This window comes from Crinia signifera, chromosome 9 (assembly GCF_055691185.1).
Source record: "Crinia signifera chromosome 9, ASM5569118v1, whole genome shotgun sequence".
NCBI lineage: Eukaryota > Metazoa > Chordata > Amphibia > Anura > Myobatrachidae > Crinia > Crinia signifera.
In genome coordinates, this window is record NC_139225.1 from 108986098 (window position 1) to 109274455 (window position 288358).

At 41.8% G+C, this 288358-nt stretch overlaps 3 protein-coding genes across 6 annotated transcripts; 1 reads left to right on the plus strand and 2 right to left on the minus strand.

Moving 5' to 3' along the window:
- Window positions 1-49260: 49260 nt before the first annotated feature.
- Window positions 49261-52811, minus strand: ZIC3 (Zic family zinc finger 3). The gene is made up of 3 exons (XM_083159479.1): window positions 51655-52811; window positions 50590-50753; window positions 49261-50164 (listed from the first exon to the last, which is right to left on the minus strand). Exons 1-3 carry the CDS (start codon window positions 52625-52627, stop codon window positions 49976-49978), a joined length of 1326 nt encoding a protein of 441 aa, XP_083015605.1. The 5' UTR covers window positions 52628-52811; the 3' UTR covers window positions 49261-49975.
- On the plus strand, window positions 52225-211347 carry LOC146035826 (uncharacterized). 4 transcript variants are annotated; one of them, XR_014460723.1, is made up of 2 exons: window positions 52225-54395; window positions 210455-211347. XR_014460723.1 is itself a non-coding variant. In XM_083159482.1 (2 exons), exons 1-2 carry the CDS (start codon window positions 128500-128502, stop codon window positions 210458-210460), a joined length of 312 nt encoding a protein of 103 aa, XP_083015608.1. In that variant the 5' UTR covers window positions 128124-128499; the 3' UTR covers window positions 210461-211347. The 4 variants fall into 4 exon arrangements, 1 of the variants encoding a protein (XP_083015608.1); XR_014460724.1 differs by lacking the exon at window positions 210455-211347 and adding an exon at window positions 57190-58805; XM_083159482.1 differs by lacking the exon at window positions 52225-54395 and adding an exon at window positions 128124-128805.
- Window positions 128929-133594, minus strand: LOC146035825 (uncharacterized). The gene is made up of 2 exons (XM_083159481.1): window positions 131302-133594; window positions 128929-129906 (listed from the first exon to the last, which is right to left on the minus strand). Exons 1-2 carry the CDS (start codon window positions 131557-131559, stop codon window positions 129676-129678), a joined length of 489 nt encoding a protein of 162 aa, XP_083015607.1. The 5' UTR covers window positions 131560-133594; the 3' UTR covers window positions 128929-129675.
- Window positions 211348-288358: the final 77011 nt, after the last annotated feature.

The window sequence follows — 288358 nt, forward strand, 5'->3', positions numbered from 1 at the left end:
AGTTTGATAATAACTGTTCTGTAGACATCTAAATCAGAAAACATTCAGTTATGCAGGAGGTGAGGGAAATGATTGTGTTGAACCATGCAAATCCAAAAATCAGCTACATTTTCACAACTGTTTTATATAAAATGTGCCAGACTGTTCACATGGGTGCAAAATCTTAAATATACAGTAGGTCTTGTATAATTTGGCCTTAAGTACTCAAACCCAAACAACGCCACAGAGAATAAATTCTTGATATATTAGGTTGCAGGCCCTCATGGGCAGAAAGCCCTTATCATCATTGTCCCCTTCAATCCCACAAGTGCACACATGTTCCCCTGTTTTTTTGCAATACCTTACTGCAGCCTGTTACCAATAGTATTTTGGTAATCTAGTACAGTTTGGCTTTCAAGAGAGTCATCGGGCAATCTGCTTCAAATAGACAAGAGGGGTACCGACTAGGGAGCCCAATGGCAGTAGAGAGCCTGGTGGAGCCCTGAGACTTTTCAGGGGGCATAGCCTAATTGCATAAGGTGTAGAATAAAATACAGAAACACTGTACTTCAAGCATCATCCTGGCCACACTAAAACCCAGCAGTCAGCAGCATGCACTGGTTTGAGAAAGCTTGCTACAGCTTCAGTTGCCAGGTAATGCGGTCCCACTGGGCTTTTCCATCAGACCTGGGCCCAGGCAATTAGTACCCCCTCCTCCCCTCTCTCAGTCACTGGAGTGCCACCCATGGGGTTACTGCCTATATTGTAAGCACAGTCAGTGGCACAGAGTTTGAATGCAAAAAGTAGTGTACAGGTGTGTTCTCCTCATGTTTGCATGGAGTTTATCATGTACTTTCGTTTCCTCCCAAAATACAAAAACAAACAGTCATTTATTTGGCTTCTAACAAAGTTTTAACCTAGTGTAATTGAATATAGATTGTAAGCTCCAGCAGGATGCAGGGATTGGTGTGAATATATATGTAATACCCATGTACTATTAATAAATGAAATCCATGTGCACTTTGTTAGAACATAACTCTAGTAATCACTAGTGACAAGACAAGACTTGGGTCAAGTGAACTATTAAGATAAAGCAAACTTCCCCTACATCTGCATTTTAACATTCATCATCTAGGAATGCACCCTATGTTATGACATTTGGGGATTTCCACAGAATTTGTAATGCAGTAACAGCGACTGAGCACTAGGTGTGCAATTTCCAAGAAAATGGCCGATATGCTATTTTCCCTGTATTTTGCAGTAGGGAAAATGACCGGAAAAGTAGCCGCCATGCCATCTTCCCAAAGACCTGTACACCACCATGTGCTCAGAGCAGGGGCGTAAGTTCATCTCATTCGCCTGGAGGCAATTTGGAGTTTGGTGCCCCCCCACGCCATATATGGTGTGTGTAAACATTCACCTGTGCGTATCATCTCAGAGTCCAGCACATCGCTTGCTGCAGAGCAGGCTGAGTGGTACCAAGCAGGAGCCATCCTGTCACCTATTGCTGATGTTAGCAGGGCTCTTGGTATAGAGCCAATTAAGTACAGGTTAGGGCTCCATTGAAAGAGCAGTGGTCACACTTGGGGGTTTATTCTAGTTCATTCTTTCTGAGAAAATCCTTCTTAGATGGACAAAACCATGTGCACTGCAGGGGGGCAGATGTTACTTGTGCAGAGAGAATTAGATTTGGGTGAGTTATTTTGTTTCTGTGCAGGGAAAATACTGACTGCATGATTTTACACTTCAATATAGATCTCACTTTGAAGAAAAACCCCACCCAAATCTCACTCTCTCTGCACAAGTTACATCTGCCCTACCCGCAGTGCACATGGTTTTGTCCATCTAAGAAGGATTTTGTCAGAAAGAATGGACTAGAATAACCCCCTTGGTTCCCTCTGTGAACCTCACATGTGCTGCTTTACATGCAGGTGCCCCTTCAGGGCTTGTAGCCCAGAGGCTGGAGCCTCCATTGCCTCTGGGAGTTATGCCAGAGCAATTCAGTATTGCTAGGGTGTGGGGACAGCTACTTAAAAGCAGCTTCCCATGGTCCCCAATATTGCTACCAAAGTAGCAACGACCTTTCCACTGCCAATCCTAATGACTGTATATTTGTGACCGGAGTTCATGCATGTGCACCAGGCTCACAATGGAGACTTCTTCCGATCCTCCCCTGCATACTCCTCTTCTGCTGGTCAAATACCGGAATTTGTGGCTATACAGGGTGGGGGAGGGGCTAAAATGCCACAGATTGCATAATTTTAGCCCTGCCCCTCAGTGTAGACCATGGTATTTACTGTAATGGGGTGGGGCTTGTTGACATCTAGCTTCTTCCGGATGTCAAGATGTCAAAGATGAAGTAGGCAAAGATGCTTCAACCTCATTACCGGAGTTAGACTCTTGCAGCCAACTCCATCGAAAGAAAACATAGAGTTTTCAGAACTTGTCCAAAAATAGGCAGCCCCACTGGGCCTCTAATAATAAATGGGCCTGTTGCTTAAAACATGGGGAAAATAGAATCATGTGTAACTGGCCTGTATAGGATTATGAACAGGCTGCATAGACAAATGGGTAATATAAATTAACAGTTTTTAAAGTAGCAGAATCCTTTACTTTGATTTATCTCGTAGCTTCCCTGAACCTTAGTAGTCTGTGTAGTTAATGAGCACGGTTATATTGTATTGAGTTTGAACACTTGTGAATGCTGCAGGCAATGTTGAAATTGATGCAAAGCTTGACAGATAGTGTGTGGGAGAGTGTGCGCTGTGTTTGCTTGGTCACAACCTACAGTATTTACATCAACAGCAATTGGTCTTTGTAGCTTCGACTTTGCTGCAATGAAATGATGGATTTGGTTCTGATCAGCTGATGACATTATGCCGCTCAAGCATAGTCTCATACATTTCTGTGTCTTCTGATTGAAAATCTATTTATTGCTGGTCTCCCTACAGCACAGCAGCTTACAAAATGTAATGTTTCACAGTGCATGTTTATTGTAACCCCCTGCTCTATTCTTTGATGAGCATCAGTGAACATCCCTGCTAAGGCATTGGTAGGGCCTTCCGTGTAATGTTACTTCTAATTATTTGTGTGGGTTAACCCCGGGTCCAACAGTAAGAATGGGTAAACAATTGTGTGAATCGGTAGTTATGATAAGTTGGGCTCCATATGGCTGTAGAGAGTTTCTGTGATAAACAAAGGGCATAGAAAATGTATTTCATGTGTACATAAAAAAGAGCAAGTTTTGATACAAAAGTTTTTGAATAAATAAACACTTCATGGAATGAGATGCACATATACCAAAGTATTCCTCAAAAAACAAATACTGTGGGTGAGATTCTATGCTATGCGCTAAATGCGCATGTTTTATTTGCGCACCACATTGCCGCAAATCGCCAATTTTAAAATCGCATTTTTCAGTCAAAATGCGCATATTTAATGTGATGCGCATTGGAGGCTGAAAAGTGCGAAGAGGGGCGATTTGCAGCGAAGTGGTGCGCTGTATTTAGTCCTGAAAATGTGCGATTTTCATTTCTGAAAATCGCACATTTGCAGGACAGCGCAAAGTTGTAAAAAAAAAAAACGAGCGCGGGGTCCCCCGCCCGAGTATAACCAGCCCCGGGCTAACTGAGCCGGTGCTGGTGACATAAAATCAGGGTCCCCGACAAATAGGGGTCCCCTTGATTTTATGAAACCAGCACCAGACTCAAGGTCCGGCGCTGGTTCCCAAAATACGGGGGACAAAGTGACTAGGGGTCCCCCGTATTTTAAGAACCAGCACCGGACACAACCAGCCAGCAGGGTAATGCCACAGCCGGGGGAAACTTATTATATAAGCTCCCGCGGCCAAAGCATTAACCCCCTGGCTGGTCAGCATGGGCAGGGGTCCTGGGGAAGTGGGGACCCCCCCCAATGAAGGGGTCCCCCCCCTCCAGGACTTACCAGCCCATGCTGATAGTCCGGGGCTGTCCCCGATGCCCCTGGCCGGTGGGCATCGGGCTGATGATTTGTGTAAAAAAAAGAATTAAAACTATTGTTTTACACTGGCGAACTATGAGTCCCAGCAAGCCTACCCTGCATGCTGGGACTTGGGGAACCACAAGTCCCAGCATGCGGGGCATTAAAGGGCCCGCTGGCACTTGTAGTTCTGCAGTGAAAAAAATAGTGCACAAAATCACACTGACACCCTGTAAAATAAAACTTTAATACACACAAAACACACACACACTGATACTTACCTACCTTGAGCCCGTAGGTCGGTCCCTGGATCCTGGGTCCGTCCTCCGGGGCTCCAGGGCAGAAGAGTCCGGTTCCGGGGCCTTGGTCCTGGTTCCGGGGCTGGTCCTGGGGTTCCGGGGCTCCTGGCCTGCAGAATCCGGGGTCCGGGATCCGAAGTAGTCCAGAGGGGTACCTAAGGAAGCAAATCCAACTTACCTGGTCCCCGGCGGCGACCTCGGACTCCTCACCGGTGACTGCGCTTCTCCCATCTGCTACCCGGCTTGCAGGACTTTGACCGGCGCTGAGATGTTTCCTCCTCGGCGTCTCTGGACAGAATGATTTCTTGGCCAATCAGGAGCCGAGAAAGTCGGCTCCTGATTGGCCAGAAATCATTCTGTCCAGAGACGCCGAGGAGGAAACATCTCAGCGCCGGTCAAAGTCCTGCAAGCCGGGTAGCAGATGGGAGAAGCGCAGAACATTGCGATCTGTGCAGGGTTCTGGCTAATTCGCCTAACAGACCCAGGTCTGAAATTAATGCGATAATTAGTCACCTAAAAAATGCGATGTGCAAATGCGCATAGCATTAAATATGCGACTTGTATACTTTTGTATTGGAAAACATCTGGATGCGATAAAAATGCGAATTAATCTCGCATTTTTATTCAGCATACCTTAACGCACATAATATGCGATTTCAGTCCCTGAGCGCATTCCATTAAATAAACGATTTAATGGGAAAATGCGATATCGCCATTTTGTGGTCTAATTACCGCAAAAAAACGATAATCGCATCCCATAGAATGTCACCCGTTATGTCTTCTTATCTTGATCTGACAAGTCTAAATATTGATTGAGGGCCCGGTTCACAGTTGATCGTAAATACAAAATCTTTCTAAAATAGGGAAAACCATGTGTACTGCAAATGCTTATCTCCCAACTTCTTCAGGTCCCTGGTCGGGACTCCAACACGGATCATTGTGTGCAGGCCCAAAAAGAGGGCATGGCTTTGAGCAAATGGGGTGTTTCATGGCCAGCTCTGTCTGAGCTGCTGGACATGCCCCTTTCCCCCCTGCCTCCCATGAATAGATGCTGTATGCATGCGCAGAACATCTATTCAATGTAGCAGCATGTGGCAGGGAGGACTGCCCATTGCTGGCTCCAGGTGGGATGTGGGACCGTCCCAAAAAAACGGGATGGTCCTGTGAAAATCAGGTCAGTTGGGAGGTATGCAAATGTCACATTTTACAGAGAGTTAGATTTGTGTGTGTGTTCAAACTGAAATCTAAATTGCAGTGTAAATTTAAAGCAGCCAGTATTTACCCTGCACAGAAACAAAAACAAAAAAAAATCTAAATCTCTCTGCACATGTTACCTCTGCCCCATCTGCAGTGCAGCATGGGTTTGAGAAAGATTTTCCATTTGTTATCAACTCTGAATCAGGCTCTGAATTTCAATCTCGCCCTAGCAAACTACTTACTATTTAAATCCAAATGCAAACTTTAAAGGGACACTAACCAAGATACTGTATATATGCTAAGCATCGTTTAAAGTTATCTCTGTGTGCAAGCAAATTTATGGGCTTTGTCTACTACCTTTTGGCAGTTTTCCGTCATATTTATTGGCCTTATCAGACCTAGACATGCCCATGGTGTTGTAATGACTTAACACATAGCCCTTTCCATTAGACCCACCCCAAAACTATTGTATGCTGAAAGGATTATCACACCTCAGATAGATTACCATCAGTCAGAGAGGAGATAACATGATTCTGCAGAAGAGAAGGCATATAATGGAACTGGAAAAATAAAACGGTTGGTGGAGCGCTAACTAATAAATGGATAATTGACCAATTGGGTATTACATTTAGCAAATAATCAATTTAATATATTTAGACATGAATAAATGAATACAAATAAAACACAAATATAAAACACAGTATTAAAATTTGCGAAAGTGACAATATTCACCCCTATATGGACCTTGGAATAAAGTGCAGTATCATGTGGATATATCTCACTTATATATCCACATGATGCTGCACTTTATTCCAAGGTCCATATAGGGGTGAATATTGTCACTTTCGCAAATTTTAATACTGTGTTTTATATTTGTGTTTTATTTGTATTCATTTATTCATGTCTAAATATATTAAATTGATTATTTGCTAAATGTAATACCCAATTGGTCAATTATCCATTTATTAGTTAGCGCTCCACCAACCGTTTTCTTTTTCCATACTCCAATTATATAGGGGCCTTACCACCCCCAGGTGTGAGCAGCTCGGAAAGCTACACTCATCTCTCTAAGCGCCCTACATAAGCATAGCCATCTAGGTGGCTAGGCTTATAAACTTTTTTCTTCCCATATAATGGAACTGTACTGAATAGTGAGCTCATCAAATAACCTTACTAAACGATTCACAACAAGTCATACAAAGGTAGCCATACATCAGAAAGACCTGCTTACAATCATGGTTGTGTCCAACTTTCCCTTCAGAGGCGTACCTATATATTTGTGGGCCCTATAGCAAAAGTTTGTAAGGGCCCCTATTTAGCAACTGATGGTGATAAATGTATGTAAAACATATTACTAGACAGCAAAGATGGGCCCCCTTCAGCTCTGGGCCCCATAGCAGCTGCACCTCTTGCACCTATGGTAGTTACGCCCTTGCTTCAACTCCCCGGCAGTCCTTGGTGGTTTTTGTACTCACAATGTACTCACAATCTGTCATACAATCAGTCATACAATCCAACTGCTGTATGATTGAAGTTTGATTTTAATAGGGGGTTGCCTACTAGGACCAAAAGGATATGAGTACCAAAAATCCTGTTTTTTTATTTCTTTCTTTTTAATTTACAGGCTGCTGCACTACTCCATTATTCAATTGCCCGAATGCAGCAATCCTCTGAAAACTGTTTTCAGAGTAGTGCCAGAATTGTGCAAAAGGACGTCCTCGGCTCTCTTCAGCCGCCCGCCCATCTGCTGCTTAGATACTTCTGTGGCTCCCAGCATCTTCACTGCCACAGGCTGCCCGGAAGCTGCACCTCTCTTCTCTGCTAGTCAGACATGACTCTGGTTGTATGAGCCATCTAAAGACAAATTGCATGCACTTAAAAGCACATGCAATCTGCTCCCAATCCCAACCAATCTGACGTGCAGCACGTCAGATCAGAGGACCAATCCTCCAATCCCCGGCCCCGGCATTGTATGATTGTGTGCACAATATGTGCACACAATCCGCATACAACCCATCATACAAACCCTCAAGATTGTAGGATTGGGTGTAATGTCTTTCAGGTGTATTGGGGCCTTAAGTAGAATGACTATAATGTATTTATTCTGTAATAGCTACTGCACATAGATACATAGAAAGGATACTATAGATATAGGGTGATAGTTCCTTTCAGATGAAAATAAACAAAAAAGGATAACCCACTACAATACTCATCTCTCAGAATTATTATTTATAATTGCTGTAGAAACCAACTAATGGGGTACATGGGAAATAGCATTTCACTATTATTTATTTATGTGATTCATTTCTTAGCTGTATAGGTGGTGTCACTAGTGTACATTATTAAATTGACTTATGCATATTTTTGTATGGAATAAGGGGGTAAATGTATGAAGCAGTGATCAATTGCTCTGTGCCCATGTCAACCAATCAGCTGCTCTGTGCAATCAATTTTATAGTATGCAAATGAATATATTTATAATATAAATGTTACTTCAGTGCTGATTGGTTGCCATGGGCAACTTCTCCACTGGCTGGCTTCTCCACCCTTATCACTGCTTCATACATGTACCCCAAGGTGCTTACACTTTATTTAAGACACACTCTTGTTTGTGCAATGATAGTCCTTAGTGCCCTATAAGCATGCTGAACACTATTCTTTATACTGTGGCTGTGAGGAAGACTCATGCAAAGTGCAATTTAGATTTAACGTCTTTTAAAAATGTGTATTGAATTTATTGTTACAAAGGTGCAGTTTTAAGAAATATTTGTAAAAATGGTTCCTTTTCATTCTTGTGAGACCATTTAATCCAGAGGATTGCTCGGCTAAACCCTAGAATTACCTCAACTCAAAACATAAGTTTGACCGCTCTTCTATTTTTGTCACAGTTCATAAAAAAGAATAACATTTTCTTGTACTGTACAGATTTTTAGTTTTAATGAAATAAATAAACACCACCCTATGATATGACAACAATTGTCTTTTTGTGGGTCTCTCAAATGCTGGACAGCAACTTCCTGATGGCTTTACCGTGCAAACAAAATATTTTTCTTTATCCCGGCTGCCAGCTTGTGGTTGGGTGGACTGGCAACCTGGGTATCTCTATGCTGTATATGGATAGCAAAGGCAATAGCTCCGAGCACTATAATGTATACAGCAGGGGTTCCCAATCTTTTTTGATTCAGGGCACCCTAGAGAATCAGAATTTTTTTCACGGCACCCCTAGGTCCAAAAAATATATATTTAGATTGGGTTTATATGCGATTCTTAGCGGCAGTTATATGGTAAAGGGCAGGATTTGTTTCTGTTTGTACACATTCTATCATTGGCAGCCACCAGCACTGGTTTTGCTCATAAATAATTAACCATTAATAATTTGAGTTGGTCCTGTACCACCAAGCCGCGGCACCCCTGCATGTGTCCTGAGGCACCCCAGGGAGCCACGGCACACAGTTTGGGAACCACTGGTATACAGCAATAGCGGTTATTTCAGTGTAATATGTAGTGGAATCATTGTTCAATGTATGACTGTCAACAGCTAGGTATGTTTTGTGGCATATGCCTAGGCTTACGAGAATTCCAGTGTGTATGTCTGGGAAAATATAGGTGACCATTTGCTGATTTTTAAAATAGGGAAACATATAATTCCCTGGTATCAGTGGCGTATCTGTAATGGGTGCAGTGTCTGCAGTGCACACTGGCCTCTGGGGTCTGGGGGGCCAGCACTACACATGCTGCATCCATTTATTCAGCACTGCAAAATCACTGGGAAAATGTCTCTGCAGCCATTTTATGAACATTTTACAAATCCTTGTGAAAATGGCACCGTACACGGACGGATCTCCTCTCTGACACCGACAACTGGCGTACAACAGAGCGTACGCCACCGTATACGGACGGGTCTCGTCCATTTTCACACCAACATCTTCCGGCTATCTGAGCGTTCGCCACCTTGCACTGACGGGTCTCGCCTGTTTTCAATGGAAAACTCAGCGTATGTCACCGATCGTGAGAGTGAGCGTACATCCGTGCACAGTGGCATACCCTTCACATATATTTACCTGCTAATCTAGCCTTTCAACTATGATTAAGCCAATTAAATGAATTATTCTAATTGTTCATCAATTATTGTTTTCTATTACAATTGTCTACCTTAATGAACAGCCTAATAAAAATACATTTTACCTCTCCTTACATGTATATTTAATATGTTCTAATGTTGCATTTTAATCACTATTTATGTGTCCCCACATTGCTGTTACTGTTTAAATCAACTTATGTTGGTGTTACAGTGAAAACGTTGACACATGTCGACTTGTGTAGATTGAGTGTGCTGCTGTTTGAAGTATATGAAAATACTTACTGAATGTTTGTAAATGGTTACAAAATAACTACCTTGGCATAGATAAGCAGGTCTTAAAATGATTCTTACCTTAAATTAAACAAACCTTTACATGTAGAGAAGTGTAGAAAGATATGCTTCCAATGTGTTTGAGTGCTGTGTGTGGCTTGCAGGTAGTGAAATCATGGTTTGGACTTAATAGACTGCAGCATTGCTTATTGCATTCAGGTGTATGTGTTTGACTAGTAATCAGCGTTAATTAGCAGACCCAGGCATCCGCTATCATGCGGTATCTGTAGGGGTGGTCTGGAGGTGTCGGTGGCGGCCGCCTGTTTTGTGTCCAAAATGCACGGTGCTTTCGCCGATCGAGCGGTAGTAGCACTGTACATTTTTTGTTCACACCCCCGTGTACGCCCATGTTTACGCCCAGTTTTCCTCATTATTTCGGCCCCTATGCCGCCCACAATGACCTACTCTTGTGGACAGGTTTTTTCGCACACAGAAAGACCCGTCCGTGAGCGTTGTGAAGTCGCCGCGCCTATGCATTGCGAAAGGTACGCATGCGCAGATAAAAAAAAACAGATCCGCCGGCGTACGTTAATAACGTACGAACCAGAATAACCCCCACAGTCCATACACAAAAATGCTACTGGCTGGGGAGAGGAGAGGGCCTGGAGGGAGACTACACACTTTGTTAATGGATGTGTCTAGACCCACTTCTCTTTTATTACCAGTAAGATTAATAAAAATTCATGGTAATGATATCCCTTTTCTCCCTAGTACAGGGAGTTACCCATAACACATAAAACAATCATAGCGCAGCACCTTTAGTAAAATAAAAGGTTTTAATACATAATGCACTTACCAATTAAAGGCATATTTAAAAGCATAACACGATTCCCAGCGGCATAGCAGCTATCGTGATGATTAGTCTTGATCTCCTTGGGACTCAGCAGTGCACCCAGCGAAAGAAGAAGTCATCAGAGTCAGCCCAAAACATGGTTATGCCAAAACAGGAAACAGGTAAGTAGCCACACTTTTATTTTACTAAAGGTGCTGCACTATGATCTTTTTATGTGTTCTGGTCGTGGGTAACTCCCTGTACTAGGGAAAAAAGACCATTATTTTTTCAGAACCTGTATGAGGTTCATATATTTTAATTAATCTTACACCTATGGTGACATATGGTTTTAAAGAGTTGTAAAGGGAAAGCGCCATAAGATTTGCACTAGCCACCTGTGTATTTGTATGTTTCTTCTGTAGTGGGGACAACAACACTACTTGGGTAAATTATGCTGCATGTCCTGGTAGTGCTATATTCAAGAAATTATTTTGCTCTATAATTCTACCATACAGACTGACCAATGCATTAGACCAGTGATTTTCAACCTTTTTTAAATTGTGGTACACCAATCAAGATTTTAAAATTGCCCCAAGCACACCATCAAACCTGCACAGGGAAAAAACACATTGGCCCCCACAGGAAAAAATAAAACTATTAGTCAATTTGTAAAAACAATCACTTTGGTCCCCACATGTAACGAAAATTAAATACATTTGCCTCAAATGGACAAAACAAAACACCAGGATTAACACTTGAACTGGTGCTGGCTGTAAAATGGTGTGTACATCCATTGGTGGATTCAGGGGGGGGGGGGGGGCACCCGGTTACGTGCCCCCCCTGTCATTTTATCCTGGATCCGCCCCTGTGTACATCTATAGATCTGGTGATTCACTTGAGGTTGAGCACAGTGGTTGAAAAATGCTGCACTAGGCCTTTCTAGCTAAAGTGTAATGATCACAAAGGGATTCAGTACTGAATCCCGGCGGTCGGGATCCCGGCATTCAGAATCCCGACGCCGGAATCCCGACAGCCGAAATCCCGACAAGGGGGGACGTGGATCGCCCCCCCTTGCGGGCTCGCTGCGCTCGCCACGCAGCAGGCCCGGTGCCTCGCTACGCTCGGCACACTAATTTATTCTCCCTCCAGGGGTGTTGTGGACACCCACGGAGGGAGAATGTGTCAGGATTTTGGCGGTCGGGATTCCGGCGTCGGGATTCTGAACGCCGGGATCCCGACCGCCGGGATTTTAACTGCATCCCTCACAAAGGTGTAAGAACAACCAGTGTAACTGTACTGTATAGCAATATTGCATTTGTCAAGTAGTTAATTTGATATTAAAAGTAATAGGAGCAATCCTGCAAAATGTATTGTCTGCCTGTCTAGTTTAAAATTCTTCATTACTGCACTGTACATAGAAATACCATATTTTAATATTTAATAGGGTAAAAATTCTACACTGCAGACAACAAGTTAATAAGAGACGCCAGTTCGCAGCATCCATCTGAATCAGTTGGTCTTACACTATAGATACATTTTATGGTACTTATTAGAGGGGCTAGACGTTTATCTGAAAATCATAACGGAAACCAAGTGGAGATTGAACTTCTGAAGTTAACACGTGGAAGTGGGAAATGCTGTACATGATAACAATCTCTCAGAATGCTAAGCAGGCTTTTGTATCCAATAATACTGAGAGGGGAGAAAGAGCGGTGGCTCTGTAGGGAATTATGTAAGGGAAACACTAAACATGTCGGTATATATGGTATTTAAAGTAATTATGTTTTAGAAATAGATTTATTCAACTTATGCACAATGTGAATTTTTTAGCGAATAACTAGCATGGAGCAGTGCAGTTTTAATGTACCATTTAGCCAGTGGCGGAACTACCGAGGGTGCAGCTGCTATGGGGTCCGGCAGCTGGGGGGGCCCGATGGACAGCTAGCACTCCCCTGCACTGTGCTAGGATATTTTATTGTTTTTTAAGGGCGCCGCGGCCGCCGCAACTGCCTGTGTGTGTGAAGCTGCTAGCTGCTGGAGGGAAAGAAGCTGAGCGGAAGGCGGGACACGAGTCCGGAAGAAACACTGTGGGAGAGATTGTCTGTAGTAGCGCTGCTGCCTACTGCCTAGCTCTGACACGCTGATGCAGGCAGTGGGGACTGACAGCGCGGGGCGGCAGAGGGAGGAATCCTGCCTGGCAGTGCAGTATGGTGGTCAGTGGCTGTGTTTAGAGACGCACAGCATCTCACCACGGCCACCACCTCCTCAGCCTCACGCTGCCTCTGATCTCCCCACCGCTTACACCCTCTGCGGTCCCCGGCAAAACTCCCCGTGCCCCCCCCCCCACTAGTGAAACAAACTTATAGTGATAGCGCTGCGGCATTTTAAATCTGCCGCTGTCCATTAACTAATCACTGCTCACGGATCAGAAGGCTGATTGGCTGCTGATCCGTGAGCTGTGATTTACTTCAGGAGAGCGGCAAATTAAAAATGCTGCAGCGCTGCTTGAGGCTAGAGCAGAGAGTACTAGGGGGGGAGTAGCAGCAGTCTTCTTTTGTATCTGGGTCCACAATACCGCCCGAGACACCAGTCCCATGTGGCCACCTTTTGGTGGCCCTGCAGCAGCATGCACACTTGCCCCCCCCACCCCCCCCACCCCCCATGCCCAGCAGTAAATTGACTCTCATACTCCCGCACCTGTGATGCAGAGAGGAGCAGCGTGGAACAGAATAAGAAAGCATATTGGTAAGTTTGTAATTGTCGCGTAATGTGTATTGGGCTTTGCGGTGCATCGTGTAATGTGTAATGGGCCTTGCGGTGAGCCGCGTAATGTGTATTGGGCTTTGTGGTATGTCGCGTAATGGGCTTTGCGGTGTGTGGCGTAATGTGTATTGGGCTTTACGTTGTATCGCTTAATGTGTAATGGGCTTTGCGGTGTGTCGCGTAATGTGTATTGGGCTTTGCGGTGCGTCGCGTAATGTGTAATGGGCCTTGCGGTGTGTCGCGTAATGTGTATTGGGCTTTGTGGTATGTCGCGTAATGGGCTTTGCGGTGTGTGGTGTAATGTGTATTGGGCTTTGCATTGTATCGCTTAATGTGTAATGGGCTTTGCGGTGTGTCGCGTAATGTGTATTGGGCTTTGCGGTGCGTCGCGTAATGTGTAATGGGCCTTGCGGTGTGTCGCGTAATGTGTATTGGGCTTTGTGGTATGTCGCGTAATGGGCTTTGCGGTGTGTGGCGTAATGTGTATTGAGCTTTGCGGTGTGTTGCGTAATGTGTATTGGGCTTTGCGGTGTGTTGCGTAATGTGTATTGGGCTTTGCGGTGCGTCGCGTAATGTGTAATGGGCCTTGCGGTGTGTCGCGTAAGGTGTATTGGGCTTTGTGGTATGTCGCGTAATGGGCTTTGCGGTGTGTGGCATAATGTTTAATGGGCTTTGCGTTGTATCGCTTAATGTGTATTGGGCTTTGCGGTGTGTTGCGTAATGTGTATTGGGCTTTGCGGTGGGTCGCGTAATGTTTAATGGCATTGCGGTGTGTCACATAATGTGTGAGGGGCATTACCCTTTGAGGCGAGGCCACACACCTTCTTATATAATGTGTGCATTCTTTATTTTTAAAGTATCTATTGGAGGGGCACATTGTTACTGTTCCCACTAATTATGGTAGAGACCTGAGTTAGGGGGGCCCCATTATAAATTTTGCTATGGGGCCCACAAAGTTCTAGTTACGCCTCTGCATTTAGCCTAATGTGTAATTACTCTATTTTAAACTCAGTGCTAGATATTGGCCTTCATTCTGGTTGGCTCGCAAAGCAGCATTAGTTCGCCAAACACCAGCCTCCAGCTGCACGGCGAATTTCCCCACCATACTGCGAATGGATGTTTTGCATACACATCTATTTGCAGGCATGCGTGCGGGGCCAAAATAATTTGATGGTCGCTGACCATTGAATGATTTCTGTAGCGCTCGCTAATCTAAGTCACTCGCTGGTGACTTAGATTAGCGGTGCCCTTTACCTGGAACAGGGAAGCCAACTGACACCCAGTGATGTCAGATGTCTGACCCCAGAAGGCAGGGGACCGCCCCCATTCACATGGGATGCCCAGCATTTTCCTGTGCAAACCTAGCATTTTACGCCAAAAAAGTTCCTTGACAACAGGATTCCGTGTTTGCCAAGGATACAAGCTGACCTTGGATGTTTTTTTTTTTTAAGTGGCCGTCATTTACAAGTCAAAATCAACCTGGTTTTGCCTTAAAAATGATGGCTGCTTAAAAAAAAAAAGCATCCAAGACCGCCCTCCATCCCCTACCGCTGAACCTGTTACGTATGCACCCAGAGGTCAAAAAGTTTGTAAAAAAGTCTCTGCCGGATTTTGGATCCCCTTGATTTGAATTTTGCAGGATTTATTTTATACTGCTTGTTTGAGCCAATTTGTGTAGTAAATAAATATTGATATTAATTTGAACTTTTTAAAATGAGAATAAATTCTGCATTGCTGTTTTTCAACAGTAAATATATCTTTTCGTAAAGTGGGAGGTACCTAGGGAAGAAGTAGACTTTAATTATAAATTACAGTCTGATTACTAAGGAAATAAAGATATATCTTGTTTGCGATAATTATATTTTCTATATAAATAACAGACATGTAAGTGTTTAAGTGCTACAGACCTGTCACTTATTGATATTGGAGGCAGCCATTTTGTCAGCTAAACATGAGAATGGTCACTAGGAAGCAGTGAGATCACATTAGTTGTTACTAGGATTACAGGAGATACTAGTGTCAGAAACAGACAATACAGTTACCTACATTTCCAAAGCAATAATGAACGGGGGAGTTTAAAAATTGTATTTCTTAGTAGTATTTATTGGTGTTGCTTCAAGGTCCTTCTATTTCTTTTTATGTGCTTTATATGCATTTAAGTGATACCAAGTAATTAATTAAGTGCATGTTGAAAAGTGTAATTTTCTCAAAATAAATTCTTTATTCTTGCCCATACAATGACAATCATTGGTGAATATAAGAAAATTATCCCCATCACGCCTTCAATGGTCCTGTCTTTAATGGGCCAATTAAGCGTAGTGGTGATAAAGTGGCCGGTGATAACACACCAGCTAATCAGCTCCTAAATGTCATGTTACAGACTGGGGTAGAAAATGACAGTTATGAGCTGTTTGGCTGGTGCATTGTCACTGGCCACTTTATTACTTCATCAGGCCTAATAAATCTGCCCCTCAGTTTCTGGGAAAAGTGGACATTTCTGAGCAGATTGAATTGGGGATGGATGCGACGGCGGGGGAATGCCCAGAAAACGTCAGTGTCACACCCACAAATGCCCGCCGGATATCAATCACCCTGCCATCAGCGAGCAAATGTATGCTGCCTTCGGGCACACAGCTTATCGTGGGCATGCACGGTCGTTCGATAATCGGATGGGCTGCAAATTTCCAGCCCATCGGAACAGGTCTGAATTGGCCCCTTTATGTCTGTCTACTTTATCTCTTTCCAAGGCTTAGTACATAGACCCCAAACACAGTCTATAAAGTGACAGTGAGGAACTGATTAGTTGGTGCTTTATCTCTCTCCCCTTTATCTCTCTGAATGTTGTCTCTCTGAAAGCTTTGATACATATGCACCATAGTAACTACATGAACACTTCCTTCCTGAACTTTGCTTATGTGAGTACTTTCCATCACACCCCAGTAATATCTCTATGGTCCTAATTTTATATCCCGTCAATGAGACATATGTAATAGTGACCGAGCTCACCAGAGGTGTGGGATGCCGGCCAAACACAGATTTCTTTTAAAAGCAGCTATCGGAAGCATTTAAGGTACTTATTTATTTGCCGGGTGCCCACTAAGCAAATAGCTTAGTGGGCTATTCTGCGTAAGAAAATTGCACCGCATCTCATCGCATGCGATTTTTGCATGCGATGCAATTTTCCTATGTAATTTATTCACTGCTCTCTGGCCTTGTTCTGTGCGATGAGATCGCATCGGATCGGCCCGCACATGAAATCGCATGCGATTGCATGCGATTTTATAGGGTGTGATGCCATTTAATTTACTGTACACTTATACGACATAAAATGGGATTTAGGCACCCCCCTCCCCACTATCCACCCCGAAGCATGGTGAGCGGCGACATACCACCACTGTCCATGTCGGCGTGGAGTTGATTTTATATAGTTAGCGCAGCGAGCCACCAAGCCGAAGCTGTGGCGAGTGCACCCGGATTATATTACACTTATTCTGCATCCCCTTGCTGGGCTCACTGCACGCTTCGGGCTCGATATATAAAATCAACTCCACGCCGACGTGGATAGTGGGGGTATGAAAAGGTCGGGAGGATGCATTCCGCCACCCCTCGCAGGGCTCGCTGCACTTGCCACGCTTCGGGGTGGCATGGATTGTGGCAGTGGCGTAGCTACATTTTGGGCGCCCCCCCGCCATTAGGGGGGGGCACCCATACCCACCCCCCGCCGCCGCCCCGTCAAGCACCCCCCCCCGCGCCGCCCCGCCGCCTATGCTAACCCCTCCCCCGCAGTCTTACCTATCGCGCTGGTCCCGGCGGCTCCGTCCGTTCATCTGCTGAGGACCACCACAAAATGGCCGCCCCCGTACAGCAGACAGTTTCAGAGAATTGTTTGCTATATGGGGGCGGCCATTTTGTTGTGGTCCTCATCAGAAGAACGGAGCCGCCGGGACCAGCAAGATACGTAAGTAAGTAAGGGGATTGGGGGGTAGGTAACTATAGCACCGCAGCCCCCGGCGCCCCCACATGCACAGCGCCCCCCCCCCCCACGGTGGCGTGGGCTGCGGTGCTATAGTTACGCCCCTGGATTGTGGGTGGGAGCTTAAATCCCATTGTATGTCATATAACTGTACACTAAATTAAATGGCATCGCACCCTATAAAATCGCATGCAATCACATGCGATTTTATGTGAGGTGCGTTCCGATGCGATGAGATCCAATCGCACCGCCCACTGCCCGAAAGCAGTGAATATATTAAATAGGAAAATTGCATTGCATTGCATGCAAAAAATCACATGCCGTATTCATGTTAATTGGGCGCCCTGCTAATACATAAGTACTGCATTTAATTACATTGAGTCTTATGTGGCCCCATTCTGCCAGATCCAAGATCTCCCCACATCATTTTTCCAATATTTACAATTTATGAGATCTGACCATATGATAAAGAGGTAATACTCGAACAAAACCCTTGTTAGACACCTTACTGTTACATGGTGTTTCTAGTTGGGAAGTCTTATTGTTATACCACGTACTGTATGTGCAGGGTGATATATAGATGTCTAAGTTAAAATAAAAAATGGAAAAATAAAATTAGGGAGTGAGAGATGATCCCTTAAAAATTGGATATTGTATTGAATCCGAGGTTTCAATTGTTTGATGTGAAGACCAGATTCAAGCACTGATTATTCCAGAAATATTTGTGCTAGTCAAGTGATTACTATGGAAACAATGGCCTTCACTGTTATTGGGTCAGAGAAGTGAATGATGTAGGAGGGCGAGGCTTGTACAAAGCCCATGACATGCGACTCTGGCCTGGCAGATCCTATACAGGCTGACCAGAGAGTTGGTGCCTCACATCCCACATTACGAGCACAGTGCACATCCTCTTGCATCATTCATTTTTCTTGCACCACCCTCCAAGCTCCACCACCCTTAGGCAGCTGCTTAAAGATGGTGGCACCAGCTATGATCGCCACCCATAGGTGTTACATTCCATAGCATACCTCCCAACCGTCCCGATTATCAGGGACTGTCCCGCTGTCTCACCCGCGGCCGGCAGTGTCCCGCGGTGAGGGGGGCTGTTGGGAGTCCCCCCTGTCGGCTGCTAAGCAGCGGGGAAAAAACGCTGTGCAATGCACACAGCGTCTATTCCCGCAGCCAGGGGGCTGGGGACATAGCTAGCGGCTCACAGAGCCTCTGGGTCATGCCCCCATAGCATCAAAATTGGGCGTGACCTCGCGGAAGAGCTGCGAGTATAGACCACGCCCCCGGAATTAGGCCACACCTCCGAAAATTATGGCGCGCATCAACTGTGTCCCGACTCCGGCTCCTTCAAAGTTGGGAGGTATGCCATAGCGGTATTATAGCTGCATTATGATTGGCAATCTGTGTAAAATCAAACTGTGAAACAAGGAGCTTACAGTACATTAAGGAGGACTCATAGCCTGCACCATTCCATATTATGCTAACCAACTCTCACACTGATACACCAATATGCCATCGGGAAGTCATTTACCAGCATAACCTTCTACAGGCACAATATGTACAAGTAAATTCACACCAGCCCCAAGGTGTTTCTAAATCTGAGCTACTGAGTCATATGGAAGCTCTAAACTCACACGCTTTTCAGGTCATTACCATTTTACCCTATAGACTAATTGGATATTTTTTTGGCAGGGTCACCATATTTTCCTGTAGTGTTAGTGTGATCTTTGCTTTGCCTGGAAAGAACATCTCTACTCAGCACCCCATGAAATATGCAGTTTTACATTTAAGTACTGCTTACATTTTTATTGGCCATGTAGTTGTTCACGAGAAACATGCTGTAACCCAACACTCCTTTATACCTATTTTAACAAAAAACACGTGCTGCTGTTGTCATGTGTGTTTTCAATTACTTTGTTTTTTCCTATTTTTTTATTGTTCGCTGATATGATCACTAACTGTAGAGACACATTAATCATGGCCGAGTGGTGATAGTAAATGTATCATTGGACCAAAGAAACACTCAAAGTTGTTATTTCATCTTTTTACCTTACCAAGCAAAAAGTTTGTTGGACGTTTATCTGGTCTAGCAGCAGAGATGTCATACAGTCATTATGAGCATTCTGAGGCACGGATGGGACAGTGGGACAGTGCTCGAAAACCAGGGAGCTCCGTTGAATGGTTGCAGGTATGATTAACATATTAATAACATATTAAATAAGTTTGGTGGAGATCCAGCTCTGAATGCAAGTCAATCAGAAATCATGGGGGGTGGGGGGGGGGGGGGATTTAATAGGATGAGAGATTCAGAAAGAGAGAGATTTGGCAAGAAATCTCCAGTTTTTTTTAAAGCGGCAATCATTTACACTGCAAAAGTAGTTTGATTTTGCAGTGTAAATGATTGCCGCTTTAAAAAACTGGAGATTTCTTAACAAATCTCTCACTTTCTGAATCTCTCATCCTATTAAATTTCACCCCATATTTCTGATGGACTTTCATAAAACGATATAGCTATTTTCTACTGCCCTAGATGATGTATGACTTGCAGTTACAAAACTTGTCTCTAAGCAATGATTTAAAAAGCACGTAATAATGGGTGTGGTATAATACTCTGACAGTTGGGATTCCGACAGTCATTAGTCAGACGTCGGAATCCCGACTGCACAGCGTGGAGAGCGCAATGAAGCCCCTTACGGGCTCGCTGCGCTCACCACCTATTTTATTCTCCCTCTATGGGGGTCGTGGACCCCCACAAGGGAGCAGTCGGGATTCCGACATCGGAGTACTGACTGACGAAATCCCGACTGTCGGGGAGCCGTCTGGCACCCGTAATAATCTAGTTGTGTGTTTTAGCAGCAGAAATACACAATCAAAGTATTCAGATTTATAGGAGTAAGACAGAAAAGGATAGAAGAGAAACAGGAGGAAGACGTTTAGATGATCTCCTCCCTGCCTTTTTCGGGAATAGCCCACATATAGGGGCTGACTCGGACACAGTGTGACTGTGTTTGTATGATGCTGCAGAATCCAGATTTATTACCATATGCTAATGTGAGGTTCTGTGTGGCTCCTGCGACAACTTGTGTAGCTTTAAAAAGGAAACCGCTCTGTCCTATTTTTCAATCCAGATAGATCTGAGGTCATCACTTTGGCCCAGATGTACTAAGCTTTAAAAGTGATAAAATGGAGAGTGATAAACCACCAGCCAATCAGCTCCTCGCTGCCATGTTACAGACTGTGTTTGTGTACAGGTAGGAGCTGATTGGTCAGTGGTTTATCACTCTCCATTTTATCACTTTTCAATGCTTAGTACATCTCGCCCTATGGGTGTACAACTAAGAATAGCCCAGAACTCAGCTACATGGGGAAGACACTCTCATGAAACTACCATGGCATAGAACTAGTCAGTGCAGTGACATTGCTACCACCTATTTTCCTCCTCTAAATTACCAATTCAAAGAAAGATAGATCTGATTCACAATAGTATGGAGATAAAATGTTCCAATTCAAATCTTTTTGCTATTTGTGTCTATGCAAAAACAGCAGTCCAACTCATGAGTTTATTTACATGGGCAACCAACTTGATTCTATCTCTTATCTTCTAGAAGGTGCTAAATAAATTAGAAGTAGATTGTGATTGGTTGCCCACAGCAACATCCCATCTTTAATAGAACTCCCATGTTAGTAAATAAACCCCTCAGAGGCAGTCCTAGAGCGCTCTTCAACTATAACCTGGGCCAATGGATGCACACCACACTTTTTTGGAGGAACTCATCTAGTCCGACAAATGGTAAAGGCAACATTCAAAATTCAGAGAAAATGAATGGGATAAATACTTAGTCTATGTTTAGTCTATTATTAGTCAATTACAAATGTAATAAAGTTTTTATGTCATATCTTTGTGCTACAAGCCTATAGCCAACCACAATGGGTAGACATTATAATGAACAGCTTTGATAACAGATGCAGAAGTTGACCTTGTTGAAATGTGAATCGTTTGAGATCCAGGAGTCATTGTGTCTTCCATAGAATATATATTCTTTGCTTTTGACAAACCACAAATCCTGTAGATGCATTGGCCCCTAGAAGCTGAGTAGGACTGCCTTGGTAGCAGGGAAGTGGCTTCACAGGGGAAGTATATTTGCTATTACAGTGAGAACTGTCAGTCCCAATGGGAGAAAACCCCTGGGACGAGTCTGTTCAAGATGTAATTAGCAGATAATCACTTCCGATTTTACTGAGGGTAGGGGCTGTAGCCCCTATCTTAGATCTGCCACTGATTAAATAGAGAATGCAAGGAGTTATGGGAGTCCTCGCCTTTCTTCTATCAGCTTTCTAACCCTAATAGTATCTTCAACTATGAGTTTTCAGGGCTTGGCACTCTGCTGTTCCATGTAATGCTCTAGTATTAATGAAAATACCTGATTGGCATGGAAAGGCCAACCAGCTTTGCGAGTTCCAGAAGATGCTTACATAGACGTAGCATCATTTGCAGATCAAGTATCTAATGAACTTCTGAGTAGCCCGCAGGAAGTAAGATGCCAGAGCCACTGTTACTGCATACGTAATCGCAGATAAAGGATGAAAACAGTTGTAAACTCCCTGTAACCACCCTCAAATGGGCCCCCAACAGTCCCTTGCTGTTAATCAATTTGACCTCCATTGCAATACCTTCACACCACATGCACAGTGCATGCACAGTCAGCCAATCAATCAACTACAAAAAATGGGCTTGTGTACATCTCTAAATAAAGCCTATCGTGCATTTAGCATCAATGTATTTAAATTCCCTTGTTGCATTAATGGCTTGACTTCTGCAGTGACTCCTACTGTGTTCAGCATGGGGTTTTAGAGGAGAGACCTACACTGTGAATGCAATATGGAGCAAAGATGTACAACGGTGTAAGATTGTCCACCTAATGTGTGAAATTATCCCAAAAATCATATTTGATTCATCATACTGGCTAATGTGTGTGTTCAAACTGTATTGTTTTGTTCTACAAAGATATGTATCCTGTAGGTCTCATTTAATATAAATAGAGCAGTTATGGCAGGCAACTGGTCTAGACTCTTAAATCATAGAACAAATATCTTTAAAATTGACCCAGACTATCATATGACTTATGAACTAGTTAGAGTGTAGACTCAGCAAGGTAATACCTCTGTCTCTCCCTTAGAGAGTATACATTGTCTAGATTAAACCAGCATGCTTTACATTTACTAATAGCTGTGTGTAATGGGCATCACTATGATTAAAACAATAAGAGCATTGTTTGTACAGGACACAATAACTTAATAATGGCAACACAACAGAATCTGCCCCTCGAAGAGAAAAAATACATTTCAACTGCTACTGTTTTTGAATGATGTTGCTAAATAAAGGATCACTGAATGAATAAAAGCATATTTTCAGTCCTGTATTGGGCCGATTTCAGAACTGATTACAGGAGTTTATGTGCAGAGAAATTTAGGTTTGGGTGGGTAATATTTTTATGTGCAGGGTAAATACTGGCTTTATTTTTGTACTGCAAATTATATTTCAGTTTGAACAAATCTAACTCTCTCTGCACATGTTGTATTAGCCCAACCTGCAGTGCACATGGTTTTGAGAAAAAAAATTGTCCTGTACTCTGAATCAGGCCCATTATGTCAACTCTTGCTTAGGGAGAGGTTGCCAAACCTTAGAAAGAGAATCATAAATTGACCATAACAACTAATCATCTTATATGTACATCACTTATTTAGTACATTATATAAAATGATAACAAGAAGCTCAGAGGCGGAACTAACATTGGTGCAGCAGGTGCAGTGCACCACGGCCCCTGAGGACTAGAGGCCCATTGCAGCCCCTGTCACCCTCTTCCTATAACCCACTGTTTTTTCCTGTAATGCTCTGCCTCCCCCTGCCTCTCCTGTCACCAACTGCAATGTTGCATATTGTGAACTTGGGTTGGGATAAAGTGTGTGTGTGTGTGTTTGTGTGTGTGGGGGGGGGGGGGGGGGGGGACTATGTTTTTGCTCCTGGGCTCAACACCCACAAGCTGTCTCTGCACGTGTTACATCTGCCCCACCTGCAGTGCACATGGTTTTATCCATTAGCAAACCAAATGTGCTTAGCGAGTGAACCCAAATTAGGCCCTTAGTGATGTTGTACTATTTAGTAGAAAAAAAATATGCTGATGTCCGGCTGCGGCACATTGCCTACAATTGTATTGCCCCATAAGCATTCGGTAACAGATTTTTGATCAATATAGACTTCTCCGATATCGGAATACTTTACCACTTCCACACTGGTAGGTAAATTGAACATCATCGTGATCATCTTAACAGTGACAGCAGCAGATTTACTTCATAAATGCATTCTTTAAAATAGGGATAAATGTTTAAATGTTGCTATCAGAATTTCCTGGGATAAATATTAGGTATTTTAATGTAATCTAGTAATCAGTGACAGCTAGCGTATGACTTACGGCATCAGTAAGTCTGCTCTAGTGCTGAACATGTAAGAAGAAACACATGTCTTATCAAACACATTTTGAAGTACAGAATTTTAACTGTCTGCATATGTCGATATATATTGGAAAATGTGTTAACAGTACTACTCAGAGAACTCTGTTATGTGAAGTCTAATATGTGTTCTTTAGGACAGAGATCAACTCACTATTGTAGAAAAAAAAACATCTTCTAAGACCTAACTACAGTCTTTTCATGTATCTTCAAACCACAAATCTCCCATGGGAGTGTATTGGTAGAGAATTGAAAGATAGAAAAATAAAGGAGAGATTAAAACTGATTTAAAAAAAAAAAATAATAGGTTAAATGTGAAGTGTTAAATATTAATATACACAGAGACCTATGCTTAGTACAATTATATTCCCTTTTTTAGAGTGTTTTTTTTGTTACCGTAGCTGATGAAAACTTGTTCTCAGAATCCACCATTTTTTTACTCAAATAATATTTTCCAACATTTAACTTAGCTTTCCCCAGACACGTTCAGGATAAAGCCCAGTTTTTAGATTTTGAAAATACTTAACTCAATCTTTCAATATTAGAAATATTCCTGTGGTTTGTTTGCATGATGTTTGAATACATGTCACTGCAAAACAATATGACATGAAAATTGTATATATATATATATATATATATATATATATATATATATATATATATATATATATATATATATATATATATATATATGTGTGTGTGTGTGTGTGTGGAAAGAAAGACTGGCACTCCAAGGTCTTTTCAAAGTGTATATTTAGAAAAACATGGAATAAACCACCAACGTTTCGGGGCAGCTCCCCTTTGTCAAGGTGTAGGTAAGAACCTACACCTTGGCAAAGGGGCACTTAGGTTGGGTTGCCCTTATCCATGTATAACAAAAATTGAAATATTCCGAAAACCATGGTTTTTCTGAATATTTCGGGGTTTTTTTCCCCCGCTCCTTTTTTTCATACTTACCTCGTCTCCCGATGTCCACGGCGGCCTCCAGGATCCTCTTAGGCAGAATATAATTATGTATATGATGTGTGTATGTATATATGTATGTACACACACACTTGCTGTTTGGGAAGCTTTGGTGACAGATCCTCTCCAGGTATTTGAACCTATTCCCTTGTTACCAGTACACCATGAAAATTGAATACATCGGAAATCCCTATAGTTAAAATCTCACATTATTTTGATGTTGAAAAAATACATTTATTACAAAGAAGGACCTATTCTAACCAGGTTCTAATATATTACCTAATTGTGTTAACCCCTGATGAAGTCTGCTAGACAAAACGTGTAGGGTTGGAAACTTGATTGTGTTGTCTACTGCTTTATGATGAACAAACAGCCATGGATAATCAAGTTTTAAGAATCTTTTAATAAAAATAAATGTTTTTTTTTATGCTGGTTGTTCTGTACATTTACACTTGTGGCAAACACCATCACTAAATTTCCAAAAGGTGGTGGATACATTAGCACTCTCTATTCTATTCCATTTGTACCCTCTACTCGTCTCCTGCTAACAGGGGGGATTTCTTTAGAGTAGCTGCTTTACCTTTGAGGGCGCACTCGGGGTCACCTTTGTATGATATATATATATATATATATATATATATATATATATATATATATATATATACATCCATCCACTATGTCTCCAGCACTCCAGTAGCCCCAAAGGGTATATTTTCTCCTGTGCCTTCCTGGGGGATATACACCACAAAATATGCAAACGCTGTATGATAAGGGGCAATCAGGAGACTTGCAAGCAGAAAAAAAAAAAAGTAAAAAAGTGCTTTTAAAAACTTTTATGTCCTGAGGAAGGGGACATTTTCCCCCAAAAAGCTCAAGAGTGGATGATTTTGAGAAGGACTAAAGTGTGAGAAGAATGTAGTCTACTGTAATAAGCAGAAGTGAGGTCAAGAAGGATGCTAATGGTGAAGAAGCCCTTAGAATTAGCCATAAGAAGGTCTTTGGTCACTTTAGAAAAAGTAAGAATAGAGTCAAGAGGGTGGAGGACTGATTTCCAAGAGTCAAGTAAATAGTGAGCAGAGAGAAAGTGGGTTAGGGGATTGTACATCCAAATCCTAAAGCAGTTTAGAGACAAAGTGCAGCAGAGAGAGAGTTGAAGAGTAGGTTTATAGAAAATTGAGTTGATGACTAAATGTTTGAAGTGAGAAGAACAAATTACAGAGGAGATGAAGAGCTGAGTAAGATACAAATAGTTTGGGGAAGAGAATAGAAGCGATGAGGAGGGGGAGGGGCTTGCAGGAATGGGCAAATATCTCTTTTGATGTAGTGATAGGATGGGTTGATTAGTCAAATATGAGGATTGCTAGGCAAGATACAGTCTATAAAAGTAGCAGGCTTAGAAAAATTTGGCATGCGGAAAGCCAGCTGTATGGAAGATTTATTGCAAATGACATACTGGATGTTTAGTGCCAGGGTTAAGAAGAGGGTAAATCAAAGGCGATCATAGAACCTGACTTGTCTAGTGATGCTTATCATTGATAATGACCTACAAATGCAATAGTACTGACAGGTATGATCACAACTTGGGCCAAAAAAAATCAAATTGGTGAAGAACCAAGTATTCAGTGCTCACTCCGAACAGATAGGTAATTTTCCTGTTTTTGGAGGAAGATTATTATTTTTATTATTAACAGTTTTTTATATGGCACATACATATTCTGCAGCACTTTACAGAGAATATTTGAACATTCATATCAGTCCCTGCCCCAGTGGAGCTTACAATCTATATTCCCTACCACATGTACACGCACACACAGACATTCTAGTGTTAATTTTGTTTGGAACCAATTAGCCTACAAGTATATTTTTGAATTGTGGGAGGAAAAGGAGTACCCGGAGGAAACCCACGCAAGAACTGGGAGAATATTAAAACTCCGCACAGTTCGAGCCATGGTGGGAATTGATCCCATGACCTCAGTGCTGTGAGGCAGTAATGCTAACCATTACACCATCCGTACACCAGGCATTCCCAACTACGGTCCTCAAGGCACACCAACAGTGCAGGTTTTGTAGATATCCAGGCTTGAGCACATGTGACTTAATTAGTATCTGAGTGATTCTGATTGAACCATCTGTGCTGAAGCCTGGATATCACTAAAACCTGCACTGTTGGTGTGCTTGAGGACCGTGGTTGGGAATGCCTGCTCTAGACAGATAAAAAGGGATCATCCAATTTTATGTACCAACATGCCCAATAATTAATCTATCAATTTCAATGTTGTACTCGCACACATGGTGATGTCTGGCCAAATTCCAGATATCCCAGTATAGCCAGTAAAACTAATTGTTCCATCTCTTCTCTATTTGAAAACTATGGATAGCAAGTTTTGGAACATCTCACATGTGTTAATATTTTTCTGCAGATAAAGATCCCAGAACTGCATGCATTACTAAAAGCAGGCAATTCAATAAGTTAAACATATAATACATTTTTAATTTGATGCCATTCACTTTTTATGTTATTGTCATATCTTGCTTATTATCTGGGTGAGAGAAATGATCAAGTATCAAACATGGCAACAGTAGCATCTAAGGTTGGTTAACAAAAGAGAACACCTAAAAAAATGAATTGATTAAATTAATATTTATTTTCGGTGCACGTCTCTTGTGCCCTCAACCCACTTGTGTTACCGTAAATAATTGAACATTAAAAGCTTTTAAACATGTACCATTTGTTTATATGTTTGGTATGCATTTCACATGTTGCTGATATGCAATAGATGCATTTAATATAGAGCTTTTCACATTTATTTTAACAGACAAATCATTTCAATGGTATTTCCTATAATTGGGTTATTTAAAAAACAATTGGAGGTCTGCTAAATAAATAGTACTTTTAATAAAAACAAAAGTGTACTCCACCCTGATCTGAACAGACTCAGACCCTTATTCTGGTTCACTCGCAAAGGCAAATTCCTTCTCAACTGCACAAAACCATGTGCACTGCAGGTGGGGCAGATGTAACATGTACAGAGAGTTAGATTTGGGTGAGTTATTTTGTTTCTGTGCAGGGAAAATACTGACTGCATTATTTCTACACTGCAATATAGATCTCACTTTGAAGTAAAACCCCACCCAAATCTAATTCTCTCTGCACATGTTACATCTGCCCCCCCTGCAGTGCACATGGTTTTGTCCATTTGAGAAGGAGTTTGCCTTTGTGAGTGGACCAGAATAAGGGCCTCAGAGCAAGGTAATAAATACAGTTTTCAAAAAAAGTTTATTTCACTTTCCAATTCCCTGATTCTTTACTCCATAATGGATCTTTGTTTGTTGTTAATCATAATAAAATATGAAATGATCTTGTTCTGTAATCAAATAGGAGAAAAAAATGTCTGCTTGTGATTGAACCTCAAAGATATATGATATGTACGTGGTTGACACAAGCAAAAGGTCGATGGAAAAGGTGATGGATTTTTCCTATGAGCTGCAGGCCTTCCTAGCAGTGGCAGAATCTTGGAAGCCACTCCTCTACTATTATGAAAACCCTATCTAGATTCTAAGGGCTGCAGCCCTTACAGTCCTCAGAAGCCAGCTTGCTTGCTAAGTTGTGCGACTGACTTAACTCTGCCTCTTGTCTCACTTAAGCCCGACCTCTGGTGATGTCAACTAATATTTACCAGGAGGGCAGAGAGGAGAACAGTGTCATTAGGCAGACACAATTCTGTACCCTATGCAAGACATATAAGGAGCCTCCACTGATTGCACATATCTAAAAGCAGGTTGCTGGCTTCTACATATACCCCTATGTCTATTTGGCAAACCATACCGGCCTTGTCATATACTGGTAATAATAAATTAATAAATTAAGCTCTAATAGGTTTTCCAAATCTATTCCTAGAATCAAAATGAAAACCTTTCGGATTTTCTGTCTGTTTTTATTATTCCTCATTGTCTCTCAATCATTGGCTGGAAGCGTATTTCTAGAATTTCTTTCCACATTATGGAAACTGTAATACATTTCATCTGATTGGAAACAGGATGACATTCTTCAGAATGCCCTTTCCTAATTACTTGCAGCATCCATCTGTCTATTCTAGTGTTCTACCATTTTTCATGGTTCTGCCATTCTCCTCTTCCTGTGATGTTGGAAGGCATCGTGGTCTGTTTTCTAGTTTCTTTGAAAAGAATGAATACATTTATCTGGATGTTTTTCTTTTAGTCTTATTCTTTCAGTCATGTTAAACTGTTTTTATTAGTAGGTTTATTACAGAAAAAAGGAAGCGAGATCAATTACATGAGAAGCCTTAGATTACCGAGTCCGCTGAAGTGCCTCTATTCTATTATTATGTACAAAATCAATTAAGTTCTGTGGCAAGTTTGAATTTAGTCGGCTCAAAGCAAAAAACAAGTCTTTACGGCCTAGACTTGAATTTCATTTCCACGTCCAGCTCTGGCAGAGATTGCAAATGGTTAACTTTAGTTTACTTGCATACACAGACCTATATACAAACATATCCTATTTAGAAAAGCCTGGGAAGAATTGGGGTCATAGGTCTCACAGCGGGTAGCCAAACAGACAAGTGAGCTTTCTATTTGCTACTTGTAGACATATAGATAAGTAGACAGATCAACCAACTGCCAGGTTATGGTAGCTTTCCTGTAATACTCTTTAAAGTGTTCTACTGGGCAGTAGCATTTTGAAATATGTACTCATGAATGTGCATGGGGGAAAAGAATCTCCCTTCTGTACATCAGTGGGCTACTAAAGTCCTGCTATCTTTTATTAGGGTATTAAACACATGAGATGTTGAGTTCTCAGTTTTAGGACAGCTGGTGATTATTTGATGCATTTAGTTAGTAAAAATAATGTACAACTGTACATTTCCAATACATTCCTGTCTAGTTCAATATGGGATATTAGTTTACCTGTTTAATACATATTACTCTTCAAATGTGTGCAGTAGTGCTATTAAAGAGGTAACTTTAGGGTGCTCTCATAAAAATATGTCATGTGAGCAAAAGTGATTGGATACCCCTGCGGAAGTGGTGTGCTCCAGCAGCAGACACGTGTTCATGACATCAGCGAATGCCAGGACAACGTCTGATGTCATCAGTAGCTACAGTAAAGCATGAAGGTGGTGGTGTTATGCTGTGGGGCTGTTTCAGCAGGCTTTACAGAAAATTCGGTAACTCGGATGGAGTCCAGATACTCAGAGTCCAGATACTAATCCCATTGTGAACCTCTGGGATGGATTAGAGAGATGGGTGCATTCTATGCTGACTCGACCTTCTTAAGTATCATAGTTGGTCACTGTACTTAAGGCGGATTGGCAAAGATGCCTCACCCCACTGCACGCCATCTATCTATCTATCTATCTATCTATCTATCTATCTATCTATCTATCCTATAGATGCAAATTGCGCTGTTACATCCCCTTGGTACCATGCGAGGGGATGTACCTACAGACCTCCCCCCATCAAATAATTTCTTTCCTGTTCAGAGATAAAACTCAGTTTGGAGAACACCCACCGTTTTCATGGAGATGCCCAGACCCTGCCCACCCCTCCCTCCCCTTCCCATGGAAATGCCTCGGTGACTGTGATAGGCCGCTGAAGGCGTATCTACATCAGCCCTGCACAAGCGCAAATACACGCATGTGCAGGGCCACACTATCGGTCCCCGCTGTGAATACTTTGGGGACCAATTGATCCTGAATCAGGCCCATAGTGCATTACAGCTCAGACAGTGTTTTGTGTTGGAATCTCACAAATTTTAGGCTTGTGGACCCGGCTCAGGTCTGTTTTCATATATCAAATGTTTGCAAATGCATACAACTACTAGATGCCCATGTTTTTCTTGTTGTGTTTAATGCTTTCTTTCAGCACTCCTTTCAGACAGCCCATTTATACAACAAGTCCAGTGACCACATAAGGTTCTTCTTATACTTTTCATTTTGTCTCAGAGTCTGAGGATAATTGAGGATGGGCAAAGAACCTTTTTCATGTGACTGAAGAGAAGAGAACCAGAGAGGCGTTTAATGTGTGTTCAAGGCTCCAGACCCTGCCATTTGCTTGTTTGATGAGCTGGTAGAATTCTCACCTTGAACATGACCTATGCCTTTAAATAGTCTCAATGTTGCCACTGCTCAGTAGAGTAAACATCTTGCTGCTTAGAACAGCAAGCAGGGACGTATTGACTGAAAATATTTAGCCAAATTGCACATGGTCCTCTTTGCACAGTCTTTGAGTGGCATATTTATAATGGGTGCAATGTGCGCAGGGCACACGGGCCCATGAGTCCCAGGGGAGCCCACTCTGTGCACACTGCACCCATTGTTTAATACTTACTCCTCCATAGCCCTGCAATGAAAGCAGCAGCGGTGCCGGAATCGCCTAAAAAATAGCTGCGGCACCAGCAGAACCCTCTAGAACTCAGACTCTTCTGCTCTGTGCAAAGTGTGGCGCTGTGACTGGGAGAGAGGAGGGCGCCCGAATGGAGGAGGCTGCACATGGGTCTCCTCCTCCTTTCTTAAAGCCTCCTTGAACTCTTTAATGATGGGAATTAAAGAAAATCAGTTTGCCAAGTTTGAATTTTTTAAAGAAAATAATAGTATAGCTCACATCAATTCACTTGTCAATTTCATATGTTTATTTAATAGATGGAAATCAGTTTAAAAGGCCAAAAAAACACATTAGTAATATAGTGCATTTTGAGATGTTATCCAGTTGCCTAAGAGGTGGATACAAAGATATTGAAGATGCATATTGGTTCTAACTGGATCCCGAACTGCACATAAATAATTATTCAGAGATAAAAGTCAGTTTGGGGAACACCCACCGTTTTCATGGAGATGCCCAGACCCTGCCCACCCCCTCCTCCCTTTCCCATGGGAATGCATTCTAGTGTTGGCATGTTAAATACTGAGATTACCAACATGTCGAACTGTCAATGTTCAGAACGTCTTCAGCGCCTGTCACAGTCACTGAGGCATTCCCATGGGAAGGGGAGGGAGGGGGTGGGCAGGGTCTGGGCATCTCCACGAAAACGGTGGGTGTTCCCCAAACTGACATTTATCTCCGAATAATTATTTATGTGCAGTTCGGGATCCAGTTAGAATTCAATATGCAGAATGTCAACACCAGAGTCCCAGCATGTTCGTAACATTGACAGTTCGACATGTTGGTAATCTCAAAATTTAACATGCCAACACTTGTCGACAGTACATTTCTGTGTTTTTTTAAATATAATTGTTAGGTTTATGGTTAATCTAGGGCTAAAATGAAGGGTTAGGGTTAGACTAAAATATGCGCAAAGTGGCACATTCTGGTGTTGGCATGATAAATGTTGATATTTGGACCATGTCGACATTTGGACCATTTTGACATTTTAACTGTCAACCTGACATCTGTGTGTCATCATTCTGACTGTTGACATTCAGAACATGTCGATATTCAGGTGTTAACATTCTGAAAATTTACATTCTGACCAGATTACAACCTGCAATTTATGAATGTTGACATTCAGACCTTGTTGATATATATTAATGTTGATATTCTGTCTGTCAACTTTTCATACCTGTATTTGTGTACAGGTCCTTACACTAATGTTCCACAGACACTGCTGCGTGACCATGGGGGTGATTCAGGTTGGCTCAAAAAAGCTAACTGTGCAGAGTAAATACTGGCTGTTTTATTTTTACACTGCAGTTTAGATTTCAGTTTGAACACACCCCGCCTAAATGTAACTCCATTTGCCCCACCTGCAGTGCACATGGTTGTGTCCATTAAAGAAAGAATATGAATCACCCCCCCATATGCAGAATTGGTGTTCTGCAGAAGCCAATGAATGCAGCAATGTCCTATCTACCATACATCCCAAGGGCCTGGTTCTGGTTGACTCAGTAAGCTGGTTGAGTCATCAGCAGGCTGCACCCCGCACACTTTGTCCCGCCCGCATTCCCCATGAAATGCTGGGTGTTCCCATGGCCAACTCCTGACCCAGCCACTGTCCACCGCGCTCCCTGCTAACGGCTTGGCGACTATGCAAGTTGCTGAAGCCATTCGCATGAGCATAAAAGACCATGCGCATGCGCAGTCCACCAACCATTGGAACGGGGTTGAATGCTGTCCCGCCAGAACAAATCAGCAAAGCACCCCTGCATGATTGTTTGACAAAGTTGTGGGAAGGATTTCCCAGCTCAGCAAACACTGAGAGTTGGCATGGTGGGGAAATCGCATAGAGATTGCACTGTCCTACCTAAATATGAAGTTGTGATCTACTATCAATTTTGGACTATTTACAGCTTCTCTGTTCTTTTCAAATAGTACATTTGGGAGCCTTAGGTTTTTATTAAGGTGGGACTACTGTAGCTACAGTATAATGCAGTTCATGCATTTAAGATATGAGGTCAGTAGGTCGTCAGCATCTAGGTGGACGCTCAATAGATCGATCACTATTACTCGATACACTATAGGTCGACATGTGAAAAAGGTTGACATGCTTTAGGACTACATGGGCAAAAGGTCAACATGAGCAAAGATTGACATGTAGAGAGTTGACATGGAGTTTTTTATGATATTTAAAAAAAAAACTTGTTCATCATCTAAGTGGGCATAGAGCTAACATATGAAAGTGTGCCAATGGCAGCGAGGCACTATGCCCGAAGCACAGCGAGAGCAGCGAGCCATGCAAGGGATGCTGTACACTCATACAATGCCCATGTCGACATATGTCAACATAGACACCAAAAACATTAAAACTAATGTCAACCTTTTCCTGTGTCAACCATTTGACAATGTCGACCCTTTTTTTCTGTGTTAACTGATATTGATTGTCAAACTAGACATTGTCAACATAAGTTTCATCTATGTGCCATGGGAGTATATTATTTAATTTTAACGATATTTTCCACCGCAGCGATTGAAGGAAAGTACTATATTCCCTTCCTACACTACTACATGCATGAACTCCACACACATCTTTAGCATACTACAATGTTTTGATGAAACATTCTTCAGGTCATAAAACTGAGACTGTCTTTAATATCACTGCCTATACCCCTTGGCTTTAATATCACTGCCTATACCCCTTGATATGACTTATTTAATCATATTCAGGGAAGTCACTTTGGTGGGTGAGCCCCATGCACACCAGGTGTTTGACAAAAAAAGGGGGCATGGCATTGCAGAGCAAAGAGCCCATGTTTTCCCCATGCCATACATTCCCGAAGATGCTGTGCTTTCCCCCAGAGACACTTTCTGCAGTGCCAGTCCTCTGCAGTGAAGTAGAGTAGTCAAGGAATACATGGTATTGTCACAGTGTAGCACCCAGCTCCTGGTTACTTAGGAGGAGAGCTCAGAGGGTGACATCTGGTACATTTCTCACACAACCCTAGTGATGCCTGTGATCATCAGTGCATTTCTGCATAGGAAGTTCACAAAGCTCTTAGTCACTGTCTTCTTTTTGAAATAGTGAAGTCCCGCCCTCATAACATGACAACCTACCTCATAGAGAGCATACAGTACTGTATATGTGTATATATATATATATATATATATATATATATATATATATATATATATATAGCAACACAACAGTTACTAGATTCCCACAGTCAGAATACCAATGCTTTAGTTAATTCATACATTACATTATCTTTAGCACAGATAAAAATGCACAGTTTTCTACATATAGATGATTAAGCAATAGAGCTATAATTGAGCAATTAAAATGATCTCTATAGCAGAGCCTACTCAAATATACCTTATTTCAATTGGATAGCATTTCCAACTAGAACTTTGTACACATGATTATTATTTAACATCCTTTCTGTATAACTAATATAAAGTATTTCAATATCTTTGAAGATATTTGTAGCATCTAGCACACTCATGCAATGCCACCCTTAGTACAATCCCAGCGATGTACCTTTAATTAGCTAACACTTCCAAGTGTAAAAAAAACTGATACATGTAGTTCAAATGATGAATAAGTGATAGGACTGTAAATGTACAATGCTGTACTATGGAAAAATGCTGCATAGTATGAATGCTTTCAAAAATAAAAGTGTTAATAGTTTATTTTTATCAATTAACCAAATGCAAAGTGAATTAACAGAAGTCTGGTGTGAACAGACTTTGCATTCTAAATATCAATTGTTAAGAATACACAAGGTAGCTATACTGCATCAGCAAGGTCTCTCCAAGCAAAGATTTCAATGCAGACTGGGGTTTCAAGATGTGCTGCTAAAGCGCTTTTGAAGAAGCACAAAGGAATATTCAACATTGAATACTGTAGATGCAGTAGCTGGCAAAGGAAACTTTTGAATCTGATGTGCTTACTTCCCTATAAATATGAAGATGTCCAGCAGTGCCATCAGCTCAGAACTGGCAGATACCAGTGGGACCCAGGTACACCTGGTTACCTAATGGTTGACAATGACTAGGTCAACACCTGAAAATGGTCAACATACCATAGGTCAACATTGCCAGAAGGTTGGCACAAGCTTAAGGTTGACATTGTTGACACTCAAAAGGTTGACATGAGTTGTTCACGGTTTTTGGTGTCTATGTCAACATATATCAACAATGAACACTGCATAAACGTACCACATACCCTTGCACGGCTCGCTGCACTCGCCATGCTTTGGCTACTATTATATTCTCACTATATGCCCACTTAGAGAGTAAAGACCGGGAGAAATAGTCCTCCTATAATGAATTGTCATCATCTTAATTAGTGTAGTGATGTTGTAATCCCAGCAATTTGGAGAATACTAGAACACTTGAGTATATGGCATGATAGGCAACAGTGTTAGAGGTGAGCATGAAAATACTAACGCATTTCATGGGCCTTGCCAGGTGTCTCCTGCATACAAGAGTGACATCCTGAAGGGTCTCTAATCCCACCTGTCTCCTTCAGTGCTTGGAAGGCATCATTGCCTCTGGGTTGCAGTAGTGCAGCTTCTACTGAAAGGGCCCCAGAGTCTCATGGCATCCACTTTATATGTTTTCAATTTCACCTGCATAGGTATTATTTGTACAAGGACCCTTCTGGCTCTTCTGTTGGCTGTGGATAACTTGACTTTTTACTCATTTGGCTTTGGACAACTACCCTATTAGCTCTTATCCTCTGGCAATTCCCTGGACACTTCTGCCACTTTACTATACAGAGAAAATATATTGCTCAGCATGCATTTCCTCTTGCTACTGGAATTTACTAGCTGCCCTCTGCAGAACTAAACATCAAGTCTATTAACTATAAGTGTGACCTTAGAATTCCAATGTTTACAATATTTACATGGCTATCTGGGGACCATGGCCCAGATGCAATCAGTTTCAAAAGTGATAAAATGGAGAGTGATAAACAGCCAACCAATCATCTCCTGCCTGACATTTTTCAAACACAGACTGTGACAGGGAAGTTAAGAGCTGATCGGTTGTTTATCACTCTCCATTTTATCACTTTTCAATCTAAGTGCATCTGGTGGCCCTGTGATGTAGTTGGGAATCAAACTCAATGCTGAACATTGACAAACTTTTGTCTAATATTTCATGACAAGTAATGGAACCCACAAAAAAATAATCAAATTAAAAACTAATTTGAAAAAAAAAAAAAAACATCAAAAGCCTGAATACATTTTACTTTTAGTTAACTGTGTCTTTTTATATACCAGAGTGCTGTTTTGAAGCTATGAGTGCATGCAAATAATAAACCTATATAATGAAAAGCAGACATTTAATAATAGTTTCATTTTATTTACTTACAAAAGTAAAACCGCACATTCATGACACCACAAAACAGTTCTCAAAATCAAAATCAAATTGTTTTTCGAAAAACATAAAAGGCACAATTTGTTACTTGTAGCATATGATGTCATTGTTAGTAGATTTTTCTGATAAATCTGTGGTCAGAATGAAAGTCTAAATATGGTTTAATTCTATGGTTCAATCATGGTTCAAGGGTTTAGAAAAACCAAACTGTTTCTGACTAATATGTGCTTTATAATATACATGTGCTGACACTAGAACTTGTACTTATTCAGTATATTATTTGCATTTACAGGGTTTTTATTACAGTATTTAAACTATTCATACATATTATAGTGTATATTATTTTCTAGATTGTATTGTTAACAGAGAGAACTCTTTGGTTGGCCTCTAAGCTTAATGGGGCCTACACATTTTGCTGAGCGATCTGAGCAATGCTGGATCGCTCAGCAAGATCGCTCAGCACACAGCTCTGCACAGCAAGGTGTCAGTGATGTGTGCTGAGTGATCTTTCAGGGCCAATGTTCTCCGGTGAGAACAGTGGCCCTGACCAGCAATTTATCTAGATTTATCCAACATGCTAGATCTTAATCTCTGAGCGATAGCAACACGCGGGGCCACACATCCCTATCGCTATGACTTCTACACACGGAGAATGTAGGGGCATTTTCTAAGTGATCTAGTGAAATTAAGTCAGATTGGTTAGAAAATGCCCTGAAATTGCCCCGTGTATAGGCCCCATAAGAAAGGCAACTTGCTCAATTTTCAAATAGGACAGAAAAATGTAGCTACATTGAACAAATCCATCCATTTGGCCCTATGGCTGAGTGCCCTTGTCTAATGTAGACCTCAGGTGATAATGAATCCCACAGAAGATATACACTCTCAATTGTACACTCTAATGCTGGCCACACATCAGACCAACTTTCCTCCAACCATCCAACTAGTTGGTTGGTTGGACTGAAAATCTGGTACTGTATTGGGGCAAATGCCAATAAGCAATTTGATCAAAAACTCAGGAGAATGAACAAAAACATTCAGTGAAATTGTATGGAAATCTTAAAAACATGACCTGTTGGGGGTATTTGAGGTCTAGAGTTGAAACCATTGATATATTTCAAATAAACATACTGTATGTTGTACAAATATAACAATCAGAACAATACTTAGTTTTCCTGCATTGTAGCAGACTTGTTTCTTTCTGTTGCTTAATTGGAGGAGCAGCAGCTATCAGCTATCTTTGTAGTGAGTATCAGCTATCTTTGTAGGCTGCAGGGCGGTGGGTACATATTACTATGGCCCTTTCCTCTGTAGGAGAGGCATAATCACATCCAGGCCCGGCGATAAGGGGGTCAAAGGGGATAGCTGTGTCAGGCCCCGCCAATCTGATGGGCCCCACAGCATGGCTGCTCAGTATTGTGTTGTACTCAGTATTGTGTTTCCCCGGCTGCTGTTCTGTGCCTCCAGCCACTCTGAAGTTTATTGTGTGCCTCTGGCCACTTGGCGATCTATTCTGTGCCCTCGGCCTCCCCTGCCAACTGCCCCTGCTGTACTGCCATCACAGAAGCATACTGCCCCCATGGCGCTTCTACATGGAGGAGCATCAACTTCTCCCACCCCTCTGGTACCCAGCGGCCAATTCAAATGTGGAGCTGGTTGCCAGCTCTGATTGGCTCACCACCTGGATCTCTATATCTGAAATGGCAGCCGGAGGGGTGGGAGAACCCTTAGCAAAATGAGTGCAAAGAGTGAGCACTATTTTATATATTATTTATTAAGTGTCTTATATAGCACACACATATTCCGCAGAGCTTTACAGAGAATATTTGAACATTCACATCAGTCCCCCAGTGGTGCTTACAATCTATATTCCTTACACACACGCACACACATTCACTCTTGGGTTCATTTTTGTTGGAAGCCAATCAACCTACAAGTATATTTTTGGAATGTAGGAGAAAACTGGAATACTCGGAGTAAACTTAAGACGCTGAGCGACCATATTGCCAATGATTTGTTTGTGCTGCAGCAATAAATTGCTGGGTGCGCGCTCCCGTGTTTAGCTCCCTAATGGTCGCTGGTCCAAAAGCTTGCTCCTGCAATCAGGTGTTTCCCTCTGCAGCTCCCAGAGTCTCCTGTTCATCAGCGACCATCTCTGAGCAATATATCGTACCGTGTGTAGACAGTTTTAGACAAGCATGAGGCGAATATACAATCTCCACACCGTTAGGGCCATGGTTAAAATCGAACCCATGACCTCAGTGCTGTGAGTCAGTAATGCTAACCATTACACCATCCGTACTGCCCTCTTTTCATCACTTATATATAATGGGTGTTGTCCATAACATATATTTAGTAAATTAAAAAATAAATAAAGATATTGATTGCATAAAACCTAAATATATTTAGCTCCTCAAAACTACATTCAACAGATATCAGCACTAATTTTGCTACACGTTTTACACTTTTACACATGGTGCTGTTATCTGACAAGCTGGTATCTACTGACTTGGGTTGGGAGCAGTCAGTAGCGCTCATAACCTAGATGATATAGTTATCTGGATGTCAGTGTGATTGTTTTATTTTCATTAAAAAAAGTATAAACTTGATCTGTAAGTACAAGCAATTCTGTGTCTGTGTGGGTTTCTGACAGCATGTGATTAGTTAAAAACCCACCTGCATGGCATGTGGGAGCATAGGGGAAATGATCTGTTTGCAAGAAACTGACATTCATAGGCGCTACTAAAGACTAGGTGAATTTGTCACAAATAATTTTGTTATTATTCGCACAGACGATTAATTGGCCTTGATATGAAATGTAAATTAGAATAGCACTGATGATTGTTTATAGGTAGAGAGATAGATAGATAAATAGATAGATAGATATAGAGGGTTTGGTACTCCTTGTAATAAACAATAGCTGTGGCCGGTGCCCTCACAGATAATCTGGATAGGAATGCGATGGTGCGGGACTCAGAGCCAAGAAACAGGAGCTGGAGACAGAGCTATTTAACAATGTTTCAATTTATTACATAAATTTAAAATGTATTACATAAATTGAAAAGTTGTTAAGTGGCTCTGTCTCCAGCTCCTGTTTTTTGGTCCTGAGTGCCGCACTATTGTGTTCATATCTCTCTCTCTCTCTCTCTCTCTCTCTCTCTCTCTCTCTCTCTCTCTCTCTCTCTCTCTCTCTATATATATATATATATATATATATATATATATATATATATCCTTTGTAAATCCAATGCACTCACAGTTTTTTGTAATTTCCAAGGGCGGTGCTCCCATCAGGCACCCAGCAGTCGCCAAGTCCAAATTATATAATCCAGGGGTCCAGGGCACTCACCAAACTCATAGTCTGCAACAAAGTCCTTTATTATCTCATTGCTGAGAATAAGCCGACGTTTCGGACCATACAAGGTCCTTAATCATGGCAGTAATCCAACACAAAAGTACAACTGTTGTACTTTTGTGTTGGATATATATAGAAATTCCAGGCAGTTCCGCACCTATCACAAAAACGAGTCACCAAGGCGGTGCTCACTCCAAGGATAAAAATCCAGACAACTACTTTCTACAATTGGTGAGTGCCCTCTTCTTTTTGCTCTATATATATATATATAGAGAGAGAGAGAGAGAGAGAGAGAGAGAGAGAGAGAGAGAGATATTTTACATTTGTTAGATAAAGTCCAAAGGTGCCCATACACTAGTACGATTTGAGCCAAATTCACCCTATCCCGATGGTTTCCACCCGATGCATGTTCCTGTGAGCATCAGTTTAGACCCTAAAGATTGAATATCGTGGTTGTATTGGGTCCGATCCATAGGTGTGTGCCAGCAGTCAAGCACCGCTGGCACGCACCTATGTGCAGGGGCGGACAGCAGCGGGTACCACAGGGTGGTAGTGACAGGTGCCGATCATCTAGCAGCAGCAGGTGTCTGATCTTATGTACAGCACATTAGATCAATCAGAATCAGACCATCAGCGGCACATCATGGGTGCTTTTTATCACCCGTGATGCATCACATCCAGTTTCCAGTAAAAAATGGTACAGCATGTGCCATTTCGGAAGGAGCACTCCCGGGAGCTGCTATGAATACAAACACCTATATTTAAAAGTATTCTTATGCCCAGCAGATGCTTCATCATGCTCCCACTGATTTTGCAGTGTAAATGATTGCCACTTTAAAAAAACAAGATTTCTTACCAAATCTCTCACTTTCTGATTCTCTCACCCTATTTCTTTTCCCCTCTAATGTTTGATGCTGAATACAAAGAAAAATCCATGGATAGATTCACAGGTAGCTTAGTCATGCAATAGTCACATCATTAACAAGAACTCAATGAAAGTGAATGTGCCTTCGAGGTATACTAAGCTGATGTTTTTGTTTTGTGTAAAACAATCACAACCAAAAGCCCAATTTATTGCAGTTGTCATTGTCATTGTTGTTTTAAGATATTTCAGGTTAGTTGTTTATCTACTGTAACCAAAACAACACACTATCAGAGAGATATGAAAATCGTCCTTCTAAATCTATGGAACGGTATTGGAAAAACTTTCTCATTCTAAATCAGAATGCTTTTTTTTTTTTGTCAAGCAAGTGCATTAAACTTTGTAGCCAATCGTCTAATAGAAATTTGTAGTCAGTTGGAGTATGCAACAGCTTCAACTTGGCAGAGCTGTATTTTTAACCTAATTTAAAAAAGAACAATCCAGAAATGAACTATAAATAGCCAGCTGATTTACATACCATATCTTGGAATATTCTCAACCTTATTTGTAAAAAAAATAATACATGTAAAATGCACATGGTGTTTTAAAAGCTGAGTTAATGTTTAGTTAAAAGATTTGTATTAATGTGCTCCTCTCCATTGCCACAGCCATACATGTTTCTGGCAAATCATTTTACCTATCTTAATTGAAATGTCACAGGAAGGGTGGAGGGTGGGGGTTGGGGGATTGCATTGGAAGACCAATCACAAACCAGGATCTCTTAACTTGGGGTTGTAATGGCCCTCTTGCACCCCACCAAGTTCCAGCCAGAGAAATGAAGGAACCCAGAAGACAAAGGTTGTAAGGACAATCCCCCATTAGTATAACTACTCAGAGGTGTTCCTTTGTGAAACCTATGAGTACCTGATTTTGCAACTTTAAAGAAAGATTATTTTAATACATTTTAAACATAGCTTTAAGCCAGGTATTGCTATCTATTTTGTAAAACCCTCTAACATCATAATATTGAACTTTCTACTGCATTTTCTATTACATTATCTAATTGATAGGATATTTCTATAAATATAAATATTTCATTTTGGAGATCCACAATAATAAATGCCATGGTAAGTCTAGCTATAGAGCATTGTGGGACAAGTGGAATGTGAGATAATGGTGAGTCTGATTCTGGGTACAAATCATTTTGCATAATATGTGGTTTTAATGGAACCTATTATACCTCCATGTTTGGATATGTATTAATTTAGTATTATATTACAAAAAAATATTTGACTATATTATGATCAAATTCTTGAAAGTTTTGCTTATATTCAGACTGAGCTGGGCTACAACAATTAACTGACTGTAGCAAGAGCTATCCTGAAATGAGACCTAGCTGTTGCACTAGGCTATTGTAGAGGCGCACTGAATCTGAGCAAAGTTCCAAAGTAATAACACAAGAAGAGAAACTTATCTCAGAATAGCCTTTACAGTGTGTCTTACTTAAGTTTACTTGAAGAGTAACGAAGAGCAAATCATACTTAGTTTTTTTTCTGCTGAATGAAACTCTTCTATCCGTGCTGAGCTAAATGAGTGGGCCTCTGTCCCTCCTACTCAGCTAGTCTTGAAGACACACAGCCAAATGGAGCTGGGAGAATGGAGTCAAGAGCTTATTTTAGCCCTGAGTATGACACTGCGGTCATTCAGCTTGAGTGCAAATTCAGTAAAACAAAAGGTTAAATGGGACACCTATATTCCCAGGATTGGCTATACTTTTTTGGATCTGCAACTTCAGTGACATCGATTAAGCGATCTGCAAATGTTGGTGAGGAAGAAAGTGTTGAGACCACGTTGCACAAATCTAAACGTAATTGATTTTTTTATGCTGTAATACACTTGAAAAATATGAAATGATAAAACCACCTTAGCTGACCTTTTAAAGACAAAGTTAAACTAAGTAAACGTGTTGATGGGATGCTTGCCAAAAATGTACATGTAATAAATGAATCTAAAGTCTCATTATTGAATTTTATTAATTTAAAAAGTATTTTTATTTTAGAGTATGTCCTAAAATTTTGTAATAAAACAAATCTATCTATACTCACACGCACAAATATATAATTATTATTATTATTACGATTATTATTAATAATAATAATAATAACATACAAACTCTGCACAGTTAGGGCCAAGTATCTAAAGCTCCATTTAAACGGAGCAATATGATTGCTGGCAATATATTGCGGAGCAATATATTGCCAGCAATCATATTGCTAAGTGTCTCCTTTTCATCAGCGACTAGAGATGGTCGCTGTTGAAAAGGAGATACTGCCGAGGGAAGCCACAGGAGGACACAGCTGTTCGCCGGGAAGCCGCTGGTCGAAGGATCATGCTCCTGCAACCAACGACCATTGCAGGGCTGGTCGCTTAGTAGGAGTCGAATATTTCAAAGAAAAAAGGAAATCATAAGCAACTTTGGAAACAGTACCAAAATCTTTAAAGCAAAAAGTAGCCCATCGTTTTTCCCTTCCGGTCGCCCCATACGCACGGGGATATGGTCGCTGAGCGACCAGGTCCCCTTCAATTCTTGCTAGAATCTCAACCTATATATATATGGGGCTTAACAGTGTTATACTTCAAATATAAAAATCTAGATTGGCCTCATCAAGCACAATATTTTTTATATAGTAATTAGATATGATATTAGCTTTACCCAGATTATTATTGTTCTTGTTAGTTGAATTAAGCCATTGATAATTTCATATTTTCAAATGTATCCTCAAAGTCACTGAATGCAGAAATTAGATGCATTTATGTAAACTTAAGGAGCAATGTGTCTACATTTATGGACAGAAGAGTCTATAAAACCAAGCCAAATAGATAACCCTTAGTGTTCTTACCAATCTTTTCTGAATACTCATACAATCACATAAATAGCCGAAATCCAAACATACATAAACAGTATCAGGTTTAGAACATATACAGGTGTATGCAGAATGTACTTGCTTTCAATATTCAGTGTACAACTGAAAGGGTATGGGGTTAAAGTCTAGATTTACTATGCTTATTTATACAAAACAAATTTTAAATTGGATCTTGATATGTTTTCAATTGTTTTTTCTTCTGACCATTACTTGCAGTTGCTTCAAACTTACATCTATAGTGCTATCTGCTAGCTTCAATGCCATTGGTGATGCTACATAGTAAATTCTATCAGTACATTACAACACTACCAACATAGGCGTATGCAGCACATTTTATTAGGGGGTGCACCACCTATTGTGCATGTCTAACAACACCCATTGGGTACGTCTGACACCACCAATCAGGCGTGTCTACCATCATCTATTGGCCCTCACTACAATATAATAGTCTCTCAGCCACAACATAATCTCCTGCCGATTTCAGTCAGTTTTTAATCTTCTTATTACTCTCTGTAACAGTTCATGCAAATAAAGTCAATAACATATATGGATGACACAGGTATGTAGTGATATGACAATGGTCTAGTACAATTAACAATGCAAAACACACATAATTGAATGATGGTCTCTTCTTTTAATAGAATACAGTTCTAAAACGCAAAAGTCTTTGGTAAAAGGTATCGCTGGTTGCTAGCGGCAGGGAGGTGTTTGTAAGGGCGGGCACAGCATTAGGGGGTGCCTGTGCACCCTTAACACTCTATGTGCGTACACCTATGACTACCAATACCACCATCTTCTTACAGTGTATATGGCAATGCTATTGATAACAGTGTCATTATTCTGTGGGTGAGTTACATGCATCTTGTCTATAACCTAAAAATTTTACATTATTAATTAAACTTATTCTATCTATCTATCTATCTATCTATCTATCTATCTATCTATCTATGTAATGCAAATTGTAAATGTAATGTAAACAAATATCATTTAAGGGTAGGTTAGTATTTTGGGTATATATTTGTAAACTCTTATACTAATGGTGTGTACACACCTGAGATGTGCCGTGCGATGCGATCCCCGATGTGATTAGATCGCATCGGATCGCACGGCATGCATGCGATGGCATACAATTTTGACTATATAGTGCAGATCTGCACTATATAGTCAAGGCATCCAAGACTTTCTGCCGTGCGATACAGGAGCGCGCATCTGGATCGCATCGAGATAAAACCCTTGCGATCTGCATGCGATCTGCGTGTGATACGGATGTGATTCTGACTATATAGTCAGAATCACAGGGTGATTGTACAAGTGTGTACATACCATAACAGTATTACTTATTTTGACAAATGTTTTAAAAAAAGACACAATATTTGTTGTTCTGTGATGAGTTTTTGCAGAAGGTGTCCAGATCCTGCTAGTCCCCTTCTTTGAACTAGCGATTAATCCTCACAGTAGGTAGAATACCAACATGAACCGAGCGTTAAAGATATATTGCAAATATATTGCAACATAAGTGAATTTGTGTTTATGACCTTATGGCATTCATAACAAAAATTATCAATCTGAAAGTACCATATTTAGGTATTGCGTAGTATTTTTTATTTCTGCCACTGCTTTGGTATTTATAAAAAAATCTGTTTTTTTCAAATATCATTACCATAGACTAATATTTTGAAAGGGCAATGAAACCTGGGATTTTTATGTTAACCCTTTATGACGTAATGCGTGTTTCCAGTATATCACCATATATATGACATCAATATCACCATATATCACCATATATATGACACCAATAATGTAAACTAATGAGGTCCTAAGTAGCCCAAAAAATATGGTTTGTTTATTTTGGTCATTTTTGTTTTTAGTACATAAAGCATTGTAGCTCGTGAATCAAAGAAGGTTATTTATTCTAATTTTATATTTTGATGCTCTAGCATCTGATAGAAAATGTTCATTGTATTTTCGTACATTTAAATAGAGATTTGAATTGCAATCGTCACTAAATTTAAAATAACAATGGGTCATAAAGGGTTAAGGCATTAGATATTATCTTTGTGAATTTTACGATTGGGAAACACAATGTAGGTTTAACTAATGACAAAATATTATATGGAAACTAATGTAGCCCATTACTGTTATATACACAAAAATATTTAAGTTGATATAATTAATTATTTCATAGTTAATTGTAAATAGCCAATATAGATGATAAATCAAACTACAGTATTGGCTATAAACATCTGCTGGAGCAGAGGCTTTTTCTATTTAGAGTATAGAACTGCTTAGCAGTTGTACATTTTCATTTTGGAGAAGGGGGGGGGGGGGGAACAGCTTAGTAGGATTCAAATATTTCAAAGAAAAAAAGAAATCATAAGCAACTTTGGAAACAGTACCAAAATCTTTAAAGCAAAAAGTAGCCAATCATGTTTCCCTTCCGGTGCTCTGGAGATGAAAGGATTCTGCAGAACTTAAGCGTATTCAGAAGCTAGGAGGAGAGAGAGACCCAGCTCTCCTATGAATCTTCACTATGGGCCTTATTTTGGTTCATTCTTTCTGACAAAATCCTTCTTAGATGGACAAAACCATGTGCACTGCAGGGGGGGGGGGGGGCAGATGTAACATGTGCAGAGAGAATTAGATTTGGGTGAGTAATTTTGTTTCTGTGCAGGGAAAATACTGACTGCTTTATTTTTACACTGCAATATAGATCTCACTTTGAAGTAAAACCCCACCCAAATCTAATTCTCTCTGCACAAGTAACACCTGCCCCACCTGCAGTGCACATGGTTTTGCCCATCTAAGAAGGATTTTGTCAGAAAGAATGAACCAAAATAAGGCCCTATATGCAGCAACAGGGCGTGAGTGAAGCATTTGAATGACAGCAGGTTCAAGCAGATATTTTGGACTGGGTTGTATATCCAAGCATCCTACTATGACGTACACTGTATTTGTGCGATTTTTATATACTGTATATATATGTGTGTGTGTGTATGTATGTACACACATGCACATATATAACATGTATAAACACACACACACATGAATCTGTGTATGTGGTTATACATATTACATATATATATATATATATATATGTGCGTGTGTGTACATATTTTATATATATATATATATATATATATATATATATATATATATGATTTATATATATATATATATATATATACATGATTATGTGTATATATATATATATATATATATGTGTGTGTGTGTGTGTGTGTGTGTATATATACCCCTATGTATTGAATTGTAGTACATATGTGTTCTGAGCAAGCTCTTTTTGACCCAATAGCTGCACAATTACATGTATATTATTGCATTTGGAATGTTTATTGCTAGCCCTTTACCACCTAAACATATCTTGTGTATTACAACAGATTCATTTGGATTTAGATATAAAAGAAGATTGCAAATTATAATCATACAAAAGCTAATTCACTTTTCCTAAACAGTATATTGTTTTGAATAAATCCTGTTTGATTGTATATTTTGAATTGTAAACATAAGCAATTCCTTCATTGCTCAGACCATCCTTCTATCGACATAGTAAATTCATTTTTTAAAGTCACCATATACATCATCTTGATACCTAGTTTTCAGGGCATAAGCTCATGAAACCTGACAACGAATCCTTCTGAAGGTAACAACAAGTACCTCTATACTTCCCAAAAACATCAAATGTATGCAGCCATTTCAATCTTTTCACAGTTAGAACCCTGCTGTTCTTTGGAACAACTACAGTCTTAATATGTTAATGAGCTAATCATTAAGATTTTGCAACAATCTGTGAAAAATTGGCGATTGAAAAGAAAAATGTGAAAGAGACACATTTTGTACTATTTTATCGCAATTTTTATTTGTTGTAAGAATATAAATCAAGAATTTTTTTCTCCAATTCTTGTACCTTTACACTTAGTGCCTAAATGTTTTTGTAGATGTGGTTTTATGCAGTAAGTTCCTAAACCTGTTCAAATGTGCATATATTGATGCTAAACTAAGGAATATTTTATTTTAAAGAAAATGAAAGCATGGCTAATAGAAATACATTCTCTATATCTATATATATAGTAATATTTGTCCTTGGGAAAAAATGCACTTGGTACTGCAAAAACCCGAATGCATTGTGTTCTGTTGTGTTATTCTGTATCATGACTCATTATTAAGGTTATTATTTTGCAAGTCAACAATTATCAGTTAAAAGTTGTTAAATAATTCTATTAAATTTTCACTTGTTAATCTGTAATTTGTAACTTGTAATTTTACCAATAGGGTAGTTTAACTATATTCAGTGATAGTATTCTGTTACTTATGTGTCAGGAAGGCCAGTTAATTAAAGTTGCTATTTTTGATTGTCTTCAACTCTAATGACTAATGTCTATTTACTTGTGAACATTACATAATTTTACTACTTCATGTCTATTACAGCATTATCATATTAATTATACGATTTCTTTAAAAACCTCCTCCATTTACTGCATTTCTGTTAGTTATGTTTTGTTATAAGGAAAAATATTATACATCCATACTGATTGTTTATGTATTATACTCAGCTTCTGATAGAGAAGATTGAAGGGGGTGGAGCCAAGGAATGGCTGCCTCGGTATACCAGTAACAATATGTTACCACAACTATCATTACATTTATTCACTAAATGAAAGGTTTATGTGGTTTTTTTTTTTAATATACCGTGAGGTTTACAGATAACCCTAGAATATTGCAACAAAAATACAGAATCTGGCATGCTCACTAATAAAATAGATTGGAAAAAAGTAAATATGTTATATCTTATAAGCGCCTTTGGAAAATAATGTTTATAAATCTTTTTTGCAATGATAACATAATGGATATGGTTCAGCTATAAGACATAAGTAGGCTGTTTTTGACAATTTTTGTTCATTTGTTTAAACGTTGTTTACTGTTTATAGACAGCCAATATGTCGTTGGTGAAGTTATGTCTAGTATAATGGTATTTTGTCTGGAGCTGCTCGATAAAGTATATTTAGCTATCATTTTTATAATAATGATATTTTTAATACAAAATATCAGTGCTGAAATATTTAAGATTTGCCATAGACATGATATGCAATTACTTATTTAGATTTATAAACACAAGAATCTAAACCTCTCATTATTAGATTTTTGTAGAGATGAGTTATATTCTATATTTTGTAAACATGATAAAGTTTATCAAACTGTCTATTTTTCTAAAATGGAGAACAGGAGTATGCACTTATTTCTTCTTTGAAGCCTTAGCGATGTCATGATACCCAATTTAATTGTAACCTATTTGTGTGAAAGATGTTGAAAGGTAAATGTATGATAGTTACTGCAAAAAATAAATATCAACTAGTTTGAAATGTCTTTGATATTTATCTGTGTTGCCTTAACAGCAGCAATAGACTATTACAACATTCAAAAAAACTACTGAATAATGTATCATTTTTGAAAACAAGCTTCTGCACCATTTAAAGTAAAATAACTCATTTTTTAGACAATTTAAAATTTGAATTCTTTCAAAACAATAAATTTTAATGCTAAAGCAGTTATAACCAAAAGCTATACAGAGTTTTGTTAGAAAACTTTTTTTTCATAAATATTGTTCAGTTCCCGGCACTTGTATCAATAATTAAATTACAAACGATAAATATGGCATCATGGGTATATTTACAAAAGTTATTACAAAAGGCAACTGTATACTAAACGGTCACAATCTGTGAATTAACACACACTCCCATCCTGAAAATATACCGAACAACAGCTTTTGACCCTATAGGACAAGGAATACATTCACAAGTGTAATGCTTTGAGAAAGTTCAAGACATAACAAGACTTTGGCACGGTTTAAGAACATGAGAGTTTAACGTTCACCATAGAGGTGAATGGAATTTGTATATGTTAAATACATCATTTCAGAACCTTCTATATTTGTTTTGCAAAAAAAAAAAATAAGGTAGTATTGTTAAAATTATCAAAATTGTAAAAGGAAGGATAACGAATGAAAATGCCAAAATATGTTTTCTGATCCTGAGAAAGGGACACAAAAAAGTCCACAGCTTTCTTTAAAAATGAAGAAAAAAAATCCAGAGTAACAAAACAAAGCCCTATACTGTTGTTTGTATAATAAACTCCATTTCCACCTTGGTAGAACAACCATCTTGGTCACTGTGTTTCATTTGGTCCTTAATTGAGCATGATTGTGCCTTTCTACATTTTTTTCTCAGACGTACCACTCATTAAAATTGGGTGGAAGTAATCCTGGATTGTGAGTGTTGCTGTTAGTCTGAATTACTGCTGAAGTAGTTTTAGAAGATTCTTCACTACTGGCAGAAACCATTGTAGGGGGGGTGGCCGATTCATAACCTGAGCTGGCAGCTGGGGATGAATCAGACCCCTGAGATTCATGTACCTAAAAAAAAACAAAAATGTATTACACTCTTTACTTCTTTATTCCTGTCAAAATATTTTTACTGAGCGCAATACTATCAAGGAAACGTACGCACAGTGGCAACTGAAGTAGGATCTTTGTTAAGCACCGCTTCAAGGAGATTTTTATATGCCAAATTATGACATTGAATGATATTATCCTTAAGAACATCACAATGCTTATTGCATTTGCACAATTTACAAACTTTTAAGATGTACTCGTATCATAAAAAGCATGCAATGTTTATATTGGAACCATATAAAAAATGCCTGAAACAAGCCACAATAGTATACACAAAGATGCAAAAACATTCACATTGTAATATAATACATCTTCAAATGTAAAAAAACAATGCACATTTTACAAAATAAGTACTGCGGAATAATAAAACAAATAAGGAATATTACCTTCATGTGTTTCCGTAGAGAACTGGGATGCGTGTAGGATTTATCACAGACTTTGCAGATGTATGGTTTGTCTGATGTGTGCACGTGCATATGCTTCTTTCTGTCACTACTGTTTGCAAACCGTCGGTCACATCCTTCAAACTCACACTTAAACGGCTTCTCACCTGATGCAAGGGTACACAGAATGTTATATAGCTGGAGTTGCAGAACACTTTATATATATTCATGTATATATCCAGTCATTGCTGGGATAGATTTTACAGTTTTTGCCACACTGATTTTACTTAATGAAATTCACATTGTTGGCTCAGACTGAACGATTTCCTTCCTAAATATTCCCATACGTTACCTGCATATCATGTTCAACTATTTAACCAGCCAATTTGACACTTAATAAAATACAAAGCAACACCTAAACAAATCCTGTAAACTAGGTCAAACAGTCTGATAATTGTTGTCCTACAGCTAAATGAAATTTGATTGTACGTGGCTTTTAAATAACAATGGGTTTGTCCAGAAGTGATAAAATTACTGTACTGAAAGTACTTTTGCAAAGCACAATATTAGCAAAGCATACCAGTATAAAACATTTACAAAAATACTTAAAGAAAAGTTATAAAGGGACAAGATGGGTTGTTATCCTGTATTTTCTTAAATCACTTTGCTAGCAAAGAGTTTAATTAAACACAGGATTCCAAATAAAAATACTTTGACAAAAGTATCACTGCTTTAATTAGGAGATGTGCCAATCAAGAGTAAGAAAAAGAACGGAAGTGAGTGAAAATGAGATTTAATTAGCATTTCTATAGTTTACTTAACAGTATGCAAAGAACTAAACTGCTTGGAAGTGAATCATCACTCAACAGATTCTTATTTGTTCACTGCAAACCAGAGACAAGAAAACAAAAAACAGCAAATAATAATGTCTTAAACAAATCAGCTATTGGCCTGATTTGACTGTAAACTGCAATATAATGAAATTAGATAACTTCAGTAAAAAAAGATAGATATTTAGATATATTTGCAATGGAATACTCAAATGTATTAGCCCCTTTAATTTCTTACCTGTATGAGTCCTTTTGTGGATTTTTAGATTTTCTGAGCGTGCAAAGATTTTTCCGCATCCAGGAAATGGACAGGGGAATGGTTTTTCTCCCGTATGCACCCTTATATGATTAACCAGTTTGTATTTTGCTTTAAAAGATTTACCTCCCCTGGGACATTCCTCCCAGTAACAAATGTGATTAGTTTGTTCTGGTCCTCCAACATGTTCCATTGTCATATGTGTAACCAGCTCATGCATGCTGCTAAATGTCCTGTCGCATGTTTTCTGCGGGCGGTTCATCGGTGATTCCTCTAGCCACTTGCATGATAATTCTTGTTTGATAGGTTGCCTCATATATCTAAAAAATGCCCCTGGGCCATGGTGAGCAGCCACGTTCATACTCATATTCATGTGATTGTAGTTGTGGAACTGGGCAGCAGCATAGTGATCAGTCCTGGGGCTGGGTACAGCTCTGTAAGGATCGGGACGTCCAAAAATATCGCCTCTGAGACCTAAATGCATTTGCCCATTAACCACATGTCCGTTGGGCGAAGTGTGACTGGAGCTTTGTTCGTGAAGCCCTGGGAAGATCAGGTGTCCTGGGGGTTCAGCGATTCCAGGGGGGCCGTGGCTGGCAAAGAGTCCATGCTGACCTCCTGGAGAGGAAGCATCTCCAAGTCCAGAGTTCCGATTTCGGAAAAGAAAATCTCTTGTGGAGTTAAAAGCAGCGCCGCCATAAGATGGCACCTGCCCAGCATGGTGCCCAAGCGCATTGGCATATCCGGATGCCTGTGGGGTAAAAGCTGAGCTCTGGCTTGATGAGAGATCATGACTGGCTGGACTCAGCTTAAATGCTGCAGCATGTGAAGGTTCAGCAAACGGATTAAGCCCCATGCCAGCATCTCGGTTGGACATTTCATGATGGCGAGTTGTCCCAAACCCACCAACTCCCAGGGTGGGAAACTGAGGTCCTCCATCCAGCAGCATCGTCATGAATGAACCTGAGCAGTCAGACCTATTGAATGGTCAGCACAGGATACAGTTCATGCAGAAGCACTGATAAAAAAATAAGTTTTTCTTTTATTCCTTTTGCTTGTAGAAATCCAGGAAACTGTTCACCCTCTCCAACAGAGTAATGTCCTTGGACTGATAAAGTCAATCACTCACTCCTCACACATAAACCAACTCAGGAGGCAGTCTGAATTGCACCAATAGAAACTCAGCTGTGGGAGTGTCATACGAGCCCAGCCCCAGGCACCCATTTGCCTGTGAACTCTTGATTGACAGAGTTTAGCATTGAATATGGCAGCTTCACTAATATCTGTTCCCTGATTGGTCTACACAGGTTTAGTATTTGCAGGTAAGAATAACCCTTTAGCTGCTGCAAATGACTAAGATACATAGCATAAGACATATGTGGCTGTCTTTTCCAGCACTGCATGTGTTAATTGATTAAATAAAGCCCAAATATTTGTCTGAAAGATTCCTAATTCAGGCATGCTTCTAACCACCTTTCTAAACAGCATAGATCTGTGATCATTCTTTAAACTGTTATCGTCCAGTGATCCTGTTTAAGATACTGAATCCATCCACTAAGAAACTACAGTGATTTTTTTACCAGCACAAGTGAAAGGGAAGCATGATTCAGCCTTTGTCTCTGTGTTTTTTTGTGTGGATTAAATTTTTCATGTACAGTAGCTTTCTGCTTAGATGCACACTGCATTTGGCTTGCGTTGACATTAAGTATGTTGTCCCTTTAAAAAAAAACTGTCTTATGTATAAGGAAATAATATGGGCATTACATTTTCCTATGAGTCGCCGTGTGTAGACCTACCACCTGCTCTTTTATTATATTGCACTTACTTGAGTTGTATATTACTTAATTGAAATTTTTAATTATATGGATAGCAAACCTTGCTACACATTTCAATAGACCCAATTAAAAATACACACACACACAAACACATACACAAATACAATATTGCATTTTTCTGTATTTTTGTAGATTTACATTTTTTATTGGATATTTATTGACCTCTCAGACAATTTGAATTTCACAGTTTCTCTTAATTCTTACTCAAGGACAAAGAGACATAAACAGTTAAATTGCCTGGATGAAAACAAAAGAAGAGAGAGGGGGAGAGACTGTAAGGGAGAATCCCTGTTGTGTTTGTTTTCTGAGTTAGGATTTTAAAACTTCACAGGGCAGTTTTATGAAGAAAATGCATATGATCACACAATACCTTCATCATATAGGCTGCACTAAGACACAGAGAAAGGGGTTTAAAAAAAATACTGCATTTGTCTAGCGATGATTATAAGCTTTAGACAGCTCTATAAATTCCGTTCTTTTCTGTATGGGAAAGCATTTGCAAAGAACTATAGGGAGTAAGATTGGGAATAAAAGAGAGAGAGAAAGATGGCCGTAATTGTAATATCCTGAGATTTGCTGAGCCCAAAAGTCTGTCTATTGAGGCACTTTCACAGGATTGTCGCTGTCTCTCTGCAGGAAACATAAAATCTGATCAAGTTCAGAGACGCATTGAGAGACTGCTTCAAGCAGTGCTTTATAACTGCAGTCTTTTCACATCCTTCCCCCCAATCAGCCCCAGGAAAGAGTTCACATTCTTTATTTTAGAGTTTTGCAAAAAAAAAAAACTCCACCCCTATAAAAATCAGCTTCACTAGTAATGCCATGTCCCATCAAAACCAATCAAAATTCATGCTACACGTCCAACAAGAACACACTAAAAGTTGAAAGGTGAGTCCCTCTTGTCTTAAATCATTGCATCTTAAACTGTGGAGCTTAAACCTAGTTTACTGTATGTTTGTTGGACCTGACCGTGATACAGCAGGTCCACGAGAATAATGCAAAGTTGTGAGGAGATCAGTGATTTGGCTTGTGTTTTGGGCTGCACGAGTGCCTGCATTTGTAGCTGGTATGCCTGGGAACTTAGGCTGGTTATTTGATGGATGCAAAGCTTATCCCAATGCAGTACTAAGCTTTGATGTTCCTTTGGTGAATGCAGTACATTTCAAATGCCCTCCTAGTCACAGAGGCTCCTACAGAAGACTGCAAAGGTTTATGGTGATTCTCTTATTCTTTCATAGGTGTCAGCAAAGTTTTTCAAACATATCCCCTTTCAGTGGTTTATTGGCCTGTTCTAAAGCAAATTGCTGATTTTTGTTACCTGTTTATGTGACTGTGTACACGCTGGACATTGTTCCAATAAGATAATTCATTAGCTCAGGCATATGTTGTCTTGTTGTCAGTGACAAGAAAGGACATAATTTAATTAGACCATCAAGTGAGAATACATTGGGCAGTGTCTGTGAAGTTGCCGACTTGTAGCCACCATGGATAAATTACGTTTACAGTTTTAGAGGCCTTAGCAGTAGTCCTGCTCTGGGTGTGTTTTTCTTTACCCCTCTCCTTTAACACTCTATAATACTACATTTTACTTTAAACTTTAAAGGGGGAGAGACAACCTATAGCTGAAGATAATGGAGTTTTGACACTTCAGTCTAGCTGCCGTGTGTCTTTCCTTTTTTTTTTGGAAGTAAATCTGTCCAGATGTGTGAAAGTCTTTACTGTGAAAATAAACAATTGTTTAAATATAAAATATATGCTGCAGCGTTTAACCTTTTGTCAGAACTCTAGGAATGTACAGTATGTCTTTCAAGGTACACCCATGTTGTTGAGGTAAATGTCTAATATGTTACATTTTTTTATTTTTTATTTTGTATGTTGGTGTTTAGAACTAACAGACATCATATACAAGGACAATATCAAAGTTTTGGAAGAATATTTGTACATTAAAGCATAGGACTCTTGATCAAGCATGATACTTAAATAACATATGCATTTAATCACCTATCGCTTGTATATGCAGTTCATTTTATTGTATATCATTCATTTTATTATATATCAATTATTGCTTTTTATTATATTGCTTTGAAAATGCACTCCGTAATAAATCACTAAGCAAATACCTTGACAGATTTAATTCCATCTTCTGTATTCGTCCTTGTGTTCTATGTGCAGACTAAATTAATCATTGTGACGGTATTACATTTAATATTTACACAGCAAAGATATTTTATTAATATCATTTGGATAATGATTTTATGCTGATTTATAAAAAAACATGGAAGGATAACATCAACCCCTTAAATTGCCACATTTTTATAAGTTTGTACCGTTCATTTCATGTATAATTTTTTTCTGAACCAGGATGATGTATTTACGAATTCTAACCATCAGAATATTTACACAGAAAAAAACTGTATTATAAATACATATATACTGTATATATAGATATATATAGCTGTATATATATATATAGCTATACATATATATAGATAGATAAATATATATATATATAGCTATATATATATATTTGTGTACCATAGCTGCAGTAAATATATACAAACCCATTGTCAGGCCTGCTGTAATTCTAGGATTTATGTGTCCGTACAAACCAGAGTACATTTTAAACTATACATTTTGTTGGAGGGTTGGAAATCCTTGTATGGATTGTATATGGCTTGTTCATTTGTATACATATTGTGGTTTTGGAATAATTAAAGCCAAACTAGGGGTAAATGAGACATTTTCATTGTTAGTGTCAATCAATTCAGTATAATCACATGTACACTTGAACTTCGAAGGGATGTATTGAAGTAAACAGGGCATTGGGTTGGAAGAGAAAGGGAGCGGAATGACTCTGTTGAAGAAACTTCGTCTTACAAAGAAATCAGGACTTCCTTACAGAATGTAGACACTTACTCGATAGTTAGCACTCATTCACTGTCTTTGGGCCAGTCTATCTATGGGGAGAGAGAGGGACAAATGAGAGGTATTAGTCAACCACAAGATAAGCTTCCAGCAACAAGGAAAGGTTGTGCAATCACCTCGTTAAGATTAAGTTCTTCCAAATAAAATGAATAACAATGACAAATACAGTATGTCAGCCTCATAATTGTTACTGGTGTTTTTATAGTCTGGCTGCTCTTGATATTACAGCGAAACATTTTTAGGCCCTCTGCAATATACATTTCTCAAAATAAAAATGAAATCTATGGGGTTATTTTCATCTGTCATCTTAAGTTCAATAGGTATTTATAAACTAAAACACTGATTTGGTGAGAAACCAAATGTGCAGTTAATTCAACAATATGGACTCTTCCCTTGAGGTAGGAAATGAATCTGTCCGATTAAGAAAAATCTTCAATCATAATGTCTCCCATTGATACTAAATTGCATTACGTCGACTCCATGACTAACATCTGTTGTGTTTGAGTGGATATTTTAAAACATTATATCTGTTTTTAAAATGTGTAGAACATGCATTTTTGGGCAAGCAGTAATGGAACCATATCTAAAATAAGACCTGGAATCTAAATTTGCATTTTTTTCTGGCATGTCAAGCTAACAAATATCGTATCTATTGCTAGATTAAATAGCAGTGTCACTGGCATATTAGCTTGAATATTAAAGGCTTACACTTCTGTGCTAAACATCTTAAATCCATCTAATGTGCTTTGTCTTTTAGGTAGACAATCCAGACTCCCAGCTTGGGAGAATATCAGTGTTCTCTGCCACCTTAAAGCTATACTGGGTGTGCCATGAGCACACATTTTATTTTCTCTTGTAAAACAGAAAATGGGATTTGTAGATGTAAGAAAACTACATTTTTGCCAATGGAACCTGCTGGTTACTATAATCTTTTTCTGGAACTGACGTGACTTCCACAGACACCTCTCCTCGTAAACACCAAGCTCCATAGGCTGGTTTGTTCTTGTTTGGTTGTTGCTTGTGTGTGTGGTAACTTTAGCTGACGAGTAAAAGAAAGTTGAGAATATCTCAATCAGTGATGAGGTGACCTGTGACCTGGAGGTTGCTTTTTATTGTGCTTCTTCTTTTGAGGGGGACACACAGTTTATTGACTCTTTCAGTGTAACTTTCCCCTGAGGGGAAACCACAAACACCAGGCTACATGTAGACATAAGACCTGAGTCTTCATATACCAACATTATCATCTGTCTTACTGTAGCAGTTGTACCAAAGGTCAAGTTTCTATAGGATATTATTAATATGAATATAATTATTATTATAATATTTTTTTTTAGTGTGTAGATAGATAGACAAATAGACAGACAGATAGAATATTATAGGATATTATTAATATTAATATAATTATTATTATAATATGTTTTTTAGTGTATAAATAGAAAGATAGATAGATAGATAGATAGATAGATAGATAGATAGATAGATAGACAGGCAGACAGAAAGACAGACATAGATAGATAGATAGATAGATAGATAGATAGATAGATAGATAGATAGACAGAAAGACAGACATAGATAGACAGACAGACAGAAAGAAAGAAAGAAAGAAAGAAAGAAAGAAAGACAGACAGACAGACATAGATAGATAGATAGATAGATAGATAGATAGATAGATAGACAGACAGACAGAGGTAGACAGACAGACAGACAGACAGACAGACAGAGATAGATAGACAGACAGACAGACAGACAGACAGACAGATAGATAGATAGATAGATAGATAGATAGATAGATAGATAGATAGATAGATAGATAGACAGAAAGAAAGACAGACAGAGATAGATAGATAGATAGATAGATAGATAGATAGATAGATAGATAGACAGAAAGAAAGACAGACAGATATAGATAGATAGATAGATAGATAGATAGATAGATAGATAGATAGATAGATAGATAGATAGAGATAGATAGATAGATAGATAGATAGATAGATAGATAGATAGATAGATAGATAGATAGATAGATAGATAGATAGACAGACAGTTAGACCTATCTTTGGTCAATTATTTCTATCTACAAGTGTTATTTATGCTTAGTCAAGAAAATAACATTTTGCAGGATTGTATACTGTGGGATTACACATTTTTACCCAAAAAAAAAGCCCACCCTGTTGTGTCCTGTTATCCTTGTCAATCAGGAAATTGCAGAAAATGTTATTGGCTTTCTGATAAATGTCATATTATATACGTATTTAACAAAGTAGATGCTTGTTGGTTATATTTTCTGTGCTGAGATGGAAATATGCATTGCAGTGTTCATTGTTAAATGTACGTCTTTCTGATTCTCGCTCCCTATTTCAATAAAGTTTTCATTCCGGACACATTTTCGGTCTGTATTATTTATTTTTACTTAAACAAAATGATAATATAATGAATGAATTCATTTGGTAAAGAAGCATGTTCCTAAATGTCCAGTTCGCACGCAATTGTTTTCTTATTATATGCCTTTGTAGACAGCCCTCTTATACTGTATGTGGTTTAAACAAACAACATTTGTGCACCCTAAGAGATCTGAAGCATACAGTATTGGTGAGGTTTACTATTTGAACAAAACAGTTAAAGGAGCAGATCTCTGGACTTGACATTGTAACTTAAATTCTTGCACCTCTTAAGAGGGTGCTGCATCTTGAAAAAGGAAGCAAGTCATAAATAACATAAGTCACTGAAATGTCACATCATGTTTACAGTCTGAATATTTAATGAGTCAAATAATAACACAAGTATGCACAGTAGAAAATGTATATTATTGGTCACATCAAAAACTTCCCTGAACTAGCATTTATAGTTTCCCCAAGGTTTCCGTTCAAACTGTTCTATCTGTGTTCCAATGAGAGGGTTTAGTTATGTAAGCTTATGGGGATATAAATGGACAAACAAGTTAAACAAAAGGTATTTATTTAATGCTCACTCATTGAAGAATGTAATAATATTTATAAATTGTAAAACATAAACATTGATAGAAATTAAAGCAACTTGATTAAATTATACTAAGTGGACAATCATCACCCTACCCATTTTGAGTTATATTATTCCTCCAGCGCATGCAGTAAAGGCAAATTGGACATAAAATATCTTAGATATTATATATAGTGCTGTCATACTATAGTTCCATGCTGTCTAGAAAAACAAATTACAACATTTCTTGTTCAAAGAGCTTACAATCTAAAAACAAAAAAAAAAATGTTAATGAACTTTATGATTAAACATTAAGGTCTGTTTCTTGAAACTTATACCCCTTTCAGACATACGCAAAAATCCCGGGATTTTTCATGTGCACATGTACAATACTGAGACTAGCGTATGTCTGAATGGCTTTACCCGGGAATTTAGTTGACTAAAATCTCGGGTCCTGTGCACCTGCAATGGAAACAGGATTTTTAATAACCCGGGATTGTACCGGGTTTAAAATCCCAGGTCTGAAAAGGGTATAAATTATAGAGCTGCCCTATAATCTGAAATACACTGAGGATGAGGCAATAGTCATCATTCATAAAATGTGTGTGGAACGTCATTTCCAGGTATTGATATGAAAAAAAAGCAACAAATAAGTCTGTTTGCTATCAAATCGGGTACATTTTTTTGTTTTCTGTTTTTAGTTAGTGTAACTATAACAAAAAAAACTCCAGCACAAAATAACACATTATAACACATTTCATTGTTATGATTAGTATAAATATTATTAAGAATAATATCAATAGTAAAGTTTCATACAGTTTTCATAACAACGCCAAAAGTTTTTATATTATAAAAGGATATATATATATAAAATTTTAATTGGTTTTGTTGCACTTAATCTATATGAGTGCATAAATCAATAAACTCAATCAAAATTTACTTAACTTAGCAACCAACAGCTGGAAATAGTAAATGGGGCATATGCAGTTTGTTGACATAACAATTATTTATTTATTAACAGTTTCTAATATAGCGCCACATATTCCATTAAGCTTTAAAATTGGAGACAGTGGTAAAAAAACCTGGGTATTTACAGATAGTCAAAAAGGTAGGAGGGCCCTGCTAGCAAGCTTACAATCTATAGATAATAATAAAATCACCTACTTTATTTAATTTATGTAATGATTTCATTATATAACTATAAGGACTGTCATTCACAGTCGCTGACAACTTATGATTGTTAATATTTGTTGGCGTAGAGTTTCATCTCTATAATTGTGTTAATGTTTACATGTCATTCACATCTATTCTACCAGTTTTAACTTTAAAAGCAATTTATGAATTGGACTAGTGTTTTTCTAAGTATTTATAGTAGAGTGAGGGCCTAATAATATATTTTTTGACAAACTATTGACTTCAGATTTAATTTTTTTTTTCATTTTTTTATGGTTGAAAATGGAGGCAAATCGGAATTTTCAAAAGGAGCAATTGCTATTTTCTAACCACTTGTGTTGTATATTTTTTAACAACTAATTTTTTAGACTGTTTTGACCTTTTTTTATTGGACATTGAGTTTTGCTGTTTTTGTGTTCTGTCACAAAATTTTTTGACTCAGGATAAACAATAAAAAATATGCTATGTTTGTTAAACAGAGTGATGCTTTCTAACCAAAATATGTCAAGTCAGATCATAATTTTCCACTGTTGTAACTCATTTGCCCTCCATATGAGCAAGCAGGTTTATGGTAGAAAATTACACAGTCTCGTACATAGGCAGTCTCGCGGGTCCCATGAGCAATTGAGGTCTCCTTTGGACCATGTGGTAAGCCGCCTGATTGTGCGCATGAAAGGTTGAAATCCCTCAGGAAAACAGGCTAAGTCTCTCCATCAAGAGAAGTACAAGACTTGTGCCAGAGTCTTGGCTTTTGTGCTACTAAAACCGTCACTGCTCTTTCATGGCTGTGGAGATCCCCTAGGTCCATTGTCAGTTAAAAAACTTATTTGTGTTCAAAAACTTTTAAGGCAGTCCGAAGCCAACTTAATCTGCATTTATTTTGCAGTTTAATACTTGCTAGCACATTTTTTTACGGCAGGGGTAGCACAACTTTTACATGATTACGACACAACTATATTAATATAAATTACTATCAAATGATTAATATAAAACAATCCAATGTTTCAGTTGTTGGAACCAAAAAAGGGGGAAAAAAGCTAATGTGCTGGATAAAAACAACTTTTAAAAAATATATTTGTACACTTACATCTATAAATGTTATATATATATTCACTCAAAGAAAGGTTTGCAAAAAAAGGAGCATCATGGAAATGTGTACAGTTTTTGTGACCCTAAAAAATATCATCTAAAAAAGTATGTGATGGCATGTATCCAAGTGGTTCTTATCTGCGCGTCAAATTCTATGTTTCTGTTTTTTATTTTATTTAGTTGCTACTTTGTAGTGTGACCAAGACTGTACACATTCCCATGATGCTCCCTTTTTTTGTAAACTTTTCTTTGAGTGAGAATCAAAGTAAGATATAGATTCCATGTTCCATTAAAAATAATTTTAGGTATAAATTATCATAGGTATTTAAACTATCTTCCATGCTACACCTAGAAAAAGAACACTCATGTGTACCTATTAGACAAATACTAACCTTTGGCCAAAAAGGTATACAAATATATTTTCAGACATATTGTATTAGTGAGAAAATAATATCTATTCTTGAACTGAATATTTTCTATAACTCTATATAACTCAAGTAAAAAAAGTTTTTTAACATGCAACATACCATAACATGCCAATTACACAGAATACATCAATCATATGATCAAGTGAAAAACAAAAACTTCATTGTGTCTCCACTTTGAGAAAAAAAATTCTGCAAACCTTTTTTTTTTTACACTATTTGACTGACACCTTTGCCCCGTTGTAAATCACAACAAAAGGAAAACCAGCAAAGTGGATAACAGCAGGTAGCCTTGAATCCACTGCATATAAATGAACTTACCTTACTAGTAGATTGTGTACCTATTTAACCATTCGAAAGCGAACAATTCACCTTTTGACTGTGGGTGACTTGATGAGAACAAGTTTAGTTAAGTCATTAACATATGTTTATCTACCATGAAAGACACCTTTTAACTTGTAAAATTGTCTCACATTTTAATTAAATCTCTGTTTATCATTAGTACACATCCAATATACATATTACTTTTTATTGTGGGTCAGATATTCTGCATATTTTGCAGCAGAACAAGAAAAAAAAAGTTTAAAAAACATCTGCATTGTTTCCTGATTCTTATTTAAAATGAGCACTTATTTCTAATTTAATTTCTACATGACATCAACAAACATAAATTCTTACTAAATGCTGAAGTAGAAGGGCTCTAATTAGTCACAACTCACAATGACAACACTGGTCAATTAGTATTTGTCTGACTTTAATCCTGTTAGTCCCGTTATTATGTTGTTTAAATGTAGCCCAGATCATAAAACCTATTTCCTTTCAACACCTAAGACACTCTGACCTTCGCCTTGACCCATTGAACCCTTTAAAGAGATAGGGCGACATATTGGAAACTATCATGGTACATCTAACATTTCTTTGTGCTATGCTTTTTTCTGGCTTGCCATTTAATTGGCTATTTTTCATCTGGAAGAAAACTGGAACTGCCTGCACAATAACAGATATTTTTCTTTCTAGTTTTTATATAATTTGTATGCAAATCATATGTACATAGGAATTTATGCCTACGGAATAGAGAAAACTGAACATATATTTTTATTTACATAGAAAATGTATTCATGAATCACATGACAGCCAACTCAGTTTGATCCGATACAGAAGGAATATGGAGCATCATCTTGGGCCTCTGTACCTACAGTATGAGTTCCTTAGAAAGCACTGCTATACATTGCACACATGTTTTTGACATAAAGAATGAAATATAGCACTGATACAAAATGCAATAATTGAAGCCACACTTTTCTCTTTCATTTTTAAAGTAAGCATAACACATTTCTCCACAACATTAGACTATGGATTACCTAACAAGAAGAATCATTGCTTGAAACAAGGCTTCGAAAGTTACACAATAAAATGTTTGCAATATGTGCGTTTTAGCATCATTTTATCCCCATGTTGGTTACTTTATTCCAAAAAATATTAATTAGTCAGAAAAACCTAATTAGTGCTATTTTCTGTAAATAAGCCAGATTCTTTCCTCTTTTTGCCTAATTTTGGCTGCATTTTATGAAATGGCTCCAAATGATAAAGCAAGCAGTTGAACATTATTTTCTTGTATCATGCGGCACTTTTCAAAGGATAGTGTGATATATTTTAGAAAAGAAATCAAGCTGTGAAGGTTTGCGTGTCTTCTCTCCACTAAACTAAGCTCTTGTCAATCAACCCAGTCCCTGTCCAATCACCAGGTCTCTTTCCTGAAAGCATATCATCCTGCTGTGCTTTTATACATCACACTGCAGCATGTTTTGATGCATTTTCACTATCACTTTTAGGGCTGTGAATTAAGAGAACATAATACAGCAAACTGCTCTCCCAAACAGCTTCTTGCTCAAATGTTGATAGCGATTTTGCATGCATTGCCTCTAATATCCCGACAGCAAGTACAAACACTGACAATGAAATACACAGAAAAGAATAATTGAATTTACTTTGTATTCATTTACCTGGGTGCTGATTTCCCTTGTTTTAGTGTGCACCCTGGTGGTAATAGGTGTCAGTGTTCCTCTGTCCAAAAAGTTGTTAGTTAACCCATTCTGTTCATGAACAAACAGAGCAAGAGGTTATCAATCAGTTTGTAGAGAGAGTGTAATCTGCTATTACATATATAAAACACATTGGGGGAAATTTACTAAGATGTGTATTCTACTTCACAAGTGATGTTGCTATGGGCAACCAATCAGAATCTACTTCTAATTTATTTAGCACTCTCAAGAAGATAGTAGACAGAATCTGATTGGTTTCTCATAGCAACATCACATGTGAAGTAGAATATACATCTTAGTAAAATGTTCCCAGTATGTAGATAAGACATAAGATCCCCTATGTTATGATCCATAGGTGCTTCAAAGGTTGTATCATACAGCTGGACCAATGTAATGATGGTATTTACCATTCAGGAATAGTTGGGAGTATTACCAGACACATAACTTCCAAAAATTGGGGTTCTTCTTGGCACACAACACAAACAAACCTTGTATGAACAATGATAGTTTACAACATGTCACTATTTTTCTTTGAAATAATGATACTTTGACTCTGATTTGAGGATTTACAAGGTTAATTCTACCCGGTCACTCACTTTTGTTTCACAGTAACTGTCCATCTTAACTTCCGAAGAGGAATGGTACAATTCAGTGATTTAAGCACTATGTCATGATGGTGGGTATATATACCAGCAGGATAGTGTCTATCACTTAAATGAGGCCAACAAATCCTAAGTTTCTGGGAACAAAACAATATTTATGAATCCAAACAGGGCAATCTCAATAGAGCTATACAAATATTGAATCTATATTTTACACTGAATTTAGCCCAAATTATTTTGGTGCTCTTCTCTGCCCCAGTGCTTCTAAAGACACATTTCTGAAAAGAAGGAAAGTTTAATAGCACTTGCATGAAATATAATCCCTAAAATAATAGGTTCTATTGATCTTGGAAATTGGCTGCTGCCTCCTGCTAACACGTTGTTATCATTCTTCTTACATATTCGATCGCATCACTTGCTGTTTTGTGGGCAATTTGGTTTCTATACCAGAAGGGGAGGGAAAAAGGAATAACAACTGGAGTTTGACTTCAGTGGCTATAATAGAAGATTTGCCAACAGCGATGACAGGAGAGAAGTCTCAAGCTTGCATGCTCTGAATCCTCAAGCCATGCATTTGCAAAAGGAAAGGGGTTGAGTGGACGCATATGACGAATCCAACTCCTGTCAGGCAGTGACTTAGCAGGCATGCCTCTGAAAATTCATCAGTCAGTCTCCCATAGCTACTTTGGCCTTTATTATTCCAGCCTACCTCCAAAAACACAGAACAAAGAGGCTAAAGACTAGTGTCCTGTGTCTCTCACTTTTGTATTGGTCATATTCTGCTTCTTCAGGATCTAACCAGATCCTATCTAAGGGGGCCTAAACATGTTCAAATCTCTGAACAAAAATTAGCTAGATGGCAGTTTCTTGTTTAACCCCCTAGCTGCCAGTAGAGGCAGCAGAGCATTAACATGCTATATTGTGAGGCAAAGTCTTGCATTCCTCATCTTAAGAATGAATTACCATTAATGCAAATATGTAAAAACAAACATGATGTATTTAGATCTAAAGTCATTTATTACTAATAACATCTCTAAAGCACATGAACATAAAGAAATACTAGAATGTATCTAGCAAATGATTGTATCAATATTTGTGTCCCCTGAAAAAGGTAGACAACCTATGGCTCTTAAGATGTTCTGAAACTACAAGTCCTATTGTACCTAGCAGCTATCAGGATGAGCTTTGTGGCACCTGTGGTTCCATTGCGGCTGCAGGGCCACCGGTTCTGCTTTAAGAAAATCCGCCACTAAAAGTATATGGTTCTAATGTTTTGCAAAAGCATAATAACCAGCAAACATTTAGTTTTTCTGATTCTCTCTCTGCACCTACTTAGGAATTTGTTACCTAGAACACTTACAGACATCTCAATATTGTAATCCACTTGGGTTCCTGAGTTCTGTGACCCTTACGTAAAAAAAACAGCAATCTTCACAAATATGTTATCTTTAGTATTTTAGGAGATCTTGAGTAAGTCACCTTACCTTTCCTTTAACTTCCCTTTGCTTTACCAGTATTAGATTGCTCTATCTTCAAACAGAGAAAAATGCTATGTGAAGCACTGCAGTGCATTTTAGAACGATATAAAATCTTGGTATTGTTACAAAGACACACATGGATTAATTCCTTTCCTTTTTTACTGCATACACTGTGTAGTAATCCCCTGAAGCCGCATTAAGTCCATGTTAAACTCAGGAGAGTATTTATTTTGCAGATACAGTGGTTTTACAACACATGTCTTTTGATACCATTTCTTCTGGTGACAAAGACAAGTTTATTGAATCCTTATTTTCGAACTCATGTTCCATGTAAAACCCAACTAGGCTGCTTTTAAGCAAGTACAATGCTCAAGTACCCTTAGTCATGCTTTAAGGATTTTCATCTAGAGTAAAAAGTGGGATAATACTGATGCAGGAAATAAGTCACTTGATCGAGAAAATGTTTACTTCTTGACTGGTTGTGGAGTATTTACAAACTACGATTCTGCGATTGTTTTAAAGAATTGGCGTTCTTTAATGTGGGGTAAAAGTTGAAATGTGTAATAAACCAATAGAATCCAGACATTGTTATTAACATAACTACTAGTCCTACCAAGTGTTACTGATAATTGGTTGCTATGGATTATTGCACATTATTGTTATAATGGGTAAAGTGGTCCTGAAGTGATAGTATGAGATTTTCTGTATAGCATTTGTCAGTTCTCTATTGTGAAATATATATTGAAATCAATGTTCACTTTCAACAGTAAGTTGTGGATAGATAGTTGTCAAGACTGGTACTCTCGTATTCTTGGACCATGGAATTCCTATTGAAAACATGAACATTTGTTAAACTTAATGAATATACAGTTACAGAAATATATAGTTACAGGAATATTAATATGTGTCAAATGTTCTCAGGCATCTGAATCCTCAACTTTAGGATCTATATACAACACATATTTCTCCATTTTTAATGAGGGAGATGCATTGTATACAAATTTTTCTAGATCACTGTGTGTCAATCTCTATCTATCTATCTATCTATCTATCTGTCTGTCTGTCTGTCTGTCTGTCTGTCTGTCTGTCTGTCTGTCTGTCTGTCTGTCTCTATCTATCTATCTATCTATCTATCTATCTATCTATCTATGTATCTATCTCTTCCTTTGGGAAAGATGACAGTCCTGGATATTAGGAAAAACTCACAATTTATGCCCATTGGTGACATCATACTGAGTCTTTTGTCTCTTCTTTTGAGTTGCTTATGGTGGTTTTTCCAAGCTTTTAAAAAAAATCAGAATCATCTGAAAACATTGGTTCTAACTGGATACAATTGAGAGGTTCAGTATCACATCCATTGTATTATCTATTTTTATATTTTTATCTGTGTATGTATGTGTGTGAAAATGTATGTATGTATGCATGTATGTATGTATGTATGTATGTATGTGATCATGTGTATATTAAGCTACTGTACTGTTCCTGCATGCTTTAATAACATGAGCAGCATGGACATTTAACTTCAGTCTCCATGCTGTATGTGGTGGAATAATTTAGGACCCAACATTATGTTTATTGTACCAAACAAGATAGATAGATAGATAGATAGATAGATCGATAGAGATCATTACGCTAGTAGGACACTAAAAGAAGTCAGTTGACCAACCAAACACTATGATAGACCCAAATATGAAATTTGTTCAAAATATATGGATAAACTTGATATTATTTTATGCATTGGAATTCTGTTTTGCATCAATTGTAAACACTGTTTAAGGGATTGTTGCTAATGGATTTGTTTCCTGTTTTCATTCAATTTGCCTTCAAGATCAACCTCTAACAAGTTAAAATCTGCCAAATCAAGCATAAAAATAGGGAAGGATTACAGAGCCCAAACAACCAATGACAATCAACATTACAAGGTTCATGTCATAATTGTTGACCTATTGTATAGAAGAGAAAGTTATTATACGCAAAATAGGTTACCCTTTATATTCCCTACAGAATTTTTTTTCAACTATTCAAAATTTACATACTACTCTTTCTAGTAATGATTTACTGTATCTATCTATCTATCTATCTATCTATCTATCTATCTATCTGTCTGTCTGTCTGTCTGTCAGTCTATTTATGTATCAGATATACAAATATATGTTAACTTTCACCTCATTTCTTATATTACCTACCTTTTAATCAGCATTTTCAATGGCATGGCTAAATGTGGGTCTATAAACTTCATGCTGAGTTTTCTGGGACATAAAGTATGTGGTTGCTTTTTTACAAGTTGGAAGTAACCACTGGTGCCCTTTGATTTGGTGTGTATTATTCATTTACATGAATTCTTAAAAAATAAAGTTTTGTTTGAAGCTGGCAATTCACAGCAAGAACTGTAGGTGCATAAAACATTATACGTGAAACTGGTATAGCATAGCTCCATATCTGATTCCTTGTGAGGCATTTTTTAATTATCTATTAAATGCATTCATCTTTATTATATATTATTATATACAGTATTACCATATTTACATGTCTGCATATGTGTTCATAAATAATGTATTATTATTATTGTTATTATTATTATTATTTGGATATTTTCTTTATTCTTTCTCTTTATTAGTGAACTAAAGCTTTTGAAAATGTCTGCAACTAATACAATGTTTATATGAAAACCTTGTATATAAATTATGAATTATGCATTAACATTTTGGTATTTTTATTGCTATAATTCACAACATTCACTTATGTTTCTTTGATTCAACCAGAACTATTTTATGGGCATATTTTTTCTTGATACAAGAGATTACTATTTCATATGCACAGTGTTCCAAGTATTTTCCGTAAAACTATTTACACGCATTGCAAAATATACAAAAAAGTTTATTAAAAAATGTACTATATTGGAATGAATCATATTTCAGATAAGTCAGCACAACATGAATCACTGCAATTGAGGTGTTATATTGATGTGTTATATTTCCAAAAGTTAATTACATTTTCACTGGTGTATAAATCGGCAAAATATCTAAAATAAGCAAAAATATTTCTAATTTGTTAACTAAAAAAATTAAATACAAAGGTGACAAAATAAATAAAAATATTAATAATGATAACATTCATGGTCATTAATCATATATATTTGTCAAGATATGTTTAATCTTAGTAAGATAGTAGAAATTGGCTATATGACATGTTAGTATAACTTTAAATATCTACAATAGCAATTAAATAGTTGTGCAAAATCAATCAAACATATGCGTTGAAAATGTAGGGACACATTTTGAGTATGTTGACATGAAAACCATAAGAAAATGCATTATATCATGCATTAATAATAACAATAAAACAACACCAAACATGTATTATATTTGAAAACATGTTAAATCATAGATTTGTTTTTATTCCAACAATGCGTCTGTACAACATAAACTTTATCTTCATTGTCTTTAAAAAATAAACCCTCTAAGGAAAGATTTTCAATGCCAGGTATCCATTTTTTTAGGTTTCGATCAGAGTGTTTATATAATTTGGCACACATTACAAAAAAAAAATGATATGAACTTCATGTTTTTATTTCATTTTGGTTGGATTTATTTTATCAACAGTTATATTTTCGTGCTGCATATTACAATTCAGTATATATTATTTAAAATCAAAACATTGATGATGGACATTTTCTTTATTCATGTGTACACAAGCTAGTTTTATGTAATAATCGATTTTGCTTTGCTGATTGCTTTTTAACACATCATTGATTAAAAGTTATTATACAAATATTTTGATTTTTCAATATAGAATACAACTTATGTTGCTTATTTAAATTACATTTTTGCAGAGAATTAGAAAAAATGGCAAAATATGTATTGAGATAATGTTACACCTAATACATTTATATTTAACCTTAAAAATGATATGCATTACCAAATAAAATAGTCAATGTATTCATTATATCTAAAAACTAGATTAATATAAAATATCAATGGTGACATTATTTTTAGCTAGTTTTAAGTGTGCAGGTTTAACGGTTTAATAAAATGAATGCAAAATATCAATGACATTTTTCTTGATTTTCCTGTGAGTTTTATTCAGTGCATGCACTTTCTACTGTATATACAGTAACAAATGTTTATTTACATTTTGCTAAATTTACATGATATCAATGTTATTTGAGTAATCCATAATGCTTATTTTTTCTTAAAACAAAATTATTACTGTTTTATTATTCAAATCTAATTAAGTTCCAGTCCTTAATTTCTACAGAAAAAGATGCTAATGAAAAAGGTTCTAATTAATTAAAAGAAGTCAAATGCAAAGTGCAATTCATAACTAACACCTTTTTTTGTTGAAATAATGTATTTAATTAGATATAAAAAAAGTTCTATTAGATAAGTGTTTTTTTTCACTCAAGGTGAGCAAAAATATCAAAGGGCACCTTTAACCAATTACTCACCAAAGTAAAATGCATACAAAAGTTGTGCAAAAGGATTTGTCAATCCAAAGACAGGATGCCGCTGTGAGTGATCACGTGACTTGTGCTTGTATCTTAAAACACACGTGAAGACAAGAATAGGGGAAAATCTTTTGCTGTTAGGCTTTTGTAGTAAAATAATAGTTTCCTCTCTCTACATGCATTTTCTTATTGTTTCTCAAAACATTTTGAATTCTTACCTGTGCTGCTGTCCGCATATACCAGAACCTTTTCCATAAATGAAAGAATAAAAAAAGATTAAAAAGACATACACAGTTAAAAGATCAAACATGGTTTACATAAAAAAAAAATCTCAAATACAGAAGTGCTTCTATTTCAGTGGCCGTTGTTAGACAAACATTCATTTAACTTACATTTATTACAAAACTCCCTAAGCTTTGATGTATAAAACATGGTTTGGAGTGACGCATGTTAGAATCTGCTTTGTAGCTTTGCTATAACTTTCTCTTTATATTGCTATTTAAATTTAAATTTTATTTCAGTCAAGCATGGAGTTAAAGTTTCATTTTTGTAGCAATGTTCCACAGTATGTGATATGTTTAATCTTAAGCACATTCTAATACTAATATTTCATATACAGCAAAGTTTCCTTTTACTTAATTGTTAGTTATTATAATCTTATATATATATTTACTGATATATGTGTTGAGACATTTAAAACTATTAGATACATCGATATGATCATCTATAAATAGAATATATCACTAATGTCTGATTTTTTTGCTTTTGAACAGGAGTCAGTGTATAAAAATCAATTGCATATAAATAATAATTATATAATTTTCTTCTTGCCTGAATGAGCCTTGGCATACATAAAAATGCAAAAATGTAATTATTATTTAACAGCCCCTTACTTTCATTTGCAGATTAGATTAAATATTGGGTTATATGGTTTATTTTCAGTATTTTCTATGATGATGCATGTACCTGGTTAAGCATTATCAACAAAATTATTAGTTGAATATATAAACTAGGTTCTTCTTGCACTTTAGACAATAGCGCTAGGTATTTAATCAAGTATTACTTAATGCTGATTTGTATGTGAATGGTTAGTGAATACGCTATTATTTTGTTGTGTTCTCCATGTTATAATGTGGCAGGTTGTGCCACTTTTGCCAATTATGTTAATGAACTATCTGCAAATATGTGGTTGTCTCTCATGTATTCCAACTGTAATGTAAGCAAATGAGGTGGATGGGTACACATGCTTGAGGTTACTTAATTGTAAACATTCCAAAAACACAGATATACATTGAATTGATAAATTAAATAAATAAATATAGAAATCTAATTTGGTTGAATTATTATTGTAAATGATAAGTCCACCTTTGTGGTTACATCTCTCATCTGAGCGCCTCCTAGTGCACTGATCGCCATCCTCTGCCGGTGAATGGGGTGTGCACACATCGGAGATGCTCGCGTGCCCCATTTTCAGCATTCTCAGCCAAGCAGCTTCCAGATACCAGTGGATGGTGTGCTGATGGAAATGTTAAGAACAGCCCCATCTGCAGATACACTTTAGTTGAGTGCACCTAACAGTCACCTGACTTTGAGAAATCTTTTTGTGCACTCTCTCCATATCATGGAGATTCAAATTTTCAGAGCAATAATACATTTGCATTGTATTTTATTCTGTCTGGTATTGCTTGATATCAACACATAAAAATATATGGTGGGGGGATTACATTATTTTTTTAAATAATTGCATACAGGGTAGGAGATAGAGGAGGGTCTTTTTTACAGGAGCGAGGTAGGTTTATAAATATATACATTTCTTCTACCACTAAGGGAGTTTGAGAGGGTGCTATTATTAGAATTTAAGACCCCTGGGCTTTGTATTGCCAATGAGAGGTGGGAAGTTATTTTTATAGGGGGGGGGGCATATAGACACAGAGGGATGGAGTGCAAAACCCTGTCTATCTATCTATATATCTATCTATCTATCTATCTATCAATATATATATATATATCCAAAAGAATGGACCGGCACTCAGGTCTTCAGTGGAGCCCAAATACTGTAGCTTGCCCCGGTGCCTGCCATAGGTACCTTGCAGCCCCTTGTAGATAGGTACAGGAAAGAATGGGCACTCAGGGACTGTCAGTAACAGGTGAAAGCAGGACAGGCTTTATTCCTTAGGGCAGGCTTTCCCAACCACGGTCCTCAAGGCACACCAACAGTGCATGTTTTGTAGATATCCAGGCTTGAGCACAGGTGACATAATTAGTACCTGAGTGATTCTGATTAAACCATCTGTGCTGAAGCCTGGATATCACTAAAACCTGCACTGTTGGTGTGCCTTGAGGACCGTGGTTGGGAAAGCCTGCCTTAGGGTCTACGTTTCATGGTCTCCCCCTTCGTCAGGACAAACACACTTTTGTTTGTCCTGACAACGGGGGAGACCCCGAAACGTAGACCTAAGGAATAAAGCCTGTCCTGCTTTCACCTGTTACTGACAGTCCATGAGTGCCCATTCTTTCCTATATATATATATATATTTTTTTTTTTAAATACAGTATTTATTTATTTTATTTATTTTACAGTTTCTTATATAGTGCATACATATATCGCAGCGCTTTACAGAGTATCATTGAACATTCACATCAGTCCCTGCCCCAGTGGAGCTTACAATCTATATTCCCTACCACATGTACATGCACACATAGACATTCTAGGGTTAATTTTGTTGGGCGCCAATTAGCTTACCAGTATATTTCTCCTTCATCCACTAGGTGTCACTGGAGTAACAGTGGGGGATAGAAGGGCGACCACAGGGAGCATGGGCACTTTAAATATAATTAAGTGTGGCCAACTCCTCCCCTTCTACTCCCCCACCTAGGCAGTCGTAGAATGTGCCCTCATGGGAGCTGGTCACACTTCTGGCTTGCTCCAGGGCACAAGTTTTTAAAAGCTTGAAAATTTTTATTTTTTATTACTACAACAGACTGAGGGTGTTCCTCCCGGAGGACAAGATACAATCCCTCCAGGCCTTGATCCGCTCGGTCCTTCTGACCAGACAGTTGTCGGTCCTCACATGTACCAGGCTTCTGAGGAAGATGGTCGCCGCCTACGAGGCTCTCCAATATGGTCGGTTTCGATCGAGACCCTTCCAGCGTTGCCTTCTGCGTCAGTGGTCTGGCTCTCACCTGCACCTTCACCACAGGATACGGTTGTCAGTGCGGGCACGGCACTCTCTCCTGTGGTGGCTGAACCCAGCAAACCTCAGGTAGGGAAAGAGGTTCGCCGTCTGGAACTGGATACTGCTCACCACAGACGCAAGTGGGGAGCAGTCATCCTGGACCTTCAGTTCCAGGGCCGTTGGACCCAGCAGGAGGCCCTGCTCTCCATCAATATCTTGGAGCTCAGAGCAGTCTACAATGCTCTCCTGCAGGGCCATCATCTCCTACAGGGTCAGGCCATCAGAGTGCAGCTGGACAACGCCACTGCGGTGGCCTACATCAACAAGCAGGGAGGCACGCGCAGCCGTGCTGCCATGAAGAAGGTGAGTTGAATCCTGCTGTGGGCTCAAGATCACGCCCTGGCCATCTCCGCCATATTCATTCCTGGCGTAGAAAATTGGGAGGCCGACTGCTTAAGTCGGCAGGACGTACACCAGGGGGAATGGTGTCTCAATCCCCAGGTTTTCCAGCAACTGGTCCACCAGTGGGGGTGTCCCCAGGCAGACCTCATGGCGTCTCGCCACAACTACCAGCTACCCCGGTTCTTTGCCCGCATGAGGGATCCTCAAGCGGTGGGAGTGGATGCTTTGGTGGCGCCTTGGCCATTCCACTTTGTGTACATCTTCCCTCCGTTTCCGCTACTACCGAGGGTGCTGCAGAGAATCCGGAGGGAGGGGATCTCTGTCCTCCTGATAGCTCCGGACTGGCCGCGCAGGTCATGTTACACCAGCCTCACGTCTCTTCTGATAGACAAGCCTTGGCCCCTGCCTCTTCAAGAAAATCTGCTCAGCCTAGGGCCTTTCGTCTTTCCAGACTTAAGTCAGCTTCATTTGACGGCGTGGCTGCTGAAAGGTCAATCCTGAGACAGGCAGGTATCCCGCGGGCGGTGATACCCACCATGATGAAGGCTAGGAAGGAAGTCACCTCCAAACATTACCACCGCATCTGGAGGGCCTATGTGGTCTGGTGTGAGAGTCGGGGTGTCTCTGCCACTCTTTTCAAAAAGGCCAGGCTTCTTCTTTTCCTGCAGGTGGGCTTAGCTGCAGGGTTGCGTCTTTCCACCTTGAAGGTACAGGTATCGGCGTTGTCGATCTTTTTCCAAAAGAAATTGGCCCTTTTACCTGAGGTACACACCTTCTTTCAGGGAGTTTTGCAGCTGCAACCTCCTTTTCGTCCACCCACGGCTCCTTGGGACTTAGACCTTGTTCTAGGTTTCTTACAGTCGGCGGTGTTCGAACCACTGGAGGACGTGGACCTTCGTTACCTCACATGGAAGACAGTGCTTCTCTTGGCCTTAGCATCGGCACGGCGAGTTTCAGATTTGGGGGCTCTGTCATGCAGGCCTCCATTTTTGATATTTCATTCTGACAGGGCATAACTGCGCACCAGCGGTTCCTTTTTGCCTAAGGTGGTATCGGCCTTCCACATAAATCAGCCGATTGTGGTACCAGCCTTCCAAGATGTCTCTCCTGAGAACAGTACCCTTGACGTGGTCAGGGCCCTGAAGATCTATGTATCCAGAACAGCATCGCTGAGGAAGTCAGATGCTCTTTTTGTTACGTATGATCCGGTCAGGCGGGGCTGGCCGGCCTCAAAGCAGACGTTGTCGCGTTGGATTCGCCTGACCATTCGTCAGGCCTACGTGGCAAGTGCTCAACGCCTTCCTGCCTCCATTACAGCGCATTCTGCGCACTCGGTGGGCCCCTCTTGGGCGGCTGCCAGAGGGGTCTCCATTCAGCAGCTCTGCAGAGCTGCCACCTTGTCTGGTCGTCAGACTTTTGTTCGGTTCTACCGATTTGACACTTTTGCGGCGTCAGCTTCACAGTTTGGATGCTCAGTTTTACGGGGGTCTCAGCGCCATCCCACCCGTGTTGGGAGCTCTGGGACGTCCCCACTGTTACTCCAGTGACACCTAGTGGATGAAGGAGAAAACAGGGATTTTGTACTTACCGTAAATCCTTTTCTCTGAGTCCACAGGTGTCACTGGACACCCGCCTCGGCGCTGTTCCTTTGTTATTAGGAATTCCTGCCTTAAAACTTTACAGTTATATTTGCTAGGTTAAGTTCTTCTTATGTTGAGGGAACTGCCTGCTATGTTATATGTGTGGCATGTTTGATTCAGTGGTTCTCACTGTTCTATTATGTTTCAATTTTTTCTGGTTTATTGTTTACCCTTGTGTGTTATAGTAGCCTCCTCTGGAAAGCGTGTTCATTCTTCCAGCTCCATTTGGGCACATCCTTGTGACTGCCTAGGTGGGGGAGTAGAAGGGGAGGAGTTGGCCACACTTAATTATATTTAAAGTGCCCATGCTCCCTGTGGTCGCCCTTCTATCCCCCACTGTTACTCCAGTGACACCTGTGGACTCGGAGAAAAGGATTTACGCTAAGTACAAAATCCCTGTTTTTTGGATTGTGGGAGAAAACCGGAGTATCCAGAGGAAACCCACGCAAGTATGGGGAGAATATACAAACTCTGCATAGTTAGAGCCATGGTGGGAATCGAACCCATGACCTCAGAATTGTGAGGCAGTAATGCTAACCATTACACCATCCGTACTGCCCCAGTATTTATATATATATTATTAAAAATACATTCTGAACTTTACTGAATGTCTAAGCAGTTTTTTTGGAAAACAATTGTCAGTTAAGTGGTTAAAAGAAGTAAATATATGAGCACTTGGCACTTTGTCTTCTTTGTCTGCCATGTGAAAGCACTGATGTCACCATTGCTAGTCTCTGCCAGGGGTATGCTACTGTTCCCTTTAAGTGACTTCTCTGGCAAGTTCTGACTATACATTGTTAAATAGTATTGGTGTCCTTTAGTTAGGACTATGCATAACTGTATCCAACTCCTCCATGCGGTAGTTGCATTTAAACCAAAATTGCAGTGGGTCCCAAACTTTTTCGCTTCAAGGCACCCTTTGCGTCTCCAAGATTTGTCAAGGCACCCTCATAGCAAAATAATTATAGATAATTAATAATAATAATAATAATAATAATAATAATAATAATCCTAGTTCCAAAAAAACTGGAGGTCCCCTCTATTTTGGAACCAGTAAACCAGCCAGTGTGGGTTTATATCAAGGGATATAAAAAGAGGGCGCTCCGCAATGAGCTGATTTGCCAAGTAGCTGCTATTACAGGGTACCGGGTATAGTAACTCCCCCAATCAGAAACTAAAATAGAAAATAGAAAAATGTGTAACAGCGCTGATCACCGGTATTCAAAGAATTAATACAATTTAATATTAATAATGCAATTGCATAAATAAGATAGGATAAAAAATAAGCAGTTAATAAAAATTACACTAGCAAATCACGTTTTGTAAAGGTATTTTCACCCACTGGATCCATTTAGTAGCTGCCAGTTGGCTCTGGTGTAAATGTCCATTCCAATTGGGCCCAATGGATATTTGTGCAGTCCGTATATTGGTTTCCTCTGTTCCTATTAGTGCCTCTGGGGGATAGCACACCCCTCTGTTCCTGTTTCGGCCTCAGAGGGACAGTCGCGACCCCTGCCTCTGTGTTATTCTGTATAGAGGAGTTCAGGCTGTGGAAGCGGCTGGTTGAAAGGATGGTTTGCCCTGGAGGGTGTAGACAATCCCTCGGTGTATTATGGACTGGCAGGCTGGAATTGGTTTGGAAATGGTGTAATCAAGCAGCAGTAGTGGATCCCAGGGGTAGAGCCTTGATGCATTTTGCTGCTTGGGTGCTGCTTTATCAAAAGGGCTTTTGATAAAGCTGCACCCAAGCAGTGAGATGTGTCAAGGCTCTACCCCTGGGATCCACTTCTGCTGCTTGATTACACCATTCCCAAACTAATTCCAGCCTGCCAGTCCATAATACACCAGTTTATAAACTGCTTATTTTTTTTATCCTATCTTATTTATGCAATTGCATTATTAATATTAAATTGTATTAATTCTTTGAATACCGGTGATCAGCCCAGTGCTGCCTTTGTGTATAGGTGCCCATGTGCCCAGCACTGTCTCTGTACATCTGTGTGCCTGATACTGTGTATAGGGGTGTGTATAGGTTCCCATGTACCCAGTGCTGTCTATGTAAAGGTGCCAGTGTGCCTGGTGCTGTGCTCATATGTCTGCACACTGCTGGCACAGAGCAGTCTGGCAAGGGTGTATTGTGTAACTACAGACTTGAGTGTCCTCACTTGCTCCCCAGTGGCAGCTGCATCTCTGCCCAGCTCATCCCCACAGGATGTGGCACAGGGGGCACTGGCAGTGCTGCTACATCCCTGCCACACCACCACACTAATCTGTGGGAGTACTGTGCCCACACCCCAGCCAGCAGAAGGAAGGACGCAGCCTCCAGGGAAGTGACCAGACCCGGAGCCATCCAGCTGCCAAGCTGCCACCTAGTCTGTCTCCCAGACAGTGCCCCGGGTCCTCAGCATTGAGAGCAAAACCTAAGCCATCAGCTTGCAGAAACTCTCAGTCTCTCTGAAGATCTGCTCCCTCCCTTCTTCGGCACAGCCGCGCAGCTCACCCGCGCCGAAGGAGGGAGGGAGCAGGTCTTCAGAGAGACTGTTTCTGCTGGCTGTCGGCTTAGGTTGGAGGGCATCCCCCTTCTGAATCCATCCCTGCACCAAGCCTGCCCCCTTCCCACCACTTGATTCTGGTCACAGATAGGTTACCCTCTGCCCCGCGCCGCCACTAGCTGCATATCCACCCCATCCCAGGCACCTGCTTTGTCCGCTCACTGCCCAGCCTGCTCAGTAAAGATCTGTGACTGCCTGGTATCCTTGCTAGGGCCATCAGCCATGGCACCCCCGTGACAGTGCTGTGGCACCCCAGGGAGCTGCAGCACAGAGTTTGGGAACCACTGCAATATTGTATGCTTTCTGTTTAGGACAGCTTTAATATTTAATATTGTGTCTATTTCTCAATATTCTGCCTAGTAATGTGCCCATTGGATCTGTAGCAGGTCTGCCCACTAATGTGCAAAGTGTGTCATTGTGTAACTGGGGCTGTTAACTAATGTGCCAAGTATGTCTGTAGCAGATCTGCTCACTAGTCTGCAAAGGGTGTCATTCTACTTTCAGGGCCGAATTTGGGCACATTCTGATGTTTGAGGGTCTGCGCATGAGCAAGCGTGCATTTGTGCATGTACAGACCCCATCAACGAATGGCCTTGGCAAGTTACACACTTGCCAGGCCATTTGTTGCCATTTGTTGCAAGGAGGAGGGCCAGGGTGGACAACAGCAGGGACAGAGGTTGTCTATGGGACTGCCCAGTGTTTTATAGGCATCCCCATGAAAACACTGGGCGATCCCATGATGTCAGCCGGGGGTGGTTGGCTGGCATCACAGGACATCAGCCACCCACCCCATCTTTGTCCTGGTGCTCACTCCCACTAACTTTTATTTGCAAAGGCCGGAGAAATCATTAAGTGGTGGTCGGCCATCAAATTATTCCTCCTACAGTAAAGGCTTGTGAGGGGTGTGTTTTCGCTACACATCCCTTCGAATGGTACCAAGGGGAATTGGAGGTGGTGGGGGGGGTATTTGGCAGGGTGGCATATCTGGTGCTCGGTATGCTGCGGTGTTCACAGCTTACCAGGCAAACCAGAATCAGGCCCTAGGTCTCTTCACTAATGTGTCCAGTGTGTCTGTAGCAGATCTGCTCACTAATGTGCAAAGTGTGTGTGCACTAGGTCTCTTCACTAATGTTATGAAGGAATAAAATGTCTCTTCACTAATGTGTCCACTGTGTCTGTAGCAGGTCTGCTTACCAATCAGACCTGTTTGTATGTGTTGGAATTTGGCCCCGTTTTTGGTGGTGGGGGTCTGCACATGCGCATAGACCCCCTATGTTTTATGAGTGTCCCCTTAAAAATGCTGGGAGTTCCCCTGGGAATGCAGACGTGGGGTTCATGTCAACACCCGCCCTGTATTCGCTGATCAGTGGCATAAAAGTCAGTTTAGATTGACTTTCATTTCCAATAGGGAGAGAAAGCATTAGATGCTCCCCTTAGGTCGCATGTTAGGGGATGTGTCAGGAAAAATGTTTCCAGGGCAGAGGTTTCCAGGGCAGAGGGTAATTGTTCCTGATGGTGGAATAGCTGCCCAGGTGATAGACCTGGGGTGTGGGCTACAGTAGGGACCACTGGAATATTGTGAGGGTTTGAACTGTGCTGTGACACCTGTATGCTGCTGTACTGTAACCCTGTGAACATACTGGATTGCTGTTGCCTGCTACAAATAAAGTCCAGTGTAAGTAATTGAATAAAGTATTTGCATGCATAAAAAGGAGCATAGATGAGAGGGAAGACAGTGTCATTTTGCCAATATATTAAATACTATGTAAAGTTCTGGGCACCACTCCAGGGGAAGGGCAACAACACTGATAAAGGGTATGGAGGTCTACCTATTCAATAATGACACAAAACTCAGTCTAGTTGAAATATCAAAAATATTTATAAACATAATAAAAAATATAAAGAAATATAAACACATACATAAATCAAATATAATTTAGGGTAGGGCAATATAACTGAAAAAGCTGGTGTCTCAGCTAATTAAAATAAATTGGTCTTCTTATATAAACAGCAGCCGCAGCAGGGTTAATGCAGACATATAGTTAGTATAATTAGTAGTATAGCCCACTTTATTTAGATGTTCTTCCAATGCACCCAAGGCAAAGCTTCAGCATTTGTAATTTAACTGTAGTGAGCCAATTGTCCGGCTATGGAATTGTACTGTACACAGTGGTCTCACCTGTACGGAGGGTCAGAGCCGTCTTGGATTTAGTGTTATGACCAAGTGTCCCATATAGATGAGTGAAGCAGTATAAATTAATTCCATAGCATTTCATGCTAGCCATGCAGCGGGGCCGTGCACACTCCCATGTCGGTCACTTACAGGGTGGCACAGATTGACGGCAGCCTTCTGTTAGCGGGAATGCAGAGTGGAATGCCGCTTTGCTGCGCTGGTTGATAACAGCTTCTGTGTTTGGCTCTGGTGCTTTAGTGGAAGTTCAACTTTAGGAGCAGTTTGTAAGATCTTCTGCTTACTTCCAAGTAGGACTTTTAGTAGTCTGTACATGAATGAATTACCATTTTTCTCTTTGATAATGTTAAATGTAGCATTAAATAAATCCAGATATACAACATTGAGTGAAGCCGCAGGGGGTCACATGAAAGACACGAGACCCCGGAAGTGATACACTCACTACACAGTGTGATCCTAGAAGTACCAGAAGTTCCGTGCGGATCATGGACTCCCGGAAGTAGGACCATGCACATCTCTATACCTCTGTAGCAATACCGGAAGTTTCGTGCGTGTCATGGACTTCCGGAAGCATGATTTTATGCGTTCCAAAGGCTGAATAGCGGAAGTGGTGACCGCGGAAAGCAGGAAACCACGCTGCTTAGTGACTAATTGCTAGTAGTATATAAAGGGGGTAAGGAGCCCTAAGAGTCATACTCCTGAAGAAGTCCAGGTCGTGAAACAAGGATGAAACGCGTTGAGGGACTCTCTTATTCTTTGTATGGATGCCTGACTAACTGAGCTGATGTGGAGCCTGAATCAGATAAGCGCCAATTATTTTTAACATTGTACGCATTCTTATTGTCATTTATGCGGTGACATTAAACCTTTTTTTGCAATATTACACAATTCTGCTTTCCTTTATCCCTCTCATTGTATATATTGTTGGTGATAATACACCTGAGGAGAGGATTGGTGAAATACCTGAAAAACCTGAGATCTGAAATACTAATTGTGACAAGCTCAAATAACAGTGGTGGGATACCACTAGAGATGGTACTGCTCTATTTGTGGGGTGCCGTTATGTCCTATATTGGTGGTGGGAGCCACTATTAATTACTAAACTACTATACTAGTAGGCGCCCTTCTCACTTTTTTTCCAGATTTGTTTAAAGAGGTTTCCAGGAACAGAAACCACCATGAGAGGAGCTGCCACCCTGAAGAAAAGGGCCAGTGTCAAAAATTGGAAACACAAGACTGTGTTTTTCGGACAACTGTTTTTGAGACTATTATTAGGGCTATCAGCACTAGTACCACCCCCATATTTTTATATATATATATATATATATATATACTGTATATATATATATATAATCTGGCAGTAATAGGCGTCACTCCGGGGCTTGCGTGAAAAACTCAGTGGAAGTTTATTATTCCTTACGGTCTACGCCGTTTCGGGATAAACCCTTCATCAGGACCAAAGAATGGAACAAAGTGCAAACAACAGTGTAATACAAACAAATCAACTTACATATAGGGGACCCGCCGTGTAGCGTCCTCCTCCGTCCTGGACTCCCGCTGACGACTTCCGGGTCCCCTATATGTAAGTTGAATTGTTTGTATTACACTGTTGTTTGCACTTTGTTCCATACTTTGGTCCTGATGAAGGGTTTATCCCGAAACGGCGTAGACCGTAAGGAATAATAAACTTCCACTGAGTTTTTCACGCAAGCCCCGGAGTGACGCCTATTACTGCCAGATTGTATTGGTGGTGAGTAAAATCATCACAGGGGAAGGCACCCGGGCACAAAAGCTCCAGCAAGCGGGGAGTGCCGGACATTATTACGTTATATATATATATATATATATATTGTAGCTGAGGACCAGAGCTTTCCAACGAGCCCAGCCCCGTGTCTCTAGCCCCCCGGGAACCGGAGATATCACCTGGCAAACCTGTAACGTTTTTTCCCCATAGGATAATATGGGACCCGTCAATTCCGACCCCCACCCGGTTCCGACGGCTGCCAGTTCCCGCTCTGGCATCACAGAAGCTTGTGGTTGATTTCATTCAATTCCAAATCGCTGGGCCTTCAATATGATATCAGGCTGCTCCAAATTGGTCAATCGGTTCCAGTGATATTGTGTGTAAACTGATTTTTCTATTTTTGAAATGTAATTTCATGGCTGTTCATGTTCTTTGAGGGCAGATTACTCTGGAACCAAACGTTCAAGTTTCACTGGACCAAAATCATTCAAAGCCCACTCAAAAGTTCTTCAATATAATACTTGTCTCATGTAAATGGGTCAGTTGGTTCCGAAGATATAGCCGGTTAAATGAGATAACTGGTTAAAGGAGGAGGGGTGGTTTTCTCTCCCCCTCACAACAGAAAATGCAGGGACTAGGCTGGTGTAAAAGGGGCCAACCTGGGAATGCATTTTCTGGTGTGAAAGGGGTATTATTTCAAATAGCCGGGACCTGCAGTGCTCTGAATACAGCCAGGCTCTGCCACTGTCAGTGGCTATCACTTATGCCTAGTGGCGGCTGTCCCCCGTTTACCACGAGCATGTATTCCCTCTTGGCAATGAGCATTTAATCCCACATGGCAACGAGCATGGAACCTCTGGCAATGAGCATGGAACCCTTGGCAATGAGCATGTAGAGAAGCACCACTTATGAAGCATAATTTTTAATAGGCATTATGGTGTTTGGCATAACACATAATGGACATAATGGCGTGTAACTTAACGTGTAATGGACATTATGGTGTAAATGTTTAATGCGAGCCTTTGGTGGACAATGTCCCTGTTTATGAAGTGTATTGTGAATTTTGGCTTAATCTGTGTGGCATTATGTGAATTTTGGCTCAATTCATGTGGCATTATGGGAATTTTGGCTCAATCAGTGTGGCATTATGTGAATTTTGGCTCAATCCATGTGGCATTATGTGAATTTTGGCTCAATCCGTGTGACATTATGTGAATTTTGGCTCAATCCATGTGGCATTATGTGAATTTTGGCTCAATCCGTATGGCATTTTATGCATTTGGCTCAATCCGTGTGGCATTATGTGAATTTTGACACAATCCATTTGGAATTATGTGAAATTTGGCTCAATCCGTGTGTGTTATTATGTAAATTTTGGCTCAATCCATGTGGCATTATGTAAATTTTGACACAAACCATGTGGCATTATGTGAATTTTGGCTCAATCCGTGTGTGTTATTATGTAAATTTTGACTCAATCCATGTGGCATTATGTGAAATTTGGCTCAATCCGTGTGTGTTACTATGTACATTTTGACTCAATCCATGTGGCATTATTTGATATTTGGCTCAATCCATGTGGCATTATGTGAATTTTGAAACAATCCATGTGGCATTATTTGAATTTTGCCTCAATCCATGTGGCATTATGTCAATTTTGGCTCATTCCATTTGGCATCATGTGTAAGGGGCAAGTATAATGGGGTCTAGTATCTTGTTGCATAATGTGTAGAAGTTGTATATGGTGTTGACACGCCCCCTGTTGAGTGGCCACACACCCTTTTCCGGAGCGCGCCTTTGGCGCGCGCACAACTACATCCTTCACTTGTCGCCATGGTGGGCCTGCGTACTTTAAATGCCAGGGCCTATTTTTAATTCCATTCCCACCTTTTCCTGTCGCTCTCTTTGCATGTACACTGGCACCACTAACACCGCACCTCCCCCACCCAAACCCTTTTTTATCATGGTGCCCCCCTGTCATTTTATCCTGGATCCGCCCCTGCCAACATATATGTCCGTGCGGCCTGAAATATATAGGGAAGACTAAATGCCACCTTAAACTAAAAATTCAAGAACACATAAGAGGAATTAAGAATAAAATAGAAAGCCACACAATTCCCAGACATTATAAACGATGTCATGATAGTAATGTAGAAGGTCTGAAGTTTAAAGTATTGGAACACGTGGTCCTGGGTCCAAGAGGAGGTGACAGGGATAACCTGTTATCGAGGCGTCAGATGTTCTGGATCCATGAGTTGGGTACTCTGACACCCAATGGATTAAATGACAATTATAAATTAGCCCCATTTTTATAAGATTTTTTTATTCTTTTTAATGCACTTATGTGGTTATGTGTTTCTATAAGAATTAGCACTAGCACTTTAAATGTTGCATTCTACCTCATGTTAATACTGTTTTCTACCTCATGTAAAGTTTAGCACTGCTCTGTACCTTATTGAAATAGCCTATTGGTTAACCGAATTGAATCAGCACATAGCACTTTAAATATGCAAATTTAATTTCCATTCGAGGATACTGTATAAGTCAGGATAAGCAGATAAGTGGTGGGGAAGCACCTCTGTAGATTGGCACTGTGACCGATGAATCTATAGATGTGGCAGCCCTGCGCGTTTTGATGCAAATCCTTACTGCTGTGTAGCCATGGAAACCAGTGAGAGCGGTAACCATGTTAATGCAAACAAACTGTGAACCAGATATACAACATTGAGTGAAGCCGCAGGGGGTCACATGAGAGACACGAGACCCCGGAAGTGATACACTCACTACACAGTGTGATCCTAGAAGTACCGGAAGTTCCGTGCGGATCATGGACTCCCGGAAGTAGGACCATGCAGATCTCTTTACCTCTGTAGCAATACCGGAAGTTTTGTGCGTGTCATGGACTTCCGGAAGTATGATTTTATGCATTCCAAAGGCCGAATAGCGGAAGTGGTGACCGCGGAAAGCAGGAAACCACGCTGCTTAGTGACTAATTGCTAGTAGTATATAAAGGGGGTAAGGAGCCCTAAGAGTCATACTCCTGAAGAAGTCCAGGTCGTGAAACAAGGACGAAACGCGTTGAGGGACTCTCTTATTCTTTGTATGGATGCCTGACTAACTGAGCTGATGTGGAGCCTGAATCAGATAAGCGCCAATTATTTTTAACATTGTACGCATTCTTATTGTCATTTATGCGGTGACATTAAACCTTTTTTTGCAATATTACACTATTCTGCTTTCCTTTATCCTTCTCATTGTATATATTGTTGGTAATAATACACCTGAGGAGAGGATTGGTGAAATACCTGAAAAACCTGAGATCTGAAATACTAATTGTGACAAGCTCAAATAACAGTGGTGGGATACCACTGGAGATGGTACTGCTCTATTTGTGGGGTGCCGTTATGTCCTATAGTGGTGGTGGGAGCCACTATTAATTACTAAACTACTATACTAGTAGGCGCCCTTCTCACCTTTTTTCCAGATTTGTTTAAAGAGTTTTCCAGGGACAGAAACCACCAGGAGAGGAGCTGCCACCCTGAAGGAAAGGGCCAGTGTCAAAAATTGGAAACACAGGACTGTGTTTTTCGGACAACTGTTTTTGAGACTATTATTAGGGCTATCAGCACTAGTACCACCCCCATATTTATATATATATATATATATATATATATATATATATATAGATGACTCTCTCTGAGAATATTCCTCTCTCTCCTTTAAACCACACATTCAGCATTTCTCACAGTCTTGTCGTTTCCCCCTCAAAAATATTTCCAAGATCAGACCTTGTCTCACCCAGGATTTTACTAAGGCCCTCACCCACTTATTAGTCTCCAGATTGGACTTCTGTAATCTCCAACTTTCTGGCCTACCTGTAACACACCTCTCTCCGCTCCAATCTATCCTTAATGTTGCAGCGCCACTCATCTTCCTCCTAACGTACTATGTCCAACTCCCCTCTCTTACAAGCCCTAAACTGGCTCCCCTTCCCTTCTGAATACAATTCAAGCTCCTCACACTTACTTACAAAGCCATCAACCATTCCTCTCCCACCTACATATCTGACCTTATCTCTTCTTACACTCAAACCTGCCCTCTCTGCTCCACAAATGCACGCCACCTCTCCTGCCAACTGGTTACTTCCTCCCACTCACAGCTTTTGCCCATTGTGCTCCATATCTGTGGAATTCTCTACCTCTCCCTATCAGACTTGCCACCTCCCTACAAAACTTTAAACGGGCTCTCAAGACCCACTTCTTCATTAAATCTAACCAATTCTCATCCTAATCTTATTACCACACTCACTTCTACTTAGGACAGTATGGATGATGTAATGGTTAGCATTACTGCCTCAAAGCGCTGAGGTCATGGGTTCGATTCACACCATTACAGAGTTTGTATATTCTCCCTGTACATGCATGGGTTTCCTCCGGGTACTCCGGTTTCCTCCCACAATTCAAAAATATACTCGTAGGTTAATTGGCTCCTAACAAAATTAACCCTAGAATGTCTGTGTGTGTATGTACATGTGGTAGGGAATATAGATTGTAAGCTCTACTGGGGCAGGGACTGATATAAATGTTCAATATTCTCTGTACAGTGTTGCACTATATGTGTGCGCTATATAAGAAACTTAATAAATATACAATAAATAACCTGGAAAATAGGTTCAGGAACTCCAGATCTGGGGATTACAGTTAAAAAAAAAAATAGAGAGAGCGAGACAGAGAGATTGTAGTTAGAAACAAAGGCACTCACAGGTCACTTTAAAATAAAACTTGATGTCCTATTTAATTAGAGGTCCTTTTTTAATTACAGTAAATAGGTCAACCCCAAATGATCAGCATGCAAAATTTTGACTGGGTCAAAAGGTCTACATCAAAATGGCCTACACAACATCGGACAACATAATTATTTGTGTTATTTTGTATGTTTTACCATATGTGGGCCAGATTAGTGGAAACATAGACCCCCATGGACTAATTTCGCTCACCAAACCCCTAAGGTTACTATTTACAATCGTAGTCTATGTATTTGATAATTGAAGATAACATTTTCCTTCTTCCTCTCTAAAATTGAGATAATCCGACATGATATCGCCTCCCATACCCCCTCTGCTGCCCACCCACCCCAATCATCCTCCCCTCCCAACTACCCCACTCTGTCATCCTTCTGCCCTACTAAAGCTGAGGAAGTCCGCTCCCTCATCTCATCCTCTCCCCCCTCTACCTGTCCCTTGGACCCTCTCCCCTCCAGTCTCCTCAGTTCCCTCTCCCCCACTGGCTGCTCCCACCTTGCTCACCAGCTTTAACCTATCTCTTTCTACTGGCATCTTTCCCTCACCCTTCAAGCATGCTCTGGTCTCGCCTATTCTTAAAAAACCAAACCTGGACCCTTTGTCTCCCACAAGCTATCGCCCTATCTCTCTACTCCCATTTGCCTCTAAAATACTAGAACGGCTGGTTTACAGGCGTCTCACTAGCTACCTGTCTGACCACGCCATCCTTGATCCCCTTCAATCTGGCTTTCACCCACTTCATTCCACTGAGACTGCCCTAGTGAAAGTCACCAATGACCTGCTGTCAACCAAATCCAAGGGTCACTTCTCCCTGCTTATCCTTTTGGACCTATCTGCTGCCTTTGACATTGTGGATCACCCTCTCCTCCTCCACACACTCCAAAACATTGGCCTCTCTGGCACGGTCGTCAACTGGTTTTCCTCTTACCTCTTCAACCGTTCCTTCTTAGTCTCTGCCTCTGGCTCCACCTAACCACCTTCCATCCTTCCTGTCGGGGTCCCTCAGGGTTCCGTCCTTGGCCCCCTTCTGTTCTCCCTGTACACCTCCTCTCTGGGTGCACTCATTAACTCCTTTGGCTTCCAATATCACCTCTATGCGGATGACACCCAAATCTACCTCTCCTCTCTTAATCTGTCCCCCACTGTTTTCTCTCAAGTTTCCAACTGCCTCTCTGCCATCTCCACCTGGATGTCTGAGCGATTTCTGAAGCTGAATATGGACAAAACCGAACTTATTATCTTTCCCCTACCCAGAGCTATGCCCCCTACTAATATCTCTATCACTGTTAACAACACCATCATCTCCCCCGTTCCCCAACTCCGCTGCCTGGGTGTCACTCTTGACTCCTCCCTCTCCTTTGCACCCCACATCCAAGCCCTGGCCCATTCTGGTTCCAGTTACGCAACATTGCTCGCATCAGGCCCTTTCTCTCACAGAGTGCAACTAAGCTGATCATCCACTCATTAGTCATCTCACGGCTTGACTACTGTAATGCTCTCCTTACCGGCCTCGCTCTAACCCAACTGGCTCCTCTCCAATCTGTCCTCATCGCTACAGCCATGCTTATCTTCCTCTCCCGCCGCTCTAATTCTGCCACTCCTCTTCAACAAAATCTGCACTGGCTCCCATTCCCCTACAGAATCCTCTTCAAACACCTCACACTCACACACAGGGCCATCTCTAATTCCATTGCTCCATATATCTCTAACCTCATCTCCATTCATACACCCTCCCGCCCTCTATGGTCGGCTAAATACTGTCGTCTCTCCTCCACCCTGATCACTGCTTCCCATGCTAGAGTACAGGACTTTGCCTGTGCTGCACCCCTTCAGTGGAACGCACTCCCTCGCTCCATTAGACTCTCCCCGAACTTGCAAAGCTTCAAATGGGCACTGAAAACTCACCTATTCATCAAAGCGTACCCTTCCACTGCATAAACTAGCTGGTTCTCCGACCCCTTGCCTGTTTACATCCTGCTATCTAACCACCATCCACTTGCTTGCACCTCTTGTTATCTCTCTGTCTCCCCTTCCTACTAGATGGTAAGCTCCCCCGAGCAGGGCCCTCTTCCCTCCTGTTGTCAAAGCCCATTTCTCTTCACATTTCACTCACAGCTCTCCTATACTCCAACATTCAGTGACCATCTTCGTCTGCATACTCATCTCCATCATTGGCCTTAAGCCTCTAGTTGTATGTTGATTGAGTCCTCACTACTTACATTTAAGCTGTAATGTGTATTGATCTGTGGCGCTCTTTATTTATACTGTATTTTTGTTATTTATTCAATGTTATGCCAAGCTTTGTCTCCCTGTATTGTTCCTTTGTACGGCGCTGCGAAACACTTGTGGCACCTTATAAATAAAATTATAATATTAATAATAATAACATTTTATTTTGTTTTGTTGATCAAATGTGTGTCGACCAATGACATGTCGACCTTTTGAACCTGTCAACCTAAAGCACTGTATACCTTGTATCTGTCGACTTTTGACCCAGTTGACCTGCTGCATGGTGACCATTTTAGGGTCAACCTATTTATTGTCTATCTTTTTATTTATTCATCTGATACCCTGTGGCAGTCATTAAACTATAATCGGATCTGAAGCAAGGCTGACTGTAACTCAATGAGTCCACCTTCATTTTAATATTTATTATTTATTATTACCAGTTATTTATATAGTTCACACATATTCCACAGCACTTTACAGAGAATATTTGAACATTCACATCAGTCCCTGCCCCAGTGGTGGTTACAATCTATATTCCCTACCACATGTACACGCACACAAAGACATTCTAGGGTTAATTTGCTGGGAACCAATTAACCTACCGGTATGTTTTTGGATTGTGTGAGGAAACCTGAGTGCACTCACGCAAGCACATCGAGAATATACAAACTCCACACAGTTAGGCTCCCTTATAGGTCTGTGAACTAGAATGCACAAAGCAGAGATGATTTAAAAGGATTTAGGGTACTATTAGCAAGGCACAACACCAACACTGCATTAATATATTAAATTGACTGCCCCCTCATGTAAATATAGTAACCTGATGATAGGTCAAGAGTCAATCGGTTTACACCATATGGTCGACATGGTCAAAATATTGACAATATGAAATGGATAACATGACAATGGTTGACACATCAAATGTTCAACATAGGCTTTTTGAATTGTTTTTTTTTTTTTAACTTTGTCCAACTTTTGGACTATTGGGAGTGTGCTGAGCGCAGCGGCGCACGTTGCCCGATACATGGAGAGTCAAATGATCTATGAGAGTGGACAAGGTACACTAATTTGGGGTCCATGTGCTGAAATCTACAAATTGACACCAAAAAAACTTTACACCTCATGTTGAACCCCTGCGAACTGCCTGTCAATCAGAAAAGGGACTGCAAATAGTAATTTAGGGCCCAATTTGTGAATGGCGTAACAGCGCTAAGGACATGGGTTCAATCCCCACTATGGCTCTAACTGTGTTGAGTTTGTATATTCTCCCTGTGCTTGTGTGGGTTTACTCCGGGTACTCCGGTTTCCTCCCACAATCCAAAAATATACTGGTATGTCAATTGGCTCCCAACAAATTAACCCTAGAATGTCTGTATGTGTGTGTCTGTGTACATGTGGTAGGGAATATAGATTGTAAGCTCCACTGGGGCAGGGACTGATGTAAATATTCAAATATTCTCTGTAAAGCGCTGCGGAAAATGTGTGCGCTATGTAAGAAACTGGTGATAAAAAATAATGAATAAACTTAGATTAAACACTAGCATAGACTAGTCCTGTTTAATGAAGAGACCTATATTTCCTGTATCAGGTCTCACACCAGTTTCACTACTTTATCTCATCCATGTACAGTAAGCTGGATCTAATATACTAATATAAATAACTTTATTAATGCTGAAACTATTAGTTCTGGAAAAAGAGGATCCAAATTGTTTCTTTTTCTTTTCCTTCTCCCTTTTCCTCTACTATTTTGATTTATTTTTCATAAAAACAAGTAGATAATCAATTGTAATGTCATAAAATATGTTAAATGATAAAATTTTGGGGTCAATAAATGGATTTGCACTAATTATGTATTATGAATTATTATTATAATAATTATGTATACATTTACCCCTCTGACTCAGTAGCTGAGTTATGTAGGCTTTACTCAAGTTTTACATATCCTTCAATGTGCAAACAGCCATGTATCTAGCTATACTTTGTGTCCGTCAATACAGCTGCAGTTTTATTTGAGGAAATAAGTTTTTAGGCATATGTCTAACAATGAAACAAAAATGTTGAAATGTACAAAGTTGATATATGAAAGTTATACCATTGATATCCCCTTACTCTAATAACTGACAACATACAAATTCTAGTATGCAGGGGGTCCTTGTGAAGGGAGAGGGACAAGTTCTATATTGTGCAACAAGGGTGTCCACATCATTATGAAGAGGGCATAATTAGGCATTATCATTTCAGTGATGGAAAAACATGCATTGCAAAGATGCGTACACACTATACAATGTGCCAGATCGCAAGCAATGGGACCCAGCAGAGGAGTTGGCATTGGTTAGTGCATACACACTTTGGCGGCCATGCTGCATTCTGCTTTATTCGCTAGCAATGTCCTACGTCATCCTGCATGTAGGAACAACTGATGATGTTGCTGATGATGCCTGGGAGCGAGCATTCATTCTCAGTAACATATTACAATTTGGATGAGTGGACATTTTGTCTAGTGTGTACCCAGCTTTAGGGCAGCCCAACAGCCGTGACCTGGTCATGTTCTCGGCCTGCTTGACTGCATCTTGGCAGGCAGGATTCAATGTCCCGCCAGCCGAGTGCCGAAAAGGGGTCATGGCCAGGAGAAACAGCTCTAATGGTTCTAAAGCAAATTATTATGATACAGCCATTTGAGAAGCTATTTGTAAATGAAATGAATCAGGGGTGGATGACAGGGCATCCAAATTTTCAATATATCTCTTTGGTTTCAAAATGTTAAATATTTTTTTTCAAGAGAGAGAGAATATGCTTTAACCTTCCAATTCAGCTCTGGTCATCTGCTGATGATGGGAGAAGTGAGGGGAACATTTTTATAGTAGCTGGGACTGTGAAGTAGACCTCTACTTTACCCCTTTCATTGTACAAGCTCTCATGCTTATATTTTAATAAGTAAGGCCACGATTAAGGGAGAACTGCTCGGACTGATGTCCCGGTCCATGAGGGTGTGCTTTGTCATACACCACAGGAAGCCTAAGAGGGACAGAACGGGCCATTTTTTCATTTGGATCTGGCCATGCCAATCAGCAGAAATCCAAATCTAAAATGCCACTAGTGCTGTCTCTACAGTCCATGGCTGTTTGCTCAAGACTATTTCCATGTGGTGGTGCCACTGATGATGTTGTCTTGGCACAGTTACTGGATTCCAAGCACAAGAGATTAGACACTGATTTCACTGGCTATGTCTCCCATCTCAATATGCACATGGGCCAATATGCCTCCGGCATCCTGCCTGCAGGCCTCTTCTTAGAATTATGAATTTCATGTGGAATAGACATTCCATTAAATGTAATAATGTATCTGGTAGATAACCCAGTCATGAAGTGGTTAAAAAATATGATCAATAATAAAGTTGATAGATATAATTGTGCTACTTACAAATCTAATGTAGCCTTGTAGACTCATGTACTTTTTAACTGCCATAGAATATTGTTCCATTTGTTTGTGGATTCACTTTGAAATATCTACATTTTTATTGAAAATCTTGCTCGCTGTCATGCTTGTAGACTCTGGAAGTCTTAATGTTCCTTACAGCGCATTCAAGCATTGGCTTTAATGGAAAAGATAATTTCCTTCCTTAATTCATTTTCTGTCTCACTCTCTTCAACATAATTGCAAGTAATAGGCTCAAATGCTGTCTAAACAAAAGTGCGCATTTGTAAGCATGAAACTTCTGCAATAAATAAGGATAAAAGGAGGTAGCTCTAAGGATATACTAGGAGAGATACATGTTTTGTTGTTCACATGGAGAGTTTTTGGTTCAATTTATTATTTATTTATTACCAGTTATTTATATAGCGCACACATATTCCGTAGCGCTTTTACAGAGACTAGTTGAACACTCACATCAGTAACTGCCCCAGTGGAGTTTACAATCTATATTCCTTACTACACGTACATATGGTGCAGTGGCCATTTTTCAAGGGATTTTTGCCACCGCTCTGCCAGCACCAGAACGATGGGGAGGTGAGTATAATTAAATGGGTGAATGGTGTGCAGTGTGTGGCCCCCCTGGACCCAGAGGCCTGTGTGCATTGAACATCTTGCACCTATTATAGATACGCTAGTAGGAGTTCAATTCAATTGTGTGGAGTATCTATATTCTTCCCATGATCATATGGATTTCATTTATGTATTTTCCTTGACCATGGTTTTGAAACTGAGTGCCATGGGGTGTCGCAGAGACAGATACATCACTTGGGGTGCCCCCATTCCTCCGCAGCAGAGTACAAGTGGGTGATACGAGGGGACCCGATGGCGCAACATGAGCTAAGTCACACCATTGTAGCACCTTCTCCCACAATACAGTGCCTACATTTTTTGCACTCTATTAAGGGGTGGCAGAGCTAGTATGATGTGATCATGATGCCATGTCCACCTTCCCACCGGTCATGCCCCCTATGTGGAGGAGGGGGAAGTAAAGTAGGCAATTGTGGCCTAATCCTGAGTTCAACGTTCGGACAATGTCGACATTTTGCCTGTTAAGACCGTCAACACATTGCCTTTGATAGTTTGCCAATGTCCATATCATAAAAAAATTGTGATGTAAACAGTGTGAACATCAACATTGTCGACTTTTTGACAACATCCCTAAAACAAGAATATCTCCCCAATTGAATAAATTCAAGCCACTTGTCAATGTCACACTGGGAACACTAACAATGACCAGAGAAGTTCTGGACCTTTAACAAAAAGCGTCCCAGACTGCTTGCTGAAATGTCTTTTTATTGTTTATTGTTCCTTTGGTACTTGTGTAGTTTCGCGGTGGCAGTTACACCATCAGCGTAGCGTTCATGTCAGAATCACACTGACGTGGATAGTGGGGGTATGAAAAGGTCAGGTGGACGTGTAACCTGTCCCCTCGCAGGGCTCGCTGCTGCTTGCCATGCTTCAGGCTGCCATGGATTGTGGGGGTTTGAAAAGGCACTACAGAACCCCTAACCCTATAGGCAGGGTTGCTGTACCCTGCCGTAATAGCTACTCAGACGCAGGAGCGTCTCATTGCTGGAGCGTCTGAGACGCTTCTGCATGTCAAACAGATGGATTGCCTCTGTGCCGGCGCCAGCATGATCCCCTCTATGCGAAAGAGAGGGGATGATGCTGGCACCGGCGGTGTGAGAGAGGTGCTGAGTAGGCTTGCCAGGGATGCCGGGGACAGAGATGCAGTTCCCGGCAACAGTATGGTAGTTACTTGTGTAGTTTCACGGCAGCAGCCTACGCTGATAACGTAGCTTAGGCTGCCACCGTGAAACTACACAAGTAAGGCAGCCGTCGGGCTATGCTAATAACGTAGCTTCAAATGTAGCGTAAGCTGCCGCAGTGATACCACACAAGTACCGTTCCTTTGTTATGGCATGGAAACATGAAATCCTTTGGGACCATAATATTGTATTAATATAATGTGCATACACTTTTGTTTGTTTGCTATGTGTGTTTGTTTAACTTTTAACAAAATATTGCAGATTTCATTTTACAGCACACAATTGTTGGGCTGCCTTAAAATGTATTCATGTTCATGCCCCAAATTATAATCTGTATGTTTATTAGTAAATTGAAGTGCTGCATATCATGGATAGGAATATTTACAACTCGTTTTCCCAACACATCTCAATCACCAATGCATACATTATTATGATGTGATATACCATGTTATGTGAGCTCTGCAATATAAGAATAAAATAAATATGTATATGGTAACCAACAAAACTTAGTGTTAATTAAAAAAATATATATATTATAAAGTGGCAGATGTATTAAGCCTGGTGAAGTGTGGTGATAAAGTAGAAGGTGATAGATAATGCATCTGCCAATCAGCTTCTAACTATAATTGTTTAAACGTAGCTGATTGGCTTTTGCGTTATTACTTTTCACTTAGTAACAACTTTATCACTTCACCAGGCTTAACACATCTACCTCTTAGAACCAATAACCTAATTTACCTGTTTTTAATACTAGGAGTAAAGCTCTATATATACAAGACAGGGTTTTAAAAGATATTGTTTAGAAGGACCCTAGTGTGTATTATCACCAACCAATACACTACTCCTGATCAACCTATACAACATTACTATAGCATTCGTATTTAGAATTATCTATCACTGGCTAGCTGGTCACTGAGTATTTCCCCACATATTATTGACTGCCAGAGACTCCCAAACACTGGTGACCTCGTTTGATCTAAAATATGTAAACTTTTTTATGCATTCATACAATCAATGAGTACATTTAAAGCAGATGAAATAAAGATAAATAAATAAATGAGACTGTCTAGTAATGCTTACAGCTAATTTTGAAATAATGGGATTACATTTTATATAAAAGACCTGTAACTTTATGTGTTGCTTTATTACATAGTTTCTTAAACTTGGTAGTCAGGCCGTCAGTGAAGAGCACATAAACTGTACCATCCATGAACCAACTGTAGCTTCTGCCGGAGGCCCAGTGAGGACTGAAGATTACCCTAACTCCTTTTTAAGTTGTTGTTTTATCAACACACACATTTGAAGGGGCCCCAAACCAATATGTTGCCATAGACCCTGAGGAGTTTTACCCCAGCTCTATAGTGCTCACTCTTAAGCTGGGTACACATATATACAATTGTCGGGCCGTTCTTCCGTTCTGGGTCGGACAGCCGTTCAATTGTATATGTGTGTACGCTGTCCCATACGAGTGATAAACTGCAAAAAACTGTCTTGACCGTCCATACTCAGTCGGTCGACAGTTCTTTGCTGTTTAATTTTCATCCGACAGGACGGCCCCATATCGGAACAAAAGTGCAGTGTGTACGCACGTTCCGATATGCTGCCGTCCTTGCGACTATACTGCCAAAGCTGGAACGCCCATGTGGGCGTTCCATAGCTGCATCATCTCTGGCAGGGTGACTAAAAAAAAAAAAATGGCGTGGGGTCCCCCCCACTGCCGTAACCAGCACCAGGCTGAAGAGCCGGGGCTGGTATTAAAAAATCAGGAAACCAACCAGATAGGGCTCGCTGATTTTTTTAAACCAGCCCCAGGCTCCAGGTCCAGGGCTGGTTCCCAAAATACGGGGGGACAGAATAACTAGGGGTCCCCAGTATTTTAAGAACCAGCCCCAGGCCAAACCAGCCAGCAGGGTAATGCCATAGCCGGGGGGAGAATTTTTATAAAAGTCCCCCCGGCCAAAGCATTCAGCCCTCTGATAGGTCAGCCTGGCCTGGGGTCCTGGGGGAGTGGGGACCCCTTCAATTAAGGGGTCCCCCCCTCCAGGACTTACCTGACCAGGCTGAAGCGTGGTGCTGTCCCCGGTGACCCTGTGCGGTGGTCACCGGGCTGATTGAAGTGTAAAAAAATAGAACAAAAACTATTGTCTTTTACTGTGGAACTATGAGTCCCAGCAAGCCTCCCCCGCATGCTGGGACTTGGAGAACCACAAGTCCCAGCATGCGGGGCATTAAAGGGCCCGCTGGCACTTGTAGTTCCACAGAAAAAAATAGTCAAATAAACACACAGACACAATAAAAATAAAGCTTTATTACATCCAAAGCCCACACATACTGATTCTTACCTATCTTGATCCCATCGGTAGGTCCCTGGGTCCTCTGGCGACGGTCTCCTCCTCTTCTCCATCTTCTCCATCTCCGCCGCATCAGCCTCCGGTACCCGATGGACTTTGAGAGGCGCAGAGATGTTTCTTCTTCAGCGCCTCTCATGCAAATGATTCTATTGGCCGCCTAGTGGCTAGGCGGCCAATAGAATCATTTAGATGAGAGATGCGGAAGATGAAACATCTCTGCGCCTTTCATTCCAAGCGTGTACCGGCGGCAGAGACGGCGGAGACGGAGAAGACTGAGAAGATGAGGAGATTGTCGTCAGAGGACCTGGGTGAGTAGGATTTCCTTCCACAAGTCCCCCATGGATTACTTCGGATCCAGGACCCCGGACTCTTCAACCCTGGAGCCCCAGACCCGGACCAGCCCCGGAACCAAGGCCCCGGAACCAAGCCCCGGACCAGACCCAGAGACCTTCCGACGGGCTCAAGATAGGTAAGTATCAGTATGTATGGGCTTTGTATGTAATAAAGTTTTATTTTTATTGTGTGTCAGTGTGTTTATTTGACAATTTTTTTCTGTGGAACTACAAGTGCCAGCAGGCACTTTAATGCCCCGCATGCTGGGACTTGTGGTTCTCCAAGTCCCAGCATGCGAGGGAGGCTTGCTGGGACTCATAGTTCTGCAGTAAAAGACAATAGTTTTTTATTCTATTTTTTTTACACTTCAATCAGCCCGGTGACCACCGCACAGGGTCACCGGGGACAGCACCAGGCTTCAGCCTGGTCAGGTAAGTCCTTGAGGGGGGGACCCCTTTATTGGGGGGGTCCCCACTCACCCTGGGCCCCTGGCCAGGCTGACTGGTCGGTAGGTTAATGCTTTGGCCGCGGGATATAATAAGTGTCCCCCGGCTGTGGCATTACCCTGCTGGCTGGTTTGGCCTGGGGCTGGTTCTTAAATACGGGGACCCCTAGTCATTTTGTCCCCCGTATTTTGGGAACCAGCCCCGGACCTGGAGCCTGGGGCTGGTTTTAAAAAATTAGCGAAGCCCTATTTGTCGGTTTCCTGATTTTATTAATACCAGCCCCAGCTCTTCAGCCTGGTGCTGGTTTCGGCAGTGGGGGAGGACCCCACGTCGTTTTTTTGGGTGACTAAAATTAATAACCCAGCCCATTATGATAATTTTGTTCACATATGAGTGTCATTAGCCCAGATCGAGACAGTGTGTACGGTGGTACAATCTTTTACTTGCTGTTTTACTTACCTGTTTGGACGGGAGTACATCGGACGTCGCAAGTAAAATTGTACAGGGCTGTACGCGCATGATTGGCTGTTGTTTGTGGATGGTCTGACGGGTGTACGGTCGGTCCAACGGTCGCAAGAAACAGGTATTGTATATATGTGTACCCAGCTTTAGACTAGCTTCTTGTTAACGTCATATCTGTATTGTAGTCTGTGCTGGCAAACAGCATGGCAAAGAGCACACAGCATGGAATGAAATGCTACCCCTTGGGGTATGTGGTTATAAAGATATAGGTCCTGAGTTGTACAATGTTTTATTACTGCTTATGCATATGAGTCACATGGCGAACACATTCTTTATGCCTCTGTGATGTCACTCGCAGAGAAAATTTGGATGCAGATTGATTGACAAAGACCAATTGAGCAAACTCGTACAGAAATACCTCACGATGTGCACACAATCGATCGTACGACCCTTCACAATAGTGTGTTCAAGCCTGATATCATTATGATGTATGGCCAGCTTCAATCTTGAATAGAGATACATTGGATGAAGATAAAGTACCAACCAACAATCCCCTAAATGTCAACACCACCAGCTGTGTTTGAAAAGTGACATTTTGGAGCTGGTTGGTTGGTAATTATACTTATTACATATTTTAGTTATTTTGTTTTGAGATTTGAGCGGTTATATGCATTAATAGGGTAAAAGGGACTCTGGGATAGATCATGACCTCTCATAACAAGTAGAAACACTTTTTTTCCATATACTGCACGTAAAATAATACAAATATTTTCTCTGTTATTGTTTTATAACAAAAAAGTACATAGGATTTGCTCAGATAGACTAGGAGATAAGATAACTGTATTGCCAATGAAGCTGTCGACTATGTAAAAATTGGTCTTGTCATTGAGAAGCACACTTGCCCAAGAAGTGAATAGGTTACAGTTACATTCTATGTAAAAGCATTTTGTGTGTCATTTACAAAAGCTTCCCTTACTTTTATAGAGTGTTTGTCAGCAGCTATGGAAAGCAATTTGTCTTTGCTTTATTCAGTTCCCAAGCACTTTCATTTGTAAAGTAGCTATGGCAACAGCTTACCTTTGCAATATACAATAAACAGTGATGTGCTCAGAACATGTACACATGCAAGTCCGGAAATATGGAGAAGACTTACAGATAGAGCCCCTCTCATTGAGGCTGGGGTTGGCGTTCGAATCGCCAGCTGACACCGGCCGTCGGAATGGGGCGTGTGCGCATGAGATGCTCGCACGCCCCATTCCGATGGAGCTCCCTCGGTCCCCACCGTCTTGTCACCGGTCCCATCATTTATCGCCGCCCCCGCACCCCCACTTCCCCTGCCCATCTCCCAGACAGGCAGTGTTTCCACCGCTGAGCTGCCAAGTAACTGAGACACGCATGCGTGTGAGACGCTCCCATGTCCCAGTGTGATGGAGACCCTCTCAGACAGCACTCGCCAGTGGGGACATTCTGGCGAGCACTAGGGGTTAAAGGAGAGGGGCTCCATCTGTATGTGCCACTAAGCTATCTCATTGGGGGCACAGTAATTCTATTAAGTGCCAAACTCTATCTAAAGGTCCAAACACCCTGGATGATTTTGCCTGGGGTTTATGGATGGCGATGATGTAAAAAACGGTGGCCTGAAAATTGCATACACACTGAGTGATTTTCCTCCTGGCCAGCGACTTTCACAGGGGGTGGACGACATGCCATAACAGGAAGCTATGGAAAGCTTTCCACCCTAGCAGATGAGGAGTGGTGAACGGCAATGATGCGGGATCGCGCATCAGCGCTCACCGCTCATCAATGGCCAGCACACACTGGCAACAAACAAAAAAACTGAGCTTAAAATCACCCAGTGTGTATGGGATTATAGCAAGTAGACAACTACAATGTAAGGAAGTATATTATTTACATAATATAGAAATTAAAATTTAAAGTCACACACGGAAGGAAGGAATTACTAAAAATACATTGATACAATATATAGAAGGGTTTCTGTAACATTCAGAAACATTTCATGTAAGAGGCAATACTATTGTAGAGAAATATCATTGATATTGCTTTACAGTTGGTATGTAGTGAATAAGGGCATGATTCAGACCTGATCCCTCATCTGCAAAGTTGCGGATGACTTGTAACAGAGAGCAGCCACCCAGAAAACCTGCCCTGTGCAAATCTGCGAGTGAATAGCGAAAATATCGCTATCCGCTATCCTGTATGCATTTCACGAACCATCAAAGTGATTTTTTCCAGTCTGTGCAAATGTGAGTAAATCTGACCCTACCAAATCTCTGCGACAGATACAGTCTGATCAAGGCTGGCTAGAGTATTCACCCTACAGTTGGATGAGAACACCCACCATACTGTTTTGTTGGGGAATTGCATAGACATTACCCATCACCGGTGACTTTAAGAACTAGTTCCTAATTACAGCGCACCCATATATCTTCAATGATCGAGACCGGTGTTGACATCACACAGCCTCCCTTAAAACACCTGTGCATGCCTGTGTGACAGATAGTGTCACATGACATCAGAGCCCTCCCACAATTCGTACAAGAACGGCCATCGTGAAACTAAGTCCAGGCTTACTTTATGTGTGGAGATAGGAAAAATCACTTGATGGTGAGTAACCATCAAATGATTTTTCCTCTGTGGTGATAAAGAGTGATAAATGTCCAGCCAATTGGCCCCTAACTGTCATGGTATATGCTGTGTTTGAAAAATGGCAATTAGGAGCTGATTGGCTGGGTGTTTTTCACACTTAATCACCCTCACATTTATCTCTTTTTAAGGCTTAATACATCTGCCCCATTGACCACAGACATTAAAACAACCTTTATAGTGATGACTACTCCAACATACCAACTGTAAAGCTGGTGAGTGCACAGTGGGTGTCTTCATATGGGAATGCAATAAACAGACTAGCAGCACTGTGCAGAAAACCTTTTGGGGTCTTTATGGCCCCATAGGTGAGGTCAGGGGAGGAGAGGTAGATTTGCATGCTATCAGCATATATGTGCTACTGGAGGAAGAAAAATGAAGTACAATATACAGAGCAGAGAGCTGAGTGCAGAGCCTTGTGGTACCCCTCAGCATTTTATGTAACATACCTTCAACTCTCTACCAGGTTCATGCAATTTGAGTAGGGGTGGCTGACATGCATGGTTTTAGACAACTATTAATCTGCCCTAACAAGCATTTTTACCCAATGACAAAAGCAAATTAGACACAGGGGCACATTTTACAGTTGACCTTTCTTTGACCTGGTATATTAAAGCTTTTACTTAATATTTTACTCCAGCACAGTGTAGCCTACTTGATAATAGGGATGGCCATTGTTGCCATGGCTATCGATGGTTGCCATCGATCTCAATAGCGCAACTGCCCATTGATAGTGGCATACTATGCAATGAATGACCATCAATGTTTTTATTTATCGATTGTCATCCATTGTCTTTGACTTATTGGCCTGTGGGCCAATCAAAACATGGGGGGTGTGGCTTCATAGGTGTCTGGGGCGGAGCTATGCTCCATGTCTCAGCCCCTTGGGGGAAAAAGGAAAAATAACTACTTGTTTATGCTTGACATCGATGGAGAGAAACAATCTGGTTCTCCCACATTAATGGCAAAACTATTCTACATGGGCCATAAACCATTGATGATTTTGAATCATCGATGGTCGGTGGCTATCCCTACTTCTGAATTGCATAGGATGTAGTGCAGAGCAGTAGGGTGGACAACTTTAAGGCAGATCCTTTATTTCCATAGTTTTCTATTTTGTAGATCACACCAACATATCCGAAATATAAAATGCAGCATTTAGCACTGTGCTAGCTTCATTATCATCTCCGTCCTACATCCAGCATTTTGTATTAGAAATGATGCACAGCCTCTTGGGAAAAAGAAACAAACACACACCCCAGGTTTGTATCACAGTTCCATGTGTGTGTGCATGGCTAAAGAAGAAACATTTGTGTTAGTATTGAACTAAATATCCATAAAGAGAGGCGCATATGAACCTTGGGCTCCCTGATTTCAGCTGGGAGTAGATGTACTCGGTCTGACCCGCACAGATCTGAGTCCCTCTCTTCTTCTTGGGACACATGTAAACAGACGCATTTCAGCCTCTGGATTGATTGCCGTCTTTGAACATGTCTGTGAACCATTTTAATGGATCATAAGATCAATTCCCATATCTTTAGCAATGTCATACTAAGACTGTTAATAAGACTTTGTAGAATAGGATCTGTTTAACCCTTTCTTACCGGTGCTTTGTGTGTAATAGTATTACCGTATCTCTTGTATTTATTGTATTCCATTCTGCAGACTGCCAGTCCAGTGTTCTGCCGATAATTATAACTTTTTTTCAGGTGTTTGGCACTTTGCAAATAACAGTTGGGGAACAATAGTGCATCAGTGTAATTATGGTTGGCGTGTGTTCTTTGTGGTTTTACTGTTTTATTTAAAAAAACAACCTGAAAAGAAAATTTCCTCTGCAATCTCATTGTCATTGTTCCCGGGTCTCTTTGTGTTCCAATGTAGCGCTTTCACAGGACAGTCTAGTCACAATTATATGTTACAGCTTGCCACTCCCTAATCGGCTGTATGGGCCAATGTTAATATGCCTATTTGTGCTACATTTCCCAGTATCATCCATGCCAAATTCATCTGTAACCTATCTTGTATGCGACGTATTTTATTCATTACAAAATCAATTCAACTGGCTAAAGAGGGTCACAGATCCGAAGTGCATGAAAAGATTTTCCTTCCAATTATATCCATTATGTATGCATCTGTATCTATTTCCACAATGCTACTGTGGCCGTACACACGCACACACAGATATTATCTGCAGATTGATGCTGACACCGTTCCTGTAACTTAAAATGAGCTTTTATTCTATACTGAAAAAGGACTTTATGTACAATAGGAACATGGAGATCTAGAAGGGCGGGGAGAGCTATCGGTTCCCACGTACACGCTCTTGCGGCAAAGTCTGTACATAGAGTAGATTATAGGAGCAGCATAGTGCATCTAAGTATTCTACACCGCAATCATCATGCTTTTTAATTGCTTTAGTTGCAGAGTTCATTGATCCCTACAGCTAGGTCAATTTCTATTGCAGATTACGTGTTTATTACTAAGGGAATGTATGTGGCTGTTCCTCATCAAAAATAGATTTAAGTAATAAGGGGGAAATGAGCCTTAAAATTGAGACAATTAGTAGGTTACATTGCGACTGTATTCCAGCTAAAGTCAATCTCTTGACTGTTGCTGTACGTTAAGCCTTTGGGCAAAACTTGCATGTGTTACTTATGATAGTATTGCCCTAGGTTGTTCTTCAGACTTATGACGCCCCATTGCCCAGATTTCTCTTGGCAGACCTTAGCTTACGCTTAATGTGTAACTTTTGCCTTGGGCTTAAATGAAAGTAACGGTTATGTTCTCCTTTACACTACAAAATTCTCATTGTTCATTGTTTAGTTTTTTAAATATAGAGTGGCACACTGGTACACATACACGGGCAGTTACACTGAAATAAACATAAGCAGTGGTGCTCTGCTGCCCAGCGGCCAAAGATCAGGGGTTAAAGTGGGGGGGGACAGGGGATGGGTGGAACTCAGTCTTACTACCTGTAATGGTAAGGTGGAACTAGGTCAACCTCCACCTTAGCCTGCACAGTAATTCTAACAAAAAAGCATAATAGTTTGCAGGGGAGTATGCCAAAAATCAAACCACTGGCCCCAGCTCTGCCTAATTGGGGTGGGAGAAGGGAATTAGGTGGTAGATGGAAATGAGTTCCACCACCTCTCCTGGACCACTTTAAGCCCTGATTAGGAGGACCCCTCTGAGACCTGAGTCAACTGCACCCAGGTCATAAAGTAGTACATCAGCTTCCCAGAAATGCCTGCTAATCACTGTGTGACTTAATGTGAACTGGATGCACTGTGTGTGGGTACTGATGGCAGGTTAATGTGCAGATTGTTAACTTGGGGCAGAAAAATGTGACATATGGCAGGATGTTCTATGCTGCATCTGTGATGAGGTACATCCTGACACTTATCACTTACATACTAGCGTAAATAATGCTGGTATGTACCAAGAAACAAGCAAAGGGTAGCTCTCCCAATATGAGCTGTCATTTGTTATAAAAGGTATTCAGAGTTTTGGACCCCAAACCTTTCCACCCAAGTGCAGACTAATGCGGGGGTTGCTGGGAGTGATCTTGTAGGGTTCCTCTTAGGTCAAAGCGTTATAATAAGCCCATAGGCAAGATGGCATTACCCACCCGGAACCAAGCTCTAAAATTCATTGTACAGTATATCAAACATATATGTGGAAAATACGATAAAAACACATAAAATGGCATCTTCTTGATTTATATCAGAACTTAGTACATCCAGCCCATAATATGAACTGGGGTCACTGGGGTTTATTTACTAAGATGGGAGTTCTATTGAAAAATCTTCAATAGAACTCCTATCTTAGTAAATAAACCCCTCTGTGTGGTATAATGTGAACTATGGCACTACTCTGAGGCACAACGTTATCTAGGGCACCACTATAGTTCATAAAAGAAAGTATGGCACTATTATGGGGCATACATTGAATAGGGCACTGCTTCTTTGCATAAAATGAACAACTGCTGTGGCGAGAGGTGTCTATCAAGAAGGGGAAAGGGACCCCTTCAAAATGTTGCTATGGGACCCACAAAGCTCTTGATATGCCCCCTGTCAATATTACTGTAGACCCCATTCATAAGTATCAGCCTAACCAGTTGGACACATTGCAGCACAGACGGTGTAATAGTTATCATCATGACCTCAGCACTGAGGTCATGGGTTCCATTCAGGGACAAATTAAGCCTTGAAGGTGTCTGGGGCACTTAAGATGAAGGGGGGGGGGGGTTGTTTGTGCATTATCTTCTTAATTTATGATTGGAGTCAACTGTGTTAAACTATTTGATAAGAAAGGTGTTTCAAAAGAGATGAATGCAATTATAACTTAAGAAGGAAGTCCATGTAGAGAGCACTTTGTCCCCCCTGGAATAGGTCATTTTGGGATTCATGTACAGGTTGCGTATCCCTTATCCAAATATCCGTTATCCAAATAATTCCGAAAACCATACATTCCAGAAAGTGGAAAAAAAATTCTTGCCAAAAGCACTTCTGGGGACATCTGTAACTGGCACTACTGAGAAGATGATATGCAACTGGCACTACTGAGAAGATGATATGTAACTGGCACTACTGAGGAGATGATATGTAACTGGCACTAAATATGTGCAAGAAAATGATAGTTTAGCATTCAAATTTAGTACCCAGATAGTACACAAACTTTGTTTCATGTTTTGAAACCTTGTTTTATGCACAAATAAAATATATTTGTGTGTATTTCATGTGTTTGATGTGTTTGTACAACATACATGCACTATACCTCAAGATACAGATGGAGCTCCAGCCGTCTAGAGGGGGTCTGGCGGTCGGATCGAAGGGGCAGAAGTGGACACGCACACGAGACACTCGCACGTCCCCTTCCAAAAGAACTCCCCACCGGTCCCCACATACTCGCCGCCGGTCCCGCCTATCGCTCCGACCTCCCTGCACTCCCCCTAACCATACCCGACTCCCTTAAGTGGAGACGGGCAGGGTTTGTGTCCCCCACGCCCAGAAACTGCGTGTGGAAAGCTCGCACCTTCCAGTCAGATGGAGTGCCATCTCGCCAGTGGGGATATTGTGGCGAGCCCTGGAGCCTGAATGAAATATAAAAATATTCTGAAAAACTGGATAATCCGTTATCCAATGTTTCTCTGATATTTTTTTTGAGGTCTTCCAGTTTGGTCTCAGAATAAAAAACCAAAAACAAAGAAAATAAAACACAAAGATTTTGTGAAATGGCATCCGCTGAAAACTGGAATGTTCTCAGGGATTTGGTTTCACCTGCCCAAGTGCCGGTTAAATAATTTCCATGATAGCCACTGATGAGACAATTACCCATAGTCAATGATCACAGCTAATTGGATACCATCAAAAGTACCAATCAACCAGCTCCTAACTGTCATTGTTCAAGCACATATGGTAACATGCCAGGTATGAGCTCATTGGCTGGTACTTTATCTCTGTCTACTTTTTCTCTCTCCAAGGCTTAGCCCATGTGTCTATGCAGTAAATGTATGGTGCAGTTATAAGAGTGGAGAAGTTTGCCAGTGGAGAAGTTGCTTTATGGCAATCAGTTTGGAAGTAAACTTTATTAAGTTCATTGTATAACTTTATATGTCACAGCTGATTTGTTTGCCATTGCCAACTTCTCCACTGGCTCACTTCTCAATTCTTCTAATTGCTTGAAACCTCTCCCCTCTAATCTGACAGTAGGGTTCTATTCAGCGGCGGCTCATACCTTATTGGGGGAGGGGGCTGCCTCTGGCCGCAGAGGGGGTGCCGTGATTCAGGCACCCCCTCCCCCTGTAGCCGCCACTGCTGTTGCCTCCCATCCCGGTCCCGGCGCCTGTGTGCTGTGATGATTGACAGGCGCCGAGACTGGCGCATGCGCAGTACACACATGTACCACGCATGCAGCCAACTTCTATGGGCTGCTTGGGCAACAGCCCATAGAAGCAATCTTGGTCCCGGCACCTGTACAATGTAAGTTACAGGACCCAGGACCAGCGCGCACGCAGTACCTATATAGGTACTGCGCATGCGCATCTGCCATTTTTGCATGGCAGCCCGCGCAAAGGCATCCCGGAGGGAGGTAACACCTCCCAATGGGACTGCCTTTGTGACTGGCAGGTCAGACTTCCAATTGGAAGTCACTGCCAGTCACAGTGAAGCCAGAGCAGTCTCACAGACTGCATCTGGCTTCACTACAGTGGCGGATTTTACCTGGGGGGGGCTGCAGCCCTGTAGCCCATAGGTAAAAACCACCACTGGTTCCATTGTTTCCTCTGTAGTCCTCACAGGCTTTTAGAAATGTTGACGTTCTTCCTGGGTCACATGATTTTGAGCAACAGTAATAAGGCATTTAGTTATATAAATTGTATTTATAGGAGTGTTGTTGGACAAAAGGTCCCTTGATGAATAAATGGTATGGATGCGTACCATGCCCTGTCAGGAGTAACTTTCGGGGTGTGGCTGTGCATCATGCCCCCATTTCTTGTCATACTGGTTACATGCCCCAAAAACTGCAGGGCGTGCCCTAGCCTCTCTAGGTATTGAATGGGTACTGTGTGTTTATCAGAGCAGCTGTGAGAGAGAGAGTCACGCCCCCTCCTCCGGGTGAGGCAGCAGGACTGTGCCCGATGATCAAGAATGTCCTGCCAGAGTCAGAATGTTTGAGAGCAATGCACATAACTATATTATATTCTGTTTTTCACATGATTATATGTTACACATAAATATAATATATACTTTTCTTATAATATTATATTTATCCTAATTATTTTCAGAATTTTCATGCAGGTGTTCTCTTAATTCATCTCATTAAAGTTAATATGATGGTCAAACTCAAAGCACGGCATCTTGACTCATAGATTTAATGGTCATCCTATATGAAAAAGCACCAGTTGGGCTCTGTCTGTACTGCGGCTTCTACTGATCAGCAGGAATAAAGCTTTGATGATGTCTCTCCTAATTTCCCAAAAGGGACTAGGGACAGTTAAGTGCAAAGATACATAACTGTGGAGCATCCCGTTCTTATTAGGTGAGTGATACACCAGCCAATAATTAGGCATAATGACCTTCAAATCAATATTTCTTAAACCAGGACTTGTGTGTCCAACATACATTCGGCGGTTATTTTATAATAAATTCAGGAGACAAAATATTTGTATACACTGTAACATTTCTGATATTCTGAATATCCAAGTAGAAAAAAAAATCCCCCATGCTAATAAAAAAGAAAAAAAAATCACAAAATTAAACAAAAATTTGTTTTGTAGTGCATAGATTATTAAGGTTTATAGTCATGGGCACAGAGCTAATCACTGTCAAATCATTGCATTTATATCAATGGTTCTCAGAATGTGGGTCTAGGCCTCAGAACACTTACAGGGGTACCCTTGGGGTTGAGGGTACAGGACCAATTCCAATTTTATATATATATATATATATATATATATGTATATATATATATCTATATATCTATATAATAAGTTGAAGAGTGTGTGTGTGTGTGTGTGTGTGTGTGTGTGTGCGTGCGTGCGTGCGTGTGTGTGTGTGTGTGCGTGTCCATTGCATTGCGGGCACACCGTGGCACTCAGAGCTGCCAAAGTTGGCAACAAGGTACCTCTGGACCTTGTGGTGTGCACCTCGAAGCCGTTTTTGGGAAATTTCGCTTAGAAATTTAAAAAACACCAAGTTTTAATTTGCCTTCTTTGATGAGCTGGGAAAAAGATTGACGATCGGGGAAACCGTTGTCGAAGGAACAACTCCAAACCTGATATCATTGCTGTCATTGAGTATGCATGACATATTCTAACATTATGGTGAAGGCTTTAAACAATTAGGAATAACTGAGGATATACATAGACCACACATCACACACACACGTACACATTGTACACGCACACACACACACACACACACACAGTACACCACATACGCACACATAGCACACAAGACACACATATATACGTAGTGCACCTCACACACTTACACATTGGACAGATACACACAACAAAACACACACATAACACACCACATGCAGTAAAACACAAACCCATATACACTACAACACACACCCAAAAACAGTACAACAAACACACAGAACACACACACTTAAACATTGTGCAGATACAGAAACACACAGAACACACACACTTAAGCATTGTCAGGATACACACAGCACACTACACGCACATATATATGTAGCGCACCTCACATTCAGCAGATACACATAACACAGCACACACACATAACACACCACTCACGGTACAACACACACCCACATTCACTACAACACGCACCCAAAAATAGTACAATACAAAGAACACACACAATCATTGCACAGATACACACAGCACACTACACACACACACACACACATACATTTAGACGTAGCACACCTTACGCACTTACATATTGGGCAGATACACACAACACACACACACATAACATACCTCTAACAGCACAACACACACCCACATTCACCACACACACACACACACACACACACAAAACAGTACAACACACAAAACACATACTTAAGCACTGCACAGATACACAAAGGCACAACACACACATACACATACTGTATATACATAGCACACCTCACACACTTAGGCATTGGACAGATACAACACACAAAACCAAATACACTACAACACACACACAAAAACAGTAACACACACAAACACATAAAAAATAATTTGCCATTTATTTAACAGTCTGTACCGCTTTAATAAAAACTGTACCTAATGTACCGGCTTTTCTTTTTTTTCCATCTCCATCGCACCCCGGCCAGTTGCACTGAGAAATCTTTGTCCCGGCCAATGCACCCATTGATCAATACAAAGTGGGTACACTGCACTCACCCTGTTAGTCAGTTGAATGTTAGGCGCTGCTCTGCCTTAAGGGTTTCCCAGACTCTTTTCGTTCATAGATAATGTTTGGTCGATGGGCATAAGTGCTGCATGTATTTGTTTGAAGGTATAAGTGTAAGAAGTTGAAGAATAAGACTGAGATGAAGATTTGTCACGTTATAGTGTACAATTTACTCAATAAATCGTGAAATAAATATGTGTACATAGAAGTACAATCAAGAAATGAAAGTAGGATTAAAAAATAAATTCTGATTCAAACTGATAATTGTTTGGATGGGGGTGGGTTGCGAAACAAATCTATAGGTGGAGGGGGTATGGATATTGTGGGCATAATTAGTTTTATAAACCCACAGGGGGTCCCCAGTTGATGAGAAATTTTCACTTCAGTATCACCATAGGGGTATTTCCAATTGGTCTCTTCTCCTGGAGCCTACGGTCTCCCTCAGTGATTGACTATCATTAAGGGAGACCGTAGGCTCAAGGAGAAGAGACGTACGGGATTGTAAAGGGTCCCTAAAAGACCACCTGGACCCCAATTGGGAATCCCGCTATGGTGACACTGTGACCGGGACACTGTACTGAAAATCCCATCAATTGAGGACCCCCTGTAGGTGTACCAAACACCAATTATGCCCACAATATCCATACCCCCACCTATAGATTTGTTTCACAACCCACCCCATCCAAACAATTATCAGTTTGAATCAGAACTTATTTTTTAATCCTACTTTCATTTTTGAATTGTACTTCTATGTACACGTATATATTTTTTTCACAATTTATTGAGTAAATTGTACACTTTAACATGGCAAATCTTTATCTCAGTCTTATTCTTCAACTTATTACACTCCAAACCTTATCAATGCACCCATTTATGATTGCGATGGCTGGATCGGTGTATTGGCCCGGTGGGTGTAGGGAAGAATTTGGCCCATTGCACCCGTTCCCAGTGGTGCATTGCAGTGGTGCGGTTAGTGTGCATCACGTCATGATGTCATGTGGCCAGGCCCGCGGACCTGCTCCCACACTCAGTGGCTGCCCCACTGTTTGGTAGAGATGCCCGGTGCATGTGCTTTACAGATCTCCAGACCTCAGAGACTGTTGCAGTCAGGATCGGTGAGAAGAGCGGCAGTGACAGGGAGCAGTGAATTTTTTATTAATTATGGCACGGTTTGTAATGCCCAACCCGGTCTCCAAGCACTCAGCGCCTGTAATTACACACCCTAGAAACTGTACCATTGAAAGTATAGAAATAGAGGTGTGGCCACGTCTCTTTCTGATTTTGTACTAATTTCTGACCCTCAGATGTTGGAAGGTATGTCATAGGTGCTAAATCTCAGGAGTGGATGTGGAATTCATCAACACATACAAGTTATCAACTCAGGAGCGTTGTGTTTCAAACAACAACACCACACCTGATTGCCATCATTGAGTATCAATGCAAACACATTCTAACATTATGGTGGAATCTATAAAAAATTACAATCTTATGCAGCCCACACACGCACCGATTCCAGCGTGCGTTGTGGGCTTAACTAGCACACACAGCATCGCATCGTATGCCTTGTGCATACGATGTGCATGCGATGCGATGCTGTGCTAGAAAAAGCTAGTACAAAAAGTATGTGCAGCACATACTTTTTGTACTGTACGATGAGGTGCCGCTGGAGCGCGCACCCCATCGTACAGCATCGGCACGTGTGTGGGCTGCATTAGGTCTTTGGCACAGCATACTGTAAGATGACATTTTTCAGCAATTTAGGAAATAAGAAAAACCCAAGGTTTTCCCGTGCAACGCCGGGCAGGTAAGCTAGTATATATATATATATATATATATATATATATATATATATATATATACAGTTTTTGTGGCGGATCGGCACTCCTATGCTCCAATGCAATACCTGGGTGCCCCCCGGATCAGATAGGTAGTAGAAAAGTAGCAAGCAGACGGCGGCACTCCTTAGGATTCTTTTATTGGTGCAAAAAATCTCCAACGTTTCGGGGACTAGCCCCTTTGTCAAGGTGAAAATATATATATATAGAATTGTAATAACTCCGGCACTCACTGCATATTGAAGTAACTGTCCCGTTGCCCTCCGGAGCATGAAGACACGCTATATATAACAGGGGATCGGCGGCGGCACTCGGTAATAAATCAATACAAGACCAACGCCATATAGACGCCAACGTTTCAACGCTTTTATCGCGGTTTCGTCAGCGCTGCCCTGACAAAAACGCAATAAAAGCGTTGAAACGTTGGCATCTATATGGCGTTTGTCTTGTATTGATTTATCACCGAGTGCCGCCGTCAATCCCCTGTTATACATATATATATATATAGAAACAAAAAATCTGTGAATCAAATCAGCGCTGAAATGGATACTTATAAAACACCAGTGAAAGGTCCAGTGAGGCAGCGCTCATAGGGACAAGTACACCAAAGTCCAATTCTCGGGACTGCAGCTCCTTCTTTAATGAAACCCCGGACTCATGGGGGATAGGGGAGATCTGTTCAAAAAAGAATAAAGGAGGAGCGCTCCATAGTGTAAAACAGTACGATTTATTGAGCAATAATAGCAAGATACCGAGGCATATGACAAGACTCGTACCAAGGATAAAACGGCAGTGGACTGGTTACCACGTGATATATATCAAATAGCCTGGCAAACTCCTACCGCCGTCCGGGGCTCTGAGGTGGACACACGATCTCCCGCTGCAGACGCAGCGTGTCGGACCCACAAGCAGGAACAGACGCAGGATGGAGAGGCACAGGTGAGCAGCGGCAACAGCGTCACCAAAGCACGCCCTAACGCGTTTCGTCAGGAGACTTCATCAGAGGGCGTGCCTGGTGACGCAAGGCCGCTCGTATATATGGGGGAAAGCACATTAAGATCCAGCCCCTTGGCGACCAAGTGTCCAATGGATCAAGTACAAGCATCAACGGTTGCCAAGGCAGCATACCGCCCATATAGCATAGCATACAAAATGAACAGGACGGAGTAGATTACAATATAATATAGCAAAAGCACTCTGCCAGAGAATAACTGGACTAATTATGCTACATGAGCAAAACTGGAAGCATAATACTTGGATTTGCATTATGCTTCCAGTTTTGCTCATGTAGCATAATTAGTCCCGTTATTCTCTGGCAGAGTGCTTTTGCTATATTATATTGTAATCTACTCCGTCCTGTTCATTTTGTATGCTATGCTATATGGGCGGTATGCTGCCTTGGCAACCGTTGATGCTTGTACTTGATCCATTGGACACTTGGTCGCCAAGGGGCTGGATCTTAATGTGCTTTCCCCCATATATACGAGCGGCCTTGCGTCACCAGGCACGCCCTCTGACGAAGTCTCCTGACGAAACGCGTTAGGGCGTGCTTTGGTGACGCTGTTGCCGCTGCTCACCTGTGCCTCTCCATCCTGCGTCTGTTCCTGCTTGTGGGTCCGACACGCTGCGTCTGCAGCGGGAGATCGTGTGTCCACCTCAGAGCCCCGGACGGCGGTAGGAGTTTGCCAGGCTATTTGATATATATCACGTGGTAACCAGTCCACTGCCGTTTTATCCTTGGTACGAGTCTTGTCATATGCCTCGGTATCTTGCTATTATTGCTCAATAAATCGTACTGTTTTACACTATGGAGCGCTCCTCCTTTATTCTTTTTTGAATATATATATATATATATATATATATATATTTCTGTTCAGCCTGGCACTCGTCCTCAGTGGGTCAAACTCCTGGGTGCCTTCTGGATCAATGGTGTAGCAGGTGGCTAGCGTTCAAGCAGTGGCACTCAACATGATTTAAGAGGTGTCAAAACATGTTTATTCTCCAACGTTTCGGGGCTCCAAAACTGCCCCTTTGTCAAGGTGTACAAACAGTGAATAACAATGAAGTCCTACCTTAAATACCTGTAGGAGTCTAGGTGCATTACGATCTCTGGTCCGGAGCGCCTACCCGGCGTCTGACGTCACGTCCGGGGGTGTGTGCGGGGGACGCGTCCCCGTCGGCATGGTAACCAATTCAGTGAGAAGTGTTAGACGCGCTGACAAGCTGATCAAGTCAGCGTCTGGAGTTGCTAGGGAACCCGGCACCCTTCGTCATGGCCGTGGCGCTCCGTGCCTGGAGAAAACAAAAGTGAATAAAAATGTTATACAAATATGTTGTGTCAAAATACAAAGTAAGGTGCACATTAAAACAGTAGCCAATGTATGTGCACTGACCATCATGGGGAGATAATGCACTATGATGATAGTGCAAACCATTATGAGGGGAGTGCATGTACACCATCTGACGAAGTTGGGGCATATATATGTCAGCAGTGTCTATTTAATCTGCTATGTGCTTTAGTGTTTATGGCCAATTTATACAAGCTGGCTCAATACGTGGGGGCTGCATTGTTGGCCCTATACTATTACTAGGTCTAGGGTGTATGGCTTTGTGGTATATTCCAGTCACATAATGCAGTCCTTTGTAATGGCTTTGTACAATATGTCATGCACGTATTAGAGAAACACGCTATAGTTCAATCTTTCGTTCAGTCCAAGTGGTTTGCTGGATTAAAGGACATAGATCCATTTTGATTTGAGGCGTAAAAGTTCACTTGCTCTATCACCGCCTCGCTTCCTTGCCGGTATGTGGTCAATCACGAGGTGCTTCAAATCGGCCATAGTATGGTGCTGTTGTGCCCTCACAGGAAAAGCCTCCGACCAGCCGGTCACCCGGCATTTCGCTGAACAGATTTTATTATCTCGTCATCAGGCAGTGTACCAACAGCCTGATGACGAGATAATAAAATCTCGAAATGTTGCAAAAGACAAGTGTGTTTGTGTGAGGCCTTCTTGCTTTAAAGCTAAGTCTGTGGAGTGCCGGTTACTACACCAGATCTACATATATATATATATATATATATATATATATATATATATATATATATATATATATATATATAAATAAATGTTGAGTGTCTGTGTGTCTCTGAAACACTGCCATCTGTTGACAGCGAGTGAAATGCATGCACAAACACAGGTAGCAGACTAGTTTTTGAAGCATTTGCTTCGAGCTGGCTTACTTATTTATTGTCAATGCGATGGCTGTCAATCATAACATATGTTGACAATTGGAAGCAAATTCTGTCCCTCACCACATTATTGAACCTAAAAGTGCATTCACACTAGACAAATATTTTTTACAATATGCATAATATCATTTATGATGTTTTTGTGCATCTAGTCTAGTGTGTAAGCACCATAGGCCTAATTTTAACAACTGATGTGGTTAAAAAAATGCAAGATTACCCAGGCATATTTGAGGAGAGATTGTGACATCAGCGATGACCACTTCAACCCTATCTCAGTCACAGATTAGTGGAAGCCTCAGATCTGCTCACAACTGCACAGATTGCAAAAGGGTTAACCACCCACAATAACAGCAGATGGAAACATTACTTAAATGTTTATTGAATAAATACAGTATATTAATGGCAGTGTTGTTACAGTGCTGCGCTCTGCCCAGTGCCAGCCTCACCCCCCTGTGTGCATGACATCATAGAAAGGGGGGCAGATCATCAGCACTGCAAAGAATCAGGGCTGCCACTAGGGATTTTGGGGCCCGGGACTGATTTCCAGTCCAGGCCCCTCTGCCCCCCCCTGGAAAGAATTGCACTGCCTATAACACCTCAGTATGCTTTATAGGCTACAGGGTACGCCCCGGCCGCATGGTGTCCAAAGGAAGCTCAATTTACACCTAGTCACAGCCCTGATTGATGGTAACTTACGCATAAATAAAGTGCAACAGATCATAAGCTTTCATGGTGCAATTGCACAGATGTAAATATAAAGTTGGCCATAAACAATCTGGCAGGACCTAATAGTGTAAATAAAATACCATCTACAGTATTAGGGATTTGTGGTTTATTTGAATGGTGTTTGAATCGAATTTGCAATTAATCAAATTCGGCGCTGTTCTGATGTTTGTGGGACTGAACATGCGCGGTTTTGCTCATGTGCAGCCCCCTTGTGCAAACAACTTTTGCACTCGCTGAGGTGTTCGCACAGGTCGGGGAGGGAGAGGCATGCAGGCGGCAGCATCAGGGGGAATGCCCAGTGTTTTATGTGTGTCGCCATAAAAACACCACCGTTCCCATGGAAACGCGGGCGGGCTGATGCCTGCACAGCATCACAGCCGCTGGCCCCGTATTTGGCCAGGTATACGTAAAGCAAAGTCAGCCTACACTGACTTTTATTTGCGAACGGGGGAAAAATCATTCGATAGTCGCCGACCTTCAAATGTTTTTTTCCGCCGTACACTCGCATGCTACCGAGGGGATTCAGCTGCGGGGGATCATGCATTCGACCGTTCAGCATGCGGCCTTCAGCTGCTTGCTTAGCAGCGAACAAACGCTGCTTGGATAGGTACTGAATCAGGTCTAAAATGTGCATGTGTTCTTGTGCATTGCATCCAGCCTTCATTTGCAATTTCACTATAACAAAAGTGCTGCATAAAACCCTGATTGTCACGTCAGGCTCGTTATGTCATTAATAAGTACGTGATGGCAGAGCCATAATACTCAGAGGGTCCAGTGATTCTACAGTCTTCTGTGCACAGCAGAGATTCGCCTAGAATATTTCATGGCTGTTACAGTTAATAGACAATGGCCTAGAACCAATGACTTCTAAAGAGTTATCTGAAGTCTCACTGTTTGTTTCCAACTACAATATAAGATTCCAATCTGTCTGACTCTATAAGACCTCACTTGTGATTTCAGCATTACCTGCCCCAACGGGCGTCTCTCTTTAACAGGTATATTGTTTATAATTGCTGTTTTGTGTGGACTCTGCTTTTTATTATTTAATACAAGTGTACTGTGAATAGGGAAAAATAAATAAAAGCCCAAAACATATGACTCTCTTTAGTGAGAAATCCTTTGGGATAAATAGAGGGAGGCGGCTTTTTCACTGTTGAATGTAAATTCCTCTGAAGTGGAACTAATCATTTAAAGGATAGTTTGGGTTGTCCTAACAACGCAGGAGAATTGAAAGGGCTCCCTTTTTGTTAAAGATATGTTTTCTTTCTTTCAGTCAAAACTGATGATGATACCCCTTTCACACTCTGTCCTCCCGTATCATAAATCTTAACTCACTGCTACCAAAATCTCACTTGAAGATGCCAAGTCTCAGCGGGTGAGAAACGTCCAGAGGGAGAGTGCAGGAGACAGAAAATAGCAGGGAGAGTTACAGTGGGAGAGTGAGAGCTGGGAAGGGGACAGGCGGAGGGGAATAAATAAAGTGATAAGTCAAAATCAGACAGGTACAGAGGTGTCATAAATGTGCAGTACAAAGTAGCAAGGATACGTGTCATAAAGAAACGCAAACATTTAATGCCGCTGTTTTATGCATACAAGTCTGCTAAACCTATAGCAAGCACAGCAATATTTTTTTTTTTGCCATGCTCACAAAAACATGACAAGTGAAACTGACTGATGATTATTATGTGATACAAACAATTGCGCATAACAGACATTTATAGTAAATGAGCCCCTTAGGGCCTGTTGCAGACTTGAAAGGTACACCTGTTTGCAGAGCAGATCTTGCATGTTTCCACACTGTGTAGGCTCCAGAACCAAATGTAACGAGACTCTAACTGCCTGTTCTCACACAGAGAAGGCTTGGTGAGGGTGTTATGATGGAATTGTGGGTTATGATGTGATGGACGGAAGTGTAAATATCCTTGTTCTCAGTTGTATACGGCGGTGGTTCCCAAACTGCGTGCTGTGACACCCTCGGGTGCCTCAGGGAACTTGCAGGGGTGCTTCGGGTTGGTGGTAGAAGACCAACTCAAATATATTAATGGTCAATATAATATAAAAAGCTGGTGCTGGTGGCTGACAATCATACACACACACACATACACACACACACACACACACACATATATATATATATATATATATATATATATATATATATATATATATAGTCCAGTATAAAGAGCACTCACCAGTCTTCAGATTTCAATGCCAATAAAAGTTTAATACATCACCAGAATTTCAAAGCAGGTTGTCGACGTTTCGAGCCTCAGCGGGCCCTTTGTCAAGACAGTGGTGGAAGGGTCACAGCCCCAGAAGTATGATAATATTTCTTTCTAAATATCTCAATAAAAAACTGTTGCCCTAGGAGTGTCGATATAACAAATCTGACACTCTAGGGTGCCGTAATTCAAAAACGTTTGGTTCCCAAATGTTTTTGAATTGCTGCGCTCTATCCTTTTTGGCTAGCTTCCATGTGACCACAGTGCACACATGTACTGTATATGGGTTTACAAATGTGAAAGGCATGTTATGAATCATTTAAAAATATATATTTTTTAGAGGAACATTTTAGACATTATGGATATCTATCTATCTATCTATCTATCTATCTATCTATCATTATATGTGAGTATGTGTAAACGCAGGGATGTTTTAATAGAAGACATGCCCTGAGCTCATCAGGACTGGGGTCTTCATTACACTAATATAACCTTGATGGAGTCTTTAAAGCTGTCTATCCCTGTCTCCCGCTGTCATAAAAAGACAAGGGACCACTTGAGCCATAAAGACATGTCTCCTATTTTAAGTGAGCTGCCATAAACCACCTAAATCTGATCCTAGCCATGCCTTAACTCACTAACACCAGTGCAAGTGTTCATCCAAGTATATATTGTATGCATAGCCCAAGCACTTAAAGTTTCCTTACCATCTTAACACCGCTGCTAAACAACATAAATTATACTGGTTTCCAACTGAACGATATCTTTCAGATATTATTATTACTGCTTTCTGTAGTAAGAATATTACACTGTACTTGGGATACAGTTAGGTGTTCCTTTTCCTATATTGTAGCATGGCTATAGGAGTATGATCATAGAAACACTCTGGACAATAGCCGGAGTCACAGGACAATAACACACTCTAGGCTCCTCCCCCTGAATAACTATTGGTGTGAAAGTATGACCTTGGCAAATGATAAGAACATGTACTGAGCATCTTGGAGTCTATAGAAATGAACTTAGGGAATTGGAGTTATTTATGTCACTAGGCATTCAGAATGGATTTGTGAGAATTCCAATCATGATATAATGGGCAATTAGGGACAGATACATCGACTATTTAAGGAAAGAGATGGTCTATCGCCTTGTTTCGCCCAGTGTCTGTGCAATTTTTGTATTCATTTCTGCAGCAGAATGTGGGAGCAAGTCATATATATATATATATATATAAACAACAGGGGGCCCAGCACTCACTACAACAAACTAACTCACCTTAACATTCAAATAATCAATAAATAAATAATGGGGTTTTAGTTCATGAATTGATCAATGCATTTAAGCTTGCAGCCCATCGCCAAGGGACCCCATTTCACTGCAAGTCCTACACTAACTGGTTTTCTTGGGAACCTAGCACCTGCTTACACATCATAGCTAAAATGAACATGTGTTTTTTCTCTGGGTTAATGCTCAACTGCCAAGTAACATGGCTTTTATAAGGTGAGACAATCCCAAACACAGCACCTGAATTAGTATTAAAGGGGCAGCTGTCACAGGTTTCAGGTAAATGAGCTTATCAAGGGTGCATGAGAAAGCTATGATCACAGTAACAGAGGTTAATTAAAAATCAACCCAAATATATAGATACAGAAGTACCAACACACTCGCCATTCCTAGGAATAGGGTGCAAACAGCACCCACATCCCAGGGTGGGGTGCGGTGGCCTGTGACCACACACTAGTAAATACAAACAACAGGGGGCCCAGCACTCACTACAACAAACTAACTCACCTTAACATTCAAATAATCAATAAATAAATAATGGGGTTTTAGTTCATGAATTGATCAATGCATTTAAGCTTGCAGCCCATCGCCAAGGGACCCCATTTCACTGCAAGTCCTACACTAACTGGTTTTCTTGGGAACCTAGCACCTGCTTACACATCATAGCTAAAATGAACATGTGTTTTTTCTCTGGGTTAATGCTCAACTGCCAAGTAACATGGCTTTTATAAGGTGAGACAATCCCAAACACAGCACCTGAATTAGTATTAAAGGGGCAGCTGTAATAAGCTGCACCCTTGATAAGCTCATTTACCTGAAACCTGTGACAGCTGCCCCTTTAATACTAATTCAGGTGCTGTGTTTGGGATTGTCTCACCTTATAAAAGCCATGTTACTTGGCAGTTGAGCATTAACCCAGAGAAAAAACACATGTTCATTTTAGCTATGATGTGTAAGCAGGTGCTAGGTTCCCAAGAAAACCAGTTAGTGTAGGACTTGCAGTGAAATGGGGTCCCTTGGCGATGGGCTGCAAGCTTAAATGCATTGATCAATTCATGAACTAAAACCCCATTATTTATTTATTGATTATTTGAATGTTAAGGTGAGTTAGTTTGTTGTAGTGAGTGCTGGGCCCCCTGTTGTTTGTATTTACTAGTGTGTGGTCACAGGCCACCGCACCCCACCCTGGGATGTGGGTGCTGTTTGCACCCTATTCCTAGGAATGGCGAGTGTGTTGGTACTTCTGTATCTATATATTTGGGTTGATTTTTAATTAACCTCTGTTACTGTGATCATAGCTTTCTCATGCACCCTTGATAAGCTCATTTACCTGAAACCTGTGACAGCTGCCCCTTTAATACTAATTCAGGTGCTGTGTTTGGGATTGTCTCACCTTATAAAAGCCATGTTACTTGGCAGTTGAGCATTAACCCAGAGAAAAAACACATGTTCATTTTAGCTATGATGTGTAAGCAGGTGCTAGGTTCCCAAGAAAACCAGTTAGTGTAGGACTTGCAGTGAAATGGGGTCCCTTGGCGATGGGCTGCAAGCTTAAATGCATTGATCAATTCATGAACTAAAACCCCATTATTTATTTATTGATTATTTGAATGTTAAGGTGAGTTAGTTTGTTGTAGTGAGTGCTGGGCCCCCTGTTGTTTGTATTTACTAGTGTGTGGTCACAGGCCACCGCACCTCACCCTGGGATGTGGGTGCTGTTTGCACCCTATTCCTAGGAATGGCGAGTGTGTTGGTACTTCTGTATCTATATATTTGGGTTGATTTTTAATTAACCTCTGTTACTGTGATCATAGCTTTCTCATGCACCCTTGATAAGCTCATTTACCTGAAACCTGTGACAGCTGCCCCTTTAATACTAATTCAGGTGCTGTGTTTGGGATTGTCTCACCTTATAAAAGCCATGTTACTTGGCAGTTGAGCATTAACCCAGAGAAAAAACACATGTTCATTTTAGCTATGATGTGTAAGCAGGTGCTAGGTTCCCAAGAAAACCAGTTAGTGTAGGACTTGCAGTGAAATGGGGTCCCTTGGCGATGGGCTGCAAGCTTAAATGCATTGATCAATTCATGAACTAAAACCCCATTATTTATTTATTGATTATTTGAATGTTAAGGTGAGTTAGTTTGTTGTAGTGAGTGCTGGGCCCCCTGTTGTTTGTATTTACTAGTGTGTGGTCACAGACCACCGCACCCCACCCTGGGATGTGGGTGCTGTTTGCACCCTATTCCTAGGAATGGCGAGTGTGTTGGTACTTCTGTATCTATATATTTGGGTTGATTTTTAATTAACCTCTGTTACTGTGATCATAGCTTTCTCATGCACCCTTGATAAGCTCATTTACCTGAAACCTGTGACAGCTGCCCCTTTAATACTAATTCAGGTGCTGTGTTTGGGATTGTCTCACCTTATAAAAGCCATGTTACTTGGCAGTTGAGCATTAACCCAGAGAAAAAACACATGTTCATTTTAGCTATGATGTGTAAGCAGGTGCTAGGTTCCCAAGAAAACCAGTTAGTGTAGGACTTGCAGTGAAATGGGGTCCCTTGGCGATGGGCTGCAAGCTTAAATGCATTGATCAATTCATGAACTAAAACCCCATTATTTATTTATTGATTATTTGAATGTTAAGGTGAGTTAGTTTGTTGTAGTGAGTGCTGGGCCCCCTGTTGTTTGTATTTACTAGTGTGTGGTCACAGGCCACCGCACCTCACCCTGGGATGTGGGTGCTGTTTGCACCCTATTCCTAGGAATGGCGAGTGTGTTGGTACTTCTGTATCTATATATTTGGGTTGATTTTTAATTAACCTCTGTTACTGTGATCATAGCTTTCTCATGCACCCTTGATAAGCTCATTTACCTGAAACCTGTGACAGCTGCCCCTTTAATACTAATTCAGGTGCTGTGTTTGGGATTGTCTCACCTTATAAAAGCCATGTTACTTGGCAGTTGAGCATTAACCCAGAGAAAAAACACATGTTCATTTTAGCTATGATGTGTAAGCAGGTGCTAGGTTCCCAAGAAAACCAGTTAGTGTAGGACTTGCAGTGAAATGGGGTCCCTTGGCGATGGGCTGCAAGCTTAAATGCATTGATCAATTCATGAACTAAAACCCCATTATTTATTTATTGATTATTTGAATGTTAAGGTGAGTTAGTTTGTTGTAGTGAGTGCTGGGCCCCCTGTTGTTTGTATTTACTAGTGTGTGGTCACAGGCCACCGCACCCCACCCTGGGATGTGGGTGCTGTTTGCACCCTATTCCTAGGAATGGCGAGTGTGTTGGTACTTCTGTATCTATATATATATATATATATATATATATATATATATATATATATATATATATATATATATATATAGTCCGCATGTGGGGACAGCACTCCAATGGAAGGATAGTTACCGTGCTCCGGTGCCCTCTAGGTCACCCATGCATTGGATGCCAAATATAGTCCGAATAATTCAACGGCACTCGGAGTCATAAATAAGACAATAGACGCAAGATACTGTGATCAAATGTATTATAACATCTTCATCAGGATGTTATAATACTGATGTTATAATCCTGATGTAAGATGTTATAATACATTGAAACGTTTGATCACAGTATCATGCGTCTATTGTCTTATTTATGACTCTGAGTGCTGCTGAATTATTCGGACTATATATATATATATATTTGTCCAATATGTCGTCACTTCAAACAACTGGAGGAATTCACCCTGGTGCCTTCCCTGAAAAAACACACGTCTCCTTTCTAATAGTGCACATCTCTGCACATGTTACATTTGCCCCACATGCAGTTCAGCATGGTTTTGTTCATAAAAGAAGGAGACTGCTTTTGGAAACCAACAGAATCACCCCATAAATTTGTGTGTGTGTGTGTGTGTGTGCGTCGGTGTCGTTAATTATCCAGTTATCCACTGGATTTCCCTAGTAATCTTCTATATGTAAAAGTGTCTGAGATTGCTGGAGGATCGGGATATCAGCCGGTAAAATCTGAATTTTTAAAACCGCATTCATTTACAAGGCAAAACCAGCCTTGCTTTCCATTTTAAATGAATGCCGCTTTGCCATTTAAAATATGGCTATTACCAGCCAACATCCCCCATCTTTGGCAAACTCTGACCCTTATATAAATCTCATGGTCTGAGATGCCACATCCACTTACTCTTTTCCAAGCGGTTATTAAAAGAAGAATAGGACAATTGAAAAAAATCATTTGAGGTTTGAAGTAGAGGATGAACAGGACATCTAGGCAGGACATTTCCCTGCACAGAAATAAGAGTACGAGGAAGCTCTGACATACAATGTGGCATGAGTTGTTTATGGACTGTCATATAAAGGGACACTAGGAGGCTCTTTATTATAGTGGTAACAAAATGGCCGGAAATCTGACAAACAAAAATGGCTGTGAGCCTGTTGCGGATTTGCGCAGTCCCCTGGCCAAGTGTTACCGTCAAAAAACCTGTGTCTGGGATTTCAACCCCCCAGACTTGTCTCATTCCCTAACGTGGCCCAATGGAGTATGCAAGCTTCATATGGCTGCTTTAGGGTGATCTATGAGTAAAATATAAATTTCTTATTTCAAAATTGGATGCGTCTACTGTCCTACCAAACAATAGAAAAATCAACAAAACATGCACCCTAGTGGTACACTATTCAGTAGCTGAGATCAGCAGAACACCTCACTAGATTCACAGTATGCTTAATTAAATGCAAAAAGAGACCTCTAATGCTGTAAGCTTTGTATGTAGTTATATGCAGCCATATGCTATAAATTAGGAAAGTGTAGTGGATTGCATACTTCACATTCCTAAAATTCTACAAATATATTGAAACCTAGAGACACATCTTATTTGATGGCAACTACACATGTAAACATACTTTAATTACAGCTAGTGATTTCGTTTTCAAACATATGTAACTCCATGTCATTGTGTATGTAGCATGGGGTGCACAGCATGGGTAGGCTATGCCCTTCATTGCTGACACCTCCTTCTGCCCTGCTATTTTATGGGGATGGGCAGTAAATAAGCCAGTGCATACCTCCTTGTATATGTAGGTTTTACAGCAATGTCTTTACAGGAATGGACAGAGCCCTTGTTTTCTGACACAGTGCTTTACAATACATTGAGCACCAGATAAGTTTTTTCCAACATATTATTTATTTATTTATTAACAGTTTCTTATATAGCGCAGCATATTCCGTTGCGCTTTACATATGTTCTCTTTATTTAGACAACTCCAGCTCATTAATTGGGTACAAAACAAAAGGAAATCAGTGCATAGTGCCTTCTCCACTCCCGCACTGTACTTGTGTAACAACGACTATAACGGAATATGGGAGTTATTTTGGTTGATTTGCAAGGCTGCGTATTCGCAGCCTTGCGAGACCCCCAGACACCGCCCTGCAAACGCCGGTACTCCTGCCTCACACCCCTCGCATGCCGGGTTCGTTCGCCTGTCATGGGCGGGCAGGTGACCCCTGGTGATGTTAGCTGCCCACCCCGATACCCACATCACGGGGTGATTTCCATGGGAACGCCCAGCGGTTTCATGCGACTATACACCGCTGCCCCCCGCCCGCAATCTTGCACCCCCCCCCCCCCACAGCAGGAAGGCACAATATAGGGTTGCATCAATTTGAAGATGGCATTGCCACCTGCATCCAAGTTCCGGAAACTATGGGCTTGGTGCATATTTGGTAAACGGCCAAACCTCTGAAAAGTGCATTTTGTGAGGTGTGGCTGCATTTGCCTCTTTGCTGCATCAGTTGTAAACCCCTAAAATTAGGGTTGCAGGAAAAATACAGTTTATTTTATGTTGACAGTAGGTACTTAGCACCTGATACATGTTTGTATGCAAATGCAATATTAATTTTCTTGCCTATACAGTTGCGACTGTTAGCAAGTGAAGCTGGTGCACTGGAATGATCCAAAATTGCCACTGAAATCATTGCAAGCTCATTAGGAATTGTATACTTATTTTCAGCCTATAAGCAAGAACAAAGAACATGAAGGCTAATGGCAGGCCTATGGCTACGCAGACAGCACACAGCAATAGCTACGAAAGAGCCATGTATTTGTACATGGCTCTTGCGTAGCTACTTCAGTGTTCTGTCTCCCATAAGCTCCCAGTTAACACAGGTTGGTCAGGACATCGACTCTTTTGATATTTGCCAGAAGTGCCAGATAGGCAATCCGCCCACGTCCCGTGATAAACAGCTGCAGCTGTCTCTCTCCCCAGCTCAGCACATGGCACTGAACAGCGGTGGCGGCAGCCTGTCCTCTCTCTCTCCCAACTGCCTGGCTCCCCACTCTCTCTCTCCCCATCTGGCAATGGGAGAAGCGGAGCGTGACACTGGCAAATAGTACCACCCCCCCCCCTTTCTCAATGCCACTGTGTAGATGGTAATATATTGAATATCTGCAAAGCTTTAAGAAAAGTTAAAGTTTTGTTGTCTTTTGTCTTGTATTGCTTTTCTTTGGGCATTGTATTTTAAAATCATACAACAGGAATCTGTTTGCTTTTACACGATTATGGGGCAGATGTATTAAGCCTTAATAAGAGATAAATGCAAGTGTGATAAGGATAGATAAATGCCCAGCCAATCACCTGCTAACTGCCATGTTACAGGCTGTGTTTGAAAAAAGTCAGTAAGGAGCTGATTGGCTGGATGTTTATCTCTCCTTATCACACTTGAATTTATCTCTTGTTAAGGCCAGGGGCGTAACTAGAACATTCAGGGCCCCATAGCAAAATCTTTAAAGGGGCCACCCCATTACAATGCCACTAAACAGGGCAGGAGAGGGAGTGAGGGGAGTGAGAGACAAAAAGGGTATCAGGTGGAGAGAGCGATAGAGGATTAAGGGGAAGGGGTGGTTCAGGAAGTGAGAGGGGATTTCATGTAAAAAGGGAGAATAAAGAGAGAGCTATAGAGGAAAGAGAGAGAGAGAGAGGACATCAAGGAAACAGAGAGGATGTCAAAGAGAGTGGGGGAGGAGCAATGGAGAGAGGGATGGAAGTGAGAGGGAGCAAGTGCATAAGGGATAGAGAGAGAAAGAGAGGGGCGCAAGAGAATAAGGCCGAGAGAAAGAGAGCAGAAGAATGAGAGAGTGAGGGACAGAGACAGTGAGATACAAAGTCAGAGAGAGACAGTGTTGAGGAGGGAGAGATAGTGTTGGGAAGGGGGAGAGATAATGTTGGGAAGGGAGAGAGACAGTGTTGGGGAGGGAGAGTAGGAGAGACAGAGAGTCATGAAGAAAGAGAGAGTCAGACAGTGGGCAGGCATAGATGGTTCAACAGAGCACCATATGGAGACATACAGAGACAGACATGGGGTCTCACATTACATACATATACATATGCATATGCATTGACATGACCAAAATAACGTGACATGACATGCCACACATGTCACACAGATTTCCATGGCAAGCAGTACCACACCACCCCCCACCCCATGCCAAATAGGTTTTATGCCAGAAAGTAGCCCCAATCCCCAACACAACCCCCACCCCCGCAAGCACCTCCCAGCGCACTTACTATACCGCTGCTGATATTAAGTCCTTGGAACTGCTGATGGCGGGGCCATGTAGCTGGGGGGGTGCTCTCCTCTGTAGTTAGTTACCGGGGTTCTATGAATCTGTGGTGCCGCTCAGCGCAGCGCTGTTTTGCTAAGCGCCGCGCCCTCCTGTCTCTGCCTGTGGGAGGAGCGGTTTCACAGAGAGGCTGTGTATATATCCTGCAGCCGCTGCAGTCCCCGCTGGCGGCAGCTGAGGGGTCCAGAACAGCAGGAGACAGGGCAGTGCCAACTTCCTATCCTCCTAGCGGCTAAGGCCCGGCGCACGCGCCTTCCCAGATGAAGCGGTGGTGGAAAGGGTGCAGGGGGTTCCTTGCTGTGCCCGCGGGCCCCCCCCCCCAAATTGCAGGACGGCCGGGCCCCATAGCAAGTGCACCCCCTGCACCCTCTATAGTTACGCCACTGGTTAAGGCTTAATACATCTTCCCCTATGAGTCTAATCCTGAGTTTCACGTAAAAGCACACGCAGCAGTATCTATTGGTGGTTGCCCAGATGCCGCTACAAACTCCTTTCCTTGCATACGTCCGTGCAATGGACATACAAGGTCTGAGATGTCCAATTTAACTTCCGCGCTTGCTGTAATCCTGATAGATCCCCATATGACCAAATCCACCTATGGTGCTATGCCTGTGGTTGACTTACCATGCTTGTGCATTTGGGTCAATTTAAGCCCAAGAGCCCAATTTGCAGTGGTTTATTCACCATTTAGTTTCTGCCTTATTATATGTAAATATTAACATTTTTGATTCTGAAATATATTTTATAATTGAATCTTGTTTGTGACCTTCTTTTTGATTGCACTGAAGTAAGAATGATGAGATATGTTCATGCATAATGTCAAGTGTTGCTTTATTATGTATGCATGCAATTGTGTATATATAGGCCCTTATTCTGGTTGACTCACAAGGTTGTGATTTTCGCAGCCTTGTGAGTCCATCAAAGGCCGATGAAACGCTGGGTGTTCCCATATGAAAATTGCCTCCACACCTCCTGCCTGGACTTCTGTGTGCGAGCGCTGTGGGCGCTCGCATACAGTGGCTGCGTATACGCATAAAACCCTATGAGCATGCGCAGTCGCAAACAAACGGTCCCCGTGCAAACTGAGTGAATCTGAATAACCCCCATACTGTGTAAACATTTGTATATGATTTAATTTGCCTTTGTCAATACCTCACTTTCTATAAAAAGTTAGCACAATGCAAGAGAATGGTTGCACTGCTTTGTATTCTTTGCTTTACTATATATTGGGAACAACAGAAACATTTCAGTTCTCCTAGGAGGCTAATAATTATTTTATTGCTTTCACCCTTGTCTGTGTACTAAAATAAAACACTTTCTGTTTCCTTTTGAGCGTTCGATCGACCATACACGCGATTGACCGTCCACAAACACCAGCCGATATGGACATACACACCTGTACAATTTTACTTGCGACGTTCGATCTACTCCCGTCCAAACAATCGCACGAAAAAGATTGTACCACCATACACACTCTCTCGATTCGGGCTATTGACACATTCATATATAAACAATATTGTCATAATGGGCTGGGTTAAGGGTATACCAAAACAAAGAGGCATGAGTACAGAACCTAAACAAAAGCGATTTCTTTTACATCAGTGCTGCCTGGGCAGAGAACACGCAAGTTTGTTCATTCGTTCTGTTTGTTTTCTATCACTCCCATCATGGGCTTGAGGAAACAAAGGTTTGTGCTTGCATTCTTGCTGCTATGGCCACAATATTGCAGTCTATAAAAAAAACAAGAGGAGCAATAATCTCAGCTGCTGGACCAAAGACTGGCTTCTGAGACGAGACACCTTCTCCCATATGCCATTGGTACAGGAGATACGGGAGAAAAACCCTGATGACTTCAGGAATTATCTTCGTATGGATGACCCTACCTTCATGGAGCTTCTGACACAAGTTACCCCTTTAATCCAAAAAGAGGACACCTATTTCAGGAGGCCTATTTCAGCTGAGCAGAGACTGGTGGCAACGCTATGTTTCCTGGCTACTGGGAGGACCCTTGCGGATCTGAGGTACAGCACCGCTATATCCTCTCAATCTCTGGGACTAATATTACCTGAGACCTGTGATGTAATCCTCCAAGTTCTACAGGAACAATACATGAAGGTAAATAAAGATATGCCAAATAATATTTGAAAAGTAAAATATTTTATTATTAACTTAACAAACTTGTAAATATTTAGAATATAAATATAAAAACTTTATAATAAATATAGAGAAAAAAGCTAGAAATTTTTTAAAGGTTCTGATAATGGATGGTATCAAGAGGATAATGCTCTATATTTATCACTGTTTGGGAGGGAAATGGTGTTTCCCCCAAACCCTGCAAGGGACCACTGGCTGAACCTGGTGCTGTTGCCAGTGGTGATGGTACTCCAGTTGGTTGCTGCCGCGGTTGTGCAGAAATGGGATGTGTGCGCATATCATACTAGGAAAAGTGGGGATAATGACCTGGTTGATACATTTGGTGTTGTGGGACTGGGGCAGAGCTGATCGATTGAAATTCAACCCTTGACATAGGGGGGGTCATCTGTAAGCCGAGTTTGTCGGGTAAGGGTCCCGACACTGGCTCGGTACAGGGTGTCACTGATGATCCGCTCAGCCTCTGCCCTTGTTGCAAGATCAAGTTTTCTTAGTTTTTTGGCAATTGCGTTCCCCACATGGGGGGTTATTCTAATCCACTCTTTCTGACAAAATCCTTCTTAGATGGACAAAACCATGTGCACTGCAGGGGGGCCAGATGTAACATGTGCAGAGAGAATTAGATTTGGGTGAGTTATTTTGTTTCTGTGCACGGTAAATACTGACTGCTTTATTTTTACACTGCAATATAGATCTCACTTTGAAGTAAAACCCCACCCAAATCTAATTATCTCTGCACAAGTAACATCTGCCCCCCTGCAGTGCACATGGTTTTGCCCATCTAAGAAGGATTTTGTCAGAAAGAGTGGATTAGAATAAGGCCCATGGTCTTGCTCATCCTCGTCCAATGCCATCAGTCGACTTTGACTCCAGAATCTGCCGAGTCATGACCTCAGACATATCCGCAGTCTGACATGACCTTTTACGGCCTCCCCTTGATGGAGGTTCAGGCTGCTGCGCGGCTTGCTGAGTGCTGGGTGTGGGTGTAGAGCAGAGGACCGATGAAGGTAGCTGTGACGGCACATCCAGTGTCTGTGAACACTCCTCTTCCACGAATAGAGAAGGCTGTAAAACATTATGTAACAACCAAATCAGTGATTTGTTTTTTTAAACTTCTTTAATTCTATATTTAAGTTCCCTATGACTACTGAGGAGTGGCAAGCTATTGCCCAAGTTTTTAAGAATCTTTGGAATTTCCCCAATTGTGGTGGAGCCATCGACGGAAAACATATCTGTATCATGCCCCAGCTAATAGTGGTTCTTTTTTTCTATAATTATAAGGGCTTCTTTAGCATTGTTTTAATGGCTATTGTCAATGCCAAATATGAATTCATCTTTGTGGACATTGGCAAAAATGGCAGGGTATCTGATGGTGAGGCTTTGGAAAAGACCATGTTCCATGACAAACTTAAAAACAATGGACTTCATTTACCAGAGCGGACACAGAATGTGCATGGTTTAAGCTTTGTATTTGTGGCTGATGAGGCGTTTGCCTTGCACGCCAATGTTGTAAAACCCTACCCACAAAGGGCGCTTAATAGAGAACACAGACTTTTCAATCACCGGCTGTCACGAGCTAGGCGAGTGGTTGAAAATACATTTGACCTACAATACTAATGCTGTTTACACACTTGTACAATCTGCATGAGATCCAGATGAGATTAAACATTATACAATTTAGACTATACAGTGCAGATCTGAACTATATATAGTCTATGCAGCCAAGACTTTCTGGCTGAGATATGGGAGCGCGCATCTTGAACGCATCTGGATCGCTTGGGATAAAACCCATACAATCTGCATGAGATCCAGATGAGATTACAATTTAGACTATCTGCATACAATTTACACTATCTGCATTCAATTTAGACTATATAGTGCAGATCTGCACTATATAGACAGGGCAGCCAAGACTTTCTGGCTGAGATATGGGAGCGCGCATCTTGAACGCATCTGGATCACTTGGGATAAAACGCATACAATCTGCATGAGATCCAGATGAGATTTTGACTATATAGTCAAAATCTCATCTGGATCTCATGCAGATTGTACAAGTGTGTACACAGCATAAGCAATACGTTTAGGATTTTCCCTAGTGCCATAAATCTGTGGCTAGATAAAATAGACACGGTAGTTATGGCCTGTTGTGTGCTGCACAACTATCTACACAGAAAAACACAGTCCACGCACCCCAATGTTTCCGGCATGGATGACAATGAAATAGTTGAGGAGGCAGTAGGATTAACATGCTTGGATACCAATCTAAATACAAGAAATGCTACTATGCGTGCAAAATTGCCCTGAAAAGAGTACTTGTAGTACTTTAATTGTGTAGGCGCTGTTGATTGGCAGGATGACATGATTTGCTGAATTGCTATGACACCCTTTTACTCTACTTTATTTGTACTTTTATCTTCATTTTAAATAAATATTTCAAATGTGTGCAATCTGTGTACTTACTGTGCCAGAGAGGGTATCCTCCGCAATTTCAGGGGTGTGAGGCGTGGAGTATGGGGCAGCCTGGGCCACAGGCAGATTGCCGATAGACTCCCTTGGCAGCTCTTGGTCCACTGTAAATGCCAGCAGATCAAAGTACCAGAGCCTGGGCACATACTGGGCACTTGGTTTGTACCGGACCCTGATTTCTTGGATGCATCCCTCTTGTTCAGCTACTTTTTGAAAACTGTCCTCATTCTGGCAATCTTTCCCAGCACCCATTCAAGGTTTGCCATGGGGTAGTAAGGGAGGCTGACCTTAACCAGTTCCTCCAGTGCTACAGCTCTCTTCTGCCAATTGGAATAATATCTGGATTTACTATTCCAGAGACAATCCTGGTCTCTGTAGGTCTCAATGAACCCCTTCATAAATTCAACATTCTTCTCTGCCATTTTATAAATGTCTGTTGAAAAAAATAATAATGGACATTACTTTCCGGATACACACAACATACTTCAATAAAGCCATTACAACAATAAACTGTGGTTGAGTACTCACTAATGAAAATAATGTGTATTTTGCTGTATACCGATTGTTTGTGTATTTTTCCCGAATGAAAATTCCTCCATGACGCACGCGTGCAGAAAAACTGTGTGATTGGTTTATAGCGTTCGAATCTCCGCCCCATGCACGTGATCAGTTGCACAAACAACGTGATGACGAGGAGCCATGTCGGAGGGTGAAGTGCCAGCAGCAATGCAAGTGGGGGAGGACACTCCCCAGACTTTATTGGAGGTGAAAGATAGCGGGATGGGTGAACCCGAAAAGGAAAGAAAAATGAAAAGAGCTTCAGCCATGTAATCAGCTGAGGTCGAACTCATGGTTAGAGTTTTGGATCAAAGGGACTATGATTGTTCACGGAAAATGTACCCCAAAACGAATTACAGAAAAGAACTAATAATGCAGCGTCTTGTCAAAGAGATCCGTGACAAGTTTGGAAAACGAAGGAGCAAATATCAGCTGCAGAAATGGTGGTCGGACCTGAAACACAAAGAACGTGCCAATTTAAAGAAAATTTGAATCATCAAAAAAAGATAGTACAACACACTATGTATGTGCTATTGGTAATACACTGTCTGTTCTTTGATCTTTGAATGTATGTGTGCTTATTCTAATGACATGTTGTTTTGTACATAGAAAACATCCATCGTAGAATACTCCTGGATGAAGGCAGCGACAGGACCTGTGTAAAGATCGAAAAAGAGATCACAGGAGTTAAACAAACAAGCACCACACCACTGCACTGTCATATATCTTCAACCTCTGGTCCTCCAGATGTTGTGGAACTGCATGCCCCAGCATGCCTTTACCCTGCTTTGTCATGTGACCATGCATGCTGGGACAAGTAGTTTGACAACATGTGGAGTGCAACAGGTGGAAGATCCACTATTATAATGTCAAAGAATATATGTATTCATATATCCCTTGCCTTTCCACCTTAAGATGATATCCAGCCAACGCAGTTCAAGGAATGTACCTCTGAGGGCCATCAAATGATAGTGATAACCAGCAGTGTAGATGGTGAGCATATAGCGGTATTCAGCTGTCAGTTAAAGGGTCATTGCATTTTTAGTTTCTCTCACATAGATTTAATAGAAATTTAAGATGGATGTGCAGAGGGGGAAAAGAATACACAAACACCTGATATCTCAAGCGATGAAAGTACAGGAGAACATGACATACCTCCATCAATGCCTCCAAGAGTTGGGTGAAAAAGTCCACTCCACAGCCCAAAAAATGTCCATAATCCAAAAAAGCGTTATACATGGCAACTATTTATATGAAAAAATATATAAACGGTTCCATTGCAAAGACAAACTGATTTTATATTATATAATTTTTTGTATGTTTTGATGCTTGTTGTTTTGTTTGGATATTATGTTCCACTTCTTACCAGTGTTCCTTCGTTGTTGGCTGGGGGGGAGTTGTTATGTCATGGACCTATATGTGACACTACTGGGGACACTCCTGTGTGCAAACATATAATGGTGTATGTGTCGGATATGACCCTGTTGCAGCAACGCATCACATGAGAGAAGGCCGGGATGTTCCCATGTGATGCGTTGCTGCTATGGGACCGTGTACCGCTACATACACCACTATATGTCCATGTGTTCCTTCATTGTTGGCTGGGGGGCGGTTGTTATGCCATGGACCTATATGTGACACTCCAGTGTTCTCAATATACACATTTTTCAAAGTTGTATTTTTGTTAAACACATTTTTTATTACTATAAAGTCTTGTAGAAGGGTTGGACAAAATTATAAAAACGGATCCGATATGATTTCCCGGCGGTCGGGATCCCGGCGGTCGGAATCCCGACACTGGAATCCCGACCGCCGAAATCCCGACAAGGGGGGGACATGGATCGCCCCCCCTTGCGGGCTCGCTGCGCTCGCCACGCAGCGGGCCCGGTGCCTCGCTACGCTCGGCACGCTATTTTATTCTCCCTCTATGGGTGTCGTGGACACCCACGGAGGGAGAAAGTTTCGGGATTTTGGCGGTTGGGATTCCAGTGTCGGGATTCCGACCGCCGGGATCCCGACCGCCGGGAAATTAACCGCATCCCGATAAAAACAGATCATAGCAGATATATATATATATATATATATGATATATGTCCCAGCAAGTTCAGCACAGCCACTTAAATCAAATGTAATGGGAGGGTGCCCGTGATGGCAGCTTACATACAGTCGAAAACAATGAACAATAAATAGTCGACATCACCGCCGGGCTGGGACGCTCCCGGCACGGGAGAATGGTTTGTTCATTGTCACTTGGTGTTAGTATATAAGGTGTGTTTAATATATGTGTTTTAAGCCTGAAGATAATACAGATTGTATTGAAACGTTGCTTCTGCTATTAAATTCTGCACAAAAGAGGATGGAGTGCTGTACATGTTATGGCAGGAAAATATTAAGAAAGAGGGGTGAATGCTTCTTGTTTACATGCTGTGCTATAGGAGAGATCATGCAGCTACTCAGCACCCACATGGGCGTTCCAGCTTTAGAAGTATAATCGCAAGAATGGCCAGCATATCAATCAAACGTGCGAACACACTGCACTTTTGTTCAGGTATGGGCCTGTCCGGTCGGCACTGAACCTTCGACCTGAACCTTCGACCGACCAAGTATGGATGGACAAGACCGTTTTTGGCCGTTTATCGATTGTACAGCAGGAATCTGGACAGCGTACACACCTATACAATTGAACTGCCTTTTGTCCCAGAACGGAAGAACGGCCTGATGATTGTATAGATGTGTACCCAGCTTTAGTAAATCTCACCCTGTATCTGCTTGGCCAGTCAAGTGTACCTAAAACAGTACATAGCAAAAAGAAAAAAACAAAGCTGGTGTTGGTTCTTTACATAGGTGACTCTGTAGTAAGTACAGATAAACCCCTGATGCTGTATCACCAATATTCTGTCTCTTAACCTTTTTGAGGTAAGAATTATGGAATTCAATGGGTGAACCTCTTTGCTGGCTCCATTAAAGATCAGACTGCTCCCAGACTGTAATTTTGTTCACCCCTGGTGTAAATCCTACTTTATGTATCTAAATGATAAACCATCTCTCGTCTGGCCTCCTGTCGCCTGCTAATGGATTCCATCCTGCAAGAGGAAAGACAAATTATATGAGTATACAAGAAATGACAAAGGATACAGAGGTGATTTTAAATGGCTAATGCAAAGAAATAAGAACAAATAAATATATATATATATATATATATATATATATATATATATATATATATATATATGTATATATGTATGTATAGATAGATAGATAGATAGATAGATAGATAGATAGATAGATATAATTAGTTATAGCAAAAAATTACTTATTTGGACTATTATGCAGAATAGACCTGAAGATGTTACAAGCCATTGCAATTGTGATCTTTGCTTTGATCTAATCACAAAATGTTTTTTTTTTTTTTAACAGAGAGCAGTTGTATTTTTGTGATGCTTCAGGGATGTCTGTCTTTATTTGTCAGTGATCAAACTGGTGGACTGTTAAAGACCCTTTGGCTGTGCTGCTGGCCATTAACCCTTGCAGGCAACTGTTTGTCAAAGCATTTTGACCACCTCAATGTAAATTAGAACAACCCTGGTAAAAATGGGAAAAGTCATCAAGATCATTCCAGATATGATATTTTGAAGATCTTCTCATATGAATTGAGCTTTGATGTTTATGTAAATGCATATTTGTCTTTTTTTTTTTTTACAGTGCTGCTACTGCATCTCTTTTTATTGTGTTTGTATTGAGAGAGTTTTTGTTCCTATCTTCAGCAATAGCTGGTCACAATAAATTAGATAACACCCCCTAGAGGCTCTCAAAAGTCCTTGCACCCTAATAAAATTGAAAACAAAATATTTTTTTATTAACTTAATAACTTCTGACAGATGAATCTCTTGCTAGTAAGATATCGTAACTTGAATCAGTGAATTGACACAAACCAGAAATATTTATCGCTTAGAGTGGATGATCATGGAAACATTTCAAGGATGATTAAACAATTGCATTTATCTAGGCAAAGCATGCAGTATTTATTTCTGAGTGAAAGCATTTAAGCTTTCAAGCATTTAACCCAATTCAATGATTCATATGTTTGTTAAATACCTATACTTAAATTTCCTGTATGCTTTGGCCAATACATACACCTGTACATAAAACAGATTAAGAGATAAAGCAGCACTCTGTCATACCTGCAATTGTCAGGGTACTATGTGCATGGTAAATATGATACCACTATACAGATATAGTGGAATATTTATGACAAAGAAACACAGAAGGCTGATTAAGCCTGAGGTGACATAAATCACAGAGGGTTCTCACAGGGTACACTCTGCTGTTGGTCACATGTTATTCTAATGAGGATGGGCACAAGGCCTATCAGAGCAGGGGGAGGGTTTAGACAGGGTAGGAATGATCACGAGTTTAGAGTGATCACCCTCTGTCCAAGAAGCCGCACCCACCCTTTCCTATTTCTCTTCCTCTTCAGCGGTGGTAAAGAACGGTCATTCTTTAAGAACTCTTTGTGTGTGTAGGTAGGGGTGCACTCTCCCTCGACATCGATTGTCATGGGCCATGCTTCTGTCCGGGGGATGGCCGTCACCACCAGGCCTGGTGGCTGACCAGGGAGAGTGGTCACCCAGCGTTGTATGTATGCTTAGTGATCTTTAACCCCACCTTTCCTATAGTGACCGTTCTTTAGTGCCACCACCATTCATAGTCTTAGTTAACTGTCAAAATAAATTTGACATTCTTTTTGAAACGCCAGCACTTTATGTCGTGTCTTTATTTTTAAGTTAAGTTATATAAGGTTTAAAGTTAAGTTTGTATTTAAGTGTACCAACCGACGGGGTGGACCAGGGAGATACCCGATGGTGAGTTTATGCTTATTCTTAAGGCCCCCTACACTGGTCCGACTTGTCCTGAGGACATGTCAGACCTAATTTCCTCCCTCGGCAGAGCTCACTAAAGATTTGGCACTTGATGTGCCATATTTTACATGGGATTTATCCCATGTAAACTCCCAGCAAGCTGTGGGGGCAGGAGAGTTAAAAAAAGAAAAAACCTGGGCAGCGGTGGTGCTGGGCTGCGCTGAGCACCCGGGGTGTGGGTGACCGTGCAGTGTCGCGGCGGGCAGCGTCCAGGAAGCGCTGAGCAAATCTGCGACCAGCAGTGGCAGAATAAAAAAAATTCAAAAGACAGGCCGGCAGTTGATTGGCTGGGAGTGCACGGAATAGGCCCAACCAGACCAGCATGGGAGCCTTTAGGTGTTTGTCTCTTTATATAAATTATTTGCGGCCATATCTGAATTAGACCCTCTGAATCCTATTAGAGGAAGAAATGAAAGTATTATGACTATCCCATCTACCTATAAAAATTATCCAGTATTAGGAGTAAATTACTAAATGGGAGATCTATTGAAGAATATATGTTGCCCCTAGCATCCAGTTTCTATCTATTATCTTCTAGAACAGGCATTCCCAACCACGGTCCTCAAGGCACACCAACAGTGCAGGTTTTAGTGATATCCAGGCTTGAGCACAGGTGACTTAATTAGTACCTGAGTGATTCTGATTAAACCATCTGTGCTGAAGCCTGGATATCACTAAAACCTGCACTGTTGGTGTGCCTTGAGGACCGTGGTTGGGAAAGCCTGTTCTAGAAGGTGCTAATATTTAAGAAGTAGAATCTGATTGGTTGCCATTATTATAATGTATTTATTTATTTATTAACAGTTTCTTATATAGCGCACATATTCCGCAGCGCTTTACATAGAATATTTATTTATTTATTTACAGTTTCTTATATAGCGCAGCAGATTCCGTTGTGCTTTACAATAGTAGTCAGTGATAAAACAAACTGGGTAACAGACAGACTTGGGGGTTAGAGGGCCCTGCTGCAAGCTTACAATCTATAGGTATATAGGAGGGAAACACAAGAACAGGCATCAGTAATAGCATAGCAGTCCCACCAAGTTACAAGTCCAGAAGGGAAGCTATATAATACATAAGTGCCTCAGAAGGTTATGCGTGTAGAGCTCAAATATGATAGGCTTGCCTGAAGAGGTGAGTTTTCAGGGAACGCTTGAAAGTTTGGAGGCTAGCGAAGAGTTTTATTGTTCGTGGAAGGGCATTCCATAGGATGGGAGCAGCCGTTGAAAGTCCTGTAATAGTGAATGGGAGCTAGTGATCCGTTCACATGAGAGACGCAAATCTTGTGCAGAGCGGAGTGGTCGAGATGGGAGATATTTTGTGATAAGTAGAGAGATATATGCTGGTGCAGTATGGTTAATAGCTTTATATGCTAGAAGTGTTTTATATTGCATACGGTAAGATACAGGTAACCAATGGAGGGACTGGCAGAGCGGATCAGCAGACAATGAGCGTCTTGCAAGGAAGATCAGCCTTGCAGCAGCATTTAAAATGGACTGTAGTGGTGAGAGTCTGTTCTTGGGAAGACCAGTTAGGAGACTATTGCAATAATCAATTTGGGATATAATGAGTGCATGGATAAGAGATTTAGTAGTGTCTTGTGTGAGATACGGTCGTATTTTGGATATGTATTTAGATGCATGTAAAGTGATTTGGAGACAGATTGAATGTGGGGAACAAAGGACAGGTCAGAATCGAGGGTGACCCCAAGCAGCGAGCTTGTGGGGTAGGGTAGATTGTCGAGTTGTCAACAGTGATGGAGATATCAGGATGGTAACTGTTCTTAGTTGGCGGGAATAAAAGTAATTCAGTTTTGGAAATATTGAGTTTGAGTTGGTGAGAAGACATCCAAAATGAGATGGCAGAGAGACATTCAGAGACTCGGCCCAAAACCACTGGTGACAACTCTGGGGTTGATAGATAGATTTGAGTATCATCCGCATATAAATGATACTGAAATCCGAAAGAGCTGATTAGTTTGCCAAGCGAGGAGGTATAGATTGAGAAAAGCAAGGACCTAAGACTGAGCCTTGCGGAACTCCGACTGACAGAGGTAGTGAAGAGAAAGTAGAGTCAGAGAAGCGAACAGTGAAAGAGCGATCAGATAGGTAAGATGTGAACCAGGAAAGGGCTGTATCATTAAGACCTAGGGAGTGTAGTGTTTGTAAAAGGAGAGTGTGATCCACAGTGTCAAATGCAGCAGAAAGATCTAGAAGAATAAGCAGTGAGTAATGGCCTTTAGACTTAGCTGTTACCAGATCATTCACCACTTTAGTCAGTGCTGTCTCAGTGGAGTGTTGAGAGCGAAAGCCTGACTGAAGCGGGTCTAATAGGGTGTTAGAGTTAAGAAAGTTTGTTAGGCGAGAGTAGACAAGTCTCTCGAGTAGCTTGGAGAGGCATGGGAGCTGAGAGATAGGACGATAGTTAGAGAGAGAGTTAGAATATTTGAACATTCATAGCAGTCCCTGCCAAAGTGGGGCTTACACTCTACCACACACAGACATTCTAGGGTCAATTTTTGTTAGGAGCCTAATAACCTACCAGGATATTTTTGGCATATGGGAGGAAACCGGAGTATCTGGAGGAAACCCACACAAGTACGGGGAGAATATACAAACTCTGCACAGTTAGGGCTATGGTGGGAATTGAATCCATAAACTCAACGCTGTGAGGCAGTAATGCTAACCATTACACCATCCGTATCGCCCCATGGGTAACATCCCATATTCAATAGAACTCCCAACTTAGTAAATGTACCCCTTAATGTCTGAAATCTAGAGAACAGAGGTGTCACATTTTAGTAAACCAAGGATGAATGGAATAAAGACATTTAATGTTTGTATATAAAAAAGAAGGTGTGCCAGCGCTGGCTGTGATCAAATATACCAATACACGGTTCTCAAAAAGATACACAATTTATTAATAACAATAAAACGATATTTAAAAAACAACAACAATTGTTAAAATAATGTAATGAGTCGCTCTAGAACCTAAAAGTCCATAGTTCACAATTATAAAGATTATCCCAGGGGATATTTAGATAGATTTTGGTAGCTGTTAAGCTGATGAAATGATATGAGGAAAGCTGTATATTACCATCCCATTCTGCCTGGTCGATTGGAAGCCAGGATCTGTGACACAGTGTCCTTGGATTGTCCTATATTTTCAAGGACTCAGGATATCCCAAACGAATGTCCTCTTGTTATTTGCTGGATAATAAGGGATCAAGCAGTATCCCAGATATTCTTAGGTCCAGAACGATTTTTGGAGGATCATCGATGGGAGAGTGGACACGTCACTTAGTAGATGGAGGAAAGGTGGTTCAAAACAGCATTTTTCACAAAAGCTCAACGCGTTTCCCCGGCACATATCTGCTCCTGATGAAGCCGGAGATTCCGGGGAAACGCGTTGAGCTTTTGTGAAAAATGCTGTTTTGAACCACCTTTCCTCCATCTACTAAGTGACGTGTCCACTCTCCCATCGATGATCCTCCAAAAATCGTTCTGGACCTAAGAATATCTGGGATACTGCTTGATCCCTAATTATCCAGCAAATAACAAGAGGACATTCGTTTGGGATATCCTGAGTCCTTGAAAATATAGGACAATCCAAGGACACTGTGTCACAGATCCTGGCTTCCAATCGACCAGGCAGAATGGGATGGTAATATACAGCTTTCCTCATATCATTTCATCAGCTTAACAGCTACCAAAATCTATCTAAATATCCCCTGGGATAATCTTTATAATTGTGCACTATGGACTTTTAGGTTCTAGAGCGACCCATTACATTATTTTAACAATTGTTGTTGTTTTTTAAATATCGTTTTATTGTTATTAATAAATTGTGTATCTTTTTGAGAACCGTGTATTGGTATATTTGATCACAGCCAGCGCTGGCACACCTTCTTTTTTATTTCCCTTTATTATTGGGTCTGACAAACCCAGTGCCAGCTGCTGTTGATAGCGCACCACACAATACTCCTTTTTTATTTAATGTTTGTATGCTCATTTTGATGTAGGCAATATATTATTTATTTACAGTTTCTTATATTCCATTGCGCTTTACAATAGGTAATAGATTTAGCTGACTATAGATTTTTTTTGTAGGTCTCTGTAGAAGTAAAGCACTGCGAATGGCAATTATTTGTTTTTTCAAATCAGTAATTTGGGGAGCAGGTAGTTAAGTTTTGACAGAGGATTACCAAAAAATCTGATAACTGAGATCAGCTCAGCAAAGACTTAAGCCGCATTTGGATAAGTAAGTCTCTCAGTACCAGTATCAGTCTCTGGCGAGTGAGAAAAAAAGTCAACAAATAGAAAAAAAAAAAATCACATTAAAAAATGTATTTTTTATTTTATTTTATTCATCTTTGAAATGTAAACATGTACACTAACTTACTGATATTATACTGGCCCACCCTGCAATACACAAGATTATGATATATGATTATAACATTTATTACAACATTAATAAATAATACTTGCGCATAAATTAGCACCACTATTACACCGATTATTATTAGCATTCTTTATTTATATATCACAACCTATTTCAGTGTTGTACAATCATACACTGTAATCCAGTCATGTGGTTTCCTGCCCCAATAAAGTCTACAATCTACAAATAGCAGTTCTAACCTTTGGAAACACTGGGGCAGATGTATGAAGCAGTGATAAGGAAGGCGAAGTGATAAATTGCCTGGTACTTTATCACCAGCCAATCCGCTCCTGACTATCGCTTTTTAAACCCAACCTGTAACTTAACAGTCAGGAGCTGATTGGCCGGTCATAAAGTACCAGGCACTTTATCACTTCTCCTCCCTTATCACTGCTTCATACATCTACCTCACTATGCCACACCCTATGCAAAACCCAATGTGGGTCCTTTGAATCCATGCTCACATCATCGGCGAGCAAAAGTAGCATGGCTTCATGTGGAGAAGGTGTAGCTTTGCATGTTGGCTCCTAATTTTTATTACTCTAGGGGTCCCAGAGATACAGGTTGCCCCCAGGGACTGCGTTGGCTACAACCTGGCTCCTGTCACTGAGCAGAAATCAGCATTTTGGTGTGACCACCTGGGTGGGTGACAACTGGGTGTAATCTGCACCCCCATAATAACACTATTGGTGCAACATAAATTCTAAATACCTCTGTGTGCACATTAGGGATAATTATATCCTGTCATTATTTCTGAACAAACAACCACCAACCCCAATGAAGTGGACTATAAAGTTCCATGTCAGGGATCTGAGAATTTATTGGAAGAACTCAGTGATTGTCACAGCTTAGAATTGATTTTTCACTGTAGGAGATAAGGAATAGCAACATTTGTTCTGATTAGAAGCTGTGTTGGCTGGGTATAGATAGGAGCCCAGGTGATCAGGGATACTTAAAAAATGTTGTCTGTGTGCAAGATAATTGCTTGGCCTTCCCCTTCCACAATATGTATACCTCCCATGACAGAGAAATATATTGTGACGCTCTACGAGAGCGTTTTGACCACGTTACATTGGTGGAGTGCAACATGGTCTGGGGGTGTTCCCAGCATTACAGAACCCAGCGTCAATACTAGACCCCTTCTTCTCCTATAAAGCACTCCTTCAATGCCATTGACACCTGATATTGGTAAGTACAGTAGAGATGGGCCACTTACAGCAACCTACCTCTCAACTGTCCTGGGACAAAACACCTGGTAGATGTTACAGTTGGGCAGTCCCCTCAAAGCTGCGATAAACAGCCAGCCAAATCAGCTCCTGTCTGACATTTTTCAAACACAGTCTGAGACATGGCAGGTAGGAGCTCATTGGCTGGCTGTTTATCACTCTCCATTTTATCACTTTTGAAGCTTAGTGCATCTCGCCCACAATGTGGACAATTAAGAAGAATGTTGTTGTTGTTATTATCTCTATGGAATGTGGGGTATCATAACATTGATTACAGTAAATGCGTTAATTTTCATTTTAATTAATACCTCACACAATATTACCTTAGAAATGTTAGACATACACTACTATATTGCTAAAGTTTGAACATGTAAGTAACATGGAGCTACCCTGCTGTTGTTGAACCACAAGTCTCATCATACTGGCCAAAGAGAGTTTAGTTTCATAGAGCCACAAAATACCCAGTCTACAGCTCTCCTTAACATTATATCAGATTATTTACCTCCATTCCTTCATTAGCGTTGAGCTACCAACTTCTATCTCAGCGTATGTTTGAGTCTAAGTAAACGATCATTACAGAGTATCCTGCTGGCAATGAAATTGTATCTTCTAGTAAGTGCTTCTCATTATAAATTAATGGCTTACCTGCCAGTTGTAGCTTCTATTCTAATACTCTTTCGTCTATTAAACACGCAGTGTGGTTTGAGGAGCATTTCTTGCAAATCCAAGGATTATCCTCTCTGCCTCTCCCTATAAAATAATCATATGGTTTCTTCCATCGCCCAGTCTCTGTTACCATAGAAGCAGACACATCGCTTTTTGGCCTCTGTGACAGGAACCCCGATGCATGGGCTTAAGACCTCCCATACCATGTATGTAAAAATAGAGACCTGTTTTTCCAAGCATAGCACCTTAAAGTGTTGTATTATAGGAATATAATCCAGAAGACAGACTTAGAACAAACTGCTGCTTTATTCCTCTATATTTACCATGAGCCTCCATCATTGACTGGGGATTCTGGGAAATGCAGTTTTAAAGCTGGGTAGATGCATCTTGTTTAACTATCCTGATAATGCAATTATGCCACACTATAGTCCTTATTCAAATCTCAGTACAAATTTGTTCTCCAAATGGGCAAAACCATGTGCACTGCAGGTGGGGCAGATGTAACATGTGCAGAGAGAGTTACACTTGTGTTGAGGTATTTTGTTTCTGTGCAGTGTAAATACTGGCAGCTTTATTTTTACACTGCAATTTAGATTTCAGTTTCAACACACCCCACCCAAATCTACCTCTCTCTGCACATGATACATCTGCCCACCTACAGTGCACATGGTTTTGCCCATTTTGAGAACAAATTTTTACTGCGATCAGATCTGAATAAGGGCCTGTATCACCTGTACTCCATCTGTGAACAAGTGGAATTGGTCCCCATTTAACCACCCCATTGATGCAGGGAACATGCAGAGGTCAAGTGGCAGCTGTGGCTCACCCCTGCACACACACACACACACACACACAATCACACACAATCACACACACACTATAGATCCGCCACTGCATGTGGGTTTCATTGTAATGGATCTGGCCCCCAAATAGATATTATTATTTGCCATGTGGACTGACACTGTTCTACAATTATTTTTATTTATTTTTTGGGGGGGGGGGGGGGGGGGGATTTATTGGTTCATCACATTTGGTGATCATTTTTTGCCTGATCTTTGTGTATGTCTGCTCTTTTTTTTTTTTTACATATGTGGGGTTTATTTACTAAAATCGGAGTTCTATTGAAGATCGAATGTTGCTATAAGCAACCAATAAATAAATCCCATGGGTTTTGGTATTTTTTATTAAATAAGTACACAAACGAATCGCATGTAACAAAGACAGGCCGGATGTCCTGTCACTCTCATGATTCATTCAGTGCCTTAAAGTAAGCTACACTGAGCAGCATTATAGGAGGAAAAACAGAACGGTTGAATTGAAATCGATCAACAGTTTTGATTGATACACTGTAGTTTAAAAACTGCAACATATATGCTCACTCATGTATACATTCTGCTTCTGTAAGAAATGCATTGTGCGTATGCCCGCCGTAGCTAAGCGCAGCCTTCCGTGATTGTTTGCTGCCGCTATGCGTTCTCAAGCAGCAGCAAGTTGACACATCTATAAATACAAAAAAAACCTGCTGGTTTTGACACACTAATCCATATAGTACATCTACCCCTTAAATTTGAGGCAGATTGTGTCCTAGTTCATTTATCAATTTCAATGTGCAAAGCAGCTGGCCTGTGTTTGTGTGTTACATGCAGGATCAGCCTGTATTTTCTCTACAGGATCAAAAATATATTTACACACTAGTACTTACTGTACAAAAGGGACCCTGCACATCGAAGGTGCACACATCCAAAATGAGGCTCGCCTCGCATGAAGACCCTCATGTTCTTGAAAAAGGTTGCATAAACCGAAACACTGAACAAAGGGACACAATTGCCTTGTCATCTATGTTGCTGTGAGACCCAAGAATGCCACCATCATCTGCTGTATATTTGGGACACGGATTGGATTTCGATGATGTCATAATCTTAAGAGACTTGTAGCAGTGCAGTGAGTCCCGGTGAACCAGCTCCAACCACAACCATAAGACCCAACCCACCCCTGCCCTTCTTCTGCCTGTTTACAGTTTTAATAAAGGTAAAGAAAAAAGAAGTTTCTGTGGTGCAGAGAGTTGCACGATGGGCCATTGAGCACCCTCAGCCACTGGGCCCCATAGCAGCTGCATCCCCTGCACACTCCATAATTACACCAGTGTACTTACAATATTGGTTCAATCTTTTTGCTTAATTTGTAAATATTCTTGCTAACTGGGTGTTCTCTGTCCTGCTTACTCTTCAGTCCTAGGGTTAATAAGTGTTGACTGTTGGAGTCGTGGTGATGAGGATTAAGTAATGAAAAGATTCATATAAGAAAAGAAAAGTTTTGGCAGAAGTACTGTAAGCCCGTTCCTCACAAGCCTCATTCCTGTGGAGATCTTTCAAGCAAACTACATTAAACCTTGCATGACATGTTTCAGATGCACATTGACGATGCTCACCCAGTACATCTCTTGTATAAGTTCCTCACCACTCACACTGTATTTCACTTATTAAGTATTGTAAATGCAAAAACAACCGTGCAGCATATGCAATATCAATAATAAACATCCAGGCACTATAGGGGGCTGACTCCAGGATCTGCATAAAGCAAAATAGGCAATGAGCCTGATTCAGACCAGATCGCTGCTGTGCGAATTCACACAGCAGGCGATTATCGATACAGTGCGTATGCGCCTGGGCCGCAATGCTTGACGCCTTCCTGCTTTTTTTTTTTTCTAGCCACTCGCAAAGTGATTGACAGGAAGTAGGCACCTGGGGGTGGTAATCAGCTGTTTAATGGACATGCTAGAAAAACACTGGCATGACTGAATAAATGCAGGTGTGCCTAGGGAAAAGGCAGGTGTGCCAAGCGTTTAGGGTAGGGTGTGCGACGTGAGCTCCGACCTTGATTAGGCTGATTTCATCACAGCTGTCCAGGGATACGTGGGGCTTGCAATGAGTGGTGACACAGCAGAAAAGTCATTCGATAGTAAGCATCATATGAATGGATTTGGACATATTTGCTCAGCTGTGAATTCTTCGCTAGTATTACACATCTATCTGCAAAGCGTGTACATTCATTTCACTACAGCGGGGCAGTGTCTACCTGATCGCTGGCCGATGCAAATTTGCTGCCATTTCATCATGGCTGAATGACAAAAAAAGTTACTGCTTACATGTACTGATGTACATTGAGCCTACTGATGTTCAGCTTGGGTTGTAGTTTTGTGAGGACCTGCAAAACTAGAACCCACAGCGGTAACATTCCCTGCACTGGGTACGGTCACCCTGCCTGACAGTCCAATATTTGCATCGCTACACAGCAAAGCACTCGCACATTACCGGCAGCCCCCTGGATGTGCTCCCTAGCTTACGTGCGCTGTACATTGGCTGGTCTCTCCCCTGCGACCAGCCACCATGCTTGTCCCTACCTCACCAGTTTCCCATGCCAATCCCTTTTCTATCCCAGAGTCCACTTGTCCATGTGTCTGCTTTCTTATTTTCTACAGCCCGCCTTCCTGTGCTCTGGCTACCTGTAGTATCTCCTGACACTGGGTAAGTGGCCTGTGGGTGAGTAAAGGTAAAGATTACGTTAATGGAGAAAATAAAAACAGTTCTGTATGTACTGGAAATCAGTTATTGTGTACCTACAGTATGTGTGCTTACAGTATGCTTGTATGTGTGTGTGTGTGTGTGTGTGTGTATATATTTATTTATTTATTTACAGTTTCTTACATAGCGCAGCAGATTCCGTTGCGCTTTACAATATACTGTATACACACACACACTAGTACAGGGGGCAAAATAAGTATTGAACACATCAACATTTTTCTCAGTAAATATATTTCTAGTGGGGTTATTGCAAATGAAAATTTTCACCATATTTCAGCAACAATCCTTGCGATCTACACGTGCAATGGAATCAAACTATAGATGTCCATACTGTAAATTAGGGTTTTGTGTAATAATGTGAAATGACACAAGGAAAAAGAACACATGAAGAACGGGAGGTGCAAAAAAGTCATAGGGAAGCCAAGACACCAGCGGAAATCAGTTAATAATAGAAAGCAATCGCTCTCTTTGTCAGTGCAAACGAATATGAGCTGGAGTCTTGCTTATAACGTTTGTGTGTTATTTGGTTGTTTTGTTTTTGGTTGTTTGGTGGTTTGGTGCGCAATGTTTTTGAATTGCGCATGTGCATTTCTGCGCATTTGCATGCACCACAGAGAACAGATTGTTAGCTGGGCGCTCACACACAAGGGGGCGTGTGGAGACTGGCCGGGGGATGCGGCCATGGGAATGCCCAGCGTTTCATGGGTGTTTTGCGTACAACTGTGCACAGTTCATCAATCAGTACTAGTTCTATTGAGAGATATGCTTGAACCCCCAAGTTTTGGGTTTCTTTTTTGTCATAATTCATCGTTGTGTTTTGGTTTTAGCAAACCACCCTCAAGTGTTTTGGTTTGGTTAATAATGGATGGACATTTATACCAATCAAGAAAAACAGCTAAAATCATGAAATCCAAAACCTGAACTTCAGATTTAACATCTTAATTCTGAACCATGGGAAGATCCAATATGTGATTTGGTTTGTAAAGGATCCACTGGGGACCTCTGGACCAGGTTTTGGTTGGGTTCAGATCCACTAAATTCAGGTGCATTCACATTTGTGGAAAACGAAACTCTAGGACTGATTAAGAAAAAGATAGGGAAGAAAGGAAAAACATATCTGTCCGGAAATTGGTCTGTAGACACACCTGTGGTGGGAATTTACTAAAGGAAATTTGTAAAAATTAGGTGTATTTGTATTTAGAAATACACTTATTTTTTTTTTTCCATCAATAGATTTTTATTGGTGCAGAAAATTTATATGGGGTACAAAAAAGAAAAGGGGGCATTCCAGGGAAGGAGGGGGGGGAGGGGGAAGGGGCGTGGATAGCAAACATAAGGGGGGTTACAAATCAGACATAGATCATAACATATCACTGCGCAGAGTGATCCACGGTAACGGCATAAATTCAAACAATACAACACAAGCACTGATTATTATTGTACATTGTATATTGCTGCTCTGTGGCCTAGGGTTAATGGACTCTCAGTTATAGGAGGTAGAGGGAGCAGGGCTGCGGGGCTGACATTGAACTGGGGAGGCATCAGGAAGCTCAGTCAGATTGAATTGTGGCGAAATAGGAGTGGTATCGGGGGGGAGGTGACCAGCACCATCACCCTCCGAGGTGTATATAAACCAAGGCAGCCAGCGGGAGTGAGGGGGGGGAGGTCTGGAGGAGAGGGGTAGGGCATTGGTTTCCATAAGATAATGATGGTTAGTCTTCAGGATAACCTTAAGGAGAGAAGGGGGGGAGGGTTGTTTCCATTGCTGTGCCAAATTGGCCCGAGCAGCGATGAGGATATGCCCTAGGACATAAGTTTTCTGTGTCGAAACATCCTGGGGGTAGATGTGGAACAGGGCGATATGGGGGGAGGGAGTAATAGGCGTCTGAAGGACTGTGGAGGCTAGGTTGAAGACCTCCTTCCAGTACTCCCGGAGTTTTGGGCAGGACCAAAAGATGTGGTATATGTTCCCCACACCGCCACACTGCCTCCAGCACTTATTTGAACAGGAAGGCCAAAAGGTATGGAGGCGGTCGGGGGTTAGGTAGAGCCTATTGATGAGTTTGATATGCATCTCAGTGTGATTTAGGCAGCGGGACATTGTGTAGGAAGATAGAAATATTTGGCGCCACTGGGCGGGCGACAGTGGTCCGCCAAGGTCCACCTCCCACTTCTTATGGGCTGAGGTTTTGGAAAATTCAGAAGGGGTCACCAAGACTTTATACCAGAACGATATATCCCCTTTAGAGTGTACCATGTTGGGCCTCGCGAGGGCCACTTGGGAGAGTGCATCTGGGGGGGAATAGTTATGGAAGTTAGATTTCCACCAGTGCGCGAGTTGCAGATAGTGGTAATATTCCGATTTGGGGAGAGAGAATTGGTGTTCAAGGGAGGTGAAGGGGGCCACAGAGTGTGCTTCCAGGATGTCGCTTAGGGTTTTAATCCCATGGGCTTTCCAGACCGTCAGTCGAAGGTTGGGTATCAATTTCGCTACTGTGGTGATAGGTAAGGTGGCTATAAGAGAGTTCGAAGGGGGGAGCGAGGCCGTAAGTTGGTCCCACGTATGAAGGGAAGCTATAGTGGATGGAAGCAGTTTCGGGAGGTTGGGTCTAACATGTTGCGGGATCTTGAGGAGATCTGATAATGGGATAAGGGGGGAGCGGGTTTGTTCGATGGTCACCCATGCCCTGGGGGAAGAAGGGTCAGTGTAATGCTTAATTGGGGCTAGTAGGCATGCTGCTTGGTATTGGAACAGATCGGGGAGATCAAGTCCCCCGAAAGCTCTTGGGATTGACATCTTGGAGCGGGCCATAGTCGGGGGTTTCGCTGCCCAGATATATTTTGTCAGGATGGAAGTGGCAAGTTGTAAGGACTTTTTAGGGAAGATATATGGGATGGTACGAAACAGGTACATTAGTTTAGGAAGTAATGACATTTTAAAAGCTGCCATGCGTCCCAACCAGGAAATTTCAAAAGAGAGCCAGGATTTGGAAAGGGCGGCAAGGGAGGTGAGGAGGGGGGATAGGTTGGCATCAAAGACATTTGCCATAATGGGGGTAATGTGTATGCCAAGGTATTTTATTGATTTGGTTTGCCAATTGTATTTGTATATGGATTTCAGTTGCTGCAGTGAGTTGGTGATGTTTATCGGGAGGGCATCAGTTTTAGTAGTATTAAGTTTATAGTATGAGGCTGCGCTATATGAAGCTAGTGTTGAGTGGAGAGACGGAAGGGAGGTAATAGGGTTGGTCACAAAAAGGAGTACATCGTCTGCGAATAGGCTAAGTTTATGGTTACTGGATCCTTTTTGCAGACCTGGGAAATTTGGATTATTGCGAATGGAGACGGCCAGAGGTTCTATGGAGAGAACAAAAATTAACGGGGAGAGGGGGCAGCCCTGCCTAGTGCCGTTTGAGATCTTAAATGGGTCCGAAACAAAGCCGTTGGTGAACACCCGGGCTGACGGGGAGCCATATAAAGATAGGATTGATGTGAGAATCCGATCCCTGACGCCAAAGCGCAACAGCACCTCCTCCATATATTTCCAGTTTAGTCTATCGAATGCCTTTTCGGCATCCAATGATAGGAGGAGGAGGTGCTGTTCCGCCGAGAGAGAGTCGACCAGATCAAACACTCTTCTGGTATTGTCCGAGGCCTGACGCCCCGGGACGAATCCCGCCTGATCCGGGTGCACCAGCAAGGGCAGAATTTGGTTAATACGGAGCGCCATAAGTTTAGCAAATAGCTTAATATCGGTATTTAATAGTGCTATAGGTCGATAATTTTGGCAGAAGGCCGGGTTTTTGCCTGGTTTCGGGATGGTTACTATACGGGCCTCTAGGAGCTCTGGGGCAGCATGACCTGTGGAGGACAGTTCATTGAAAAGATTCGTCAAGTATGGGGATAAAAGGTCGCTGAAGGTGATATAGAAGTCTGTAATAAACCCGTCGGGTCCAGGGGCCTTGTTGCGGGGAAGGGATTTAATGGCCGATTGAACCTCTGGCTGTGTCCAGGGGGCATTTAGGGAGTCTAATTGTTCCGGGGTAATGGAAGGGAGTTGTAGGTCGTGTAGGAAGCTTGAGATAGTGTCACTGGTGGGCTGTGGTGTGGAAGGGTCTGAAGATAGATTGTACAGTTTGGAGTAATAGTCTGCAAATTGGTTGGCTATATCTTTGGGATTGCTAAATTTCTCTTTGGACGGGGAGATTATACATTTGATTCTATTCCTGGCTTGTAGGGTACGTAATTTGCGGGCTAACATTCTGCCGGATCTGTTGCTGGAGAGATAGAATTTATGTCTTAATCTATTCAGAGCGGACTGGGTACGCGCCAGGAGAAGTTTTTGGAGTTGGCCACGTACGTTGGCCAGCTCCTTCTTCAGGAGATTCGATGGGGCTGACTTATTTTGTGATTCCAGGGCACCCAGCTTAGTCTCCAGGGCTTTCTGTGTTGCAATGGCCCTTCTCTTTAGGGTTGCTCCCGCTTGTATGGCCGCCCCTCTGGTGACCGCCTTAAAAGCGCACCAGTGGGTGGTCACAGAGGTGTCCTGTGGTGCATTATGAGACATATAGGAGTTGATGGATGCTAGAATAGATGTTTTGGCGGTGGGGTCAGACAGTAAGTGTGGGAAGAGGCGCCATGGTCTGGGGGGGATTTTAGATGGTTGGAAATCCCACTGCCACAGAACTGGCGCGTGGTCAGACCAAGTAATTGGGAGGATGTCCACCTTGGTGGTGTGCTGCAAAGCCCATTTATCGCATAGGATGAAATCGATCCTAGAGTACGTGTTGTGTACTGGGGAATAAAACGTATATTCACGTCCGGTGGGGTAAGAAGTTCTCCAGGTGTCATAGAGATCGAATTCTAGCAAAAGGTTGCGGAATGCTAAGGATATGTTATTGGAGGAAGATTGGCCGGTGGCGGGGCGTTGGGATTTGTCCAGCAAGGGGTCTAGGGTCAGATTAAAGTCTCCTAACAGTATGAGGGAGCCTTTGGCGGAATTCCTAACTAGAGAGAGTAGTTTGCGCAGGAAGGGGAGTTGGTTGGAGTTAGGAGCATATATGCAGACAATGGTCGTCAGCTTGTCCTCGAGGAGACCCGTCAGGATTAGATACCTGCCATTCTTATCAGCTATTTGGGATTGATGGACAAAGGAGGTGTGGCTGCTAATCAGGATTGCTACTCCATTTCGTTTGGATGGGCCGTTAGCATAGTAGGCTACGGGATAGTTCGAGTTCTTAAAGGTGGGGGGGTTGGGAGAGGCAAAATGTGTCTCCTGGAGCGCAACCACATCCGCCCTTTGCTTGTGAAAATATGTAAGGGCAAGCCTGCGCTTATTGGGAGAGTTCAGACCTTTAACATTGAGTGATAGGAACTTAGGCATTCAGGGGCTTAAGGGGGTACGATAAGGGTGGGGGGCGTCTGGTCTGGTGGGGGCTAGGGCAGCAGTCTTTGCTATCCATTACAGGGAGGGGGGGGGAAGATGTGGAGTTGGGTAGGGACAGAGAGCGAGGAGAAGAGTAAGAAAAAGGGAAAGGCAAAACAAAAGGGTCCAGTAATTGGGCCCGCATGACTACTGCAGGGGAGAGAAAGGGAGGGAGAAACTCGTGCAGTAGTAACTAGAGGTTAGGGGGGTGGCCTGTGTTTTGAGCGGTGAGAGAAAACAAGGCCGCCACTCATAGTTATACAAACAAACATAAACATATAATGGGGGGAAAACCAGCATATTATATTGTAATAAAACCTGAGAATATTACAAAGAAACCGTTTGACACATCTAAGTAATCAGAGGTAGATAGTATAAGATTATGATAAACTGTCTAATGTACTATCAAATACCATAACATATAACTAACTAAAAATAGAAAAGTTACAACTATAACCATGGGACTAGGCGTCTGGCGCCCTGCTTTGCTAAACAAATAGAGAGAGTATACTCATCGCTAAGTCCTCATCCCGGTGGAGGAGGGAGCAGGGGGGACGGCCGTAGGGTCCATGGATCAGCAATTATGAACAAACGTGGAGAGGGACAGTCTTTCAGGTGTTGGACCATTCCTGGCGCATGGACTGCGGGCGTCTCGGTTCTGGAGGTCTTGTGATCGAGATGTCCCATTCCAGTAGGAGCTTGATCCCCGCATCCAGGGAGGATATGGTGTACGAGGTGTCATCATGGTATATTATCAGTTTGACTGGGAACCCCCAGCGGTACCGGATATCCTGGGATCTTAGTGCCGAAGTAATGGGGGCAAATGCTCTCCTGTTAGCCAGGGTGGCGGGGGGAGAAGTCTTGAAACAGCTGGAGGCCGCCCAAGACGTCAGTGTTCCTTTGCTCACGTGCCGCTCTCAGTAGCTGTTCTTTTATCGTGAAGAAGTGAACTCTGAGGAGGGTATCCCGGGGTAGGTCGGCGGAGACCGTCTTAGGTCTGGGGAGGCGGTGTATGCGGTCTATCAACAGTTCCTTGGGATCTGTGGAGGGGAGAAGTTTGCGGAAGAGAGAGACGGCATATTCTTCAAGCTCAGAGTTGGCCACAGAGTCGGGTATGCCTCGGATTTTCACGTTATTACGTCTGGACCTGTCCTCTAAGTCCGCCAGCTTGGATTTAAACTGGGTAATCTCCTGTTGTTGTCGATCGTATGAGGATATCAGGTCGTTGTGGAACGCAACCAGTTCTTCCATTTTCCGCTCTAGGTGGTCTGTTCTGTCGCCTATTGCCACTAGCTCAGTTTTGACCTCTCGAATGGCTAGTTTGAGATCTTTGGCTATCTCAGCCTGGAATGCCGAGAAAACCTGGCATAGGGATTTTACCGTCACCGGTTCATCTGAGTTTGCGTCTATCCCTGCCACTCCAATTGCAGGGGTAAGCTCCTCGATTACTCCCAGGGGGGAGGGCATGTGCTTCGGGGGGCTAGAGTGGGGGGCAGGGATTTGAGAGGATCTCCGCGAGGACATAGAAATTTTTGCCGGGACAGCGTCCTTGGGTCTCTTAGCGGGCATGTTGATATTGACGGCACAAAAAAAAAAAAAAAAAAAAAAAAAAGGAAATTAGGGTACAGTCAAAGGATGGTACCGTGGGGGTGTTTGACTCAGGCTAAGAAGGCATGGTAGTTGCTGGAGTTCCGGTATTAAGTAGTGGCAGCCATGAAGTCAGAGTGCTCACATTTGTACAAATAGGGATGCAGAAAACTGCGTTAGATCCACTAGGGTGTGCTGGAGCTGTTATAGGACCTGTAACAGGTCAGTTAGAAATCAGGCTGCGTGGACCTTTTAGTATGGTCCCCAAAGTGGGGGTGATATGAAGCTGTCCAGCAAAGTTAGGTTAAGCTGTGTTAAAGGGCAGTGGGTTGAGCTCAATTTTAGTGGTCTCTGTGGGAGCTCCAGGGGGGGGTTCAAAGGAAGATGGTGGGCTCCAGTGACTGTGGGGTTGTGGGTGTAGATGCCGGCTGGGAGGTGGGGGCGCAGGGTATTGAGAGGCTGTAGGCACACTCTTAGAGGGGTACTCACAGTCAGCTTCAGGTCCACAGGGTAGAGCCTTATGCGTTGGGAGGCACAGTCTGTCACCTCTGATGGCTGCTGCACTCTCTTCTGTCTGTGCAGCGCAGTGTCCCTAAAGCAGGCCTGTGTGGGGATGATGACCCCTTGCTAGGGTGGTGCTGTGCGGGGACTGTCCCTGCTGGGGATCGCCGCTCCGTCCTGCAGTGCTGGGGGTTGAGGGCCGCGCGATCGCCGCGGCTCCAAAATCGAGCCCCCGGCTCCGGCCACCGGACCAGGCCGCAACCCGCAAAAGCGCTTAGAAGCGCTTCCCGGCTCCGCGGCGGGGACCTGTCGCAGCCGGAGGCGATGGGGCAGTCGGTGTGAGTGTTGTGGAGGGGTTAGGTCCTCTCAAAAGCAGCTTTTGGGCTGTTGAAGGAGCCCGGCGGTGGGAGCACCCGTGGAGTGCGTCTGGTCCGCTTGCGTGCCAGGCCACGCCCCGAAATACACTTATTTTTGACATTTACTATCCCGAAAATACGGCAATTCGTATTTGTATTGATAGCACATCAATACGAATATGAATTGCCGTATTTTCGGGATAGTAAATGTCAAAAATAAGTGTATTTCTAAATACAAATACACCTATTTTTTTACAAATTTCCTTTAGTAAATTTCCCCCACAGTATGCAAGCAGTGTTCATTATTTTGCCTGGTAACCAAAAACAAAACATGTGACAAAGTATCAGATTTGAGAAGCTGAAGAATGAAAACCCCTTGGAGAAAGACAGAGGGGGAAATTTACTAAGATGAGAGTTCTATTTCACATGGGATGTTGCTATGGGCAACCAATCAGAATCTACTTATTATTTTTTTAGCACCTCCTAGAGGATTTCCCAATTTCCTTAAAATACTACCATACCATCTTTTGGGTGCACAATGCAGCACGTACGGAACCATGACATATTTGACTATTTCACTAAGAAAGTTACTATCTAATAATTCCTATAACTGTAGCGGTAGCAGGAAACTAAACATTTCTGGAAATGGGGTAGTGGGAAGAAAATATTGCGCTAAACCTTCGCTGAGGGATATACTGGAAAGTGTGGGTCACCTACTCACACCAAAAAGTGAACAAATTGGAAAGAAGTTACCAGTTATCCCCTTAGCGCTGGTTGAGAATAATTTTCTTGTTTTCTTATTGGTTTACCCAAAAAGCAAAAACAGAAAAGAAAACACAATAGTGTAATAAAGTTTTTTTTCCCCTTCTCCACAATATTAATGACACCCGTGATTAAACTGACTCGTACCCTTTTCCTATGTCTACTGATATGTAGACATTAGCATTTTGATAGGGGAGCGGTCACGTCACCGATGGATCAAATGGTATCTCTTGCTCATAAAAAGAGAAGGTACTGGATAGTGTAATACAGTTTTATTTTCTATGACATGGATACATATGATAAAAAGGTAGCAAGGTGAACTCTCACCGAATCGTGTGGTCCACACACGTAGATGCAGACAACTGCGCAGATGTTAAAAGTTTTTGTATGGGGTTCCAGGCGTCCCTGACAGTCTCCCAGCAGTTCATAGAAAATAAAACTGTATTACACTATCCAGTACCTTCTCTTTTTATGAGCAAGAGATACCATTTGATCCATCGGTGACGTGACCGCTCCCCTATCAAAATGCTAATGTCTACATATCAGTAGACATAGGAAAAGGGTACGAGTCAGTTTAATCACCGGTGTCATTAATATTGTGGAGAAGGGGAAAAAAAACTTTATTACACTATTGTGTTTTCTTTTCTGTTTTTGCTTTTTGGGTAAACCAATAAGAAAACAAGAAAATTATTCTCAACCAGCGCTAAGGGGATAACTGGTAACTTCTTTCCAATTAGGAAACTAAACATGCCTAAATGTTTTATATGCTGAATATAAGCCCTCATTGCGGTTGGTTCGGTATGTTGCGAGTTCGCAACAGTGACCGATATTTCTTACCTGCACATGCGCATAATCGCTTTAACTATGGGCGCCCTCTGAGACTTACATAGTCATAGGGCGGTATTCAATGAGGCTGATTCGCCATGTTTTTATGGCGAATTTGTGCTGTTTGGCGAATTTCTGACTAAAACGGTGAATCACCCTATTCAATGACCACATAGCGAATACATTTGAAGGTTTTTTTCGCCATGATTCCCCGAGTAGCAATCGCTATCTTTTTATGGTGAAGTGGAATGTGAACTTTTATAATAAAGTGTTTAGTTTTTTAAATTTGGTGTCAAAAAATCAGGAATTTTATTCTGAGGAGGGGCATGCTATTTTTATTCATGTGCTGTGCAGCAGCCAGCAGGGGGCGCCGGAGCCGAGCCGCTCATTACATATTCATATATTCACTGCACCCGATCGTTACGATCGGGTGTAGTGAATATAGGTCCCCTGCTGGCACCCCCGGGGGGCAGCATGTGCTGCCTGGCACCGGGGAGCCCACCTCCCCCCCACAAACGTTCTTGGGCAGGCAGAGAGACTTCCATCTCTCTGCCTGCCACCGTCCTCAAGCTCCCTGCGGCGTTCGCCGCAGGAGCTCATATTCGCCGGTCAGGGGCTCGCTGCCCCTGACTTGTTGAATACCAGAGCCGGCGAGGCTCCGGAATGTGGCGAATGTGCAGCGAATCCAAAAAAGGATTCGCTGCACCTCGCAGGTATTCTCATTGAATACAGCCCATAGTCTGCATGGCGCTCGCAGCGGGGAAGGGGGGTTTGCAGGAGGAGGGTAGGCGGGGAATGCATGCAAACGCCTTGCATTTTCCAGAGCGTATCCACTAAAACGCTTAGTGCGCCCAGGAAACCGCTGGGTGCCCCCATGCGAACAGGGGTGGCTACCGGCCTTCCCTGGATGAGCAGCTGACATACATGAATAAACTTACATGAACTTACATGAATATCATATATACTTTATTTTGCTCAGGACTCCATAGTAATCTGGGAGATAGAGTCATACCCCTTTCAAACTGCAGCTCTTAAATGGTAAATTGCTGGGTTTTTTTAGCCTTTTAAAACGGGTAGATCTGCAGTGGGAAAGCTCCAGGGTGCTTTACCCATTTAACCAATAGCAGTATTTGTTAAACGGTTAAAAAGCAGTGTCCTGCCCGTTTCAGATACTTTTTTTGGCAGTGTGAACGGCTCTATTTCAATGGCTTGAAACGTGTTCCTGGGGGGTTAAACGGGTTGAATGTGTGAATGTTATAACATGCTATTTAAAACAGTTTGAACCTGCAATGTGAAAGGGGTGTAGTGGCTCAGACTCGTTTTAAATATCGTTTTGAAATACCAGGTCTTAAACGTTTAGGCAATGTGAAAGCAGCATTATATGTGGAGGGGACATAGCTCCAAGTCTTCTGGATAAATGTTCTGGTTTGTAAATGCGACAATGAAACCGACTGGCCTCACAGCCACAATCTGCATAAACTGCTTAGCCAAGGATAATTATAACATCGAAGGTGCACGAGTTTAGGATTGATCACTTCAGATTGGAGCTATTGCTACTGCACTAAAGCCCCATACACACAAGGCCCTGGCCACAGCCGGTATCGGTAAACTATATCATTTAGTCACTGGGACCCAATGAACGTGCGGGTGGTTTAGCTGTATAGCCACATTGACCTACATGTTCAGTGGACAGGAGGGGTCATTAATGATGCGTGGGAACAAGCATGGTTAACGATATTGAGTGTACACACTTTAACAATATTATATAAAGATATCACTCAGAAGTCCCTTTCTGAGCAATATATTTTACAATATCCTCTAGTATGTACGTGGCTTTAGTTTTGCTATTAAAGCTTAATATGGTAGGGTGCCGGATGACTGACTGGCAGTCGGGATTCCGACAGTCATTACACCGATGTCAGAATCCCGACTGCTAAAAGCCCGACAGATGGACAGCGGCTATTCATCCTCATGGGGGTCCACTACTCCCATAGAGGGAGAATAGAATGTGCCCACAGTGTTGCAAGCGCAGCGAGCCCGCAAGGGGCTTCGTTGTGCTCCCCCCCCCCACTGTCTGAGTCCCCGCAGTTGGGATTCCAACATCGAGTTAATGACTGTCGGAATCCCGACTGTCGGTGTGTTAAACCACACCCATTTGGTTTTTGTTACTTATTTACTAACTCCATATACTTTACCACTCTTATCCTTCATCCAATCACCCTCCACAAATTCCATCAATGAATGTGTTGCATTGACTTTTCCCACATTCATATTTGTGTATTATATATCTATGTATATTACTTGTGGAGAGCCAGACGTGGATTCTCCAAGGGGCACCCCTAGTGGATGAATTTTTTAAATTGTATTATTTATACTTATTAATCTATTGCTATTTTCCTAAACTGAATGAATGAGATAAAAGGACATGAAGCAGGGACAATTACTTACAGAGCATTCACTCACTGTAAATACAGCGACAATTATAAGGTAAAAAAAAACTGCAAATAATAACAGCAAACTGAATATTAAAATGACTTTCAACATTATATAACACATTTTTCTGTCTTGATAGCAAATAACATTGCAGGTTGCTTGATCTGTTTTTCTTAGTAAGATGCAATCAGCCAATAAACTATCATTAGTACAAGTTTATTCTATTGTCGCATGTGTAAGGCTTCAGTTCTTTCCTCGTACACTGCAATTATGTGACATTTGTATAAAAGAAAGCACTTGGATTGCAGAGAGAAACAGCTTTATATACATTGTGACTTTGTAGATAGCCAATTATCATATACTAAATGCAATTCCAGTCAAGTTGAAGTGACATTGAATTAGTATTTTATATACCGCTTAGGAAACATCGTGTTCTAAAATACTGTACAAATAAACAAAGACATTTTAGTGGCAACATTTTCCGACGGGAAATATCAGCAATCATCTATTCAATGCTGCCGTTAACGACAGCATTGAAGGGTGTCAGAGCCGACTTTTTAAAAAGTCAGATCTATTTTGTCGGAAATGGTCGCGGATAGTTGAAATTTCGGGTTTTCCGACACTCAACAGCTGGAACATTAAATTCTGGCTATCGAGTTACTGTTGGAGGCAGTCTAAAGGCACTACCGTACTGCCTCCGAAACTGAAACCTACAGTAGGCCGTTGGCCATCAAGGTATAAGGTTTTGACCAGAGTTCCAAGCCAGTTATCGTCTTACCAATGGCCAAGCACCAAGCAGTCCAGAATGGCATCAAGTGAATACTGTAGCCAAGAGACACAATAATGTGAGTTTTAATTAGATTCATTTAATCTAAAAAAATCCTAAAAAATTGATGGTTATGACACTCAAATGTATGGGTTCAGGCCAAGAATTTTCAAAACTGTTGCTTTGTTGATCACAAACTGAATATGGGTGTGGATTATTACGTAGACAGTGTCTAGGTCAACAGTCAGTAGGTCGATCACTATTGGTCGACAGGCAACATGTTGACACATGCAAAAGATCGACATGGTATAAATAAATTGACATGGACAAAAGGTCGACAAAAGCCAAAGGTCTATGTGTAAATGGTCAGCAAAGGAAAAGGTTGTCACAAGTGTTCCCCATTTTTTGTGTCTATAACAACATGGACACCGTATTAGTGTACCTCGTCCCCTCACTGCTTTCAGCACAATATTATATTCTCCCTGTATGCCCACTGAGACCCTGAACTAAGAACAACTCAGTTTTAAAAAGAAAATCATGAAAAATGTGTGTCAACATTTTTCTGTCGACCATTTATTTATTTTCTGTCGACAACATTTTATTTGTGTCAACCTTTTGCAAATGTCAACCTAGACCATGTCTACCTTTTCCATGTGTCAATCTATTGGCTTTCGGTCAATAGTGGTCGACCTATTGACTGTTGACCTAGGCACTGTTGACCAATCGGCCGGATACCACTGAATACCTCAATAGAATCAGAGAGAATAAAAATATTCATTATGTAAACTATTACCAACATAGATGTAAATTTACTATAATGGGAGTTCTAGTGCAAGATGGGATGTTGCCCATAACAACCAATCATATTGTATCTAATATTATCTAGAAGGTTCTAAATAAATAAGAAGTAGAATCTGATTGTTTGCTGTGGGCAACATCCCATCTTCAATAGAACTCCCATTTTAGTAAAGTTACCCCATAGAGTTTGGCCATTTTTGAGAATGTAGACATTAGTCCTAATCCAGAGTGTTTTATTGGGAAAGAAGAGAATATCACTGGGTGGTGCACATTTAGAAGAAAAGAAATTAAAATATAACCTTTATTAGAGTTAATTGATAAAAAGTGGGAAATATTGACCAAAAGACAAATGAATAAGACACAGACAGTGTATTTAAAAAGGATACTAAATCCTCGCGCAGTGGATCCCCACTGCTGAGCCCTCCCTAATATGTGGGGTACAGTATTGTTTGTGGCTAGCATTGCCAAGGTATCAAATTAGGTACACTATACACCCTTGATATGCCACTTTCTTATTTGACATATGATGTGATCATGGGAAAGGATCCCTATGTGGTCAGAAGACTTGTCTATTAAATGGCAATGAGGGTGTATGGATACAATGCACTATGCAAGAGGAGTGAGCAAGACTTCCAATTAGTAAATCTAAATGTTGGCGGCAAGTGACAGCCCGGAGCCTTTGTGTGGAGGCTGCGGGCGTGTATTCACTGGCGAAGGCTGGATCCCATTGAGGCGGCTGGCTCCACGTGCGGTCAGACGTACCAACACTGGAGTGCTTAGCCGATACAGGGACCAGCCGTCACCCGCGATAGCCGCTATATGGTGGAAGGAGGACCGGAGTCTGACTCTGGTCAGTCTCGCACTCTGGAAGGAGCTGCGGTGAGTGGCACCACTTCACCGCTTCTCGAGCTCCATGGACTCAGTGAGAACTGACGTCCGTCGGCAACGCTGCACACTAAACTAACATCAATCAAATGACATTCAATGGGGAGGGGAGGCAGGGGGGCATACACTGCGGGCACAGTCGGTCTGCGTACGCTTCGCAGGTAAACTTCGCAGGTAAGCTTCGTCCTAACGCCTGAAAGCCTAATGCCTGAAAGCCACTCGCCGATTGACCTCTCCCGGCCACACACAAAGTGAGTCACAGTGAGGCCGGAACCAGCTCACCGCCGACAGTGAGTGACAGTGAGTGACAGTGAGTGACAGTTCGCTGCCCGACCTCTCCCGGCTGTACACAGTGAGTCACGCTGTGCAGGCCGCATGCGGGTCGGGAACAGCTGGGAAGTGTCTGAGCGTGTGCTTAGATGCTGCCCGGCACTAGACTCGCAATGCCAATCTCGGACATTTTGGGGCCAAATCTTGGGATCCTGCCGATCCCGATCACGACAATCGACTGATTTCTTCAGGCTACGCAAATAAAAGTCAGTGGAGACTGACTTATATTAGCAGCCATTCCGCTGAAGACAGGGCAGGCCCTCCCCTCCACTCCCCTGGCACACCTTCTCCTGCCTGAATATCTATGGGAATGCCCAGCGTGCCCGCTGCCCCAAGCCCCCTTGCCGGTAACTATGCAAGTCGCCACGCCGTTCGCCAACAGAGCCTGCACATGTGCATAATTGGTTATGCACATGTGCAGTAGCATAAAGTTGCTCCCCGTGTGAACACGTGGGGGGGGGCAAATAAACTAGATTTATCTCCTTTTCCATCATAGAAATAGATCATATACAGTAGGGATGTATTCAATTACATGCCATGAAACATCGGGAGTGAAAATTTAGATTTTTCCACGATTATCAACGATGTCTCACCAATATTTTTATTTACTGGGTATCCAATTACAAAATACTTTTTCACACGAGAACACAGGTTCAGTGAAACCTGTGTGTTTCCACAACCACAGCCCCAAAAAAGTCAGTACTTATTGACGATTTTGCTTTGCCTGCCTAAAGCAGGTGAAGAAAAATCATTGATAAGCCGCGAGCATCTGTAAAAAAACACCTTAGTGACACACCCGCTACACTCCCATAAGATGGACCATCCGTGTGTGTCTGATTAGTCTCCTCCCCTTCACTTTCCAGGAACACCCAGCACATTTCCAAGAGATCTCTGATACCACGTGTCTCAATCACAACAGCACCTCTGTGTGTACACTCTGTGTAATACATGCGCCATTGCAGGTTCTAGGGATTTTCATGTAAGCGCACTAGCAACAAATTGCTCAACTACTCAATGCCGGTGATCATCGGCATTGTATGCAACTGTAAATCAGACACATTTGTCTTGGTTGTTTAATTAATTTTCTAGTCAAATTACACAGCAGATAAGCGACACCCTATAGTTGTGCCCATACGCACTGGAGGATCTTGTGGCTACTAACTACATATAGGGCCTTATTCTGGATCATTTGCTCAGACACAAATTTGCACAGGGACCGATGTTTTGGGCATGCCCCTGCGCAGCAGCATTTCTGCGCATGTTTATACACTGGGTGTGTGTGAACTCGGGGAGAAGTCTGGTCGCCGAGTGTACACTCCCAGCCTTTTGAGCAGGGGTGGAGAGGGACGTGGGGTGCTGGGCTGGTACATTAGCCTATATGTATGCCCTACGTTTCATGGGCGTTCCCATGAAAACGCTGGGAGTACATATGCTAATGCCGTCGCGACGCACGTGCAGGAGGCGGACAGCTAACATAGCCAGATGTCAGCTGCCCACCCAATTCCATGCATTTCTTCACTCATACAGTATGTACGAGTGGTCTGGGCCACCCATACATATGCGGGTGCCTTCACCATCATTCGATGGTCTGCGAAAGATGGGGGAGGCTCCCACTGGCATGCAAATGGATGTTCATGTAAAACATTAGTTTGCGAGGGTGCGTGCACGCGTCCGAGCGAATGAACCAGAATAAGGCCCATACTGTAGTTGGCAAGTGATCTTCTTAGGTAGAGCTGACATGATGGTAACCTCCTTATGTTATCTAACGGCTTTTATTAACCGATCCAAGTAAAGATCTTTCCTTTTTTTTCCTGGAAAATGCTAAATTAAACTAAGTAGTGAAGAATATGGTAACTACAAAGCAATTCAGTTTAGTCTTGAATCTCATGAGTCAAGTAAAAAAAAATCCTTTCTTATTGTTCAGCTCTTCTTATTCACATACAGCTGGTGTTGTCAAAACCAGTCTCATCCTTGCAGACTGCTGACATGGGAAAGAGGAGGGGGTTGGGGACCCAACTGCCTCCAGGGCAGAATAAGGGTTCATGTCAGCTACCAGGACACGGTCTAACTCCCTCTGCCACCCCCACCCCAATTAATAAAACACATACAACCCTTCAGGGTTAGATGTCAACCATAGTTTTACTTATCATGTCTTTTAGCTAAACTTTGCCAAAAAAGTAAACTTTGCCTTTACAGTTTAAATAAAAACCTAATCTTTAATTTATAAATGCTGGGTATTCGTCCTAGCACCCATGAATATAAGTTAGTTGAGACTGACTGTTATTTACAAAGGCAAGAAAACGCGTTCGATGGTCGTGACTATCTAATGCGTCTTCTTGCCTTCGCAAATTTCTCCCGATAGTGTAGGCATGCAAGGGGATTTGTTGTCCTACACATCCCCTCACATGGTTCCAAGGGGATTCGGCGGCGGAGGGGGGCAGGTATTTGGCGGGGCGGCGTCTCAAGTGCTCAGTAAACTGCGATGTTCGCAGCTTACCAAGCCAACCTGAATTTGAGCCTGAGTCCCATGTTGGGTTTTCGTCCAGATTAGGAACGTGGATTTAAGAAAAGAAAATGTGGGGTTTGAATTGCACGAAAGTTCCTACCTTGTGATCTCAGGTTCCATTTCTCTTAGGGAAGTGTATATATAGTGAGATGGTGATTTTAGATAATTTTAGTTGTTAACAATTTTTATAGAAACCCAGGTCCAAATCCAACCCCAAAGCATAACAATGATTTAAAGCTTAAACCAAAGCAGGGCAGTCTGCACATCTCTAGTAGAAAGTATTCATGCATTAGTCAGAGCAGAGGGGCCAAATTAAGCCTTCCTATACTGTCATTTCCTGTTAAGGATTGATTTAATGGTGTGTCAGGGTAGGTTAGATGCAGTGGCGGCTCGTACCTTATTGGGAGAGGGGGCTGCCTCTGGCTGTAGTGGGGGTACCGTGATTCAGGCACCCCCTCCCCCTGTCGCCGCCGCTGCTGTCGCTACTTCCTCTCGGCGCCTGTGCTGTGATGGCAGGCGCCGGGACTGGCACATGTGCAGTATAAACATGTGTACTGCGAATGCTGACAACATCTATGGGCTGCTTGGACAACAGCCCATAGAAGCAATCTTGGTCCCGGCACCTGTACAATATAAGTTACAGGCACCGGGACCAGCGCGTGCGCATACCGATATAGATACTGCGCATGCGCAATCACCATTTTTGCACGACAGCCCGCACAAAGGCAGTCCCATTGGGAGGTGTTCCCTACACCTCCCAATGGGACTGCCTTTGTGACTGGCAGGTCGGACTTCCAATTGGAAGTCACTGCCAGTCAAAGTGAAGCCAGTGCAGTCTCACAGACTGCATCTGGCTTCACTACAGTGGCGGATTTTACCTGGGGGGGGGGAGCTGCAGCCCATAGGTAAAAACCGCCACTGGTTACATGTATGGGAGAGAGGCTCATGAGTCGTGTGCTGGTTTCCAAAGCATGCAGGTAGCATGCAGGTAACAGTGTGCCACTAAACCTCATAACAAAATATCAGTAGAGGTTCTGTACCAACCAGTCAGCCCCTAACTGTTATGATAAAGGCTGTGATGAAAAAAATTCAGTTAGGAGATGATTAGTTGGTGGTTTATCACATTTCAAGGCTCATTACACCTCACCCAAAGGGCAAAATCTAACAGCCCATGGCTGTTGCCTTGTGAGTTATTGCCACTTTGAAAAAACATCCAACTTAGTCCAGCAGAACACACGGCCGTCAAACTAGGAGTATTTTACATTAGGCCAACAGTCAGTAACAGTTCTGAGACCAGCTCTTTTATCCACTTGTCAGCTGCACTTGTGGGTGTTCTATCTACATCCTGTATGCTCATAATACATCATGTCAACACAAGTAATAAATGTCTACACTTATCGCAGGGTTTCTGCTATCAGTACCCATCCCTTTTTTTTTTTACCATCGCAACCTGTAATCTTTAATGACATCTACACTGCTAAATAAATGCAGCATAGTACAATTTAAATGTCTATTTGTAGTTAAAATATGTGCAATGTGGAACCTGTTAGAATAGCTACATAGGGGGCCTAATTCAATTACGATGGAAAGGGGCAGAATTTGCATATTGCACCTATTTGCGCTTGTGCGGAAACAGGCTGGACCATGGGAGAGCCCAGCTTTTTATGGGTGCTGGGCATTCCCATGGCTGTGTAGGTGGGCCGATGCCTCTTCAGCAGACACCCAATGCTGCAGAAATCTTTAGATGGTAGGCAACCATTGAATGATCTCTCCTGCTAGCGACGCAAAGTGCTAGAGAACCATACAGCCACGCTGGCACCTGCTGTTGATTGACAGCTCAGTGAGCATGTGCCCGCCCATTTGTGATGTCAGTCACGACGGATCGGGCAGCACGTATTAACACTGTGTCTGATCAATTGACCTGCAGATATATCTACTAGTGTGTACCCATAACTCCCAAAATGACCCTCTCCATAGGGACACATTGCTCTGCTCTTGCACATCCCTCTTAATCTATGATTGCCATCAAATGTGTTGAAGCACCTTTAAAATGCCTTTTATATCTTAGCTCTATATTTGTTTTACCATGGCTTTGGTAAATTTGCTTTTGTTATAATGGGAGGAGCCAATGTGTGTATGTCACATAATGGAGGGGGGGAGGGGGAGGCATAAAAGTGTTGTAATGGATAATATTATTTTAGCTCATTAAAATGTTATAGCAGTAGATAATTAGAAATGTAATTAGCTGAACTGTGCTGTATGTGTTAAGGTCAAGCTTTGTATGAGTTCCTTTGATATTCCACACACTGCATCGGACACCCCATATAAATGAACAATTATTTTACAGGGAAGGTTGGATAGTGTTTTACCACTTCCCTAGGCTAGATTTCAGACAGACAATACTAAATAATCAAAGTATCAAACCCGCACCAGTACAGCCTCTTGAATCCTGAGCAGGCATTCACCTAATTACCAGATCAGTGCACTGTCTCACACTAATCAGGATATTACTTGTAGTCAAACTCTATCCATCTCAATCCAGAGCAGCTCACTCAGATCAACTCAATACCCACTGATTAGCATAACACACACATCTATTGATCAGAATAGACTCATTCATTGAAAAACACACAGATTATCCAGCACACAAACTAACACTTCTGAAGGGACATTTTAAGCAAAGAATCCCAGTCACAACCCTATTCTTTCTACCCTCTCTTTTCATCACACTGATAACCTGGGAGAATCAAGTGCAGATGTTATTAACCCTATTTTCAGCCTCCATTACTCTCCCCTATTTCACAGTAATAAATCAGCGGCCAGGACTCTTGTCTTCAGTGTGAATAATTGTTCAGCTCTGATTTCTTCTAACATTAAATCGCTGGGTATTGCCTGTCCTATTCGACTAATTCCTATATACTGTCTGTTGTGACTCCCTTCTCTCCACTGCAATATGTAAGGGCTAGATAACATATGTGTATTTGCATGTGGTACATTTACCAAAAACAAACAACTAGTAAACTGGATAAACTGTCTTAAGGAGCCTACACATAGGGAAATGTTGCTGTGTGCTGAGCGGTCTGGCAGGGTATGGGGTTCTCCGGTGAGAACACTGGCCCTGAATGGCAATAAACTAGACTTATCATGCAAGCTGTATAATATACATCACTGGGAAATAGTGAAACACAGGGCAGCGCATCGCTATCACTATGGCCCCTACACCAGGGTTGCCTACCCTCCCGGATTGGCCGTGAGGGTCCCGGAAACCGGGTCCCCCTTCCGGCCCTCAGAAAAGTGGGCAATCCTCCCGGATTCCGCAGGACCCACCGCATATTCATGGTCGCAGCAATAAATTACAGCGATTCACTGCTTTTCGGGGAGGGGATAAATATGCATATAGAACCATTTAAGCCCCACCCCCTCCTCTGAGGACCCGCAAATAGGATTTGCTGTACTGGGGACGGGCTTACTGATATCTACATGAGGCCTTGTCACCCAAAGTGCTGGAGACAGTCTCTTCTTTTGGCTTCTCCCGGACAGGAGACTTTGAAAGTAGGCAAGTATGCCCTACACATGGAGCGATGTAAGGGTATTCTCACTAGATTTCAATGAAACTGCCCTGAAATTGCCTAGTGTGTAGGCCCCATTAGTTTTTGTGATCAGTGATGCCCGTGGCATTCTCATCTGCTTTAACAATTCGGTACTTGTTTCCTAGCACGGCCACAAATCTTATGGATCGTGTACCTTTAAGTTAAGGTACACGATCCATACGATGGACCCGATTTCCTTTGAAATCAGGTCCATTTGGCCGGCTAGGACAAAATAGTAGGGGAATGAAAAGGTCGGAGGACGCGCACCGCCGCCCCTCGCGGGCTCGCTGCACTCGCCACGCTTCGGGTTGGCGTCTATCGTGGGGTGGGGTGTACGCCGTGACATTTGGGGGGGTTGGGAATATTTTACATTGAATCCAATGTAAAATCGGGTCCCAGGGACCCGATTTACATTTCATTAAAAAAAAAAATCGGGTCCAAAATCGGTCGGTCGCGTCGATCGCATCGCATGCGACCAAATCGCATGCGATGCGATCGACCCGATTTTTCCGACACGACCACCCCGATGTAAATCGGTGTGGCCGTGCTAGGAAACAAGTACCAACAATTCTAAACACAGTATATATGGCCAAACTTTGCAGCATTGCGTGTGGATTAAACACTGCCCGCCACTGGCACAGCCGCCCCCCCTCCCCCATCACTCGGCAAATTCCCCAGATAAGCTATGGCTCGTGCCAGCTTACTGGAGCTAATTGGATAGCCCCCGGTGAAACATTTACAGACGGTTATTGGATACCACCATTAGTGAAATGTGGCTGCCTGACGTTGCTTAAGGTCATTGCTAAGTCTAAAGGGGTTGAGCTCAATAGTCTGTCCTGTTTTGCTGAGAAGTCCAACTGTGTCCATTACTTCTTATCCTCCTACAGTCGATAAATCTGCAAATTAATTGAATAAGTCAAGTAGAAATTCGACCAAAAATAGTCAAAAAGTGTAGATTTTTTGACTGTCTGGAAAATCAGCACAAATTGAATTCCCCCTATATCTCACTATGCCTAACCTTCCTTTGTCCTCTTGCATCCACCTGCAGATGATTTGCTACAATCCAGTGGATGGGAGGTACTTACCTATTGTGCCCACAATAATGCATTCTACTGCATAAAGGGCCTGATTCAGACATCTAATGCAATTGCAAGTGCGGGTATTCTCTGCTTCCCAACTGCTAATAGCTGTGAATGAAGTAGCCAGCGAAAATGTAAAAGAGCTGTCGCAGCTCAGTCGCAATTGTGCACACATTTGCAGCCTAGAACAAGGAACATCGGGCTTAAGGGTAGCCCTATGGCTACCAAGACTGGACACAGCAAAAGAGACACAGGTAACATGTTTCTGTGTGTAAGAGGTTGCAGCGGACAGCAAATACATGCCCAAAATATGACTATGCCACACCTGCGTTTTAGTAACTGTTCCCGGGTAGTGCCTCCAAACAGTCACTTTCTGTCAATCCCTTTGCATTGAATTACTCATTAAGAGCGGGAACGCACCTCCACCTTGACACATGCACAACGCGATTGTGGCACATAAGCAATCTAATAAAAAAAAAAATCACACCGTTGCATGAGAAATCAGCATTGTGTCTATCTTTGAATATGGCCCAAAAATCGCTAGAGAAGAGGGTCTTCAAAAATAAACTGTACTCAAATAAACGGTTAGTCTAAAAACACCAAACCAAAAAAAAAAAGAAAACAATGGTTAGTGCACAGATTTCTTCTCTTACTCAGGTTACCAATAAATCAGTTCATTGACCCCTTTCCAGAATAGAATAGTGTGGCGAGCGCAGCGAGCCCCGCGAGGGGACGCGGATACCTTCACAGTTATACGCGTCCCCTCGCGGGCTTCACAGGTGTCCGTGGCGACGCGGACACCTGTGAAGTCCGCGAAGGGACGCGTTTACCTGTGAAGGTATCCGCGTCCCCTCGCGGGGCTCGCTGCGCTCGCCACGCTTCGGGCTCGGTGGCTCGCTGCGCTCGCCACACTATTCTATTCTCAACTCCACGCCGGCGTGGATAGTAGGGGAATGAAAAGGTCGGAGGACGCGCACCGCCGCCCCTCGCGGGCTCGCTGCGCTCGCCACGCTTCGGGTTGGCGTCTATCGTGGGGTGGGGTGTACGCCGTGACATTTGGGGGGGTTGGGAATATTTTACATTGAATCCAATGTAAAATCGGGTCCCAGGGACCCGATTTACATTTCATTCAAAAAAAAATCGGGTCCAAAATCGGTCGGTCGCGTCGATCGCATCGCATGCGACCAAATCGCATGCGATGCGATCGACCCGATTTTTCCGACACGACCACCCCGATGTAAATCGGTGTGGCCATGCTAGGAAACAAGTACCAACAATTCTAAACACAGTATATATGGCCAAACTTTGCAGCATTGCGTGTGGATTAAACACTGCCCGCCACTGGCACAGCCGCCCCCCCTCCCCCATCACTCGGCAAATTCCCCAGATAAGCTATGGCTCGTGCCAGCTTACTGGAGCTAATTGGATAGCCCCCGGTGAAACATTTACAGACGGTTATTGGATACCACCATTAGTGAAATGTGGCTGCCTGACGTTGCTTAAGGTCATTGCTAAGTCTAAAGGGGTTGAGCTCAATAGTCTGTCCTGTTTTGCTGAGAAGTCCAACTGTGTCCATTACTTCTTATCCTCCTACAGTCGATAAATCTGCAAATTAATTGAATAAGTCAAGTAGAAATTCGACCAAAAATAGTCAAAAAGTGTAGATTTTTTGACTGTCTGGAAAATCAGCACAAATTGAATTCCCCCTATACTGTATCTCACTATGCCTAACCTTCCTTTGTCCTCTTGCATCCACCTGCAGATGATTTGCTACAATCCAGTGGATGGGAGGTACTTACCTATTGTGCCCACAATAATGCATTCTACTGCATAAAGGGCCTGATTCAGACATCTAATGCAATTGCAAGTGCGGGTATTCTCTGCTTCCCAACTGCTAATAGCTGTGAATGAAGTAGCCAGCGAAAATGTAAAAGAGCTGTCGCAGCTCAGTCGCAATTGTGCACACATTTGCAGCCTAGAACAAGGAACATCGGGCTTAAGGGTAGCCCTATGGCTACCAAGACTGGACACAGCAAAAGAGACACAGGTAACATGTTTCTGTGTGTAAGAGGTTGCAGCGGACAGCAAATACATGCCCAAAATATGACTATGCCACACCTGCGTTTTAGTAACTGTTCCCGGGTAGTGCCTCCAAACAGTCACTTTCTGTCAATCCCTTTGCATTGAATTACTCATTAAGAGCGGGAACGCACCTCCACCTTGACACATGCACAACGCGATTGTGGCACATAAGCAATCTAATAAAAAAAAAATCACACCGTTGCATGAGAAATCAGCATTGTGTCTATCTCTGAATATGGCCCAAAAATCGCTAGAGAAGATGGTCTTCAAAAATAAACTGTACACAAATAAACGGTTAGTCTAAAAACACCAAACCAAAAAAAAAAAGAAAAAAAAAGGTTAGTGCACAGATTTCTTTTCTTACTCAGGTTACCAATAAATCAGTTCATTGACCCCTTTCCATTAAGACCATATATGATAATTACACTGACATGTCATAGTCATGATCATACACACAAAAGATGATCTTTCAAGATCTGCAAATTAACGGAGAAGCCCTGTGATGTCTTATATCCTTTTATATTTTAAAGTCTAGACAGCATTAGATGTTTTCTCTCCCTTTACAACTTCTTTTTTTAATGTATGACATAGTAAAGAAAGACCCTACTGTATTTTTTTTTTTTTTCAAGAGCCTGGATCTACATAATCTTATACCCAATGCAAATGATCTGTACAAGCAGGGGGCTTTCAATCTCCTTGAACTTTGTGCGAAGATGCAAAGCATATATGCTTAATTAAGATGGGATGAAATGCCTGTGTATTGATATTTGGAGGCTCTACAACTGATTCTGTTATACCTTAGCAGGAGCACCGGGGCTGTAGGTAGCATCTGTGACTGACCCTTCCCTGCTTTACATCTTATAAGACCTACCCTTCTTACTTGTCACAAAAGAGTCAACAGGGAGCCTTTTACTTGAGCAATTTAAGGAGTTTAATAAGAACTTCATTACATCAATTACTTGGTGAACACATCACAATTTATTTGCAATTAGTATCAAAAGGTCTTATTTTTTTGCTAATATAATAGAGCAGATGTAGACACAGAAGGGAACACTCTGTATTCGTGAAACTTCACTCTTCAGACATATTAAATGTGGGGAATAAATACTGTAAATGGTAGCGATCCAGTGTAGACAACACTGTGGTGAGTTGCAGGTGCTAGAATAGGCTCTGCTATCATTAGGAGAGATTATTTTCTTAATTATTGGTAATGAACTAGTGTACTTATTATAGTAGACATTTTGATATAACGGAAACATTTTTCTAACAATGAGATGCATTTTCAATATTCTACTATTTTCTTTTCTTTCATGATCCAGATGTATTTTTCTTTTTTTCTTTTTTTTTTTTACTTACAGTATATCTGAAATAATTGCAGATTTCATCCATTATATTTAAAATCTGTACTATATTATTTCTGACACATAAAATCAGTAAAAAGATTAAAAAAAAAACTGTCTACAAAATAACCAGTTAGGTGGATATTCAATCTCCCGCAGCCATCTCCCGACGGGGGAGATGGCTGCAGGGCCCTATTCAATGATGTCTTCCCCGACAGCATTGAACCAGGGGGTCTCGGCAGAACGAGCCCGACTTCACAAACGGCCAGGAAGTGACGAGATCCCGCCTGCAGCTCGCCTCTGCCCAGCCACAGCTCGAGGCCATGACCCCTTCTTGTCCCGCTGCAGGAGAGACGTTGAATCCCTAGAAAAGGGGGGGTTATGTGCTCCGCGCTAAATATATTAAATACCAATAATTACAAACACTAATGTGAAATTTAAGATACACTGTATAAAATAGGTTTTTAATAAACAAGTAATATCATTAAAATAATAATAGGTGCACTAGAATAAAACTAATAAAAAAACATTAAGATTTGGCTGATTGGGAGTAACTAAAATAAAAGTCCATATGGTACCGTATTTGAATTCTGTTTGATTTGCCCAGATCCGTTCCTATAATGCCTCTTCACGAAAGTCCATATCTCAAATTGTAATCCAATATGTGAACAATGATGTATGGGTAAAAAGTCTCCCTAAATGTAGCCTCCCAGCACTGGGGTCTACAATTTGTTTGGTAGCAGGAACTCCATGTTGCTTGAGATTCCTTTGGGTATTATAGCAGCTGGCTCCCATTAGACTCAATGGGAGGTGGGTGCATTCACACACGGCTGAGGCTCCCATTGCAGTTAATGGCATTTGGGGAGCGCACAGAAGCCGATATGTGCACAGAAGCTGCTATGCCATGACTGGTAAGTAGCGACACCATAAGAGAATACATATGTATAAGAAACGTAGGTGGATGGCGAGAGAAAGCCCTGGAGTCCAGGAATGGATTGCCCTGGCCAACTCAAACATGATGCATGAGCGTTACGTGTACTCTTCCAGGAACGCTGTAGATAAATTTTATGTTATATGGGAAAAGTGGTACTATTCAAAATACTATACTAGTTAGGTCTATTCCTAGATGTGTTTTTTTTTTTTTTGGAGGTTGGAGTTCTCACCCCAATACACCCCACATAATTTAAAATAGGGGGAAAAGACGCCCCAGCACATGTAAAAAAACACTTTAAATAGGAACAACTTCAATATGTATGTTAGAATGGTTAAAGTAAGTTTAGAAAATTCTTAGATAAATTATGTCTTACACTGTAGGTTGTTAACGGGGACGGGAGGGAGGGCAGCGGGAGGGGGTAACTCACTAGTACACAAAAGGAAATTCTTCTAATCAGAAGAATTATATAATCGTCCACATAAAAGAGTCCGGTGGTTTATAAATAAGCGGAACTTTAGGCCTGCACGTCTGCGGACACACCCACACACATGGTAGTTAGGAAATTTTTTTGGGGGGGTTAGGGGCGGGGGGAGGAGGAAGGGAAAGGATGAACTTAGCTGAATTAACTAATGATTAATTAAGTGGTAACTAGTTCCTGGAAGTATGTTTGCACGTAACGGCCAGTGTACGATATAAAGGTGATTGATTTGATACTGTGTCTACTGCAGGACATACTGGTCTGTTTATTACATTAGTCCTGGCTTTTTAACGGATCCGATTGAAGAACAGTCTTATGCTTGCACTATATTATGTTTGTCGTATGTTAGATGAATTTGTCATATTGTAATGTATTGTTTTGTCGAGGTGAATGTATCTATATGTCAGAAACTTTCAATAAAGAATAAATAAAAAAAAAAGAAAGAAACGATGCTCATATTACAGCAATACCACCTAAATGTTGTCTATAAGGGTGGCACAGAATTGTTTATGGCTGATGCTCCTTCCATGGCCTACACTGAATGCACACAAGTGGAAGATAAATATGATGTACTGTACATACTATCCACTAATCGAATGGACGAACCACAGTACCACGTGAATCCTTGGTGTGTGGTCTGTGGATAAACTACTCAAATTATACAGAGGTGGCCCCAGAGGTGCATCAATAAAATCCATAAAATAGGATAACATTTATAAAAAGCATTTTAATTCAAAATCCATGTTGAGACCAGAGGGTGACAAGGTTTTTGTCACCCTCTGGTCTCAACATGGATTTATGGATTTTATTGATGCACTGTCACTTTTTTTATATTTTTATATTTACGCACTGTCACTTTAAAGATAACAACGCAATATGAAATATATATATGTGTCTTCTTGGAAATTAATGCCTGTCACTACTTCTATTATGCATTGTCACTTTAAGGATGATTACTAAATATGGAAACATACACATGCGTTTCTAGAATAATATTGTGAGCATTGATGCCCGTTATTATCTTCTTAACATTTAATATTTTTTTTGTATGTGTGAATACGGAGATTAATACCGCTGCATATCGACTATGATACGAAGAAAATGATGGTCCTGGTATCACTTTCTATTGATGCGTTCCACTCATGCGATCCAACACCTACATCCAGGAAGCGGTCTTGCGGAACATAACGTTATGCGTTCCACGACTAAATACAGGAAGCGCACGTCACTTCCACTTCCGGCTGGGGGACCAGGAAGTACACAGAGCGGGACGCGTCCGTCTATCTCGGTGGCGCGAACACTGCCTGAACCACTGAGAAGATACGGACCTGGACCATATATAAAAATGGAAGCAGCGAATGTAATCTGTTGTCCCTTTCTTCTTTTTTTATTTCTGTATAGGTATTTTATGTGCGTAATAGCGCATTAGCCATAATGAATATTGTGCATTTGTAAAAACTGTAATGTTTTTAGTGCATATTCCGGAGCAATCTGGTCCTTGTTTTAGGAATCACCATCATTAGTATGTTGGGAGGACAGGTATAAATACCTGGTCCTATGTTATGGACTTCACACCTTGAAAAAGGACCAGTTTGGTCCGAAACGCGTCGGTGCTGTGGAGGAGTTTTATCCAGTGCCTTGCAGCTTCTTTTCTTACACCCTTTTACCATCGATTGGGGACCTTCATCCGCATTTGTACCAAGTGGATGCTGGCATAAGAATCAGAGGGAATTGGCACTTGGAAAACCTGTACTTTTTTTATTGTATTTTTTGTCTTGGATGAATCTGGAATAAAACTGTATTACTTGTGGAAACAGTTTGGAGTGGATTTCTCAAACATCCAGACGATCCAGGAGCTAAAGAAACCTTTGTACGCACATAGGGCATTGCCAGAAGGTGAGCATACACTTCATGGGAAAGGGAGTATCTGGTATATAACAAAGATACCTTTATAGGCTCATAGGGCCTGTTATACAGGTCAGTAAAGCAGGAATAATACTGAGAGTTCACTGAAGATTGGATGATTTAATTCACTCATCTTTTCTGTCTCTGTATATTTTATGCTGTGAGCCTACATCCTGGGAACAACGTTCGCCCCAGGAAGGAGGAGAAAAAATATCCACCTTGTTTACTGACAGCGCATCATTGTACACCCTCTTTGTGTTTTGGTTGTATTTAGAGGTGGGGTTGGAATCCAAGGGGTGTACAAGCTGCAGCAGCCAGGTTTGGTGCGGTTATACCTGTATATCTTTTTCTGTATATTCATGTATTATGACTGCTAATGTAGCTATGTTTATAAACCCTTTAGTCATGTTACGCAAAGTTTTATATTCTATCCATTTTGGTTTTGTTTCTTCTTATGTACTTTGGGCTTAATTCAAGTTGGTTCGGTAAGCTGCAAACATTGCGGATTACCGAGCGCCTGAGATCTCCTTGCATGCCTCCGCTAACAGGAGAAATCATTGGATGGTCGCCAACTAAACTGACTTTTATTTACAAGCGCTGGAGGGCTCACAGGCAGGCATCGGCCTGCCCAGCTGGGCGTTCCCATGTTCCCCTGGTCCTCCTTCCCTGCAATGGACAGCCCAACGACTGTGTAACTCGCCAAAGCTGTTCATTGCTAAGGTCTGCATATGTGCATATATTTGTTTGCACATGCATATACCCCCAAACATATAAACAGGGCCGCCTCGTTCCACGTGAAGCTGAATTAGGCCCTTTGTAAGGTGCTGTATACACCATTTAAAGGATAATAAATAATATAGTGAAATATGATGCTATAGTAAATATACTATTTTACTAATAAGCAAGAAAACATACAATGTAATCATTGATCAATGCACCCAATGACAAAAGACTGATTCAACTGTGTCACCATTGAGAGAAAAACACACGATAGCCTTTATTAACAATAAAATGCAAACTGGCTTTTTTTTTTGTTTTTTTTGCTTTTGTTTACTTGGTTCTTTTTATTTGTTGACAGGCATGTTACTTCTGAGCTGTGTTTATGCCAATTCAACAACACACACTTTCTATGTGTTTTATGTTTTGTGCTGGCACCCTGCAGCTTATTTCCTGATTTAGGATGTACCACATCTCCACAGTTATCAGTACTGTTCTGTTTTCGTGCCCATATGTTAGCTAAAAAACAATATAAATAAAACAAGTGATGCATCATTTTGCGAACAGTGTTTTGTGGTGTAGAAAAGGAGGTGACAAGTGGTCAGTGACAACATTGATTTGCACTGCTGCAACTAGTTGTATGTCCACAGAGATTTCCATCCGCTAGGTGACTGGTGTTGGCAACATACAGTAAATCCTGATGTGGCTCTCAGACAGGGACTATAAATAGCAAAAAATGTTGTTACTATACTGAAATAACCTGAAATTATGGAACAGATGATGCATATATAGCAGTCATAGAACATATGCACAAGTATATACATACGTGTATATATGATTACGTGTCTCAGGTGAGAAGTATTATGCTTAAGTCAAAAGATGGTACTTGTGTATTTTGGCGGCGCCCATCGCATCGCATACCATAAGGCATACGATGGTATGCGATGTGACATCGCGCGATGCTGTACAATGTCATACAATTTTAAAATTGTATGACATTGTACATGGCATACAATGCCATACAATGCGATGCGACGCGATTAAACATTGTATAAGCACCCTAATGGGTGCTTACAATGTGAAATGCACCCCCACGCCACCCCCCCCACACACTATAAACATGAACCCGAAGCGTGGCGAGCGCAGCAAGCCCGCGAGGGGCGGCGGTACGCGTCCTCTGACCTTTTCATACCCCCACTATCCACGTCGGCGTGGAGTTGAGAATAGAAAGTGTGGCGAGCGCAGCGAGCCACCGAGCCCGAAGCGTGCCCCGCGAGGGTACGCGGATACCTGTGAAGCCCGCGAGGGGACTCCGATACCTGTGAAGGTATCCGCGTGCGCTCGCCACGCTTCGGGTATGAAAAGGTCGGAGGATGCGTACCGCCGCCGCTCGCCACGCTTCGGGTTTACGTTTATAGTGGGGGGGTGGCGTGGGGGTGCATTTCACATTGTAAGCACCCATTGGGGTGCTTAAAAGCACCCTTTATGGTGCTTATACGATCTTTCATCGCATAGGGGCAAAAATCGCGTTGCATCGCATGCCATGCGATGCATGTCATGCGATGCGACGCGATGAAAACATTGCGCGATGCACATCGGGGGCGCCGCTATAAAACACAAGTACCCAAAAGATTCTTAAGTGCACGGCCCTGCATAGTTCAATAGTTATCAATGTGAACCGTGGCCAATTACCAACAGGATGTGGGACAGAGGCAGAACTCTGGGAGGCAATGGAGTCATCTGCCGCCAGGCTCCTGCTCCCATGGGGGGCACCTATCCTCCCCATGCAAGTATAAATCAGTTATTTAAAAGCCAACAATATTGAGTTCTGAGAAACATATGTGTTATCTATCTATATTTCTTAACAGAAATATATATTTTATATAAGGGTTTATTGGGTTGTGTTGTGTATATGTGTGTGGGAGGGGGGGGGGGACCAATATATATCTTGCCTCCGGGCATCTGGAACGAACTTACGCCACTGATGTGGGAATAAACCTATTGCCAAAGAGGGATAGGGTTAACTCTCCCTCTTTTGGCGTCTATAACCAGTGCTTGTGGTGAAACATGCGCCAGAATAATCTTCACAGAAACAGCTACGTCAAACAAGCTAATATTGAGAACAAAACTTGATTATATTTTGGAAGCACAATCCCAGGCTGCATATTCCGACAGCCAGAGTGTGTGTCCTGCAGCAGCTGTCCTCCAAATCAGTAGCTACAGTACATTCGCCGGAACAGTCCATGCCACAGACCATTCAATAACTTGCAAAACCAGATTGGTGTCCTATCTATTTAATATTGATGCTGATAAAAAATGACTTCCCTGCATGTAATAATGCAGAAAACAACTAACTGCAGCATGAAATGTTTGCAATTACTACAAATACAACTGACACCTATTCATACATCTCCCCTTATGTCGCAGTCTGCATGCGTTTGCAGACTGTAAATATGCCATCAATGTACTTGGTCATTCCCGCCCATGTCACGTATGTCCAGGTACAGGTGGGCCATAATAGCCTACCTGACCCATTCCATAAGGGAGACAATGTTCTGTTCCTGTCCTTCCCTGGTAATGTATGTAGGTAATTACCTAGCTCCCCACAGGTGATGACATCATACAATACCAGGGAAGTGCAGGAAAAGAGCATTTTCTCCCTCATGGAGAGGGTCAGGCAGGCATGTATGAGGTGGGCAGCAGCATAAGTGCTACAAAAACGGCAATCTGCCCCAGTATTTGTATCATTTCAGACCATATACCATTATATAGAGACTGATTGTTGAATCCTCAGAGAAGAATTAATCTTGTTCTCAAGCTGGCCTTATTATTAGGACAATGGTTCCCAAACTCATTTGAATCAAAGCGGCCTAGACCTAGAGTATCAGTATTTTATAATAGGTACCCCATGGCCAAAAGTTTCTTACTGAGAAATTCAGGAAAATATATTACATTTATTAAATTGTGTTTATATGCCATCCTTATGTATAGCTATATGGTGATGGTAAGGTTCACTTTTGTTTGTCCACATATGATTGGCAGCTACAAGCGCTGGTTTTGCCTTTTAAGAGGTAGTATTCAATAAGTTCAGTTTTTTTCGCCTAAGTGAAAAACTTTGACTATTTTTATGCCTAAATATTCAATTGCAGACATTTTCGAAAAGGCATGGGTGAAAAATTACTAAAAACCAGGCAAAAACGCCTGCCATACAGTATGTCAAATGTTTCGCCTTTTTGAAATTTCAGCACTTTAACTGAATAGGTCAAATCGAAATTTTTGACTAGGCACCAACTGAATGCCCCTAATTGTTTTATAATTATTTTGAATACTGCCAAACTATGAAACCTCTGCAAGTGCCAATGCAGAACACAGATTGGGAACCGCTGAATCAGACCCATCTGAATGCCTATATGTTGGTGTGCAGGGAATCAGTATGTAGTATTTATTTTTCATTGTTAGCTATTGTTTGGAAAACTACAAAACGTCTTATATTTCCTTAAAAATTGATTAATGAAAAAAAAAATTAATTTTTTTTAGTTAAATTTTTTATTAATATTTATGTCTATATTGTTTATTTCACAGTGCTTTACAGGTGTGAAGAAACTAAGCAATAAAGTGGGTAGTAGGTAACATTCCCCATCCAAAATCTGATAAATGTAAAGTCGGTTCCCAGAACTGTTCTATTATTTTCAGGCAATGCTGTCGCTGCCGTGTGCATGCTATGGCATGGATAAAAAAAAAAAAAAAAAAAAAAAAAAAGGTAAAAGGTATCATATTTGCTAGATTGCTATTTTGTTTTTCTCACTGAGGAACAATAAAACTTTTCATGGCATGGATACAAACAGAGCTTTCTTCCAAGATGTCACAATGACACATCACAATTGCTACAGAGTGTTGCTTGGCAAATATTTGTTGAATAGACAGTGACACCTACTGGTAAGATAAATGGGTAAAAATGTTGCCAGAGGCATATACTCACTGATGAGCCCTATAGGACTTTAAAATATCTCTGCAACTGTTATTTGCTATTTATGCATTCACCACCAACATATCATGCAGCACTATGCAGAGGATATTAATCATACACATCAGCTCCTGTACCAGTAGAACTTACAATCTAAAGCAGAGATGTATCATACCTTTAAAATAAATAAAGTGGATAGGTTGTTTATAGCAGCCAATCATCTTCTATCTAGCCTGTGCTACACATATGACAGAAGCTGATTGGCTGTTATGGGAAACATACCTACTTAATCTCTTTTGAAGGCTTGACTTCTCTCTTCCTAAACTCTCTACCACACAAGTAGTAGCAATCGAGTAGCAATCGCTATCTTTTTATGGAGAAGTGGAATGTGAACTTTTAAAATAAAGTGTTTTGTTTTTTACATTTGGTGTCAAAAAATCAGGAATTTTATTCTGAGGAGGGGCATGCTATTTTTATTCATGTGCTGTAAGCACATGAATATATATTTAATTTAAAAAAATATATATTTTATTTTTATTTTTTTTACACAGCAGCCAGCAGGGGGCGCCGGAGCCGAGCCGCTCATTAGATATTCCTATATTCACTGCACCCGATCGTTACATATGCACGATCGGGTGTAGTGAATATACCCGGTCCCCTGCTGGCACCCCCGGCGGGCAGCCTGTGCTGCCTGGCACCCGGGGAGCCCACCTCCCCTCCACATACGCTCTGGGTCAGGCAGAGAGACTTCCATCTCCCTGTCTGCCACCGTCCTCCGGCTCCCTGCGGCGTTTGCCACAGGAGCTCATATTCGCCGGTCAGGGGCAGCGAGCCCCTGACTCGTTGAATACCGGAGCCGGTGAGGCTCTGGAACGTGGCAAAAGTGCAGCGAATCCTAAACAGAATTTGCTGCACCTCGCCGGTATTCACATTGAATACCGCCCTATATTTTATAAACTGTTGGATAAAATCTGAGAACATAGAGAAACCATAGTGAAGGAGAACATACCAACTAAACACATTGATCTCTTAGGGGAATTGAACTCAAGGCCCCAGCATTGTAAGGCAACGATACTAGCCACTGTGTTAACCTTATTTGTTGTACACAAGAATTTCTCCTGCAAAATACTAATGGATGTTATAAGACAGAGAGCCAGGTGCACCAAGCTTCAAAAAAGAGTGATGAACAACCAGCCAATGGGCTTCTAACGGTCATGTTACAGTCTGGGGTGAAGATGTGTTATAGTAGCGATTATTGCACCGCTATAACACTTCCTGCTTCACCTCATTAACAAGGTGAAGCAGCAAGGGACATTGACAAGATGTATTAACATCTTGTCCGCCGTAGATGGGGAATGTAAATCCCCCCCCCCCCCTCTGGCAGTGTCCCCTGGTCAGCTGTACTGGGCATGCGCGAGATCTCGCTACTCACGTGTGATCTCTTGCACAGCCCAGAGCCGGCAGCAAGGACAGTGCTGTCACGGCTGTAGGCATAGGGCATCGCCTCCCTGCAGCTGGCAGGCGGTGGAATGGTCAGCGCTGCTGACAGATCATACATTTTCCCTGTATGTCGGCCTGCTACCTTTCTTGCCTAATGCCCCTGTCATTTTGTGAGCAGCACCTCCTTCTTATTAGAGGGAGAAGCCGTATTAGTGCACATAACGTGCCCTGATACCACTTCTCCCCCATAACAGTATTTCTTGCATCTGCCCATGGGTTAAAGAAAATGACTTTTAGGAGCTGAATGGCTGGTTATTTTTTACTCTGCTCTGTATCACTTTTTGAAGCTTAGTACATCTGGCCCAGTGACAGATAATTGTTGTTTCCAGTATGTATCACTAAAATAATTTCAAGTAGACAAAGCACCAAGGGCCTAATTCATGTTTGTAAGTAATGCCAATGTTCATGCAACAGGGCAATTATCAACAGACTGCGAATGTTCTGCAAGAGTCTTTGCAAACATGGTCAGACTGACAAGTGCATGAGTGAGTTACAGTTAGGGAGCATTTGGAGGAGCTAACGGTGGGGTCTGTCATGTCTGTTTTGAAGGTGTGTATCTGTCTTTGGCGGCATGTACAGTAAACATTGCGCCAGTGTTGCTACTGCTACAGCCAGTCTACGCTGCCATAGGTCAACCCCAGTAGTTGATTTTCCTCATTATTGCGATGGTGCTGCTCTGTGCTCCTGTTGGCGTCTATCTTATTTCCTGGGTGACATCTTCACTTGTACTGATTAACAGTTCTGTAACCTGCATTTGGATACATAAATTAGCCACTAACTATAATATGACTATAGTTCATTGCTAAAGGCTTATTACTTAAAAAAAAAATAAACATTTGTCTGTACATAGCTAAAGCAGCAAAATATACATAACGGTATATGCTTTCAGGATCTACATTTCCTAATATAAATTATTTAGGGAAGTCCAAAAAACATTATTGATGAATTTTCTCTTATTTTGTCAGACAGCAGGGCCAACAGCTGTGCCGGGCCCCGGCAAAATGAGTGGGCATGGCCAAAGGGAGGGGGCATGGCTATACCCCTAGAATAAAAAAACAGGGAATTTAGACCCGCCTCTCACCCTTTATATGGGTCCACAATAAATGTAGACAAAGCAACAGAATATTATAAAAGCCACAGGTGTCCCCACAGTCTCCTGTGCCTTCTTCTGGTTCTTAATCCCTCTCACCAACATGTTTCGATACACAAGTTTGTATCTTTTCCAAGGTGTAATGAGGGACATCTACACTGATTTTATATATAATATATATATATATATATATATATATATATATATATATATATATATATATATATATATATATATATATATATATATTAGAGATGTGCGGTGGCCACTTTTTCGGGTTTTGGTTTTGGATCTGGATCTCCCTTCGTGTTTTGGATCTGGATTGGTTTTGGCAAAACCACCCTTGTGGGTTTTGGTTTTGGTTTTTGATCTGGATTTTTATGAAAAAATGCTAAAAAAGGCTTAAATACAGGTTGAGTATCCCGTATCCGAATATCCGTTATCCAAATTATTCCAAAAACCATACATTCCAGAAAGTGAAAAAAAAAATTTTTTTTTGCCTAAAAACTTATTTGTACCATATGTAACAGCAGTACTGAGGACATGATATGTAACTGGCACTAAATATGTTCAAGAAAATTATTGCTTGGCATTAAAATTCAGTATCTGATATAGTACACAAATTTGGTTTCATGTTTTGAAACCTTGTTTTTTGAACAAATAAAATATATTTGTGTGTATTTCGTGTGGTTGATACAACATAATTGCAAGATACTTCAAAATACATCACTGAAATATTAAAATATTCCGAAATACGGAATAATCCATTATCCAAAATTCTCCTGGTCCCGAGCATTTTGGATAAGGGATACTCAACCTGTAACAGAGTTTGGGCCTGTTTTATTAACCTCAATAACATTAGTTTCCACTCATTTCTAGTCAATTTTGATCACTTCACAGCTTACAAAATTGTTTTCATTTACTGTAGTTGGGCCAAAAGGGTATACCGAGGTAGCTGGATGACTAAGCTAAGCGACAGCAGTGGGCATCACATACATGTGGACCTTACACTTCCAACCTGTCACATCTTCGAAGCAGAGCGGCACTGCAGGGGCAGACAGGGTGGCAGTTTAATAAACTTTCCCAAAAAAAGAGAAATGCTCCAAAGAGCAAAAAATACAAAGAGGTATCGGCCTTGTCATGACTGGTGGTAGCAGCTTCAGCACTTCTATCAGGTTGCTGATCTCCCACTATTTCCTCCATCATCCTCCAAAAATGTGTTTTTATTTTATTTATTACTTTTATTTATTTTCCTTACTTTACACTGGACACAGCCTGTCACACTGGACACAGCCCCTTGGACACTGGACACTGCCCCTGGACACTGCCCCTGGACACTGGACACAGCCCGTCACCCTGTACACAGCCCCTGGACAATGGACACAGCCTCTGGACACAGCTCCTGTACACTGGGCACAGCCCCTGTCACACTGGACACAGGCCCTGTCACACTGGACACAACCTCTGTACACAGCCCCTGTACACTGGACACTGCCCCTGGACACTGGACACAGCACCTGTACACAGCTCCTATACACTGGACACAACCCCTGTACACTAGACACAGCCCCTGTACACAGCCCCTGTACACAGCCCCTACACAGGACACAGCCCCTGTCACACTGGACACAGGCCCTGTCACACTGGACACAACCCCTGTACACAGCCCCTGTTCACTGGACACTGCCCCTGGACACAGCCCCTGTACACTGGACACAGCCCCTGTACACTGGACACAACCCCTGTACACAGCCCCTGTACACTGGACACAACCCCTGTACACTGGACACAGCCCCTGTACACAGCCCCTGTACACTGGACACAGCCCCTGTCCACTGGACACAGCCCCTGTACACTGGACACAACCCCTGTACACTGGACACAAACCCTGTACACTGGACACAGACCCTGTCACACTGTACACAGGCCCTGTCACACTGGACACAAGCCCTGTCACACTGACCACAGCCCTTGTACAGCCCCTTGTACACTGGCCACTGCAGCCCCTGTACACTGGACTTGTGTACAGCAGCCCCTGCAGACCCTAATCGAGTGAGCAGCAGCAAAATAATATATTATTATTATAGCACAGCACACAGCACAGAGCACAACCACCCTCTTCCCTCTCCTATGCTGAAGTAAAGATGGCGGGGCACGCGTGCGTCTTATATAGAATCCAGATCCCGCGAGAATCCGACAGCGCGATGATGACATTTTGCCTCGTTTTCAGTCCGGAATTTAGGCGGGAACTCCAGAGTCGGCTCGGATCCAGACTCGGATCGCGATATTCGGATCTTTTGGATCCCGGAGATCCAGACCCGATCATCTCTAATATATATATATATATATATATAAACAACCAATTGCAAAGTCCTGGCTGTGTGTCGCGTATTTATTCATCCTGAGTGCCGCCTGCAAACCTGTGTTATATATATATATATATATATATACAAAGAAAATATAAGTGCGCAAAAACAAAACCTTAGAGACCAAGTAGAAATAGTGTGACTTGTGCACACACAACGGGAGATATTCCGTCTCAGCCAATTTCAATAAGCACTCTGGGTCTTTTCAATTTAGCCCGGCAGCTCCAAATCACCTGAATTCACAGGTGTGGGATTTCTAGAAGAATAAATTAGAGCGCTCCATAGTGCAGTATATCAAAGACATTTATTTTGTAAAAAGCAATTTTAGCCTTGCATAAAAACAGGCGGTTATAACGTACCGCAACAGCATATACAGTGATCTTACACACTGAGCAGTAGGAGCGGTTACACTCGTTAGACGCTTGCTTGCATCAGGTAGATAGGGACAAGGACTCCAACGCCAGGCCATGTCCCAACGCGTTTCGTAGTCACGTACTTCGTCAGAGGGCCCTCTGTTGCGGTACGTTATAACCGCCTGTTTTTATGCAAGGCTAAAATTGCTTTTTACAAAATAAATGTCTTTGATATACTGCACTATGGAGCGCTCTAATTTATTCTTCTAGATATATATATATATATATATACATACATATATATATATATATATATATATATATATATATATATATATATATATATATATATATACAGTATACCGGTTCCAATTATACAAAAGCAAAACCTATTTCCAGACATTGAATGAATCCTAACGGCTAAAGGTATTACCACAAATGTCCAAACAAAACAGTCCATTGCGCATTTCCTACAAGCTCCGAGACTGCATCTCCAATAACTTCCAGAAAGAAAACCGAAAGTACGGTTCACAGTATGCCATTCATAATGCGGTTCTCCCTTCCATCGGACATTTGCTTCCTGTACCATAGCCTGGAAGTATATCAATATTTCGGTAAGCTGATATACATAAGAATGTTCAAACCGCCTGATGCCATTTCATTAGAGTCTAATGTTCTGGAGATTTGTGAATAAAAATAAATAAAATAAATTATATACATAATACTTTTACAATTTTAAAGCAGAAATTAGGAAATGGATGAAGTGCTAAAAGTGGATGAAGTGCAAAAAGTTAAGGTGCATAATAGAGGAAAATACACAATAGATATCCAATAGTAAAAATATTACATAAACCACTTGACCTCAAAGTCTTTGTTAAGACTGCACAGTTGTAATGTTTTTAGATTGAAAATCATTTTAATTTCTTCTTGCGCTAGTCTTTTTGATATGCTTCTATCTCTAACATCACCATCGAATTTATTTCAACCCCCAAAAAATAGCTTGATATGGTTTATGGATCGTGGATGCTATGAAATACTCTTGTAACAGGTGTTTGTACTGCAGACATTAAAATAAATTTGATTAGGGATCCCTCAAAGCATAAGCTTTAGGCTTGTGATTAAGAATAATTAGGTGTATTAATGAGGCAAGGGATTCTTTATAATGGGCCTGATTCAGCATGGATCTAAAAAGCAAAATCTTTCTCTAATGGCCAAAACCCAAATTGGGCTGCATGTTTAGACAATCGCGGTTCTAGTAATCTATCCGCGGGAGCGATGTAGTGGGTACACACTGAACGATATGCATAACAATATTGTTATTTTGCATATATTCCATGAAAATTGTGCAGTGTGTACCCAAATTCACGTTCTCTGCCCCATTTGCAGTGCACATGGTTTTGCACAAAATAGATAAAGATTTTGCTTTTGCGATCCATGCTGTATGAGGCCCAATGTACAGTATAAAGGCAAACAAGGATCAAATCTTGCTCATCAAGGGCGAGATTCTCTAATATTCGCCGCTCAGCTCCGCCCCCCTTCGCCTCTCTTCGCATACATAATTATCGCATATGCACTAACATATGCGATAATTATAGCAAAGGACAGCTCTTGCGTTAAGAGCTGGCCTTTGCGGTGAGAGTCGCCGGGTCCCAGCAGGTCCCGGTGGCTCCCCCTCCCTCCCTTACCCGGCGCTGCTGCTGCACCGGGCTCTCCTCCTCCCTGCACCCGGAAGAGGATCAGTGCAGGGAGGAGGTCACAGGTCCAGGCAGCAATGCTCTGTGCTGCCCGGACACAGGTGAGGGGGCGATGCGGGGCGGCGGGGTGGTTGCGGGGCGGCGGTGGGATGCGGTAGAAGCCCATTGGCTTCTATGGGGTATCGCCAGATTTTTCCCCCCCCGCCGCGGTAACCCGATGGGAGATGCTTAGTACATCCCAAAATGTGGTAAAAAACCTGATAACGGGGTTTTTACCGCATTTTTAGCTTAGAGAATCTCCCCCCAAAGCAATTAAATGTTGTTAAGTCTGGAATTAATATGTAATTAATGTCTAATATAAATAATCTACAAACACTGATAGATAATGCTTCAGAAATGTGTGCTTTCACCAATTTTCCATATGGGGTATAGGTTGTTGGGGAATCTACTGTATGTCCCAGGGGTCTGATAGGGTGAGCAGCCTGAGCCTGTGCATGCCTACATCTGTAGCTGATAATATAAAAAAGATGACTTCGGAATAGTATATTTTCTAAGTGCAATAATTCTTTCAGGTGCATTGATTTTTCCATTTATGTGCTTGTTGTGAAAACAGGGTCTTATGTGATAAGATACGGAATTGAGACAAGCAAGAAACCAGAGACTGAAAATTATATAATGGAAGGAGCAGAGTCCACCAACAGCACAGAGTTGGAAATGAGACTAGTCAAATAATAAAGTAAATAAATATTTAAAAAAATTACAGTAAATAAATAAATTGCAGAATAATAATGACCTTTGATTGTGATTGTTTTACCATGGTTGCAACTTCAAGGCGGGACTTCGGAAAGGTAAGTAAAAAAAATAAGGGTGTATCATATTCTGGTGGCTTTTGTCACATGTATAACATTTTTGAACCCATTGTGCCATGAAAATTGACTTGCATTCGGTATTACTGGGTAGATCTTTCTAGGTTCCAGATGATCCCATAAGTGAGGTATGATGTGAGAGTTGATGTGTCTGCAGTTGTTTATAGGTCGTTGTTTAGTGCTAAATGGACATTTGGTGCAGGAGTTTCTTTCTGTTGGTTTGGTCGGTGAGGGTGTTCCATGCTGCAACTTCAACAGTCTGTCTGTGAAGAAATGGTGAGAGTAACTTCCCATTATTTATGGGTATTGCCAGTGAAGGAGGTAGTTGTACAATGCTAGCAGTTTTCCTCATACTGAAGATTACTCCTTGGAAATCCTGGATGGGTGGCGGCCATGCAAAAAAGCTTAAAAACTGTTGTCCCACAGGTGAAATGGGAAACACTATTCCGCATTCCGCCCACTGCCACACTTTGCAAGGGAAGAGGAGGAGCCCCATCTCTTCTCCTCCTGCTGGACTGATTTTTGCTTATTTGTTCAGTCAGCAGCTGGACTTAGTACACATGGCCACCAGGGCACATGCCCCATGGCCACCAGGGCACCAGGACACATGCCCTTGTTACGCCACTGCTCCTCTGACAAAAAAACAGATAATTAGTGTGAAGTTTTTATTTCACATACAAAAGGGCTTAAATGCGCCGCCCCCCATGTGAAGGATGTAGAAAACGCAGTGGAAGTCATTGTGAATGTCGACAGCTGATTTTAGGGTAAGGTTCAGGGTAGAGTTAGGCTACTGTTGTCAACATGCTGAGTGTCAATAGTCCCATTCTGGCAATGTAGGCATTGTGAATATTAACATCCAGTCCATGCCCACATTCTGAATGTCAACTTTGTGTACCACACCCTGTTTTTGGTTACAGCAGTATTGTGAGACTATTACCCAACTCTTACTATGGTGCCTGATGACTGTTCTTTCATGGCCTCAGTTCTGTTTCTATCACAACAGAGTACTGTAACAAAACTATTTTCACTGCAGAAGTGTTGTCAGGTATAATGTTTGTAAATGGTGAAACACCAGAACTATGGTTTCTAAACTTGAATAAATCATATACAGTCAGACTGTGGGGCAAATTTACTAAGATGGGAATTCTAATTCACATGGGATGTTGCTATGGGAAATTCCAAATTCCAATAGGGACAGATATTGATGACTAAATATTCTCGGTAAAGTGCTGAACAGTATTTGCTGTATAAATAAAAACAATAAGTGTGCTATATAAATAAATGTTAATAAATAACTAATGAATGCAGGAGGAAGCACAGATGATTGGGTTGTCACACAATATTTACTCATATATTGCAGAACTTGGTGACCAGAGTACTGATGAGTGAAACAAGAGATGTTAGAGCATTACCAGTGAGTGGATGGGTAGGGGTGACAGTGGTACCTTGGCTAGCATATAAGGAAGGAACTTCCCTGCTGGCAATGTATAGCGTAACTTATGTTGACACTCATAAAACATTTACAGAGGATAAGTCATATTTGTCCTTAGCAGCAAGAAGATTAATAACAGTGCAGTTCATTAATTGTCATCGTGCTGTGATTAAACTTAAGTGTAGTGATTCATTTGAAATCATGATACAAATTTGTAGATAGTACACTGTTATTGTGCTAAGAAATTATAGTGATAACCTACTAACCCACCATACATGGAGCAACCCAAATGCTAGTTGTAACCCAAAAGTTAAGAGGCAGTCACTTAGACCATGTAATGAGAGCTACATATAACAAGGATGGAATAACAAGTATGTTTGGGTTGGATGTAAAAGCAAAGTATTAGGATAGGTGACGTACGAGCCCCTCCCCCTCTTCCTCGCTGATGAAGCACAGCAGTAGTAGTCACACTGAGAACAGTGATTGAAAATGTTAAGATTTAGATTGGATGGTATCAAATGTATGGGAACAGCCTGTACCACAGGAGGTTAAGCTGCATGACTGACTCCTGCATTACATCCTCACTCCAGATATAATGAGAAGTGCTGCTTCAGTTTGTGATTCCTGGATCAGAACTGACAGTTTAGATTGTTGTAACCTTTTAGATTATTTAGTTCCCATAAAACACCAATAAATGTTTCTGAAACATACTTGTGCAGCATGACCATAATAAAATATTCAGCAAATTTGTTTTATTAAACATATTGGGACAATTATTTAGTATCACCATCTTTTTTACGTTCACTTGATTTTATCGGGAAATGGTTTAATTATGGAAGGTAACATTTCGATATGTGGATGGTTTGAATGATGGAGTCATTGGGGTAAATTTGTTAAAGCTGGCCATACACTTATGCAATTCTGTCCGATTTCACTCTATTCCGATGGATCGGGACAAGAAATCAGGTGAAACGTGGCCAAATTGCATGTATCTTACATCCGACCCGATGCGCGTTCCCGTGCGCATCAGATCGGATGCGGAGATTGAACCTGCTGCACATACTGTAGAATAAATTGGAATTGCAGCCATCAGTGCATATTGTGGCTGCTTTATAGCAGCTGCAATATCTTCCGACAGTCGGTCATTCATCCGGCACCCACAATATCTATGGCATTCGATTTCCCTTGAATTCCCGCAGCAGCTATTTTTACATACAATAAATCATATACAGTAAATTGCTTGTCAATATGGTACAACGAGTGTCAAATCAGATGGAAGGATTCCCGAGGAGCTGCCGGGGGGGGTTCATTAAAATCAAATGCAACTTGTGCCTTGCGCTGATTTATGGGGGCCTTAAGATTGGAGTTCTATTGATGAAGATGATACTTATTTAGCTGCTTCTAGGAGATAATATATAGAATATAATTGGTTGCTATGAGTAACATCCCATATTTAATAGAACGCCCATCTTAATAAATTTACCTCTGTGAATCTAATTGCTTATGGTGGCCAGGTAATCAAGACCATAGGTGTGGACTTTCTGCAATCCACAAATTTCCTGCTGCAGTTTCAGATAATGGACAGTAATGTCCATCAGTGCTGGTCCCATTGGACAAGGACTCATCCATGTTTATGACCTGTGGCAGGCACGCCTTCCTCTGAATGTACCATGGCATATGCATTGGCAGTGAACACTGCATGTATCTCTGGGATGGATACCCTTGTGAGATTATTGTCAACAGCATCCTAATTTGGGGTTATACCATGGTAGAACACAACATGCAAGGTCCTCCAAAGGATCTGGAAAAATCAACATGCAGTTACACCCCGACCAGCGTCGGTTCAGTGTCACATGCATATGTTGGCCATTACTTAACTATAGAGGGTGTTAAGCCATATCCTGTCAAGACACAGACTATCCAACACATGCGTACTCCCACAGATAAATTGACACTACAGCGTTTTTTTTGGTATGATCGATTATGGACTAATTGCTGCAACAATACAGTGAGGTCATAGCCTTGTTCTGCCACTTTTTACCCAATGGCATTGAATGGTATTGCTTGGACTGCCATGCTGCTGTCATTTATCATCTTATCATCTCCCAGCATGGTCTTGGAGATGAATATGCAGGATAACATCCCATCAGTTTGTTTCAAGGGCCCATACTGAGTCACATTATGATCAGATGGAAAAGGAACTGTTGGATCCAGTCCGTGCATATCACGGGTTTATCTATGGTTGTCCAGTTTTAGTTGAGACGACCACCAGCCCCTGATTACCAAGAAAGCTCTACATACTACTTCCAGGTGCATTGTCTCTCAATTTAGAAATACAACAATGTAACCCAAAGATGGTGCTGTTATCATGTAGATATGACCACCAGAACAGAGTTACCTATGTGGCTTACCATATGTTTGCAGTGATCTCTGCTTTACTGATGTCATGTAGGATGTATGTCTCTTTTGCTGGTCCATTATTATGTGCAGGGGGATTTGTTTGTAAACCATGCTGCTAATTGCATGTACGTCTGTTTCTGAAGACTTAATGAAGATGATTTAATTCATTTTCCACTTGAGAGTTCCAATTTTACGGATGAGTGATGATTCACTATCCGCTCACGGAATGTCATGACGAAACATCACTATATAGCGCACATCTATAATAATCTGGGCTACATCGATTGCATTTCTGGAATGTGAAAACTTCAGAATCATTTCATCATTCCAACATATAGTTCTAAGAGAGGGTTGATCCAAGATGTCTCAATCATATGACGCAATACATGTAATGCAACCCAAATTAGCTTGTGTTTCATTGTGCATTGTGCATATAACCATAAGCCCTGTTACCAAAACCTTGGATGAGTCAATCATAATGATGACTTGTTATGTAATCATAAAGCTTACATCACAACATGGTGGAAATTTAATAAAGTGGGAGTTCTATTTTACATGGGATGTTGCTATTGCCAATCAATCAGATTCTATTATCTTCTAGAAGGTGCTAAATAAATAAAACGTAGATTCTGATTTGTTGCCCATAGCCACATATAATGTGAAAGGGTGCCGGACGGATCCCAACTGTCAAAATGCCGACAGCCGGGTGCCCGACGGACACCCGCTATTTTCCCTCGTGGGGGTCCACGACCCCCATAGAGGGAGAATAGAATAGGTGCCCGCAGCGTGGCGAGCGCAGCGAGCCCGCAAGGGGCTTTTTTGCTTTTTTGCGCTCGCCATGCTGTCTGACTCCGGGCAGTCGGGATCCCGACGTCGGGATAATGACTGTCGGGATCCCGACTGTCGGAGTACCATACCACACCCAATGTGAAGTAGAACTCCCATCTTAGTAAGTTATTTGTAAGAATAATGATTATGGTGCGGTTGTGGTGAAATAAATGTATAGACTTGCCGTCACTCAGTGCTACTTATTCCATGACAAACAAAGCTATTTGCCTGCATGGAGTGCCGATGTTTTGTTTGTGCGCATGCACATTTCATCACAGGATGTCAGCTGCCCCCCCTGTTGTTGTTGATTGTGCATGCATATGTAAGCGACCTGAGAGTCACTAAGATATGTGTGCACCTTCTACATCATTCGAAGGTTGGCGACCATCAAATGATGTTGTGGCAACCCATAGGCTGCGATTGGATGTTTTTTGCCAAAACATCCTTCGCAACCGTGCGGCCAACTCAGCATGTGAAGGGGGGGCAGGTGGACCTGGGGGACTCATCTGGGGGACTCACAAGGCTGCAAATTTGTATTTTGTTTCATACATTTGATATAGTCAAAGTTCTGGCATATACTGGGCTATAACAGGAAAGGTTCTGTTTTTTTTGGAAGCTGGAGACGGGAGGCTTGTGCGTGCCAGAGGTGTGCCGGGAAAATTTGGGAGCGTGGCCTATCAGAAGAAGGCGTGGTCTGTACGGACGATGCTGCCCGTACAGCAGGTGACATGGAAACAGACCCACACCTCCTCTGCTTTTGCTACTGCAGAGCCAGACTGCTTAGTCTGCAACTCAAAGTCCCCCCAGTGTCTGGCAGCCAGAGCTTCCCAGCCAATCCCGGGCCTAGCCGCCACCTGCAGCCGAGCCCTTCCAAGGGTGCAGCTCCTCCTTTGCATCCTGGGCAACCTACTGTACCTGGCTCCCTGGTGACTGTTGCCTGGGCCCCGCCGGCCACTGTCCTGCCTCTGCGCCTGCCTCTGCTCCAGGTACATGTCAAGTGCAGGGACGTCAGGTGACATACGTGGCATGCGCCTGGCCATGCTGCGTGTCTCCTGTGCCCCTGCGCACTAAGTAACAGGGCAGGCCCAGGGTCCGCAACGCGTACTGAGGTGAGGTGCTGTGGCGGGTGGTGCGGTTTGTGAGTGCGGCTGATTTTGGTGTCACCCCACTGAGCGATGACAACCGCACCCGCCTAGTGACGCCACTACTCCTCTCAAACCTCAAGTTAAGGTGGTGCATTCTGGAACACAGGGCCCTTTGCCGCTACAGGCCAAAGTCATTCTGCTACAGTACCTCACTCACACTGCTTCAGCCCATGTCAAAGCAGAAGCTTAATACAAAACAATTCCAATGTACCATGTGATATGGGCATCCTGCACCTTCCCAGCTGTGGAGAGATGCCATCTACCCAGGCACTTCTCTTATTATTATTAGAGATGTGCAGGCTCTGACTTACTCTGATTTAAAAGCAGGATCTTATTGGCTATCAAATGTCAACAACTGTCATGTGATTTGGGAAAGCCAATAAGATCCTGCTTTGAAATCAGAGTAAATCAGAGTAAATCAGTGCCTGCACATCTCTAATTATTATTCCTGTAACTGAAAGCTGAATACCAGCTAGCCCCTGATATTCCTCAAGTCTCACTCAGGGAACTTGGAAGATTAGGTCAGTGTTGCAGGAGCAGAGCATCGCTCAACTGCCTTGTAGACATTTTATTAATAAATTAAGGTATCTGCAATGTATTTTCACTTTGAGCTTTGCCAGTTTTTACTTTCACTTTGAGCTGTGAAAGTTTTCTGCCCACAAACTCTACACCCCACCCCCAGTCCCTATCTGCTCATACCTTTATTCTCTGTCTTCACAGCTCCCTCTCCACATCCCCTCGCATGTCCCCCCATGCGGAGAAATCATAAATCATTCAATGGTTGCCAACCTCTGAATGATTTCTTCAGGCCAGCATGGATAATTGCTTTTACTTTCCGTTATGACATCTATTAGCACACATAGGAGTATTCTGGTCCAGTGAGTGACCTATAGCGGTCAGTGGCATTACTTCACCATACAGATGTGATGATCATAGGTTTTCTCTCACCTTATATCCCAAACGAACAAGCTCTATATACCCCTTTAACTTTCATGTCACATTCCTTTTCTTTAGTGGATCCATAGAAAGTGTATATTGAAGCAGTTTCCCCCCAGAGCTTCTATATGGCCATCAGTGGGGTCCCAGTTTAACCAGCTAACAATATCTGGCAATAAAAGTTTGACCTCATGGGCTCAAAGGAAGCAACAACTTCTCTGCTTTAAGGCCCTGATTCTGGTTGACTCTGTAAACTGCGAAGCTTGCAGCTTACCAAATCCCATAGGGCCTGTCTCACCGCCCGCCGAATCGCCACAGCCACCATATCCCATTGCAACTATGCAAGTTGATGTGTCATGAAGACACATCCCCTCGCATGTCCCCTCCATGCGGAGAAATCATAAATCATTCAATGGTCTATTGTAGAAAGAAAAAAGATAACTCTCTTTTTAGGGGCACTAACTTGTTTACTTAAATTAATTAATGTATTTAATATGTGTTAATAAGTGATCCAATGCGCTATCCTGCACGTATGTCCCTGGGCACCCAAGGCACAAAAAAGAGGAAGGAGAAACACAGTATAGACAAAAAAGAGAGGAAAATAGCGTGTCACAATTAAATATGAATATAAAGAGTGCCTATGCATCCCCTTACGGGGGACTAATCCGAGCTCGCACTAGTGAGCCCAAAAATCAGCGCCCTCCTTCACTTGTTCATGTGTGGCAGGGCTGCAGTTTTATAGTGATTTAACGTGAAAACAACATTAGTGCACACTTAAAAATTGAGAAAATTTATTTTTGTTTCAGCTTTTTATGTTCAGTGATTCCCATATATGGTCCTTCGCAGAACCCTTTGGGTCAATGATTGATAAAGCTGAGTTTTTTTGGGTTGCTTAAATGTGAAAAAATTGAATCAAATACAGTATTAAAACGTGTAACAAAATTTATAAGTGACTAATTAAGAATAAATAGTGAATGGCGAAAATATCGTTTTACAGGGGTGTCAGCCACCTGAGAGAGACCCCAATCTCATATCTTATATATCTATTACATTTAAATTGTTACGATTAGAGCAGATGTTTACTTGTAAAATCATTCAATGGTCGCCAACCATGAATGAATTCTTCAGGCCAGCAAATATAAGTCAGTGGAGACTGACTTATATTTGCGCCCATTCTTCTGAAGACAGGGCATGTGATGTCAGCCGCCCACCCCAGGAACACCTCCTCCCGCCCGAATTCCCATGGGAACACCCAGCATATTTAAGGGAATGCTCATGAAATGCTGGGTGTTCCCATGGGCATAACCCAGGCCAGCCGCCCTACGCCCCCCGCCATCTCTGCCCTGTGCGAGTGACTCGCCGAGTCACCGAGTCCGTTCGCCCATGGACCCTGCACATGCGCATAAAACATTATGCGCATGCGCAAAAAGAAAACATCGATCCCCGTGCGAACGCGCGGGTATCATGTGAACTTCATATTAATTCTCTTTAGCGCTCTTTCAATCAATTCATCACTATTTTTAATATAAGAGCTGCTTAGTCTAGCGCAAGTTTCCATCACCAAAACCAAATCATGTGAACTACAATGACCCCCTTAGTGTTTTAGTGGTTCATACTCACTCTCCAACGAGCCGCGTACACAAACCAAGCCTTCCACAGAGTGACACACATGAACACCTCAACTTCTAATCATTTCTATATGTCAGGAGATCTTTTGTTGGGCCTGATTGCTGGAAATGAAAACAATTCCAAAATCTGTCCCAGCTCTTACTTTTAAGGCATTTGATATAACTAAAAATGGGTTGAGGGCAGAGTTATCTTTTTTGCATTTCTCTATCCTGTATCCTGAACGATGTTCCCCTTTGACTGGTTTATTACAGCTTCCAATAATATCCTCTTCTGTATCCACTATGCGGATAATTCAGGAATCTGCTTTAACTTATTTTAGCAGTGTTTGTCAAAGCCAATCTGAGTAGACAAATTATTCATCTGCAAAGTTGAATTAATCAAGTGAATAAAACATGCTGACCTCTTCAACTAAGATTAATAAACTAGAATAGATCTCTTCCAGCATGAGCCTGCTATAGCATTTATTTTCAAATGGTTTCAACCTAAACTAATTTAAATCATTATTTTAAGTGTGTTCCTTCTACATAAATTATATTATTTAGTCCAAGTTAATGCAATTAGAACAAAGTGTGAAGAACAAAGCAGAAAATGTTGAAAGGTATGCTTTATTTTATATTCTGGATACTAGTTTCCTATTGCTATCTGATTCAAGCAGTAGGACTGTGGGGGACAGGGAAATCGGCTAGGGAAGGTGTCCATGGAAGAGTTAAGGGGCAAATTATGGCTGAATAGGGAATCCAAATAAGGGTGAGGTTCCACTGTCACACCGCAGGTTAACAGCACTTAGCTGTGCAAAGTGGGGTTTATTCAGATCTGATCGCTGCTTGTCCCCTCATAAACAAGCCCTGCAATCAGGTAATCACCGACTAGACAGAGTGAAGCCTGCAAACTTTTTAGCATGTTCAAGGGCGTAACTGCCATAGGAGCAGGGAGTGCAGCTGTTATGGGGCCCAGAGCCTTCCCTCTCAAAGTTACATATGTTATATATCTATATATATATATATCCTGGAACAGGTTGGCACTCATTTATACATATGCAGATGCCAGGGCTTGGTAATTCATAACAGATTTACTGCTTTAATTCATCAGCAAAGTGCACATAGATACTTACATGTCAGGTCGACGTTTCGGCCACAGAATGTGGCCTTACTCATGACCACATCAAAGGACAGACAAACAGATCCCTACCAATAGGACCACCCCTTATACCCGTTACCAGCAACACCCACTTCAAATCATCAAATCAGCATGTATTACAGCGGACCTAGGCCCAATTGCAAACGTCAGCTCCATGGCCCTTATTCTGGTTGGTGCGGCCAGAGCCGCACACGGGGCTCCGGCCGCACAAACCAATCCCCGCCCACCCTACGGATCGCCACGGCCGTCCGTACACGGACGGCTGGCGATCCGCATAAAAATGGTGGAGGCTACGCCTCCACCATGGTGGGAGCTGCCCCCTGCATTCGATGGTCGTCGACCATCGAAGGCAGGTCCGCACGCCGCGGCAGCTCCCGCAAGCTGAGACCACACGGACAATCGTCCGTGTGGTAGCTTGTATGGGGGCTGAAAGCTGACATCCGGCGACGTCAGCTTTCCGCCCCCATGAGTTGCGTCATGGCCTCATTACCATGCATACGCCCCGCATTTGCATGGGAACGCCCATGAAACGCGGGGCGTACACATAGGGAAATGAGGGCATGATGCCTCTCACGCCCCTATACGCCCCCTTTGCGGCGGACGAAATACGTCTGCGGCGAAGGGGGCTGCACATGCGCAGATTCACCTCTGCGCATGTGCAGAGTAAAAACATCGGCAAAAAAAACGTATAACATGGTGCATGTGCCACAACCGGTAACTACCGACAAACACCATGCAATAACAAAGAAGTTATAACAATAACAATAACAGGTAATGTGTATTATCAGGGCGCCCACGATTTACATCGTAGGGCAATGTACAATTAAAAATCGCATCGCATCCCTGATGGGTGATTACTATGTAAAATGCACCCCCATTGTAAACGCCACCCCACTATTAATGCCAATCCGAAGCGTGGCGAGTGCAGCGGTTCGCGTCCTCCAACCTTTTCATACCCCCACTATCCATGTTGGCGTGGAGTTGATTTTATATAGTGTGGCGAGCGTAGCGAGCCACCGATCCCGAAGCGTAGCGAGCGCAGTGAGCCCCGCAAGGGGACTCGGATTACTTCCCATGTATTCCGCGTCCCCTGCACTCGCCACGCTTCGGGCTCAGTGGCTCGCTGCGCTCACCACACTATACTATACACTATGGATGCGATGGCATGTGATGCGACTCAATATAAAAATTGTACAGTCAGCCCTGAAAACCATCAAATCGGGGTCCCATCGCATCCCATTGCATACCTTAGTTAGTGGTATGGGATGCGATGGGTGCCCTGATAATACACAAGTACCCAATAACAAAATTAATCATAATGGAAAATAATCATAATGGGCCTCCGGTAACCTAAGTGTACCTAAAAAAATTCCTGTAGGTCTCTATCACCTCCTCTTCGCAATGGAGGGACCCAGTCAATGATCATGTATTTCAGCATGGTGACCTGATGACCGTTGGAAACAAAATGTGCCGCCACCAATTTGTCAGTGGAGCCTCTTTCATAGGCTAACCGTATGTTAGAACGGTGTTGGGCCATTCTCTCATGAAACGACCTCTTTGTCTTCCCCACATATATTAGACTGCAGGTGCACTGTAAAATGTAAACAACGAAGTCCAACTGAGAATGCAGTCTAAATTGTAGTTGTATCCTCTTGCCAGTTTGCGGATGCGGAAAAGAACTCCCCACCATCATCGACCTGCAAGTGGTGCAGCCAAGACACAGATAGCACCCGTTTCTGCGGGTTAGCCAATCCTTATTGTTATGCTCTTTAATGTCATCCGACTTAGCAATGATACGATAGAGCAGGTCGTTAAGGTTGGTCCCTCTCCTTATTCCAAGGAGTGGCAGACCGTTCTTGGCCCTGGTAAGATCAGGCTCGATCTTTAATATCTCCCATTTCCTTCTAATCAACCTTTGTACCATACGTAACATTGTATCACATTTGATGCTAGCATCCTCTCAGGATCTGCTTCTGTCTATCTCTTATTTTCTTTGCGAAAAAGAGTTTGTGCCCTGATGAGGCATTTATCAATAGAATGCCCTTCATATCCTCCTTCAAGGATATTGTTCATATCTATATATTTATCACCATTGGATGGTACATGGGGGCCCTTACAAATGTTTGCTATGGGGCCTGCAGATATTTAGTTACACCTTTCAAAAATGAGCTAGATCAGCAATTGACTGCAAGTCATTCGCAAGCCGCTCATCATTGAAGGATTTTTTCCAGTGTGTGCAGTCTGTGCATACCCCAGGACTCACTCCACTGCAATAGAAACAGATTGATCAGGGCTGGAGCTGACGTCACACACTTCCCCTAAAATTCCTGGACATGCCTGCATTTTCCCTGACACTATACATACAGATAGTGGTAGATGCTCAAATTAGTTCAGTAATACCATTCAGGTGCATGCAAGGGAGGGGTTAATACTGAGTAAGTAAAACAAGACATTGGTTCCACCAGCTCACTGAATGGTATTAGTAACCAATCTTGAACACTACATGATAATAGAATTCAAAGATATTGGTTACATATACCTGCGCAGGTGTATGATATGCCCCCAAGCCACGTCAAGGCTTCTCTGTATATTGAGGGTCCCTAGAGCTATATGTAGGTGCAGGGTGTGGCACCCCAAAAACTATCATAAGCTAGAAAGCCCAGTGTGGCACGCCAGTGAGATACTATAGTGTTAATAAAAATTAGTGCTAGGAAGCCGAAGCTATATATATATATATAGAGAGAGAGATAAAATAAAAAAATGAAATGTAATTAAAATGAGAGAGATAGGCCAAATGTAATAGGGTGAGGGTTTCAGAAAGTGAGAGATTTTGGGAGAGTTTCCACATGTTTTTTAAAGCAGCAATCAATTACATGGCAAAATCAACCTGGTTTTGCAGTGTAATTGATTGCTGCTTTAAAAAACATGGGGAAACTCTTCCAAAATCTCTCACTTTCTGAAACTCTCACTCTATTACATTTGGCCCATAGTGTTAGTGAGGGAAAAGTGTTAATAGAATGTAAGGGCGTGCCGCACTAAAGCCACCCAGCCCAACCAGTCCAGGGACACCGCACCACACACCACCGTTACCCTAAATTGGGTCTACGTTTAACCAGCAAGAAGCCACATTATAATGGCTCCTTACTTGATATATCTGAACTAAGAGCTACCTACCTTGGAGGAACCACACACTACTCCATGTGGCTTATCAGGACCTGCATCTCCTCCTAATACAAGCACCTTTCTGCCTCAACAATATACATACAGATAGTGGTAGATGCTCAAATTAGTTCAGTAATACCATTCAGGTGCATGCAAGGGAGGGGTTAATACTGAATAAGTAAACCAAGACATTGGTTCCCCCAGCACACCGAATGGTATTAGTAACCAATCTTGAACACGACATGATAATAGAATTCAAAGATATTGGTTACATATACCTGCGCAGGTGTAGGATATGCCCCCAAGCCACGTCAAGGCTTCTCTGTATATTGGGGGTCCATAGCGCTATATCTAGGTGCCGGGTGTGGCACCCCAAAAACTATCATAAGCTAGAAAGCCCAGTGCAGCACTCCAGTGCGATACTTTTTCCTGACACTCCAAGAATAAGTCCGGTTACCAAACCAAAATGCCGGCTTCCTGTTAAACAACTTGCTTACGGCCAGCGATTTAAAAATGTGCAGGATTTTATGCCAAGACGGCCTCACGCATGGGCGATATGATCCATAGGCAGATGCAGACTATCAGTAATCTCCCAGCATGCAACATCGCAACCGCCTAACCTCCTATGTGCAGGCTCACTGCACTGCCTGTGCTGACACACTGGGTACACACAGCGCACATTTGTGGATGAATGAGGTCATGCCAGTCATAGTGTAGTGTAACGGCATTGTTTCTGAGGGGACAAAATCTGCACTGCATTCAAGCCAAATTACTAAAAGTGGGTTATAATTTATCAATCCCAGCGGTTTCGGATTAAAGGGCCATTAGTCAATAGGTCGACAACAAAAGGATGACAATGATAAAAGGGCTACACAAGCAAAAGGTCAACATATAAGTGGCTCACATAAGTTTTTAACATTTATTTTATGCCAATGTCGACACTTGAGCATGTGGACCCCCAATTAGTATAGCACGTACCCTTGCATGGCACGCTTAGGTCCTTGGTCCTTATTCTGGTTCACTCTCAGAGGCAAATTCCTTCTCAAATGGACAAAACCATGTGCACTGCAGGGGGGCAGATGTAACATGTGCAGAGAGAATTAGATTTGGGTGAGTTATTTTGGTTCTGTGCAGGGAAAATACTGACTGCTTTATTTTTACACTGCAATATAAATCTCACTTTGACCATCGAATGCTGGACTGAGTGGTCAGACAGCACTGAGTGCTCCAGACCACTCAGTCTTTTCTCCGTGCAAACGCAGGGATCTGGGCGGGCAGCTGGCATCCGGCTAAGTCATATGTCCGCCCCCCACACTTGCGTCACGGGCGGATTACCATACGTACGCCCATGAAACGCGGGGCATAAGCATATGGTAATGAGCCCAAACAGCCCTTCACGCCCCTCTCCACCCCCTGTTCGGATTGTTCCAACCGATCGTTTTCTGTACAGATTTCACGCCATATTTGGACGTGCGCAGCGTTCGCACATGCGCAGATACGCCTCTGCACATGCGCAAACACCAACCATTGGCCGTCCATCCGCAATCTGAGCCATCCGACTCAATCAGAATAAGGGCCTATGTTCTGTCTAAAGCATTTTTGTCTGTTTATATATTATTGGTAAGTTTTTTTATCTAACATTTAATCATTCCTGTACTCTGCCTTATTTTGTGTGTGTAGTTCTGTTCTTTTTTCTTTGTGTTTTCTGTCTTGTTTATGTCATTTTATGGTTTTGTATGTGTCAGGGTTACCAGTGGCAGAAGAGGGGATAAGATATGAGTATTTTTTAAGGTATCCTTTGTCCTAACAGGCCAATGGTTTCTGGTGGGATTCCAGCAGTTTGTGAAATTGCATCTTCATTTATCTGATGGTTTGTATTCTGAACACGTAATAAATCGCAATAGCAATTTGCCATGTGTTGAGTTTCAATATAAGGATTTTAAGGATATTCTGCCTTCAATGTTGGTTTGCAATAAATTACAGTAAACCAATAAATTATACTTATATACTCTTAATTGTCCAGATCACAGGAACATTACATTCAGTTACTTCTCATCTATAGTGTAACTCAAACATATGATCTACAGTAAATGTTCTTACACCTACAATACTATGCAATGGATCATGGTACACTGACTTGTATACCACACGAGCTGTGGCTGCAAATCATTAATCTCTTTGATCACCACATCTGTACCCACACATAGCAATTTGGGCCTTATTCTAGTTCACTCTTTCTGACAAAATCCTTCTTAGATGGACAAAACCATGTGCACTGCAGGTGGGGCAGATGAACTTGTGCACAGAGAATTAGATTTGAGTGGGGTTTTTACTTTAAAGTGAGGTCTATATTGCAGTGTAAAACTAAAGCAGCCAGTATTTACCCTGCACAGAAACAAAATAACTCACCCAAATCTAATTCTCTCTGCACATTTTACATCTGCCCCCCCTGCAGTGCACATGGTTTTGTCCATCTAAGAAGGATTTTGTCAGAAAGAGTGAACTAGAATAAGGCCATTTGTGTTATAGCACAAGGCACAAAGAAGTCTGTGTGCAGCCCTCTGATCTGCCATTGTTCTGAAATGGGAAGAAAACATTTATTTCAGGCAATTCTAGAGTATTAACAGGAACTGCACACATATTCTTTACTTCAGCAATTAATCAATTAAAGCATGTATAAGTTTTTGGAAACAAATGAAGTAGCAAAGTGGATACAGGTGGTAGTGACTGTGAAATAGAACAGAGCTTGTGCCATTTAATAACAGTGACATAGCAACATAAAATCAAGGGGGGGGGGTAGTTTTGTTTAATTTATCATCTGATATTTTTAGCTAAATTGGGTTAGCCGAAAATATTAAGTATCCCCTGAATGGATGTAGGAGGTACCACAGCAGGAATCTGTGATACCTCTGCTCCCCTCGCAACCGCATTCTCCATATTCATCCATTCTGAGATGGTGGTACCCCATTGAAGTCTATGGGCTACGGACCGCACTGTCGCGCCTGAGAAGACACCCCCCCCGGCACAGAGCGAAGCTGAACACAGGGATCCTGGGAAATAAGTGGGCCCCTTTCGTGACAATAACGTTGATTTTGACATTGCCTCTTATCACAATAATAATCAGTTACTTCTGCATTTCCCCAAGAAAAGAATTGAGGCCACAGCTGAGTGGGGCAAAGCTATCCAACTGTACTCTGTCGGAGCAATATAGGCCACTGTGGGAACTGTCCAGGGTCTTAGCATATGTGAGCTGACCAGGGTCTCTGCTGGCTTTGCAGTGCAGATGACACATGCTGGCGATGGCCTCTACAATGTACTGACCAAAAGAGGAAGATGAGCAAGTTGTTTTACCCAATATCTGGTTCCAATGACTAATTATGTTGGAAATTCTTTACTGCAGTGCAGAAAACATCCATTAAACAGTGCCACTTCTGGCTCCAATACTGGGAAGTATAATATTATCATTATTATGGTGATGATTACAATTATTATAATAAATAATTATGAACAAATTAAATTACTGGAGTCACCACCAGCAATAATACTGCTTCAAAGCTTTAGTATAGAGGGTTTTGCGGTCATATGACTTTAAAGCCTTTTGACAACTATATGCCATAGTTTCACTATTATGACAGTGGTTCCCTCCTGTTTCAGTTGCTTCTAAAAAATATTCTTGTTTTGTTTCCATCACAAAAATATTTCATTTAAAAACCTTCAGTTCTTCAGGCTTCAGTTCTTCACTGAATTTTACAAAGGTGGCGCAGACAAGAGCATCATATGTACTTACACACGGTAACCATAGACCGAAATGGTTTCTTTCTAATGTCGCCGCCAATGAACGATTCCCATCAAAGCCTGTTTCAACTATAAGACCTTTTATATCTTACATAGAGGAACTGATCTGCTTGTGGCCGCACAAAACGTTATCTGAAAGATCGTTTCCCAGAACACAGAAAAAATATAGTACAGTCACAACCTCTCTAGATATACACCTGTCATATATTGCTGATGCATCTTCTTACAGTTTTAAAAATTGAACACTTTGCCAAAATCATAAGAAAAGTCTGCTTTAAAACACTGTGCCGACAAGAAGAGGAGATCAGAGATTAAAACCTAAGTTCCCTTATAGTCTGAGTGTGAATGAAGCTAGACCTCCACATTTGGCCATTCTTCTTTTAGTCAATTGATTTGAACCAGTGATTGTTATATGGCGCGCAACTTGTGCTGCATAACCACAAGCTACATATGTGTCAGCGTCGCTCTCAAGTAATTTCTTCATGCCGACAAGCGTTAGATTGCAATCACATGGAAGGGAGGAATTAAAATATAAAAAACAAAAACAAAAAAAAGTTGCTGCACTCATGAATGGTTGAGAAGTAGGATTGTTTGTACAATAAAGGATCAGTGTATAGTGTAGGTGTAATTAAATATTTAAAAACATGATCAATAATTAATTACATTTATATATATATATATATACGAAGTCATCAGTGACGAAACGCGTTGGGGCGTGGTCACCTGACGTATCGGATCGTTGTACTGTGGTTCCCGTCTGATGTGCAGTCCTCGTGTCTTGAACTCCGTCCTCGCCGCAGCTACTTCCATCTGCCGGTTTTCCTGGATGTCCTCCTGGTGCCCGTGTTATGAAGCTGACGTATTGACGGTGATTCTCGTACAAGCTGAATACTGCTATTTTAATTGTATGTGAGCCTACACTTTTTTCAAGTAAACGCTGTATGATTATACTCACCTGTGCGCTCCTCCTTTCTTCTGTTTTATACATTTACCGTGGCCGTGACAAGCCTATTTGGAGTGAGCAGCACCACATTCTTGAGAGACGGAACCTACATATTATGTGCTAACCGTGCGCAGATCCTCTACTTGTATGTATATATATATATATATATATATATATTATACCACATGAAATTGGAATATACATAGACTTGTTCCCATTGAATCACTGTATAAATGTAAACAAGGGTCACACTCCGTATAGTGGGAGACCAAGATTTATTGTGAATGCGCTGCATACAAGTCAAACCTGGGATCCCAGTCCCAGATCCGACTCAAGTTTGCGATATTAAAGGAGTAATACAGTCAAATGTAGCACAGGGTATTTACCAGCATTGTACACCACTTTCAGAGAGAGCTGTCCCTAAATCCCAACTAGTTTTACAGGTCCCAGACTGACCAAGCCCGCCACCCCCCCCCCCCCCCCCCCCCCTTCACACAAAAAAAAACAAATTACTGGGTTAAATATTTCTACCTGGTAATTTGCTGAATAACATGGGTATTTCTTCTGTGCGAAAGGGTCAAACCAGGTCGAAATTCCCGTGTCTCCAAGTCGAAGACCTGGAAATTGAAACCCAGATTGACCCTTTCACACAGGACCAGCAAATTACCAGGTAGAAATAGTTAACCTATATCAACCTATATCAGAACCTATAGCAACCTATATCAGAATTAAGCAATTGTGGCAATGGTTGCATTAATTAGATAGAAATACAGTGTGGTAAAGTTTATTCATGGAGTTTATTTGGCGTGTCGCTGGATTTAAATTACTTTCTCACAGTATATATGTCATATGTAATTCTGCCTATGAGTAACATGATTTTTTTTTTTTTTTTTTATGTATCTGCTTGGCTAAAAAAGTCAATAAAACCATCCTCTATTCTCTATGAATATGAAGGCAATGTGCGTAAATCTTAGTAACAGATACTGATTCAGGCATAAACTCTCCCATATAAACTATTGGGGTTTAAAAGTTATACAGGGTTGTCTGAGATTTCATGTCTTTTTTTTTAAATGTGTGTTCATAAAAGATTGCATTTTGAGAGATTGTGTCATCTTCTATAACTCCTGGGAATATAAGGTAGCAGATGGACACGTAAGTGCAGAGTGGCGTTTCTACATTTCATGGTGTGCGTGCAAAGGGCTTGTGTTATTGACTTTTTATTTGCATGGTATACTCTAGCAGTGGATGCTAGACAAGTCAGCATAACATTCACGTGGGGCCATGAGAGAGTCCTTATTTTGGGATTATGAGTTTGTATACATTGTCTAGAGCAGCAAGATGTCCTTTTGTGACTGCGGTACAAAATATGCCCCTTATGTTTGTTTGTACAGATATAAAAAATGTTTTGGTTTTATATTGATTGTCTTGAGCGTGTATACTTATATTTAATTGCTAAACACTGTTTCTGTTAAGGTTGTTCATACCTTTGTTTGTGTAACAGGCTTGTTATGTACTTAGGATATCATGGCTCCCTTATTACATAATTTTGTTGTGGTTTTTTTTATTATTGATTCCTTTATCTCATTGCTCTTCATGGCTCTTCCTAAAGGGGCAAACACACAATCAGATATTATACTTATATAAGCCATGGTCACATAGTTGGTGAGTATATGATTGTTGGATGAGATAGACAGCCCAGCCACTGCTTTCCATCAATCCCTTTGATCCAGTGCCAGAATAATAAGGGCAGAGCCAGATAAATATAGGCAAACACTTTCTGCTATTTATTGTATGTATTAAAATGTGTGTTTTCCATACAAATATAAGTAATTTTGCTCTTTTTATATATTTATAGAAACATTGGGGTACATAGTACAGGGGGTGTGCATAACCATCAGGCAATGGCCACACACACACATCACTGGTCACACCTCCACTAATTCTTATGAAGGGCCCATTTTCATTTTCAGCATCAGGCCCATATAGGCCTCACTCCGGCCCTGCGGTCAGCATAGAGTGATCCAATGAACTGAATGTAATATATAGGCTTTACTTGATTGTAAATGATAGAACTCCCAAAAGGACGGTGGTTACCTTTCCTGCACTTTCCCGTAGTCACTACTACCATATATTCATTGAATAAAGCAGATAGTATCTCTTTTTTTGCAATCCAACAGGAGCATGTTTTAGAATTACTACATACAGTATATAACATGTCAAAGGCAGCCAGAGCAATAACAGATAGATGCAGTTTGTATGAGACAAAAAAATCAATCTAGGGGAGACAACTGTGTCTAATGGAGCCCACACACGCACCGATGCCGGCGTGCGTTGTGGGCTTAACTAGCACACATAGCATCGCATCGTATGCCTTGTGCATACGATGTGCATGCGATGCGATGCTGTGCAAGAAAAAGCTTGTACAAAAAGTATGTGCAGCACATACTTTTTGTACTGTACGATGAGGTGCCGCAAGAGCGCACCCCATCGTACAGCATCGCACCGCCCGCATCGGTGCGTGTGTGGCCTCCTTTAGGCTGTGTCCCACCTCTTCCTTTAGCCCTACCTGTGGCTAGATAAAGCCACAAAGGCATTGGATAATAATATAGGATTATTTTACTTGGTGCCTACAGTTTCTCATCTGCTAAGAATATATCTGTGCTCATATATAGCTATAGGATAGCTTTCCATATTTGGTTTTCTTTGCATGATTTACATATTCAGAGCTCTCACTGCATAATGACTCCCAGTCTAATCATAATTGTTCTACTATTGTTTTTATTGGGTATGCCGTAAGGTTTATACAGTATACCTTTTTCTAATGAACCACCTTTATTGATTACCTTGAATAATATTATTTGATGGTCACGATCATTTAAAATATATAGATTTAATGTTGCAATGTATGCATTGACAAAATATATTTGGAGGGGGAAGGGTTGATTTCTTTTAATGCGTAATGATCAGTGAACCAGAATAATTATCTGCAAATAAATAAATACAACAGATTGTGTTTGATAAATCTATTTTTATTTGTTCAAGGGATTATAAAGTGGTGGTGTTGTCCATAACAACCAACCAGATATTGTCTATCATTTTCTAGACTGAAACAGAGAAATGAAAGCTAGATTCTAATTGGTTGCTATGGAAAACACCTCCATTTTTCACTTTTAGGATCGTTAGTAAATCTATCTGAAACAGAGCATATATATTTATGAAATAAGCTATGTTTACTATAAGTATTGAATTAAGTATCTGTTCTACTAATGCCTGTTAGGCTATTCTTGTGCACTTCTCAGTCCTTTTGTATGCATAGTATATGTCAGGCCTACTTATGTATTGTCACAAATGTAGACCAAGGTAAACTGATTGTGCACTTGTGAACTGAGGGCGATATTTACCAAGTTAAGCTTAACATACTGTAATATTGGTGGACAATATCTTATGCATAGAAGAGTATTTTGGTGTGTGTAAGTTTCTTATAAAAAATATATCTAAAAAATTAATAAAGAAGTTAACATAAAAAAACTGATCTAAGAGATTAAATAGTCCTTGACAGATGAACATATTTTACAACTTTTATCATTTTCACAGAATATGTGTTATTTATATAATATTTTAACAAAAAATTGTTTAGTTGTCCATAGATATCTTAACATAACACAATCTACAATGATAATATCATAGAGCCTTAGCATTGTGTTGCATTATTGCCTGTTGCCATTAACTGAATTTCTGTTTTATGAAATATGTTGGTGGTTTGAAATTAAAGTTTGTCAAAACTATTTGGAGATTACATTCTTAGCATGTATGCTTATGCACATATTAACATGCAGTTGATACATTTTAGAACACAAACTATATATGGAGAAACTTTTCTTTTAAGGATTTTGAAGCAACTAATATAAGTCAAAGATACTTTTTTGTCTATTATTTAAGTGAATAAACATCATGTGTTTTTCCATAATATATTTATTCTCATGTTCCGTATGCAAAAAAAAGTTTTCAATACAATACATTTTTCTCATGCTGTCCAAAAGTTTTATTTCCAACCATTAAATGTATTTACAAAACATTATTTTTAATGAACAGCTTTTTTTATATCGTAGAAAGTGGTTTAATGTCAATCTTTGACATTTATAAAATAATGTATAAAATAATTATGAGGTTGGAAGTCGTTCCTCGCATCTTTTTCTTAAGTATTAAACAACTCTTGAAAAAAAATGGTTATATAAAAAATGCAATAATTGATTACCGTCGTACTTTGTGAAAAAAAATGTTAATCAATTAAACACATTGAAAAGTGTTTTTTTACATTATTATTATTTTTGTCTTACACTTAATTATTTTTAGGTACCGTAAGATAAAAATATAAATTATTTAAAAGTTTTAGCAATCAAATTCTAATTGTTAGTGTAGATATGTATCCCATTCCCCAAGTGGTCCATGTTTATTTGTTTTTTGTATATATCTATATATATCTATATATATCTATATATATCTATATCTATATATATATATATATATATATATATATATATATATATATATATAGATATAGATATATATAGATATATATAGATATATATAGATATATATAAATATATATCTATATATATATATATATATATTATACATACATATAAGATTTTGTATAGTTGCCAACGCAGAATAATTTTTGTTGTTCATATTGCATCATTATGTACAGTAGTTGCATTATACAACTGAATCTCTGACACCTTACCATTTGGCAGTTTGTTCCATTTTAGCAAGAATAAAGGATTTCTATTCAGTATAACTATCATTTAAAGGATTAACGTCATTGTTTTCTAAGACATATCTGTGCATAAAACAAACCAGATATGAGCTGTTACTGAAGGCATTTAATATCATGCTAACTAATCCATTAATACTACTAATTTCAAAATGGTTTTTAACCCATTGTGTACCAGTATTTCCCTGATGCCTGCCAAGGGGTTAAAGCATCACAGCAATTATGAAAAATGCCATTTCCTTTTATGGATTACTGCTATTATAAAACCATCTGCCACTTCTTAGTTCCCACATGTAAAAAAAGAAAAAGAGAGAGGTTTGTAACTATGTCGTTTTACTCCCGGTGTTCATATTGAAAGCACAAACAGGCTTCTTGTTGCAGTAAACCAAAGATGGTAGTCTTAATGGGCACTTTATTATGCTTTTTTTTTCTTTTTTTTTCCAGGTGTAAATGAACACATCATTAAAAACTAGAATCAACAGCAGAGAGAGAGAGAGAGAGAGAGAGAACATCTCACACAGAGCAGAATAAGCCCAGCCTCCCGAGTCACATTTTGCATATGCAATCACATCACAAGAACTACACATGCTGTGCACAATGGGACAAAAAGCAAGCAAGAGACAGAGCTTCAGAGAGAGGGAGAGAGAGAGAGAGAGAGAGAGAGAGAAAGAAAGAAGGCGCAACCTACAGTATGTTGATGGAGCTATCCAGACTCAGTAACATCTTTCATTTGCAGCCTGCCAGAAATCTACTGTAAACGTCCTCTCCATATGCATTATTGTTCCTTCTCCATAGTGTGAATTCCAATTCTGCATCCAGTTCTAGAGCACCAATGTAAATAAGGCACCGCATTCAGCTTACACTGCACTTGGGATATGTGGATCACGCCTTTTTTTCCTTGCCGCTGCTTCATGCAAACTTTAATCCACAGGGGTCTAATCCTCCAAAAGCAGACATTTCAGACTGAAAGAGCGAAGCTCCATTAATTAGAAAGTGCGCCAGTTGTAGCCAAATGCCATTATATTAGTATGCAAAGCCCATAGTCAGTTAATCTCTACAAATCGTTTGTTTCCTTAATTGCCCTCTAAGGGCAAAAGTGAAAAACAGAAGAATAATATATATATATATTTTTTTTGAAGTGAAACAACTTTATGAGACACTTTAAAATGATGAAGGCTTATGGTAATTTTTAGTGCCATAAAATGAGGCATTGTAAGTTTTGGATAATTGTTTCCAATTTTATTATTTCTTAAGCTCGTTATGTAATACCTCACCGGTATGGCTAAGGTTTTTTTTAAAATGTCACAAAGTAGCAAATTAAAAGATTAACATCTTCATTTATCCATGTGTTATTATTTTACGCTATATGTTGATGAGTGTACGCCGTAAAAATACTGTATATATCATATTTTTTATTTGTAGGGTGCCGTGGATCCTTGAGCAACTGACGGATGGATACCGATATGAAAAAAAAAACATAATAACAAATACGAATGCAAATAAATGCAAGAAGGCAATCAACACAACAAACTGCATGCTATACAGAAACAATTAGCATAAAACATGACAAGAACAAAGAACGTTGTAGACAGTCATGAGTTCTCGGGTAGGGGGTTCGGCTTGGGAGATCGTACAAAGTAGAGCGCAGGTGAGCCGAGAGAGGAGGGGCATCGGTTAGGATTACCTAGGGGTTTCTCTAGGGGGGTTTAAAGTGCAAGGGGAGTTGTAGCCACAATGCCCTGACCATGCTTTTCTACCACATATTGTAGCAGTGGGTACAGCAAAAAATATAAAAATGAACAGTGGGCATAGCCATGTCTCTACTAGTGGTCACACACCTTCCTAGAACCTGTGCCTGAAACCTCTGCAGATTTGCCTGAGGGACAGTGTAAGGAGAGGCTATAGGATAGACTAAAGGGATAGACAGCTTAGTGGTCCAGGCAGGTGGAATCTAAATGATCTAACTGACAGGAGGATGGGTTTGAAGTGATGATACGTTTGTGAAGGGTGAGTTATATACAGTGGCAGTTTTTACCTATGGACTGCAGGACTGCAGCACCCCCAGGTAAAATCTGTTACTGTGCTCGGTGTTAGTGAAGCCAGATGCAGTCCGTGAGACTGCACTGGCTTCACTGTGATGACATGACTTCTTATTGTAAGTCAGACCTGCCAGTCACCCAAGGAAATCCCATTGGAAAGTGTTTTCACCCTTGCGGCTGCTTCTTTGGTTTCTATGGGCTGCAGCTGAAGCAGCCCATATAACCTGGGGTATGCACATGCGTAGTACCAAGACCGATACTGTGCATGTGCCAATCCCAGCGCCTATCATGTACATTGTACAGGCCCTGGGACTGAGGCAGGAAGCGCGTGAGTAGCGGCAATGGTGGGGGTTGCCAGCATCACTGCAGCTGCAGCCCCCCTCCTACCATCAGTTAGGAGCCACCGCTAGTTATATATATATATATAAGGAAAAATAAGAGCGCTCCATAGTGCAGTATCAAAGGTATCAAAGGTATAAAGTTTTTTATTTAAAAGACATCCAAAGGTAAAACAAATATCGGGTAACATACCAGAGTGGGCAGTTAAACCACCGCACTTTTACAGCATGAGAATCTGTGTATCCACACAGAAAGGTTGGAGTGGTTACACTCGTGGTCAGCGGACAAGACAGCAAACGCCAGGCCACGCCCCAATGCGTTTTGTACACCGTACTTCGTCAGAGGGCTCTCTCTATATATACAGTATATATTTGAGGAATATCCATACATTTTTTAAAGACTTGAAACTTTAATGTGACGACATTCATGTTACATGTACATCATACTTGCCGACTCTCCCGCAATTTGCGGGAGCCTCCCGCTTTAGACACCATTCTCCCGGTCCCCCGCTAAGCCCCCCCAATCCCCCGGAATTTCAAAGCTGAGGTAAAAAAAACGGACTGCGCATGCGCTAGTCCGGCGCAATGTGGTCGGGGCTTGGAAGTACTACGCGTCGCAACATCAGTGTGAGAGCCTGCTAGCTGTCAGCAAGCTGGGAGACTCCGAGCAGCAGTGAGTGAAGCCCGCCCCTCTGACCTCTTCCCCTCTGCCTCTTCTGAGAGCTGCTGCTGCTGCTGCTGCTGCATGCTGGAGACACAGAAGGGGGAGAGACGGGGACCAGCATAGAAGGCAGCTGGTGTGGAAACTGACAGACCTGCCAGCTGGGAGCTCGGAGGAGAGGCTGGGGGAGGAGCAGGAGTGCTCCGTTCCCAGGTTAGTAGTAGTACATGATGTTGTTCTGCCACAGAAGCTCCATGCTGGCTGGTCCTGTGGTAAGGCAGCTATGTCATGGGATCTGTTTGTTTTTTTGTGTTTTTTTAGCTTGGCACTGACTTTAATGTGTGTATGTAGGTGACCTATGGGTGTATCTATTAAACCTGGCACTGTGTGTGTATGTGTGTGTCATTGTGTGTGAATGCACTGTGTGTGTATAGCCTAACACTGTTCTGTGTGTGTGTGTGTGTGTGTGCACGCGCGTTTACTGGCAGCGATCCCTGTGAATTTTAGGCTGGCACTGAGCATTTGTTCATATGTGTAGGTAGGATCCCTGTATGTGTGTGTGTGGGGGGGGGGGGGTGGGGGGGTGGGGGGGGGTGATGGTAAGGTAGTGACTCCTGTGTGTATTGGCAGCTAATGACCCCTCTGTGTGTGTGGGGGGGGGGGACGGGGACGGTAGTGACCCTTGTGTGTGTGTGTGTGTGTGTGTGTGTGTAGGCTGGCAGTGACCCCTGTGTGTGTAGGCTGGCAGTGACCCCTGTGTGTGTGTGTGTGTGTGTGTGTGTGTGTGTGTGTGTGTGTGTGTGTGTGTGTGGGCTGGTAGTGACCCCTGTGTTTATTTAGGCTGATAGTAGGTTGCCAACACTCCTGGATTTTGCAGGAGGCTCCCATTTTAGGCGACAGTCCCCCGATTCCCTGCAAAGCCCTCCCAATACCCCTGAATACTCAATTCCCAGCTAAAAATCCAGACCGCACAGTGCGAGTCTGTCCCCAATGGGGACATGATCATGCCTAATAGGCCACGCCCACTTTGCTGTGGAACCCCCCCCCATTCAGGGTCGGCCGCGCCTCCGGCGCGGCAGGTCACAAGTTGGGAGGTATGGAATCTCCCTGAAATCCATTTCAAAAAGTAGGCAAGTATGATGTACATGTGTAAATTTATTGTTACAAATGTAACATTTATAAAAAATATATATAATAGCTAGTGATACTGAAATTGTTGCTAGAATTAAAATGCAAACATTAACAAAATAACATTTAAAACTATCTTCACAGTTGTGACATCAGTGCATGAAATTCACATATGTATCAGTGTGAACTGAGCTACCCATATAGTACATGAACATTTGCGTTTATCAGATGTGTACCACAGCCTTTGTTTTCCAATATCTTTCATACACATTTTTAGCTTGACTTGATAACTTATCTTTTTTCTCCAACTGTGAGGTTAAACTGGCCTCTGCCTAGCTGAGCTTTTCATTTGCCATTCCCTGGTTCAATACAGCCACAATGCTGTTGAACTTGATTGACCTTTGTTTCTTATCAACCTCAAGCACTATCTATTCTACTTCGCGTTTATCCTGAATGCCGTGGTTACTTCCCATATAGGCTTCATACTCCATGTCGCACTCAGGAGAAGCTCATTAAATGGCAAATTGGTGCTATGGGACATCATTTAATTACAATCAGTAGTGACGCACATGTTCATAAAACTAATCCAATGTGTACCTTCTTCTTGATTGCTCTTTAGCATGTGTAATAAAGATTATTTGTTGCTGTATCCCTAGTGTGTCATATACATTTTTATTTGATATGTCAACTTTACAAAGCACAGAATGAAATACTGTATTAATTCCCTTCACCTAAAATGGCTATGGCGAATGCAAACAGAAATTACCTAGTCTGCTTTAAATATAAACTGTATACAAAGCCACAGGCATATGCAAAAATTGACTTCAGAATTACAGAGTTTTTAGAGTGGACAAATGCACATGCTATTTTCTATATTACTGCAAATATAAAATCATAGGGGGGAATGCAATAACCCTGCTAGATGCAGAAATCTGCAGAATAATGGCCTGCCTGATGATTTTTCTTAGAGCAGCAATGGTTTAATATTCAAAACCGACCTGGTTATTCTTTTGAAACTATGGCGCCACCTTGACCTAAGAGCAGCACCATTGCTTCCCTGCTTTCCATGCTTTTGGCTAGAAGGGGTGCCTGTTAAATTACCCAATGGCCAGTAGCTCTGCTGCAGTGCTGCTTCAAACAACTACACTTTGTCATGCCGGTGGCCCCACCCACTCATGTGATATCATGGCTTCAGAGGGAAGTGGACAAAGGACATGCATGAGTTCTTCTCTGGCTCTGCACCTGTATACTAGACTTGTATTTTAAATGGTTATTGGAAAAAAAGATATCTGGGCCCATATAACAAATGATGCTCTTCAATGCCATACATTTAGTTTTGCAGGAAGTAAATGGATATGTGTAACAAGATGGCAGCCTCTGTAGAGATGAACATTTGGTATTTTCAGAAGGCTTTAGTTGGGCATATAAAAGAGTTTACTACCAATGGAGTATCTAGAATGGTGGCACTGTTTTCAGTGCACAAAGGCTGCTGGGACACCCATTTTTCAACAACGATTTCTCCAATGTCAACGGCAGCACAAATAAACATTAGAATGGCTCCACAGCCATTTTCCCAACATTTTTTTAATTTTCCCACAGACCTGTGCATCAACTAGAGTCAATATACTGCAGTTGCACTGCTGTTGCCTGCTAGAGCGTAGGGGACCTGGACAGGGACTACACACATGCCCATTCCTTTCTTAATACGCCCCTGTTCACTGGCTATTGTGGTCTAGGCACACTTATGCACCTGATATTACACCCATATGCAAAAATGTCATTTATTCTCACCACAACATACCTCATATTTGAATGTCTGATGAGGTGGGAAATGCCTGTTTAGATCTACAGTTTCAGGGGGATTAACATTTAACCAATTCCTTGCCAACTTTATATGGGATACTGCATTTATAGGAGCATTTTAACAATATATTAAGAGCATTCAAATACTGGTTTAAGCTAATGTTTATACCAGTTCTAAGAGTATTATGGCTATCAATTCAAATCTGAAATATGCTCACAGGAAAATAGTATGTAGTTGAATATATTAAGTGTTCTTTATCGGTTTGAAGCAGAAATATTTTAAAATCACTAATTTCTTTGTACCTCTACTTAATGAAAACAATCAATTCAAAAAAGTGGAACTAAATGATTGGCTTATGGCAGCATACATTTACATTTCTGCTGTCCGCTTTAAATTTGAAAATGTATTTTTTTGTAATTGTGATCGTGCCTAATACCCGGTTAGGCTTATTTAATAAAGATTGAGGATTTTTTTTTTTTTTTTTGTTATTCAATGTTTCAGTTGCGGATTTCCATAAATTATTCTTTTGTGTCTGCTTAATAAATATTCACAAATTTCCAATTTGTGTATTTTGTGTGGAATGGATTGCCAAGTTTGAGGGGGAAATGCATACAAAAGGCTAGCTATCTATTAGTTTGCCTATCTGCCTGCATATCAGTCTGTAAAGCTTCTTATTCGCCTATCTATTTGGACTTCTTTCTGTCATCTATCTATCTATATCTTTATCTATATGGCCGCGTGCTACTTACGGGTACGGCGCTCGCCAAACTTTCTAAAATAAACTAAATAAACTCCATGCCAACGTGGATAGTTCATACCCCCACTATCCACATTGGCATGGAGTAGATTTTAGATAGTGTGGCGAGCGTTGCGAGCCACCGAGCCCATAATGTGGCCAAGCGCAGCGAGACCCGCAAGGGGACTCAGACGCGTGGCCATGCTGCTGCCGTGAAACTAAACAAGTACCATCATTTTCAAGTTGAATGTAAAACCAGATTTAATAGTTCAAGTCAAAAATGATGTATTCACACTCTGCCAAAGCCAGACCCAAAGATTCTTACTCCTACAGCCATATTCACAAATTCACCCTGTGCCACAGCCAGACCAAAAGATTCACACTGTGCCACAACCATACGCATAGATTCACTCCCAAAGACAGACCCACAGATTCAAGCCCTACCACAGCCATCACAGATGCACACTCCCACAGCCAGACCCACAGATTTGCACTCTACCACAACCACCATAGATTCACACTCTACCATAGCCACACCCATAGATTCACACCCTACAACAGCCAGCCACACAAATTAACCCACTCCAACAGCCAAATCTACAGATTCACCTACAGTCGGACCCACAGATTCATTATCTACCACAGCCTGACCCATAGATTCAGGCCCTTACATAGCCAGGCTCACAGATTTGCACCATCTCACAGTCAGACAACCAACAGATTCACATTGTACCATAGCTAGACCCACTTGTGCACACCCTACGACAACCAGCCTTACAAATTCATGCTCTATTGCAGCTATACTCACAAATGTACACCTACAACAGACAGACTAACAGGTTCACACTCTGCTACAGACAGAACCACAGATTCACTTCACCAGTGATGGGGCTCCAGAGATGGGGCGGCAGCACAGTTCAAAGTTCATAGCTGGGGTATAGCTCACAGACAATGTCTAGTCAGATAGTCAATAGGTCTACACCAAAAGTTAGAAATGCATAAGTTAGACATTAACAAAAGGTAGAAATGCATTAGTTAGACATTGATAAAAGTTAGACATGCATTAGTTAGACATTAACAAAAGTTAGACATGCAGTGATCCACAGTAAAATGTCTACATGGTAAAATAATATGTGTCAATATGTGTCACATGACTCGCTGCACACGCTATGCTTTGGGAATGGTGCCTTGCTGCGCTCAACACTATTCTGTTCACCCGCTATACCCACTGGGATGGCCAAATATAAACAAGTCTATTTTTAAAAAAGTTAGTTGTCGGAATAGTGAGTGCGTTGGCATGTCTAACTAAAGCATGTCTAACTGTTGTCAATGTCTAACTAATGCATGTCAAACTTTTGTTAATGTCTAATAATGTATGCAATATACAGTATATTACCTGCAGGAGTATACAGTACCCCTGTGTATACAATAAGTCAATATTACAAATATCATCAATATTATTTGTTTGTGCGTGTGTGTGTGTATATATATATATATATATATATATGTATATACACACATATATATATATATATAGGCAGGGGGAGAGAGAACAGGGCTTACTTGTGCTGCTGTAGAGGACAACTTTCTCTGTTGCCATAAGTGGAATGGCTGTATCAAACACACAGCCATCAATACAAAGGCAGTTGTAGACAAAGGCACTCGGAGGCTCAGATAGGTGAAATTTAGCTAGACCAAGTTTAATCCATAATGCAAAAAGCCTGTCAACGTTTCGGGGTCGAGCCCCCGTCGTCAGGACATAAAGGCAGGTGTATAACAACACATAAAGTGCAAGTGCAGACATTTATAGTGTAAAAGACCCTCTCCAGCAACACCCCGCAAGTGAGCCTCCGGGCTGGTCTCCGGTATCCGGCGCACTGTGATGACATCACAACTGTCTACAACTGCCTATATATATATATATATATATATATATATATATATATATATAGCGGATTCAGTACTGAATCCCGGCGGTCGGGATCACGGCGTTCAGAATCCCGACGCCGGAATCCCGACAGCCGAAATGCAGACAAGGGGGGGAAGTGGATCGCCCCCCTTGCGGCCTCGCTGCGCTCGCCACGCAGCGGGCCCGGTGCCTCGCTACGCTCGGCAGGCTAATTTATTCCCCCTTCAGGGGTGTCGTGGACACCCACGGAGGGGGAATGTGTCGGGATTTCGGCGGTCGGGATTCCGGCATCGGGATTCTGAACGCCGGGATCCCGACCGCCGGGATTTTAACTGCATCCCTATATAGCAGTCCAGGTGGCGGCACTCTCCAATAAATACACAGAACAGCAGGGATCACTCTACGTTTCGAACTTTAATTGTTCTTCATCAGGAGATAATCAAACAATAAAACCATAACAGTATTTATACATACCCCAACCACAGTGCATCAAATCATGGACTCCGATTTCTCCCGCCGCTGCCACCGGCATAGTGACGTCAGTGCGCCCGGCGCACACCGTGCTCGTCAGCACACCTCATCACGTAGCCGCAATGCACGCCAGAGGAGGCCTGCGTTCCCATTGAGACAGGGAACCCGGAAACTCAGAGCGAGCGATCACCGGCATCTGACAGCTCAGTGATCGTGCGTCTGGATTCATCAGCAGCGCTGTCAACACAGTCAGCGTTCAGCTACCGGAGACCTTACCCACATAAGACATACATGTACAGAGAAAATATATAGTGAGAATTAAAAACATGAAACAAGCAATACATATCAATATAGTGAATGTAAGTGTACCAATAAGAAATCATGCAATACACTAGTACAGAAAAACATATATAAGGCTGCAGAATCATACAAGAGCAGGGGACAATCTTAAACTCACGAGCATTACATACGGGAACAGGTTAAAGCATGGAGCATGAGAGTAGACAAAGATAGGTCAGGATACAGGGGCTGTTATCATTACAGAAAGCAATGTAGGCCCCTAAATTCATTAAGGCCCTTGGGGGCTATAGTATTCAAACGCTGTATCCACCTGGCTTCACACTTCAGCAAGTCAAGAGACCGATTTCCACCCCGTAAAGACGCAGGTATATGATCAATGATCACATAGCGGAGCATAGGGATGGTGTGATGTGCTTCCAAGAAATGTCTGGCCACCAGCTGGTCACTACTACTGTATCTTTTTCCAGTGCCAAATTAATAGAGTAACGGTGGCCAGCCATCCTTTCCCTCAGTGTCCGATCGGTCTTACCAATGTAATGGAGGGAACAGGGACATGATATCATGTAAACAATATACTTGGTGGTGCACGTAACCCTATGTGGTGCGCGTAACCCCCGCCCCCGCAACCCCCCCCCCCCCGCGCGATTTGTGGCAACCCACCCCCCTCCCGCGATTCTCTGCAACCCCTCCCGCGATTCGCAGCAATCACCCCCCCACCCCCTGCAACCCCCCCTCCCACAATTCGCGGCACCCCCCACGACCCCACCTTTTGCAATTCGCGGCATCCCCCGCGACCCCCCCTCCCGCGATTCGCGGACACCCAAGTTGCAATACAGGGCATCTTTCATACAATTCTAACCCTATTTCTCATATACAAACGTTCACAAATTAAGCCCCTTACGACGGTGTGAAGAGCGCCCGTAGGGCGCGATGAATCACCTAGTATATATATATATATATATATGGGATGCGGTCATTTGGTCTACTGCATTATGGTAGAAAGTCATTAGGTCGAATCCATTAGGTCGACATGCTAAAAGGTCGACATGACTCTAGGTCGACATGGGAAAAGGTCGACATGATTCTAGTTCGAAAGGTCATTAGTTCGACAGGTCATTAGTTCGACAAGGTCATTAGTTCGACATTGTCTATGTCGACATTCACAAGGTCGACATGGAGTTTTTCACTGTTTTTTGAGCCAACATGTGCCGACAGGCGGTATTTCATGCCCTAACATCCACTAGGGCGTGGTGGGAGAATAAAATAGTGTGCCGAGCGTAGCGAGGCACCGTGCCCGTTGCATTGCGAGCGCAGCGAGCGATGCGAGGGGATGCAGTGCACTTTAAACTGTGTCCATGTCGACTGTGTTGACATTCAGGTAAAAAAACAGTGAAAAACCCCATGTCGACCTTGTGAATGTCGACATAGACAATGTCGAACTAATGACCTTGTCGAACTAATGACCTGTCGAACTAATGACCTTTCGACCTAGAATCATGTCGACCTTTTCCCATGTCGACCTAGAATCATGTCGACCTTTTAGCATGTCGACCTAATGGATTCGACCTAATGACTTTCTACCATAATGCAATAGACCAAATGATCCCAACCCATATATATATAATAACAGTATATATCAGCGGTAGGCAACTGGCAGACCGCAAAGGACAGGGAACCGGACCGTCTCTAGAATATTGATTGGTTCTGTGGCGCTATAGTAGCCATAGGCGAATCTAGGCATTAGACCGCCGCACACAATTGAAACTTTAAATTTTAGTTTTCAGTCCCTGTTAGTATGCATTTTCTTTTGAAGCCTCTCAGGGCTTCAGCGTTCCCAGTAGCGCACTGCGCGGGTAACGTCATCGTGCACCGGCGCAGTGCAGGACTGAGAACGCTGAGTCAGACGGGAAGCGAATACGGTAGCTGTAAGTGGCTGCAGAGCAAGCAGTCTGGGCAGTGCGGCTTCTGCATGGAGCAGCTGCAGTGTGGAGCAGCAGAGTGGGCACAGCGTGCAGGGTGGCTGGACTGGATTGTGGAGTGGCAGAGCAGCTGAAGTGAGCCAGAATCTCAAAAAAAGTGAGGAAGAGGTCTTTTTCTAAGGTGCCTTTTTGCATTTATGGTGGCATGGGATAGGGTGGGGTGTTGGGGGAGAAGGTGAGAACAGGGACTCTTGGTCATTGTTTTATGGCCCCCCATATTTTTAAAAATGGTTCCTCTGTAATTTGTCCCTTATCAGTCCAGGGGTGCCCGCATATGTGCAATATCAGTCCAGGGGTGCCCGCATGTGTGCTGTATAATTCCATGGGTGCCACCATGTGTCCCATATCAGTTGTGTAATACCACACCGCTTTTTGTGATGCCATGCCCCCTTTCATGAGACCACGCCCCCTTTTGTGGACCTCGATCAAAATAATTCAAAATATCCGGACTCCATTAAAATTTACTTGCCTACCCCAGACAGCTAAATCGCTTATACCATACACCCCAGAGTTCACTTATTCAGGATTAAAGGTGATTGAGGAGAGTTTGTAGAGGAGATGAGGACTTTATCTATTTCTAGGACATCAAAAAAACAAAGGAGCGTTCCATAGTACTTGACATATTTAACAGTAATATTAAACAAGTCAGAATGTGACAGGAAATGGTTATGGGTCACATACCAAAATAAGTGCTAAGAGTAACCGTTAATATATATAGCATAAAGGTAAAATCATCACCAGTGAGCAGGAACCGTCCCGAGCCTGCTCTCATGGCCTAGCGTTTATACAAGCAGACTGTGTACTGACAGAGCTCTGGCCAGTTCCTGCTCTCTGGCGATGCTTTTACCTTTATGCTGAATATATTAGCAGTGATTCTGACCACTGGTTTACATACATAAGCTGGAGCCACTGGGGAGGAGGGAAGTCCTTACCTTCTATCTTGCTTCCAGGTGGCTGGCATGGAACTTAGGTCCCTTCATCTGTCTGGGTGTTTTTAATAGAACCAGGTAACTCTAAGTATTCCAGCTATATTTAAACAATTTCAATAAGTATACAAGGTAAATAGTTCTTTGTGTAATATTTGTGTCCATTGAGGCTAACGGGAATATTTATTAATATTGTTTTTGTGACACCTAAATGTACTAAGGGGCAATTTGAAATTGAGCTGTAAAATTCACCATCGAACCCTTAAATTCACAGATTTCAGTAAGCAGATGATGTGCCCGTATTTGCTAGTAGTAATTAGTAAAATATACTGAGGAAGCCATGTGATAATAATATTATCTTTAGATGACATTATCCGGTCTTCCCTCTTCACAGCATTCTCAGCTCAGATCCAGTCCTGTGTGTCCAGATTATCCTTCCTTTGTAAAATGAAAAATTGTTGTACTGTCGTGTCCTTGACAGACACAAGGACACGACACAACAATTTTTCAGTGCACATCACCCAGAGAGACCGTAGATCCCGGACTAACAAAGGGACCTACAGGAGTTTAAAGGAATCCCTGAAGGGATCACCTGAACCCCTGTTAGGGACCCTCTCTGAAGTGACACGGTGCCGAAAATTCCCCATTTGGAGGACCCCAAATAGGTGTAGGAAAAACACAGGGTAATCCTACACCTATATTACCCCAATTCAGAAATTGCAATTAAAACACTAATCTTTAAACGCAGTATCCTCTCATCTGTTCCTTTCCTCACGCACCACTACACGGTTTCATTTTACAAAGTAAGGATAATCTCCACACACAGGCAGCGCTAAAGCCCACTTTACCTACTGCAAAGTGCGCTGAGAGACTAGTAAATATCTGCATCACTGCTCACTTTACTGATCACAAGGATCGCAGCTGCACATGATAACAGATAACTGGAGCTCACCAATTTCTGGATGCAAGCAGGAGTCCTTTTAGCATGGAGAGGATGTCGAGAGGAGGCAGGGTAGCCAGCCATGGTGCATAGATGGTTACACTCCACAGGGTATTTTTGCCCAAAATACAATGAGCCATTTAGCAAGAGGATTTGCAAGGACAGAAGTTTCTCACAAAATTTGTCCCTGAATGTGATAATTAACACAAACACACAATTTGTTGTGATGGATCGCATGCGTCCCTGCTGCCCGCCCATCTTGCTGCCAGGAGGGAGGTCCCAGGATGGGTGGTCGAACGGCCAGCAGGTCCGCTCACCTGCTCAGGTCCAATGCGCACGGGACCGCGCAATGGACCCAACGGCATGTCAGGGACAGCCGATTTGGTCCAATTTAACTGCCCATTTGGGCACATTTGGGCGAAATCGGACCAAATTGGCTCAGTGTATGGGGGCCTTAACAGAGTACCAAGTAACAGAATACATTTAATAATTGGTAAATACACACTTAGGGGTTCTAAATACAAAAAGCACACACTAGTGTCACCCCTTTTACATTTTGGGCATAAACATGATAGTAGCGTCAAGTTTTAGAAACTAACATTTAGTAAATAACCCTCTAAAATTCCCAGGAGTGGGGGAAAAGCAAATAAAATAAAGCACAATAATGAGCAATGCCAAATTCTATTGAGATTTGGCTCTTGGAGATTATCCCCCTTTTTCTCTGTTCATCATTAGACTCTTTCTGCTGGATGTATAATTACCTCTCAACACAGTTAAGTTGCAAGTATAGTCAGAAAACTGAGGGAGAGACAAGTACATTTACAGAGGAGAAAGTCCTCACAGAACTCTCAAAACTGAAAGTGGATAAATCAATGGGGCCAGATGGGATACATCCAAGGATACTAAAAGAGCTTAAAGGGGAGCTGGTAAAACCAATAACCGAATTATTCAACCAGTCACTAGCTACTGGAGTAATCCCAGAGGACTGGAAAACAGCGAATGTAGTCCCACTGCACAAAAGTGGAAGCAAGGAAGAGGTAAGCAACTATCGACCAGTGAGCCTTACATCAGTAGTAGGGAAATTGATGGAAACACTCTTAAAACAAAGAGTTGTAGAATATCTTAAAACCAGCAATTTACAGGATCCAAAACAGCATGGGTTTACTGGGGGAAGATCATGTCAAACAAATCTTATTGACTTTTTTGACTGGGTGACTAAAGTAATAGATCAAGGTGGGGCTGTAGATGTAGCTTATCTAGACTTTAGTAAAGCTTTTGACACTGTCCCACATCGCAGACTGTTAAATAAATTTGAAAGCTTGGGATTGGATTCTAAGATAGTTGAATGGGTAAGAGCATGGTTGCAGGACAGAAAACAGAGAGTTGTAGTAAACGGAGTACAGTCAAAGGAGGGAAAGGTTACAAGTGGAGTACCCCAGAGATCTGTACTTGGACCGGTGCTTTTTAATATCTTTATTGGTGATATTGCAAATGTAATTGAGGGTAAAATGTGCCTTTTTTTGGTATGTGACCCATACCAAACCGGACAGGGAACCGGACCGTCTCTAGAATATTGATTGGTTCTGCGGCGCTATAGTAGCCATAGGCGAATCTAGGCATTAGACCGCCGCACACAATTGAAACTTTAAATTTTAGTTTTCAGTCCCTGTTAGTATGCATTTTCTTTTGAAGCCTCTCAGGGCTTCAGCGTTCCCAGTAGTGCACTGCGCGGGTAACGTCATCGTGCACCGGCGCAGTGCAGGACTGAGAACGCTGAGTCAGACGGGAAGCGAATACGGTAGCTGTAAGTGGCTGCAGAGCAAGCAGTCTGGGCAGTGCGGCTTCTGCATGGAGCAGCTGCAGTGTGGAGCAGCAGAGTGGGCACAGCGTGCAGGGTGGCTGGACTGGATTGTGGAGTGGCAGAGCAGCTGAAGTGAGCCAGAATCTCAAAAAAAGTGAGGAAGAGGTCTTTTTCTAAGGTGCCTTTTTGCATTTATGGTGGCATGGGATAGGGTGGGGTGTTGGGGGAGAAGGTGAGAACAGGGACTCTTGGTCATTGTTTTATGGCCCCCCATATTTTTAAAAATGGTTCCTCTGTAATTTGTCCCTTATCAGTCCAGGGGTGCCCGCATATGTGCAATATCAGTCCAGGGGTGCCCGCATGTGTGCTATATAATTCCATGGGTGCCACCATGTGTCCCATATCAGTTGTGTAATACCACACCGCTTTTTGTGATGCCATGCCCCCTTTCATGAGACCACGCCCCCTTTTGTGGACCTCGATCAAAATAATTCAAAATATCCGGACTCCATTAAAATTTACTTGCCTACCCCAGACAGCTAAATCGCTTATACCATACACCCCAGAGTTCACTTATTCAGGATTAAAGGTGATTGAGGAGAGTTTGTAGAGGAGATGAGGACTTTATCTATTTCTAGGACATCAAAAAAACAAAGGAGCGTTCCATAGTACTTGACATATTTAACAGTAATATTAAACAAGTCAGAATGTGACAGGAAATGGTTATGGGTCACATACCAAAATAAGTGCTAAGAGTAACCGTTAATATATATAGCATAAAGGTAAAATCATCACCAGTGAGCAGGAACCGTCCCGAGCCTGCTCTCATGGCCTAGCGTTTATACAAGCAGACTGTGTACTGACAGAGCTCTGGCCAGTTCCTGCTCTCTGGCGATGCTTTTACCTTTATGCTGAATATATTAGCAGTGATTCTGACCACTGGTTTACATACATAAGCTGGAGCCACTGGGGAGGAGGGAAGTCCTTACCTTCTATCTTGCTTCCAGGTGGCTGGCATGGAACTTAGGTCCCTTCATCTGTCTGGGTGTTTTTAATAGAACCAGGTAACTCTAAGTATTCCAGCTATATTTAAACAATTTCAATAAGTATACAAGGTAAATAGTTCTTTGTGTAATATTTGTGTCCATTGAGGCTAACGGGAATATTTATTAATATTGTTTTTGTGACACCTAAATGTACTAAGGGGCAATTTGAAATTGAGCTGTAAAATTCACCATCGAACCCTTAAATTCACAGATTTCAGTAAGCAGATGATGTGCCCGTATTTGCTAGTAGTAATTAGTAAAATATACTGAGGAAGCCATGTGATAATAATATTATCTTTAGATGACATTATCCGGGCTTCCCTCTTCACAGCATTCTCAGCTCAGATCCAGTCCTGTGTGTCCAGATTATCCTTCCTTTGTAAAATGAAAAATTGTTGTACTGTCGTGTCCTTGACAGACACAAGGACACGACACAACAATTTTTCAGTGCACATCACCCAGAGAGACCGTAGATCCCGGACTAACAAAGGGACCTACAGGAGTTTAAAGGAATCCCTGAAGGGATCACCTGAACCCCTGTTAGGGACCCTCTCTGAAGTGACACGGTGCCGAAAATTCCCCATTTGGAGGACCCCAAATAGGTGTAGGAAAAACACAGGGTAATCCTACACCTATATTACCCCAATTCAGAAATTGCAATTAAAACACTAATCTTTAAACGCAGTATCCTCTCATCTGTTCCTTTCCTCACGCACCACTACACGGTTTCATTTTACAAAGTAAGGATAATCTCCACACACAGGCAGCGCTAAAGCCCACTTTACCTACTGCAAAGTGCGCTGAGAGACTAGTAAATATCTGCATCACTGCTCACTTTACTGATCACAAGGATCGCAGCTGCACATGATAACAGATAACTGGAGCTCACCAATTTCTGGATGCAAGCAGGAGTCCTTTTAGCATGGAGAGGATGTCGAGAGGAGGCAGGGTAGCCAGCCATGGTGCATAGATGGTTACACTCCACAGGGTATTTTTGCCCAAAATACAATGAGCCATTTAGCAAGAGGATTTGCAAGGACAGAAGTTTCTCACAAAATTTGTCCCTGAATGTGATAATTAACACAAACACACAATTTGTTGTGATGGATCGCATGCGTCCCTGCTGCCCGCCCATCTTGCTGCCAGGAGGGAGGTCCCAGGATGGGTGGTCGAACGGCCAGCAGGTCCGCTCACCTGCTCAGGTCCAATGCGCACGGGACCGCGCAATGGACCCAACGGCATGTCAGGGACAGCCGATTTGGTCCAATTTAACTGCCCATTTGGGCACATTTGGGCGAAATCGGACCAAATTGGCTCAGTGTATGGGGGCCTTAACAGAGTACCAAGTAACAGAATACATTTAATAATTGGTAAATACACACTTAGGGGTTCTAAATACAAAAAGCACACACTAGTGTCACCCCTTTTACATTTTGGGCATAAACATGATAGTAGCGTCAAGTTTTAGAAACTAACATTTAGTAAATAACCCTCTAAAATTCCCAGGAGTGGGGGAAAAGCAAATAAAATAAAGCACAATAATGAGCAATGCCAAATTCTATTGAGATTTGGCTCTTGGAGATTATCCCCCTTTTTCTCTGTTCATCATTAGACTCTTTCTGCTGGATGTATAATTACCTCTCAACACAGTTAAGTTGCAAGTATAGTCAGAAAACTGAGGGAGAGACAAGTACATTTACAGAGGAGAAAGTCCTCACAGAACTCTCAAAACTGAAAGTGGATAAATCAATGGGGCCAGATGGGATACATCCAAGGATACTAAAAGAGCTTAAAGGGGAGCTGGTAAAACCAATAACAGAATTATTCAACCAGTCACTAGCTACTGGAGTAATCCCAGAGGACTGGAAAACAGCGAATGTAGTCCCACTGCACAAAAGTGGAAGCAAGGAAGAGGTAAGCAACTATCGACCAGTGAGCCTTACATCAGTAGTAGGGAAATTGATGGAAACACTCTTAAAACAAAGAGTTGTGGAATATCTTAAAACCAGCAATTTACAGGATCCAAAACAGCATGGGTTTACTGGGGGAAGATCATGTCAAACAAATCTTATTGACTTTTTTGACTGGGTGACTAAAGTAATAGATCAAGGTGGGGCTGTAGATGTAGCTTATCTAGACTTTAGTAAAGCTTTTGACACTGTCCCACATCGCAGACTGTTAAATAAATTTGAAAGCTTGGGATTGGATTCTAAGATAGTTGAATGGATAAGAGCATGGTTGCAGGACAGAAAACAGAGAGTTGTAGTAAACGGAGTACAGTCAAAGGAGGGAAAGGTTACAAGTGGAGTACCCCAGAGATCTGTACTTGGACCGGTGCTTTTTAATATCTTTATTGGTGATATTGCAAATGTAATTGAGGGTAAAATGTGCCTTTTTGCAGATGACACAAAGGTATGCAACAGGGTAGACACACCAGGAGGGGTAAAACAAATGATTGAGGATCTAGGCAGATTAGAGAAATGGTCAAGAGAATGGCAACTACAGTTTAATGCCAAAAAATGCAAAATCATGCACTTGGGTCTCAGAAATCCAAAGACTTAATATAGTATAAATGGCACTATAATGGAAACTACTGAGGAAGAGAGGGATCTAGGTGTCACTATTTCAGGGGACTTAAAAGCAGGTAGGCAATGTAACAAAGCAATGAAGAAGGCAAGTCAGATGCTTGGTTGCATAGGGAGAGGTATCAGCAGTAGAAAGAAGGAAGTAATAATGCCACTGTATAGGTCATTGGTACGACCTCACCTAGAGTATTGTGTTCAGTTCTGGAGGCCATATCTCCAGAAGGATATAAATACATTAGAGACTGTACAAAGAAGAGCAACTAAAATGGTGCATGGCCTACATCACAAAATGTACCAGGAAAGACTAAAAGATCTTAATATGTATACTTTAGAGCAGAGAAGGGAAAGGGGGGACATGATAGAAACTTTCAAATATATCAAGGGTTTTAACAAGGTACAGGTGGGAGACATTCTTCACAGGAAGAGGAGCAACAGAACAAGAGGACATGCACTGAAACTAGAGGGAGGAAGATTCAGGGGAAATGTGAGGAAGAATTTTTTCACAGAAAGAGTAGTAGATAAGTGGAATAGCCTCCCAACAGAGGTGGTAGACGCAAATACAGTAGTACAATTTAAACATGCTTGGGATAAGCATATTGATATCCTTACAAAAAAATAAGGATCAAATATGGTTTGAGGTAACATGTTTAAAAAAGGGGCAGACTAGATGGGCCAAGTGGTTCTTATCTGCCGTCAAATTCTATGTTTCTATGTTTCTATGGCCGTATACACTTATTCTGGCAATCAGTTACTGCCGTATATTATATGCATTGTCCAGACTGAGATTATTTCTAGATTTATTACATATTGTAGTGTATAGCTATTAATGTAATTATTGCTCATTTATTTTCATTGTTGATTATTGTGCTTTGAATAATTTGCTGTTCTCCAATAGTGCGAGTCTTTACTGAGACGGGAGTTCTATTGAAGATGGGATGTTGCCCATAGCAACCAATCAGATTTTATTTCTTATTTATTTAGCAACTTCTAGTAGATAATAGATATAATTATGTTGCTTGCTATAGGCAACATTCCATATTCAATAGAACTCCCATTTTAGTAAATTTACTCCAAAGGGCCTGGTCCAGAGGTGGACTGCATCTGTATGGTAAGCTGTGGCCAATGGGCACCCTATTGAGATGCCATCTGGCTGTGGCTTTAATTTGTCTATGTGCACAAAAGTTACACACTCAATCGGATATTGACCGCACCATTGGACAATAGAGCAACCATATGGCTGCCCAGAACGTGGTTGCTGGTTCAAGTGGAACTGCATCTCCTGAAACAGCCGGACACTGGCACGCCCCGACATGCCCACTGGCTACAGCCATCTCCCTGGTCACCATCCTGGAATGCATATTGGTATTGATCACCAAGTAATTCCAATCTCTCTCAGACAGCGCTAGCCATTGGGACGCATGCACAGAACCTCTCGGAACCCATGCACATAAGTAAAACATTGCGCCCTTGTGTCCCCTATTTTTCAAGCATCCAAGTATGATTTATGCCCTGTGTCAATTAAATGTTTTCTACTACATGACCATGTGTTATTTAAACTCTGTATATTTCTGGAGCTGATACATATTTTTGTGCAAGATGATCGTCATTCCTCTTCTGTTGGTCTGGCTGCTGGGATTATCACATTGAGCTTTTCTGAATAAAATACTGATTGGTGCCAGGATTAATATTCTTATTATTATTTTAGGTATGAAGGTGATGATGGAAAGCTATAGGTATCCAGACATATATACAGAAAATAATATCTGCATGTCTCTGTGGAACCCTTCCAACCTTCCACCACAGGGGCAATTGTGGAGACTAAGAAATGGAGTTCTCTACTGTCCTTTCATGCTCATATTTACAGAACGAAACCAGATACTGTTATGTAATTCAGCATACTGTACATACAGAATAGAAAAAGTGGATTGCTGCAGGTGACCGTACATAAACACAGCTCCATGATCAGTATTCCAGGCAGTGACAAGTCCAGTCAGTCATACAGCCCACTGTTTCCTAGTAATGTACATAACCTTATGCCTGGTTACCCACACTGTCTCATATTCACAGTAATACATTTAGCCCCAAGTCCATAATAGCAACATTTCCCCTTAGCAACATGTAACATATCCAGATAACATGGTCCAAAATCAAGGCAAAAGCAGCGTCTTCCCACAAGCTGTACATCTGGTTGCCTATTAACTAATTAGGATGCTGTCTGCAGATTAGAAACAACATATAAATTAGTGCACAGAGCAATCATGCATAGTATTCTCCAAAACAGGGATCAAAGACCACAAGTTAGTGCCCTCCTATCTGTCCTTAGAAACTACTGGTCCCTGAATACATTACTAACAGTATTGTGGAAATAATATGCTGGTCAGTGTCGAAACAAGCACTTGTAAATGTGACACGATATATGCCGGTTAGTCCTCCAGTGGCTTGTGTTCAAACCTCAGAGACATGCATGAACATATACCCCATAATACAAGAAGCATGGCAAAAACACAACAGTGATTCACCAAGATAGGCTGGTGCCAGAGGAATAGCCAGAACTCTGTGGGCCCCACTGCAACATTTTGAAGGGGTCCACACCCTAATATTTCTAGTTAGACACTTCTCTACACAGGAGTTGTTTATTTTATGAATTGATGGGCATGGACCCCCATGCTTTGGTTTATTAAACCTCTCTCGTGTTGTGGTTTTGGTTTTGGATTTTTATTCTGAAAGTGCTAAAAACAGCTCAAATACTTTTTTGACCCCAGCTCACAATATTTTTCACCAATATTGGACAAAGGCTGGCTGGTTAAATTAAGCAACAGAAAAGCGGTACAAACACCATGCAGTTATTTCTGTTTAGAAATGTGTTGAAAATTAGAAATGTATTAGCAATTAAAAATAAAAATGTTTGCCTATGCAAAAAGGCCATTACCCACTCCCCGCAAAACACAGCCCATACCATCAACCCTTAGTTGTATATTAAAAAGGACATGCACAGTTTAACAAGCCAAGCACTTCAGCAACAGAGATTGACATATTTCGGCTTGGTTTATATTTGGGCCAAAACAAAAAAATTTGGGGGAGAACTGTCTCAAATTATTGATAAGGAGGTTGATGAGGGTTTTGCCAGTGGAAATTGCAAGTGCTTGTCCAAAATGATGGTTGCTGATACTGGACTGCTTGTTATTACTTTACAGTTTTTTTTATATTTTGATAAATAACTTGCAACTTGCATAGTTAACATTCCAGCCTCTACTAACTTTAGAGTCAAATGTGGTACAGATGCCTTCTCAAATGTCCAAATTTGGGTACAACTCATTTCACACACAAGAAGTGGTTTTTCGGTTTTATACCCAGACATGATAATGGCCTGCCACAAGGACTGATTTACTGTACTTTGATACAAACAATATCATAATCATCATCAACATCTTCATCATATACACAAATATCCGCCACATACTGTTCCACTTTTACAGTAGCATCCTCAATTTTTATGTCACCATCTTTTTTGTACATCTTCCCCAAAGAGAGGCTTGTTTTTAGGTACATTATCAAAAATGTTAGACTTACAGATATCTAACACCCATGGACTCTCCTCAGGGACTTGTGGGCATTCTTCTAGTGCCTGAAACAGCGGTAGCACTTGCAGGTCCAACACTCACAAACAAAAGCCACGGCATGAGCCTTTCCTTGCCACGACATGTGCTGTATGGCATTTTGGCATTTCTTTGGGCAGTAAATGTTCCCCTTATTATTAGAGGTGATGTTTTCTTTAACATTACGAAATACTGGTGAGAGAATCTTCACAATGTAAACACACACAGGGTTATTTCTTTGGCAACACACAGCTTCCTAGTAATTGTGGCACCTAAAGAAAACTATTTTACAACAGTGTCTGAACCTGAACACAAACAACTTTATTTTATTTTTTTACACACTGCGACTCAAAGCGCTTCTAGTAATGGTGGCACATAATAAACGTTATATTACAGCAGAGTTTATTTTTTTTTTTTAATGCAACAATATGCCTGCCCTGAACACACAGCACACAATCGACATTATTTTGGTCCACAAGCAAAGCTGCAAAATTTGCAGCTTTGCGTGTGGATGAAACACCGCCCGCACGGCCGCCTGCCGCTCCCCACCCCTCGCACATTGAGTTCCTCCGCCCAGCTGTGAATGCATGTTTAGCATGGGGGAGAAATCATTTGATGGTCACCATGATTTCTACAGTGCTCTGGTGTCTTACATCTGCGGGCGCCCGGTTGGGGAAGCAGGCAGGCAGTTGACATCTGCTGACGTCAGCTGTCCACCCCCCTGCACCCGCGTCATGGGACTTACATGGGAATACACAGTGTTTTCATGGAAATGCCCATGAAACGCTGGACGTTCCCATGAGCACAGCCCATCACAGCTGCCCCATGCCCTCCGCATGCACTGCTGAGTGAGAATGGTACAGCGAACTAGCAGTTCACTGTGCCTGCTTGTACCCAGCATCTGCACATGCACATAAATGTACATGCACATGCGCTAAACCACGCTCCCCTATGCAAACGAGCGGGGGAGCAATGCAATCAGAATAAGGCCCAATGTACCTCACAGTGCTACAGTCCACCGTCCACAATGCCTGTTTGTTTTAATGACATAAAATTGATAAAATGGAGAGTGATAAATAGCCAACCAATCAGCTCCTATCTGCCATGTCACAGACTGTGTATGAAAAATGTCAGGCAGGAGCTGATTGGTTGGTTATCACTCTCCATTTTATCACTTTTGAAGCTTAGTGGATCTGGCCCTTATTTTTTTTTTTTTAGTTACTTAAATTATATGGATATGCCTCACCTCCTCCATTTTGTCAGTGCTGCCATATAAATATAAAGTTTCATTATAACACCATAACCTATTTGTTGCAGCACACAGCCCCCACACACATCCTAACCCTCCTGGTTCTCTGTGAATCACAAGGTAGGGATTTATATGCAATCCCCAAACAGGCAAGTTCCAAGGCAAAAAATATGACTTTTTCCTGGTTTTACAAGCCTGACAGGAAGACTAAAGCTGGGATTCACACCAGCTTGTAATAGGTAAGTTTGGATGGGTTTGGTATCCATGAAACCGGTCCCGCCCATCTCTTGAACCATAGTAATGCCATAGTTTCACAATATTCCACATTGTATTGCTGCCAGTACACATTATGCCACACAGTGCCCCCAATTCCCTTTATATCAGAACCTCAGAGCTGTCTTCAAAGCATTGTTGTCTTCTTAGTGGCAAAACAATATACTGGGACCTCTAACCACCCATTTATGGGAATTTATTTGAAAATGAATACAGTGAATGGTTATCAGCACTGATTGGTGGATAGTTCTAGCATCCACCAATCAGCATAATGACAACCATTCAATGTCTGGCTGCAGCCTGGAAGGCAGCTAGAGAATTTTTTCCCTGCCTCTCTCATTGTGTGATCACCACACTGCTCAGTGTGCCTGTATATTAATGGGCCCTGAGCACCTGCAGTTCATATTATATGGCATTGAAATGCCAAGCTCAGATTATGGCACATTACAGTGCACCCTCGCCAGTGTACCATCTATTATACATGCCATTCACTAAAAGTGGATTTTAATTTCAATCAAGCCTGTCAGCATGAACGTCTGGAAATATTGTAGACACTCCCCCATAACGATGTCACTGTCTGAACCCACTAAATTTACTCTCATGGCTAGTTTGTGCGCAGTGAAGAGACATCATCCCTGAAAAACACTGACAACATCCACTTCATAACAGAGGATCAACATATTGAGAAAACGGATGACATTAAAGAAAGCTGGAATGCAGTTCAAGCATTGATCAATCATCAATAATAAGGACCTCTAATAGTGTTTCAATAAGTAAGATTACTAGTAGAAGAAGCTGCTTTACTTTGTGGATCACTATTTACTTCTCTTTCCATAACAGCATTAGAGCTCTGAGAAATGTGTAAACGTCAGCATAAATAAAGCCTCATTAGAGTTTGTATATTCTCCCCGTGCTTGGAAGGCTTTACTCCGGGTGCTCTGGTTTCCTCCCACAATCCAAAAATATACTAGTAGGCTAATTGGCTCCCAACAAATTAACCCTAGAATGTCTCTGTGTGTGTATATATGTGGGAGGGAATATAGATTGTAAACTCCACTGGGACAGGGACTGATGTGACTGTTCAAATAATCTCTGTAAAGCGCTGCAGAATCTGTATGCGCAATATGAGAAACTGTTAATAAATAAATAAAAATGTATTTCATTTGTTCTACCTTGTGTTATGTGATTGCCCAAATGTATATTAGCTGATATACTTGGTGGAAGTCTTACTATTAAATGCCTGAGTTCAGGTAAGCCTCAAACCAGAAGGCAATACTTACAAGGGGTGTGCAATAAGTTTCAGGATGCAGAAAAAATATTTTATTTAATAACAAAGTAAACAATTTTCCATAGTAATCACCAGAGGAGTCTATGCATACACTCAAATCACTTAGGGGAGCAGCTAGACCGAGGACATTAAGTTAATCTCAGAGGTTACAGTTTGGTCCCTTTTTCCTTTAACCACTTCACGACAGAGCCAGTTTGTGCCTTCATGACAGAGCCCTTTTTTTCAAATCTGACATGTCTCACTTAAGTGGGGATAACTTTTTTTTGCTTTTACTTATCCCAGTGATTTTGAGATTGTTTTCTCGTGACACATTGTACTTCAAGTTAGTGGTAAATTTTGGTCGATACAGTCTGTGTTTTTTTGTGAAAAATACCAAAATATCGTGAAAAAATGGAAAATTTAGCAATATGCAAAATGTCACATTTTCTGCTTGTGAGACAAATAATCATACCACTCAAAATAGGTAATAACTAACAAAGACCATATGTCTACTTTATGTTGCAATCATTATTTCAACCTCCTTTTCATTTTTTTGGACACTAGGAGGCTTCAAATATGACTAGCAAATTCTCAAATTTTCAAGAAAATTTCAAACACTGATTTTTTTAGGGACCAGTTCAGTTCTGATGTGACTTTGAGGGACTTGTATGTGAGACACCCCCATAAATGATGCCATTTCAAAAACTGCACCCCTCACAGTATTCAAAACAGCATTTTGGAAGTTTGTTAACCCTTTAGGTGTTTCACAGGAATTAAAATAAAGTGTAGGTGAAATTTCAAAATTTCTTTTTTTTTGCAGAGTTTCAATTTTAATACATTTTTCTAACGAATACAGTAGATTTTACTAGAGAAATGTGACTAAAAATTGATTCCCCCAATTCTTTTGTTTTCAAAAATATCCTATATGTGGCCCTAGTGTGCACGTTGACCAAACCACAGGCTTCATAATAGAAGGAGCACCTACTTGATTTTGGAGCCTCCTTTTTATGAGATTTTTTTTTAGGCACCATGTAGGTTTCTAGGCACCATAAGTGCTAAAAGTTAGGAACCTCCCCCACAAGTCACCCCATTTTGCAATCTACACCCCTCAGGGAATTCATCTAGGGGTATAGTGTACATTTCAAACCCCCAGGGGTTTCACCAATTTTGGTACAACTGGGATGTGAAAATGGAAAATTACATTTTTTTACACAAACATGCAGTTCTGGCTCAAAATTTTTCATTTTCACAAGGAATGAAGGAGACAAAGCACCCCAAAATCTGTGCCCCAATTTCTCCCGAGTACGGCAATGCCTCACATGTGACCAAAAAATACCAGTTGGGTGCATGGCAGGACTCAGAAGGGAAGGAGTGATTTTTGGATTTTGCAGCACAGATTTTGGTGGAATGAATGGTGGGTGCTATGTTGCACCAATACAGTGGAACCCCCCCACAAGTCACCCCATTTTGCAAAGTACACCCCTCAGGGAATTCATCTAGGGGTATAGTGTACATTTCAAACCCCCAGGGGTTTCACCAATTTTGATACAACTGGGCAGTGAAAATGAAAAATTACATTTTTTTACACAAAAATGCAGTTCTGGCTCAAAATTTTTCATTTTCACAAGGAATGAAGGAGACAAAGCACCCCAAAATCTGTGCCCCAATTTCTCCCGAGTACGGCAATGCCTCACATGTGACCAAAAAATACCAGTTGGGTGCATGGCAGGACTCAGAAGGGAAGGAGTGATTTTTGGATTTTGCAGCACAGATTTTGGTGGAATGAATGGTGGGTGCCATATTGCATTAGCAAGACTCCCAAAGCACCAATACAGTGGAACCCCCCCACAAGTCACCCCATTTTGCAAAGTACACCCCTCAGGGAATTCATCTAGGGGTATAGTGTACATTTCAAACCCCCAGGGGTTTCACCAATTTTGATACAACTGGGCAGTGAAAATGAAAAATTACATTTTTTTACACAAAAATGCAGTTCTGGCTCAAAATTTTACATTTTCACAAGGAATGAAGGAGACAAAGCACCCCAAAATCTGTGCCGCAATTTCTCCCGAGTATGGCAATGCCTCACATGTGACCAAAAAATACCAGTTGGGTGCATGGCAGGACTCAGAAGGGAAGGAGTGATTTTTGGATTTTGCAGCTCAGATTCTGGTGGAATGAATGGTGGGTGCTATGTTGCATTAGCAAGACTCCCAAAGCACCAATACAGTGGAACCCCCCCACAAGTCACCCCATTCTGAAAAGTACACCCCTCAGGGAATTCATCTAGGGGTATAGTGTACATTTCAAACCCCCAGGGGTTTCACCAATTTTGATACAACTGGGCTGTGAAAATGAAAAATTACATTTTTTTACACAAACATGCACTTCTGGCTCAAGATTTTTCATTTTCACAAGGAATGAAGGAGACAAAGCACCCCAAAGTCTGTGCCCCAATTTCTCCCGAGTACGGCAATGCCTCACATGTGACCAAAAAATACCAGTTGGGCGCATGGCAGGACTCAGAAGGGAAGGAGTGATTTTTGGATTTTGCAGCACAGATTTTGGTGGAATGAATGGTGGGTGCCATGTTGCATTAGCAAGACTCCCAAAGCACCAATACAGTGGAACCCCCCCACAAGTCACCCCATTTTGCAAAGTACACCCCTCAGGGAATTCATCTAGGGGTATAGTGTACATTTCAAACCCCCAGGGGTTTCACCAATTTTGATACAACTGGGCAGTGAAAATGAAAAATTACATTTTTTTACACAAAAATGCAGTTCTGGCTCAAAATTTTTCATTTTCACAAGGAATGAAGGAGACAAAGCACCCCAAAATCTGTGCCGCAATTTCTCCCGAGTATGGCAATGCCTCACATGTGACCAAAAAATACCAGTTGGGTGCATGGCAGGACTCAGAAGGGAAGGAGTGATTTTTGGATTTTGCAGCTCAGATTCTGGTGGAATGAATGGTGGGTGCTATGTTGCATTAGCAAGACTCCCAAAGCACCAATACAGTGGAACCCCCCCACAAGTCACCCCATTCTGAAAAGTACACCCCTCAGGGAATTCATCTAGAGGTATAGTGTACATTTCAAACCCCCAGGGGTTTCACCAATTTTGATACAACTGGGCTGTGAAAATGAAAAATTACATTTTTTTACACAAACATGCACTTCTGGCTCAAGATTTTTCATTTTCACAAGGAATGAAGGAGACAAAGCACCCCAAAGTCTGTGCCCCAATTTCTCCCGAGTACGGCAATGCCTCACATGTGACCAAAAAATACCAGTTGGGCGCATGGCAGGACTCAGAAGGGAAGGAGTGATTTTTGGATTTTGCAGCACAGATTTTGGTGGAATGAATGGTGGGTGCCATGTTGCATTAGCAAGACTCCCAAAGCACCAATACAGTGGAACCCCCCCACAAGTCACCCCATTTTGCAAAGTACACCCCTCAGGGAATTCATCTAGGGGTATAGTGTACATTTCAAACCCCCAGGGGTTTCACCAATTTTGATACAACTGGGCAGTGAAAATGAAAAATTACATTTTTTTACACAAAAATGCAGTTCTGGCTCAAAAGTTTTCATTTTCACAAGGAATGAAGGAGACAAAGCACCCCAAAATCTGTGCCCCAATTTCTCCCGAGTACGGCAATGCCTCACATGTGACCAAAAAATACCAGTTGGGTGCATGGCAGGACTCAGAAGGGAAGGAGTGATTTTTGGATTTTGCAGCTCAGATTCTGGTGGAATGAATGGTGGGTGCTATGTTGCATTAGCAAGACTCCCAAAGCACCAATACAGTGGAACCCCCCCACAAGTCACCCCATTCTGCAAAGTACACCCCTCAGGGAATTCATCTAGGGGTATAGTGTACATTTCAAACCCCCAGGGGTTTCACCAATTTTGATACAACTGGGCTGTGAAAATGAAAAATTACATTTTTTTACACAAACATGCACTTCTGGCTTAAGAATTTTCATTTTCACAAGGAATGAAGGAGACAAAGCACCCCAAAGTCTGTGCCCCAATTTCTCCCGAGTACGGCAATGCCTCACATGTGACCAAAAAATACCAGTTGGGCGCATGGCAGGACTCAGAAGGGAAGGAGTGATTTTTGGATTTTGGAGCACAGATTTTGGTGGAATGAATGGTGGGTGCTATGTTGCATTACCAATACAGTGGAACCCCCCCACAAGTGACCCCATTTTGCAAACTACACCCCTCAGGGAATTCATCTAGGGGTATAGTGTACATTTCAAACCCCCAGGGGTTTCACCAATTTTGGTACAACTGGGCTGTGAAAATGAAAAATTACATTTTTTTACACAAAAATGTACTTCTGGCTCAAAATTTTTCATTTTCACAAGGAATGAAGGAGACAAAGCACCCCAAAATCTGTGCCCCCATTTCTCCAGAGTACGGCAATGCCTCACATGTGACCAAAAAATACCAGTTGGGTGCATGGCAGGACTCAGAAGGGAAGGAGTGATTTTTGGATTTAGGAGCACAGATTTTGGTGGAATGAATGGTGGGTGCTATGTTGCATTACCAATACAGTGGAACCCCCCCACAAGTGACCCCATTTTGCAAACTACACCCCTCAGGGAATTCATCTAGGGGTATAGTGTACATTTCAAACCCCCAGGGGTTTCACCAATTTTGGTACAACTGGGCTGTGAAAATGAAAAATTACATTTTTTTACACAAAAATGTACTTCTGGCTCAAAATTTTTCATTTTCACAAGGAATGAAGGAGACAAAGCACCCCAAAATCTGTGCCCCCATTTCTCCAGAGTACGGCAATGCCTCACATGTGACCAAAAAATACCAGTTGGGTGCATGGCAGGACTCAGAAGGGAAGGAGTGATTTTTGGATTTTGCAGCTCAGATTCTGGTGGAATGAATGGTGGGTGCTATGTGGCATTAGCAAGACCCCCGAAGCACGGTGAAATGATGAACCTAATAATCCATAGATGTGTGGTATATTTTGAAACACTCCTTTATACATAGGCCGGGTTTGTCGGGGCAAGTTTCACAGTGGAAAATAGTTTCCTTTCTTATTCCCTTTTTATAGCAAACTTTGCACCTTTTTTGTGTCCTGCCCTTTCTTGCAGTGGAGGGGATTTCGTTGGGAAAATGCTGCCCTGGTACAATACGGGGGCCAGTACTAGAAGTACTGGGGCCCTCTGCCTGCTGGTTCCCAAATATTAGGCCCTTTATGACTTCCTCTTGAAAGTGCATAAATGTCCCCCTCTGGCCGGTAGAACGGAATAGCACGTAAGCGTTATACAGTGCCATCTGGATGATATACACGGCCAGCTTCTTGTACCAGATATTTGTTTTCCGCAGGGCACTGTACGGCTTCAGTACCTGATCTGAAAGATCCACTCCGCCCATGTACTTATTGTAATCTAGGATACAATTTGGTTTTGAGGTGTGGGTACTGGTACCTCGTACAGGGATGGAGGTGGTACTGTCTCCATGAATTGTTGTCAGTATAAGGACATCCCTCTTGTCCTTATATTTGACCAACAACATATTTTCGGTGCATATTCCCCTGCTTTCACCCCTTCTTAGTACTTGGGCAATGTGCGTTTTGGGGAGGCCTCTTTGGTTCTTGCGCACAGTACCGCAAGCTGCTGTACCTCTTGAACCAAGGGCCTTAAACAGGGGGATGCTGGTGTAAAAGTTATCCACATAGAGGTGATAACCCTTATCCAGGAAGGGGTGCATTAAATCCCAGACAATTTTTCCACTAACACCTACGAGGGAGGGGGGGCATTCTGGCGGTTCAATTCTTGAATCCTTCCCTTCATATACCCTAAACTTGTGGGTGTACCCTGTGGTGCTTTCACACAGCTTATACATTTTTATGCCATACCTTGCCCTCTTACTGGGAAGGTACTGGCGGAATTTAACCCTTCCTTTAAAATGTATAAGGGACTCGTCGATACTAATACATTTATCAGGGATGTATAGCTCTGCAAATTTGGCACTGAAATGATCAATGACCGGCCTGACTTTGAATAGCCTGTCAAAGGTGGGATCATCTCTGGGTGGGCACTGTGCATTATCGGTGTAATGTATAAATTTATGGATCGTCTCAAATCGAGCCCGGGGCATGGCCATACGGTAAAATGGGGTGCTGTACAGAACATCTGTACTCCAATATTGCCTAATTTGTGGCTTTTTTACTATGCCCATATGAAACACCAGACCCCAAAACGTCATCATCTCTACTGCATCTACAGGGGTCCACCTAGCAAATGATGACGTGGGGTTTTGAGCAATAAACTGCTGGGCATATAAATTAGTTTGGTCCACCATTAAATTTATAAAATCATCAGAGAAAAATAATTTGAAAAAGTCAATTTCTCTGAGACCTGTGGAATCAAATTGGATTCCTGGCATGGCCAAAAACTCAGGAACCTGGGGCTCAAAATTGTCTGGTGGTGGGGTCCATACAAGATCAATTATTGGGGGGGGGTCTCAGCTGCTCTACGGGGGCGTCTTTGAGGGGGTCCCTCATCACCAGAGGAGGAAGAGGAGCTTAAGACGAATCCTTCAAATTCCCCGCTTGCCTCACTGGCTGTGTCAGAGTCAGAGGCAAGCATGGCATATGCCTCCTCCACTGAATACATTCTTCTGGATGACTGGGATGACATTTGGGATGACATTTGGGATGCCATTTTTATTTTTGTGTTACTGGTAGTGAAATGTTTCAACACGTGTATAGTGTAGGGGGGGGGTACAAACTTTATTTCAACCCGGGGGGTATGTAGTGTGTAGTGTGTATGTAGTGCAGAAAAAAAAAAATACTTTATACAAAAAAAAAAAATTGAAGGGGTTAAAAAAAAAAAAATTGAATGGGTTAAAAAAAAAAAATTGAAGGGGTTAAAAAAAAAAAAAAAAAGGTCCTGCGCCAAAAATTGAGCACAGATGTTGGTCAGTAACGTCCGTCACTGAACAGCGCTCAAAGGCAACAGGAATTTGATAAAAAAAAAAAAAAAATAGATCAACCCTGTGCCGAAAAAGATGATCAGTGATGTACGTCACTGATCAGCGCACAGTGGCCACAGGACACCCACAAAATCACAGTGTGTGTAAAAAAAAATTAAAAAAAGACCCCACAGCACCCACAAAAAAAAAAAAGGTGATCAGTGATGCGACACTGATTACCAGTGAGGGGCAGCAGGTGCACAACCTTTGGTGCAACTGACAGTGCAACTGGCAGTGCAACTGGCAGGTATATATAAAAAAAAAAAACCTCTGCACCCCCAAAAAGTTGCTGATCACCTCAGATATAGTGATCAGCACAAAAGGCGGGGGCAGCAGACACAAAATTTAGCACTCTCTATCACTCTCTGTCACTATCTCTCTCTATCTCTCTATCTCTCACTATCTATCACTCTATGACACTGCAGCAGCAGCACTGACAGTTATATATATGAAAAATAACCCCTGCACCCCCAAAAAGTTGCTGGGGGTGCACAAAAGGGGGGCAGCAGACACAAAATATAGCAGTCTCTATCACTCTCTGTCACTATCTCTCTCTATCTCTCTATCTCTCTATCTCTCACTATCTATCACTCTATGACACTGCAGCAGCAGCACTGACAGGTATATATAGATATAAAAAAAAACCTGCGCCCCCAAAAAGTTGCTGATCAGTTAATTTATACTGATCAGCACAAAAGGGGGGGCAGCAGTTAGTTATATAAAAAATATATAGCACAATCTGTCACTATCTCTCTATCTCTCTCTCTCTATCTCTCTCTATCTCTCTCTATCTCTCTATCTATAACTCTATTACACTGCAGCAGCACAAAATATAGCACTCTCTGTCACTAGGCCTCTCTATCTCTCTCTCTCTATCTCTCTCTCTCTAACTCGATGACACTGCAGCAGCACAACACAGCACAACACAGCACAGGATGTCACAAGATGAAGCAAGATCCCAAGCAGTGATCAGGTAAGTATTGAGCAAGGTTCTGGTCAGTATATGGCGGCAGCTGGGCACGGTGACCGCACTGCACGCTATTCCAGACCGGAATGGCGTCTGCAGTGCAGTCACCGTTAGTTTAAACCCCCCTCCATGGCTGTGATTGGTCCGTCGGTCCGACGAACCAATCACGGCCTTTGGGGGCGGGCGGGGTGAGGTGGGGTGACACCAGTGTCACCCTTACACCCCGCGGTGATTGGTGCTGTACTTTACAGCACCAATCACCTCCGATCCCGTGTCACCGGCGAACGTTATTCGCCGGTGACACAGAAAACGCTGTGAATGGCTGTTCACACTGAACAGCCAATCACAGCGATCGCCGACGGGGGGGCGGCATCGCAGCCCCCCCTGGGCATGCAGGGACATGTCTGCTGTCAGGGACAGCAGACATCGTCCCTCTGTCACTGCGTCTCTAGACGCAGTGACAGTTAGAAGCCATGACGTATATATACGTCATGTGTCGGGAAGTACTTCCCGGCCATGACGTATATATACGTCAAATGTCGTGAAGGGGTTAAAAAAGAAATTACTGTGTCTTAGAGAATTATTTACTAATATATGAGATTCAGCTGTCTGCAGCATGCAGAATCAGCATTTAATGGTGGTTTCCTCTCACAGCAGCAGTGGATGCACTGGTGTTTTCTGCAGCAGTCAGGTGATACCGGGCGGGAGCCATCCTGTAACCTATTCTAGGTGTTAGCAGGGCTCCTGGGATAAAGCCAATTAAATATACAGCAGTGGGTGTACCACAAATCTCTGTTGGAAGAGCAACAATCACACTTGGTGCTGCTGTATATGTACGTGCCGCTTCAGTGATGGGGCATCTCTATTACCTTTGAGAGTTACACACATGAGCTAGACCCATGCAAATCATCTTCTATATGCTGGATGAATATCTCCACTACAGTCTTTAGTGACTCAAAATTAATCCCACACATCTTGTGTTTGAATTGTGGGCAGGGGCGGATTGGGAATTAAAAGCAGCCCGGGAAATAATTTGAAGCAGCCCCGGGGGGGGACGGGACCTTTTGCGCGCACAAAATTGTAGGGGGTGTGGCCTAGCGATATGGGGGCGTGGCCAATTTTAGCAAGGTCATGCCCCATTTTCGCCGCTGTGGGGGCATGGCTAGTAGCTCTGCCCCCGCCCACAATATTGGTGTGCACACCCGACGAACAGTCTATTAGCCTTGGCCGCACGCACATGGCATATGCACATGCACAGGAATGCGACTGCGCATGTGCATACACCTAACATCCAACAGTCCCGGTGTGAACATATGGTCCATTAGAACAGACAAGAATAACCCCCACAGTGTATACAAACAAATGGTAGGTCATTACATTACACACAGCATAAAATTTCCACCTGTGTGCACTTTCCACTAGTGTATACCATAGTGCACAACAAAAATGGCATCACGGATTTTTACATCAATAATGTACATCATCAGGAAAAAAAATGTTTTTATGTGGTCCCCAAAACATTGTAGAAAAAAAAACATTATTATTGTTTTTAAAAATCCCTGTGATTCCTTTTCTGTTATCCACTTTGGAGGTATACAGTATATATTTATGTCCCCAAAGTGTCAACCCCGGGCCTCACCCCCTATAGAAATTTCAAGGTGGCAAGGAAGGTGCTATTCTTGCCATGGTTGAGGGTGACAGTCACTGTACTCACAGTTCTGCCTTTTGCCTCCTGCTTAGCTCACGCCTCGCTGCGGCTGTTCCAGACACAGGCAGCTTCTGCAGCAGTGTCTCCTGCCCGGCTTCCGGCTCCTAGGCACTTGCTCAGGCGGCCGGGGGATGTAAGCTGGGGGATGGGGAGGAGCGGGCAGCCACTTCTAAATGAAGTGCTCCGCTGGGTGCTGCCGGGTGCCGCTGCTGAAAAATAAGCACTCCGCCGGGCACTGCTGCTAAATTCGGTGCTCTGCCGGGCGCCGCTGCTTACAGTAAAGGCGCCGCCAGGCAGCTCCTTGTCTAATGGCAGGAGGGGGGGGAGCGGCGGGTGTGTGGACATTTACTCACCGCCGCCGCGCATCCAGCCAGCGGCCACAGAGAGTGCAGCATTGCCCAAAACAAATATGGCCGCCGCATATGTGCATTTAATATATGCATATATGCGGCGGCCATATTTGTTTTGGGCAATGCTGCCATTTGTGACCAGGCTGGGCTGCGGCCACTTCTAACAGGTAAGCGGCCCAGCCACAGGGCTGGTGCCACCACTAGGCAGGTTTAGGCATTTGCCTAGGGCGCCGGCCACTGGAGGGCGGCACTTTGCATGGAAGCAGCAGCTGCTGCACCCACTGTGGAGCCAGGTTAGCAGCGTCTGCAGCCCCCCCCCCATGGAGACCGGGTCAGAGATGACCGACTGCCTCTGAACCACCCCCCCACCCCTACACTCACGTGGGACGGTCACACCCCAACCCCCCCGTGGATCACAGCATACATCGCGTGCATTCCCCCTCCCCCCTTGGAGCCAGGCGATTGGTGTCAGTACCCCCCACCTCCCGTGGACCAGGTCGGAGCGGGTGTTGAGCAGAGGGGAGCGGGAGAGCGATGGGGCGTCTGTGCCACCCAGCCCCTTTCCCCCCTGTGATCGGTGTCAGCAACCCAGCCCCCCTCCCCGTGGACCAAGTTGGAGCTGGTGGTGAGAGGTGGGGCATCCGCAACCCCCCGGACCAGGGAGCAGAGGGGAGAGGGGGAGCAGAGGAGGGCGGGCATGTGAGTGGTCGCCTGGGGCGCTGACAGGGCTTGCACCGGTCCTGCCCAGCCAGAGTGAAATCTGGTCCGGCCCACCGGGAAACGGCCCGGTTTCCCGGTGGGCCAATCCGCATCTGATTGTGGGAACAACAACTAGTCACAGGGGGTGAATCTGCACTGTACAGTGGATGACTAAGCTCCCGGATGCATTCATGGGCCAGAAAATCCACCACTTATCTCAACTTGTAGGCAGGTCTATTGTAATGATGGCAAAGGGAACACTGAGGGTGAATTCTTGGATGGCACCAGGCATTGAGCAATTGCGGTGGTCAGTAGTTGGCAAACCTGTCCCATTACTGGTTCACTGCTGCATGAGTGCTACTGTAGACTAATCTTTGCCACAAAAACAAACACTATCTGTTTGGCCACTCTGCACACACATCTGGACTTTTGTGGCATTGCATCTCCAACTGGGGTCTATTGGGCCAACTGTTGTTTGGTCTCGGGGTCAAAACTGTAGATGCAGGATTTCTCACCACTGATGATCTCCTTGATATAGTTTGGCCAGCATATTATTTCCCCAAGCCCCTTGAGCCATGCAACTGCCGGGTTTTAGACCCTTCGATAATTGACCATCTGAGAAACACTATGGTCATGCCAAATGGCCATGGAATCTGAGACACTGGTGTCATGTTGTATCAGATTTAGTCAGATACATTGTACAACATGCACAACTTGTTGCCACCACTCCCCGGAATCTCCAATAAAATGTTCCTAGTTTGTCAATCACACTTGATGGCAATTCAATTGTTGCATGTGCACATTGTAAGATGCACTTGCAGATCATCAATAATTGCCCAACTGCGTAATTATCAAAATAGCAACCAAATCTGAATAAATGTATGCCTACATATTATATTGTTATTGGAATATATTTATCCCAAGGATATTATGTTATTACAATGTGCATTTTTTTATCTTTTGGTCTGAGTGACTTAAATAAAATAAAAGATTATGTTGCTGTTTGCTGACTGTTGGAGATATAGTTGGTTATCAGACAAGCTGTACTTTATATACCTATTGGTATTGTGTAGGACCTCTTTGAATTATTTAGGGCACATTGGTAACTCAAATATTACACTAGGAGACTCCCTTTGTTTTTTACTGTACACATGCACACACAAACACATACACACATATATTTAAAATGATCCACCCACTAACATATCTGGGGTGCACTTTCTTTAAACAAAATGTAATATATAATTACTGTAGACACCTAAACATAACACAGAGACATCATTTACATTTGCATATTCTGTGTCAATCAAAGTGACAGTTATTAATAATACTGTATCTCATTGCATTTATTTTGTACTGTGTCTCGGCTAATCGTAGTGTTAATTATGCTCATTGCCGATATATATATGAAATTTCTAGGTCAGGCATGTGAAGAAGTAAAATATTGACTATCAATGAATAGATTAATTCCTATAAGGGTCTGTAAAAGGTTAATTTTTGGATGGTGTGGGGACCATGACAGATGTATTTTTTAATAATTTCATGTAATATATTGAATTACTTTTTTTTTATAATTTCAATCAACAATTGTATTAACCTCTTCTATCTTATCACTTAAATTTATATTATAACCTGTGAAATGTTTTGCAGCTAATATATATGTTTTGTCTGAATTAAGCACACTCTGCTGAGTAGGCAGGATTGGAGAAGAATGCTGTGCAGATACTGTACAAGGGAGGAATCTGAATGGATACCTTTTCCTGTGCAGTGATGGCTTTTATGACAACTAACGCCATCTAAAATTGGCATTAATACATGACTACAAGAAAAGGAATCATTTTTTGGAGCTTAAGACATTTCAGGATATAGCCAGAAATACAAGATACTTTAGTAAAGCAGGATATCAGTGCCAGATTTCCTGCGTTACAACATAAATATATTTCCCCAGAACATAAAAATCGAAATACATGCGAAAAGCCCTGATTTCAAATATAAAAAAATAAAATAATAATAATTTTTATATATAGCATGCTTTTAAAAAGCTAATATTTTAATATAATGTACCTTTAATATGAAATAAAATTGGTATAGATTGATAGACAATTATGTTATATAAGAATACATTCTAGAAGCTAAAGATATTAAAAATACTGGAAAATAAATGAAGAGTTTGGCTTTCTGTTTGCCCCAATGAATGACTGCAGGTTATTTTATGGAATTTTAAATTCACAGTCTTCCTTGTCAAACTGTGCTTACTGTAGTTTCAGTGTTTTGTCAATTTGCATGTTAAGTCAAGTGGAAAGTGTAAACATACAACCAGGACTGTAAGAAATATTATTTGAATGCTGTTGTATAAGTAGGTAAAAATTCCATTCTAACACATTCTTGCCCATTTTAATCCTCCATCATCTGAAGGTAATACATTATAGTTTACATGCTGTATTATATACTATTGTACTGAATAAAGTGGTGTAAATATAAAAATTGGTATTCATATGACTCCTTAGTAACATATATCACAAATATAATTGACTAGGATATTCGGTCGCAATTTTTAATCATGTTTCCCGAACCCCAATTTTCTGATTTTCCTATTATATAATATATTGGTGTTTTTTTTTTAATCATTCTACTATACTAGTATAATAATTATTTCTGGAATGTAAATGGTTGAATTATTTGATATGTATACCCTGAAAAGATCGCATCAATGTGTAACTGTTTTGTTTAATGAGAGGTTAAAAATATATTTTTTTAGCAGTGATGACTACAGTATGTTCAGTGGATTCAAATCAGGGATTAACATTGGACAGAAATTCTTTGTAAATAAACTGAAATATTTAGACATTATTAATATAAAGCTATCTAGAAATCATTAGATTATTATAAATAGGCAATGGTTTGCTGAAAAATCATTAGAGGTGCACAGCTATTCTCTGAGACCTCATTATTGTCAGAGTTCCATATACACTCACCAGGAGGTTGTGGAGAGTTCTATTTACATAGAAGGAAAATATCTGAATGATTTTCTGTCACCGTATTCTTTAAAAGACAAAAAGTTCTACAGTAAGCTCATTTTATTGTATTGGGTGATAGGAGGGTAAATTAGCAGTAAAGAGAATCGAGCAGCTACTGTATAGTATTTATCAGAATTATAGTAACATATTGGAATGTATTATACACTCTAACCCTTCTGATATAAAACATTTTCAACTAAGAAGCAATCTTCAGGATTTACGTAATTCAATGGCAACTTTGCACATGTTAAATACACAGAAATTACATCAAATGTTTTATGTGTGTTTTGGTTTATTTTTATTATTTTATTTTATTTATTATTGATCACATGGTAATATTTCTGATATTTTTACATTATATACTTAAATTATGTAATTGTTGTGTCAATGATAATAAAAAAAAAATTCAGTTTTTCTGCATGTCTTTAGAAAATGAAATGCCTAAAAATGCTTCAGCAATAACTTGGTTTTCAATAATTTAGTTGGAGTTGTAATTTTTCTAATATTATTTTGATGTGAGTTTAATTGTATATTTTAAATATACTGTGTTGTACCTCACAAAAAAAGAAAAAATAGCACTAAAAGTACATTTACTTTGTAACTTACTGTACTTTGGGTTCACTATGTTTTTGTTAGCAAGATGTGTATAATACTGTATACATATTTTGTATACCCCAAAGCTTATCCAATGTGAGGGACCCTTAACAGACTTCAGACAGGAGGACTGGCTGCTGAGGTAAGTATGGGAATGGGGGAATGGCGGAACAAAACAAGGTGGGGGGTTGGTTCAGAGTAGTGAGGACATATGTATGCATGTGCATGTCTATATATGTTCCAAATTTATCTAGCATTCAATTTAAAAATACAACTTGCCCAGGTGCACAAACACTCCATAAATACTTCTCCAAGAATGGCACTCCGGGACAACAAAAATTATTAAAAACATATGTATTAAAGCACCAGCGTTACAAGTTTAATGCACCTTTGTCAAGGTACATACAATACAGGTACACTACACTACAGTACATTATTATTTATTTATTTATTTACAGTAGGGATGTGCACCGGCCACTTTTCGCGTTTTGGGTTCTAATTACCTTCAGGTTTTGGATTCTAATAGGTTTTTTTTAAAGCATAAAAACCACTAAAATCGCATAATTTGGGGGGGGGGGGTTTGCTCGTATGCTATTATTAACCTCAATAACATTCATTTCCGCTCATTTCCAGTCTATTCTGAACACCTCACAATATTGTTTTTAGGCCAAAAGGTTGCACCGAGGTAGCTGGATGACTATGATAAGTGACACAAATGGGCGGCACAAACACTGGACTGATACGGCACACTTAATAGCACCCCTGGACTGATACACTTAGCATCACCCCTGCACTGATATGGAAGACTTAGGATCACCCCTGGACTGATACGGAACACTTAGCATCACCCCTGGACTAATACAGCACACTTGGCAGCACCCCATGAATTATATGGCAGACTTGACTCACCCGTGGAATTATACGGCACACATGCGGGCACCTTTGGACTGATACGGTACACATGGGGGCACCCATGGAATTACTCGGCACACATGCAGGCACCCCTGGACTCATACGACACACTTAGCATCACCCCTGGACTGGTACAGCACACTTAGCAGCACCCCATGAATTATACAGAAGACTTGGCAGCAACCCATGAATTATATGACACACTTGACTCACCCCAGGAAATATGCATCACATATGCGGGCACCCCTGACCTGATACAGCACACATTGAATTATATGGCACAGATGGCGGCACCCCTGGACTGATACGGCACACATGGCGGCAGACATGGTAACATTCCTGCAGTAAAAAAAGAAAACTTTTATTCTTTTAATTAAAAGAAAGGGCAGCACACCTGGAATTATATGGCAGACTTAGCAACACCCCTTGAATTATACGGCACTCTTGGCTCACCCCTGGACTGATACAGCACATTGAACAGCCCTTTCAGTAAAAAAAAGAAAAACCTTGATATGGGACACATGCAGGCACCCCTGGTCTGATATGTCACACATGGGGGCACCCCTGGAATTATACGGCACACATGGCGGCACCCCTGGAATTATATGGCACACATGCGGACACCCATGAAATTATACGGCACATATTTTGGCACCCCTGGACTGATACGGGACACTGGGCAGCACAGCTGGACTGATATGGCACACTTAACACTCCTTGCAGGTTAAAAAAACTTTTTTTTTATTTAATTTTATTTAAATTTAAAAATGGGGGCAGCTCCCCTGGACTGATATGGGACACTAGGCAGCACAGCTTGACTAATTTGGGGCAGCTCCGTAGTAAAAAAATAAATAAACTTTTTTTTCAGAGCCCCTTAGATGTCCCCCACAGTAGTCCCATATAACAGCCCCCCTTAGTAGTAGCCTTAGTAATGCTCCCTTAGTAGTTGTACTCTCAATAATTTTCCACTTAGTATAGTTTGCCCATAGTAGTTCCCCCTTGTTGTACCTTTACATTCCTGAACTACAGTTGTCCCCCTTAAGCAGCCCCCATTAAGTTAGGCAGCCTCTATTAGTTCCCCCAATGTTTGTCCCCCTTAGCTTGTCCCCCCTTGGTGTAATTTTGTCCCCCATAGCTTTCATCTCTCTGCAGACAGCATGGACACATCTGTGCTGTCTGACTTCCACTTGCCGAATGAGGATGGCGCCGGATCCGGTCTTGCAAGAATCCAACGTGGGATGATGATGTTTTGGCCTCGTTTTGGACTCGGAAAGATGGCGGAACCCGGCGAACACCTCGGATCCGGCCTCGGGTTAGGTAACTTTGGGGGGTTAGGATCTCTAGGATCCGAACCCGCTCATCCCTAATTTGCAGTTTCTTATATAGTGCAGAATATTATGTTACACTTTACATATGGAAAACATCCATATATATGTATCCAGACCAGCACATCATATACGTTAGCAAGTAAAAACCGGGATGCAATCACCAATAGATTAGGTAGCAGGCAACAACAGCGGCACTCACTCAGCTTTCACAAATTAAAAGACTACCAGTCATGTTATGTGTCAAACAAGTGTATGTGTTTGAGACATACAGTACCATGACCGGTAGTCTTTTAATTTGTGAAAGCCGAGTGAGTGCTGTTGTCATTGCCTGATTATGTGTATATTTATATATATATATATATATATATATATATATATAGCAGGCGAATCAGCTGGCACTCTCCTTTCAACACTTCAACTGCCGGGGTGCCTTGTATGTAAAGTATACAGCAGGGCGATTCTTACCGGCACTCCACGGTCTTGGTTAAATCAGATGAAAAAATATTCAAACGGACACAACTGGCTTCATGCAACGTTTCGGGATCTTTTAATCACATCCCGTCATCAGGCAGTGTACATACAATTTTACACACAATCACTGACCTTTTTATCCTGAAGTGAGCCTCCGTTTTCCCGCGCTGGGCCTCCGAGACTTCCGCATCCACCCCCTTCTGTGACGCCTGTCGCGTGCGTCGCTAGGTTGGTTGCCAGGGAGACGCGTCACCACGCATCATCCACCCCGTCGCCCGGCTCCAATCTCCACCTCTAGCACTGACTACCGCACAACGTGAAGCGTCATTGGTTGCCTAGGTGACGCTACTCACATATCCTCTCCCCTAGACGTCACTCGGCTCCAATCCCGCCTCCAACGTGTGCGTGCATACACGTAGTTAGTTGTCTGCGTTGTCATGGAGACCCAGCCGCTGGTTTCTGGAGGAAAATATATACAGTGCATTACTTCTACAGTGTTGATTACCTCGTGCACTAATCATCTTTAGATGGTGAATATTGTTCAAAGAGCCTGAACTATATGTCCAGACAAATAAGGGTATACATTATGTCAATCTCATATACCACATTTAAAGTGCTTAATATAGTGCAGTAAATAAGCTATAATACAAAAATACTAAAAACTGTTAATATATGAGAACCTTGATGAGACATATTCACATAACTTATTAAAAGTTTCTGCTAATGATGACAGGTACCTTCACTCTTTTCAATGTAATGTACACTAAATAGAAATTCATATATTATAAACAAACATTTAGATTCAGGTGCTCATTTAGTCCTTTGGGTCTGACTGTATCTAAGAGGTGGATCCATTTGGATTCCAACCTCAACAACCTTTTATTTCTATCACCCCCTCTGTTATCATCTGCAATTTGATCAATGATCATATGTTTAAATGTAGCCATTGAATGTCTGGCCTCTGCATAGTGTCTAGCTACCGGCTGTTCTGATGTTTTACCACCCAGTGCAGACCGGATTGACGTCCTATGCATCGCCATTCTTTCTTTAAAAGAACGCTTCGTCTTCCCCACGTAACAAAGGCCACATGGGCACTTAATCAAGTATATAACATGGGTACTGCTACATGTCAGGGGGTATTTGATTTCATATTTTCTCCCTGTATGGGGGTGATTGAAAAATTGGCCCACTATCATGTGGCCACAGGTGGTACATCCTAAACAGGTATAGCACCCACTTTTCCTCTTCTGTACTCCTCTTAACAATTGTAATTGCTCTGTCACATCAGGCTTCACCAACCAGTCCCTTATACTCTTTCCTCTTTTATAGCAGGGCATAACTCTGCTGTTTTTTAAACTTTTTAATTTCCTTTCTTGCTGTATTATGGGCCATAACTCTTTGGTATAGTGTTGTATATCGTTGTGTGCTAGGTTAAATTTCTGTACCCACCTCACTACATTCTCTGTTTTTTTGGGGGGTTTGGTTTTTAGAGTCTCAGCTCTAGTCACACACTCTGCTTTTGCCCTGGCCTCTTTCACAGCTTGGGGTTTGTATCCCCTCTCTTCAAATTTATGTTCCATTGTGTCAAGGCTCTAACCAAGATCTGCCACATCACTGGTGATCCTCTTGACACGCAGGAACTGTGAGTAAGGAAGGCTGTTTATGGTGGTCCTTGGGTGACAACTGTCTGCCCTAAGGATAGTATTCCTGTCTGTGGGTTTTACAAACACATTGGTCTTAATTTTCTTGTCAATTACTGTAATATTTACGTCCAAGAATGTCACAGTTTCCAAGCTTAATGAATATGTAAATTTGATGGTACTGTCTTTTTTATTGATGTTATCCATGAGTACTATGAACTCGTCATAAGTACCCCTCCAAAAAAGTATGACGTCATCGATAAATCTCTTGTAGAAGAGTATTTTATCTCTGACATCCCTTGTGAAGAAAAAAGCTTTCTCTGTGACATCCATAAATGCGTTTGCATATGTAGGAGCTACGTGAGATCCCATAGCTACTCCTGCCCTCTGCAGGTAGTAGCTACCATCATAATAAAAATAATTGCGGTGCAATACCAAATACAACAATTTCATAAAAAAATCAAGTTCAGGGCCTTCATACCTGGGGTTACCACTCAATAACGATCTGATAGCAGTCAATCCCTCCATATGAGGTATGTTTGTGTACAAGCTGGAGATATCTAAAGTACACAGCCAGGTATTCTCTGGTATATCTCCAAGCTCCTGCAGGAGCACTAATAGCTGTGTGGTGTCCTTCAGATATGTTCCTCCAGCTTGTACACATGGTTGCAAGAAAAAATCACAGTATTTGGAGACATTATCAAAAAGAGACTCTCTAGCGGAAATTATAGGTCTCCCCGGGGGATCCACCATACTTTTGTGGATCTTGGGGAGACAGTACAAAATAGGGACCCTCGGAGAATCCACCATGAGGTATAACTTGGTGTCTTTATCGATAGTTCCCTTAACTGCTGCATTCTCCAAGACCGCATCAACCTCCAACTTGAAGTTAGTGGTAGGATCTTTGCTCAATTTCTCGTAAGTATCTGTTGAAGCTAGTTGCCTGTACACCTCTGCACTGTATTTCTCAGTGTCCATGGCAACTATCCCCCCCCCTTTGTCCGCAGCTCTATACACCACGTCTTGGTACCGGCTCATATCTTTAAGTGCTGCCCATTCTTCCTTGGTCATGTTGTTATGATAGGGCTCAGAATCTTTCTGTTTGACTTCAACTTGTACATCCAAGGCTTTCATAAAGCTGAGTATGGCCGTATTTTTTGTGTGGGGGTCAAAATTTGACTTTCTTTTAAATTTGGATCCAATTTCCACTTCCTTCAGTTGTGGTTGAGCTTGTTCGAAATATTCCTTAATTTTCAATTGTCTCATCAGGCGATACTGGTCTACTTTCCAGTCAAAGCTGTTAAAATGTGTCGTAGGTACATAACCCAGGCCTTTGTTTAATACAGATAATTCGGTCTCAGTGAAGGTCCTACTGGACAAATTATAAACTACATCCTTTTGCGGCCCCTTCCTCTGCTCTTTACATCGCTTCCACTGGCCGCCTCGCCTCGTCCGGCCACTCCCGCACCTCTCCCGGCGCGGGTCTTTACCCCTAAAGGGGGCAGCTGTTTGCCTCTCCCTCTGGTGGCACTGGTACTGGCTTCTTCACCGGATGAAGTTTCTACTTCACTTGTAGATCGATCTGTGCGGTTATCTTTACGATTATATCTCCTGGGGTTTGAGGACCATGACTTGGTGTTGGTTTGGCCTGATAGCCAATGATAGACTCTAGCTTCCGCGTAGTCTCTATTTACAGCCTCAAATTTTTGCCTCTTAAAGGCTGTTAATTCCTTTTTATACTCTATAATCTGTTTGTTCAGTTTCTCCATCATCTGGGCCCCTGTATCTTGTGACAGGGTAACCTGATGCACGTTCTGTAAATCTGTGATTTTTGTACGCATCACTGTCAGCTCTCGGGCTGATTCCTCTATTACCAGTGTAATCAGATCTAGCGAGCACTTATTGAGTACTGCCACCCATCTTCGGACAAATTCTTTATTGTAGCGACCAATCGTGGGGGAGTTCTTAACTCTAAACCCCCTAGGGATCTTCCGTTCTCTCACGTACTCAGAGAGTGTTACTCCATGTAGGAGAAAGTCCACCTCTTTTTTCTTATATTTCAGAAGTAGATTGTATAATTCATCTGGTGAGCTGTCTCCCACTCCATCCATGAGTCTCTCTTTAAATAGATGGGATTCTCTCTCGCTATCTGAGATACTAAGTAGTTCCCCGGTCGGCATGTCTAGCCAGTTGAATCCTCCTGTTTCATCCATATTTATTGGAGTGTAAGGTGACACTGTCTGTCAAATCACCTCATATGTTGCTGCTTTTTAATGCAAGGGCTGTGCTATTCAGCGCAGACAAGTTGTTGTTCAAGCAGCTATACCTGTAGTCACTGTCCTGTATGTATCTACTTCAGGAATATAATGTCCAGGGGTGCACACGCTGTAGATAGAGACAGTCCTTTTTCAGAGCTTCCCCGTATGTAGCAGGCGAATCAGCTGGCACTCTCCTTTCAACACTTCAACTGCCGGGGTGCCTTGTATGTAAAGTATACAGCAGGGCGATTCTTACCGGCACTCCACGGTCTTGGTTAAATCAGATGAAAAAATATTCAAACGGACACAACTGGCTTCATGCAACGTTTCGGGATCTTTTAATCACATCCCGTCATCAGGCAGTGTACATACAATTTTACACACAATCACTGACCTTTTTATCCTGAAGTGAGCCTCCGTTTTCCCGCGCTGGGCCTCCGAGACTTCCGCATCCACCCCCTTCTGTGACGCCTGTCGCGTGCGTCGCTAGGTTGGTTGCCAGGGAGACGCGTCACCACGCATCATCCACCCCGTCGCCCGGCTCCAATCTCCACCTCTAGCACTGACTACCGCACAACGTGAAGCGTCATTGGTTGCCTAGGTGACGCTACTCACATATCCTCTCCCCTAGACGTCACTCGGCTCCAATCCCGCCTCCAACGTGTGCGTGCATACACGTAGTTAGTTGTCTGCGTTGTCATGAAGACCCAGCCGCTGGTTTCTGGAGGAAAATATATACAGTGCATTACTTCTACAGTGTTGATTACCTCGTGCACTAATCATCTTTAGATGGTGAATATTGTTCAAAGAGCCTGAACTATATGTCCAGACAAATAAGGGTATACATTATGTCAATCTCATATACCACATTTAAAGTGCTTAATATAGTGCAGTAAATAAGCTATAATACAAAAATACTAAAAACTGTTAATATATGAGAACCTTGATGAGACATTTTCACATAACTTATTAAAAGTTTCTGCTAATGATGACAGGTACCTTCACTCTTTTCAATGTAATGTACACTAAATAGAAATTCATATATTATAAACAAACATTTAGATTCAGGTGCTCATTTAGTCCTTTGGGTCTGACTGTATCTAAGAGGTGGATCCATTTGGATTCCAACCTCAACAACCTTTTATTTCTATCACCCCCTCTGTTATCATCTGCAATTTGATCAATGATCATATGTTTAAATGTAGCCATTGAATGTCTGGCCTCTGCATAGTGTCTAGCTACCGGCTGTTCTGATTTTTTACCACCCAGTGCAGACCGGATTGACGTCCTATGCATCGCCATTCTTTCTTTAAAAGAACGCTTCGTCTTCCCCACGTAACAAAGGCCACATGGGCACTTAATCAAGTATATAACATGGGTACTGCTACATGTCAGGGGGTATTTGATTTCATATTTTCTCCCTGTATGGGGGTGATTGAAAAATTGGCCCACTATCATGTGGCCACAGGTGGTACATCCTAAACAGGTATAGCACCCACTTTTCCTCTTCTGTACTCCTCTTAACAATTGTAATTGCTCTGTCACATCAGGCTTCACCAACCAGTCCCTTATACTCTTTCCTCTTTTATAGCAGGGCATAACTCTGCTGTTTTTTAAACTTTTTAATTTCCTTTCTTGCTGTATTATGGGCCATAACTCTTTGGTATAGTGTTGTATATCGTTGTGTGCTAGGTTAAATTTCTGTACCCACCTCACTACATTCTCTGTTTTTTTGGGGGGTTTGGTTTTTAGAGTCTCAGCTCTAGTCACACACTCTGCTTTTGCCCTGGCCTCTTTCACAGCTTGGGGTTTGTATCCCCTCTCTTCAAATTTACGTTCCATTGTGTCAAGGCTCTAACCAAGATCTGCCACATCACTGGTGATCCTCTTGACACGCAGGAACTGTGAGTAAGGAAGGCTGTTTATGGTGGTCCTTGGGTGACAACTGTCTGCCCTAAGGATAGTATTCCTGTCTGTGGGTTTTACAAACACATTGGTCTTAATTTTCTTGTCAATTACTGTAATATTTACGTCCAAGAATGTCACAGTTTCCAAGCTTAATGAATATGTAAATTTGATGGTACTGTCTTTTTTATTGATGTTATCCATGAGTACTATGAACTCGTCATAAGTACCCCTCCAAAAAAGTATGACGTCATCGATAAATCTCTTGTAGAAGAGTATTTTATCTCTGACATCCCTTGTGAAGAAAAAAGCTTTCTCTGTGACATCCATAAATGCGTTTGCATATGTAGGAGCTACGTGAGATCCCATAGCTACTCCTGCCCTCTGCAGGTAGTAGCTACCATCATAATAAAAATAATTGCGGTGCAATACCAAATACAACAATTTCATAAAAAAATCAAGTTCAGGGCCTTCATACCTGGGGTTACCACTCAATAACGATCTGATAGCAGTCAATCCCTCCATATGAGGTATGTTTGTGTACAAGCTGGAGATATCTAAAGTACACAGCCAGGTATTCTCTGGTATATCTCCAAGCTCCTGCAGGAGCACTAATAGCTGTGTGGTGTCCTTCAGATATGTTCCTCCAGCTTGTACACATGGTTGCAAGAAAAAATCACAGTATTTGGAGACATTATCAAAAAGAGACTCTCTAGCGGAAATTATAGGTCTCCCCGGGGGATCCACCATACTTTTGTGGATCTTGGGGAGACAGTACAAAATAGGGACCCTCGGAGAATCCACCATGAGGTATAACTTGGTGTCTTTATCGATAGTTCCCTTAACTGCTGCATTCTCCAAGACCGCATCAACCTCCAACTTGAAGTTAGTGGTAGGATCTTTGCTCAATTTCTCGTAAGTATCTGTTGAAGCTAGTTGCCTGTACACCTCTGCACTGTATTTCTCAGTGTCCATGGCAACTATCCCCCCCCCCTTTGTCCGCAGCTCTATACACCACGTCTTGGTACCGGCTCATATCTTTAAGTGCTGCCCATTCTTCCTTGGTCATGTTGTTATGATAGGGCTCAGAATCTTTCTGTTTGACTTCAACTTGTACATCCAAGGCTTTCATAAAGCTGAGTATGGCCGTATTTTTTGTGTGGGGGTCAAAATTTGACTTTCTTTTAAATTTGGATCCAATTTCCACTTCCTTCAGTTGTGGTTGAGCTTGTTCGAAATATTCCTTAATTTTCAATTGTCTCATCAGGCGATACTGGTCTACTTTCCAGTCAAAGCTGTTAAAATGTGTCGTAGGTACATAACCCAGGCCTTTGTTTAATACAGATAATTCGGTCTCAGTGAAGGTCCTACTGGACAAATTATAAACTACATCCTTTTGCGGCCCCTTCCTCTGCTCTTTACATCGCTTCCACTGGCCGCCTCGCCTCGTCCGGCCACTCCCGCACCTCTCCCGGCGCGGGTCTTTACCCCTAAAGGGGGCAGCTGTTTGCCTCTCCCTCTGGTGGCACTGGTACTGGCTTCTTCACCGGATGAAGTTTCTACTTCACTTGTAGATCGATCTGTGCGGTTATCTTTACGATTATATCTCCTGGGGTTTGAGGACCATGACTTGGTGTTGGTTTGGCCTGATAGCCAATGATAGACTCTAGCTTCCGCGTAGTCTCTATTTACAGCCTCAAATTTTTGCCTCTTAAAGGCTGTTAATTCCTTTTTATACTCTATAATCTGTTTGTTCAGTTTCTCCATCATCTGGGCCCCTGTATCTTGTGACAGGGTAACCTGATGCACGTTCTGTAAATCTGTGATTTTTGTACGCATCACTGTCAGCTCTCGGGCTGATTCCTCTATTACCAGTGTAATCAGATCTAGCGAGCACTTATTGAGTACTGCCACCCATCTTCGGACAAATTCTTTATTGTAGCGACCAATCGTGGGGGAGTTCTTAACTCTAAACCCCCTAGGGATCTTCCGTTCTCTCACGTACTCAGAGAGTGTTACTCCATGTAGGAGAAAGTCCACCTCTTTTTTCTTATATTTCAGAAGTAGATTGTATAATTCATCTGGTGAGCTGTCTCCCACTCCATCCATGAGTCTCTCTTTAAATAGATGGGATTCTCTCTCGCTATCTGAGATACTAAGTAGTTCCCCGGTCGGCATGTCTAGCCAGTTGAATCCTCCTGTTTCATCCATATTTATTGGAGTGTAAGGTGACACTGTCTGTCAAATCACCTCATATGTTGCTGCTTTTTAATGCAAGGGCTGTGCTATTCAGCGCAGACAAGTTGTTGTTCAAGCAGCTATACCTGTAGTCACTGTCCTGTATGTATCTACTTCAGGAATATAATGTCCAGGGGTGCACACGCTGTAGATAGAGACAGTCCTTTTTCAGAGCTTCCCCGTATGTAGCAGGCGAATCAGCTGGCACTCTCCTTTCAACACTTCAACTGCCGGGGTGCCTTGTATGTAAAGTATACAGCAGGGCGATTCTTACCGGCACTCCACGGTCTTGGTTAAATCAGATGAAAAAATATTTAAACGGACACAACTGGCTTCATGCAACGTTTCGGGATCTTTTAATCACATCCCGTCATCAGGCAGTGTACATACAATTTTACACACAATCACTGACCTTTTTATCCTGAAGTGAGCCTCCGTTTTCCCGCGCTGGGCCTCCGAGACTTCCGCATCCACCCCCTTCTGTGACGCCTGTCGCGTGCGTCGCTAGTTTGGTTGCCAGGGAGACGCGTCACCACGCATCATCCACCCCGTCGCCCGGCTCCAATCTCCACCTCTAGCACTGACTACCGCACAACGTGAAGCGTCATTGGTTGCCTAGGTGACGCTACTCACATATCCTCTCCCCTAGACGTCACTCGGCTCCAATCCCGCCTCCAACGTGTGCGTGCATACACGTAGTTAGTTGTCTGCGTTGTCATGGAGACCCAGCCGCTGGTTTCTGGAGGAAAATATATACAGTGCATTACTTCTACAGTGTTGATTACCTCGTGCACTAATCATCTTTAGATGGTGAATATTGTTCAAAGAGCCTGAACTATATGTCCAGACAAATAAGGGTATACATTATGTCAATCTCATATACCACATTTAAAGTGCTTAATATAGTGCAGTTAACCTAGCACACAACGATATACAACACTATACCAAAGAGTTATGGCCCATAATACAGCAAGAAAGGAAATTAAAAAGTTTAAAAAACAGCAGAGTTATGCCCTGCTATAAAAGAGGAAAGAGTATAAGGGACTGGTTGGTGAAGCCTGATGTGACAGAGCAATTACAATTGTTAAGAGGAGTACAGAAGAGGAAAAGTGGGTGCTATACCTGTTTAGGATGTACCACCTGTGGCCACATGATAGTGGGCCAATTTTTCAATCACCCCCATACAGGGAGAAAATATGAAATCAAATACCCCCTGACATGTAGCAGTACCCATGTTATATACTTGATTAAGTGCCCATGTGGCCTTTGTTACGTGGGGAAGACGAAGCGTTCTTTTAAAGAAAGAATGGCGATGCATAGGACGTCAATCCGGTCTGCACTGGGTGGTAAAAAATCAGAACAGCCGGTAGCTAGACACTATGCAGAGGCCAGACATTCAATGGCTACATTTAAACATATGATCATTGATCAAATTGCAGATGATAACAGAGGGGGTGATAGAAATAAAAGGTTGTTGAGGTTGGAATCCAAATGGATCCACCTCTTAGATACAGTCAGACCCAAAGGACTAAATGAGCACCTGAATCTAAATGTTTGTTTATAATATATGAATTTCTATTTAGTGTACATTACATTGAAAAGAGTGAAGGTACCTGTCATCATTAGCAGAAACTTTTAATAAGTTATGTGAATATGTCTCATCAAGGTTCTCATATATTAACAGTTTTTAGTATTTTTGTATTATAGCTTATTTACTGCACTATATTAAGCACTTTAAATGTGGTATATGAGATTGACATAATGTATACCCTTATTTGTCTGGACATATAGTTCAGGCTCTTTGAACAATATTCACCATCTAAAGATGATTAGTGCACGAGGTAATCAACACTGTAGAAGTAATGCACTGTATATATTTTCCTCCAGAAACCAGCGGCTGGGTCTTCATGACAACGCAGACAACTAACTACGTGTATGCACGCACACGTTGGAGGCGGGATTGGAGCCGAGTGACGTCTAGGGGAGAGGATATGTGAGTAGCGTCACCTAGGCAACCAATGACGCTTCACGTTGTGCGGTAGTCAGTGCTAGAGGTGGAGATTGGAGCCGGGCGACGGGGTGGATGATGCGTGGTGACGCGTCTCCCTGGCAACCAACCTAGCGACGCACGCGACAGGCGTCACAGAAGGGGGTGGATGCGGAAGTCTCGGAGGCCCAGCGCGGGAAAACGGAGGCTCACTTCAGGATAAAAAGGTCAGTGATTGTGTGTAAAATTGTATGTACACTGCCTGATGACGGGATGTGATTAAAAGATCCCGAAACGTTGCATGAAGCCAGTTGTGTCCGTTTGAATATTTTTTCATCTGATTTAACCAAGACCGTGGAGTGCCGGTAAGAATCGCCCTGCTATATATATATATATATATATATATATATATATATATATATATATATATACATATGCAGCACTCCACGGGACTCCACAAAATAAACATGGTACTTAAACATTGCCTTATACTATGCCGACTGTGTGGGCCCCTAGTGCGTGAACCTCTTTCCAGGGAGAGCCGTACAAGAACCTGTTGTAATATTAATAGTCCAATAACAATATACAAATGTTAAAAGTCCAGATGGGTTTTTCTAGTCTTTTTACAGATGAAATTTACACAGATAGATGTAAACATGGAAACCCAACGCGTAATACCTGCAAACCACTCAACCATTTGGAAAGACATAGCTGGAGAAAGGTATAATTTTTGTGGACCCTGACTCTAATTCCTCACTTTTTTCACCAATATTCATAGAATGGGTCTCTAGTACACATATACAGTACATATGAATCTTCATTTGCTATCTTGTTCATGCAATGCCTTCTAATGCACTTAAAAGGTTTCAAAAACGTATATATGCTATGATCTGTCATTGTCAGATTGAAACTATTTTTTTTTTTTTTTTTTTTTTTACTCTTTTTCTTTATTTCAATTTTACAAAAAGACATACATCATCATAAAAAAGAACACTCATATAGTACAGACATTTCAGTTTTGCAAATACCAATATATTCCTTATAGTTATGCATCGCGGTCCACTTGCTCAGTTCCTTTACCTCTTATTAATCTTGTGTTGCTCAGCCGGCACCCCGGGAATCAATTTATTCCATGAGAAGATACATGACAGGCTATCTGTCCCTGATTATCGATATCGTGGGATAATGCGGGGTATCGGACCATCGGATTTAGTGGGAAGGGGAGGGTTTGAGCGCATCTTAACTTATTCAGCCTAACGTAGTATTAGCTGGCAGGGTCGTAATTACAGGCGGGCAAGCACTCATATCACAAACGAGGGTAAAGAAAAATATAAAGAAAAGTATGAGGGGAAACCCAGTAGAGGCAGCTATAATAATCATGATAATACTCAGTGATCTACAATTCATCTTTAGATTGCTATAACTATCGTCCCATTATTAAGTGGCCATAATATTATAATCAATGTAACAATAAGAGAAAAAATAATGGGAGCGTAAACCAAAGTGATTCACAGTGAGAATCCACTATTAATTGAGGTCTTCCGTGTTGAAGAGAATGAAGCACACAAAAAAAAAGGAAAAAAAAAAAAAAAAAAAAAAAAAAAAGAGAAAGAACCAGTGACTATGGCTCGAGAGCCACTAAAAAGCAAAGCGTAATAACAAAATGTAAAAATCTACGTATGTAAGTGCCAATATATTAGTGAAAATGTCTACTTCTACCCCAGTTCCCCCATACCTTTTCAAATCTAACTTCCCCTTTCCTTGCCCTATATAATGTTTTTTCCTGTCTATAGATATAGTTCACTAAGGCAACCCATTTATTAAAATCTGGGCCCTCACTTGCCATCCAGGTCCTACTAATAATCACCTTTGCCAACGAGCACAAGTTAATTATATAGCTCTTTTTATCCGCCCCTATTTTCCCCCCCACTATTCCCAGTAGGCAGCTCTTAATGGTGAGCTCTTCAGTCCTACAGCCCGTGTCTATCATTTCTTGTTTGATTCGATCCCAGTAACTGGCAATCACCCCACATTCCCATAATAAATGTATAAACGTACCTGGGGCTAATCCACATTTGGGACAGTTGGTAGACATTTGACCCCTGAATTTTGACATAGTTGTTTTCGACAAATAGGCTCTATAGAATATAAAAAGTTGGATCTGCTGGACATTGAGGGCACTTGTGGCTTTGTTTATCGAACCCATCGCTTCCTTCCATTCCTCTACACATAGGGACCCCACGTCTCCTTCCCATTTCTCTCTTATGGCATTCAGCGCTTCTTCCTGTCCACTTTCTCCTAATATTTTATAAATACGGGAAATTAAGTTCTTACTATTTATTGATTTTAATATCGATTTAAAGGGGGAGTCCCCGAATAAGGGAATTTGGCCGGGATAATACTGACGTAATGCATCCCTAAGCTGTAGGTAGCGAAAGAAATATGAGTTCGGCACTCCATACTGTGCCCTCAATTGCTCAAATGTTTTAAGACTAGTTGAATTATATAGCTGCGCCACTATCTTAATGGAATGCGCCTCCCAGACCTCCCTGATCTGTAGGTCTTTAAATTCGATTTCTGAAAGCAGCATACCTAATGAATATTCACTATCCATTAGGCCGCTTTCCAGCCCTTGGTGGGCCTCCTTCCAAATTTTGATAGCTTGAACCACAAGGGGGACGTCTCGAGCCATTGTTGACCCTATCAGTATCCTCCCCAAAGGAGTTTTACCTGGTGTAGACCTAGAGACCAGTGAGGTCGCGATGCTATTTCCTTCCACTTCCTGGGCTATCCATGGCCTTAATTGCGTCAGTTGAGCCGCTACATAATACCTTCTGAGGTCGGGGAGACCAAGTCCCCCTTTCCCTCTAGGCCTCATCAAATTGTTTAAACATACTTTGGGCCGGGCTTCCCTCCAGATAAACGATGAGATCATGCTGTTGAACTTCCTAAATACAGATTTGGGTAAATAAATAGGCGAGTGTTGAATTACATAAAGAATTTTAGGAAGGACCACCATTTTAATCAAGTTGATCCTACCAGAGACAATCAGTGGAAGTTTCTTCCATGATTTTATTTTAGCTTTCAACCAAACCAATAGAGGAGAAACATTCAGCCGCAAGAACCCATCAGGATATCTGGAGATAATAACCCCAAGATATTTAAATGTTTCGACCCATTGTAATGGGGATGTCCCTATCTGTGCCTCTTCACCCCGTTTTCCTAATGGGAAAATTATAGATTTAGAGCAATTTACACTAAATCCGGAGTAGTAGCCAAATCTCCCGATTAGTTCCAGAACTATGGGGAGCATGGACTTATGATCCGACATATAGATCAAAAGGTCATCCGCATATAGTGAGACCGTTTCACGAACCCCCCCACATTCTAGACCTATCGGTAAATGGTACTGCCTCAATACACATGCTAGCGGCTCAATCGCCAGGGCGAATAAGACTGGAGATAGGGGACACCCCTGCCTAGTCCCTCTTTCCAGTGGGAAGGCTGGGGATGTCCACCCATTCACCGCAATTCTAGCCCGTGGCTCATGATATAACATTTGTATCCATTTGATGTAGCTGGGGCCCAGCCCAAATGTTTGAAGAACTGTCCACAAATAAGGCCACTCCACTGCGTCAAACGCCTTTGTTGCGTCCAGTGACGCAATAGCAGCCGGATTCTCGCCTCCCCTTTGCATTTGGAGGTGGCTGAACAGCTTCCTAAGATTGCTTGTTGTGGACTTTCCCGGCATAAAGCCGGTTTGGTCCGGATGGACTAAAGAAGAAATATGACGATTAAGCCTCCTTGCTAGAATTTTGGCTAATATTTTGGCCTCTATGTTAATCAAAGAAATGGGTCTGTATGACTCCATCGATTGTGGGTCTTTGCCTTCCTTCAATATTAGGGCCACTTTAGCCTCTTTCATTGTGTCTGGCAAAGATCCACAATCAAAACAATTCACCAGTGTTTCCCACAGCATAGGTGCTAAGGTGTCTTTATATTGTTTATAGACCTCTGGGGGGAAGCCGTCTATACCTGAGGCCTTACCTCTCGGAAGGTCATTGATGGCGAGTTTTATCTCATCAATAGTTATAGGGGCATCTAGTTCTATTTTAGCCTCTTCGGCGAGCCTGGGTAATTTAATTTGTTTAATATAATCGACTATGTCCGCCGCATTGGCCTTTAGCCTAGTCCTATAAAAACTAGAGAAGTAATCTTTGAATGCTTCCCCTATCTCTGCTGTAGAGCTGACCAAGTTACCTGCATTATCCCTTATTTTTAATATTATACTGGTAGTATGTTCAGCTTTGGCCAGCAGGGCTAAATATTTCCCCGATTTATCTGAGTTCTGATATTTAATGTGGGATGTATGGGCCATAATTTCTTGATTCTCCCTTTCCACCGCCTCTAGCCATCTTAACTGTGCCTCCTGCCAGGTCTGATATGCAGAGTCTAGTTTATTACTAATATATTCCTTTTCGAGGGAGAGGGAGTTCGTTTCCTTTTCCCTTATATCAGCTCTGGAAGTTTTTTTAATTTGTGCAATGGCTTTCTTAAAAGTGCCACGCAAATATGCCTTAAGAGCATCCCAGATTATAGGGGCAGAGGCCGTACCACAGTTGAGCACCCAGAATTCCTGCCATTGTGCCTCGAAACCTGACCCAGCATCAAAGCGGTGGAGCCAGTTAGGATTTAGACTCCAGAAACTAGAGCCCCTATCATTCTCAGTTGTAAGTTCTAAGTATACTGGGGAGTGATCCGATATTCCACGTGCCTTATGTTCAATTTTCTTTACCCTCGAGGTCAATTCTCTAGAGACTAGGATAAGATCAATACGGGAGAAAGCGGTATAGGAGGTAGAGAAACAAGTATATTGTTGTGTAGTTGGGTTACATTCCCTCCAAACATCCACCCATCCTACGTCCCTTATAAAATTGGCGAAACCCCTACTTTGACCCCCACTTCCCGAGGCAACCCTCTTCCACCGGTCTAATACAGGGTCTATTATATTATTAAAATCCCCCATACAGATTATCGGCACTTCCGGGGAGAGTGCCGCAAATTCTATTGCTTTCAACAAGATCTGATAGGAGAATGGAGGGGGAACATAGACACTCAGTATCAATAGTCGTCTAGAGTCGATTTCGCAGTCTAAGAAGACAAAACAGCCTGCTCCATCAATGCTCACCCTCTTACAAGTAAAGGCAAGCGATTTTTTAATCAAAACCGCAACTCCCCTGGAGGAGGACGTGAAGGAGGAACTATAGGTATGAGCACACCAAGATTTTTTAAGTGCCATCTGTTTCCCCCCTGTAAGATGTGTTTCAACCAAAGTTATCACATCAGCCTCATATTTCTTTACTTGATTCAGCACTAGGGACCTTTTGATTTTGTCATTGAGGCCACGTACATTCCATGTTAAAAATTTAATTATCCCCTTTTTATTACCTGAACCTGCCATTTTATCTTCACGTCACTCCAGGATTGCCGCTAAATTCTACCGGTTGCCAGCTGAGCACACACATTATTATCCGCAATGCCATAATTTCAATGTCCATTTGTACTATACAAGAAAACATACAACATATAACAAACAAACCCTCCCCCCGCCCTGTATACCCACTATCCCCAGGCATACCTAATTTCCCATCCCCCCTCTTCCCCCCCTCTCCTTGGGGCTCTATATCCCAACCACCATCGGGCGGTGAGCGCCCTAGAGCATTTCATCAAAAATCTATTTTTGGCCTGGGTCAGCCAACTGCTGGATCCCCGGTACCCACTTATCGACCCAGTTTGCGGCCTCTTGTGGGCTTGTAAAGAAGACTGTATTGTCGCCGGCCTCCACCCTCAATTTAGAGGGGTATATCATAGAATATTTTAATCCCGCATTACGGAGCCTTCTTTTGATCTCGGTAAATTTGGCCCTATCTTTTTGCACATCTTGTGCAAAATCGGGGAAGAGCGAAATCCTCACCCCGTTGTAATCCAGTGGGCCTTTCACCCGTGCTGCCCTCAGGAGATTATCCCGATCCCTGAAATGTAACGTTTTCAAAATTAGGGTTCGTGGGGGGGCACCCGGGGGGGGGGGTTTTGAGGGAACTCTATGGGCCCTTTCTATTGAGAAAAAGTCCGAGAAGGTCTCCCTCCCGAGCTTCTCCCCAAACCAGCGCTCCAGGAACTTAATCGGATCATTACCCTCCTCACGCTCCGGCAACCCCACCACCCTAACGTTGTTTCTACGACATCGACCTTCCAGGTCCGATATCTTACTTCTGAGCTCCTTCATTTGTGAGGAGAAACCTTCAAATTTAGCCAACAACATATTGCTACTGTCCTCTAATTTTGAGATGCGGCACTCGGCTTCTTGGATTTGATCTTTTACAACTTTAAGATCTTGTCTCAGACATGTTACATCGGCCTGTACCTCTGTAATCTTGTCTGTTACCCTTTGTTCACTTCCCCTGATGGCCTCCAAGACCTGCTGTAAAGTTATTTCTGGCGGGTCTTGTGGGTCCCCAGACGAGTTTTTCAGTGGGGAAGTTACCGGGGTATTTGAGGGAGTTTGGGTTTTAGATGTAGTTTGCGACCTAGCGTACTTCTCCAATCTAGCTGCCGCCGTGGCATTCCCTGTCTTCCCCATTGTGGATACACACAAGAAGGTTTTTAATTTATTTTTTTTTAAAACCCTGTAATTGCCGGTACCCACGGTCTTTATACCTAGTGCAACTGCTTAACACACCCTAGCCATGCACAGAATTAGTAAAAGATCTCAAACTGGTGAATTATATAGCATTAACGATTTGGAAAAAAGACAGTAATATTAACAATTTTCAAGCTGATTAATCCACAGAGGGCGTTATTCTTGAGCTCCACACACAGCTAGAATGCAAATGGTAGTCGCAATATCAAAAACCGATGCTAAGGCCCAACGGCCTAAGTCCCTGAGCAAGTTCAAGTCCAGAATACCTAGTGTAATGGGGCCTAGAGAATGAAGGTTTATTTCAATCCGGTATCTGTGGAAGGCCTCTTGGCAATCAATTTGCTACAGAGTTCAAAGTCACAAGTCATATACAGAGAGCAAAAGCAGGGAGGTATGCCAGCTCAGGGGGGAGTAGCGTGAAGGGAAGGAGAGCAAAGAAGGGGCTATGGCGGACACACACTTTTGAGGCCGATTCCTTAGTATATGCCCGTCAGATCTCAAGGCGTGAACCACCCGTCTCTGGATGCTCGCAGGAGCCGTGCCCTGTCCTAGCCTCCACTCTCACAGAGAGCCTTATGTCCCGAATGTGAATTCCTATATCCCCCCTGTAGGATTTACAGATGAGAGTCCCAAACTGTCAGGGCCCACCCGTATAGTCCAATAATATCAAGGGATCAGCCCGTGATATAGTTTATGCCTCACGAAGTTAGTATGAATCTTGGGCCCTCCAGACAGGGAGATTAGTCAATTCTAGTCGAGTCCGACCAAGGGCACAAAGGGGCAATAACCCTGGCTGCGACCGTGCTTACCGGAGTGGTTCCTGTTTATACAAATTTTGGGATAGGGCAGAGACCGAGTTCCTCTACACTGCTAGTTTGTTTAGCCACGGAGGGCAGCCAGTGAGGTTAACTTCAAGGTCAGTCTATCTGTTAGGCAAGCCAATTATACAACAGGCAGTTTATAATTGTAATAGTGCTGGAGTACTTCCCTGTCCGCTGCTGGCCTTGCCGATTTCACCTCCTGCGGAGGTATGGAGTAGCCGTCTGGGGTCTCCCCTCTGTCGCGTGTAAAGGAGGGGCTGTCGGGATCCTCTACCCTCCGTCTCTCCGTCTGCTTCACCGTCCGGCACTCCGATTTGAAGTGGGGCTCCCGGGCACCGCAACTCACAACTCCACCAAGGGACAACCTCAGCTCTGCTGGTCCCCGCCGCAGCAGCAGCGTCTGCAACCTCGCGGTCCGGGTAACGTCAGGATGGCGTCGCGCCCAGGTGATGACGCGGCAGGGGGTGTCGCGGTGAACTGGTGCCGCCGATCTCCTCTTCCCATACAGCGGAAAAGACCCGGAGAGCTCCGTAAGGGGGACGAGGGGTTTCACAGCTCAACCAGGTATGTACACCTGGATGTAGCTTAATGAGCGGGTCCACCGCTTCAATTCGGCTGCGTGTCCGTGACCCCAGAGAAGTTATTTAGCCGGTCGTTTCAGGGGCTAGATGCGGCCGGGATGCTGCCGGGGTGTTAATGCTACAGCCGGGCAACCACCGTCAGCGGACCTCAGATTGAAACTATTTAACACACTAATGAGTTAAAAAACCCTGATGAAGTCTATGCAAGACGAAATACATTGGGTTTCCATCTATCTGTGCGAAATCAATCTTTAAAAAAAAACTACAATAAAACCTATCTGGACTTCTGTTTATTGTTTTTGGACTTTTGGCACCATTCGACTTTTGTATGTGTGACTGAGCCAACGACTATGCAAGTCACTGCGTCCGTTCACCAACAGAGCCTGCACATGCGCATAAATGGTTATGCGCATGCGAAAAAGCAAAACATTGCTCCCCGTGCAAATAAACTAGAATGACCTCCTATATGTATAAATTGTAAGTAAATATTTTTATGTATTAAGATGATGAGGTCTATGTGGTGCAAAGTAGATGATTTTTAATGGAAAGATGTAGAAAGGGTTGGGAGGAGCTGGAGCGATGAGAGAGACGAAGAAATGGAAGGAGAGGAAAAGATGGGAGGAGCTAGGCAGAAAAGGCACAGAAAGGAAGGATAAGCTTTCAGTGGCATCTGTTAAAGGATAGTTGTACAGTGGCTTCCCCATACAAAAGTACCTTTTTTGTTGGATGTTTAGAAGATGCCAGTATTTTCAATGATCCAGCTTTTACACAGTAAACGGCATTTGATGCAGGTTAAAGTATTTAAAATATGCACATAAAAATCAATTTAGTAAGAACAACTTAAGATTAATGCAATATTATCAGCTCTGTGCCCTCTGCCCAACCAACATTCTCATAAGTGGCTCATTACTGTAGAATTGCATATTACTATTAACCTCCTTTACATACATCCAGGGCCGGCTCTACCACTAGGTAGCTTTAGGCAGCTGCCTAGGGCGCCGGGATCTGGGGGGGGGGGGCGCCACCAAGTCTATAAATCAAAAAATCAAGGATGTCTATGAGGATTCTTGTTGTACTTAATGCATGTGGTGGCTGTGCAACTTCTAAGACCTCTATACTTTCCCTTGAGTCATACTTCCTACATTGCTGCCCCATCCTCCTTGTACTCTGTTGTAGGTGGCAAAGGGAAGGGTGCAGAGGACCTCCAGGGAAAGAAGGGTCTTTGCCACCTTCCTGGGGGGAGGGGGAGGGGGATTGAAGGACAACATGATTTAAAAAAAAAATTGGGGTGCAGGTAGGGAGGAGTAGGTTAAAGTTTTGCCTAGGGTGCTGAGAAGCCTTACACCGGCCCTGCATACATCCATCTTACCAAATGAATATAATACTCTGTGAATTAATATAGCAATAAAAAAGGGAATTCACTCTCACTTACAAATACAATAACTTCCAATTAAAATAAAATAACATTAAATTAATATTACGGTTACTCGTCTAGTGCTTCTCATCATCTTCAGCCGTGAAGAAACTGTAGAAACAAAGGTATTGCAACTTGCCATAAATGTTTTATTGGTACTCTTTACCTAGCACGGCGCCCGCGATTACAATCGCGGGCGTCGGGGGTAAAAAATCGCGGGCATCGCGGGTAAATCAAAAACGGGTGCGACGCGATGCCCGCGATGCCCGCGATTTTCCCATAGGGATCAATGTTAAAAGTCAGATTGGTCGCGATTTTAGCGTTAATTGGCTCAATGCCCGCGATTTTTACATAGGAAACAATGTTAAATGGGCCACAGAGCCCTAATAGTCCCCCTGAAGTGTGAAATGGCCCCCACAATTTTTAACGCCACCCCACGATCAACGTGAACCCGAAGCGTGGCGAGCGCAGCGAGCCCGCGAGGGGCGGCGGTACGTGTCCTCCGACCTTTTCATACCCCCACGATCCACGTCGGCGTGGAGTTGAGAATAGAATAGTGTGGCGAGCGCAGCGAGCCACCGAGCCCGAAGCGTGGCGAGCGCAGCGAGCCCCGCGAGGGGACGCGGATACCTTCACAGGTAAACGCGTCCCCTCGCGGGCTTCACAGGTGTCCGCGTCGCCGCGGACACCTGTGAAGCCCGTGAGGGGACGCGTATAACTGTGAAGGTATCCGCGTCCCCTCGCGGGGCTCGCTGCGCTCGCCACGCTTCGGGCTCGGTGGCTCGCTGCGCTCGCCACACTATTCTATTCTCAACTCCACGCCGACGTGGATAGTGGGGGTATGAAAAGGTCGGAGGACGCGTACCGCCGCCCCTCGCGGGCTCGCTGCGCTCGCCACGCTTCGGGTTCACGTTGATCGTGGGGTGGCGTTAAAAATTGTGGGGGCCATTTCACACTTCAGGGGGACTATTAGGGCTCTGTGGCCCATTTAACATTGATTCCTATGTAAAAATCGCGACCAATCTGACTTTTAACACTAAAATCGCGACCAATCTGATTTTTAACATTGGTCCCTATGGGAAATCGCGGCCATCGCGGGCATCGCATCGCACCCGTTTTTTAGTGCATGCGATGGTCGCGATGGGCGCCGTGCTAGGTAAAGAGTACCGTTTTATTTTTCCGAAGGTCATAGAAAAATGCTAAAAACCTATAACAATAGTGATAGGTATTCTGTTGAAGTTAGAAAAAGAGCAGACTACCAAAAAAACTAATTTTACACTGCTGACAATGTGTTATCCTCGTTTCAACGCCATCATTAATTCTGAGGTTTCCAGGAGAGTTTCCTCTTTCTAACCTTTGGAAGATTCCCAGGATCTGTCCAGATCCAGTCCCAAAAAAAGAATCCTGTCCTGGTAAACTTCCACTTACTCCACTGGCCCCTCTGCTCTGTTGCCATTTGGAGCAGAGGGGCCAGTGAAGTAGGATGGAAGTCACCTTGATAAAGCTGAAGTTCCAGCAAAATGTGTCGGTGTTTATGGTGTTTGCTACAGTGCCCAAGGTCGCCTAAAAAGGAACCCATTGAGACAGTGACTGGACCAGGACCCTCCTCCACTATTGAATTGGCACAAGACATCCAATTTATTGCCATCTCCTAAAGGAACTTGTAACTATACCTGGGCAATTTCCACCTTGGGAGAAATGCCACCTCTCTAAAGCCAGATGCAATTAAGGTATTCCATCTATACCAAGTGGAGTCAATATCCATAAGAGGGACCTATTTAGGAACGGACACTTGTCAACCCCAAATTGTGGACTTAGGGTGACTATATATAGGGCCTATGCACGCCGATCCTGGTTTTAATATACAAATGATTTTTATGATATTTTCTATTCTGTATTTCATACCTTTATTTTGTTTATTAAATATTTATACATTTTTTTGAAAATTCACTGCGTACCTTTACTTTAGAGCAGCATAGCCTTTCCTGTTTTTGTTTGTATTCATGTGGGATTGACTACCCACTATATTATGCTGGTGCTTGGCAAAACAACACATATTTAAGTGCCTCCAATGATAACTTGTTATCCTTCTGACCTCTCACATTTTGCTTGTAGCGGCACAGAAAAAACAGTCTCCAATGGTTTTATATTGGGGGCTGCTAATACTGCTGGCTTCGATTTGCACACTCTCTCCAACAACTGCTACCATTTTTATTCTACTGACTACTATTATACATTGTAAACTGTTCCCCACACTTCTTAAGCTGGGTACACAGTACATGATTTTTACAACGATAGATGATTCTGACTAATTTGAACAACAAATCATTTTGTCCAGCCATTCTTTGATTGCATCTTTGATCTTTTTGAACATGAAGGATGATTTGTAAATATGGTTAATGAAATCATAATTCCTGGAGGTGGCCACTGACCACATCCGTTCAAAGATTGTACAATGTGTATGCGCTATATAGTTTGTCCGGGAGCTTAAGGGAAATCATTAACGATATTTTATAATTTGCAAGTCATCTATTGTGTAACCAGCTTTAGACTGTATATACATTTGGGTGTTATGAATAATTAAATAAAATGTTATTAGTATTAAGGATACTTCTAGTAGTAATAAGCACAGAAAGTGTCACAGGTAATAGCCATTGTACCAATGTTTCTAATAAATAGATATAAAATGGTGTTGTTGAAACCTGTTCTTAGGCAGGTCTTTAAAGGTATATTTTTTTTACCATGCCAATGTTTATGCACCCCGACACTGCTGCAAACTGTAAGTAGGCGACTAGCCATTTCACAATGAAATACAGTACCAACTCTTCATTTGATTACAGCATTTTCTGCGCTGAAAAAAGTATACTCATATTTAATTTGTATCCCTGCCAAGATTGTTTCTGTAAAAGTATAAAATGTACAATGAAGTGTGCTTTGTGTTGTCTGCTTGAGCACCAGCAAGACAGTAGACAGGATCTGATTGATTCCCCATAGCAACATCACATGTGAAGTAGAATTCACATCTTAGTAAATTTCCTCCATAGTGCTGTATTGCTAACCTGTCATTTAATTTTACCTTATCTGCTGCATTCATTTCAGGATATCATAAAATGTCCTTGATACAGTACACACATGGCCAAAACTAGTAAAACACCTAAAATAAATAAATAAAATATATATATAGTTTATAGTTTCTTATATAGCGCACACATATTCCGCAGCGCTTTACAGAGTATAGTTGAACATTCACATCAGTCCCTGCCCCAGTGGAGCTTACAATCTATATTCCCTACCACATGTACACGCACACAGACATTCTAGGGTTAATTTTTGTTGGAAGCCAATTGACCTACCAGTATATTTTTGGATTGTGGGAGGAAACCGGAGTACCCGGAGTAAACCCACGCAAACACGGGGAGAATATACAAACTCCACACAGTTAGGGCCATGGTGGGTATTGAACCCATGACCTCAGCACTGTGAGGCAGTAATGCTAATCATTACACCGTCTGTGATGCCAAATTGATTGACTGTTTGCTTTTAGCCAATCATATACAAGGCCTTGAGGAATCCAGCAGCTTTGATTGGCACTGTGGGTTGCCAGAATTTAAAATTCTATGTAAAAATAAAAACAGTATTTCAATTAATAGGGAAAACATAGATACTACTGTTATAAGACTATATAAAAAAAAAACATACAGTATTTCAACTAATAGAAAAACAAAATACCAGATAGTACTGCTATAAGACTGGGTGCAGGATGTATCATACGTGGAATATTCTATGCAATACACCCAGCACCTCATGGCATGCATTTATTAACGCCAAATGCATAAATAAATGCATGCCTCCCAACTGTCCCGCTTATCGCGGGAATAACCCGGTTTCTTGGGACGTTCCTCTGTCCTTCCCATGGCCGGCAGTGTCCCGTGGTGGGGGAGCAGTTGAGAGTCCCCCCCTGTCACGAAGGAATAGACGCTGTGCGCATGCACACAGTATCTATTCCTGTAGCCAGAGGGGCTGGGGGCATAGCCACGGAACTGCTGGGCATGCCCTCCAGCAGCAAAAATGGGGCATGGCCTAGTGACAGCCCCGCAAGTATAGACCATGCCCCCTTCCCATTAGCCCCACCCCCAATGTTTTGGCGCATGCACTGTCCCTCTTTAGGTATGAAAAGTTGGGAGGTATGCTTGCGTTCTGAGAGATCTATTGCGCATACGCAAAGGAATAGTGCATGATGAAGCCCATAGGATTTTATAGGCAATTAAATCTATAGATGGTGTTGCCTATCATGCACCTTGATGTACAGTATACAGGCACATCTCAGCCCAATTACATTGTATGAGGTGCCAACTATCAACAGATATCTTTCATACATATGAGGATTGTGCGAATCCTCTGAAAACTTCAGTTTTCTGATGTCTGACCGCACTTTAGCGTTTAGTACATCCCGCTGTGGGTGGCTTAATTGTTCTACATTTCCTTAATGTCTTTAAATGTATGTTCACCTTGTAAATGCATTTATATTTTTGGAAATGCTCTTTATAGCATTCAAATGCAGTTCTTGAGTGCACAGTATTTTAAATTGTTTCAACTTTGCTACTAGAAAAGACCTTGTCAGACATATTTTTTATTCTAAATGTGTGACATCTGTGCTCAGCAATGAGAGATCTCGGTTATAAGTAAACCTTTATTTCAAGCCTTTTAGATTTATTAATGCCAAGGTGTATTGAATTTGCGGGTATGAAAAGTCATTAGCAGTGCATAGCTATTTCTAAAGCATCACTATTGTCAGAAGACAGAGTTTGCTCCCCAGGAGGTTCTAGAGAAAATTATTTACATAGATGCCATTATCCAAATGATTTTCTGTCAGTTGAGTCTTCAAAAAGAGACACTTGCAACACTAGATATGAATGCATGTATTAACAGAAGGTTGCTTGGTAAATAAAACAGGGATAGGTGATTGTTTTTGCCTCTTCTGCGGGCAATCTATAGAATGGCGGTAATGAGAAGGGTCTTTTTCCTAAGCAGGTATAGCGTAGCTAATTGACAAGTCCTTTGTAAACAATATCTTAGCGTCCAAACATTAAAAAAACGGTACTTATGTAATAGCCGGGCGACCACTAAGCAAATAGCTTAGTGGGCGATTCTGCGTAAGAAAATCGCATCGCATGCGATTTATTTATGCATGCGAGGCGATCGCATGCGATGCGATTTTCCTATGTAATTTATTCACTGCTCTCTGGCCTTGGGCGGTGCAATGAGATCGCATCGCATTGCACCTCCCGCAAAATCACATGCGATCGCATGCGATTTCATTTAATGTAGTGTACACTTGTATGACATACAATGGGATTTAGGCACCCCCCCCACTATCCAAGCCACCCCAAAGCGTGGGGAGCGGTGGCGGAACACATCCGCCCGACCTTTTCATACCCCCACTATTCACGTCGGCGTGGAGTTGATTGATATAGTCTGGCGAGCACAGCGAGCCACCGAGCCCGAAGCGTGGCGAGCGGACGCGAACTACGTTACATGTATATTGCGCCCCCTCGCGGGACGCGCTGCGCGCGCCACGCTTCGGGGTGCCGTGGATAGTGGGGGGGGTGCCTAAATCCCATTGTATGTCATACAAGTGTATACTACATTAAATGGCATCGCACCCTATAAAATCGCATGTGATTGCATTCCATGCAAAAATTGCATGCAATGCGATTTCCCTACGGTGCCGTACGTATGCTAATTGGGCGCCCAGCTAGAACATAAGTACCCAAAAAACATTTAGCAATAATACTAAAGTGTTTACTCAGTCATGTAAGTATATTTGCTATGTTTTTATTGAACATAAGTTGTTGTTACAAGAAAAACTGCCAGCTTTCCATAAAGTGCCAGGTGATCAGTTGTGCGGGACTCTTTAGTCATAAATACAAAGTTGCTAAAAAAGTGTAGTACGAGACCAAGTCATTAATACTCTATAGCATAAGTGCAAAACAATGCAAAAGGGGTTGTACTGTATGTGCAATAAATCTGACCTATTTATTAAATAACATTGTGGAATATTCCTTGAAAATAAACCATTTTTGATGGGATAACTGCTAATACTAAATATCACCAGAATGTACTTTGGTAGGACCGCAGAAGATGACCAACATGATGGCAGCCACCGCCCCCCTTAGTGACTGCAGATTGTCAAATTTAAGTCAGCCCTTCTTTGTCGGCTCCTGAAGATGCAAAGGCCAGACAGCAGCCGCGCATGTCCATTGGAGCGGCGACCTGAACCAGGAAGCAGTCTGATTGCTTTATGTTATGACACGGTTTACAGCTCTTTGTCAGGGTAGGCTCTTATCAAAGCCTGTCCAATGGCAACAGAACATTGGTAAATTTGTGTGAAAAATGTATTTTCACTTTGTGGATTTATGCAAAAACACATCCGCATTAAAATGTGGTTTGTGATAAATATGCCCCCCTAGTCCCTTAGTCTATTGTATTCTGTTGTATTGCAGAAGCCAGACTTGACTGCTTTGTTCCCCAAATTCTTCATTCATGAGAACATGAATCCATTCCCTATTTCTACTACTTTCGCTAAATTCTTTAGTGCTGTTTGAGATGACAGAGAAATAGTTAATACCTCACACTGTTTCATTCATCAAATCTAGTTCATTTATTAGGAGAACGGTCATGAAAAACGTTAAAACACGTTATAAATCCTGATGTGTTCTACAGTACATATGCTATATTATATTGTTAGCGTTGTACTTATATTTACAGAAATGATATGATCTACTCTTACATGGTAATAGTGGTGATGATGATAATAATTATATTAATAATAATAATAATAATAATAATAATAGTCATTATTATTATTATTATTATTATTATTATTTTTATATATAGATATATAATTAGCACCAAAACAGCTTACATGTAATATATTACAGTTTACAGGTTGCAAGATCATAATATAAGCCAAAATATAATTTCATAGAAAGAGCAAAAAATCCAGCAAGGTAATAGAAGAAGATGACACACTGCAATAGGACACTATGGGGTACATTTTCTAAAAAAATAAAAAAAAATAAGTGATATTGCCCATAGCAACCAATAAGATTCTGGCTATCATTTTCCTACTGCATCCTAGAAAATAATAGAAAGAATCTGATTTGCTATGGGCAACATCATCTGTTTTCAGTTTTAGAATCTTTCATAACTTGCCCCCCATGACTTATGGTTATAATAAAGCATATCAGATATATATTGGTTATTTGCTATATAGTTGTTTTACCTATAGAGGCTAAATGGTAGCATTACCTTAATTATTACACTAAAGAAGGGAAACAATATATTTCTAGCATGCACTGTTTAAATCATTAAGACGACGATGTCCATATAACAAACTAATATTTAGGTGGGGAATGTACTTGGTATGGCATACTGTGGTATTTGTAATATCCTTAGAAAGCAAAGTGAGGTTCCCATGGAAATACAACTTGCGGGTTTCTCTTTATTGGATTGTTGGACATTTTCTACATAAGTATGCATGTATTTTCTAATCTCAGAATAATCCCCCCCCCCCCCCCCCCCAGCTTTCCACTGTAGTGACTAGAGGTTACAGCCCTGCAGGAAGTACAGATTGCCTTGGCAACGCAAAATATCTGCTCCCAGCTTAGCGGAATTCCTCTCAGAACACAGAACAACATTAGTAAATCCTGAGCTTTGATTAACTACATTATTTGTTTTAGAAGGCTCCCACCTGTGAGGTACCAATAATTTATCACTCCAACATGTTACCTCTAACTAGCATAAATATTGCACTATGCAAACTCCAGAATATTTTTTATTCATCACAAACCTGTGTTCTTGTAAATAATTTCTGTGTCAAAGTATGTGTGTGTGTGTTTCCAGAATCCGCAAGTCGTATTTATACCTTATTATCTGATTTTGAAAATTATTTTGATTACCCCCCACATACGCGCACACACACACACACACACACACACACACACACACAGACACACATTTTTGGCTTAATAACAAGGTTTTAACGTGGAATTATTGTAATTTATCGAGGTAGCATCATCCTTATGGTACACATAGCAATCAAGCAAAACATCGCACCAGACAGACATTTGTGTTATGCTGTCAGATTCTTAACAGCAGCTTGTCGGACTCCGGGTGAATTGCTGTGGAACACATTTGATTATTAACAGTTATTTATATATAGCACATACATATTCCGTAGCGTTTACAGAGACTATATTCAGTCACTAAATCAGTCCCTGCCCTGGGGGAGCTTCCAATCTACAATCCCGGTTACATGGACCCACATACACCTTAGGGTTCATTCTTTTGTAAAAAGCCAATTGCTGCACCAAACAATATGTTTTTGAAGTGTGGGAGGAAATTGGAGAACATGCACGAAACCCACACAAGCATGAGGAGAACATACAAACTCTACGCATATCAGTCATGACCAGGAATTGTGCTTATGATCTATGTGCTGTTAGGCAATAACTTTCATGTTCCTCACTTGCACCCAATTTATTCATCCAGATTTGCTCCATGCCAAGCGTACAGCATACTTCACTAAATTGCTATCCCTTTGACAGGGGGGCAGCGCGGTAGGGAATTAGGAAGCATGGCCAAGCAGGAAGGTGGGCTGGCCAGGGGTGTGGCTTCATGATTGCATTAAAAACCAGGCACTTTATCATGGGGGTGGGGCTACGATGATGCAATTCCATGCATAATATTTTCAACCTTGGGACACCCACTCGTACTTTGTTGTCGGTGACTGGCAGAGGGAGTGTCCTGGGAAAGAGGAAGACTCGCCCACCTTTCCGAGGGGCTGTGAGGGCCATACCAATTTTTGGGTAGTCCCCGCAGCCCCAAGAAAGTGCTCATCCCACCTACTTCCTAGTGGGTGTGCAGAAGGAGGAGATTAATGTAGGCAATCCCAGGGTTTTCAAGGATGGGGTGGAGCGTGTAACATGTTTAGATGAAAATGCGTCATTTTGGCTCAGCCCCTAAGCAAATGTGGATTAATCGGGGCAAGTTTCCAATGATTTGACTAGCCCAGCCCCTCCCCCAACATCACCTGCCTTCATCTTTACTTTGGGCTTCTACCACAGAGGGGGGAAAAAATCAAAGTACATATCAAGTGATATACAGTGGGTGACTATACATCATCGCCTTACACCTTACACTACAGAGCAGCCCGTTGCTGTAAGATTTGCACAGTGCTGCAAAGGTAAGTGACCATAAAATTGACAATGCCTTACTTGGAATCAACTAGCCACGTAGTATAGCCTCCACCGTATTACATTAAATGTTTATATCCTGTGCACTAATACTGTAGCAAAGAGAAAAATAGTAATTATTAACAAAAATACACTTTTTGGCCAATCATTTCTCCGAGTTGTTTGCCTTGTTTATAATGTCAGATGAAATGCATCGGAGACATTTCTGGCAAATCATAATGAGACAGTTTAAAAAGAAAGCTCATAAAGATCACAAACAAATTGCTGCCTTTGACCGAATATTATAGACAGTCAGTACCACCATAAATCTGCAGCTACTTCGTGTTAAATTGATCCATGTATGTTTTTTTTTTTAGATATAGATAATGATTTAATTCTCTAATAACACAATTAAATGCGATTATAAAAAAGATTGGTTCTAAGATCTAACAGCTAAGCTTCAGGCAGCTATAGTTTTTATGATTGTGGACTGTTCTAGTCTATCAATTATCTTATGGAAATGGAAGCTATTTAAGTAATTAGGCATGGCAGGGTGTGCATTATGTTGCATGGCTGTAAAGGCAACTGAGTGCAGAGAGACACTGCGGTGCTATCTGATTGGCTGCAGAAATCACATAAGTGTATTAAATTACAATCATAATTTCATGTCTGGTACAATCATTCTTCTGTAACTGGTGTAAAATAAAGCAAAGATAGCAGCGACCATACAAGATGTAAGTGTTCACATGCTATGTGTAAGATATGATCTGACCATTTGATACATTTGCTAATTCAGTTCCATCTGGAAATCCCACAGGTCTCTCCATCTGGAGAACACCAAAATAAGTAACCTAAAGGAGTAACATGACCCCAAAAGATCATTTTTCTTTGTTCTCCAAAAGCTTTGCAGATCAGGATTTACAAAGAAATGAATTAGAGGGGTTTTGATAATGTCTTTGTTTTGTTTAAAACATTATGTAAAAACATGTCTTCTTATGACCAATAACTTCTATATCCATGAACGCAAGCAACGTTTGTTTTTTAAATATTACTATTAACTCTTTTAATGGCGAAATCTCTGTGAGAGATGCGCAAAATATCAGCTAAAAATGCCAGCGTCGCTCACATTTGTTATATAAATTCCAATAGAAAATGTTTTGTAAAAAAAGATTATATTTCCTGTATAAGGTAGACAGTACAGGTCATTACGATGAATAAAAATGTTTACTTGGCAATATTCACTCCGATTTTGACAAAGTCACTTGGCACTCAAAGGGTCTGTAAACCAATGTCTTTTACAAAAAGATTTTTTAGTTTCCAAGAGTATAAAGTTGTATTATCCCATAATTCAGAGCAGCACAGATACAGTACATGCATTTGCAAGTAAATCTGTCGAATTATATTCTGTAAAAAGCACAGTAATTCTGTGGGCAGAACCAGTAGGTATGAAATTCATGCCTTTCTATTCACTAAGAGATCTATATCACTGTACATTTGGAGGAAAGAAATGGTAACTTATATTTCCATGTGAGCACTGCGTATCCAGAATAAGATTAAGTGCCAGATGTACTAAGCATGAAGAGTGATAAAATGGAGATTAATAAATAGTCAGCCAATCAGCTCCTGCCTGCCATACTGTGTTTGAAAAATGAAAGGTTGGAGCTGATTGCAGTGGCATAGCTTGGTTTGGGGTGCCCCCCCCCCCCCCTCCGCCGTTAATGGGGGGCGCCTTCCCCCCCCCTCCCCGCCGGCCTCCCCGCTGGCCCCCCCCCACCCCCGGCCGCCGGTGCCGCGCCCCCCCCCATCGCCGCAGACTTACCTGTCTGCATGTCCCGGCTCCCCTCCTGGCTTCAATTAATAATTCTATTCAGACGGACCACGATAAAATGGCCGCCTCATACCGCAGACAGTTTCAGAGAACTGTCTGCTTTATGGGGCGGCCGTTTTATCGTGGTCCGTCTCCATAGAATTGATTGAAGCCAGGAGGGGAGCCGGGACGCGCAGACAGGTAAGCCTGCGGGGGATGGGGGGCGGGTGCATTACTATAGCACCGCAGCCCCCCGGTGCCCCCACATGCACAGCGCCCCCCCCCTTCGCGACCACAGGGGATGCGGTGCTATAGTTACGCCCCTGGCTAATTGGCTGGTGCCTTATCACTCTCCCTTTAATTACTTTTGAAGTACATCTCGCCCTTAATTTCTTTGTCTGGGTAGTTAACCCCTTCATAGTGCTGGGATGCCCAGATAAAGAAACTGTCATATATGCGTATAAAAATCTGCTTCCTGTGAATGGGGTATACCTCTTTGGTATATATTTGCCTATAAGAAGTACAAAGAAACCATTAACATTCCTCACATAGAGGTGAGAGAGGTTCACCTGAATAACCTTAATCCACTAACTCCACCCCACTGGAAGTGGGATCTATACCTCTTACTGTACACACCTTTTCCCTAAAAAAGAAGATCAAAGAAACCTTTATATACTTCCTTGTCCCTTATCTAGAGGTGAGCAAGGTACATAGATATAGATATTTATATAGATTTCTATATAAATCTCAGAATGTCTAAAAATACTTGTAGTGAAGGATTTACACTATTTAAAAAAAAATCCTTTTGGGTCTTAATAGTTCTTTTGGGCGGCATTTTGCGCCCAAAACACTGGTCACTATTACCCCCATATTTTTTACAGGAGCAGCACATGACACATTTACATAAAATAAGCTGCTCGGTACTGCCCTTTGTATCAGGGGTATTATGCCATACAGGGCACTTCAAAGTAATTAAAACCTCTGTTTTCTGCACCCCTTAACCACTGGCACACAATGCAACTGATTAACTTAGCTTATCATGCCATCCTGATTGCACCAGTCTCTATTGGTGATGTGTCACATCAGTGCACCCATACATGGGTAATTTGTATGCAAATCAGCTCCCTGTGCAAAGCCTTAAAACTTGCAATCACTAGAAGTAGGAGAGATGCTGTGTAAATAATTTCATAATAATGAATCACCACAATCTACTAATAATAATAATAATAATAATGTTTCCATTGTGCATACCAAATAGTATCCATCACCCAGCATATTACACAGCCACATAACATCATACCACCCATTTAATTTTCTACATAATGTGTATAATGTACAGTAACATTAGTAGCCTTGACATTCCTATTGACTCAACCTTCCTTATCTTCATACCTAGGGGGGTATTCAATCCGGTTTCAGATTGTCTGAACATTTCTGACATTTCCAAATAACAGCCAATTCTACAGTTGGTATTCAATCTTATGACTGTTGGAAACCTTTAGACAGTCAGAACGGCTGTGTATCATTGAAACGGCTGAGCAATCAGCAATCTAGCACCAGCTTTCAACAATGTGGATTCGACTTTTTTAAAGTGTCGAATTATGCATGGCTTCAACGTGGCCAAAAACAACCACATTGAATAGGTCAGAAATATCGGCACACATTGAATATGTTTATTTTATGTCCCTACTTATATAATATCTAGTCTCTGTGTAATGTTGTCTTAATGGTTTTTTTGCTTGTGTAATTTTCTGTCCAACTTTTTCTTTTGGTACTTGTTTCCTAGCACGGCGCCCACGATTTTCATCTTATGCCATAGTTTCGATCGCATCGAAACGCATGCGACCTGATCGCATGCGATGTAATGCGATCAGACCCGATTTTTTTATTGTACAGGCACCCTGATGGGTGATTACTGTTAAATGCACCCTCATTGTTAACGCCACCCCCACTATGAATGCCAACCTGAAGCGTGGCGAGCGGCAGTGGTACGCGTCCTCAGACCTTTTCATACCCCCATTATCCACGTCAGCGTGGAGTTGAATTTATATAGTGTGGTGAGCACAGCGAGCCACCGAGCCCGAAGTGTGGCGAGCGGACGCGGATTACTTCACATGTATTCTGCGTCCACTCGCCACGCTTGGGGCTCATGGCACTTCGGCGTAGGCTATGAAAGACCGAGCCAACTTCCAGGTAGTGATACAACGCTTCGATTTTAATATCGTCTTCAGGTACCTAAAGACGATATTAAAATCGAAATGTTGTATCACTACCTGGCAGTTGTCTCAGTCTTTCATAGCCTACGCCGAAAAAGGTCCGAGAGTGCCACCCGCACAAATTAAAATATATATATATATATATATATATATATATGAAAAATGGGGTACCCCTTCAATGCGCTAATACCTATATGATAAGGCAGCCACTCTATTTGTCCCCCCTGTTAGTGGAGGAAAGGAAGAGAAATAGAAAAAGCAGAAAGAGAGTGCGCCACTGATATGAATTTACACCACCACAATCACTGCAATATTACAGAGTCATATTATAAAACGGTAGTTTAATACAAAATCACATAAAAACAATTGATAAAAGACTTTGTCTTGCAGTTCATCGATTTCATATGACAGAAGTATCTTGTATTGTTTTTCACAAAAGACAGAAAACACCCAACGCGTTTCGTCAACAAGTGACTTCCTCAGGGGTAATAGTTCTAGGTGGTGAGAGCAGAAATGGAGGAGATCATATTAGCTACTACATTGGTGGCCATCAGTGGATCAAAGGAAATAATTTCTAATGTACATACCACTATGTAGATCAAATACTGGATGCGCAATTTGCGTATACTAGTGTCTTTATCAAAAGCAACGAGTAGAGGGATCTCCGTTGGATCCTATTAGGATGTGCATAATAGGCAGCATCTGAAAAAATGGTATACACCAATATCAATATATATATATATATATATATATATATATATATATATATATATATATATATATATATATATGGGAAAAAAGGGGATTATCGGAGTGCGCTGAACTTGGTACCACCTGGCCAACAATATAATTATGACCACGTGATGCACCGATCACACTTCATAAAGTTGTCTTATGTTGTTTTCCAGAATAAAATGTAGACTCCGTTCAGATAAGAAATTCTTTATTAAAACCAACCCAACGCGTTTTGTCAGAATGACTTCACCAGAAGTATGGCAAAATGTTGACCTTATAATGGAGTATGTACAACAAAGAAATTTGGACAATGATAAAAAATCAATATATGGCGATCATCAAAAAAAATCCCGATTTGACCTGTTTAACAAGGTCTTCAGAGTAAATGTGGTCCTTAAAACTCCAGGACTATATGGGCCATATTCACAATTCACCAGGATCAATGGAGTGGTTTAAGGGCTGAGGTTATTCCACTTTATTTCAGGAAACAATCACCACAATGTAGTACAATCACTAGCTTCTCCACTGATAAAATCCTAGTTTATCATTTGCACACCTGAACCTTATTAGCACAACCTGTTTAGCTCAGTGAAATGCATTGTACTGGTTGCATACGCCCATTCCCTCAGTAGCTAGCAGTGGAGAAGTGACTTATTCTCCCTATCACAGCACTTTCACTTGCAGTGGAATCTGGACTATCTGACGACAGTATGTAGTGTAAAACAATCCTTCAACCACTGATCTGTTATGCATAGTATGTATTAGAAGCCTGCATTTTAATGAAATGAGTCCCCTTATTAAACACCACCTTTATACATATTAATTAAGTCCAAGTAAGTGAAGAACTGGGTAATTAAAAGGAAAAAGTACCGGAAGATCAAATAAGAATTGGTCCTTAAACTGGAGTTCAAGCTTACTGGTTTAAAAATCTCCTAAGGGAATATTTTCAAGAAAGACTTGGTATACTACATACATTTACTTGAAGGTGATTTCCTACTTAGATCTCTTTAAATACTTACCACATAAAGACTATAATCACTTATGGGGAAAAAAAAGTATTTATCCTTAAAAGTGGGATGTGAAGCAAATGAAAACATTAAATATATAAAATACATATTCATCTATCGGTTAAAATTATATATATATATTTATATATATATATATATATATATATATATGTATATATATATACAAAGTAATATCCGCACTCGCACTTACCGGTAGTCAGCCTAAGGGGTTCCCAAATGGTTACACCGCAGTGTGACAATTATGGTCCAAGTCAGTGCCAGATTAATCCTTCAGGGGGCCCGGGGCACTTTAGACAGTTTTTACACTGTCAAAACACAAAGTAAAGGCAGTATAAACTTGGTCAATGGGTAACTATAGGGGATGTATATACATATATATATATATATACATACACACATATACATACATACATACCACATGAAAAGCCTGTGTTTGTCCCTCTGCACCTTACTCTGTAGGAGACCTCACAGTCCCAGTGCTGCCTCTGATTAAAAACCCTCTCATGACTAGGCTGCTGCTGTTATCCATGGGCCTGAGAAGCATGTAATGAGCTTCACCAATCAGAGCTCAGCACAAATGTCTCAGCCTCTGCCCTCTGGTGCAAAGTGTCATGGGACTTAGTCAACTCCCAGTAATGCACTGCACACTTGGCTCCCAATGCTCAGCACCATTAATCGTTGTCACATTGGCAGATAGGTGAATCTGCAGCACTACCCCACTCCCATGCACAAAACCTTTAGCTAAAAAAATAAAAAAAAATGTTTTTTGAAAAATACATGCCAACCGCAGGGGGCCCCTAGCTAGAGGGGGCCCAGGGGCACCCACCCCTTGTGCCCCCATTATAATCCGGCCCTGGTCCAAGTATCCAATGAAGGAAATGAGCACTCACCTCAAAGTTTTTGTCTAAAAAACTTTTACATTTATTGCAAACAAAAATTTCAGAAAAAAAGGGTTTTTAACGTACCAAGTGAAGCTCTCAGTTTTTACAAACTGTCCCGACATTTCAATCCCAATCCGGGATCTTTTTCAAGGGGATGTCACCAGAGGTAATAACGGCAAGAGTTGAAAAAAGCCAGCAGTCCTGAGGTCCTTCTGTCACAGCGCACAGAGACCTACTGGGAAGCTACCCTGTCCAGGATTTATATGCACACACTGATTGTCAATTGGACTCAAGAACCTCCTACTGATAGATCACATGATCCCGACTCCGGCTATCACATAGCCGCCAGAGCCAGAGTTATTTCCCGGCCGTGGAACGCATGCACCGCCCAGCCAGACGGCTGGTGGAACGCATGATGCTTCCTACTGTGCTCAGTGCTTAAAGTTAATGCTGTCTATTAGAGCACTGGCCAGGTCCTGTGTTAGCAGTGCGTGTTCCATTCATTTATATACCATCTCACTTCCATTGTCACATAGTTTATGTCAGACTGTGCATCATAGTGAGTGAGAGATTGGGGAGTTATAGTGTGCCGCTTATATGTTTCTAATATGAATATTGCGGGACCGCAGTTGCTAAGGTGCGAGAGATAAAGTATCTCAAACTACATAAGACTGGCCCACCAATGATGGCATATAAAAAGGGACCTAACCTGAAGCAACTTTTGATGCGACCCATGGTACATCCCACTGAACCAAAACAGACAGCATGGCTTAGCACAAAGAAGACTGGTTGCTTTCAT

What these genes read in the sequence shown, in the direction of transcription:
- LOC146035825 (XM_083159481.1), bottom strand. Translation starts at nt 131,559, where the DNA reads ATGGGTGCTGGGAAAGATTGCCAGAATGAGGACAGTTTTCAAAAAGTA. An exon ending in AGGATACCCTCTCTGGCACA is followed by an intron (nt 129,907 to 131,301) that starts GTAAGTACACAG and finishes AATGTTTTACAG; the next exon opens with CCTTCTCTATTCGTGGAAGA.
- ZIC3 (XM_083159479.1), bottom strand. Translation starts at nt 52,627, where the DNA reads ATGACGATGCTGCTGGATGGAGGACCTCAGTTTCCCACCCTGGGAGTT. An exon ending in CCACAAAAGGACTCATACAG is followed by an intron (nt 50,754 to 51,654) that starts GTAAGAAATTAA and finishes CCCTTGCATCAG; the next exon opens with GTGAGAAGCCGTTTAAGTGT. An exon ending in CTCTACGGAAACACATGAAG is followed by an intron (nt 50,165 to 50,589) that starts GTAATATTCCTT and finishes GTTTTTTTTTAG; the next exon opens with GTACATGAATCTCAGGGGTC.
- LOC146035826 (XM_083159482.1), top strand. Translation starts at nt 128,500, where the DNA reads ATGCCATTGGTACAGGAGATACGGGAGAAAAACCCTGATGACTTCAGG.